Here is a 267,500-nt window from a genome sequence, read left to right as displayed (position 1 = left end):
CCCACCAGAGTGCATCAGCAGGAGGAACTGATCTATTATGAACTAATGTTCATATTGAATCTAATATGAATGATGTTCTAATCTGAAATAAAATTCAGGACAGACTAGGGAAGAGCTACATTTGATGGCATGGTGTGATACAGTATTATGCACATTATACACTAACACAAACAGATAGCCTGTGAACTGGCTGTGATCTCTACTTTCATAGTATGGTTAGTCTTGCGTTGCGTTGCGCTGCCTGATACGTCTGGTGACGTTCTAATTCTGTGTGAGTCGGGTGGTAAAAGTTAGGAGATACACTTTTTTTTTTTTTTACTGCATCTCAGAACCATTACGAAGGACGGTCCTTTGTTGTACTGATTATTGTTTTTGTTTTCCATTAGACAACATACTGTATAGAGGGAGACTAAAAGATTTATGGAAATACGGAAAATATTGGAAAGAAGTTTTGTTGGACCTTGTTTGAACCTCCCCCACCTTTGTGAAATCACCAATATTTCCGGGGTAGAAGAGGAAAGTTACATGCAGATTAGCCTTTCCCTAAATATACTGGTTTATTGCACCAGAAAACATTGACTCTTAGGTGAGTTTTGAGGGAAACTCCTGTTGGTGGTCTCTACAGCCCCCCACAACACACATGTAAACATGTACCTTCCCTCGTGCAAGATGAGAAGATGCCACATGTTAATGTTTCTCATTCACAAGCTGCACAACCGCGCTGTTACTTTGTAGATCGCCTATTTTCGGCTAAGAGATTTGGTGTAGTATCAGTGGTTCTCAAAGTGGGATCCAGGGACTCTCAGGGTTCCTTGAGGGAGCTCTAAATTGACCCTTACAAGTCTGTAACTTAAGTCTGTAACTCTGACAGCACACCCCTTAACTCTGACAGTATACAAATGGAACCAAATGGACCTCCATTTGGTTCCATTTGTATACTGTCAGAGTTAAGGGGTATGTCCTTGAAACGTAAACGTTTGAGAAACACTGTAGTAGAGGGACAAAATGCAGAGGACGTGGTACAGACCCCTGGGGGACCCCGGTCAGCTAAAGTATAAAGGGTTTAAGTGGTTAACCCATTTAGACTTGGAAAGCCTAAACGTTGTTCTACCTTTCAATCCGGGAAAGAATCTGTGTCGTTTTAGTTTTTACTATGTATCGTCACAGTCAGGCAGAAACCTCGTATCTGCAAGTTTAATTTTTTTTTGTAAATTTTAAAGCCCTACTTCATCACAGAAGAGTGTCGCTCAAAAGTAGTGAAGGCTATTTTCACTATTTTAAATCGTTTTTTAAATGATAATAAAAAAGAAACAGTATTGGACATACAAGGTTTCCACCGACAACAACCAAATTATAGCAGCATGATTAAAAAAATTATAATAATTTGAATCAAGTTTTTTTTTTTAAACAAAATTAGGTTAGGATTTAGAAGGCGTTTTTTGGAATCGGCCTCGGGTCTTAAAGGGATAGTTCATAAAAAAATAAAAAAAAACGTTCGATTAGTCACCCCATGGAGACATATTTCTTTGTTTTTGTCGCATTCCTAAACCAATAATTTGATGACCAGCGGACCGGTAGGCAGCGGTTCCGGTAGGAGACACAAAGGAGACTCTTTGTGTCTCCTACCGGAACCGCTGCCGGTCAGCAAATTATTGGCTAAAACAAAAAAATCACACCCAGTGTAAAGTGGGCGGTGTGGTCACAGTGGTCATCACAGTGATGGAAGTTCACTTAAAGAAAAGTAATATTGTGGACCAACCATTGTACACCCCTAACTTAAAAAAAACAATAAATGTGTTTTTTTAAGTGCATAGTCCTATTTATAGGGCTATGCACATGTGTCATGTTTCACTAGCCGATCACAGTCCTGAATAGACTGTGATTGGCCAATCACGGTGCAAGGTTAGGGGGGTACAATGGTGGCCAATCACAGCGCAGGGTTGGGGGGGTGCAATGGGTGGGGGGGGTACAATGGTGGCCAATCACAGTGCAGCGAATGTCGATGTCCAAACCTCACATATAGGGGCGGTTTCACCGCCCGAAAATATCCATGAATTCAAGTCTCCATGGGGTGACTAGTCGATTGAAAAAGTGTCATGTTGGGGTTGAACTATCCCTTTAATGGGTTAAGCTGAATCAGAAACAAACTGTGTTACTCTGAGTATCAGGCTCATGAGCCGCATGTGGAAGCCAGGGGAGTGCACAATGGCTCATTTCCCCCAGCGACCTGCCCACTGGCCAGCCCTCTGGGACGCAGAGGGACTGGATCATTACACCCAGGAGCAGAGGAGGCAGAATAAAAGGGTGGAGAGGGGCAGTGGTGGAAAGTAACTAAGTACATTTACTTAAGTACTGTACTTAGGTAACATTTTAAGGTATTTGTACTTTACTTGAGGTTTTCCAATTTCCAATACTTTTACTTCTAATACTTTTACTTCTAATCAGATCCAAATATTGCACTTTTACTCTACATTTATTTGAAAACTTTAGTTACTAGTTTGCCTTGTAGATTTTGATTATTATTACGAAACATACATTAAAGGAGTAGTTCACCCAAAAAATTACTTATTTTCTATCAATTACATTTCAGCCATTTGAAAATAGCCGATCTACAAGCTCACATTGCGTGATGCGACGCATTGTGAGCTTGTAGATCAGCTATTTTCAAAAGATTTTTAACATTTCATACATTTGAAAACTTGAAATGGGACAATCTGCATAATGAGTACTTTTACTTTTGGTACCTTAAGTACAATTTGATGCCAATACTTTTGTGCTTTTACTCAAGTACATTTTGAATTTCGGACTTTTACTTGAAAAAGAGTATTTCTATATTGCAGTATTGATACTTTTACTTAAAACTATACTAGGTAACATTTTCAAAAAAACTAAAGTTAAATTGTATATCTTTTGTGAGTGGCAAATGTTTCACAACACCCACTCCATGAATTTCACCCCCGAAAGCCTTTTCTATTATATTTTCTATTGAAAGTGTGGTTGGGCGCCCTTCCCGCAAAAATGACGTCATCCGGCCGGAAAACGGAAACGGAAATGCACCGGTTTCCTGTTTGGCCAGGAACAACCGCGCTATTAACAAAAAGGAATCTCACGCTGTTTTTAAGACATTATAGGATTTGAAGAAGAAAAACAACAGCAAAAGAAAACACAGCTCACGGTAACTAAAACTCCACTGGCTAAGAGAAACGATCTGCAGATAGTATAAAACAATTAAAAGAGCGCTTTTTGAAACGCTTCCTTCCGCCTTCCGGTGAAAACAAATGGAATTCTGGGTAATGCAGGACTCCGCTAAATACCTGCAATAATGGTAGTGACCAGCAGAGGTTGCTAAAAATCGTTATTTTTGGACCTATCTTGTATTGCTTTAAGTAAAAACATGATGCATGTGAGTACTTTCTCCACCACGGGAGAGGGCTCGTAGAGGTGACAAGCTTACGAACTAGACGATATTTCTCAAAACAGACAGAAGCAAGCGAGAGCGCTGCATTTTCAATTCCTTTTTTTTAGATACAGAGCCTCTTTGCACTGAATTTTGGGAGCCACCATAATAGCAATATTTTCAGTGCCCATTGTGGATCATTCATCACGCTGTGATTGCTGCGCTGTTATCTCAGCCCTGGGAGGAGCAGCGTGTGCTACAATTGAAAACTGAAAGAATGATTTGCTCGCAGTTGAAGTGTGTGTGTGTGTGTGTATGTGTGTGTGTGTATGTGTGCGTGCGTGCGTGCGTGCGTGCGTGCGTGCGTGCGTGCGTGCGTGCGTGCGTGCGTGCGTGCGTGCGTGCGTGCGTGCGTGCGTGCGTAAGTGTGTGCGTGCGTGCGTGCGTGCGTGCGTGTGTGTGCATGGTTGTGTGTGCACGGTGTGTGTGCGTGTTCCTAACATGTGGACCATGACCTTTACAGATTAGTTTGATTACACCTGCACAAGGCCGTCACCTTACCCCTTCAATTTCACGATCAGCCATAAAATAGCATTCACAGGATTGATTATCATTTGACTCTGGGGCCAGGAACCTCATTTTTGTAAGTCAGACCTCTTAGTTTGTTCAATGTGATTGTTAAAAGGCCTTCAGATTGTTTACGATCTTGTTAAATTGCGCGCGTGCACATACTGTACGGCAGTCACACACAAACATGCACTCAATGAGGTTTTCAAACACAATCATCCCCCCCTTTCACACACACACACACACACACACACACACACACACACACACACACACACACACACACACACACACACACACACACACACACACACACACACACACACACACACAGAGAGAGTCACATGTCAGTGCCCACAGGTCTGATTACATTCTGATATAATCCAGAGGATAATCCAGATGTTCTACCTCTGCTTCCTCAAACCAAACCAAGGTCACCACATGCATGGCCAAATGTACAGATATACTGTAGTGTATACCATATACTGTGTGTGTGTGTGTGTGTGTGTGTGTGTGTGTGTGTGTGTGTGTGTGTGTGTGTGTGTGTGTGTGTGTGTGTGTGTGTGTGTGTGTGTGTGTGTGTGTGTGTGTGTCTGTCTGTCTGTCTGTCTGTCTGTCTGTCTGTCTGTCTGTCTGTCTGTCTGTCTGTCTGTCTGTCTGTCTGTCTGTCTGTCTGTCTGTCTGTCTGTCTGTCTGTCTGTCTGTCTGTCTGTCTGTCTGTCTGTCTGTCTGTCTGTCTGTCTGTCTGTCTGTCTGTCTGTCTGTCTGTCTGTCTGTCTGTCTGTCTGTCTGTCTGTCTGTCTGTCTGTCTGTCTGTCTGTCTGTCTGTCTGTCTGTCTGTCTGTCTGTCTGTCTGTCTATCTGTCTGTGTGTGTGTGTGTGTGTGTGTGTGTGTGTGTGTGTGTGTGTGTGTGTTTGTTTAGCCTCGACCATTACCGCTCATATTATAGATATAAACATGCCATTACATTGTGAGAAACATTAGATCACTGGGCCTACTCACCAGTTCAAGGTTAACCCATTAAAATCGGGAAAGCATAATGTGTCATTTTAGATTTTAGCTTAGTTAACTATAACTCATAGGATTTAGAACATTGGTTTAGAAAAGTGGTTCTCAAAAATAACAGATATACAAGCTCACAGCACGTCACTTCGTGCCATGCTGAGAGCTTGTACGTGTGCTATTTTTTTTTTTTTAACACTTCAGGTACCCCCTCTTCTGGGGGTCCCTGGCAAAAATATTGTCAGATGTGGGGGTCCGCGGCCAAATATTTATCATTTTGGGGGTCCTTGCACGAAAACGTTTGAGAACTACTGATTTAGAAGGCATTTGTAGAGTCGGCCTCAGGTCTTAATGGGTTGAAACGGTTAAAGATGTAATGTAGAGGATGGAGAAAAATCCTTCTCTGTTGATCTAAAATGAACGTTTTGAAGCTGCTCTTCACACAGGAAGATGCTAAGCTCTGTGAGACACCCATACAGTACATCTGAACTGAGAGAGAGAGAGAGAGAGAGACACCTTGAACATCAAAGGTGAAGTACTGTGTGTGTGTGTGTGTGTGTGTGCGTGTGTGTGTGTGTGTGTGTGTGTGTGTGTGTGTGTGTGTGTGTGTGTGTGTGTGTGTGTGTGTGTGTGTGTGTGTGTGTGTGTGTGTGTGTGTGTGTGTGTGTGTGTGTGATGTGTGTGTGTGCGTGCAGTGGTGGAAAGTAAGTACATTTATGTACAAGTATATCAGTGCTGTACTTAAGTACAATTTTGAGGTATTCTTACTTTACTGGAGTATTTCCAATTTTCCGTAATTTTACTTCTACTCCAGAGGCAAATATTGTACTTTTACTCCACTACAATTATTTGAAATTTAATTTCAAATTGAAACACATTTGTGTCTGTGTGCGTGCGTGCGTGCGTGCGTGCGTGCGTGCGTGCGTGCGTGCGTGCGTGCATGCATGCGTGTGTTTGTGTACGCGCCCGTGTTCACACTATAAGAGTATGATATGCTCTTGCACCACAAAAGTTATCAGTCCTCCCCCAGACACCACATGGCCTGGGAATAAGAAAAAACTCTGCATTTCTTTGTAGCTTCAAACTCTCTATTGCCTCTCTGCAGAAGAAGCTACAGTAGATGGGATTTCTTTGTGATTTCTCTCTCATGGAAGACGGCAATTTTCTACTTCGATTGAGGTTTTCTGCCTTTTTTTCATTTTTATTTTCAATGCAATTTCATTTTCTATCCCTGAAAAGAGAAAGAAACGGGTGGTTGAGTGTTTGTTGGAACTTCTCAGAGACGAAAATGACTGTCAGGACAAGGACAGGAACATGAAATTAAAACAGTTTCCTTCACTTCACTTCAATACAGTACACACCCTGAACACAGACAGACAGACAGACAGACAGACAGACAGACAGACAGACAGACAGACATGGTAAAAGATCAGAACAGACAGGGGGACAAACAGGTACATTGTTGTGTGGATAGCAGCCAGTCAGTCCTTTTGTTATTGATCGCCTCTAGGTTTTTATGGATGTGATTGATAGGTTGGTGCCAGGTGTAATTTTATTAGTTCGTACTTAACCAGGTCAACATGGAGGAGGAAGAGAACGATGGAGAGAGAAAGCAGGCTGTATTTCTTCTAGTCCCACTCTGAGAGCGAGGGTTAGACTCCTGTTGGCACGGACACTTTGAGATAAATATAGAATGCTTTTTACTCCATCAGTCATCAAAGTGAAGCTAGAAAGGGAATTGGTCGTCCTTTAGATAAGTGTTTTATTGAGACATGCACACGCGCACGCATGTTCCTGACCTCTGCTCAGTGGGTGTGATAACCCGTTAACCGAAAGCAGCAGGTTTGTGTGTTTGTTTGTGTGTCTCTTGCCTCTCTCCAGCCGTGGCCCGGGGTAATGTGCAAACTGGCCAATGAAATATCACCTCTTTAATAAGTCTGTTTTGCCAGGGAACGGAAGGAAGGGGAAAGCGTCTGGCTCATCCAGGCTTGGGCTGCATTGCTTGAAGAGTTACGACAGTCTGCGAGCTATGAAATTAGCATTTATATTGTACCTTGCTAACTCTGGAGGAGCATAAGCACTGCAGAGGTGTCACAATAGGCCAGCGAGGTGAAATGCATGGCTGCTTTAATGAGTTCATAAACAGACAGACAGATTTACATTCATAGAGTGCTACAGTACACATACAGTCACTGATTGGCCCGCTGGCTGGCTGGATGAACAGTTGGCCGGTCAGTGGTTCGCTGCAAAATGCTCTTTTTGTGTCCTTGCCTTCTTTACAGTACACACAGATAGAGTGTCACAATTATTACATAATCATCTAATCACAATTATTTGTGATAATCGCAATACTTTTTGCATAATCGTCACCATGTCCAAAAATGTTCATATCCTAGGTGGGGATGGCGAAAGGGCCTTACAGTGTGGAGTTGCATGTTCTCCCCGTGTCCCCTAGGGTAGATACCCTAAAAAATATATATATTATATTATCTATTTATTTTTTAAAGTGTGATTTTTTTGGGAAATCTTAAATAAATCTTTTAAGATAATAACAATTAATGACAAAATGAGCGACCCACAAAAATGGATTCGCAACCCACAAATGGGTCCCGACCCACAGTTTGGGAAACAGTGGTCTAGATAAATGCTGATTTCAAAAATCTCTCTCTCTCTCTCTCTCTCTCTCTCCCTCCCTCTGTTTTTGTCTCTCTCATTCTCAATCTGGATAATCCATGTGAAGGGGAGAGGTTGAAAAAAGCTCCACACACACAGAGCTGATTAATGCTTCCACACACAATAGTAGATTGTTTCTGGTATAATCTTATCAGAACTGAACAGAAGGCTGCGTTAAGTTGCAGTGTCCGGCTTTGCAGTGAGGAAGTGATTGTAGCCTACTGACCCCCTCCTGTTGGACCCAGTGATGGAAGAAGTTAAGTATCAATTATACCTTATTGTAGAAATAGTCTGTTACAAGTACAAGTTCGGTATTCAAAATGTACTCGAGTAAAAGTAGAAAGGTATTCAAAATGTATATACTTAAAGTACCAAAAGTAAAAGTACTCATTATGCAGATGTCCCGTTTCACAAGTTTTCAAATTAATCAAAATCTAATTTATAAAAATCCTTTGAAAATAGCAGATCTACAAGCTCACAGCGCGTCGCGTTGTGAGCTTGTAGATTGGCTATTTTCAAATTGCCAAAGTATATAGGTCTGAAGTGGTTCCGTAATTATAGTGGAGTAAAAGTACAATATTTGCCTTTGAGATGTAGTGGAGTAGAAGTAGTAGTACTGACAATTGGAAATACTCCAGTAAAATATATAAGAAATACCTCAAAATTGCACTTGAGTACAGTACTTGAGTAAATGTACTTAGTTACTTCATACCAATGCCTGTTGGACCCACACTGTTGCTATGAAACACCATGTATCAATGCTGTGCACTGAATTCTGCCCTGTTACAAAAAATTGGAGGAGAATGTAATAGCAAGGTGGCACGGGTGGCTGTCCTGTTTATGATGTTGTGCAGCCTGTGAACACCCACTTGACAGTTGCATTATTTGAAAAATAGCATGAGAGGAAAATGTTCACTCTGTGGTTCCTTAAATCACCCTACTAGATCAACATGGCAATATAAGCCATATATTAGGAGACAGTTGAACAGCGAGTTGGTTCGCTCAGAGACAGAGGCAGTAAATAAGGTGGTGGGGGGTGCAGGTTGTTGTTGCATGAAACGCAGCATGAAAGAGACAAAGTGCTTTTGTTTTGAGGCCAAGTTTTGCTGGACATAACAGATACGTATTTACATGTCTGTATACCTGATTTACAAAACCAAACTCACTTTTCATCTAAGGCAGTAAATACCTGTTGTCATAAACTATGATGCCTATACCAAACATGAATAGAAAATTCCCTGAATGCCCGTTCGAGTATCAAACAGCATTCTGTACAATGTTTGTTTAGTGCAAATGTGATAAAGTACGATGAATGACTTTCTTTAGCGATATTTCAAAGACAGTCATCCCTATATGGTTGTATTTGATATTGTTTGGTTGATTTGGTTGCTATTTTGTTTAAAATGTCTATACATTGTATCATGTGTCTAGGACCCCCTCGAAAATGAGATGCTATACATCTCAAGGGGTTATTCCTTATGAAGAATTTCAATCATCATAAACAACAACACAATTTTAAAATCAATCCTAAAAACAACCGGGAGCCAATGTAGTGAAGCTAAAACTGGAGTAATATGTTCTCTCAACTTAGTTTTAATTAAAACTATGGCTGCCACATTTTGAACAATTTTTTATCTGACAGTTGTTTTCTTTGGCAGGCCAGAAAAAAGTGCATTGCAGTAATCAAGCCAAGAGAAAACAAAAGTGTGGACCAACGTGTTTGCATCGTTCAACGACAGATAGGCTATATTGAGCCTAAGATGAAAGAAGGCAATCTTGGTAACATTATTAATGTTAATGCTATTAAAATTCAATAATAACCCCCAGGTTCTTTACTGCAGTGTTGCCAATGTTGTCAGGTTACCGAGTCTACTTATTATTGATTCTCTTTTGATTGATTGATTGAATATTTTATTAGGCAAAAAATGTAAAACAGCATAGTTACATTTAAAATACTTTGTCTAACAGGTCCGTTCATAAAAGTCCTTGCGGACTTGTTTCCAATGAGGGCCTTGGTATTCAATTCATAGGCATATATAGTGGCACCACAGTTCAAATATCATTACAAAAAAAAACAGCAAAAAAAATAACACTATGTACAACAAAAAAATATTTACAAGAACAGGGGGGGGGGTCTGCTGTCTAACGGGAAAATGGTACTACCTCCTCTTTTGGCCTCCTGAAAGGTGATTTTTTAAGGCTCTTTTAAATGAGCCCAGCGAACTGCATTTTTTGAGGGATGGAGTTAGACTATTCCAATCCTGGGTGGCAGTGCTGTAGAAGGAGAATTTGCCCATGTTTGTTTTATGGGTGGGTGGTACCAAATTGTTGTTAACGCTCCCTCTGGTATTGTGACTGTGGGTGTCGCTAACCTTTTGGAGGTATTTACTCAGATATGCGGGAATAGGGGGCATTGTTCCCTAGAACCAATAATGAGAACTTCTGTCTTATCTTCATTTAGCTTAAGAAAGTTCTCACTCATCCAGCATGTTGATGCTGGACAGACAGATCAACAACAGGTCTAATTAAGAATAATCAAGCTTTACTGGAGAGATGTGGCGTACGGCATGGATTTCTACAGATTACGGCAATTATTTCAACATAAAATGCTGCATTCAAGTTCAGGAGAGTAAGAAAGGGGCAATTCTCTTGAATGTTGCCTTCGACTACAGCAGGAGAGGGGGGCATTTGTGTTTTTTTCAGCGTAGTAAATGCTGCATCCATGGTCTGGAGAGGGCCCTTTCGAGCCCCCTTTCATGCAATGAACTACTACAATTACTACAAAATACTCAACAATTGGGGTATTTTGTATTAACAACAATTTCCATCTACTGTTGCTCATCTCATTCGGTATGGCCCTGTACGACAGACCTAGCTACAGTAGTAAACATGGCAATTTGTGTCCTTGTTAATTAATGTTAGCATGTTTTGAAACAATATTCTCTGGTGACTCCATGGTCTCATTGGATCTGATAATTAATCATTTTCCAACAGTGCACCTGTTGAGCTACTATTTCATCACCCCTGGGCCAGATGTCATCACTGGGAAACACCTGCCTTTGCTTGTTCAGCTGACGTTTAATTTGTACTCACCTGGGTATAGTCTGCTGTTGCCAGACGATCAGAGATGTCCGCCTACCGATACGTCTGGACCCTTCTTAATGCGAGGTAGTTGCAAGAACACCGGCGAGAACACAACGATACGCCCACTGCTTTACAAACCAATCATATCATTGCCCCAATAAGGACCGCCCTGAAACCTTTGGATTGGTTCTGCAGTAGTTTTATTTTTTAAACTCTCTTAATTGTTTCCACCCAGTTTTAGCAACGAAAGCTGAGAGAGATTACATCATTCTCTAGTTGAGTGAAGTGTTTAGAGAGAGACCGACTGGTCATTTTCAAGGTGCTGGAGCTCACTAACAACCTGTTCCTCTAGGGGACACAAGGGATGACAGTGACTGTATTGTTTTGCTACCACAAACAAAATGTACGTTAGATAGACATGAGGGCACGGTGGTGCCTGCAGTAACTTATTTGTCGAGGCTGGGCGGCCAATCGTGGTCCTGCATTCACGGCTTGCGGTCCTTAATTCTCTGCTTGGGCGGCCAATCGCGGTCCTCCATTCACTGCTTGGGCGACCAATCGCGGTTTGCTTGAGCGGCGGCTAATACCGGTCCTGGATATACTGTTTCACTGACCAGTTAAATATTTCCCCCAACTCCCAGACCCCGCCCCCGTTCCTAGATGCGGAAGAAGGACGAGCAGGAAACAGCAAGGATTAAATAAAAATAAAGTTTGATTTGATTTATTTTTACACTTGTCAGCTTGTTCTTTTGTCATTCAATGGCATGTCATGATCTAGTAATTGTAGTAGTTTTCTTTACATGACCCACGTCCATTTAGAAATTAGTTTGCTGTTCATTGCAAGAGGAAATCTTAATTACAATCTTTTCTAATTTGATTAGCTTACTGCCTTTTTTGTTTTCATTGTCCAGCTCCTGTACCGGATCTGCCAAAATACACGGACTGTGGCTCCTTTCTTTAATATACAATTTGATTGACTGATCTGATCATAACGCATAAGTGTAATGTTACAGCCAATACCTTTAATTATGTTGATGGACTGGCGTTTCATCTTAGTCTGAGTGAGTAAAAGTAAAACACTGGTTGAAACATCACCCCTGCAATTGCAAAGTCATAAAACGTGCAGACCCAAGCTGTGCTCCAGTATTTTATTTATTGTGGGTAATCTATTTGAGATCAGCAAAACCGATCATGCACAAGTTTATAGCCTGAAACATGACTGTCATATCGTGACCGTCATGGATGAACTTCAACCTGGTATTTAAAGTTCTCCTTTTTGGTCCGTACATCTACATAAACGTTCATATTTCAAATATAAAGTGCTGACCTCATGGCCACGGATGTTACAATTATGTACGCTCCCTCAGAAGTACCCGAATATTCCGAATTGTTAAATAAAAAGCATTTTAATTCGATTGGTGGCCATTTCCCCCGTATTTTCTCCATACTTTCAACTACGTGACCCTATCTGTTGGGAGGTGTATTGCACTCTGATACATTATAACTCTATGAGAAAATGCTTTTTATTGAACAATACGGAAGATACAGGTACTTCTGAAGGCCCGAACATAATTGTAACATCCGTGGCCATGGGGTCAGCACTTTATATTTGAAATCTGAACGTTTATGTAGATGTAAGGATAAGGATAATTCCTTTTAACAGGTCGTTCATGAAAGTCCTTGCGGTCTTGTTTCCAATGAGAACCTGTGAGCAATTGGGGTTAAGAGTCTTGCTCAGGGACAAATTTCATATCATCGGCACATATGCTGGGATAGCCTGGAATCGAACCTGGGGCAACCAGGGCCTCTGGTTCCCTAGGCGGGCTCACTAACCACTCAGCTATGGCCGCCCCCTGTATGGCCGCCCCCTGTATGGAGCAAAAAGTGAGCAAGTGCAAACACCAGGTTGAAGTCCCTCCATGACGGTCGTAGCAGACGACCGTGATGGCTAGCGAGTGCTTGTTTACGTTTTCATAAAACCGTATGGCTCATTTGCATGCACGTCAATAAATTAAATATGGTATTTCAGTACTATTACTTCTTCTCCACTACATCTCAGAGGCAAATATTATACTTTTACTCCACTACAATTATTAGAAAACTTAAGTTACAAGTTACTTTGTAGATTTGGATTATTATTACATATATTAACCACTTCACCCCTACATTTCAGCCATTTGAAAATAGCAGATCTACAAGCTCACGATGAGCTTGTAGATCTGCTATTTTCAAAGGATATTTGTTTACATTTGAAAACTTGAAATGGGACATTCTGCATAATGAGTACTTTCACTTTTGAATTCCAGACATTTACTTGTCACAGAGTATTTCTATTTTGCAGTATTGATGCTTTTACTTAAGTAAAACGTTTTAGTACTTTTTCCACGATGATTAAATGCAAGTGACCTGGATAACAATGACATTACTGAAAAATGTAGCCTATTTTATTAGTTAGGGGAAACAAGCGTTCATCACATTATCTACATTATAATATTATAGGCAAAATATAATGTAGGCTACCTATAGAGTCACTTAGACAGACAAGAGAGACGTTAATAAAATGAATTGCCATCTGATATGATGTAAAAGCTATTCACCCTGGGAACAAGAATTCATTTGAATAACAAATTGGATAATGTTTTAAACCATAGCATTATGTTACCCTAGAGCAGGGGTCTTCAAGAGGGGGTCCGGGATCCCTAGGGGGTCCTCATAGTTACTACAGGGGGTCTGCCAAATCTATGTGAGATAGAACATTTTCTCTCTCATATGCTGGGGGGAACATTCACAGAAAATAGTCGATCTACAAGCTCGCCTTGTCAGCTTCTAGAGATCTGTAGATCTGCTATTTTTGGTAAAGAAGTTTGGTGCTGTAGTTGAGGCAAAAAAAAACCACCAAGTACAGAGCCAAATGTGACGGGTAAAAACGATTAACCTGGGAAATAAAACGCATTGGACAATGTTTAGCTGTTTGTCTGAAAGAAACCATGCAGGAACATTAAGACAGTCAGTAAAAGCTCTCGTTCTGCAATGACAATAACTGTGCTTTGTTTGATCAGGTTAATGTTAATGTTGCATTATCGGCTACAAGCATCGTTGTGGCTCGTGGCAAATAGTAATGCTTTGATCATCTCACATCAATTTTAACATCTTATCTGAATGACAGATGCAATAAATACTAAGAGTATGTTATGTTACGTTATATGGTACAGTATTATGCTACAAGCAAGCAGAGCCACAATTGAACAAAGTTGGCTCGGGCAGGAGTCGATCCCGTCCTCCCGGTGCGTGTGGTTTTCTGTGATTGGCCGAACGTTCATATTCTAGCGCTCCAACCTCGACAATCAGGCGATGTCTTTGGCACAGTCGGTAGCGCTGTCGCCTCACAGCTAGAAGGTCCTGGGTTCGATTCCCGCCGGGGACGCTGTGGGCGTGTCTTCTCCTCCGCGTCATCAGCGCCCATACCCTAGGTGGGGTTGACGAAAGGGCCTACTCTGTGTGGAGTTTGCATGTTCTCCCGGTGTCCCCTAGGGTAGTTAATACCCTCACAAAAACATGTAGTAATCCTGGTCGCTATACCGCCTCCCCCATGACAGCCGGGGCGCCTGATGGAGGAGAAGGGAACTGGTTGGAATAACGTGTTCCTTCCACGTGCTACGTCCTACCAGGGAAACTCCCCCCTGTCAGGTGACAAGAAGGTCATAGGTCATTTACCTCTGATTGATTGATTGAAATTTTCATTAGGCAAAATAATGTAAAACAACACAGTTACATTTATAATACTTTTGTCTAAAAGGTCCGACCAAAAAAGTCCTTGCGGACTTGTTGCCGTTGGGGTCCTTGAATTAATTTCATAGACTCATATAGAAGCAACCAAACAGTTCAAAAATCAACATAAAAATACAGAGAAAAAATACCACTATGTACCAAAAAAAAGCATGAAAATTTAAAAATAATAAAAAAAAAAGGGGGGAGGGGGGTTGTCTGTCTACCGGGAAACTGGTACTACCTCCTCTTATGGCCTCCAGAAAGATGAGTTTTTAGGGCTGTTTTAAATGAACCCAGCGAACTGCATTTTTTGAGGGATGGGGTTAGACTATTCCATACCTTGGTGGCCGTGCTGTAGAAGGAGAATTTGCCCATGTTTGTTTTATGGGTGGGTGGTACCAGATTGTTGTTTACGCTCCCTCTAGTTTTGTGACTGTGGGTGTCACTAACTTTTTGGAGGTATTTAGACAGATATGTGGGTATAGGGGGCATTTCGAGCAAATCTGCATTTACGATTTTGAAGACCAGTCCCATTTTTTGTTGTTTAACCCTGTCTTCCACCCTGAGCCAGCCTAGGCTGGCAAAGTGAGTGGGAGAGAGGTGGGTCATGGGCCCCAGTCCGAGAAGTAGTCGAATCAGTTTGTTTTGGGAGGTTTGAAGCTTAGTCTTCTGTGACACTGAGGTGTTGGAGTACCAAGAGGAGCAAGCATAGTCAAAAATGTGCTGAATCAGGGCCCCTGAGAGGGTCCTGAGGGTTGACAAAAGAGGATACTCTGCCCATTAATCTGGTTCTCTGGTTTACTCTTTTGACCACCTTTGTTGCCATGCTTTCACCTGTCAGGTATTTGTCAAGAATACATCCCAAATAGGTAGTCTCTTCTTTGCTAGAGATGATTGTGTCATCGACTTTGACCTGGAAGTCATTTACCTTCATCTTACTGAGGGAATGTTTGGTCCCAAAGAGAATGGATTCAGTTTTCCCAAGGTGTAGTGACAGTTTGTTATCGGTAAGCCAGGTACGGATTTTTGAGAGTTCAGAGCTGAGAGCTTCCTCAACTTGCAACTTGTCCTCACCCGAGATCAGGAGTGCCGAGTCATCAGCGAAAAGGAACAGTTTGCAGTTACAGGCAGCATTCATGTTGTTATTGTATAGTAGGAAGAGTAACGGCCCTAGAATGCTGCCTTGAGGAACACCGCAGCTCACCGGGAGGGATGAGGACATGATTCCGTTGATGTCAACCACTTGCTCTCTACCCTCCAAGTAAGATCTCATCCAATTTAGTGATGCGCAATCAAAACCAATCGCCCTCAGCTTATCAAGTAGAATTGAGTGGTTTACAGTGTCAAACGCCTTTTGGAGGTCCAGCATGACCATGCCGCAGTATTTGCCCGAGTCTACCTCACGTTTGATGTAGTCGGTCAAATACAGCAGGCATGTGGGGGTCATACCTATGTTCCCATGTGTCAGTGGAGTGGGATGTTCTGAAGCCCGATTGGAATTCAAACAACAGTTTACGCTCGCCGAGGTAGTTGTTGATTTGTTCTGGGATTAATCGCTCTATAACCTTTGATAAGCTCTCATGCATTGAAGGAGGCATGAGCTCGGTCCTGGCCTCCCTAGGCTGGTGAAGCAGAGTTGCAGTCCTACACGCTTCTCTGTGCTTCCACCAGAGCAGCCACCTACCCTACAAATCAGAACAATTGATACTCGACCCCCTAGGCATATGAAACCAAAGGTTCGAGGAGCTGTGCATAAAAACTTGGCACATATCAAAATTGATGCAGTAGTGCCACAAAACAAAATTATTAAATGTGGACTCCTGAACATTAGATCTCTACGCTATAAAGGTGTATTGGTAAATGAAATCATATCAGACAACCATCTTGATCTACTTTGTCTTACCGAAACATGGCTGGGTGAGCAAGAATACGTCTGTCTAAATACAGCCACCCCACCAAGTCACACAAATGCTCATATTCCTCGAGACACCGGCCAGATTGGAGGTGGAGTTGCAGCCATATTCAACTCAAGCTTAATAGTCAGCCCCAGACCCAGGCTGACTTACAAAACGTTTGAAAGTCTGGTTCTCACTCTTTCACACCCAAGCTGGAAATCATTACAGCCCTTATTATTTGTTACAGTGTACCGCCCTCCTGGGGCCTACACTGAATTCCTATCTGAATTCTCAGAGTTTCTATCACGTCTAGTCCTAGACTCTGATAGAATCATTTTGGCTGCCGACATGAATATCCACGTGGATGAAGTAACCGATAGCCTCAGTAAAACGTTTATTACGTTAATTGAGTCAATCGGTTTCTCTCAGTGTGTAGATAAACCTACTCACAAGTTCAACCATACCCCCGACCTTGTTTTGGTCTATGGTATTGAAATTGAACATCTCGTAGTATTCCCATATAATGAGAACCTTTCCGACCACTATTTAATAACTTTTGATTTTACATTAATTGATTACTCACCATTGCACAAAAATGTCTTTGGTAGAAATCTATCCGATAGAGCTGTGGGCAAATTTAAGGAAGCAATACCATCAGCCATCAACTCAGTATATTCCAACACAATTGAAGATCTCTATACTTATAGCCCCTCTCAGGTCGATCACCTTGTTGATAGTGTCACAGGCTCCCTTCAGACAACGCTTGACTCTGTTGCTCCTTTAAGAAAGAGGGTAATAAAGCAACAGAGGCTAGCCCCATGGTATAACTCTGGAACTAAAAATCTCAAGCGAACGTCACGTAAGCTTGAAAGGATATGGCGTTCAACCAAACAGAAAGAATCCTGTATAGCCTGGCAAAACAGCCTTAAAATATATAGGAAGGCTCTCTGCAATGCCAGAGCCACCTATTATTCATCCTTAATAGAGGAAAACAAAAACAACCATAGGTTCCTTTTTGACACTCTAGCCAAATTGACAAAAAGTCATGACTCTACTGATCCACGTATTCCTATATCCCTTAGCAGCAATGATTTCATGATTTTTTTCAATGGTAAAATCAATACTATCAGAGATAGTATTGATAACCTACTACTCTCAGCCCCTACTGGACCACCCTCCGATGTAATATCCTCAGAAGTGGCTGTACGACATAGTGTATATTTGGACAGTTTCTCTCCGGTTGAGCTCTCCGAATTTACTTTAATGATCACATCTTCCAAACCAACGACCTGTCTCTTGGATCCAGTCCCAACTAAATTACTTAAAGAGGTCCTGACCGCGGTTGGTGCATCCCTACTCGATATGATCAATATGTCTCTGGTAACGGGCTACGTACCACAGTTCTTTAAGGTAGCTGTCATCAAACCTCTCCTCAAGAAGCCTACTCTCGACTCAGGCATTTTGGCTAATAGACCTATATTGAACCTTCCATTTCTCTCTAAAATCCTTGAGAAAGCAGTCGCCAAGCAGTTATGTGACTTTTTACATAACAACAAGCTATTTGAAGCTTTTCAGTCAGGATTCAGAGCACACCATAGCACTGAGACGGCATTGGTGAAGGTCACAAATTACCTCCTGATTGCGTCAGATAACAACCTTTTCTCTGTACTGGTTTTGTTGGACCTCAGTGCTGCATTTGAAACTATTGATCACCATATTTTGTTGCAAAGGCTAGAGCATTTGGTTGGCATTAAGGGTGCTGCATTGAACTGGTTTGAGTCTTATCTGTCTGACAGATTTCAGTTTGTAAGCGTTAACGATACACCTTCAGTACGTGAAAAGGTTAAATACGGAGTCCCACAAGGCTCTGTACTTGGACCAATACTATTTACTCTATATATGCTTCCTTTAGGTGAGATAATTAGGAAACACTCTATACATTTCCACTGTTTTGCAGATGATACACAATTATATCTATCGATGAAGCCAGATGAAACAGATCAACTGGCTAAACTTCAAGCATGTCTAATAGACATCAAGAGTTGGATGACCCGTAATTACCTACTCCTCAACTCGGACAAAACTGAAGTTATTGTACTTGGCCCTAAGCACCTCAGAGATAAATTAGCCGATGATAATTTTACCCTTGATGGTATTACCTTGACCTCCAAGGCCACTGTAAAGAATCTGGGAGTCGCGTTTGACCAAGATATGTCCTTTCAGTCCCACATAAAACAAATTTCAAGAAATGCCTTTTTTCACCTGCGTAATATTGCAAAAGTTAGGCACATTCTGTCCCAAAATGATGCAGAAAAACTTGTTCACGCATTTGTTACTTCTAGGCTGGACTATTGCAACGCTTTATTATCAGGCTGCCCAAGTAAGTCCCTAAATAGCCTGCAGCTAGTCCAAAATGCTGCTGCGCGCATACTGACAGGAACCAGAAGAAGAGATCATATCACTCCCTCATTGGCCTCTTTGCACTGTCTCCCGGTTAAATACAGAATAGAGTTTAAAGTTCTCCTCCTCACATACAAGGCTCTCAATGGACAGGCACCAGTATATCTCAAAGAACTCATCGAGCCCTATAAACCAGCCAGAACACCATTGCGTCCACAGTATGAAAAAATGCTTACGGCTCCAGGAAACCCCAAAAAAGCTAGAACAGGAGGCAGAGCATTTAAGTTTCAGGTACCTCAGCTGTGGAACCTTCTCCCAGTCTCAGTCCGTGAAGCAGACACACTCTGTATATTTAAGACTAAATTAAAACCTTTCTCTATGATAAAGCCTATAGCCGAAGTGTATAGACTCAGTCACCCTATAGTCATCCTCTCTCCCCTCTCCCTCCCCACCCCCCACCCCCTCTTTCTCCTCTCTCCTCTCGTCCTCTCTCTTCTTGTCCTCCCTTTTGGTTGTGTGGGTTTGTTGGTACAATTGTAATTAACCCTGTACGGATTCACGCTCTAGTAAGGCCTGCCACTAATTCTACACCCGGGGAGCCGTTCCCCGGAGTTTCTTTTATCTCCCACGTCGCAGTCCCATGGACTGTCACTATGGACTGTCACTATGGACCCCCAGCTGCGGCTCAAGACTGTGACTGCGGACCGGGCCTCTCCATGGAGCACGATCGTGGATTTCTACTACATTGCACTATACCACTACACTATACTGTATATGATCTTAACATTCTTATATTATACCATTATATACTGCATACACATTATTGCTGTACTATATTATATTATCATATACTATCTTACACTATTATATTTGCTACTATTGTTATTGTTACTACTTGTACTGTATCTCTTTCTGTCTCTCCTCTGTCTCTCCCTCTCTCTCTCTTTTTTCCCCCGACACGGTCGAGGCAGAAGGCCGCCACCCTAGAGCCTAGGGTCTACCTGACGTTTCTTCCAGTTAAGAGGGAGTTTTTCGTTGCCACTGTCGCAAAATTGCTTGCTCAGGGTGGGATTGTCGGGTCTCTTCTCTACATGTAAAGTGTCTTCAGACAACTTGTTGTGATTTGACACTTTAATAAAATTGAATTGAATTGAATTTAATTGAGTGTAGCGCCCAGGATCACTTAGAAAATTGGCACCGGGTGAAAAATAAGGGTTACAAAATCGTGGGATAAAAATGTATTAAAAAAAATACATATATATATCAAAACCATGTATAAAAGCATGCAATTAGTGGTAAAAAAAAATAAGAGGTACAATACAAGGCAAACACAAGGCAAGTCCACACGGCAAATATGCAGATACTATTATATTAGACTTAGATTTTAGAATAACAAAAATGGTTGCTACTGTTGTACTGTATCCGCCCAAACAAAGGCAACTATTCCTAATAATGATAATTGTATAGTGGCTAAAGGAGCTGAAATTGCTTTTTGTGGTCATATCGTGATGTATTTCCTTGGCTGTCCGTGTTGTGACACACACACACACACACACACACACACACACACACACACACACACACACACACACACACACTCCTCCGAGCCGCTGCAGCAGGGCTCTGTTCCTCCTTCTTCCGGCTCCTCAGGTCTTGGTTATGGGGAATGCAGTACTTGACTATATGTACTTAGTTACTTCCCACCACTGAGGCTGTTATGGGGAATACAGGGCAGTGGGTTTGAGCCACAGTGCAGGGGACATCTGGAACTGCATTGTCACAGTGGTGTGGCACCACAGGTCACAGTGTTGTCTTGACACTTTCAGGTTTAGGTCACATTACTGGTTGTCAACTCATGTGTGCATGACTCTAGGCCTTAAAGTTCATCCAATCTGTAAAATTCCTATTTGAAACTAGCAGTGTAGAAAGACAACATCTAAGTTCTCCCTTAAAGTTGTACTCAGACATAACCATAAGTATGCAAGTACGCAAGTGTGGCAAGCCTGAGTAGACTGCCGACTTCATAATCACCACCTGTCCACCTCTCCACCTGTCCTCTATACTTCAGAGGCTGGCCTCTTCCAAGTGGGACCAGAGACAAGAGACAAGCTTTGCGACACTGAGCGGGACATGTGACAATGATACACAAAAGAAGAAGAACAGAATAAGAGCAAGACGTTAATTATTGGAGCAGCACATTGAGCACATTAAAAGTCATTCTTAGGTGAGTCATGATGAAGTGTAGGCTACTCTATACATAAACATATGCCGGTCAGGTGAGACACATACTATTTGTCCGAAAATATTATTATCTACTATATATGCTTATAAAGCATTTAACCTGCAATACCACATTGTCCTGATTTGGCACTTGGCGCTATTGAGCCAGTTTGTATGCATGTTATCTCCTGGTTCTGTGTGGAAAAAGTAAAAAGAAATATATATATATATATATATATATATATATATATATATATATATTATATATATTTGGAACTGAAAAACGGGAGGGATTGTATCGGTGACTTCACGTGCGGGGGCAAATCAGTTTGGCCTGTTTTGAGACCAATTTACATAAAACCCCAGATATGCTGTGAAAGCCTGAGTGTACAAACTGGGGTATTTTTGGGGATAAAAGAGAGGTAGAGGAGACCAAAAACACACAAAAAAGAAGGAAAAGTTCAAATTCATGTTGTAGTCCCTTTAAGTAACGTGTCATTCCCCGAATTATATTTTGCCAACCTGAGCACCCAAGTTATTACCATAATGTGGGTTAGCCGCAGCACTTTGGCTTGTGCACATGTGGTCCTTGTCTCCTTGACTGAAAATGAACCCAAAATTATGGACTTTATTTGGATCAAAGTTTCAACCAAGTTTAAAAAATTGATACAGTTATTAGCTTCTACATGTGAGGACAAAAAGCATCACAGAATAAGTGCGAGACTATATTATTGGAGCCGCAAGTTGCGCACACAAACTCATCCATGAAGGTGAGTATGTGATTATATTAAAGTGTACTTTATAGAACATGTCCACGAAATTACATCATTCGTTAGGCTAATTGTATCATCTGAATGTATTCTTTGGTAGGCCTACAGTTGAAATGTGGGCTACATGCGTTCGGATGTCACGACGCGGCTTCTACTTATGAATAACTAGAGGCACGGGCGCCCTGCCCCTAGCCACGCACGGGGCTCTAGTGAGGGCTCGCTTATGTTGGGGTTACAAAATCGTGGAATAAAAATTATATATATAAAAAATTAAATTAAATAAAATTGTGGACCCCCTGGGGGTCCGCGGACCAGACCCCCGCGAAACATCGCGGACCCCTTCGAACTCCTGCGAAACATGGCGGACCCCTTGGGGGTCCCGCGAAACATGGCGGACCCCTTGGGGGTCCCTGGAGACCTAGTGTGGTCTAGCTTTGAGATTAATGGAGTACACGGACATTATCGCGACTGACTGTGTGCAAGGGAGAAGAAATGAAAGCGAAAGCAAAGTGCAAGAAGCAAATGAATTGTGTGTGTGCATTGCTTGTTAGTCGCGCGAAACCTGGCAACCCTGTGGCTGCTTGGCTGCTCCCAACCTGGCAACCCTGTGGCTGTGCGGCTTCTCCGTTGCAGACACGCAGAGACACAGGCACGGTATTAACTCGACAGCGTAGGACCCGGATGTACGACACAGACACACGCATGCTAAGCCACAGCCACGCATGCGCACCATTGCCAAATGTATAACAGGATAACGACAGGCCTACTTAGTTATAATGGCCTACTAGGCTAATTATAATACAACATATTAAGCTATAAACTGTGCGAAAGTCATGCAAGTTCAGTGCTGTCTACTTCAAAACGTATTCGGCAAGTGTTTTCTTTTTTTCCCACGATTTTGTAACCGATATTTTTTCACCCAGTGCCAATTGCCTATGTAATCCTGGGCGCTACTCTCCCTAGGGAGAGCCCAAGCTGATCATGCCTCCTTCAATGCATGAGGAGCAAGCAGGCCGCGTCTTATCACCTGACAGGGGGGAAGTTCCCTGGTTAGACGTAGCGCGTGGAAGGAACACGTTATTCCAACCAGTTCCCTTCTCCTCCATCAGGCGCCCTGGCTGACCAGGGGGAGGCAGTATAGTGACCAGGATTACTGCATGTTTTTGTGAGGGTACCTACCCTAGGAGACATGGGGAGAACATGCAAACTCCACACAGAGAGGCCCTTTCGCCAACCCCACCTAGGGTATGGGCACTGATGACGCGGAGGAGAGAACACACCCCCAGCGCCCCCAGCGTCCCCGGCGGGAATCGAACCCAGGACCTTCTAGTTGTCAGGCGACAGCGTTACCGACTGCACCACCGTGCCCCCGGCAAGTGTTTTCATTCCCCATTTCATTGTTTTGATAAAGCCCCAAAATCCACCCCCCTCAGGCGCAAAACTGTTTTTTGAGAAATATTACAATTATTTAAAAAGTGTTTCCATTCAGGGATTTATGCATAAAATCCAAAATGCGCAAAAAACAGGTTGATGGAAACGCAACTATGTATTGAAAGACTACTGTACATGGCTAATGGCATTGTAGTCTTATTTGAGTTTATTTTCTCCGCCAGGCTGAAAGGAATGGCAAGAGTATGTTACCCCCTGTCCGTCCCTGTGTCCGTGTGTCCGTCTGTGTGTCTGTGAGCAGCTAATCTCCGGCACCGTTGGCCCGGTTGCTGCGAAACTGTGCACACACACTCCCTGGATGCCAATTCAGAACCTCTGCCCCAATGTTTTTACATGGGCCTGTTATAGCGTGGGCCTGTTATTTGTCCAAAACCCATTTTTTTATATTACTCCTACAGATTTTATCCAAACATCACGCAAATCAGTGCAAAGTATCTCTTTAGTCAAGTGATCAACATGGATCTGTCCGATTTTCCATATTCCATCTTGATTGGCTAAGGCTGGCTTCCAAAGTTTGCAGGATTGGTCCGTTTTGAACAAAATGCCTCAAATCATGAACGCAGCTTGCGATTTTTTTTTTTTTTTTTTTTTTTAACTAACAAAATTCGGTACAAAAATGAGCTGCAGGGCTTAAGTGTGTTAACATGCACACTTAAGGTCGAAACATTGTAGCCTACCACTGTGTCCTAAAATAATCATGGGGAAAAAATACAAACATCAAGGCCTCATGTGGGGGAAAAAAGCATGTGTGTGTGTGTGTGTGTGTGTGTGTGTGTGTGTGTGTGTGTGTGTGTGTGTGTGTGTGTGTGTGTGTGTGTGTTTGTGTGTGTGTGTGTGTGTGTGTGTGTGTGTGTGTGTGTGTGTGTGTGTGTGTGTGTGTGTGTGTGTGTGTGTGTGTGCGTGTGCGTTGCCAATGTAGCCCTGGTAAGATAGTTTGATTCACACATTATAGGGCAGACACAACATGTTTTGTATGAAAATATTGCTAGTGTATGTTAAGCCCTGCCTCTACTGCCTCTGGAGTGAAAGATTACGTAGTGGCATAAGGTGACACAGGGGATGACACGGCACTGTGTATAACATGCAGCAACTGGACAATGGATTTAGAAAGAGGGGAGGAGGACAGTCATGAGGTCTTCTGTAGACACACACCTGCTTTCATACATGTACTTGATCTTGACATTGTTCTCTTCATTCTGTGCTTTGTCTTCCTCACCTTCCTCTTCTTGTGAGTTACAGGAACAGTTTAATCTGAACAGAATGTACATGGCTGGAGACTTTATTCTGGGTGGCCTGTTTTATGTCCACCTCCGCTCTGTCCAACCTGAGTTGTCTTTCACGTCCAAGCAACAGGAGCCCACATGCTATGCGTGAGTATCAAGCAAGACAATAGGTAACATGCTTTATTAGGATTAGTTGATGTTGTAGCTTTCTACCATAATATTAATATTCAAAGTTACAGTGGAGTTTTGTGTGTTAGATTTGACATTGATGGCTTTAGGTCTGCACAGACCATGGCCTTTGCCATTAATGAGATCAACAGAAACATCAGCCTACTACCCAATGTGACTCTAGGATATAGTCTCTATGATAACTGTGTGACACTTGGCGTTACATTCCGTGCAACATTGTCATTGGTCACTGGGAGAGAGGAGCCGTTTCAATTGGATGAGAGATGTGTTGGCTCCCCTCCAGTGCTAGGAATTGTGGGTGCATATTCCTCAACAAGTTCTATTGCTATTGCTAGAATGTTAGGTTTATACAGAGTGCCCCAGGTAAGTTTCATATTTGAACCCCCTTTTACCATGACATATGTTATGCCTAATTTTGGTTACTTCGTTATTTACTAATCTAAAATATGATAAATAATGTATTTTGTCTTTTTTACAGCTTGAAAGACATATAACATATAACAACGTTGCTGTCAAGCAGAGACCTTTTTTGTACATAAATGCCCTACTCTGTCATACTACAGTGTCTCACAAAAGAACCAAAATTAGCCGATACAAGCTTACAACCTGACACTACATGACATGTTGTGATCTTGTACATCTGTAGATCTGCTATTTTTGGTATTTTTGAAAAATGTAAAAATGTATAGGTGTGTTTCTGTGGGTTTAAATATTGAACCAATGAAAAGTATTAACAAGAGCTTGTGACTAAATAATAACTAAATCGTCGGCAGTAACATTAGCATTTTCCCACTGTCAGTTGATGCTTTTTAATCCATATGAGTCAAACCGCCGGGATCATTTGTTTATTTTTGGAACACAGTTCTTATTTGACGCAATATTAAACAGGTCTATGGGAATTCAGAATGGGGGGGGGGGAAATGTGACCCAGGTAGGATGCGTAATTTACGTCAGACTTTGGTGCTTTATATGACTTTCAGCCCGAGCATGTGAACAGAGCATATTTTGAATGGAGCGTGAAGCAGCTTTTCAGAAGGTTGGAGCAGAGAGAGAGAGAGAGAGAGAGAGGGGGGGGGGGCTGATTATAGCACAGGGATTACTGTTATATTCTCACATGCTCATATGTTCTTATTCTCTGTTTGCAGCTGACAGTTGTCAATTATTTAATATCTCTGCTGTCCAGCCCCAACCTGCTAACTCCAAAACGCTCATTGTTCAGGAGACGAAAAAACAAAATATACGTTTTTCAGGAAATTAAGAAAACCTTATATTTTTTAAACAAATCAATACTGCCTCATCAAAGTTGGTATAGTGACTTTATATATTGTCAGATACTTGCACGTGTCATTATATTATCAACACTTTACCCAAATCGCGGGTAAATCAACACTTTACGCAGCGCAAGTGGAGTTAGTAGTTTCAGACGAGCAGAAATCAAGCTGAAATGGAGTTAGGTGTCCAAACAACAATAGCTCCACTCGCTGCTGAGGGAGAGGTTTCAAAAGGGTACAAATTCCCAAAAGCTAACAATGGATCTCCAAGCTCACAATGCATCACAACAACGTGTGAATTAATGCCCTGATGCTTCATGACACTTATTATATAAGCCTACAATAATAAACAGGACTTTAAATATTACAATAACTTCTGCAAAGAGGTAGTAGAACTAGCGCGACAGAAATGCTATGAACTCCTTTCTTCTTGTCACATTGCTCTCCAGCCTCTCCTCATTAAACACTTCATAGATTTTAGAAATATAATTACTTGTTTTCATAACATTAGCGTCAGTGCTAAGTTTGATAAACAGGTACACTGCATAGTTTTAGTTTTTTCTCCTCCTGGCTCACTGCGCAGCGCGCTCTACTCATGCTGTTAAAAGGCAGCACTGGAGAGCAGTTGTTTGTTTTTGACGGACAGTTTGAGGATCCAATGGAGTTGGGAGTTTTTGTCAGAGGCGTTTTTTAATACTTTTCATTGGTTCAAATGTTTAGATTTTTTACACAGACGTAAAGGGTGTTCAATAGCGTTGATTTATGAAAAAAAAAGAAAAAGATGAAAATGGAGGCAGCTGCTTCGTCCTGGACACCGACGATATATTACCTTTTGTAGGTCAGTTACTTTTCCACCTGCGCCTGTCTGAGTGACCATAACCAGTTCCCATCCTTCTTTAGAACAATCCCAAGTGACGCCTTCCAGGTGAATTCATATAGACAATAGATCTGTTGGTATATAGTATGCAGTGGTTCTCATATACTTTTGTCATTATGTTTCCACAGTATTTCAAAATGTTCACAGATTCTTTTTTTTAAATAAAAGATCTACAATCTACAAGCTCACATAGTTGTGAGCTTTTATTTATTTTGGCTCTTTTCAAATAGCCAATGTATATAGGGATAAAGTGGTTAAACTGATTTTGGTGCTACGAACTGAATTTGCTGAGGACCAACCTAGAACCCCCTCAACGACACTTTGAGAATCACTGTAGTAGTACATATTCCACACACTTGACAAATACCTCCCTCTATTCTATATTTATTATAGTATTGCATATCTTGTTAGTATTGCTGCTGGTGCTGAAGGTCTTTATTGACAACATCAAGACAATGATTAGACCTTTTCTATTGTGGAATCTGTGTAGGAGATTCACTGATTCACTATGTGAATAATCTAGCTTAAGCACATTTCCCTCCATTATATCCAACCAGGTACGAGCTATGCTCCAGATTATGAGGTGGTTCAGGTGGACCTGGGTAGGAATGCTGTTAATTGATAACGACTATGGACACAATGCTGCCAGATCCTTCAGGTCTGAGCTGGCCCAGTCTGGTTTGGCCTGTCTAGCGTATGTGGAGGTTGTGCCCATGGACTCTGACCCAGATGAACTTCAGAGGATTGTCTCTGTGATGAGGAAATCCACAGCTCGTGTGGTCATTGCATTTGTATTTGATAGCCGTTTGGCTAAACTCCTGGAGGAGGTTTGGTTTATTATTCATGATGCATTCATAATTATAAGGAATATGAAGTTTATATTAGCTATATTGAAGTGTACAATTTTTTTCAGAATAAAAAACAATAGGTTTCATTTGTTTAAATAATCGTTTTTTTAATGCAATGCAATTTAATCAATTTAAATGCTCAGCCAATTGTGTGCTTAATTTACACATGTTCTTATTTCCCTTTGGATCTCAGTGCTTCTGTATACAATACGCAAAAAGATAATCACTTCACATCAAACTATACTAATATATTTTGCTAAACACAATAGGTGGTAAAGCAGAATGTGACAGGTCTACAATGGATGGCCAGTGAGGCGTGGACATCATCGGCCGTACTCCAGACTCCTAACTTCATGCCGTACCTGAGAGGCACCCTGGGTATTGCCATCCGTCGTGGAGAGATACCAGGTCTCAAGGACTTCTTGTTAAAAATACATCCTGACAATGAGCCTGACAACAGCCATGAAAATAGCATAGTAAGTATTTTGGTTCATTTGATATCAAACTGGTTTATTTATGTTTAAGTCTTAATTGTGTTTCTTCAGGTGAGGCAGTTTTGGGAGCACACCTTTCAGTGTAAGTTTGCACCCCTTCCTACAGAGTGGGTGGCTAATGGTGGAGGGGTGTGTACTGGACAAGAGGACCTAGGAACAGCAGAAACACTGTTGGATGTGTCTGACCTCAGACCAGAGTATAATGTGTACAAGGCTGTGTATGCTCTGGCCCATGCCCTCCATGACATGTTGCAATGTGTGCCAGGAAGAGGACCTTTCATTGGGCACAGCTGTGCCAGTTTGCAGACAATACAACTATGGCAGGTATGAATGAATGACAAGGTATATGTTCACCTGTTAATGTTTCTAGTTGGACTCACATTTAAACTAATTGTGAATATGTAAATATGACATTGGTAAAACACATGAAAAATGGACACAGGACGAAAAATGCATAATTAATTCATTATGAATAATGATTGTAGTATGGATTCTGTTGACAATGATCTAAACTAAAATGAAATAAAACTAGATAAAGTGCTCCTCGGAGGCCAGGTCAGGTACGTTAGTGTGGCCTCCTGGTGGCGCTGTAATAGGCCAATGTGAAAAGGGTGCCATTTATTCTTAGGCCTTTCACGGCAATCGGACACTGCATTCATGATTTGAGGCATTTTGTTCCAAAAATGTGTTTTGCTAAATTAGACCTGCTGGTGGCGTTATAACAGGGCAATGTGAAAAGGGTGGCATTTCTTCCTTGGCCTAGTGGGAATGTGCGTGTGAAATTTCACGGAAAACGCAAGCTGCGTTCATGATTTGAGGCATTTTGTTAAAAACGGACCAATCCTGCAAACTTTGGAAGCCAACCTTAGCCATTGAGGATGGAATATGGGAAATCGGACAGATCCTTGTTGATCAAATGACTATAGCGATGCTGTGTACCGATTTGCATGACGTTTGGATAAAATCTGTAGGAGAAATATTTGTTTTAAAAATTGCACAAATCGGCCTCCTGGTGGCGCTATAACAGGCCCATGTGAAAAATGTGGGGCAGAGGTTCTGAATTGGCAGCCAGGGAGTGTGTGTGCACAGTTTCGCAGCGACCGGGCCAACGGTGCCGGAGATTAGCTGCTAACGGACGGACAGGACACACGGACGGACGGACACACGGACGGACGGACGGACGGACGGACAGGGTGCAAAACATACTCTCTCGCCATGCCTTTTGGCCTGGCGGAGACAATAATGTTCTTATAGTGATGTATAGTAATACTAATTTCCTGGCAGTAAATGTTTATCAGTGAGTGTAGCAGTAACTTAGATACTTGGTTAAATCAAAATGTGTTTTGTTAAAAAGTTAAGCTCTATATTGTGATAGTAATCATTGCTATAGAGCAGGGGTGGGCAACTTTAATAGTAGACAGGGCCACATCTGGGCCAGTTGCCCATGTATGCTTATGGGATCAGGGCTCACTTGAAAATCTTGAAACACACACACACACCCACACACACTTACAATTTAAGCACTTAGCAGATGCTCCTATCCAGAACAACTGACAATAAGCAAGGTCACATACATAGAATATAAACAATATACTATAAATAATAATCTATACATTGAAATTCTAGGATGCCAGGTAGAAAATGAACTGTTAAACTGTTTGAATAACGGCATAAGGCAGTGTTGCAATGCTGAATTGGAACGTGGTTGCACTCTATTTTAAGGATGTGACACGCACGTCGCTTAACACCTACACTACAGGTCACACAATGGATAATTGATATGCATCTAGGCTCATTCCTATGTTAATTTGCCTGGTGTGAGTCGGGAGCCTTTGTAAACTTTGTTGAGATGTGAATTAAAGTTGTTTTAAATCTATGCGTGCGCGTGCGCGTGCTCCTGGTCAAATAGGTTCCTGCACGGCGTGCAAGGCCGTCCCATGAGCAATGCAACCCTGTAGCCAGGACAGTACAGGGAGAGCGAAGTGTTGAGAGGTAAAGTGGTGTCTGAAGAGGTGAGTCTTCAGATTACGGTGACAAAATATCTTTGCTTTCCAAGTAAATCATAGTTGCTTATGACTTTATGGTATAATATGCCATAAAGTTATAAGCAACTATATATAATAATATTACTATTATATTCGTTTTCACAAGACATACTTGTAAACAATATTACTGAATTAGGTGAAAAGGCTCTGAGGTAAGATCACCATGTTAGACTACAGGCTGACTACAGGCTGACTACGGCGGGCCACAGACCGCTCTTGCTGTCGTCACTGATCACATGACCCCCCCCCCTCCCCTTAAAGTTCTTCATAATTTTCCTCATCACAATTTCTAGCTTGTCTATTACCTGGAAAAGGTCAACTTCACCACTTCATTTGGTGATGATGTATCATTTGATGAGAATGGTGATCCTTTACCAATATATGATGTCATGAACTGGGTGTGGCTCCCTGATGGAAGCATGAATGTTCACAATGTGGGTGTGATCAAGAAGTCAGCCTCCGGAGATGAAGAACTCATCCTCGATGAAGACAACATCTTCTGGAACTTTGAATCCAAAAAGGTAACTTTGGCTTTCTAAAGTAACTAATGTTGAGCTCATGATGTGAATGTAATTTGAAACTTATCATTGTTCCTTCCCTCTGTAGCCTCCTCGGTCAGTGTGCAGTGAGAGCTGTTCCCCTGGAACCCGTGTGGCCAGAAGGAAAGGAGAACCTGTCTGCTGCTTTGACTGCATTGCTTGTTCTGAGGGAGAGATCAGCAATCAGACTGGTTGGTTGATTGATTGAATCTTTTGATTCATTGATTGAGTTGTGGTTGGTGGTGATTGATTTGGTTATAGCACAGAAAAGAGCACATTAGCACGTCACGATATTAGGCACATTTGTATCATCACCGAGGATAAATAAAGAAAAAAAAAATAAAGCCTGAGGGTACGATCACACCTGACTTAGATTCTGCCTATGTGGCAGACTTTTAGCAATGGCCAAAAGCCTGAGGGTACGATCACACCTGACTTAGATTCTGCCTATGTGGCAGACTTTTAGCAATGGTTTTCAATGGAAACGGAGCGTTTGTATGTAGATTGTGCATTTTTCAACTACTTATCTGTTCTTTAACCTTTCCGTCTTTGTTAGACTCTACAGAGTGCACCAGTTGTCCAGAGGACTTCTGGTCCAGTCCCCAGCGTGACCACTGTGTCCCCAAGAGCATGGAGTTCCTCTCCTACCATGAGGCCCTGGGTATCTCCTTAACAACCATCTCATTGCTAGGCACACTTACCTGTGCCATTGTCCTGGGAATCTTCGTCTACCATCGAGACACTCCCATGGTACGCGCCAACAACTCAGAACTCAGTTTCCAACTTTTGCTGTCACTGAAACTTTGTTTCATGTGTTCACTTCTGTTCATTGGCCGTCCCATGCGCTGGACTTGTCAGCTGAGGCATGCAGTATTTGGGATCAGCTTTGTGCTGTGTGTCTCATGTATCCTTGTAAAGACCATGGTGGTGTTGGCTGTGTTCAAATCCTCCAAGCCTGGGGGTGCAGACATTATGAAGTGGTTCGGTTCTATGCAGCAGAGAGGAACCGTTCTGGCTCTTACTTCCATCCAGGCAATAATTTGTACAGCCTGGCTGGTATCTGCCTCACCAACTCCTCATAAAAACACACAGTACAATAGTGATAAGATAGTCTATGAGTGTGATGTGGGATCAACAGTTGGTTTTGCTGTGTTACTAGGCTATATTGGTTTACTGGCACTCCTCAGTTTCATCCTAGCATTCATGGCAAGGAATCTTCCAGACAACTTCAATGAAGCCAAGTTAATCACTTTCAGCATGTTGATCTTCTGTGCCGTGTGGATAGCCTTCATCCCAGCATATATCAGCTCTCCAGGCAAATATGCAGATGTAGTGGAGGTATTTGCTATTTTAGCATCTAGTTTTGGTCTTTTGGTGGCGCTGTTTGGCCCAAAGTGTTATATAATGCTTTTGAAACCTGAGAGAAACACTAAGAAGTCCATCATGCGTCGCGGTGCCACCAAGATGTAGACGCAGAAATTCAATGATAAAACATGTTCTGTGTGTGTATTTTATATTATAAGTGTAATGTATGTATTTGATTACTGATTAGTGATTACCTTGTTAGTAATAGATTAAGTTGTCTATCTGTTTAAACTAAACTCAGAGACGCAAACATCTATTTTTTTTCATAAAGAAAAGTTGGTGAAATCTCAGCTTGTGTCAGATGTAAATAGTGGTACTCACATGTTGTACTTAAGTAAAAGTATCAATACCACAATGTGGAAAGAATCTGTTATAAGTTAAAGTTTGGTGTTGAAAATGTTAGTAAAAGTGCAAACGTATTGGCACCAAAATATACTTAAGTACCAAAAGTAAAAGTGCTCATAGTTTGTTTCAAAGTTTTCAAAATTTGCAGAAATCTTTCAAAAATAGCACATCTACAAGCTCACAACACGTCAGATCGCAACACATTGTGAGCTTGTAGATTTTTTAAGAGCCGAAGTATAATTTAAGTAAATAGTAATTAAAGCTGTCAAATAATTGTAGTAGAGAAAAAAAGCACAATATTTGCCACTAAGATGTAGTGCAGTAGAAGTATAAAGTATCTAAAATGAAATTATTAAAGAAAAGTAAAACCACTCTAAAATGTACTATAGTACTTGAGTAAATGTACTATAGTTACTTTCCACAACTGTATGTAAGAAGGGGGGGCTCCAAGGAAAACAGGTTGTAAACCCTAGTTCTAATGTGCACCATCAGACCAGTTGTGCTTCAGAACATTGTTTATTGTTTATTAAGGATCTCTATTAGTCTACATCGTAGTGGAGACTATTCTTCCTGGGGTCCAGACAGAAAAAAACACCACAATACAAATCATAAAATGCAGTACAGCATGGTCAATGTTAGTGAAATAAACACCACAATACAAATCATAAAATGCAGTACAGCATGGTCAATGTTAGTGAAATAAACACAACATTTGAGAACATAATATTCATTAAAAGTATAATAAGAATACAACAATAATTAATTGGATAACATATCCAATGTGAGAGTGGGTGTGTTCAGTGTTGTAGTGCTACTTTTAGAAGAGGGGGAGCGTACATGCATGCGCAGTCACGTGCACATGCATTTTCGTCCAAGTGCGCGAAACGTGCGGACACGCACACACTATAAAAACATGCAGATGTAATGCGGAAACATTGTGACAGCGCACCTTGACCAATATGAAAACATTTCATATGTTATAACATCAATACATATGAATGACAAAAGGTGTACATGTGAGCCTATATGCATGGCAATAAGTGCATGGCAAAGGGTGTATTTTTGCCTAGCAAAAACCCTTGTGTTGGATGTGAATAGTTTGTTGTAGTTACAACTACAACTTATAATTTATCTGACGCTTGCTCCAGTGTAATTGCCCACTCTACAATCATCAGCAATACTCTAGATGAACGTTGGATTGTTTTTCTAGTGATTGATAAGGTTACAATACAGCAGGATATTATTGCATGTCTTCCATACACAGCCATATGAACACTCATTGGCTGCGTTTCCCAAAGATATGCTGCGTATAGGGACTTACGTGCGGTCCTTACGAAGGGTCTACGTGCCGTTTCCCAAACACTGCACGTAAGAGCCTCTCTCCACACAGGCTGCGCAGTACCTTAGCAGGCACGTAAGAGCCGGGTTGTCCTAAAGCAATTTCAGGTTGTGCGTAGCCTACGCCAGCTGCGTAAGAGCCTCCTACACAGCTGGGACCCGGCCAAACCTACGCTCTACCCTCATTAGTAGCAGCTGGTTGTGCGTTACGTGCTATCTAACTTTTTTCGGGAAACACCACCGTCGTAGGTTCTCAAAGAGCACGGCGTTACGTGTCTGCCTAACTAGCTTCGGGAAATCGCACGTAACAAATTAATTTAGAAAGGCCGAAAGGCTTTTCGTAGCCTACATAGTGCTGTCCTACGCAGCAGCATTATAGAATGCTTTATAATGTGTTATGATCATTGTTATAAAGCATTATGAATATTTATGAGGTCTTATAACTATTATTATACACAGTGTTATAAGCATATTATAATACATTATATGTATGTTCATAATGCATTATAGACATGGCATAGATAGCAAGTGTTACCGTGTTGGGTAACACTTGCTATGCATCCCATGTCTGGGTAAATAAATGCTGATTAGACTTTTCAATTGTAAAAGCAGTAGCAGAACTGTGGTGTATGTGCAGTTTCTATCACGCATACTAATTAAGTGGGCAATAACAAGGGTTATCACGTTAATAAAGCAATGAGGCTATGTCTATTGTTCACATTAGTATAAAAATAGAATAACTGAATAGAGGGAGGAGACCATATCTACAACAGAATGGCCTGCATACTACAGCATTGAAGTGGACATCTTGCCCCCACCCCCTCCTCCACCAGCATTATAGAGCGTCGCAGTTCCCGCCCACTTCCTGTTTTTTTTGGTGCCGGAAGAAAAAACTCAATGCATTTTTCCATTGACATTTCCAAAAATATGTATATCTATTAATTTAAGCCTTGAATCAAGCCATCACGAGATGACATGAATCATGACCATAAAACGTTTTTTTCTGTGATTTTTTTAAATTTTATATTTAATTATATGATATACTATATTTAATAAATACCCTTTGTTTTGCCGTTTTCAACAAAAAAAAATTCACAGAATCAAACGTTTATGGTCATGATTCATGTCATGTCATGATGGCTTGATTCGAGGCTTAAATTAATAGATATAAATATTTTTGGAAATGTCAATGGAAAAATGCATTGAGTTTTTTCTTCCGGCACCAAAAAAAACAGGAAGTGGGCGGGAACTGCGACGCTCTATAGGCTCGACAGCACTGCTACTGGCCTATACACCAAATACGCATTTGTCCCAACTATATTCCCTCATATATCCCTCATAATATGAGTGAATAGTTGATCAACTATATAGGCATGTGACTGACTGGCCTATTAGTCCGGCAGCCCCTGAGGTGGCGTTGGGAAATGTGGTCTACTGCATATATTTATTTATTTGATTGGTCCAAAATATTGTCTATTCATGAAAGCACCTGCTGACCAGCTGTCAGCATTGGTCAACAACATGTTTATAGGTGGGAATATGTGACCATTCCTCTCTATTACAAAAATAGACTAATTGGACGCACAAATTTAGTTTTTCTATTTACTTGTATTATTGAAATGTAATCTATAGGCCTATTGTATGAAAATAAACTTTGTTGCTAAGAGTTGAGTGTCATAAATGAGTGTCCTAGTCTCACTCTGCAGCCGCACTGAGGCGCCTGGACATTACCCGATGTTTGCTTTCTAAGCTCGTAGCCTTTGATTGCCTTTCAATAAAACCATATATGATAGACATATGTATCACTTACATGTTACTGATTATATGGAATGTTATATTATTGTAATCCGTTGTTTATTTCCTGAGCAATGGAATTATGTTGCAGCGAAAACTCTTTCAGAGCCGCTTGGACACTATATACCGACGTAACTAACGCTCGGCCCAAAACACAGTCTCCCGGGGCAAATCCGGCGGTATTCGCCTGGTATTCCTAAACGTAACCTCAGTAAATTATGGCTAAACTAAACCTAACCTTATTCCTAAACGTTACCTCACGGTGCCAAAACCTAACCTTATTCATAAACTTAACAGTCTCACTCTGCAGCTGCACTGAGGCGCCTGCGGACATTACCCGATGTTTGCTTTCTAAGCTCGATCTAGCCTTTGATTGCCTTTCAATAAAACCATATATGATAGACATATGTATCACCTACATGTTACTGATTATAGGGGATGTTATATTATTGTAATCCGTTGTTTATATAGTCTCCTCGCCCCTCCCCTCCCCTATCCTTTCCTTTGGGGGGGGGCGGAGCAGAGGCGATGATTGACAGGCAAAATCCCTCACCAGCGACACCCGCAGGCAAAGATTTCTTTTTTCATTGCAGTTGAAAAGGCTTTAGAAATGTGAGAGAAAAACACCTGCCATGGATCAATGGAATGGAATTTTCACTTAAAACTTTTTGTACACTTTTGAAGGACCAGGACAAAGACTTTGAATGTGGTGTAAAAGTGAATGTCATTAAACCTTTAAACTAGACCTGTTTACAGTGAACATGTGACTGTTATGATGTACAGTTTACATCATTCCCTGTTATATTCTGATTATTACAGAAACCACACACAACCCTGCTGTGTAGCACCTGTTCATTAAGCCAAATAAAAGGTCCTCGGTATCCACCATTGTCGTCTGCATCCTAATCAATGCACAAGTGTGAACAAAACCTACCCCGCCATACAGTGTTTCACTGGGTCCTTCCCAACAGTGCCAACCTAACCTTAACCTCAGTAAAACAAATACAAGAATATAGCTGCAAGCAGCAATAATACGGGGCCAGTGAATAGAGAGAGAGAGAGAGAGAGGGAGAGAGAGAGAGAGAGAGAGAGAGAGAGAGAGATAAACAGAATAGATTGAAGAAAAAGAGAGAGAGAGAGACATGGAAACGGAATAGATTGAAGAGAAAGAGAGAGATAGACATGGAAACAGAATAGATTGAAGAGAAAGAGAGAGAGAGAGAGACATGGAAACGGAATAGATTGAAGAGAGAGAGAGAGAGCGAGAGAGCCATGGAAACGGAATAGATTGAAGAGAGAGAGAGAGAGACATGGAAACGGAATAGATTGAAGAGAGAGAGAGACATGGAAACATAATGGATTGAAGAGAGAGAGAGATGGAAGCAGAATGGATTGATTTGACATCTCAACCTATTGCCAATAACAGGAATCGAACCCTCAACCTTCGGATTGACAGGCTGCAACACTACCTATAGTGCTATAGCTTTGTCCAGGCTGTGGTTGTCTGTTGAAGATAAAAGTGAACCAGTGAAAGCAGCCGATCTACAAGCTCAGAAACACGTTGCTATCTGAAAAGTTTTGAGATTGTAGATCGGCTATTTTCAGAATGAAGTATGTCATACATTGCAAAAACATACCCTCTCAAATAAGCATTTCTAATTAATTGACACAATCATGTTGTGTGCAATGCAACTTAAATTAAATTTTTAAACTTTGTTTTATTGGTTTTTCTGCACATTGATAACAAATTCAGTGGTATTCGGTTCATGATATGTGCTATAGGGGGAAAGGGGGAAAAAACGTACAGGCCTTCACATTGAAGGAACCAACAGAGGGAAAGAAAAAAACAAAACAAAAAACTTGTCAAAACGACAACATTAAAGCCACAGGGGAAACAATAAAACAATCCATCACAAAACAAAAAACGAACCCAAATACAACTACTCGCACGCGTACACACACACATACACATACACACAGTGTCATTTTGATCTCACCTTAGCTCCACACTTTTAGGTAAAAAATTCATTCAGGAATAACCGGAAAAGTAATTCCATCTGTGTAAACCAAGAAGGGATCCCATATATCGTGGAATTTTCTAACAGAGCCTCTCAATGTATATCTAATTTTCTCAAGTTGTAAGTTATTAAAAATGTCTCTTATCCATTGAGTATGGGAGGGTGGAATTGTCGATTTCCATCTCATAAGTATTAGGCGTCTTGCCAGCAGTGTTACAAAGGCTATCAAGTCTGCTTGAAATCTAGACAGAGGCAGTTGGGAAATACCAAACAGCGCGGTAATGGCGTTAGGCTCATTGAGTGTCCCAGTTAATTCTGTAAGAGTATTAAAAAGCTCAGTCCAATATGTGCTCAGAGAACCGCATGACCAAAACATATGTACATGTGTTACAGGTGACTGGTGGCATTTTTCACAGGCGGGGTCGATGTTATCGAATATTCTTGAGAGCCTAGCTTTCGTCCAGTGGGCCCGATGGACAACTTTACACTGGAGTAGGCCGTGTCTGGCGCACACCGATGAGGTGTGAACCCGACTCAAAATTTTTCGCCAAAGACTGTCAGGGATCTCCTCCCCCAAATCCTTCTCCCACAGGTCTTTTACACAATTAACAGGTGTAGCAGATAAAGTTTGAATCAAATTATAAAAATGTGAAATTATGCCTTTCTTCCCCGGAGCCTGAACGAGAAAGCTGTCCAACGGACATTTCTCAGGAAGGTTAGGGAAGTTTGTGTACCTGTTATGGACAAAACTCAGAATTTGGAGATATCGAAAAAAGTAGTGATTAGGGAGAGAAAACAGGTTTGAAAGTTCTTGAAACGAGCCAAAGACGTTATTAATATATAAATCTTTAAATTGTTTGATTCCCAGGTTGGCCCATTCAGCAAATGCATCTGATAAAGAGGGAAGAAAGACATGGTTCTCAGTTATTGGAGCAGAAGTTGGAAAGGAATGTAAGGCAAAATTCAGTTTAAACTGGTTCCAAATTCGAAGGGAAGTCTTAACCATTATATTTTTTGTGTGCAAGGAAGAAGAACAGTCGAGAGGGGAGTGTAGGAGAGCAGTCAAAGACACAGGTCTTGTGGAAAAAGCTTCCATTACCAGCCAGTCCGGGGGAAGGCATAGTGAGTCCAACTTTAGCCAGTATTGCAGCATGCTAAAATTAGCAGCCCAATAATAATATCTAAAATTTGGCAAAGCCATTCCTCCAAGAGGTTTTGATTGTTGTAAATACTCTTTACGCAGTCTGTTTTTTTTTTTTTCAAAATAAATTCCAAAATTAATAACACTGGCTGCCAAAGACGCATATCTGCGTTCTAATTAATTTCTCGCCTGGCTGCCAAAGACGCAGATCTGCGTTCTGTTTTTTGACCCAAAGACCAAGGAGATATGATTTATCGAAGATTTAGACTCCCATCCACTTCCTTGTGAACTTAAAACTTAAAAATTCTGTATCTCGGCTCTGAGTACTTTTGTTTTTTAATTGAAAAATCTCTGGCAGTCTACAGCAAAAAATCTGAAATAATTCTGGCAGGAAATGAGTTTGTCAATTGTTTTAAAAAACGCTTGAGGGAGGAAGATTGGTATACACTGAAATAGATAGGAGAACTTAGGAAGAGTGTTCATTTTAATGGAAGTGATCCTTGCAGCTAGATTTAGTGGGAGCAATGACCAGCGCTCAAAGTCCTGTTTCATACGAGCCAAACAAGGCGCAAAGTTGGCCTTAAACAGGTTGTTAAAATCACTTGTGACCTTAACTCCTAGATATGTGAAACTGTAAAGAGATATTTTAAAAGGGACATGCCGCGGGCACAGATGTAGACAGATTGGAGAGATATAAGAGAAGATCGTCTGCGTAAAGTGAGACCCTTTGCTCTGAGCCATACCTGGTTATGGGGATTTGAGCGAAGCGCAATGGCAAGCGGTTCAATACCGATGGCGAACAGCAGGGGGCTCAAAGGGCAACCCTGTCTGGTAGACCTATGAATCGGGAAGTATTCTGACTGAGTATTGTTTGTCCTCACTGAGGCTTGGGGAGATGAATAAAGTAATTTCACCCAATTGATAAAAATTTTACCAAATCCAAATTTGTCTAGGGTATAGAATAAGTATCCCCACTCCACACGATCAAACGCTTTTTCGGCGTCGAGCGATACCACTGCCTCTGGAGCCGTAGATAGATAAATAATATTAAATAAACGTCTTCAATTAAAAAAAGAATGTCTATTTTTAATAAAACCTGTTTGGTCAGGAGAGACAATTGATGGAAGTACTTGCTCAAGACGCAGGGCTAGAAGTTTGGATAGTAGTTTAAAATCCATGTTCAGCAGACTCGATATGAGGCACATAGCAAAGGGTCCTTATCTTTTTTAAGAATAAGAGTTATTGAGGCTTGTGTGAGTGTCTGAGGTAAATTAAGTGAGTTAAAAGATTCGTTATACATATCAGCTAAGAGATGGGCTAATTTACGCATAAACACTTTGTAAAACTCCGCTGGATAGCTATCTGGACCTGGGCATTTACCAGATTGCATCGAAGTGACTGCAATAGTAAGTTCTTCAATAGAGATATCTTTTTCCAGTTCTGTGGCCAGATCAGGTTGAACCGAGGGAACATTGAGTGGGTCAAAGAAATTATCCAAATGTGAAGTGTCAGCCGTATTTTCAGATGTATAGAGTAATTTATAAAACTCCTTGAATTCGTCATTTATCTCCTTGTGGTCAATTTTTCGGCCTGAAGCTGCTTTAATTTGTGGAATTTGATATGAAGCCGATTTCTGCCGCAGTTGACATGCTAACAATCTGCCAGCCTTATCCCCGTGTTCATAATAAGAACTTTTAGACTTTAGCAGCATTTCTGCTCTATGACCTGTCGCCAAGACTTCAAACTCGGCCTGTACGGCAAGTCGCTCTTGATATAAACCCGGGGAGGGAGAGGAGGCATAGATTATGTCCAGCTGAGCAATACGTTTAGTTAGTTCAGAGAATTTTCTCCTCTTGATCTTCCTCTCATAGCTACTGTATGATATTATTTCACCTCGGATGTACGCCTTCAGTGTCTCCCATATCAATGATGGGGACACATCGGGAGTCGTGTTTACAGAGAGAAAAAAATCTATTTGTCTTTCGATAAATTGCACAAAACCTTCATTAGAGTAAGCGACTGTTGAAGCTCCAGGGGGCACGACTACCATCAGATCCCTTAAAATGTATATTCATTGTGACTGGGGCGTGATCCGAGATAACAATCGCATTATGATTAATTGACTTTACAGAAGGAAGGATCCTATTGTCCACTAAGAAATAGTAAATAACGCCGAACGATTTAACACTGGTTGCTTGTTTCTTTCCAGAACCTGGCAACTTGGTGTTGCCAGGTAGAGAAACAAGCAACCAGTGTTAAATCGTTCGGCGTTACCGGTAGCCTCTCAGGAACTTTCAGCGCATGTTTGACTATCATGAGACTCTACAATGAGTCGTAGTAGAGAAAAAAATTACTTTGCATCGGTTATAATAGACGAATTTCCCTAAGCCACGCGCTCCCATTATGACAACGGAGGGGGTTGAAAAAATTACGACAGGGGAATCTCTGGAAAAAAACAATGCCACTTTTTACGTCGGTAGGTGAGTAACGAGACATCAAAGATAACACTTAAAATGTCCGGAATTCTCCTTTAACTGAAACAGGACATCACAGAGATGTAGTGTGTCAATGCCTGTTCTACACTCCACCGCCAGATGGGGACGCGTGCCGAGAGCCGCAGGTCCGCAGGCCCCGCGACACGCTGCAAATGCGACATCCCGTGAGCTCGGCCGCCCCGTCCCGCAGCCCCGCCCCGCGGTGCAGCGCAAACCAGGCCTCAAAGCCAATTTGTCCATGGATTCAGTATTATTTGGGGCAAAGTCAACCAAAAGTATTGTAAACAATTAACTAACATCAACCTGCCCTCATGACAGACTGTCCATGAGTTTAACCCGAATAATCCATAAAAATAGAAAAAAAATAAGAATTGCCCTTGAATATAGTGATTATAAGAAAATACTTTGCATGTGGCTCTCTATGAGAAAACATTCTCAAGATTAGTATGATTTATCCATTGCTATGTACAGAGAGCGACAGCACTTCAATGAAAGAGGCATAAAATATAGCACTAGAGAAGTAAATAATAATGGTGAGAAAAGAGAAGAAAAAAAGAAAAAAGAGAGCCTGGCCCATATCGCGCCTCACGACCGTGCACACGCCGGAAGCGCCGGGTCCACAAATCCCACCACGGGCCGCGTCCGCGACCCGCCGTGAGGGTGCACACCCAACGCCCCCACCGCACAGCACCACCGTGCGACACAATATACAAAGACCCGACCCCAATAACAAATCACCCATAGGTTAAATGCACATCATCCTTTAATATATGTGACTGAGTACAATGAGACCTTCCCCAAGTCGCGTCTGTGAATTTAGCTTTTTTTTTTTTTTTTTGTGTTTTTCGTTTTTTTTTTTCATATTAACACAGTTCGAATGTTAAAGAAGGTTTCTATTGCAAAATATAGTCGTGGGAGAATCATTAAATGGTTACATTTGTAGGGCAAAGTAGGCTCTACTAGGCTGCTTAGAGCGAGTCTCTGTGTTACTTTGCGGGGTGGAGAGGGGGGTGGAGAGACACTCGGCCGAGATTTGCATAGTGGTTTCGATTGGTCATGGCTACGCATTGTTCTCCGGTTTCTCTCTCTAGTACAGCCCCCATAAGTACAACGTGTTTCTGTTAGTAAACACACTAACACAGCATTCTTCAAAATGGCAAGTAACGCGTCAGCACGCTTGGTTAGCGCGTTGAATGGTGAAACAGAGGACAGCATTCTGAATGGATTTATTTTGGATTTCATACACGGTGGCAGTGACTCTGACTTAGAGATCACGGACGAATCCGACGATGAAGATGAAGACGATGGCACAGTTTTTGATAAAGTCGACAGCAGTTTGTGTTGTGACAACGAGGAGGATGAAACTGGTGGGACAGCTGCTCCCGGTGGCGTACACGTCGGCATCGCCCCGCCGTTACTATGTGCAGAAGTGAATAATGTGGCAGTGGACACTGATCGACCAGCAGAAATGGAGAAGATTAGAAACTTTGATTGCAAATGTCATGACAGGCGAAAGGAGAACTCAGAACACCCGTCTGTGTCTTGCAGTCAAAAATTGGATCCAGACATGATTTGGGAATCTCGAATGGACATGGCAGCATTGTCGAAGGACCAGAGAGACATGGTTCTTATGGGGATTATACGGACGTGCATGAATGACTCCGAAATGACTCAGAGCATCAGGAGGAAAACCAATGGAAAGCGACAGTTCATCAGATCAAGCTACTCTGTGAATACTGTTGCAGTTTGTCGCGCTACATTTCTCTTCGTCTATGGGTGAGTTACAGTGTAATCTATGCTATTATTACCTATGTCTTGTTAATATTGTAGTATAAAACTAATAGTTTTTAGTTTAACGTCGAACGGACACAGCCTTTAGCGCTACTAAACACTGTTTACTGTATATCAACATCCAGTCTAGAGCTCCGGATACGGAAATAGTTTGTGTGCGTCAATGTATGTGTATGCGAACATTAGCGGATACACTGGGCGGGCCTTAGACCGGATCTGATCCCTGAACAGTAAATAGAAACCAGGCTTTCCACAGGTACAGTGTTAAACATCCAGTGGTGGAAGAAGTACTCAGATATTTACTTAATTAAAAGGCCTGTATTTAAAATGTTACTTGCGTGAAAGTACAAACGTGTTGGCATCAAAATATACTTAAAGTACCAAAAGTAAAAGTACTAAAATGTTTGAAAATAGCCTAAATTAACATCTACAAACGTGTTAATTGTCCATCACCTGACAATCATTAGCTGTGTTTTGTAATTTTATTTCATTCATAGTTAAATGTTGTGCTATTGACGACCATGCAACCCCCACCTGGACTCGACATGGCACGGCAGGAGTATTTGTTTCCAAAAATCAGAGAATTCTGTGCTGATGATGCAAAAGACACCACATGCCCTAAACCAAAATCCACAGCCCCGAAGAAGAAGACTGTCCGATTATAGCTCTACACTCCCACCAACACAGCATCCTTTTACATAAGGAAGAACTGTTTACACTTCACCAACCTCATATTGACTGCTATTTGACTCTTTACTACAATAACTTTTTTTGAACACACCTGTGGATTATACCAGGGACAAAATGACTTGGACTACACCAGGTAAAAGTGACTTATTTTTTCTCCCTCATGGAACTGCTACTTTATGTGGATTATGCGGTCGACACGCACTGACATTTTGCACCTTAATCCCATGTATAAAGCACCGACTTTATTTTGTCTTTTATTGTGCTTTTCTTTTTTTTCTCTAAGCACCTTAACCAACGTCCATATGTATATCATACTGTACACAGTATACATTGCTGCTATGCTCAGGCACCATCGTCATATTTTTTTTAATCTCAGGTACTAGTGTAAATATGTAGATAACTCTTTTGGCTTTTTTGTTGTTCTCTTGTTTGATCTCTCTTCCCACTTGCCCCCTACACATACAGTACAGTATATTGACTGCTACTTGACTCTTTACCACAATAACCAGGGAAGGTGCAATATTAAACTGTATATTCTTTATTATCCTTAGTCCCATGGAAAGTGCAATATTGTATAGGCCTATGACCATATGTTTTCATACTTTATTACAGAAATTTTAGCATGATGACATGTATTTTTGAAATACAGTTTTCTTTGATTTGGACAACATGGCAAATTAGGATGTTATCAATTATGTGAAAATAAACAAACTAGTTCAATTCTCCTCTCTTTTTTATTCTTATGATTTTTTTTCAGATGATCTACAGGCTTAAAAATGTCAGAGTTCTAGGTTACTTTATTCTTCCCTTTGGGAATTTTGTCCTGGTTTATGTCCAGCTGCCACATAATGTACTGTTTCACTGTACATTTAGAAATTTAAAAGCAGGTCTGTCTTGTCAAGTGTGTTTCTAGTGTTGACAGCTAACCTACTGTCACTCCTGTAGGGGAGTGGTTAGGGGTGGGGGAGTGATTAGGGGTGGGATTAGGGGTGGGGTTGAGTACCTATTGTCCCTCCCATTGTCACACCCATTTCTGGGCCACTGAGGTGTTAAAATCTCTAGGATCTTTGCAGGGCAATTTCTCTGCTTTGGGGTTTAAGGTTCAACAAGATTCAAATGGCCACATCTTTAAATATTGTCCAATTTCAATGAATGATACATCATATGAAAGCTTATATTCTCTACTTTAATAATCTGTAAAAAAAAAAAAAGAATGGAAAATGCTCACTTGCGGCATAAACCATTGTACTCAGTCACATATAAGAAACAAATCAATCAACATTTTCCCTAGTACCAACCAAACCCCCACCAATGTGGAACAAGATCCATCCATTAATAGGAATGTAGGTAAACGAGAGGGAACGACAACAAAAAAAGAAGAAAAAAATAGAAAAAGTGCTCCTCGGAGCACAAGTCTCCGCCAGGTCAGTTAGGTTATTGTGGCCTCCTGGTGGCGCTATAATAGGCCAATGTGAAAAGGGTGCCATTTCTTCTTAGGCCTGGCACGGCAATTGGACACTGCATTCATGATTTGAGGCATTCTGTTAAAAAAAAATGGTTTGCTAAATTAGACCTGCTGGTGGCGCTATAACAGGCCAATGTTAAAAGAGTGGCATTTGTTTCTCAACATAGTTTGAATGTTTGTGCAAAGTTTGACCGCAATAGGACGCTGCGTTCATGATTTGCGGCATTTTGTTCAAAACAAGCCATAACTGCAAACTTTAGATGTCAATCTTAGCCAATCAGGATGGAATATGAAAAATCAAACACATCCGTCTTGATCACATGACTATAGAGATCATGTGTACCGATTTGCTTGAAATTTGGAAGGAGTATTATTAAAAAATGTTTTTTACATAAGTTGACCTCCTGGTGGCGCTATAAAAGGCAGATGTTAAAAATGCAGGGCAAAGGTTTTTCCTTGACCTCTAGGGAGTGTGCATACACAGATCGGTGCAGTTATAGGTAAAAACACGAATCGGCCTGTTATAGCGCCACCATGAGGCTGATTCTAAAATATTCAAGTGACATTTCTTCCTCGGCATAGTGGAAATATGCGTGCAAAATTTCACGGGAATTGCATGCTGTGTTCATGATTTGAGGCATTTTGTTCAAAACGGAGCACTCCTGCAAACTTTGGAAGCCATTTTTAGCCAATCAGGATGGAAAATGGAAAATTGGACAGATCCGTGTTGATCACATGACTATAGAGATACTGTGTACCGATTTGCGTGATGTTTGGATAAAATCTGTATGAGTAATATCCAAAAATGTGTTTTGCACAAATCGGCCTCCTGGTGGCGCTATAACAGGCCCATGTGAAGAATTTGGGGCAGAGGTTCTGAATTGGCATCCAGGGAGTGTGTGTGCACAGTTTCGCAGAGAGCGGGCCAACGGTGCCGGAGATTAGCTGCTCGCAGACAGATGGACACACGGACACACGGACGGACGGACACACGGACGGACGGAAGGACAGGGGGTAAAACATACTCTCTCGCCATGCCTTTCGGCCTGGCGGAGACAAAAAGAGAGAAAAAGAAAGGCAGTAACATACTTGTAGACGAGAGGAAAAGAAAAAGAGAACAAACTCGAAAAAGCGCTCCTCGGAGCACAGGTCTCCGCCAGGTCAGGTAGGTTATTGTGGCTTCCTGGTGGCGCTATAATAGGCCAATGTGAAAAGGGTGACATTTAGTCCTCAACATAATGTGAATGTGCGTGCAGTTTGACCGCAATCGGACGCTGCGTTCATGATTTGCGACATTTTGTTCAAAACAAGCCACTACTGCAAACTTTAGATGTCAATCTTAGTCAATCAGGATGGAATATGAAAAATCAAACACATCCGTCTTGATCACATGACTATAGAGATCATGTGTACCGATTTGCGTGAAATTTGGATAAAATCGGAAGGAGTGATATTAATTTTTTTTTTTTATATAAGTCGGCCTCCTGGTGGCGCTATAAAAGGCAGATGTGAAAAATGCAGGGCAAAGGTTTTTCCTTGACCTCTAGGGAGTGCGCTTACAAAGTTTTACACAGATCGGTGCAGTTATAGGTAAAAACACGAATCGGACTGTTATAGCGCCACCATGAGGCTGATTCACTGCAAGCAAGCCAACGGTGCCGGAGATTAGCTGTCCACAGACAGAATGACGGACACACGGACACACGGACACACGGACGAACGGACGGACAGGGGGCAAAACATACTCTCTCGCCATGCCTTTCGGCCTGGCGGAGACAATAATAGCAACAACATTATTTTTGCAGAGGGTAACCTCCGAATTCAATAAAGAATGTCCATTGCTGAATAATCAAAACGTAGCAAACAAACAGAAAAAGAGCGGGTGTAGGTTAGATTAGCCGATCATGCTAGCTGCTAGCTATGGCCGGCATGTTTACCAAGCGTCCGTAAATGTGAGCAAAATAATGAGCGAAATGATCCATAAATCTGCGGGGTACGGAAATCAGCATCAGCATGTAACTGTTCGTAATAGATTGTCCGTCAAATCATCGCGAATCGATCATTAATAATGAAATGAAGCGAGACAGTGTAAACAAACAAGTGTGGTTAAGGTTAGTCAGTCATGCTAGCTGCTAGCAGGCGCTAGTGGCATGTTAGCTTCATACGTTATTTGGAGTGACGGTCTTCTTCAGATTTGTGTTGAAAAAGTCTGTTGCTGTCTCCGGATCCTCGAATCGATATGTCTCTCCGTTTGCCAGGGTTATTCTCAGTACCGCCGGGAAGGCTAGACCGAATTTGATCCCTGGACATGAGTGGAGTTGACGTTTTATATCCCCGAAGGCGGCCCTCTTCTTTGCGACCGCGGCAGTGAAGTCAGCGAACAGGGACAGCCAAACATTTAACAAGACATTGATAACTCATTAACTAATGGTTTATAAATGATCTATTAAGCAGTTATAAGGCATTGTTATTAATCCTTAACTAACTATTAACAAATATTAACAAGTCATTAATAACTCATTAACTAACAGTTTATGAATGATCTATTAACTACTTATAACGAATAGTTATTCTAAAGTGTTACCAGTTTCTTTCCTTTCTACGTGAGTAAGGAACAGAAAAACATCACCTATTAACAGCTTGTGGGAACAGAACAGAACAGAAGCATCTTTAAACATGGGGGTATAAATGAAGCACTGACGCTCGCCTCACTTAGCATGTATGGTGAAAATGCACTGTAAGATGGAAATCACACTGAAACATTGATACATTCACACATTCATGCATATATTAGGCTGTGATAAAACTGTGCATGGTTTACACAATATATCTATCACAGACGCAATTTTCCCAAACAGGCTCCCTCGGTCTTATGGAAACAGCACATCTCTCTCTCACACACACACGTGCACACACCCCCACACACACACACACGCACACACACGCGCACACACACACACACACACACACACACACACACACACACACACACACACACACACACACACACACACACACACACACACACACACACACACACACACACACACACACACACAGAAGGCAGGTACAGTAAAGCAGACTGCATTCATATTGCTCACACAGTCAAACAGAAAGCCTATTTTCCTCCATGCCATAGGCCTATACTAAATTTTTCACCGAGCAGTTGCCCTTTTCACATTATAAGTGTTTTACTTTTGATGGCTTGTTGGTGGCTTGTTTTCTTTCAGCTCTTTTTCTAAAGCCAGCAGGACCGACCTTAACAGGGTTTGATTTCTGAATCAGAACCAATATGCTTGATGCTAAATCTCTGAGTGAGGTTTTACTGCCTTCCAGCCATGCTGCTTGTAACCGTTAACAGGCAGGGGTTGGTTAGATGAGGCAGTTGACATGAGAACATGAGAGGATGAGTGCTGGAGCGAGGAAGGAGAAAAGAAATGAGAGAGAGATGTAATGGATCTTAAGAAGTCATCTGTCTTAATTATATGGGCTAATGGAGGGCAAAGCCATTAAGGAAATAAAGCAAGAAGTGCCTGATCTTGTTATTTTCACAGCTTGTCCTCCTTGTAAGTTATCTCTGGTCGGCGGGCTGACCTTCAAAGTTGCCATGCTGAAGAGTCCACCTGATTTCAGGCAGCCACAGGGAGAGGAATGATGGGGTATACTTGAGAGATGCTTGTCCTGGGATGGGAAATATCTGCAGGAGAGGGCTTCAAGTTTAGAGAAAGGTTTGTTTGAGGGGTCAGAGATGAATGAGAAAACAGACGGTAAACATAATAAGCGTAATGAAGGCTGGTTAGGGACTTGTCAGGACAATTAACCTGATCAGATAAGGAAGGCAATTTAAGTGATGAAGCAGAGATTAGCTTTAGATTATAAAGTAGCATCAGTCACTGTCACAGGGAACACTAAACTGGAGACATTTCCTCTGTGTGAGGCTGATTAGTGAGACAAGTGTTAGACAAGTTTACCCAACAGTGACAGAGGGTAGGTACAATCGGGACTTCAGACAATATATACCGAGTTCTTTGAAGCACAACACGCAGTCAGCAGAGAATAGAGTGTCAAAGCAGCACTCACTACATTACAGAGACAATTAAATGTCACAAAAGGTATAGAGAAAGTGTTTTATTTATTCAGGTATTGTAGGCGTAGCTCTTTTTATTCTACTTTTTATTCTTATTTATTTTATTACAGCAGATTATGATTTAGAGAATATGGAAACCAACGTGGCACGATGGGAAGAGAGAATAATGATGCATTATTGAATAGCTGATTTTCCACATTGTGTTTTTTGAGTTGTAGAAGCTGGAATAACAGCAGGCAGCCAGAAGGGTCCAGTAATCAATATGAATATTCAACAGGCACATCCATATTCCAGCACTTGTTATGACTCTGTATTCATTTTTTAAAAGGCTTCCTTTGTTAAAATTACCCAGATGGTTGTTACTGAACATGAACTGCCTTCACGGGAAGATTATCAGAGTGGAGTCAAGATGAGTTCAGTAGAGCCACCTCCACAGTGTGAACTACATAAAAAAATCTTTAAGAAATTAATATTCATAATGAAGCAAAATAGCTAAATAAAATGAAGCATACTGATAGATAGACCTTTATTAATCCCTGCGGGGAAATTCGGGTGTCATAGCAGCACAGCAGGACAAACAGAAAAGAATAGAGAGATACAGCTAAAATAAGAATAGAAAATGTTTCAAATAACAATAAGTCTGGCCTGGCCAACTGCACTTATAGACTGACCTGTTTAGCATAATGTAGGAACTATTAATAGATGTAGGCATAAATATGTACATCTATCACTAGTACTATGGGGCATTGGGGCACATCGATTGTCAATGAAATGCTGACAATGGAGGTGTCATCTGAGAACCTCTGTATGTGGCATGCTACAGAGTTGAAACTGAAATCAGAGGTGTAGAGCAAGGGTTCCCAAACTTTTCAGGCCGCGACCCCCAAAATAATCATATTTGAACAGGGGAACCCCCCAAAAAAAATCATATTTGAACTGGGGAACCCCCCCAAAATAATCATATTCGAACTGGGGACGCCCCAAAATAATCACATTTGAACTGTGGACCCCCAGCCTGACAAGCACTTGGAATTGTAGGAGTTGAAGCATAACATTTCGTTTGACTCGGTTCCACAGATGAATATTGTGAAAAAAGCTGATCTACAAGCTCACAACGCCTCGCAACACATCCCGACCCCCAGTTTGGAAACCACTGGTGTAGAGGGTGAACAGGAAGCATTCTGTATTGTTTAATAAAGAAGTGTTTTAATCCTGTCCGTGTCGGAAGTGGGTGTAGTGGCGGGGCAACGTGTTGAAGGGACTGGAGAAGTCGAAGAAAATGACTCTCACTGTGCTTTGGTTATACTATACTACATTATGGAACTCCTACTCAAACTAATTGGTACTTTGGTCACCATTTCAATGTGACTCACGACTTGTTTCATGTTTCAAGGATTTATTGGTGACTACTGACTAATATTCTCATAGGTATTAAATAATGTAGAAACACGATATGCATCCCACCACCGTGTTCACAACCACTGACTTTGCCGGGGGGCATGATGATGCTTATTGCCATGGATACCATACTGTGCAGAAAGATTCTGTATTGAGCAAACGCCTCCCATGCAGACCTTCATGGATTGGTTACTGAATGTCTTGACGTCAATGAAATTAACATTCTATACTTTTCTATTTCTATGTTTAGGCTATTCTGTAGGTTCTGCTGAAGAGTTCCTTCTCTCTCTCCCTATCTCTCACACACATAATTTCTCACTCATATTCTCCCCCCCTATCTCTCCCAGACCACACACACACACACACACACACACACACACACACACACACACACACGCACACGCACACGCACACACACACACACACACACACACACACACACACACACACACACACACACACAGAGAGGTTAGGGTTAGGTTTACAACAGCAACAAAAAAAAGAACAATAGATAAATTGCATTTGAGACTGTTTTGTGTGTGTGTGTGTGTGTGTGTGTGTGTGTGTGTGTGTGTGTGTGTGTGTGTGTGTGTGTGTGTGTGTGTGTGTGCGTGCGTGCGTGCGTGCGTGCGTGCGTGCGTGCGTGCGTGCGTGCGTGCGTGCGTGCGTGCGTGTGTGTGCTTTCAGAAAGCTGACCTAGCATTGGCGGGCCTGACCATCACAGCTGAACGTGAGAAGGTCATTGATTTCTCCAAACCCTACATGACTCTGGGCATCAACATCATGTACCGAGTCCACCTGGTGAGTTAACCTTCATCCCCTCCCTGATAATCAATCCACCTGCCTCACACACGGCACTCAGCCACGTCTAAAGGTTCAGCTTTCAACACAAGTACTCAGTTGGCCCAATACAGACCTTCTATCTGTACCAAAATCTATATAAACTCCATAAACTCAAAGTCATGCTCTCTGCCTTAACTGGCTCTGCAAAGCGGACCTCTGAATCGATCCATCTCCCCTATCTCTCCCTGTCCTGCGTCCCTTCCATTCTTCACCACAGTGGTTTCTGAGCTCTGGACCACTAGCATACAAACAAACAAAACCTCAACGACCATCCTATACTCCACCTCCCCACAACTACATACTGTGTGTTATCCAGATCCAGATCTTTTCACTCCTTTACTGCAGTGGTTCTCAACATTTTCAGGCCGTGACCCCCCAAAATAATCATTTGAACTCACCCTGACAAGCACTTGGAATTATAGGAGTTGAGGCATTACATTTTGTTTGATCAACAAGCTCACAACGCCTCACAACGCGAGGCATTGTGAGCTTGTTGATCTGCTATTTAAAATATTATTTGACAATTATTATTCATATTATTTGACAATTTGGTATAGTTTGTTGATTACTTTTGATGCAGCAATGGTCTTTTTTCTTTTCTTTCTTTTCTTTTTTTTTTAGGTATTAAAAAGGTCTTAAATGTCCTTAAATTGTCACATCACTGTCATCTGGGACCCCCCCAAAAAAAAAAATGTAGGGACCCCCCTGGGGGTCCCGACCCACATGTTGAGAACCACTGCTCTACTGTATGGTGTCCTGCAGCACCAGATCGAGTTCCATATACGGATGGAGCTCGGTCAAGGCCCTTTGATAGTGTCTAGCCGTCTTATTCACACCAATGCTGTCCTCCACCGCCTACACAGAGAGAGAAGAGAAGCAACAAACAGCGAAATAAACATCCGTGAAGGTGGAGATTCAATGCGAGGGCCAGTGTTTTCAGAGCCCAATTAGGCTCATTAATCACCAGCCCCAGAGTGAGATAACTTGCGTGCAAACTTTGTGGAAAGTTTGACCTAAGTGTGTGACTACAGGATAATCATTATGGAGCATCCTGTGGGGAGCATGAGGAAATTCCATGGCAACCCAGCCTGCTGTTGTTGTTACTTAGGCTTGTTTTCTCTTGACCACAATGTTAAAATAATTCTATTTAGATATCATGTTATTTAGACAGATACTTGGTTCATTGTTCACCTGGTATCCTATAGTTCCAATGTACTGTACAGTACAGATTATCATTTTTGATAGTATACTGTTTAGACTGATGCTATATAGGTTCTTGGTTTACATGTGGCCCCTAGTTTACTGAGGCACTACTGTCTCTCTGCATTTGATGTATATTTACCTTACTTATTGTGAGTCACTCTGGATAAGAGCGTCTGCTAAACGCCTAAACTGTAGATATGCTGTTCTGGGACCAAAGTGTTGGGGCTGGACGGACAGATGGACGGACAGAGCAATCCTTAAAGCCCTGCTGCTAGCGGCGTTAAACAGATCAGGGAAAGAGAAGACAAGTGTCCTTTTTCTTTTTGGTACCACTTCACCTAAAGGTTGCATCTATAATGCATTATAATTACATTTATAACGCATTATAATGCACACCTAAGGCATTATAACACTTGTTATAAATGTTTATAATGATGTATGACAACTTATTACAACGTTTATAATGTATTATAAGTGTTGGTCATAATGCATTATAAGCTCAGTGGAACAGCACATTATAGCTACCTTAACTTAGTTAGTTATAAAAATGTTCACACCCCCTAGGGGGTCCTCAGAGTAAGGGGCCACCAACTCTTTGTTGGACGTGTTGTGTAGATCTATTTTCTGCAATTCTCGGTGTACTTTACTAAGTATTGAGGGTTTAATTGGTTAAATATCTGAACATACACATGAATCCAACTTATCCGTAGAAACGATAACGATGTAAACAAACCAAAAAACACTGATGATAGTGCTGTCAAACAAGTCTATGAAGTCATCTGTGAGATCTATGAAAATGTTTATACAGTATGTAGTGGGGGTCCCTGCTTCATCTCTTTGTCAGCTATAAGGGGTCCTTGGCCTGACAAACGTTATAGACCCCTGATTTAGACCCGATTTTAAATACAAACCTTCTCTTATGGGGGTCCCTGCCATAAAATCTTGTTTTTTTTTAACCAAATCCATATTGATTTGAGGGTCCTTAACATGAAAATGTTTGAGAGCCACTGTTCTACATTCTCTCTTTGCCTCCTGGCAGTTTCTCAGGTCTGTTCAGGGATCATTCCGGGAGTCCCTCGGCATGACTTCACCATTTGAATTTGTGTGACTGCAATTGTTTAGTTCTAATCGAATACGTATCGATTGGATCGCTCTCGTTTCCAACCAGAACGCCTGCTGCTTATTTCAAACTTTAAATGAAAATCCCAGTCAGATCAATATCAGTGGTAAATGCAATAAAGTAGAGGTGTGTTGGTCTGTGCGTGCATGTCTGTTTAAGAGGAATCTTTTGAAAAGCTATACCTGCATGGTCACATTTTGGACAATATTGCCCTTAGTTGAGATTGGGTATGGTGAATATGAATAAAATAACAGCGATATAGTGTACTATATAAGGAAAAAACAGATTGTTAAAAAATGTATGGGTTTTGGAAAATCACACGCTGATTTTGTACAGAAGGTTATCTATCAAAATAAGCATCTGTTATTATGAAAGACAGGGCAAGCGTATGTGTGGGGCGCGTATGTGTGTGTGTGGGTGTGTGTGGGTGTGTGGGTGTGTGTGTGTGGGAGGGGGGGCTGTTGCGTGGAGGAGAAAATGCCACGTGTAGCCTTGTATTATCTCAATCCATTCACAATTGCAATGATTTATATAATAATTTGCGGATGAAATTGAAGCATTAAATGCGTGGGTAAGATGTTATGTATTCATGAAAGGTCATCCTGTACATTATGTGAATCCATTCCCTCTTCTCTTGTGGATTCAAATAAAGCATTTCGATTTTTGTGCGTGTGTGTGCGTGTGTGTGTGCGCAGTGGTGGAAAAAGTACTCACATGTTCTACTTTAGTGAAAGTATCAATACTGCAATGTAGAAACACTGTTACAAGTAAAAGTCCGATGAGTAAAAGTACAAAAGTATTGGTATCAAAATATACTTAAAGTACATAAGTAAAAGTACTCATTATGCAGAAGGTCCAATTTCACAAGTTTTCAAATAAGTATAAAATGTATACAAGCTCACAATGCGTTGCATCGTGACACATTATGAGCTCATAGAGCGGCTATTTTCAAATCGCCGAAATGTATGTAGGGCTGCAGTGGGTAATGTATGTTTTGTAATAATAACCAAAATCTACAAAGTAACTAGTAACTAAAGCTTTCAAAGCATTTTAGTGGAGTAAAAAGTACAATATCTGCCTCTGAGATGTAGTGGGGTAGAAGTATGTGTATGTGTGTGTGTGTGTGTGTGTGTGTGTGTGTGTGTGTGTGTGTGTGTGTGTGTGTGTGTGTGTCACTTGGATATAACTGCCAGTTCATTGTGCTTGTGTTCGGAAGTCTGGGGCATGTCCACAGACTCGTGCTACGTGGACTGCAACTTGGAGGACTGCAGAAGGTCGCTGCAAAAAGACTGGCCAAGTACTGCTCAGTCTCTGCAGTGATCGGCAGCCTCTCTATCTGGAAGAGGCGGTGCTTTGTCTATCCTTGAGTGGACTAACATTTTTTGATATATATTGTTGCCTGGTGTTAAATTATAATCACTGCTCTGCATGCATATTATCCCACTGTGTTTTAAATATATTGCATACAGTGTCTGGCCATGCCTTCGTTTGAAACCCTCTTCAAAAAATGTTTGGATCTTGTATGCTACTGTATCTATGTAGATCCAAATAAAAGTATTCAAATGTGTGTGTGTGTGTGTGTGTGCGTGTGCGTGTGCGTGTGCGTGTGCGCGTGCGTGCGTGCGTGCGTGCGTGCGTGCGTGCGTGCGTGCGTGCGTGCGTGCGTGCGTGCGTGCGTGCGTGCGTGCGTGCGTGCGTGCGTGCGTGCGTGCGTGCGTGCGTGCGTGCGTGCGTGCGTGCGTGCGTGCCTCTATTATCTAACTCTGTCTGCTTGCCTTTGTGTGTGTCTATTTGAGCCTACGTGTGTTCACATGATGAGTCAACAGTGTCTAATTAGACAGAGGAGTTAATTATGGGTGAACAGGGAACATTTCTGTCCTGAGGGCAGAGAGAGACACGAGCTTCCTCCTTATTCACTGTCTGTCCACAAACTGGCCCAGAGAGAGAGAGACACACACAAACACACACACACACACACACACACACACACACACACACACACACACACACACACACACACACACACACACACACACACACACACACACACACACACACACACACACACACACACACACACACACACGCCTTCCTACGCATCCATGCATATACACACATTCATAGGAATACAATAAAGCACACACGCCAACAAAGGTTTACACAACTAAAATATATGTGTAGTGGGTCGAGCTTTCACCGGTTGCCCCTGGTTACGCGCTCTTGGTGGCGGTGAAACCTTTTGCCCTCACTTGCCTCACTCCCTCCTTTGTGCGGACACCTTTGGCACCCCCGGCTACTGGTACAGTATGGTCAATTTAATCTGTTTTGATACATTTGTAGTAAAGTCATTTTAAATAGCCTTTTTGTATTAAATAAATATATTTCTACCCGTGACCTTTCCTTTCCAGTTTGAAGTCTTTATTATATCTTACTCTGCCTTGAATTATAAATAAAATAATTATCTTTTTGAACTGGAAACACGTGTCTCTGCTATAAGGCACTGTCTGGGTGAAACCCCCAGGGTAGTCTGGTATTCTGTTTCGGGCCTAAGTGCCCTGGTTACATTATGCACACAAGTAGACAAACTCACATACAGTCAGATACATTCATGCACATGCAGTACACACACACACACACACACACACACACACACACACACACACACACACACACACACACACACACACACACACACACACACACACACAGCAGCAGCACTTAGTGTGAAGTTGAAGTTTGAAGTCTCACAAAAGATAATGAAATCCTTCTACTCGGCTGCTATACACAGAGCCTTCTGACGGGGGGCTATTACCGTTTGATATGAGAATAGCTCCTCCTGGGACCATGCAGTGGTCCCTGCAGAGGGGTGGTGCGCTTGGATGATCGCACCATGGGGACCTCACTCCCCTCTCCGCAGGACTTATGTTCCAGGAGGGGTGTGAGCAGAGCTAAAAGGATTTTGAAAGAGCCAGCATCACCCCAGTAATGGACTGTTTGTAATGCTGCGTTCAGGCAAATGCCTGCGCTTTCACAAAGCCACTACAGAGAGACACAGAAGCAATTCCTTTCCCTCAGAGAACGAGAGACTCGACACGAGTGGCAAAATGACGGGCTGAATTCCACTTCCGGTTCAAGTGAGGAGGAGCTAGGGCAGAGTAGGAAAAAAAGGGGGGGAAATAGATTTTCCATCAAATCTCTTACTTACACCAGCATTGTTGTGGCGAAGTAGTCTCATTGGTGAACGTTATAAAGTTCGCTACGTCTGTCCCTTCCACATAGAGCAGCACACCTATGACACACATGCCTGTGTGCACTTGAACCACACACACACACACACACACCTTGCTGTACTAGCCCTATTTGGAACCTCTCCCTCCACTGTAGAGCTCCGAGATGAGGTCCCACAGCGTCGGGTGCCGGCAGCTGACGACACCGGCGAAAATTGGCCACTATGTATGATTCTTACCTTTTTCCGCACATCGTATCCAAAAAGTTAAGGTCAGCCTTCCTGCTCTCAGATGTTTTACATTTTAGAAGTCAAGAAAATTTTGCCGACGGGTTGAAACAAGCGTTTAAATTGCTTTTTTAGTCAGCCTGTGCCATGTTTTCCCAATGCAATCTTACGGGAGCAGTACTGCATCAGGCGGACGGGGGTTGACTGGCCACAGGCTGACTAAAAAAGATGCAGTTTGACTGAGTATTACTGGGGACGTGCCTCCTGGTGGAGATTTGAGCTCTACTGAGCTTTTCCTGTATATTCTGGATACTGTCGTTTCCTTTTTGGAAACATCCCCAAAGTGCAATGGTGGTAAAAGTACTCAAATGTTTTACTTAAGTAAAGTATCAATATTGCAATGTAGAAATACTCTGCTACAAGTAAAAGTCTGGAATTCTAAATTTACTTGAGTAAAAGTACAAAAGTATTGGTATAAAAAATTACTAAGTACATAAAGTAGAAAGTAGGTCTACTCATTATGCAGAATGTCCCATTTCACAAGTTTTCAAATGTATAAAAATCTTTCGAAAATAGCAGATCTACAAGCTCACAATGTGTCGCATCACGACGCATTGTGAGCTTGTAGATTGTCTATTTTCAAATGGCTGATTATAGGGCTGAAGTGGATAATATATTAAAATAATTGTAGTTGAGTAAAAGCACAATATTTGTCTCTGAGATGTACTGCAGTGGAAGTAGAAGTACAGAAATTTTGAATTGTACTGAAGTACAGTACTTGAGTAAATATACTTAGTTACTTTACACCACTCAGTTTGACTGAGTATTACTGGGGACGTGCCTCCTGGTGGAGATTTGATCTCTACTAAGCTTTTTATGTATATTCCAAATTCTGGATACTGTAGTTCCCTTTTTGGAAACGTCTCCATAGAGAGGCCTATTGCCATACAGTGGTGGAAAACGTATTCAAATTCTTTACTTAAGTAAAAGTACCAATACTGCAATATAGAAATACTTTGTTACAAGTGAAAGTCCAGAATTGAAAATGTACTTGAGTATAAGTACAAAAGTATTGGTATCCAAATGTACTTAAAGTACCAAAAGTAAAAGTACTAAAATGTTTGAAAATAGCAGATCTACAAGCTCACAACGCGTCGCGATGCGACACGTTGTGAGCTTGTAGATCGGCTATTTTCAAATAGCCTAGGTATTAAATAAAGCTAAAGTGGTTACTGTATGTTTCTTAATATCATAATTTATATCTGAAAAGTAACTAGTAGTAACTAAAGTTTTCAAATAATTGTAGTGGAGTAAAAGTTTTGCCTCTGAGATGTAGTGGAGTAGAAGTAAAACTATTGGAAATTGGAAATACTCAAGTAAAGTACAAATACCTCAAAATTGTACTTAAGTACAGTACTTAAGTAAATGTACTTTCCACCACTGTTGCCATAGCCATGGGAAGTATAAGGGGTGGTGAGGGGGCAGCCGCTCCCCCGCCCCCAGGTACTGCACCCGCCCAGCCCCACCACCAGGAGGTTAAGAACAACCGGATATTGATGTGTTTAGTTTTCGAAATAAATATACAGCTGAAATGGTTAGTGGTTAGTGTGCTGACTGGCCAGTCAGTCAGTCAGTCAGTCAGTCAGTCAGTGTGTGTGTGTGTGTGTGTGTGTGTGTGTGTGTGTGTGTGTGCGTGCGTGCGTGCGTGCGTGCGTGCGTGCGTGCGTGCGTGCGTGCGTGCGTGCGTGCGTGCGTGCGTGCGTGCGTGCGTGCGTGCGTGCGTGCGTGCGTGCGTGCGTGCGAGGAGACTGAGACAGACAGAGAGCTGACATTTATAGGCAACACTGGCTCATAAAACATCTGAGTATGAATGGTGTTGTTCTGCTCTGCTTTCCTCTTTATTCCATTCATTTGTCTTCTCCGTCCCCTCAACTCACCGCTGTCCGCTGTCCTATGATGTCATAATGATGGTTAACCCCTGTAAAACGATGGCCCCCTCGCTGTAATAAAAATGATTTCAACTCAACAACCCTCAGTTGCATGTTGTCTCCTACTGTAATTATATGCTTCTGATTTGTCCTTCCTACATATTTGTGAAACATAAATGATTCCCCTTCATTGTCCTGAAGCCGACCTTCTTGTATCCTAATCGTTTACTCCATGTAGCGTGTAGTTATTATCTGCATAAACAGACCTGTTCATATCCACATGGTTGCCAGCCAACATCAGTGGTTTTACATTAACCTACTCTAATCCCTTCATGTCCACCATGCACTCACTAACAGAAATGTCAAAATACCCAAAGTGTCAAATCTTTTTTAAATGATGCAAACTTGTAGTATTGTTAAATATAACATACCATACATTACATAAGAGATTGATTAATTAGTCATAATAATCCTCATGATCTCGAAGTTCCCCCACTTTAAATAACTACTGTACATCACCCGAGACAATCTTAGACTTATTGTTTTTAATTTTGAAAATACATTATTGTTTTTATTAATTTATTTATTTGAACAAATACATAACCTTTGTCGAGTGATACATTCCTGTGCGTGACATACTGTAGTATAAATTCTGCCTCCTGTCAGAAGTCATCTTCTGCATGTCCTTTCACGTCCTCACAGGCATGATGGCGTCCGTCCCGGCTTCCTTCACGCTCTCAGACCCGTTTCTTGGCTTCCTTCACGCTCTCAGACCCGTTTCCTGGCTCCCTTCACGTCCTCAGACCTGTGTCTCCTCAGGCGAGATGGTGTCCTGCCATGCAGGCATCTCCCTGCTGCACCTGGGAGACAGCACAGACCATGGCTGCCAGCCAAACTCTCACTCTCTCACACACACACACACACACACACACACACACACACACACACACACACACACACACACACACACACACACACACACACACACACACACACACACACACACACACACACACACATAACCTACTAACACACTATGCACCTCGCCACCTGACTCGTAAATTTGAAAACTAGAGCGTAAACAACCACCTACGTATCTCTGTACTCTCAGTTTATTGACAAAACAGTCAAATGTGTCTATATACAGTATCTACTGTAGGTACAGGTTTATACACTGATTTAACTGTCGCACTGAAACTATAGTGGCCACAGCAGTGCTGTATGTGGACATGAATTGTCCTGTGTTCTGGCTTTAGTTGGGTCTAAACTTCCTTCCCCTCTCTCTTTAAAGGGATTGTAGGCAACATTAAGCCTAAAGTTTAAGAATATTTATATATATATATTTTGCATTTTTCCCCCTCTATCAGCCACTATATAATGATGATGGGGTGTTTTCCTGCATTGAAACACAGTCCTCTTTCTGAAATCCATATTTTCCCTACAATTTATGTTTTGACATCCGGGTATCCGGGACGTAAATGCATGGACGCGCATGTGCGCATCCGTACGCGTTCGTGCCCGTGTGAAGTGTTCGGGTGAAACCGAATGGGACCGAGTGCAGCCGACAAAAATGGAACGAGCCGCCATTGTTTTCTCTGTAGGCAGTTTATACTTCTTACTTTCGGTTTTAAAACGCTCTCAAACTTCTTTTTTGAGGCACGGAATTTACTTTTAAGATATCGTTTGGATATAATTTAGTTGTTTAACTTCATATATGTGGTCAATTTATCATGAAAGAGCCTATTTTTTTTTTTTAATTCAGAGAACCGGCAGGGGCGGGCAGTGACATGCATTGTATCCGAATAAAGCAACCTATTTTCGGCATGGTCCGTTTAGAAGTCCCCCCTGCGTCACCCCCTGGTGGTCGGGGAAACGAACTGCTGATGAGGAGGGGGGGGGGGGAGTTTTTTTCTTTTTTTTATCTCTGAACTCGCCTACAATCCCTTTAAGGTTTCATGACGTTCAGTTTTACCACACATTAAAAGTCTTTGTCATGGTCCTTCAAACGTGTATAAAAAGTTTTAACAAAAAATTCCACTCCATTGATCCATGGCAGGTGTTTTTCTCTCACATTTCTAAAGCCTTTTCAACTGCAATGAAAAAATAACTCTTTGCCTGCTGGTGTCGCTGTTGAGGGATTTTGCCTGTCAATCAAACAGTAAAAACATATTCATAGTGGAACTGCGAAATGACTTTCACTTGGAAGAAATCATAACATTCTGAATCATATCTTGTACTTTATTTATCCCTGTAAAGTAATGAAAGGTTTAATGATCAACTGGAAAAGACATGTTTTATTTTTATTTATTTAAATAAATATACATTTAATTAGACTCTAATTAGACAATAATGGCTCTAATTGTTAGAGTTATTCTTGTCTGTGTGTGGAGGAGATAAGTCTTGTTTCCATGGTGTGAAGAAGCTCTCTCCCCAAGACCTTCATCCATCGCAGGGGTTTAACCGTGATCCACCTCTTTCATTAAGTGTCACATCCTTAATGCTGTTCAGCATAATAATCATATTCAAAAGGGGAAAATGTAAGCATTTGGCAATTACAGCATAAACACACTGAATGATGCGGCTCTCCCATGTTTATTCTGGAGAGAGCAACTGCCGGAACAGCAATGGAGCAGCATTGGTTTAAAAAGAACCCTTCCATACGGTGTGATATTACATCTGACTGGACAAACACACTGTTGGCAAAGCAACCCATGTGCATTGCAAAAATGGAGGTCTCCTCCTCCTCCTCCGTATAATGTTGATCTTTTTTGGAATACTGAGAGGAGAGGGGGTGTAAACCATGTCAACAACGGAGGTCTCCTCGTCTTCCTCCGCACTACGTTTATCTTTTTAGAGAGGATATTGATATTGTTTGTGGGGGGTGGGGGTGGGGAGTAAAGCAGGCCAGCCAACACTCTGCAGTATTTTATCAGCAATATGATTCAGCAGGAACAAATAGTGTGTGTCAGTGTCCTGGACTGGTGGGGGGGGGGGAGTTTGGTGACGATGCATGACTTTCTACAGACATACCTGTTGGGGCATAGCAGTGGCTGCCACAGATAGAAAACCTATACATTTTTCCACATGGTGATTTCCAAAAATATTTATAGAAATGATTTTAAGCCTGGAAGCAAGCCGTCCATCATGACCATAAAACATTTGAAAACCGCAAAAAAGTATAGTATAGAATTATTAATATAATTCAATATTCAAATATGTTTTGACACAGAATCAAATGCTTTATGGCTATGATTCACCAGGAGCCTGCATAGCTTGGTTCCAAGCTTAAAATAATTGATATGAATATTTTCGGAAATGTCTATGGGAAAACAAAAATGGGTGCGGGGAGGAATGCAGCCGCTCTCTACTCCTCCAGACGAGAGACGCAACTGATATAGGCTACTTCTCCATACAACGGTGTTTTACCGGATTTGTGATGCTGTTGAAAAAGCGTTCTCTCCAGGTAGGGTTGAATAAACGGCCTTCATCGACAAGCTTTCTTTTCTTGGAAAATTCGGGTTTCTGGCGGATTTTGTAAGTTTCTTTCTCGGATTTTGGTTACTTTATTTTGGTTTTAGGGTTAGGGTTAGGTTTGGTTTATGTTATTTAACCCTTCCATTGTGTTAGGGTCTTTTTTGACCCGTTTTCAAGTTTGAATAGGTAAAAAGTACCCTTTACATTTCTTTATTGGAACGAGGCTTCATGATATCCTCAGAAATAGCCATTTTAACGCAACAAAATTATTTATCATCATTTTAATTAATTCTGATGGTCTCAAAAAAATAAGTGACACTTGTGGTGTTAGGGTCCGAAATGACCCGGCAAAGAAGTGTGGCTCAATTCCCCCCCAAATTGTCAATATTCAATGTTTACATGTTTGAGAGTGAGAGAGACTTGTCCTCAATTAGGATTTGCTATCAGGAGTAAAATAAAGTTTGAGTTTATGAAAAATAAATGACTTTTTACCTTCTATGGTATACGGGTCATTTCGGACCTTTTCGGATTTTTTTATATATTTTTTTTGGAAGTGTGTTCTAATTATTATTCTTAATTATTCTATTATAGCTAGATAACATCAATATCCATTGCCTTCATTATAATTATATTATATTATAAATGTAATGAGTGAATTTTAACATTTTTATAATAGAAAACGAGATATATTGAAAGATAAAACCCTAGCCCTAACCCAACATAATATTTAAAAAAATGTTTACATGGATATGAATGCATTACAAGCCAGCTATGAGGTGGGAGGAAAAAAATGAAAATACTTATTTTTTTGAGTATTTTGGGCTGATTTAAATCACGGGTCAAATTTGACCCGCTAACACCACAAGTGGATGCAGTTTTCTAACACAATGCAAGGGTAAATTCGTATTTTTTCCTGATTTTACTGATTCAATATCAAAAAAATAATTGTTTTAACATTTATTTTTATTTTTATTTTTATACTTGGGTTTCTGGCAGATTTTGTAAGTTTCTTTCTCGGATTTTGGTTACTTTATTTCGGTTTTAGGGTTAGGGTTAGGTTAGGTTTATGTTATTTAATTCGTATTTTTGCCAGATTTTACTGATTTAATAACAAAATGTATTAATTATTTTAACATTTATTTTTATTATTCTAAATGACTTGGGGATGAGTAGCCCTGATCTCCTCAAGGCAAAACACAGGCCGAGACACAGCCAAGTAGGAGTAAAACTTTATTTTACCCACCACTGGCTGTTTCAAATAATGAGCAGAGCAGAGGAATTGAGCATCAACCATCTACGATTATCAATAGCTGCTGTAAAGTATAACGAATAGAAGGTTTGGCACAGAGACTTGTGAGTTTTGTTCAGAACATGAAGTTTACTTTATATTTACTTAGTAAACTTCACCAGGCAGCCGCACTTGGAGTTGGTTTGTTTCAGAGGATAGACAGACACTAATAACAAATATAATGCACTTGAGAAAAATACCTAGTCTACTTTGGATCTGATGGATAGGGTTCTGTGTAGACTGCAGTCCATTTGGAAACACTTGGTTGGACCCTACCTGATCGTAGTGTCACTGTTGCCTGGTCCACTCCAGGTCCATTCTCCTAACATTATTATCAGAATGGCAGCTGCTAAATCCTTTGATCTCTGATGACCGTAACATTCTCCATGTCCTCCTCTTCAATACCTTCGGTTTTGGTCAAACAACCCCCCAACTTGGAAGCACCAGGAGGTTGTTTGTTTATAGTCATACACAACTAATCTTTGGATTTGATGATAAACTCCCGTGGTTGTTAGCTTGAGTCGGGGGGGGGTCTATCACTTTCTGTTTCTTTTTCCTAAGTAGCTTTCACTGTTTTAAAATACTTGCTTAAATCTGCACACTTTGCAGCCAGCACAGATAGCTCTTGTATCCTCTCATTATGTTGTTGAGCTCTTTCCCCAAACAAGCCGGTGAAACCACATGTTGGATGTTGCTGTGTGGCCGGGATAGAATACAAGAACGCTCGTCCCAAAACACACTCACCCCGGGTATATCCGGCGGCCTCGGTCGGCGAAAAAAATAGGGGCGAGTGTGTTTTGGGGCGAGTGTGTTTTCACTGTGCATTGAGGAGGAAGGCGGCGCTGCGGACGAAACCATTTTGGGATTTACACGGGGGGGTGGGGGCAAATAAATCCTTTAAAATACATCGTGTTTATGAGTGCATGATTTCAAAAGTGGGTTCAGATTCTATTAAATAAGTATTTATTATTCTAAATTACTTGGGGGGGTCTGCGCGTTAATCCGGGATTAACGCGCCTGGGCGTCTTGTCTTCTCAGCAGTGGCGTGATATCTCTGTGTCTCCTCAGCTTTCAGGTGAATTAAATGGTGATGACTTGTTGCCTGACGCTCTATTCATGCTATGTTTGACGACGTAAGAGAGGCCATGGTGATGGTCCTCTGTATGCTAATGACCTTGGCCGTGGCTTCACGGCTTGGCCATTGTTCTCACAGAACAAGTTTGTCCAGTATTCAGACCCGGCCTCAGTGCATAAGAAGCTGCCGGCAGCCGTTTTTCTTTTGTCTTTTTTTTTCTCTCTCGTTTCTTTTCCATTAAAAGGTAGTATTAAATGGCGTTTTCTAAAATCACATCGCGGGCCAGATTGGACGACATCGAACACCAGTTTGACACACCTGCTCTGAAACCTGACCTTAAAGGTTTAATGACATTCACTTTTACACCACATTCAAAGTCTTTGTCCTGGTCCTTCAAAAGTGTACAAAAAGTTTTAAGTGAAAATTCCATTCCAGTGATCAATGGCAGGTGTTTTTCTCTCACATTTCTAAAGCCTTTTCAACTGCAATGAAAAAAGAAATCTTTGCCTGCGGGTGTCGCTGGTGAGGGATTTTGCCTGTCAATCATCGCCTCTGCTCCGCCCCCCCCAAAGGAAAGGATAGGGGAGGGGAGGGGCGAGGAGGAGAGTGGGCGGGATTAATCGACAGTGACCTCACTGTCGAAGGGCCAAGCTCAGATTACTTTTCAGCCTAATTATTCAGAAAACCCCAGACCACAGAAAATACACTGAATGTTCTAAGTTCAGGTTTTTTGGGTGTAATTGAGGTCATAAAACCCCAAATAAAACATTGAAAATAAAAAAAGTGAAAATGAATGTCATGATACCTTTAAAAATCATTGTGTCCCACTACTTAAGGCCTGTTCAAGGTCATGGGTCTTTCACGTGCGTCAGGGGGTGAGGGATGTCATGCGTTCTTTATGGACACATACATGGTCGCTCCGTTATTTTGAAGTTTAGAGGCATAATACACCAATTCACCCACTAGATGGCAGTTGCGAGGGAGTATTTGCTCAGAGATTAGAGATCGCCCCCTACTGCACTGTGCTATATTATTTATGTGTGTGTTTAAGGAACGGCTGGGTTCATTTTGGTCGCGGGCATTGTTATAAAGTAACTAAGTACATTTACTCAAGTACTTCCGAAGCGACGTCGTCCGCCAACGTTGGTCTTTTTTGGAGAAGGAGGGACAGAGGAAAACTTTTTTCCTTAATACTGCCAACGGGCGCCAAGGGTACTACAGGCAACGTACACGTCGGCCTGACGGTGAATGTCAATCGCACGGAAGGAAATGCTGGAGCCGCAGGGAGCGGAGGGGGAGTCAAAACAAACAACGTAAGGACCGTCATCGCTCCTTACGTCTCCTTACGTTAGACTATAAATGCCACTTTACGCTGTGTGAATGCACAGCATGGCTTTCCACAGACACAGACTGAAAAGCATGGCTTGAATCATGCTATTAATGTCACTGACTCACTCTCCTCTTCTGCTCTGCAACCTCCGGTGTGTGTCTCACTCACACCAATCTGGGAACCCATCGGCAAAAGATTAAATAAAAAAGAGATTAGTCTCACACTAATATGTGAGCAATTAGAGACACATTAATGAATGTTCAGCTCTGCACCAGCCTGACTGCAGATTCAATGATCATAAAAAGTGATCCTCTAAAAATCCTTCCACTCTCTTGCTGTGTGGTTAATGCAAGTTTCAAGAAAGAGCATCAGAAATGTATTGCTGCAGCATTTTGGTATGCATATTTTTGCAAGAATGTGGGTCTTCTCTCATTCAGATGAGAGCTGCAGTTGTATCTTAACATAGAAACCGGAGCCCTGCTCTCCTAAGAACACCGTGACCATTATTTATCACCTTTCATAATGAGTACCGTACCACTGCCCCTGACAACCAGCTCCGTTTGGAAGATATGTTGATGTCTCTTGTAGATGCTTCATTTCCCCTGGTTCGTGTTTTGGATGGCTAGGTCGGCAGATCACGCACGCACGCACGCACATACACACACACACACACACACACACACACACACACACACACACACACACACACACACACACACACACACACACACACACACACACACTCTCAATCTCCCCGCTGCTTAGCTCTATTTCACCAGTAATTGGTTTCATTTAGAGGACAACGACTGTTGGTGCTGGATAAACATTAGCCTCTATATCCCAGTCTGCCTGCTAGCTGCCAAACCTAGTTTAGCCCCCCCCCCCCTAGTACCGCTGGTGGCCACTTAGCCAATACAGCCCATATACATGCTACGCTCATGCTACTAAACATGCTACTGGTAGTTAACCTTCCAATCTAGACCAAGCCCATTCATCTCTACCCACTTTCATCCATGGGCTGGGATACTCCATGCTACCTTTCATAATTCAGCCATACAGTCCAGTAGGTCAAAGAAATGAATGTCTATACCAAAGCTATGATGGTCTAGACTCTAGTTTATTATTTGACCTTTCTGTGCCTGCAGTGGATGTATACTAGAGAATGCGGTAACACTTTATGTTAAGGTATACATTAATATTAACTGGTTGCTTATCGCCATGCATTTTAGTAGCATATTTACTCTTTATTAGTCATTATAAAGCAGTTAAAGTGACACCTTGAAAAGAATGGCGATGCACAGGTTCTAGTGTCACTCAAGGTGTAACCCAGTGGGGTCTGTCTGTTGTTAACCATACTAGACCATACCCGGTGAAGTGCGCAGGCAAAAGTAGTTGCAAACGTGGGGTTATTGCACGTCCTATATATACATATATATATACATATATATATATATATACATATATACATACATATATACATACATATATATATATATACATACATACATACATACATACATACATACATACATACATACATACATACATACATACATACATACATACATATATACATTATGTACATACATACATACATACATACATACATACATACATACATACATACATATACACACACACACACACACACACACACACACACACACACACAATATATATATATATATATATATATATATATATATATATATATATATATATATATATATATATATATATATATATATATATATATATATATATATATATATTCTGTCATTCATTGTACTTATATTATAATTAATTGATTACTACAGCAAAAATAATTATACAACACTGTTATTACAACTTGTACAACAATTTTTTCAACTTAACAACAACAATATAATTATGTGCATGCAGATATGCACTTAAAGGGTGCACATTCAACAGTGGAGAATGCATGGGCGTCCTTAACAAATAAACGCTCTCCCACCATTCGTTGCGATCCGGGGCGACCGTGTTTAGGGGCGAGACAATTAGGCGCATATTGCTCACCCCAGACCGTTCGGTGCGAGCCGGGGCGACCGTGTTTAGGGGCGAGATTGTGAAACGGTCGTATTGTTAGCTTGTACAGATTTTCGGAGACTCGACATGGTGTAATGGCTAGATGAGATTAACTTTTGTGTCTCTGGTGGAGAGATTTACGTAAACGCGACGTGCTACCACCTTTGCACGAAAAGATTTCAGTGCATTTCATGCACACATTCTCTCTCTCACTCACTCTCACACACAGCTCTCTCTCTCCCCCTCTCTTTCTCTCTCTCTCTCCCCCCTCTCTCTCTCTCCAGCCATCATAAGCACGGCGAGATTGTCTGATTGAGACTGTGTTTGACATAAAAATGCGAATAAACAGCTGAGATTGTAAATTGGGCGAAGCACGTTCAACACACACACAGCTCTCTCTCTCCCCCCTCTCTCTCTCTCCAGCCATCATAAGCATGGCGAGATTGTCTGATTGAGACTGTGTGTGACATAAAAATGCGAATAAACAGCTGAGATTGTGAATTGGGCGAAGCACGTTCAACACACACACGCGCGCACCCAAAGTGCAGGTGGGTGTGGGGACGCGTTGTGAGCTTGTAGAGCGGCTGTTTTCCAAGAGGCAATGTATATGTGTGACGGTGCTTCGTTTGGCCTTCTTTTCATAGACCTAGTTGCTTGTAGGGCTCGCTTCGTTTGGCCTTGTTTTCATAGACCTTGCTGCTTGTTTGTCTCGCGAAACCTGGCAACCTTGCTCAGCGTGATCTGCCATTGTTTGACACATAAACGGTAATAATAAGCTGAGATTTGATGTAATCGAAAAACGGGCTTCACAGTTCCATGCACATGGTAATGGTCAATGGCTGTGCGCAATTTGAGATCAATAGCTCCAGGCACTGAGGAGAACCGGGCAGAAACATTTTGGGCTCAGAGGGCTCAGAGGTTTGGGCTCAGAGGTTTGGGCTCAGAGGTTGGTCTCAGAGCTTACTGGACATAAACGGTAATAATAAGCTGAGATTTGATGTAATCGAAAAACGGGCTTCACAGTTCCATGCACATGGTAATGGTCAATGGCTGTGCGCAATTTGAGATCAATAGCTCCAGGCACTGAGGAGAACCGGGCAGAAACATTTTGGGCTCAGAGGGCTCAGAGGTTTGGGCTCAGAGGTTTGGGCTCAGAGGTTGGTCTCAGAGCTTACTGGAATTATAGTTAGACTCAGAGGGCTCAGAGGTTTGGGCTCAGAGGTTTGGGCTCAGAGGTTGGTCTCAGAGCTTACTGGACATAAACGGTAATAATAAGCTGAGATTTGATGTAATCGAAAAACGGGCTTCACAGTTCCATGCACATGGTAATGGTCAATGGCTGTGCGCAATTTGAGATCAATAGCTCCAGGCACTGAGGAGAACCGGGCAGAAACATTTTGGGCTCAGAGGGCTCAGAGGTTTGGGCTCAGAGGTTGGTCTCAGAGCTTACTGGAATTATAGTTAGATGAACCCTAGTGTCCCTATTCTGGGTATGTCATAATAGGCAAAAATAGGCAGGCGGATCTCTGACATCACGCTCATGTCACCATGACTCAGCCATAACATAAAAGGAGTTCCCAATGCAGCTACGCCCAAATATGGAGTGTGTTGTCTAACTGCAATGTGTCGTCATGGCATCAGCAAACAAATCAGTCAACTCCATATAGGCCTACAGTATGGGCACAAAAAGGGGAGTATACTGATGACATCAGGGATCTCCATATATGGGCATAAAAGGGATTATTATCAGCGCAACAACCTAAAAATCTAGTCGTGGAAATGGCCGATATACAAGCTCAAAAAGCCTCACACTGCAAGGCTTTTTGAACTTGTAGTTCGGCTATTTTCACAATATTTATCTGTGGAACCGAGTCAAACTAAATGTAATTCCTACAATTCCAAGTGCCTGTCAGGTCAAATATGAATATTCTGGGGGGTCGCGGCCTGAAAGTTTGGTGTGGATCTTCCCAGCGCGGAGCATCACCACACATTTCAGCACTCCTCTCGGTGTCCATGCAGCGCTCAGGGCGCTTCAAGCTAACAATATTTCAACTTTTTGGAAAGGACTGACATTACATTCATCAATGTCACGTCCTCCTGGCTGTGTCTGACAACCCCGTCATTTACGACCTGACACTTATTACCACCACAACCATGAGAAGTCCATGTTTATACTGTTGTTTCAGCTATAGACTATATTTGTGCTAATAATGCAGATGATTGAGCAAAACAACGGTTGATAGGTTTGAATGTTGTGGGTGTTGTGAACACAATAAACAGTACATAGTCCCTTTCGGGTGGAAACCTCATATGTCCAAAACTGTTACTTTTCAGGATTCAAATTCAAAAGTATCAAAAGTAGCAGATCCACAAGCTCGAAACGCGGCGCGAAGCGACGTGTTTTGAGCTTGTGGATACTGCTACTTTTGATGCTTTTGTGTGACGCTGTGATCAAGTAGGACGTTAATTTATGGGACAAAAACAACATACAAAGGTTATAAAACACTTTCTGTGGACACAGCCTCAAGATGCTGTGTCAATCAATCAATCAATAAATGTATCAATCAATCGATCAAAAAACAACTGCCATTAAAGTATGTGGCTCATCGTGCTGCTTACCTCGCTGTCCAGATGTATCACCTTTCTTATAGCTGAATGGGCAGAGACTATAGCTGTCTGGGAAACAGAAGGTGTCCCTGAGCAAGACACGTTCCCCTAACTGCTCCACCACGAGCACTCATCATAACCATCTGAGCACTGAGCAGCCATCACCTGGGTGAAACTGAAGCAGAATTTCCCCGGTGGGATTAATAAAGATCTCCCTTTCCCTTTATTGTGTTCCGGTAAAGAGATCACCGTCAACATACGTGTCCACAGAGAATACACTGAAGGGGAGAAAGAAAGAGGAGAGACAGAGAAAAGGAGAGAGCCAGCATAAGAAAGAGAGTTGGGGAGGGGCCAGGGGGATGCTTAGATGGAGGAAGAAAGAGGGGTCCATTCACTCTTCCATTCAGTTGATCTCTGATCTTCCCATCCTGAAGATGTTCTCCGGTCAACAGCAGCTCTCTGGCACCACACTGACACCTGCTGGCCAGGCAGGGAACCGATACGGCAACATCATTATTGAATAATAATAATAATAATAATAATAATAATAATAATAATAATAATAATAATAATGGTAAAAATAAATAAATAATGATAATAATAATAATAATAATAACAGTAATAATAATAATAGTTGTTGAGCACTTTCCAGTACTTAACAATAAAAGACAAAGAATATTAAAACAACAGAGTTTAAAATATCACAATAACAGTATATTTGATCTGCCTCATTAAACATTATTAGAAGATGATAATTAGGTGAGAAGAAAAATAGATAGATGGATGGATGGATGGATGGATGGATGGATGGATGGATGGATGGATGGATGGATGGATGGATGGATGGATGGATGGATGGATGGATGGATGGATGGATGGATGGATGGATAGATAGATAGATAGATAGATAGATAGATAGATAGATAGATAGATAGATAGATAGATAGATAGATAGATAGATAGATAGATAGATAGATACAGTAGATAGATAGATAGATAGATAGATAGATAGATAGATAGATAGATAGATAGATAGATAGATAGATAGATACTGTAGATAGATAGATAGATAGATAGATAGATAGATAGATAGATAGATAGATAGATAGATAGATAGATAGATAGATAGATAGATAGATAGATAGATAGATTGCATACTTTATTAACAAGTTTGTTAACAGTACAGGTAGTACAGTCAAAGATTATGCTAAAAGCCTTGCATTGGGGGCTTGTTTCCATTGTGGTGACAGTCCATTGTACCCAATTCCTCAGTAATACATATAATACAATACAAGACATATCGGTAGAAAACTTCTATGATGGCATCAAAAATGTACAGAGAAAAGAAGGTTGGGGGGGCGGGTGAGGGGGGGGGGGGCAGAGGACGCTACTACCAAGGTGTTCAAGGAGTTAGAATATACTCAATTGTTTATTAAGGTCAGCCATTCTTTTAAAAAAAGTGGGGGTATTAGTTTTGAGTTTGGACAGGGAGTCGATGACCAGTTTTCAAGTTTGAATAGGTAAAAAAAGTACCCTTTACATTTCTTTATTGGAACGAGGCTTCATGATATCCTCAGAAATAGCCATTTTAACGCAACAAAATTATTTATCATCATTTTAATAAATTCTGATGGTCTCAAAAAAAAAGTGACTCTTGTGTTGTTAGGGTCCGAAATGACCCGGCAGAGAAGTGTGGCTCAATTCCCCCCCAAATTGTCAATACTCAATGTTTACATGTTTGAGAGTGAGAGAGACTCAATTAGCATTTGCTATCAGGAGTAAAATAAAGTTTGAGTTTATGAAAAATAAATGATGTTTTACCTTCTATGGTATACGGGTCATTTCGGACCCTGTGTTCTAATTATTATTCTTAATTATTCTATTATAGCTAGATAACATCATTATCCATTGCCTTCATTATAGGAAATTTGATGGATGAATTTTAACATTTTTATAATAGAAAACGAGATATATTGAAAGATGAAACCCTAGCCCTAACCCAACATAATATTTTAAAAAGTGTTTACATGGATATGAATGCATTACTAGTCAGCTATGAGGTGGGAGAAAAAAAATAATGATTTTTTTTTGAGTATTTTGGGATGATTTAAATCACGGGTCAAATTTGACCCGCTAACACCTCAAGTGGATGCAGTTTTCTAACACAATGCAAGGGTTAATGGGTTTTGGTATGACAATCCACATTTTGATTTCAATATGATATCATCGATACACCAGAAATAAACTATAGAAACTGATTGTAAGCACCTTCATTGTCAAAATGTCTTCGTCACAATGCCTCTACTCTACTCTACGAATCATGCAAAGCGCAGAAACATGTGGAACAACAACAAAAGGCTCAGATGACCAAAACACCAGAAGCAATCTCTCTGTCACAATCTGCTCCTGTCATGTGCTACTGCTGCCCTGCCATGTGCTACTGTTGCCCTGTCATGTGCTACTGTTGCCCTGTCACTTGCTACTGTTGCCCTGCCATGTTGCCCTGTCATGTGCTACTGTTGCCCTGTCACTTGCTACTGTTGCCCTGCCATGTTGCCCTGTCATGTGCTACTGTTGCCCTGTAGTGACTCTGCTCCTCCCCCCCCCCCCTCTCTGTGCGGCCTGATTGTGAGACTGGTTCCACCTGAGGTGTTTGCGCTAATTGAGACTGTGGGTATTTAATGCATCTCTGAGTGTTGGTTTTAGTGCTTGTGCGTCGACGATGTTTCCCAGGAGTTTGTTCGAGTTAAGTTACAGTTTCGATCCCTCCGTGAGAAAGTGCACTTCTGTTACCTGTTTTATTTAAGTAAAGTGTGGTTCTACTCTGGGTCCACTCTGAGTCTTATCCTGACACTGTCCATGTTTGGGCAAAACTAACATCATCATTCATGCAAAGCCTTTCATAATTCTTTTTGACATATCCTGCTAACAGACAAACAGAATGGGGCAAAAACATTTTTGTTGGAGCCAGTTTTAAGTTTTCTTTGTTTTGTTGATTTTATTTGTTTAGCAGCCATCGCCAGGTAGAGGTATTAAGTTGGCTAATGTCTCTACACATTTTGTCAAACTGTTTTAATTAATAATTTTGCCTATTTGTAGAACTGCTTTGTGCTTTTTGACCACTCGCCGAGCTTATTGCCTCATTCCTTTTATGCCTTTGTGTTATTGCTTAAATGTAACTTCACCAAAAGGACACAATATGGTATCAGCTCATTAGGAGAGGTAAGGTCAGTCAGTGAAAAGGAGTTCAAGCTTTGAAAGTTGTCATTACCTACTGCGCCGAGCATCAATGTGTGATGCAAGACTGGATTAAAGAGGAATAAGCCTTTTCATGGATGAAGTCTAGAAACATATTTCATCATGGCTCCAAGGAAGTTGAAGCATTTGTACAGTTTGTTGAAGGGCAATAAAGCTGTCTGTATTTTAGACTAGGCAGGATTTCAGAAAATGTGCTTATTTAAAGTGCTGAAGGCAAATCGTGTTAATTTATGACACATGTTTTTTTAGGGGTATTAAGGTGTGCTGAATCCAAATCTGCTGTGTGTCAAGCTCAAAAATGGCCGCTAAGCCCTCAAAATGGACCATTTAAAGATGGCGGCCGCCACTATGCTGTAATATATTACAAAGCACATTTTTGACTAAACAAGGTAGAAACTTGATTGAAAAAATAAATAAAAAAGGTTTTCCTATATGGGGAATCAATTAAATATTTTGATTTGAAATCAAGTGTGAGGAAACTGCTTAAAACTCATATATATTGTGAAAATTGTAATTTATTGGTGAATATTGTTCCAACCAACTTTATCCGCTCCAAAGAGAAACGACTGTTCACAGTACAATTGTGTACACACACACACACACACACACACACACACACACACACACACACACACACACACACACACACACACACACACACACACACACACACACCAGAATAGCGTCTGCACTGAGTAGATGGACATTGTCATATAATCTGAGGACAGACATAGTTTCTCAGACAACAGCTTTGCTAGGAATGACATCAGGCAATGAAGATGATGAGTACACACACAATGAGTGCACAAAAAAAAGAATGGAGAAGGACGACTCTGATGAAGGCAGAATAGTTGTGTCATTGAAACAGCATGGTGTGTTTCAAGATGGTGGAGACACATTGAAAAACATGATCAACAAGGATGTAGTCACATCTGAGATTCAGGAATCTCTGCTTAATGCAGAAGAACTTGGACAAGCACAAATGAAAGTCTTTGTCGAGAAACGTCTATGTGAGCCTCCAGATAGTGACCAGCACAAATCACCTATTCGAAAGAATAAGGCCAAGACATTTGCCTCTTTATATGAAGTTGAACAACTTTCCAAGGGCAAGCAAAACACTATCAAAGTGGATAGGAACATTCTACAAAGGCTCATTACAGCTTACAGAGCAGGGCGCCAGGTAAACCTTGAAAACATCCTTACACATGAACTCATGACCATCCCACTATCTTTGGCGACAACTAATGGTAGTCTACATTCCACAAACAAATCTGTGCTTGTAAACATACTGACAGAACAAGTCCAAACCCCTGCAAAAGTTACACTTGATGATTCCAGCTGCCTGCTCATTGATGGCCAAGCACTCGTGATGGCACTAGGAAAGCAACCTGGCATTAGAACATTTGGTGAATATGCCAACATGTTTGCTGGAGCTGTTTTTAAAATGGGAGAAAACTGCCAGAGGATTGATGTAGTCTTTGACAGGTATCAAGAGCTAACGATAAAGCAGGCACAAGGATTAAACGCAAGCAGCGCCACCGACCAATACGTCGTAAAATAGAGAACGAGTCCGTTCCTCTTCCACCAGACTGGTCTAGGTTCATGGCACTTGAGGAAAATAAAGCAGACCTTGCTCTATTGCTTTCAAACCATCTGATTAAACACAGCCCAAATAATCTAACCATCATTGTATCAGGGGGGTTTGCCGAAGTGACCACTGTCAAGTCATCGGATCCAGATCTTGAAGTCTCTCTTCCAGTACATGAAATTCGCATGTTGCTTTCTGCTGATCAAGTTGACACACTACTTGCCTTCCATGCTGTCACTGGCTGTGACAGCGTGTCTCAGTTCAGTGGCCACAGTAAGAAAACAGCCTGGCAGGTGTTCCAGCAACATCACACAGATCTCATTGGGCTTGGAAAAGGCCCTCTCACAGTAGACATAGCGAGGTCAACAGAGAAATTCATCTGTAAGATATACGGTGTGCCTGAAGTTGATACATGCAATGAAGCAAGAGTCAAGTTGTTTTGTATAGGTCGTGCACAAGAGACTCTGCCACCAACCTCAGATGCAGCAAAGTTTCACATCATGCGTTCCCACTATCAAGCTCTTGTCTGGAACCAAGCTTGCCACATCCTGATCTTCCTCCAGTGACCGAAATGGGATGGATGCACCTGAATGGTCAGTTGGTGCCACGGCTGCTTTCTCTGCCACCTATGCCAAAAGCATGCAGGGAGATCACGTCATGCAGTTGCACAAAGGGATGTCTCAGCCAACGCTGTGGCTGCAGGAAAGTACGTATGGAGTGCATTGAAGCGTGTAATTGCAAGAAACTTGGCAACACCTGCCAGAACACTGAGGATGACTGGCACTAAGTCCATGTGTCTGCTGCCTGCAAATACAAGTCAGAAACACAAATTAAGGCAATTATACATCTTAAAGCAATTATTCATTAACAACCCAAAAAAAAGGAAAAGAAAAAAACATTATTCATTACCAAAGAGGCCAATTTTCACAATATAAATGATATAAAAGTGGTTCCTTCACAATTGATCTTATATCAGAATATTTCATTGTATTCCCCATATATGTAAACATAAAAAAGCACATTTCAGTCTATTTTCTACCTTGTTTAATCAAACATATAGTGTTTTATTATGTTTCAGCATAGTGGTGGCCACCATCTTTAAATGGTCCATTTTGAGGGCTTAGCGGCCATTTTTGAGCTTGACACACAGCAGATTTGGATTCAGCACACCTTAATACCCCTAAAAAACATGTGTGTCATAAATTAACACGATTTGCCTTCGGGGTTAAGATTTTTGGAAAACTGACCTAGTCTATTTATGTCGTCCACAGGGCGGACATCAGTCCTGTTGAGACGCAGAGACTCACCAAATACCCCTTGCTACTAGACAGCATTGCCAAGTACACCGCTACAAATACCCTCTGTTACTAGACAGCCCCTGCCAAGTACAGAAAACGCGTATCTGCTCTGCAGTCCCTACAACATCCACCACTCTCTCCATTGAGAATAGATATACTCAACTGTAGACATCGGCTGCTGCGGAAATCTACATAGATTTTCCCTCCAGGCAGAGGATCTGTCTAACCAATAGATCATCCTCACACCCAGTGTTCCACAACCACATTCATTTGTATTGGGGCAGCAGTGTCTCCGGAGTTAGGGCGGCTGTCTAGGAACCAGAAGGTTTCCGGTTTGATCCCCGGTTCTTCCCGGCTTTGTGTCAAAGTGTCTTTGAGCAAGACACTGAACCCTAACTGCTCCCGATGAACCTGTATGCCTCCACCATCTGAGTGTGAATGGGTGTATGTAACACACAATGTAAAGTGCTTGGAGTGCTTAAAGTTGCTATATGAATGTAGACCATTTGCCATGTATTGAATGGTTAGCCTCATTATCCTATAACTCATTTGTTCTCAAACTGGTGTCCGGGGACCCTGAGGGGTTATTTTAGTTAATAAAGCGTCACAATCATTTAACCCCTTTATCCATATTTTATACTTTGGCTATTCAAAAATTGCAGATCTGCAAGCTCATAGCGCGGCACCGAGTGCCGTGCTATGAGCTTCTAGATCTGCAACTTGAAAAATCGTGAAAATTTGTGCAAATCTTTGAATATATATATTTTTAAAGCGAACATTTGTAACCAAAATCTTGCTTGGTCCCTGGAACAAAATATTTTGTGATGGGGTCCGCGGCCAAATACATATCATTTTGGGGGTCCTTGACATGAAAAGGTTTGAGAACCACTGCTATAACTCACTTAACCCACTCCTACTTTATTGATATGAATGGTGATGGTGTGTGCTGCTCATAGCTGAACAGCTCATCACACAGACAATCACTGATGTGCTCATAGCAGCAGAACTGATAGTCAGTGTCTTTACCCTCCCCTCTCACTATGTTGGACCTCTGGTCTGTCTGTCGTGCCTCAGTGACTTAAAGGAACAAAAGGGCAGCCAGAGGACAACTAGCACGGTTTCTGGTGCATATAACCACAGTGCAATGGTTCCCAATCAGGAGTAGGCTGCCTACTTGAGCAGCTTGCAGGGGGTACATGGAAAGATTGGAGATTTATTACAGTTTATTTCCAAAATGAAATTTAAGAAAATATTCCAAGTCGGTTCATTATTCACCCATTGCTAAAGTGGTATGTGTGCTAGCTCATTTCTGAAAAGATTTGAGAACTCCAGCTCTATATGACAGTGGGCAATGCTAGAGCTCTGATAATTACTTAAAAGTCCCACGTATTTCGTTGTACAACGAAGAGTGAAAATAGACAATCTACAAACAATTTTGGAATTTTCTTTTTACATAATGACATGCCCAAAATAGGGACACCAGGTTTAAAATGGATAGTTGTCATTGAAAATCCAAATGAGGGCATGTTGTGCTACGGTTGACTAGTTCAGAATTATGTGCATGGCCTACATTAGGATGGACATAGGATTCAGTTTTTTTTAACTTTTCTGGCATGCAATGCTAGATTTAATAAACTGAACCCAAAATGTGCAAATGTGCAGCAAATGTTTCCCTCTCGCTTTCTTCTCTAAGTCAAGAGATACAATTGAGCAACTGGAATCCAGCTCTTTACAAATAACAGAGGAGAGATGGGGAAAAAGGAGAGAAACAAATGAAGTTTTATTAGATCAGGGTTATGAGTGGGCGACATGCCAACCATTAGTGGATTACAGAGACAAATGGACAGATTATCATTTTAATGGTCCGGGGGCGGTAATGCACGTTTTGGGAAATGTCTCCCCAATTTAGACCATCTTTTTAATCTTGGCTTTGGGTTCAGACTGTGCATGAGAATGCACTAATAATAAAGCATAACCAGCTAGTATGGGATCATAATGCTCCCTTCTACTCTATCATAATTTCAGAGGACAACGGTCCATCATTTTAATGTTGGCCACGGTGTTGGGTTCACACCGTGAGAATGCACTGATAATAAAGTATAACCAGTTATTATGAGATCATAATGCTCCCTTCTGCTTCATACTTTGTGAAGAGGACGGTGTGTTAATGGATGGAGGAAGTCTGCCGGATGCGCGCCCCCCGTGCACAAGCCATGAGGCCTCATTCATCATGTGACGTACTAATGTCTTTCAGACAATGCTGTGGAGAAGGACAAGGTGAAGCAAGCTGGTGAATGCTGCAGAAAGATCCTCAATCACGTTAACCAGGCAGTCAAAGAGTCAGAGGACAAGCAGGTGCGGTAGTCTTTTTGTATTCACCTGTTCGTATAGATCTACCTCTCTTGTTGCACCGTCTTTCACGATGCCTTTTACAGTGCAAACCCCTTCAATCTAATGTCCTTCAAGCAGATGCGGTAGTCTTTGTTTGTATTCACTTGTTCGTATAGATCTCCCTGTTGTCGTATTTGTTGCCAGAGATGGAGCAGTATTTTAAATACATGTATTTGAAAAACGTATTTCCTAATATGGGCCAAAAAACAATAGGTGTGATTTGTATTAAGATACTTTCAGATCTTGTATTTTCTGTATTTTAAATACATAAAATACAGTATTTTATTTATGTCATTTTATTTTCAAATTGACAGATTTTAAACATTTACACATTTTATTATGTGGAATAAAAAAATAAAAACACAATGTGAGATGTCCCTTCTACTCCGCCTCTGATTGGCTTACCCACCCTCAGAACAAATTCAACCACAAATGAGAGGCAGAGTAGGGCGGGTCTTGAGACAGACTTCGTATGACCTTGCCTCAACTAGTGAATAAAGCCTTGTGGAAATGTCCATATGCATTAAAGATTGTTTACTTTTGTGATAACTAATTTACATTACTGCATAACCCTTAAATGGTCAGACAAGCCCAATATTTGATAATTTGTGATGCTATGTGTTAGTATCCTTGTGTCAGTATCGTAGTGTCAGTATGGTGTCAGTATCCTGGTCAGTATCCTGGTGTCAATATCCTGGTCAGTATCCTGGTGTCAGTGTCCTGGTCAGTATCCTGGTGTCAGTGTCCTGGTATCAGTATCCTTGTCAATGTCCTGGTGTCAGTGTCCTGGTGTCAGTATCCTGGTCAGTGTCCTGGTGTCAGTATCCTGGTCAGTGTCCTGGTGTCAGTATCCTGGTCAGTATCCTGGTGTCAGTATCCTGGTCAGTGTCCTGGTGTCAGTATCCTGGTCAGTGTCCTGGTGTCAGCATCCTGGTCAGTGTCCTGGTGTCAGCATCCTGGTCAGTATCCTGGTCAGTGTCCTAGTGTCAGTGTCCTGGTGTCAGTATCCTAGTGTCAGTATCCTGGTCAGTGTCCTGGTGTCAGTGTCCTGGTGTCAGTGTCCTGGTGTCAGTGTCCTGGTGTCAGTATCCTGGTCAGTGTCCTGGTCAGTGTCCTGGTGTCAGTATCCTGGTGTCAGTGTCCTGGTGTCAGTATCCTGGTCAGTGTCCTGGTCAGTGTCCTGGTGTCAGTATCCTGGTCAGTGTCCTGGTGTCAGTATCCTGGTCAGTGTCCTGGTCAGTGTCCTGGTCAGTATCCTGGTGTCAGTATCCTGGTCAGTATCCTGGTGTCAGTATCCTGGTCAGTGTCCTGGTGTCAGTATCCTGGTCAGTGTCCTGGTGTCAGTATCCTGGTCAGTGTCCTGGTGTCAGTATCCTGGTCAGTGTCCTGGTCAGTGTCCTGGTCAGTATCCTGGTGTCAGTATCCTGGTCAGTATCCTGGTGTCAGTATCCTGGTCAGTGTCCTGGTGTCAGTATCCTGGTCAGTGTCCTGGTGTCAGTATCCTGGTCAGTGTCCTGGTGTCAGTGTCCTGGTGTCAGTATCATGGTCAGTGTCCTGGTGTCAGTGTCCTGGTCAGTGTCCTGGTGTCAGTATCCTAGTGTCAGTGTCCTGGTGTCAGTATCCTGGTCAGTATCCTGGTGTCAGTATCCTGGTGTCAGTATCCTGGTGTCAGTGTCCTGGTGTCAGTATCCTGGTCAGTGTCCTGGTGTCAGTATCCTGGTGTCAGTATCCTGGTGTCAGTATCCTGGTGTCAGTATCCTGGTGTCAGTATCCTGGTGTCAGTATCCTGGTCAGTGTCCTGGTGTCAGTGTCCTGGTGTCAGTATCCTGGTGTCAGTGTCCTGGTCAGTATCCTGGTGTCAGTGTCCTGGTCAGTGTCCTGGTGTCAGTATCCTAGTGTCAGTGTCCTGGTGTCAGTATCCTAGTGTCAGTGTCCTGGTGTCAGTATCCTGGTCAGTGTCCTGGTGTCAGTATCCTAGTGTCAGTGTCCTGGTGTCAGTGTCCTGGTGTCAGTGTCCTGGTCAGTGTCCTGGTGTCAGTATCCTGGTGTCAGTATCCTAGTGTCAGTATCCTGGTGTCAGTGTCCTGGTCAGTATCCTGGTGTCAGTATCCTGGTGTCAGTATCCTGGTGTCAGTGTCCTGGTGTCAGTGTCCTGGTGTCAGTATCCTGGTCAGTGTCCTGGTGTCAGTGTCCTGGTCAGTGTCCTGGTGTCAGTATCCTGGTCAGTGTCCTGGTGTCAGTGTCCTGGTCAGTGTCCTGGTGTCAGTATCCTGGTCAGTGTCCTGGTGTCAGTGTCCTGGTCAGTGTCCTGGTGTCAGTATCCTGGTCAGTATCCTGGTGTCAGTGTCCTGGTCAGTGTCCTGGTGTCAGTATCCTGGTCAGTGTCCTGGTCAGTGTCCTGGTGTCAGTATCCTGGTGTCAGTATCCTAGTGTCAGTGTCCTGGTGTCAGTATCCTGGTGTCAGTATCCTAGTGTCAGTATCCTGGTGTCAGTGTCCTGGTGTCAGTGTCCTGGTCAGTGTCCTGGTGTCAGTATCCTGGTCAGTATCCTGGTGTCAGTATCCTGGTGTCAGTGTCCTGGTGTCAGTATCCTAGTGTCAGTGTCCTGGTGTCAGTATCCTGGTGTCAGTATCCTAGTGTCAGTGTCCTGGTGTCAGTGTCCTGGTGTCAGTGTCCTGGTGTCAGTGTCCTGGTCAGTGTCCTGGTGTCAGTATCCTGGTCAGTGTCCTGGTGTCAGTGTCCTGGTGTCAGTGTCCTGGTGTCAGTGTCCTGGTCAGTATCCTGGTGTCAGTATCCTAGTGTCAGTGTCCTGGTGTCAGTATCCTGGTGTCAGTATCCTGGTGTCAGTGTCCTGGTGTCAGTGTCCTGGTCAGTGTCCTGGTGTCAGTATCCTGGTCAGTATCCTGGTGTCAGTGTCCTGGTCAGTGTCCTGGTGTCAGTATCCTGGTCAGTGTCCTGGTCAGTGTCCTGGTGTCAGTATCCTGGTGTCAGTATCCTAGTGTCAGTGTCCTGGTGTCAGTGTCCTGGTGTCAGTATCCTGGTGTCAGTGTCCTGGTGTCAGTGTCCTGGTGTCAGTGTCCTGGTCAGTGTCCTGGTGTCAGTATCCTGGTGTCAGTATCCTAGTGTCAGTGTCCTGGTGTCAGTATCCTGGTGTCAGTATCCTGGTGTCAGTGTCCTGGTGTCAGTGTCCTGGTGTCAGTATCCTGGTCAGTGTCCTGGTGTCAGTGTCCTGGTCAGTGTCCTGGTGTCAGTATCCTGGTCAGTGTCCTGGTGTCAGTGTCCTGGTCAGTGTCCTGGTGTCAGTATCCTGGTCAGTGTCCTGGTGTCAGTGTCCTGGTCAGTGTCCTGGTGTCAGTATCCTGGTCAGTATCCTGGTGTCAGTGTCCTGGTCAGTGTCCTGGTGTCAGTATCCTGGTGTCAGTATCCTAGTGTCAGTGTCCTGGTGTCAGTATCCTGGTGTCAGTATCCTGGTGTCAGTATCCTAGTGTCAGTATCCTGGTGTCAGTGTCCTGGTGTCAGTATCCTGGTGTCAGTGTCCTGGTCAGTGTCCTGGTGTCAGTATCCTGGTGTCAGTATCCTAGTGTCAGTGTCCTGGTGTCAGTATCCTGGTGTCAGTATCCTAGTGTCAGTATCCTAGTGTCAGTGTCCTGGTGTCAGTGTCCTGGTCAGTGTCCTGGTGTCAGTATCCTGGTCAGTATCCTGGTGTCAGTATCCTGGTGTCAGTGTCCTGGTGTCAGTATCCTAGTGTCAGTGTCCTGGTGTCAGTGTCCTGGTCAGTGTCCTGGTGTCAGTATCCTGGTCAGTATCCTGGTGTCAGTATCCTGGTGTCAGTGTCCTGGTGTCAGTATCCTAGTGTCAGTGTCCTGGTGTCAGTGTCCTGGTGTCAGTGTCCTGGTGTCAGTGTCCTGGTCAGTGTCCTGGTGTCAGTATCCTGGTCAGTGTCCTGGTCAGTGTCCTGGTGTCAGTGTCCTGGTGTCAGTATCCTGGTCAGTGTCCTGGTCAGTGTCCTGGTGTCAGTGTCCTGGTGTTAGTATCCTGGTCAGTGTCCTGGTGTCAGTGTCCTGGTGTCAGTGTCCTGGTGTCAGTATCCTGGTCAGTGTCCTGGTGTCAGTGTCCTGGTGTCAGTATCCTGGTCAGTATCCTGGTCAGTGTCCTGGTGTCAGTATCCTGTTCAGTGTCCTGGTGTCAGTGTCCTGGTCAGTGTCCTGGTGTCAGTATCCTGTTCAGTGTCCTGGTGTCAGTGTCCTGGTGTCAGTATCCTGGTGTCAGTGTCCTGGTCAGTGTCCTGGTCAGTATCCTGGTCAGTGTCCTGGTCAGTGTCCTGGTGTCAGTGTCCTGGTGTCAGTATCCTGGTCAGTATCCTGGTGTCAGTGTCCTGGTCAGTATCCTGGTGTCAGTATCCTGGTCAGTGTCCTGGTGTCAGTATCCTGGTGTCAGTATCCTGGTGTCAGTATCCTGGTGTCAGTGTCCTGGTCAGTGTCCTGGTGTCAGTATCCTGGTGTCAGTGTCCTGGTGTCAGTATCCATGGATTACAAATGAAGAGAGGTCGCACAGCCTTTAGCCACGATGCAAAATAAATATTTTAATATGAAACCAAGGTTTCGACCTTACACAGAGGTCTTCTTCAGGGAATGAATAACCCCAACAATTTCAGTGACCCTCTGTTCAGATCAAATTGTGGGCTTTGCACACAAGATATATCATGATCTAATAGGCAGATTGCAGGATGTATTTGGTGACCCCATGGCCTTTCTGCTAGAGCAGGACAACCTCTAGACTCTTAAGATCTTTGTACACTGCGTCCGATGCACGTTCTTATTGGTCAATCAGTTGTTAACACATCTGGAAGAAAAAATTCAGAGCGGGAAAAAAAATCCCCATTACAGCCACTCGCAGAAATTCCAGAGTATGTGTGCAAGGGATGTGCTTGTTTTAAATGTTTGTTGTCCATTTTATTTGTTTGTTTGATTGTTTGTTTGTTTATTTGCTTGTTCGTACGTACGAATAAAACAAACTCTGTGCATTAGTCTTGTTTTTCACTGGCCTCATTGCTACCATGGATCAGAAATGATAATTTAGCATGATCTCATAAAGCTGGTTCCCCCTAATGGGGAAGGCATTTCCCAAAACGTGCATTACCGCCCCCCGGACCATTAAAAAGGATAATCTATCCATTAGTCTCTGTAATTCACTAGCCACCACAGCAGGACTGTCCACAACATCGTGGAGGCAATGATGATGATGATGACCATCCTACATGGAGCTATCCATTTCCCTCAAACAAACCAGAGGAGATGGAGGATGTGGGGGGGGGAGGTTTGTTGGCCTCGCTGACCACGAGGCACTCCGCTGTGCCGCCACTGACTGAAGGCAGGGTGCTGCATCAGGATTGTTCCTGCAGCAGAGCCACAGAGGAAATGTTAACACAAACAGAAAACGTTTCCCCGCAGTGCTACAGTACTGCAGGGTCTGTGTAGCCAAGGGCATGTGTATTGTATTTGTGGATGTGTGTACATTAAGGTAATCCAGGATCAGTGGTTCTAGCACTGTATCATATCGTTGCTGTCAGGCGAAAACCTCTTATCTCCGTATTTTAACTTTTTGTGTTACCTTTTTTTGTAGATTTAACGCCCGCCTACTTCATCACACTACAGCACACAAAGTATCATAAGTAGCACATCTGCAAGCTCGAAACGCTACGCAAAGCGACGTGTTTGGAGCTTGTAGATCTGCTACTTTTGCTGTTTTTGAATTTGAATCCTGAAAAGTAACAGTTTTGGACATATGATGTTTCCACTCAACAGAGACAATATAGCACGTCCGAAATCACGTACTAACATACCAGTTTCTACTGCTTAGTTTAGATACTAGCAAAATGTGTTAATACAGCATCAAAATCAGTTCAACCACTTTAACCCTTCGTACACGCTTATTTGAAAATAGCAGATGTACAAGCTCACAAAGTGCCACAATGCGACACGTTGGGAGCTTCAGCATCTGTTATTTAAAAAAGAAAAACGTTTTAACAACACAAATCTTCTATGCGGGTCGCTGGCACAAAATATGTTCATATGGGGGTCCGCGACCAAATACGTCCTTGACATGAGAAAGTTCGAGAACCACTGCTGTATATGATGTACTTGTTCTACGCAGGTCCTACGCAGTGGATACAGCAGGTACCCTGTATCTAGCCTGGTAAAGCCCCTCCCTCCGGAAAATCTCATTTCCATTTGATTTCAGGAAGGAGTCTGGCCTTAAGGCTTGTCTGGGCGTTTCTAGCCCGTTCACCAAATGGACGAGCCTATCAGCGTCGTCGCTCATCGTTCTGTGATTGACAGCGAAAGTTGGCCAATCAGGTGGCGAGTTCGAGTTGAACCGAATGGAACCGAGTGCAGCCTGAGTGCAGCCGACCAAAAACGAACGGCAGCCATCTTTTTTGCCCGCAGTGTTTTCTACTCTCTTTTAAACTTTTAAACAATCAATCAATCAATCAATCGATCAATCATATTGCCAGCCTGTAGCGATAATAACACTCTGCCTCATTATCCACTTTCAGTCTGCCGTAACTAGTTTGGGCATGTCAATATAGGCAAAACAATTAATGAATTGAAAAAAATGTATTCCAACATTTCAATACATTTCAAACGTGTTGTGAGCTTGTAGATTTGCTATATCTGAAGTAGGGCATAAGTGGTTAAACGCACGAGCACTCGCGCACGCACGCACGCGCGCGCGCACACACACACACACACACACACACACACACACACACACGCACACACACACACTTGCTTATGGTTGGTTCCAGGTGTTCTGTCACGAGGTCAAAGTGGAGACCTGCGCAAGAACGTTTTTAAAGTGCCACAGGGGGTGCGCAGTCCTCAGTAGCACTACTTGGCTGTAGAAGGGTGGATTCCAGTGGCAAGGGAAGCCCAAGACGACCAGCACCCTCTCCAGCTGCAGGCAGCTGCCGGTTCCTCAGTCTGTCCAGGTCCGCCTGCGCGGGCTGCCACCACGTTGCTTTTCTCTCAGGGTGTGCTCCCCTAGCCTTTTTGTCTTCCCAGACTAACCCACACGGCAGCGGGGCAGTGGTTGGCTGATGCCAGGGCGTGTCCACATTGTGGGCCCTGCACATCACGCCTCTGGGGACCACTGCAGCTCCGAGATCCCCTGCCACGTTCGCCTGGGGCCGCGAAGCCCCAGTTACCGTGCGTGGCCACGTGGAGGCCTGGCAGCTAGGAGTCTTGGTGAAGGAGAGGCTGTGTACTAAAATTAGTAAAATTATTTATGTATTTCAAAGTCACATTGTTGACTCTGCAATACACCATACATATTCAGTGGTGGAAAAAGTACTCAAATTCTTTAGTTAAGTAAAAGTACCAATACTGCAATATAAAAATACTTTGTTACAAGTAAAAGTCCAGAATTAAAAATTTACTTGAGTAAAAGTACAGAAGTATTGGCATCAAAATGTACTTAAAGTACCAAAAGTAAAAGTACTAAATATTTGAAAATAGCCGATCTACAAGCTCACAACGCGTCGCGATGCGACGCGTTGTGAGCTTGTAGATCTGCTATTTTCAAATAGCCTAGGTTTAAAATAGGTTTAAAGTGGTTAGTGTATGTTTCATTATATCATAATTTATATCTGAAAAGTAACTAGTAACTAAAGTTTTCAAGTAATTGTAGTGGAGTAAAAGTACAATATTTGCCTCTGAGATGTAGTGGAGTAGAAGTAAAAATATTGGAAATTGGAAATACTCAAGTAAAGTACAAATACCTCAAAATTGTACTTAAGTACAGTACTTAAGTAAATGTACTTAGTTACTTTCCACCACTGTACATATTCTACATGAAATTTGGCTAAGGTAAGAAACAGGCTAAAGTTGAAGCCAGGTACAACAGGCACCAGGCCCAGAGCAAGGGACATTATATTGAGGACATCTTTGGGATGTTGAAAAGGCACTGTCTGGAGGTCCATCTTTGTGAAGGCCCTGGAGATCTGACCTCTGTTCACCCCAAAGCTGATGTGTGGCTACTGCATCCTGACATGGCAGCAGGTGACTTCCTGAAGGGCAACACAGAGGTCATTGAGAGGGATTTATAAAAATGAATCCTAATTCATTATACTGTGTAATAATGTAATATTGTGTGTGTGAGGCATGTATCTTACCACTGTATCACCGTGATTCACACTTAATCAGTTCTTATCCACACTCTTCAGTTAAAGATTAGAGCCAGATACAAACTTGAAAAACATACTTGGATTTGAACCAAGAAAAGATTCAAACCAGGGACCCTGTGTTTATAAAACATTCTGTCATTCATCTGTCATGCATGACAGATGCATGAGAGATGTGAAGGATATTTGAATACAGATTTGAACCAACAACCCTGTGTTTATGAAACAGCGATTCATCTCCTGCACCGAAGAGGCATGAAAAGTGTCTGTGACAATTAAATACTTAGAGTTAGCTACAATAAAACACCCTGTACTCCAAACAGCTGATTCAGTGCAATGCAGTGCCAAGTCGTTAACACATCTATAGAATGACGTATCATCATAAACCATGTCAAACTCCCCTGTATTATTATGATAACCGCTTCACTGGTACACCAATTTGCATATTGATACGAAACTCGCACAAAATGTCTTTGGGGATTTGCGTCGGGTCAATGTGTGTGTTTGTTACTAAATCCTGTGGACACTATCTCAATTATTTACATAGCTTGATAAGTGTCTAACAAAGCTCTCAAAGGAATGTATAGAAAACAAAATGTATCCACAATTGACATTGTTTGTTTACCGTCACAGGTCAGTTGTTTAGTCATCTATCCTTATCGTAGAATCAAGCCCCATGTGGCAGCGATGAAACAACAATGAAATGCTTTCTTTGTGCAAAATGTATGCAAATCTGTGACAGAAAGAGTGCGTTTGTGTGGATGGCGGTTGTCTTGTCCATCTTATGTTGTCGTGTACTGGTGGTTCTGGGAAAGGGACTGGTGGCAGAGCTGGAAAGTCAGTAAGAAACAATAGGTACACTACAAACGCATGTACGCACACAAGGTCAGTGGTTCTCAACTTTTTCAACAACCTCCAAATTGATAGCTACTGTATGTATTAGGCCACAGACCCCCATCTGAAAGGACTTTGTGCCAAATACCCCTGGTGAGAGAAAATGTGAGTTAAATTAGTTATTCAGCAATTTGCAATATTTGCATGAAACGACCAGCAAGATCTTGTAGATCGGCTATTTTCGAACAGCCAAAGTATAACATAGGGTTAAAGTGATTCAAATGGTTTTGATTCTATAATAAGTCATTTCTCTGCAGGGGACCCCCTGGAACCCCCTCAAGGACCCTTGGGGGTCCCCAGACCCCACTTTGAGAACCACTGCACTAGGTGACGCAAAGACATGCCATCTAATCTCCTTCAAAGGATAAAGGCTCTTCTGGAAAACCCATTAGGTTGCCTTATAAGACATAACAGTGATGTCATTGCAGGTTTTGGGCTGGGTCTTCAGGACTCTGTATTAAGTGGTGAAAGTCTGCCCCCTACTGGTAAATGCCTAAAATGCTTCTTTTTTTTTTTACCATTACATCACCCTAGTGAAAAATGAAATTATAAAACAGCTTAAAAGCATGACATTGTAAGGATGAATACCTTCTGTGCAAAAGCACTATCAGCCTTTTGTTACATGTTTCTCGAATTTCCTCTTTTTCCCCTTCAGCAGGGTTGTGGTGCAGAATCTTGCTTTCAAGTGTTTTTTTTCCTACTCTCTTGTTGGTATTACCGAGGCTAGGTAAGGTCCCTCTCAAATACATCTTTAATAAATTATGATTTTGGGATGCTGGGTAAACTACGTCAGCATATTCGGAGTGGAATAGATGTTTACTCACTGGTCGACTTCCTCTGGGTTTCAAGGAAAATGAGAATTACCAGCCTCCTTTCACACTATGGAAACTTACAGTGGTTGTTATTGGTTCTAATTTAGAAGCATATTTTAACACATCTTTTTCTTATGTTTCATTTTAACATCGATGGGGAGAGACATTTGGGGAAATAACTCACTTTTAAGTATTTCCTCTTATACACCACAGCAGATGTAATAATAATACATACAATTTATATAGCGCTTTTCTAAGTACTAAAAGTCGCTTTACAAAACAGAAACAAAATAAAAACAACTTTATTAGGAAAGACTATAAAATGTGTAAGCAGATTCATTATCTCATTAACTTTCATTATCTTTTTATTGTTTTGGAATGAAAGCTTAATCCAGATCACTCACCAATACTACGATGTACAGTACTTTATTTAGGTGTTACTGATGCACTTATAAACTAAACTACTTAAGCCTAATTTATGTCTTATTTACGTCTTATGTGCCACTTAATTGAAAAACACACAAATTAGACTTTAGTTTCACAATACATGCTGGCTGGCAGAATGACATCGCATCATAGCGCTCCAGACTGGAGAAAGCAAACCATGAGAACACGACTACACAGCAGAGATTCTAATGCTATTTTCCAAGCAAGAAATCAATTTTGAACTGTGACGATTTAACTTGACAGAACCACAAAAGGCCAGTTTTTCCGAGCTAGATATATTTGTTAATTTACTTTTTAATTTTGTTTAATTTCAAGAGTCCATTTCGACCTCCATACAAAGAGAATCCCAAATAAATTAAAAAAAGATCAAGGGTGCTCCACATTTCGAGTGCCTAGATCCTTGAATATCTTAACTGAAAAGCAAAACTGATGGTGGGAGGGTAAAAAAATAATACATGCAAAAATGTCCTTTTGAAATGTGTCATGGCACCATTTATTTATTTATTAAAGTTATGCATAGCCTTCCATGTTGATCATTGTACAGTATATGTTTGACCTTTGTGACATAATTAGAAGATCAGGCAGTCAGTTCAGCGTTCCACGGCAGTAGCAGAAGAGGGCAGCGGGGCCTGAGGCGACGACAATGACTGCTCCGTCACAGGAGAGGGGACAGCAGGCAACACACCCATGAGCACCATGGGGGGGGGGGGGGACAGAGGAATTAAGACATACAGTGTGTGAAAGAAGGGACAAGTAAGCAAGAAAGCCAGAGGGCTATGGTGAGAATGACACCCATAAAGCCTGATATACACTCTGTAGAACAACGGTATCGCTGGACGACTAGAATCAGACAACGGCCGCTAAGAAACCTACGGCCACAGTTTTGAAAACTAATCATGATACCATCGCAATATGATCGACTGCCCCTAAAGTCTTTGCATTGGTTCTAATCTGCATTGCTGTCATTTTTCAACCACTTAAGTGCCACTTTATATTTCATCGCACAAAGGGTGGTGCACGGGGGGAAATAGCCGGTCTGCAAGCTCACAACGCAATGTGAGCTTGACAGATCGGCTTAAAATGACATGCCCAAAATATGGACACCAGGTTGAAAATTGTTAAATCTCCTAATTGTTTCCATTTTAGCCCCTACATTGAATTTAGAGATCTAATTTCACCAGAGATCTCTGATACAACCGGCTACGCGAGACTAGAAAAAACACAAGGAGCAGCTGTTACAGGAGTGGTAGCACTTTAACAAGGGACCGCTCGTGAGAGAGGCACTCGTTGCACTAAAGCTGCTTGACGGCTCAAAAACGATGTTTAGCTTGAAGATCAGTCGGGTGATACATTGAAGCTTCAGTGAGTTGAGAAGGAAAAGAGGGAAGGAACGTAAACCAGATGCACACAGCGAAGCGAGTTAAGAAGTGCAACAGGAGAGGACGAAGAAAGTTGAAGAGGAAGCGAGACAGGAGAGGAGGATGACACCGGATTCTGTGCGAGACGGTCAAGGTGTCGCGCGGCAAAAATAGCCCCGGCGCATTTGCGGCAGGCTTGTAGATCTGCTATCTTTGCCGAACACTGCCGCCATCGTGCGACGGAGCATAAATTAGACATGACGAGGATGGGAGACGTGGGGGAGAAAGCAGGGGAACGCCAGTACAGGTAACAGAAATGCAACAGGACCAGATCAGAGCCTTCAGACTCTTCATTCTAGTTAACACCATCCCAGAATTTATGTGAAATTCTGGACTTTTTCCCCCCCCCTCTTCTTTTTTAAAAACACGTTTCTAAAGAGTTGTAACACTTCAGGTTCTATCTGTCAACCAGTGCAACTCTGATCTCTCTCTCTCAGTCTGAGTAATATTCCTGCTAATTTGATCAGGGTAAGCTAGGCTAACGTGCTAGTATGCTAAGTGTGCACTCACACACGCACACACGCACGCACACACACACACACACACAACCCCTGTGTGTTTTTTTATTCTTAAGCAGGATATGCAGCCCGATAGGTCACAAGACCGATGGCCAAAAGCATGCAAGCAACGTGGGAAACACTTAAAAAAAAAGAAAACAAAACAAAAGAAAGAAAATAAATACATCTTGGGATAAAAAAAAAAAAATCTTAATACATTATCTTAAAAATGTTCCTTTTCTTCTTGTTTTGTGTTTCATATATATATTCTAAACACACATCTTTGTACATTTTGGTATAAGTTCTCTTTCTTGCAGGGAGAAAGGGGACTTGGGGGGGAGGAGCTAGAATGGAAGAGGTTGGGGGCGGGGTTTGGGCGGGGGGCAATCCCACTTCCCTGATTGCCTTGTGCTGATGGAGGGGGAGGGGTGTCAGGAGGACTCCTCCTCCCTCCAAACCGTCTCTTTTTTTTTTGCTCATGCTCAAGTCTCTCGTTTCTCTGTGGCGGTAACAACCGTGTGGGCGACGGTGGTGATGGAGGGAGGGGCTCAGCAGTGAGAGGACAAGCTTATAGAGAACGTCCAGGAAGTCCAGGACAACAGGAAGTACAAAAACAGACTGCTCGTCGTTAACACTTCCTCTTTGGGACCAAAGCCGGAGGAGGCCTGGGCGTCGAGTTCCCACTATCTCTTATCTGGGAAAAGAATAAAAGGCTCAGGTTAATGTTCCGTTCAACAACGGTGTCGCTTACAGAACATGATTGAACTGATTATCAAGATATATTCTTGTGTGAAGAACTTCACCCTTGGAAATCTGTATTATCATACAACAAGTATAAATGACGCTTAACCACTTAAAAAGGTAACTGCATAGTCCACCAGAACAGACAGGTTTTTTTTTTTTCACTTCAGTTGGTCTTCCCAAACCGAAAAAACGTCTAGGTTCTAAACAGAGACCAGTGTAGCAGTGTACTGCCCCGCTGGAAGCGGTCGCACTCGTTATCATCTCCGATGCAATCACAGGAGGTACAGAGGTTTTGCCATTTCTTGAGATAGGATGTGTTTATGGTCTATAACTGCTAGTATCAAATTCCATAAAGTAAGCTGTTTCTGTCCATCTCAAGTGGTGTTGGAGTAGTCCATGCCTACTGGCTGCTGGCTCCTCTTTTTGGCAAGCGACACCATCGTACAACACAGTTTGAGGCATAACCATTATAGGCCTTAAATACTTTTTCGTACGACAAATGGCGAAAATGGCAGATCTGCGAGCTCAAAACACGTCGCATTGTGAGCTTGTAGATCAGCTATTTCTTTTAAAAAGAAGGAACATATTTGACATACCTTTATTTCCATCTGCATCTGATGGTGACCTCTCTGGCCTTTGGCTTATTATGTTATTATACTTGGCTTCAACCTCCTGCAAGAAAAGAAAATGAACCATTGTTATATACAAGAGCTTTTTGTTAGGTTTCGTACCAGTTAGTTCAGTATCAGATTGCTTGTTCGAGTTTAGTTTTTAATTGTTACGAATATTTAGTTTTAGTTTAGTCTTTATTAGTTTCAGTATTCGTTTTAGTTTTCACAGCGGCCTTAAGTGTGTGTGTGTGCATTAGTGTTTTTAATGTGTTACCTTCAGATAGCTGAGGTTGGACTGCAGGTTTCTAAGATGACACAGCACCTGTCTACTGAACGAGGAGAGGCTGCCGCCCGCCGACACCGAAGAGAACCTCAGGTTGATGCCGGAGTCTGCCACGCAGCCCCGTGACGTGCTCAGCTGCTTCCCTGTGCTCTCCGCCATGATGTCGTCGTCTGTGGTGCTTTCCCCCGGACCCCCGTAACCCTCCAGGACCAGGTATCCTGCTGGTGGAATCAAAAACAAACATGCTGAGTATAGTACGGGATGAGGGAGAGGCAGAGAGCAACTTTATCACACACCAGTGGTGTAAAGTAACTAAGTACATTTACTCAAGTACTGTACGTAAGTGCAATTTGAGGTATTTTTTTTACTTTACTGGAGTATTTCCAATTTTCAATACTTTTACTTCTACTCCACTACATCAGAGGCAAATATTGTACTTTTACTCCACAACAATTATTTAAAAACTTTAGTTACTAAAACCTATACCCTTCAATTTAAGTTGTCTGGTTGTACATGCTATCTGTATAACAGTCACACACAGTGCAGACGGCGAGTCCCGACTCACCATAGTCCTCGGGGGAATCGAAGAAGCCTGTGTCCCCTGAGCCCAGGTCCTGAGCCGGGTCTTCGCCCTGGGTGTGGCTCTTCTCGGAGCCGTTGTGGACCAGCACCCGGGCTCGGCTGTCCACGGGGGTCCGCAGAGAGGTGGTCCTGAGGAGGCGGCCCCCAGAGGAGCGCTGGGCACGCTCGCTGGCCTCCTGGGACATTAGCTGGGTCACCAACACCTGCTTCAATGACGCCACTGTGGGTAAAGGCGGGGTATAAAGATGAATTGATCACTTATGTCGCGAAATATAGGTTGATTTGACATGGCACTGCACTGTAGCATAATACACTCTGAAGCAGCGGTTCCCCACCTTTTCTTAAAAGGATCCCTGGCTAATAAGTCCAAAGATATGCTTTAATACATATAATTGCCCTCTAATAACTGAAAATAAATTCAAGATAAGAAAAAAAAGGTAAGAAAACCGTGGTCCAAAATTCCCCTTTTAGACATGCTAATGACTTTCCATAGGGCTGGACCACACATGGACAAAATCATTTATAAAATAAATACAATATTTTATAGGGGGCAATTAGAATGTATCAAGGCATTATTTGGCTCATTAGCCAGGGATCCTGGTGTCAATTTAGATTTATTTGGTTATTCAAAAATAGCAGATATACAAGCTCAGCTATGAGCTTGTAGATCTGCAATTTTGGAAAAATCGTGAATTTGTTTTAAAATCTTTCAATATATATACATTTTTAACTCAAATCTTTGCTTCTGGTGGGGGTCCCTGGAACAAAATATTTTGAGATGCGGGGGGTCCGCAGACAAATACATATCATTTCGGGGGTCCTTGACATGAAAAAAGTTTGAGAACCACTGATATTAGATTATATTAAAATAAAACTGTTTATTTGGTGGCCCACTTGGAATACCCTCGTGGCACTGAACCAGTGTTGATTTCGTCGACTAAAACCATGACGAAAAATGTCTGTTGACTACCTTTTTTCACGCACAAAAACTAAATAAAAACTAAGCTATGGTGACTAAAACTATGACTAAATATATTGACAATTTCGTGAACAAATAAAAACTAGACTAAAATGTTTGGGAGGGACTAGTGGAGAAGAGATCCAGTAGAACTAAGACAAGTCATCATGGGTGAGCACGGGTGTCACAGACCGAAAATAGTTGATCTACAAGCTCACAACTGTGACGCGTTGTGAGCTTGTACATGGACTATTTTCGGCATGCAGCTCAGTGAAAATCATTTCAATGCCACCACGGCCCGCCAAAAAAAAACCTTTTAGTCGACTAAAACTAAACTAAAAGTAAAACATTTCAGGTGACTAAAATATGAATAAAACTAAACAGAATTTTATTCAAAAGACTAAAACTAAATCAAAACTTGCTGTCAAAATCAACACCGCGACTGAACCAGATGTGAAATACTGGACGCCATCTTCACTCACGTGTCTTCAGTGCCTCGTCTGCCCGTGAGGGGAACAGGTTGAAGGAGTCGCCCTCGCCAGCGTCTTCAGCCGCTCGGTACGGGAGCTCCGGGTCCACGAAGCCTTCCTCGTCCTCTTCCTCCATCTTCCCTCCTTCAAACGGGTTGTTACCCGGCAGGGAGCTTTGCGTCGCGCCGCTGGGGGCGGGGCTGCTCTCTTTATCTGGAGGAGGAATGATGATCAACTTCATTATTAACCCACTAAAACCGGGAAGATAGCAGATATACAAGTAATTTTTGAAAAATCTTTAAAATGTGTGCAAATCTTTGAATATATATATATTTTTTAAGCTAACATTTTTAACTCAATTCTTTGCTTCTGGGGGGTCCCTGGAACAACATATTTTGCGATGGGGGTCCACGGCCAAATACATATCATTTGGGGGGCCCTTGACATGAAAACGTTTGAGAACCACGGATTATAGCAAAATACTTAACATTTATATTTGTTTTAATAAAAGTCTCTATCGCCCATGCAACTCCAAACACAATGTTTACACTGAAGTATAAACCTGGCCTTAAGCTGGGTGCACACTAGAGGATTTTCTTAATCGATTTAAAAAACATCACACAATGCAGCTCCAGTTACCAGTAGAACGGGTGCTACCAGTGGACGTGCGGTCTGCCTCCTTAGCGAGTCTGGAAACGCCTGTCGTGATGATCTCCACTCCATCTCTGTCCCCACTGGAACACAGAAACATAAACACTCAGTTAAGCACAAAGCTCTGTAAAATGTGGAAACCATTTTTGATTTGATGATTTTGATTGATCACGAGCAGGATAAGTGCAGCGTACTCTGTCTGAGGTAAGGGTATGACGCTGTGAGGCTTGACTTTCATGGCATCGGCACTCTGGGTTATTAGGCGTTGCCACCTGGTGGAGGGAGGGAGAGAAGACAAAATAATTAGACCAGTGGATCTCAAAGTGGGGTCCTTGAGGGGGATTCCAGGGGGGGAGCTAAATGATTGATAGTTAGGAACCAAAAATGGTCCCTTAAGGATCTGCAACCCTGAGAAACTAGTTCCATGGGCACATTAGCATAGCAAACTGGGGGTCATTTAAGTTAGAAAGTTTCAGAGCCACTACATTAGAGCTTGAGGAGGAGGACTCACGTTCTCTGATCGGAGACGGTGGGTGCCATGAGTTCGTAGATCTGGGCTCCGTTCTCCGACATGGAGAGGACGAAGAAAGACTTGTTGTCTGGCGGGACAGAGAAATTAGGTATGATTAATATTGTGCAGGTGATGGAAAGAGGCTCTGGGCATGTTTCATATATTTATTTACTCGATTTGATTGAAAGTGGTGTAAGTGATTTGTTAACAAAAAAAGAAAAGAAAAAAATATTATTTTTGGTTTAAAAGTTAAAGCTCTATCTTCTAATATATAGTATTCATTGCTATAGAGTATTTGTTCAGTAACAGGGGTTTCTATTTATCAGGTTCAACCTATGGATCTGTGGAGACCCAGAAAACAGCCTACTGACCTGTGGCGACAGAGCGCACCAGCACCGTGTTGAGCTTGATGATGGGACTGAAGATGTGCTTGGTGTCGGCGGTGCCCGCCAGGTTTTTACTGTGGCATTTGAGGATCAAACGCTCGTCCTGCTTCTGTAGCAGGACCAGGATGTCTTCCAGGAGGAGTGTGTACAACTCTGCACAGAGACACAGCAGAGGTTACTACAGTAGCTGACATCTCTCTGACAAGTAGGTTCACAATAAAACACTGGCAGATAGAAATAAGTTGTAAAGAGGGAGAAACAATTATAAAGAGTCATTAACATACCGATAGTCTTGTCTTTGTTAACCTTCCATGACAGTGGTCCCTCGTGTACCATCGTCCTCTTAGTAAGGTCCAGGTTCTGATGGACATTAAGGTAAAGAATTAAGTAAAATAAGTTATAATAATAATAATATTTATAGAAGAAAATGAATGAATTAACCAACTGAATGTGTGTGTGTGTGTGTGTCCACCTAACCACAAAATGACATTTCGCAGAGAAATACACAGAAGACGTGGGGTATTTGTCCCCATAGGTTGAAAACTGACAATGTTTCCCTTTAAGTATAAAAAGGAAAGAAATGTCACCTTGAGCTCCAGGATCAGGGGGTTGTCAGTCTGCTTTAGAGTGGAGAGGTCCAACCTTCTCTGGTAGTCCTCCAACCTCTGGTGGGAGGGAGGGAGAGGGAGAGACAGAGAGCGGGAGAGAGAGAGAGACAGAGAGCGAGAAAGAGAGAAAAGGCTTTGTTCAGACGGTAAGCAAATCCAATTTGTTTCTCAAATATGATTTTTAGACTGGCTGTCCGCGCCGTTATATGCGAGTGATCGGATTTGTGTATTTAGACATCACTGACCTTTCTGAATTGGTTACCGTGGTAACGACATAAGAGTGAGTAATGCTTTTAACCACTTGACCGGAGTCCCTCAGGGCTCTATACTAGTGTATTTTCTGTTGTATGTTTGTCGATCTGCTATTTTCAGCTAAAGCTTCCCCCACACGGATACGGATTTCTGGGGTTTAACCCATTCAATCCGGGAACGCATCTGAGTCATTTTAGATTTGAGCTGTAACCATTATTTTATACTTTGGCTATTTTTGAAAAATCTTGAACAAAAATTCAAATATCTTGAAGCTCATAGCACGGCGCTATGAGCTTGTATGTCTGCTATTTTTGAATAGCCAAAGAAATCTAAAATGACACAGATCAATTCCAATCTTAATGGATTAAAGAACGAAATATTTGTACTCACTAACAAGTGAATACAAACAAAGACTACCGCACCTGCTTGGAGGACATCAGATTGAAGGGGGTTGCACTGCACAAGGCACCGTGAAAGAGAGAGGCAGATCTATACGAACAGGTGAATACAAAAAGACTACCGCACCTGCTTGTCCTCTGACTCTTTGACTGCCTGGTTAACGTGATTGAGGATCTTTCTGCAGCATTCACCAGCTTGCTTCACCTTGTCCTTCTCCACAGCATTGTCTGAAAGACATTAGTACGTCACATGATGAATGAGGCCTCATGGCTTGTGCACGGGGGGGGGCGCCCATCCGGCAGACTTCCTCCATCCATTAACCCATTAAGACCTGAGAAGATTCTAGAAATGTCTTCTAAATCCAAAAAAAATTTGAAAAAAAAAACCAATTTTTTTTCCCTCGGTTTTTCAAAAATAGCAGATCTACAAGTTCATAGCGCGGCACTCGGTGCCGCGCTATGAGCTTGTATATCTGCTATTTTTTAATAGCCAAAGACATCTAAAGTGACACAGATGCGTTCCAGGTATCAATGGGTTAACACACCGTCCTCTTCACAAATTATGATACAGCAGAATGCATTATGATCTCATAATAACTGGTTATACTTTATTATCAGTGCATTCTCACGTATGAACCCAACACCGTGGCCAACATTAAAATGATGGACCGTTGTCCTCTGAAATCATGATACAGTAGAAGGGAGCATTAAAATCCCATAATAGCTGGTTATGCTTTATTATTATTAGTGCATTATCACAGTGTGAACCCAGAACCGTGGCAAAGATTAAAAGGATGGAATAAATAAAGGAGAAGACATTTCCCAAAACGTGCATTACCCGCCCCCCGGACCATTAAAATGATAATCTGTCCATTTGTCTCTGTGATTCACTTATGGTTGGCATGTCGCCCACTCATAACCCTGCTCCGATAAGACTTCATTTGGCTCTCTCCTCTGTTATTAGGTCAGAGTTGCATTCCAGTTGCTCAATTCTATCTCTTGACGCAGAGATGAGAGCAAGAGGGAAACTCTTGCTGCACATGGCTAATTTGGGGTTGAGTTTATTAACTTAAAGCTAGCTAGCATCATAGGACAGAAAGAAGGTACACAAATGTTGAATCTGTCCTACTAATGGACTTTTTGTTCACCGGTTTTGAAGATGTGACCAAGTGTGTTGGCTATACGCATGCATAGTAGTCAATAAGTGACCAAGTAGAGAGACAGTTTTCTCCCCTTATATTGTATTTGTAGGTTTTTGTATGTTCGGTTTGTTTGTTAGTAATGTGCTAGTCTTTTCTTTTTCATGTATCTTTGTTTTCCTGTTCTGCTGTAGTGTCCATGGACACAAGAAAAAAATCTAAAAAATAAAATAAAAATAGAACCCTACTATCAATGCAAACCGTATGGGCCTAGGTTCTTTATGTTAATACTGAGCAGTCAACCGTAGCACTACAAGCTCATTCTAGAATGGATTTTCAATTTCTGAGCACTGGCATTATCCACGGTTATGCACTAGAGGTTATGTGCAGCAGGGTAGCCTGGCAGGCAATGTTATCTAAGAATGGTGTTAGCTGTCCTCTGGAAACTGTTTTGTTCCTTTAAAAAGGTGCTGGCAGAGTCTATATGTAGAGGGCACTTGCACTGTGCAGACGCTCCACGGACGCACAGTCCGGAGTCGTTTGCCTTTTCATAGTCCAGTTGTGAACGGTCTTGATCAATGTCCAACTTTGAGCATTTGTAAAAGCACTACTTTCCATAGTTTGTCTATAAATATGCAATACATTCCATTTCAGGACACCAGTCATGTTCTCATGTTACATATCGGTACTTTTTATTTTCCTATTTTTGAGCAATTACAAGTTAAAATCCCCCAAAGTTGATTATATTTGCAGAGTCTAAAGACAGCACAAGTGAAACAGCTTTTCACTGCAAAGGAGCATTTCGATTTGAAACCATGGCATGCCGGTATGTGAACACTAACTATGTGTGGTCACAAAACATTTGCGCTTTCCGGTCTTCTATTTGCGTCATATTATTCTGTGTGGACCCCAGTGGAGTCCGGTCCGTGTATGCTATATCTGGACTATGAATTGGTCTATAAAGCAGAAATCATGCACGTTGTAACATTGTACGCGATGACTGCGTGTCTTTAGGGGTAAAAAACCTTTCCCAACGAAAACAGAAGCACACATGGATAATGGCAGCCGTCAGCTTACAGGGGTATACAACAACAATTGTAGACCTGACAAAATTATTAAAAAGGATAATTTCACAATCGTAATCAATTTTGGGGGTAAATGCAATACTTTTATTCCACACCCTTTTAAAGGCTCTGTGGATGTATTATTTTATTTTTATACTTAACTAATTTAGATAAAAATTTGATCAATATGACCTTTAATTAATTGAGGCATGAGCAGACAGACCAGAGGTCCAGCATAGTGAGAGGGGGGGGGGGGGGGGTAAAGACACTGACAGTTCTGCTGCTATGAGCACATCAGTGATTGTTTGCGTGATGAGTTGTTCAGCTACGAGCAGCACACACCATCACCATTCATATCAATAAAGTGGGAGTGGGTTAAGTGAGTTATAGGAGAATGAGGGTAACCTGACTATTAAATAAATACTGTGACAAATAAAATGAATAGAGAGTGGGTTGGAGACTGATCTATTGGTTAAACAGATCCTCTGCCTGGAGGAGAAAAAAAATCTATTTCGATTTCCGCAGCAGCCGATATCCACAGTTGAGTTCTCAATGGAAAAGGGACTGCAGAAATATGAGAGTGTTATGTACCTGCGTACTTGGCAATGCTGTCTAGAAACAGAGGGTATTTGTACCTGTGTACTTGGCAATGCTGTCTAGTAACAGAGGGTATTTGTACCTGTGTACTTGGCAATGCTGTCTAGTAACAGAGGGTACTTGGAGAGTCTCTGCATCTCAACAGGAATGATGTCCTTCAGCTGCAGCCTGCGACACTGTCTTTTACTCTCTGCCTCCTGCGGACGACACAAATACAAATAGTCAATTACATCTCTTTTACTGCCAATCGTTTGACGCGTTTGAAACACAGAACCGGGAGATAATGCGATCCAAAGATTTGCTGCTCCATTCACATCCTGGTTAAAGTATTTGGGAAATATTCTGTATCTCGGCTCCTGTGTTTTACTATGTATTTTTGGCAAAACATGCTATTTTCAATTTGCCGCAACGGATTACCGCAATCGGATTATTTTCCAATTCTACGAGACCCCTGTGCGTGTAATGAGGGGATCACCATGCGGACAGCGTTCACGGAAAATATTCCATGATTTTTCAAAGGTAGGTAAAACCACTAGTTTTCGCTGCCACTGGGGTGACACTATTACAATTTTACTCTGGCAGTTAAAGAGTTAAGAGGTCAATAAACTGTAAAAATGCATCATTTTCTTTGGAGCTATGATGAAACATGCTTTCTAGAATCCATTTCAGCCATACCCCTGTATGTAACCTTGCATATATCACACATTGATGTTCAGTGCAGTAGGTAATGAGCCCATACCATATTTCTTTTTTACATTTAGTCCTTTTGACGACATTCTACAAGTTACCAAGACCTTAAAACGTTTTAGGGTCACGGTTAACTTTTAATCAAATTGGTTGTGTATAAACAACACATCTCTGCCTGCACTAAGATAGTCAACAACTCTGTTTTAAACAATGGTTATCAATATCATGCTTCATAAAGTGCACTGTGCATGTATCCCCCTTTTTTCTTTTCTTCGAGTACACAGTAAAGCTGTCTGAATACTTTCTTACCTGCATAAAGGAGTTGAAGCGCGAGTCTTTCTTCTGCCGGGTCTTAATGATCTCCAGAGCAAAGGGCTGGTTGCTGCAGAACGTTCCCACAGCCTGCTTGATCTTCTCTTCCTGTCCACCGCCAAACTGGAAGCAGACAACAAAGCCCACATGAGAGAGGCGGGGATTGCACGGTCAGTCGATATGTGCGTCGAAGGGCATTCGCCACAGAAACATCTCATGTTCTAACCATTAATTGGGGATATAGTGTGTGTGTGTGTGTGGTAGCTCACAGAAGTGGGCAGGGCTTAAGTGCTCCAAATGCAGAGAGAGCTTAAGCTTAAATGTAGAGTGGATCAATTCCTGCAGCCCCCGGGGTTGTTTACCCTACTTATACCCACACAGAGACATTGATGTCAAGCCCATATGGGGCTGCCTCTGGTCTGATGTGTGCTGGCGGATGGAGATACTGGGGTGTCAGCACAATCTAGGCCACTTGTGTGAGTGGTCCATTTACAGCCATTTACTGGAGAGTGGCTGTTAAGTTTCTTAGCTCGATTCCACTTAGATATGCTATCACGTCATACGTTGCTACTGGGAAGGCAACGAGAATGTTTTCCAAGCAATGCTTTATTCTTTAACATTTGAAGTGTAGAGCTTTAATCACTTAAGCCCTCGATACTTTGTCGTATGGTGAATAGCAAACATAGCCAATGAACACGTTTTCAGTTATTCGATTAATTGAAAAACGTATCGCTAGAATAGTCGTTGGGAAAATAATGGATAGTTACAGGCCTACTTGTGATGTACAGACTGTCAGGCCGAAGCATTTGAAAATAGTGTGAGCCAACAGTGTCTCCAGAGACTATTACGCACAGCAGGCATTTCTCACTGTAAGCCATTTCGAGTTTCCATTTATTTGTGTACCGTAGAGTCTCTTTAATCACATCAGTCATCGTAAAATAATTTTCAATAAAAAGGAAACAATAAAATGGAAAACCCAATTTCAACTCTACTCACCCAGGAGAGCAAGTCATCTCCTATCTGATCAATTACTGAAGACTCGTTCCTTTTCTGAATGGCTGCCATCTGATCTTGAATTGAAACTGAAATACAAAGAAAAGACAGAAGGATGAGGTGTCTGTGCGTGACTGCGTGTACGCGTACACGCGTGTGTGTGTGTGTGTGTGTGTGTGTGTGATAACAGGATTATGAAGAACAGAACATCTCTTTGCACATATTCTTTGAGTAAACTTTACTTTTTCCACATATTCTTTGAGTAAATTTGACATTTTCTACATATTCTTTCTTCTTCTAGTGGAGTTTTGATGGAGTGTTTGTGTGTGTGTGTGTGTGTGTGTGTGTGTGTGTGTGTGTGTGTGTGTGTGTGTGTGTGTCTCACCATGGAGCTGCAGAATCTCGTCCAGGTTGGTGAAGATGTTCTTGATGTCAGCAGGAGGCAGGATGGCATCTTTGGAGAGCTTCTGGAAGAACACCTGGTCTAGAACTCTCAGCATGCGTACGTGGGCACGCTCTGTGTAAAAGAGCTCTGGACACACACACACACCCAAGCATTTAGAAATGATATTAGATACTAATGATTCACATAAAAGCTCATTCATGCTCAATGTTAAATCTCTGTGAGGACACAATAGACGCTTACACACACACACACACACACACACACACACACACACACACACACACACACACACACGCACACACACGCGTATAATGTCACTTTGCCCGGGTACAGGGACTAACAAGCTATCACAGAACAGCTGGAAGTAGATGGGTGGTGAATTATATATGAGTTGGACAACAGTAGCATGTTTGTTGTCAGGAAACATTTGTGTCTGAACTGCCCTCTAGTGGACGCATCGCTTAAAAATGGGGTATGAAACCCTAGGCCACTTTTGTAGTTTGTTTTCCTGTACAGGTTTCAAACAGAAGAAGACCTATTTACTTTCAGAAGGAAAGGGAGCATAAATGACCATTAACTGCTTAACTGCCAAAGACGTTTATAAACGTCTTTGGGCATTCAGCTATTGCCTGCCAAAGACGTTTAAAAACGTCAAAAAAAAAGAAATTCTAAAAAGATTCTCTAATTATTTAGTATTGACACTCTTTCGATATTCCAAACGAATAAGGAGATAACAATTTCCAAAGATTTGCTGCTCCATCCACTTCAATGTTAAAATTCAAACGGACAAACAATTCACTTTGTTTTTTGGTTTGAAACTACTGGTTTTGAGCTATTTTCAAACATCAAACAACACATGACAACAAGGTCATAATGACCTCGTTGACATTTGTGAAACCACACCTGAATCTCATCTGTGATTAGAAATTATCTGGGATCAATCATACTGGAGAAAAATATTCTGTGGCTATGCGAAAAGGTACCAAAATCGGTCAAAACCCTGGCAGAGGCTACAGACTTTTTGAAAAAACTCTGGCAGTCAATGTGTTAACAAACAGTATTTGTGACTCTCAGATAACATCATGCTGTTGCATGTCTCTCCACTGCATACCGTCATCACAAAAAAGCTCAACAGAAACACTTCTCCTCACCATTAATGACCTCCTGCCTCTTTATTTCGTGAGGCCTCAGACCAGCCAGAACTTCTCGGCCCACCAGCTGCTGCCAGTTCGGGGGGTCGTGCTCCGAGTCCGTCCCCTGGTCGTCCTCGCTCTGGACCTCGGTGGCGCCCAGCCCCTCAAGCCTAGCAGATTGCACAACCCAGGTTCATGAGAAACATGTATAATCTTACCTCCCAGATTATCAGCTGCAGATTATACTGGAGAAAAATAAAGCCCAACTCGATGTTCGGTTTGGCCAATATGTCCGCCATTATTTGACTTAATAACAGAGCTTGTAGATCGGCTATTTTGGAAAATGTTTGGATAGGGCTTAAGTTTAGTTTATGTGAGCATTTTTCAATCATTTACTTTTACTTAAGCATATACTTGCTTGTCCGTTGTACAATTAAAAGTTAAATGTTCTTTTCATATGTTATTCATATATAATTTTAATGTTTTATCTATGATAAAAAAATGCTTATATGTTAAATGTTTGCAATAGAAACTAATGCAATTTTAGTTTTTCAAATGGATTTCCCAAAATATATGTAAAAACATCAGTAATTGGGTCGAGTTCTAGAGAAAAGTCTAGATTGATGGAGGTATCCTCACCTTCTAATGGCCTTCGGTGTTCCTTCAGGTATTCTGCACACAAGAGGACAAAGAATTCCGTCAGGAAAAGTTATGCAAAGAAATGTGAACGAGCTCTGCAGTTAATTAATTAGCCGTCCCCAGGTAAACATGTCACACCTGTCATTCTCTCTGTCCTCCTCCTGCAATTGGTCCAAGAGGTCCAGGCCGTCCAGATGATCTGATTGGATGCCATCACTCAGCCTGGAGGGGCCAGAGGTTGGAGTCCCACCTGGGTGACGAGTAAGGAGTTTAGGGGTGCAAAAATGTAATAATAAAAGTTAAGAATAGATCATTAAAGACAAAAAAATATTAATAATCGTCCTAATTTTGGACAAGTCGTAGCAAAAAGCTTTAAAAAAAGGTTTTAAACAAAATTCTGAAATAGTTAAAATAGCAGATATACAAGCTCGAAGATCAACAATTTTTCCACAACAGTGGTGTAATGAAGTATAAAATAACGCTAAAGTGGTTAATCAATTCATCGATATATAAAAAACACAAAATACTGCACTATCGAAAATAGTAATCGATATACTAATCGCAAAGAAAATAATCAATAGTTGCAGCACTGAAGGAATTGGTTCATTTTGCTCACCTAAGTCTGCATCTCTACTGGCATCTGAGCTGTAGGTGGCGCTGTTGGGAGGGGAGGTGGCTATGGACGTTGTGAGCTCGGAGCCTTCGCTGGACTGGCTGCCTCTCAGACGTCCTCCGTCCAGGTGCTCACTGGCTCCTAACGTAGGCTGAGACAACTGCTTCTGAGGTCTGGGCCGCCCGTCCAAGGCCTTGCTCACTGTTTATAGATAAGAAACAAGAGTCAAACCCCCTCCATGCATACGCAAGGATTTCTCCTTTTTTACCCTGAAAGACGTCCATCATCTCCTTTGACAAGTTATCATGTTTTTAAAGATTATTTGACTAGTTGATTAGTTTTTCGCTTCTTTAAAAAATAAAATGACCATACCACTGTTACAACATTAGTCCATAGGCTGTATGGTTTACATACAATAAACCTCACCATTTTTCACTAATGTTTGTTAAAGAATTTACTTGAAATGTTTAGTCAATGTTAGCTAAAAGTAATTGAATATCAAGCTACAATTTCAGTTTGAAATGCAGCACAAAAAAAAAAAATTCCTGGCATATTTATATCATAATTATAAAAATGTTTCTATGTCAGTGGTGCTCAAACGTTTTCATGTCAAAATGATATGTATTTGGCCGCGGACCCCCATCTCAAAATATGTTGTTCCAGGGACCCCCAGAAGCAAAGATTTGAGTTAAAAAATGTTTGCTTCAAAAGTATTACATTAAAAGTTTTGCAAGAATTTTCCCAGATTTTTCAAAAATAGCAAATCTACAATCTCGTAGCACGACACAAAGTGACGCGCTATGAGCTTTTATGTCTGGTATTTTTGAATAGCCAAAGTATAAAATTACGCTTTTTAGCTCAAATCTAATATGACACAGATACTTTCCCGGTTTTAATGGGTTAAGACCGAACAGTGCACGAAGGCAGGAAGCTATGGGGGGAGAGAGGGGGTCTCGACAAGATGGATCCCGAAGCCCACTTCCTGAATCTCTTAAAAGGGCAAGACCACTTTGGCTTGTGTAGTTACCTTGCCATGATGTAACTGCAAAGGTGGACAGGAAATCTGAAATAATTGCTCCATTGATTAGAAATTGATAATTCAAAATATGCTCCTCATTGACATTGTACAGCTCTCAAAGTCACTCTTTTAGCACGTAAACGAACACAAAGCTGTTTCAGACAATATAGAACATTAATAAACCCAGTACTGTTTTTTTTTAAATACAAATGCTATTTTTATTAAGAAAAAAACCTGGACTGGATCCGTGGATCAGGATCTTCAAAAAGTAAAATCATTAGTCAATGAGGAGTATATTTTTTATTATCAATTTCTAATCAATGGAGCAATTCATTTTGATTTCTTGTCCACCTTAGAAGTTACATCATGGTAAGGTAACTACACAACCCAAACCTCTACCAAAGTGGTCTTGTCCTTTAAGGGTGCAGTTCCCATGAATGGCCCAGCAGATGTGGCTATTTCACCTTAGAAACCAAATTTAAGCATTTAGATCAAGTATTTTGCATGAAATACCATAGAAGTCTATTTTGGGTGAATTTTTAGTGTTTTGGGCATTAAGGGGTTAATAATTAAAAATGCTCAAGGGATTTCACTGGGCACCCTCTTGAATCCTTAAGAGGGGACCCCCAGCAGCAAGAATCAGTTGAGAAAAAAACTTTAACCGACGAAACCACGTTCAGCCAAAAATCACCCTTTGACTCCCGGACTCTCCAGAAGGATTCACTCTCAATACAAGTGAACAAGGTTTTGGCCGGACTTTACACTTGATTGTATTACCTTAGTAAAATGTTATAAACACTATGTTTTCAATCACTAGTTTAAAGTATTTTATTATCATAATGTGTGTTTAGTAAATTATGGTCCCATAAATGTTTTAATTCATGATAAAGTAGGTTATGATTCCAGGGCTTCTATTAGTTCTACCCTCTCGCTGCGGTTGCAGACAATAGCAGTCGTTTTCGGTTTGCTTTCAGGACCGGAAGTACAAGATGACAGGTTTGAATTTGCAGAAAAAGTGGCTTCAAAACGGTCTGTAGAAACCAATGGGGCTCCCTTCGTCTATATATTTGACTACAGAGCCAGAACCAAACCAGGGACACTGCGACTACGCGACCAACGCACTAGACGTCAGCCACCCGTTCGCCCTCACATTCCGTGTATTCTAAAACACAAGACTCACCTGATACGGCTTCGACACGGCTGGGCCGGCGCTGAGGTCCAAGGATGCTGGGAAACCTGGGTTTCTTTACCTTCTCTTCTCCTCCCTCCTTCTCAGTTTTGATACTTTTCTGTTGAGGGAAAAAAAGAGAGGGAGAGAGCGACAGAGTTAAGCAGGTGAAGGAATAGTGGAGTGAATGAATGTGCAAGGGAGGAGGGACCAGTAGGTGAACTGACCAAAAGGGATATGGGGGAGGGGACAGTCAGTTGAAATGACAAATAGGGATATGGGGCGGAGGGAACAGTACATGAACTGACAAATAGGTATATGGGTGGGGTGGGGTGTAGAGCTACCTTGATTTTGGGAAGGAAGTTGATGCGGACCCGTTTGGACTCAAGGCTACGTGGTTCTTTGACCCTCACACCAAGGTGCTTCATATATGTAAGGATGACGTACTGCATAGTAGTGCTACAAAACAAAACAAACAGTCATGTCAGTCATTTCATTGGTATTTTCTTTTCTGTATAGCAATCAACTTAAAAACACGATAAGAGTGATACATCTGACGAGAATTAACACAAGTTTCTACAGTGTGACTTAATGAGACCATATGCTGTACAAACTCTGTGTAACATCTTCTGTGCATACCATCTGGGATACATGCTGCTACCATATGGCATTCAGTCTTGCATGCATTTTTATGGACACGCTGCAGAAATGCCATCTTTAATTCAACCTCATGAACCAAAGTATCTTGGTTCAGGCCATGTCAAAATAGGTGAACATTCGGCATGAATAGGTGAACATTCAGCAGAAATAGGTGAACATACTGCAAAAAAATAGGTGAACGTTCGGCAAAATTGACAGATATAAAAGCTCAGCTATGTTTGCTATTTGATGTACAATGAAGGGGATAGGGTTTAAGTGCTTAAGAGAGTGTTTGTAAAGTGATTGTGATGTGGAAAGGGGCTTGGATGACACCAGTGCAAAGTGTGTTTGCTCTTAAGTCGTTAGACCTGTTCAAACTTCAAAAAGGGACCTGGACACTGTAAGCTATAACAAATATACATGTCAAAAAAAAATAAGAAGACCTGCATTGCCCTTTGCAATAAAATCAATCACGCAATAGCTTTTTCAAAGAAATAACTCAACACGCGTGCAACGACACAGAGCTTCAGCTCCACTTAGTCTGAGAATATTGTGAAGACAGATGACTTCATCAACACAGTGATGACAGATGGTTAGAGAGGCCATGTGACACCATGTGGTGCCATATAGCCCCTGAGCAGTCTTCATCTCAGCCTTCCAAACCCTCCACAGCGGCATTCTGCTTACCATTTCTCTTCCTCTGTGGTCTGGGTTGTCAACCTAGAAACAAGACAAACATGACAATAAGGGGCAGCATTTTTTCGATTTCATTTTCATAGTGTAAGGTTGTGGGAGGGAGTGTGTGTGTGTGTGTGTGTGTGTGTGTGTGTGTGTGTGTGTGTGTGTGTGTGTGTGTGTGTGTGTGTGTGTGTGTGTGTGTGTGTGTGTGTGTGTGTGTGTGTGTGTGCGTGTGTGTGCGTGCGTGCGTGTACATGTATTTGTGATAGTATAGTAGAATTTGAGATCAGCTATTTTCAGTGCGTGACACCCGCACACAACTCAGGCTTTAAGGTTATGGTTAGAAACAAACAATGGTAAAATAATTGCATAATAATTGCTGACCTAAAATGTTGACGTCCTCACAAGTATAGTAATACAAAAATACAAAAAAAATTGCCCGTGGCAGATTAGGTCTGGCCCCTCTCAATAGAGATTGGATTTCTCTCCCTCCGAAGTTGTGAGGGACCAATCAGGGCCCAGTATGCAAATATGGGGTGAGTTTATCACCAGAGGCATTTTTTTAATTTGCACCTCGGAAATGCAGGTTCCACACAGAGATCCTAGACAAATATCTACGCAGTGATATTAGTCTGGTCATGCCAGGCTAGTCCTGCACCTGCACTAGCAACGACTGGATGTGCACAACACTCTCTTGTGAACTAGATTGTGTGTATGTTGCACACGTCACGTGCTTCCACTCACAAGACGTCCTCTATCTTGGTGACGATGTTCTCAGCGTACGAGCGCTCCCTCTCCAGCGTGCCGCGGTCTCGGACTCTCTCCTGGTCCAGCCTGGCCAGCTCCACTTCAGCCAGCGTCAGGCCCATACTGCGCTTGTGCCTGCAACAGTGTTAATTTTTTATTTAGTTTTAGTCAGTGTTTTGAATAAGATTGAATTTAAGTCATATTTTAGTCATCTGAAATGTTTTAGTTTTAGTCTAGTTTTAGTCGACTAAATATCCTACGAATTTTGTCAACTAAATATACAAATATTGGGCCTTGATGGCATCGTAATGCCTGATTTTACACTTGGTTGCATGCTGAAAATAGCCGATCTACAAGCTCACAACGTGATCTTTGTGAGCTGCTATTTTCAGAGCGCAAACCGCAACCAAACATAAAAGGACTTGTCTTAGTTCTACTGGATCTCTTCTCCACTAGTCCCCCCCTTTGTTGACGAAATTGTCAATATATTTAGTTTTAGTTTTAGTCATCATAGCATAGTTTTTTAGGGACATTGGAAAACTAATTTGACAACACCTTGGGAAAAACAACTGGCTTAACAAGAGTGGGTGCACCAGGGTGCCAAGGTTATTATATTTTTGATTTTTTCAAAGCAGGTTTGCTAGTTTAGTTAAGGTTTTTATGTTGTGAAAAGGCTTAGTTTTAGTTTAGTTTGTATTAGTTTTAGTGTCACTTTTAGTTTATTGTAATATTGGGTAGTCAGGGGCAAGACTAAAACCCAAAAATACAAATCCAATGTTAAAAAATATTGGATACTGACAAAAACCAAGGACATTTTCTCAATTTTAGTTAGTTTTGTAAACAAACTACAGATTCAGTTTTTTTGTAAAGCCTCATTAATATTTTTATTTTAGTTAACTAAAATGCAGTTTTTTTTCCTATTCTATTGTTCATTTCATTAGTTTTAGTTAACTATAATAACCCTGACCACAGACAAGTCACGGCCCGAATTGACGACACCTTGAAAAAAATCAAACGGCTAAACAGCAATTGGTGGACCAGGCCTGGCTGGCTGGCTGGCTAGGCGGGCACGCCTGAACACGTCTGTGAGAGTTATGCGTGAGCCCTTGAGGAGGCTGCTGCAGATCAGTGAAATGACAAGGATCACTGTCGCAACTCAAATGAAGAAGTTTACCTGAAGTCCTCCAGGTTCTTCTGGATGTCGACGAGGAGAGAGTCCTGCAGTGTCTGAACATGTTGTCTGTTTATTTCCTCTGGGATCAACTCTGTCCGCCGGCGGTCTGTCAATGCACACGCACACACACATTGTTTCATGGTGTATACAAAATCAGAGTCCGACAGATGCCAGACCTTTCACATATAATGACGTGCCCAAATAGGGATGTCAGGTTGAAAGTGGCAAAACAAATTGGGACACTTTGGTGGCATTTATTTTACTGATACCGATGTTGTCCCAAAAGTCTAATAACGGTCGATATATCAGCCAGACAAATATATTGGTCGGCCTCTCCATTGGATAATTCAATTTCTTAAGTCAACTTTATGTATTTAGGCTAAATGTATAATCAGTTGGCACAGTAATGTAAAGGACGTTATGTGGTCAGAATGAGACACAACCACACTATTAGGCAACACTAGATAATCACAGCCAACACAATGGCTCAGAGAACAACATTATAGTACTATATATCAAAAACAAAACCAAGAGAGGTGAAAGTGAGACCAAACATACTCACCAAGGTCAGAAGAGATGCATTCGGGAACAGCAACTTTTAAATTCTGTACAACAGAAAGAAGATTTAGTTTCAGCAACATATCTTTGCTGTCTGGCAGAAACCAGCCAACTCCAAAATGTTCATTTTTCAGGAAATGAAAAAAACTAAACAAAAAGTGGAGTTAGGAGGTTTTGTTCATCATTGATAAGAACAGCTAAATGGACCTCCAAGCTCTCAATGAGGTTGGAGGTCAAAAGGGGGTGGAGCCTGGAGTCAGCAAAAGCAGCTAACTCCACCCCCCCTTTGGTGGAGTTAGCTGGTTTAGCAGAAAGTTTGAGGATCCAATGGAGTTAGCTGGTTTTGTCAGAAGCGCTTTTTAATGCTTTTCATTGGTTCAATATTGTTTTTTACCAACACACAGACGTAAAGGGTGATCAATGGCCCTGATTTATTGAAGAAAATGCAAAAGCGTCAAAATGGAGTTAGCTGGTTTCTGCCGGGACAGCAACGAATACTCTCAGAAGTGACTGAAGTCATATATAATTGATCATTCGAAGCTACAATCCATAAGATACGTTTTTTGTTATTGTAATAAAGGTCATTGTGACAAATCTGTATGGTAGAGTATATTAATACAATTCAACTAACTTGTGGTGGTTGTGGTTGATCAACCTGCTTTTCTATTGAGAAATGTATATCCTGTGATCGGGTATGACTACTACTGGTTGACAAGTGGGATTGCATGAAGCTCAAAATGCAATATAGCCTCAGCCTAAAACCGTCTTTCAGCATCATCCTAGCAATAGGTATTTCAGCGCTCATCACGCATCGGATCAGGGTTCAGATTCCGGGTAGGATAAGAAAGCTTGCAGTTTTAAGAGTAAAGCGACGCAACACTCTACAGGTCCAGTGAAGAGCTTATTATATCGTCTCTGTCGGGTGGAAACTTCATATGTCCAAAACTGTTACTTTTCAGGATTCAAATTCAAAAATAGCAGATCAAAGGTAGCAGATCCACAAGCTCGAAACGCGGCGCGTAGCAACACGTTTTGAGCTTGTGGATCTGCTACCTTTGATGCTTTTGTGTGACGCTGCAGTATCACCAAGTAGGGCGTCTTTACGAAAGAATACAAAAAGTCAAAATATGGAGATGAGAAGTTTCTGCCTGACAGCGACGATATGAAACTTAAAATGTTTCAAACAGTGAAAAACACAGATCTGCATAAGGAAGTGCACTCACCGCCCCCCGGTCAATAAAGAAGGTGTGAAGGTCCATGAACACCCGTCTGGTCTCTTTGGAGTTGGTCTGTTTGTACAGGTCAGCGTAGAGGTAGCACAGCTAAGGATGCAAACATTGATCAGAAACATACCAACATTTCGACTTTGTTAAGACTGTATAACTAATAGGGATGCGCCGATGTTTTAAAGTAACAATTTGGAATAAAATAAATCTTCACATTATCATCACATTATCTTTTAAGACACAAGCACAAATTCAATTATGCAGATTTATGAAACAACAGCTACATTTGATTATGATTCAGTTGACGCTGATTCTGAAACGTCGGCCACTGGCATCGGTGATCTTATTTGCAAATACACGAATTGATACTCAACACGGTGAGTATCGACCATACCGATATTCGGCCAATTAATCGATGCATTCCTAATAACTAATCATGTTAAGAGGACAGTGTTTTTACCAGTGGAGCAGGGTCAAACTGTGTGATAACATGATGCAGGAAAGCCGCCAGGTGTGCAGGACGAGACTTGAGCAGCTCGATGCTTTGGAAACTGCTACACTGGCCGTTGGTCTGCAACACATGGAAAATAAAACCGTTTACAGAACACTCACTTGCTGCTTGACCTTTCGGTCAGTCAGCGCACTTTGCCTAAATCTTGTCTGGACCTCGTTCTCAAAGCAGAGTGCGCTAGATAAGAACACTGGACTAGAGTGTCTGCTAAATGCTTAAACTGTAAATCCTAATTGTGGAGAGTAGAATTACTAATTGAACACTTAACCACTTGAGTGTCCCTATTCTGGGGCTGAACGTTCGGGGAAATAGCCGATATACAAGCTCACAACCCATCGTGTTGCGATGCGCTGCGAGCTTGGAGATCGGCTATTTTCAGAGACGATATTTGGTGCAGATCGAAAAAAGGATGAGGCCTAGTATAGATCCCAGGGGGACTCCAGTCAACGAAGTATGTAGGGTTTACATGGCTTTAAGCCATATCTAATTGGTCACACAGCAAATAATGAAGAGCTGATCTACAAGCAGATCTACAAGCTCACTCAAATTGAACAATTTTGACAATGTTTTGCCTATAATGACAGGTCCAGAATAGGGATGCCAGGTTTAACCCATTTAGACATGAGGCTGATTCTACAAATGTCTTCTAAATCCTAACAGTTTACTGAAAAAACTTATGTTTCTATGTCAGTGGTTCTCAAACTTTCTCATGTCAAGGACCCCCAAAATTATGTGGATTTGGCCACGGACCCCCATCTCAAAATGTCTTGTTCCAGGGACTCCCAGAAGCAAAGATTTGAGTTACAAATGTTCGCTTTAAAAGAATATATATATATATATATATTCAAAGATTTGCACAAATGTTCAATATTTTTTTTAAATAGCAGATCTACAAGCTCGTAGCGTGGCAAAAAGTGACGTGCTATGAGCTTGCAGATCTGCTATTTTTGAATAGCCAAAGTATAAAATAATGCTTTTTAGCAAAAAATCTAAAATGACACAGATGCTTTCCCGGTCTTATTGGGTTAATGTGGTTAAAGAAATAATCTTAAATTTAAATTACTGATCTGATGGCAGCTTTTAAATTATCGCATGAACGTCGTCAATTTCCCTGTGTTAAATTACCTGCTCGTGGTCCGAATCAAAATAATCGTCCTCGGCACCGATGATCTGCGTCTGCGATACGATTCGAGACGAGGACGAGGGGCTGCTGACCGTGGTGGGGGACAGAGAGTCCTGGGGAGAAAACATGCATGGATTAAAGCAAAACAACAATTTCACGACTATAAAGCCCCCCTCACACTAGCGCTGTCATGTGTTTCATAAACAAGCAAAATATGTAAAATAATTATAATGTTTTGGTAGCCATTACAGCCAGCCAGTTGAAGAAATTGCAGATTGAAGCTTTTAACCTAGTCGGGACCCCCAGAGGGGGGTCCCCAAATTATTTTATCAACATTGTTTACTCACTCAACAGTAAACAAATCAACATACAGTATAAGTGTAAACAGGGTATCTGCAAATTACAATTTAATGACTTTTAAGACCTTTTTAATACCAAGTTGGCCAAATTGTCAAATATTACATAAGAAAGAGGCAAACATTGTGAAAATAGCTGATCTACAAGCTCACAACACCTCGAGGCGTTGTGAGCTTGTAGATCTTGAGCTCGAGCTTGTCGTTCGGCTATTTTCACAAGAGCTTGTAGATCTGGAGCCCGAGCTTGTCGTTCGGCTATCTGTGGAACCGAGTCAAACAATTCCAGGTGCTTGACAGGGCGGGGGCTTGAAAAGACCCTTGTCTTATGACATGCTCAGAACAGGGACGCTATAGGCTGCCATGTGGTTAACGTTTACCAGGTCAGTGGCGTCCTCCACCTCTGGGGAGTGACAGGAGTTGAAGCTGTCCCTGGGCGTGCTCTTTGGGCTGGGACAGGACGAATCTCTTTGGTAAAGGCCCTCAGGAGACCCCAGGCCAAAACCGCGAGAAAGCTGCAGGGGAGGAGGATTGAAGACAATTTAGCGTTTACACCGGCAGTTAGAAAAATATAAGGAAGGAATGTAATGTGTGGAACGCGGGCACCAAAAGGCAACAGTCTGGAAGAGAAACATAAGAATGGAGGGACAGTAATGACATCTTTCACTGCAGCGATGGTGTTGTCTGGATCTCTGTCTATATTAAGAGCTATAATGACAGTAGATGCCAGTGATTTTACTATAGTTATTTTAAGTATTGTGTAAATCTAATGATCTCATCTGTTTTTGTTTGCTTGTGTCGTTTTTAGATAGCATGTGCAAATGTAACTCGGCCAGTATTTTTCATTCTGCTATACAGTATTCTGTATAGCCGTTTCATTTTACTTCCTGTTTTTTTACCCTTACCTTTCACCAATCTAGTTTGAAATGGTAGCAATGGCTAAACAGTTTCAACCAGGCGGACTAAGCAGTCCGTTTCTCGTCGATTTCAAGCGAGGCTAATGGTACATATTAAATCACTTTTAGCCAAAAGAATAATCGCTTTTTTTAATCTTAAATGTTTTAATTATTTGTCATATATAGTTCATGGTGCCTCTGGAATCAATGTATAGCACTACACGTTGATATAGGAAAACATGAAACCGCTGAAAGGGCTTTAAGGGTAAACATCAGGGGTCAATTCAGTTGTACTGTTTGGTGGTGAGCAAGGTGTCTGCAGGTATCAGAAAGTTACATTCAGGACTTTAAGACATTTTAATGCCACCTAGAATTACATTTATGACCAAACTTGCAATGAAAACCTGGAAAGGAAAATGTGCATAATTTGTGCATACGGCAGCCAAATGTTTGTGAATGCATTTCTTATTCCACTCTCATAAACATTTATAGTCGCATATAAATCTCTTCCTGCATGTTGTCTGTCGCTACTTCCTTATTTACAGAAAAAAGTATTTTGAACCGATAACGGATTGTTTACGTTGCTTCACTGAATCCGACTGAAGCAGAAAGAAACAAGTCTTCTCGTCAGTCGTCAGAATCTGACAGTTCTACTGTAGAACCTTGCCTTGTCACGTAGAAACACCTGGGAACTCTTGCCGGTGCTGAAAATATGTTTTTTATATTGTTTGGTTTTCTTTCTGTGTATCAGTTGGAAAAACTCAGTCACAGTTTATTTTTTTCTTCTATAAATATGAATTTAAGACTATTTAACGGACACCCTGGGTGTGATGTTGGTGGTTTTAACGTACAGGAGAACTGCTCCAGGACACGTCTGTGCTGTTGTCTCCTTTAGATGAAGGAGTGTGCTCTGTCTCAAACATGCTACCATCATCTCCATCTCCCACTGGAGCGGCATCCTGGGAAATCATACAGACAACCGCAGAGTTACCACTTGTGAGCAGAAACGTACATCCAGTCAATATTTCAATGCTTTAGCAAAGACTTGAACTGTCAAACTACGCTGGCAAGCCAACGATTCTTCTTCCAACGTGTTGTGGTTTAGCGTTGAATGTAGTTGTCCGCCGTTTCTAAACGATGGTTCCAGGGACCACCATGGGGTCCAAATGGACCCGTAATTTGGTTCCGTGTGTATACTGTCAGAGTTAAATTAACACCGAGGACTATATAGCAGAGATTGGGGTCCCGGAGATATAATTTATATGTTGTTGCTGTCGGGAAGGAACCTCTTATCTCCATGTTTTAACTTTTTGTGTTTTTTTCCTAAATTAACGCCCTACGTGATCATACTACAGCGTCACACAAAAGCATTAAAAGTGGCAGATCCACGTTTTTAGACGTGCATTAAAGTTACAATATTCTCAACTGTCTACAATGACGAATGCAGACAAAAGTCTGACATTAGTCTCAAGACTCAACGTCGGTTCGAATCCATTTTGTCCCCGTGATTCATAATTTGATCACCCCCACAATGCAGGTCTGCTCCACAAGCGCACCATGGGGGGGGGGGGGGGGGGTGGCTGCTGTGTGTGCGTAAATCTGACGCTTGCAAAATAAACTGGCACACAGACACAAAGGGGAAAGCCTGATGGGATGGGATTAGGATTAGGATTAATGTTTGTCTAGAGACACATTATCAAATCCTAGTTAGACTCTTGCAAAGCGAGTGGGGGATAGAATGTGTCATTTTGGAGACTAGATCTTTATGGACATGACACTACAGGGTCAACTGGTCCTTGGGAGTTTACCTGTGCGGTTCCAGTGGCTTTAATGAGCTGGCTGTGCAGCTGGGGAATGTGTTTCTTAGCTTCCTGGATGTCTTTCAGTAGTTTGGGGGAGGGGTTCCTGCTGTATTCTTCCTTCATGGCCTGCACGTCAAGTGACAGGGTGGAATTGGTGACATGGACAAAGACAATTTGAGAAAGGTTTTCAGCTGTTTAAATGTTTCCCGGCGGCAACCTGTAGTGCTAATACATTGATTCCAGAAGCATCATAAGTTATGGCGCTTTTACATTGCATGGTACCGTTGCAACTCCACTCTACATGCTTTGCTTAGTTTTCCACTGCAGATAGAGGACCCTCTCAACGTAACAATGCTCAAGTTAAAGCTCATGGCAACGCTGTCTGGAAACAATCCATATTTAACCTGTACAGTTCAACAAACCCAATTTCTAATTTGGGTGAGAAATAAGCCATGCAATTGTTCAATAAGAGTTCGTTAACAATATTCAGGAGTTTGCATGCAGTATAGAGGAGTCCGTCATGATGCAAAGGTAGTGACGAATCAGACCAATCAGTAGTCTGCAGTACTTTTACATCGCCTTTTGGTATCGCCTCAGCTCGCAAAAAAGCACCAGGTGCTTTTACCTAACGGAAAACCAAAAAAAGCAAGTCGAGTCAAGTCGAGCCGGTACCATGCAATGGAAAAGCAACTACAGACTGTTGATTTTATTTTCTTTACAAATAATTGCATTTTGAGAGCAAAGTACATGTCGACATGTCAGCCATTTGACTATTAGTGATGACATTGATATCGGCAATTATGCAGCCGATGTGTACCGACTTTTAACCTTTTCAACATTTTCTAAAATATTTGATTGGTAATGTTTGTATTTGAATAGGGCTTAAGTGTTGCATGATTAAAGTTAAATGTTCTTTTCATATATTCAAGTTTAATATTATTAAATAACAATATCTATCAAAGTGGGGTTTTTTCCCTTTACATTTGTTTGCTTAGAAGTTAAATGTCCTCAAATATAAACCTTAAATCTAAGTTAACCAAACTGATTTCAAGATGTATTTTTTTTATTTCTTCTTCCGACTCTCCAAAATCGGATCCAAAAATCTGGTAAGTGTCGGGCTTTACTACCAAAGCTAGGAGACTCCTTACCACGAGCCCTCCACACCCTGGTTGGATCCTTGATTCCTGGAACAAACAATGGTCCGCTTCAACATCCATATTAACATATCGACTCTCGCTCAAGCAATCCTCCTGGATGTTGGACCTACATTACATTACATGCCATACATGCTTGGCTCAACCTCAACGGACTTCGCTCTTACGTTGCAAAAACCCAACTCTACGTATGACTGGAGTGTCTGCCACTGATCTCTGTGACAGCGGAAACCACAGACGAGCATACCGTCGACGAACGTCCGATCTGCAAATCCCCACATGCAGTCAGTCAGCGTCCTTATTGACCTGGATGACGATATCACTTCCTGGCTGACGTCTCAACTGCCTCTGTAGCTCTACACATCAACTAACCAACTTAAGCTCAAACTATGCTCCGTTGCTCGACTGTGTCGCTTGCCGAACACAACAGAGTATAAGCTAGACTTTACATCGTCTTTGTTAGTAGACGACCTGGTTGCCATAGCAGTCTGACATATGTTTTTTCAAACCACAACTCTTATGCGGTTTGGTGCGACATTTGGAGGGGAAGAGGAAGTGAAATTGCCTGGGGAGGCGGGGGTGTTAAGTATAACAAGTATTATGAGTGCCAGTGTGTATTAGACAGAAAAAACCCAGCTACAGTCTCTTCAGACCCACAGGAAAGACAGTTGTCTTATCAAATGAGACACATTACTTGGCTCTCAATGTCAAACTGCGGTCTATTTAAAGACGAGACCATTTTCAACACAGCTAACACAACATTCTCCAACGGAGAACACTGCAAGCATCATCTCAGGAAAACTACATTTACGATAATAAAATATACGATGATTATTTCCTTACCTGCAACTTCAAGATGTCACCTTTCTGGTTGTGGAAACTACTGAACTCATCCTGTGACAGAAAGAAAATGACCACATTAACCCTGGCGTCTGTATTTTGGGCAAATTTAAAAAATAAATGTTTCTATTGAGATTTTTTATAATTCCAAAAATACGGCAATTCGCAGTTATCTGTCGCTATTATTTGTCATATAGCAAAATAGGACTTAAAGCCAATATCACAGGAGACATGAAATATAAGAATGACACAGCAGATGAAGGGCATACAGAATAAATAATGATACGATATACTACTATACTAATAAATTGTCAGTACCCAAGGCGACAGCGAGGAGGAGACGCGGTCCAGGGGACTGTAGGGCCGCTCTGCTGCTGGCGAGCCGGGAGAGGAGATGCTGACTCCTAGCATCTCAGACTCTGCCTCTGACAGAGGGATCTGGGCCAGCCCGGGAGGCCGCCCCAGCACTGTGAGGGCCACATAAGAGCCCGCTGTAGGAACCGCAAAGAGACAGCAAGGGGCCTTAGTGCACGCCAAGAGGCAAATGTATACTTCTCAAGCTTTTCTTAACAGCATGCATAATTAAGATCATGAATTATTTCTTTAATCAAAACAGTCAGCGTCACAGAGTCAGCCTTACATTTGATGAGCTTCACCACTTCAACATGGTTAGAATGTGTTACTAGGGTCCCGTTAACCTGGAAGACAATAGGCCATTCATAAGAAAAGAAAATGGGATTAAAATATCCCCAGTGCAGTTATATTCAAATATCATTTACATATTATGCAGTGCACACACACGTTTGTATTCATATCCCTGTGGTGACCCCTCTGAAGCAAATTTTCAGCAATTGTTCATTTAAAACCCTAACCCCTAAATGTATAATCCTAACCCCAACCTGAATCTTAAACTAATTGTAACCATAGCTCTAAAAAATAAATAATTCTTAGCCATGGAAATTACCGTGGTACCAGAACAATGTCCCCACAAGGCCAATTTTAGTAGGTCTTACCATCCTTGTGGGGATTTTTGGTCCCCACATACAAGCAATACAAACGTAATACACACACACACACACACACACACACACACACACACACACACACGTTGTGTCTAGACTGTTCTATTGTTTACCAGAAGGTGGCAGCATAGAGGCTATCTGTCAGCCTTTGGACTAAAAAGCTGGGACGTTTGCACTTTTAGAATATGGAGGCAGATGAACACAGTACCTTGATAATCCTGTCGCCTGTCTGAACTCCTGCCCGCATTGCAGCCCCATCTGGCAAACACACAGAGGACAACATGATCCAAAACCGAACAGGGAGGTGAAAAGGAGACTCAAGAAAAAAAGTGGATTGGGGGGGAAAAGGAAGGCTAATGTGGTTCATATTATGCCACACCATATAGTCTGACCACATACAGTATGAAGACGCTGCCAAGCAACTCTTTGACTACCATTTATGATAGACCATAACAGTGGTTATATTACGAGAAGGACCCATTTCCCAGCTCCACCCCAAACAAAGGGATTTAGGACTGAGACGGGTTATTATGAGATCTAAGACTGTGGAGGAACTCTAGCGTCAGCACACCTGCACCTGAACACATGAGGTGTAACCTGACAGAGCCGTCACGCAATGTCCTACCTGCCGTCCATACGTTGTCATTTAGGCTTTGGTTCATCGTATGGAGGCAAATTGTGACCATTTGTTGTACGACCAAAGTAGGTTTTAAGCGCTTAAGCACTTAAAACCTATATACTTTCGTTGACCGGGGTCCCCCAGGGGTCTATACTTGGTTCCCCTCCTTTTTTCCATCTAAACCAAATCTCTTGGCCGGAAATAGCCGATCTACAAGTTAGTAGATCGGCTATTTTCGCCGAATTATGACATGCCCGCCCAGAATAGGCATGCTGGGGTTCATGTGGTTAAGTTGTTAAAAGACAAAATGACAAGGCAAACGCTAAAAGAACAACTCCAACTGCTGAAGATGAAAAATGCAGTCGAGTCAAAGGCTTCAGTGTTGACTCCTCTAAATAAGTGCCACAAACGCCTGACACGTGTGGTTTTCCTTCCCCCAGCATGCACTGCAGCACTCCAGAGTCCCAATTACTGTTACATGTGTGTGTGAATTCAGAGTCACCATATGTGGTGACAGTTAGATATCAGTGTCCACTGCAAGGACACTACATCTCTATTATTACGACTTCTCAGGCCAGAAGCAGCGATAATGATCCCCTTGTGTGACACTACTGTCCAGCTAGAAGCCAGACATGCTCTGGATACAACCATCTGGTGATATTTGGAAGAGCAGGCAGGGGGTTTAACTACATCATCTCCTCATCATCATCCTCCTCCTCCTCCTCCTCCTCCTCTCTGGGACAGGATGTGGCTCCATCTTACCTTCTTTGACGAGCTGCACAAACACTGGGTTGTCACCGCTGACAGTGAGCCCAAAGCCATTTACATCTTTCTGGATGATAACACATCGCTGGACCAGACCTGAGAGAGAGAGAGAGACAGAGAGAGAGAGCGAGACAGAGACAGAGAGCGAGAGACAGAGAGACAGAGACAGACCCAGTCAGAGGGGTCAGGGGGGTTTGGGGGCAAGGAGAGAGAGAGACATGACAACATCTTTAATGAGACCAAGATGCAGCTTTTAGAAAAGTGTACTTAAAACCCACTGACACCGACTTATAACTTCTTGGAACAATAAACAATGTCTTACTATTCTAATCTGGAGCATTGACTGGATCTTTGCACCGTTTCTAAATCGATAGCAGCAGCGACTGGCGACTTCCAGATGCAGAAGTTGCAGCTGTCGTAAGTGCTGATTGTGTCATACGGTTTGCAGCGTTTACTATAGTAAACCTTACAGTTCTAAACGTCATATCATTTGTTCTCCAGTCAACATATATAAAAAGATATAAAATATATAATAATACCTATCCAGAATGGAAAGCCTAATGTACAATCCACTGAACGAGGGTGTTGCTTGTCGGAAGGAATGCATAGTTACCTTGAAGATCAGCTCTTTTTGGCAAGCAACACTGTCATACTACGGAGTATAAATTAGGCTTAAGCAGGATCAGGTCTTGTTATTATGAGGCCATGCAGATGAAATATGTATTCATAGAAGAGAGGGAGATGGGGGTGGAATGGATTCATCGATCAGGTCAGTGAACATGACGCATGCTCTCGCAGTCTGATGTCAATGTAATCATGTCTTCCATATGTAGACTGACACATCTTCCACATGCAGACTGTCATATTTTCCATATGCAGACTGGCATATGTCTTCCATATGCAGACTGGCATATGTCTTCCATATGCAGACTGACCAGCATGGAGCACTGGTTCCCAAGGTTGGCTGGATGGAGGAAGGCCCACAATGTTGATTGAGTCCATCATTTATGTTATTGTGTTTATCTGTTCTGTTTATCGATTTTATGTGTCACTGTTTACCTACTGTGCTGGGTAGATAACACACATTTTTTTATATATTTTTAAAATCAAACATTTGAAGGTCAAGCGCGCATTTTCTAAGTGAAAATCGACATACTGAATCCATTAAAATCTCAGAGTTACTGAGTGTTTTGACGGGGGCCTGTGACAGAAGGAGGAAAGTTACTTTTCTGGTTCTTTGTGATGTTTCATCACAATGACTAAAGAGATAGACTGGTTGAGATTAGGGTTTATCTGATGTCTGGCCAATGGTTCGACTAGACTGACAAGAACAGACCAGAGCCTAATAGACCAGAGTTAGAGAGACAAATGTAGAAATTTAAACAGAATTAGCTGAAAACGTTTCCTTTCCAAAGGCTAAAATGACCCGTTGTGTTTACAAAGGAAGATTGAAATAAAGCTCCCCTCAATGAATCACCTCAAAAATAGTACATTCTAGTAAAAAAATTCAAATCAGACCGTAAAAACAGACCTGTGTATTTTTTAATTAGTCTCTCTCTGCACAGATAAATCCTCAGTGTCAATTTAACTCAGAGAAAGGGAATAATATTGTAACGCTAAGTGGATTAACAAAAAAATTGCTTTTAAACGATCAGCAAATTGGGAAGTCATGTGATAAAATAATGGAGGACCAACATAAGTTGCTGTTTTATTCATATTTGCATGCCGATTTCAGCTCTGACTTTTAGGTGAATGATAGATTAAGTATTTGAGGATTCTTAAGTAATTTTTGACCAAAATCCTTTGCCGAAGGTTTTTTTTTTGCTCTCCTGTAACAAATGAGCAACAGGGATATACAGTGTACAGTATATATACTGTACATAGTGCAAAGTACAATATGTGCAGGAGATGTGACCCATAAAATGAAAAAAGGATATAAAGATGCGTGTGCTCTATTGTGAGCAGAAGGGTGTTTACATCTGGAGGATGCTTGACCTGGCAGTTTGGTCGACAAAGATCTCTAAAACACTCAAATGTCCCGGTTTTCAACACGCCCTACCAAATGGTCATACATAGAGGTTTATCATGTCCTGTTCTGTTGAAAGGTGCAGTCACTAGGAATGCTAAGCGCAAAAATAAGCTGCAGGTGAAAACTTTTTTTTAAAAGGCACAGAAAACATTTTAGAAATCCGATTTAACCCATTAAGACCAGGAAAGTATCTGTCATTTTAGATTTGAACCACTTTAACCATTATTTTATACTTTGGCTATTCAAAAGCAGCAGATATACAAGCTCATAGCGCGGATTAGCTATTTTCCAAAAATCAAGAACATTTGTGCAAATCTTTGAATATATATATTTTTAAAGCAAACATTTGTAACTCAAATCTTTGCTTCTGGGGGTCCCTGGAACTAAATATTTTGAGATGGGGGTCCGCAGCCAAATACATATAATTTTGACATGAAAAAGTTGCACTGATATTATAGCAACATAAGTGTTTCAGAAAACTGTTAGGATTTAGAAGACATTTGTAGAATGGGCCTCAGGTCTTAATGGGTTAAATGAGTATTGGGTCCCGGTTTGGGTTTTTGCAAACATAATCACCCTACATAATAGTGTCTGACACCTCTAAAAATGTTTTACATTTGTATACACTCTGGGGGGTTAAATGGGACACTGAGGGCTTTTCCTGTGCGTGTGAGGCGGTGACCCATGAATCAAGCTGGTTCTTGCTGCATGTCCAAAGGTCTCCTAAGCAAGTGTGATGTCAAACAGAGGTGTTTGCAGGAGAAGCTAAAGGGGATTTGAGTTGTTGTTGGGGTGGGGGGTTGGAGCCTGAACGGAACAAGAGGCTAAATCTCTCCGGCTAGGGGGGTGGGTGAGGGGGACGGGGGGGAAGGGAACTGTAAAGCTTGGGGCCACTGGGGGCAGGGAAAAAACAGAGAGAGGAGGTGGGAGGGAGGGAGGGAGGTCCAGGGTTCATTTCGTCGACTAAAACTGTGACAAAATGTGTTCGTCGACTACCTTTTATCACTGACACGACAACTCAATTAAAAAAACTAAATAAAAACTAAGCTATGGAGACTAAAACTAATATATTGACAATTTCGTCAACAAATAAAAACTAGACTAAAATGTCAGGGAGGGACTAGTAGAGAAGAGATCCAGTAGAACTCAAGTCATTTTATGTTTGGTTGCGCTCGGGTGTTGCGCTCTGAAAATAGCAGATCTACAAGCTCACAACGTGTCGCGCTGCGACGTGTTGTGAGCTTGTAGGCGCCAAAATACATTTTAGTCGACTAAATCAACTTTATATTTAGTCGAATAAAACCTTATGATATTTAGTCGACTAAAACTAGACTAAAACTAAAACTTTTCAGATGACTAAAACTAAATGGAATTTTATTCAAAATACTGTGACTTAACAAAATCAAAATGCAGTCAATATTATGAATCAGTTTAGGCAGCAGCTCTGAAACTGTAAAAAATTGCTCATCTCAGCGTGCTACCGTAAAGTAACACTTTTTATGTGGATATAATTAATTTAAAGGTTGTCCATTGTTATGGGTCCTTTTTGTTCCTCGTCTCAGAGCAACATTAACATTCAGGATTATTTGCAGTGTTATGCTAAACAGGTTGGTGCAGGTCGAGGTCAGCTATCTGCCATCACCATCTCGAGTGGGAGCTGATCAGGCGTGTCTTATCTACACTAATGCATTATTTACAGGTTAGAACTGATCCTAGGTCAGCACTCGTGCAATGGAATACAAGGATATGGACACAAGGGCAGAAGTTGACCTACTAAAAACAACATACAGTGTACATATACAGTACGCTTAATTTGTATGCCTTAGTAGGACGGTGTTGCTTTAAAAAAAGTATAAAGTGTAAGGATGAATTGAGTTATAGATTCACCTAGAGGCACATAATTTGGCCTAGATCTTTGTAATGCAAGTTTAAAATAACCTCTATAAAATAATATGTCCCCAATCATTTTAAAACACAATATAAAGAATAGTTTCCTGATCAAACCTTCCATCTATAGTTTTCTGAAATAGATTGGAAGCCTACTATGATCACAAGTAAATGTAAACGCAAATAAATACTCCTTAGCCAATTGTGCGAAGCAGTGTTGAGAAGTTGGGAGTTTTTAACCCATTAAAACCGGTTTAGCTATATATATATATATATATATATATATATATATATATATATATATATATATCGCACATTGGTTGGCTATCAAAAAATAACAGATATACAAGCTAATAGCGTGTCACTTCGTGCCGCTCTTGAGCTTGTAGATCTGCTATTTTTGAAAAATCAAGATTTTTTTTGCAAAGCTTTGAATATTTATGTATTTTTGAAGCGAACATTTTTAACTCAAATATTTGCCTCTGGGGGTCCCTGGAACAAAATATTTTGAGATGCGGGTCCGAAAATATTTCGAGATGGGGGTCATATAATATAAATACATTTTGGGGATCCTTGACATGAGTAAGTTTGAGCACCACTGATATAGCCACATTTAATATTGGTTAATAGACCAGGGCCTTGTGTCCAGGAAATGCTACAACAATATTTGCATTACAAAACCTCATAGCAACACCTCATAGCACTCTGCCAAGTGGCTTTGGGCAAGTTGGGCAATTCTGATATAAAGACTTTGATCAATCGGTTGAATGACTGAGTGACTTGCACCCTCAAATTCGGTAAATGGAATAAGATGCATAATAAAACACCAGTGGGGCTGGTCTTATAGTGTGCATTTCAGATGTTCTTAAGCCGTCTGACTCTTGTACTTAGTTGCACACCGGTGTCAAGCACCAAAAATAGCAGTTCTACAAGCTCACAACGCATAACAGCGCGATGTGTCGTGAGATCGTAAATCTACTATTATCCCAAATAAGTATAAACCAGGCATAATCGGGCAGCAGTGCCTCAGGAGGTAGAGTGGCCGCTTGGAATCCTTGCACGGTTTCTTCTCCACCGTCGGAGTGTGAATGCATGTGGCAATGCACATTGTAAAGTGCTTTGGATGAAGGCACCATTTAACATTTTAGTTATTTATTTAACGCTAACAAGAACAGGATAAATCACTGGTTCTCAGCATCCGGTCCGGGTACCACCAGGAGGTACAAATGGACCCTTACAGGTCTGTAACTTCATATTCATCTACATATATTCATGTACAAAAGGAACCGAATGGGAGTTAAATTAACACTGAGACTTCTACAGTGTAGATTGGGGTCCCAAATATACCAAAATGGTTCCATTTATATAGCTCTCAAAGTTACAGACCCGTAGAAAAGGAACAGGACGTTGAGAAACAGTGGTATGAATAACGACAATTCCTCTGGATTTGACCGTTTTGGTATCATTGCTCTGTTTGGGGAAAACACACCCCCACACACAGTCTAAAGTGGTCTTATATGACTGCAGCCGTCACACAGTGGTAGAAAGCAACTAAGTACATTTACTTAAGTACTGTACTTAAGTAAAATTTTGAGGTATTTGTACTTCACTGGAGCATTTCCAATTTTCAATACTTTTACTTCTACTCCACTACATCTCGGAGGCAGATTTTTAAACATTTTAGTACTTTTACTTTAGGTACTTTAAGTACATTTTGATACCAATACTTTTGTACTTTTACTCAAGTCAATTTCCACCACTGGGGAAAACACACCCCAACACACACACACACCCAACACACGGTCTAAAGTGGTCTTATATACATGACTGCAGCCGTCACACCACCACCCGAGCCGTCCTATCAGGAGCATCTTACCACAGGACTCTTGCTTCCCCTCCGCTAGCACACTGCTGCAGCTGCCACTCTTCTGCACCACCAGAGCTTCTGCACCCACCACAGCCCCAACCACCAGCACAGAGAGCAGGCACAGAACGAAGCAGCACACACAGCACAGTGACAGCACACACACCGCCACGGACCAGACCAGACCAGACCAGAGCAGAGCACAGGAGAAGCACAAAACACAAAACAAAACAGGAAAGAGAAAATCATGAAGGGAGGAAAAAACAAAACAAACAAAACAATAATGGGATAAGAAATATTAAAAATGAACTAATAAGGTCAACTAATTCAAATATATAGGCAAAACAAAAAAGCAATGGGATGGATTGACAGGAGTGCAGCTACGGAAAGAGAACTAGTTTAGTTTTGTATGAAGACACAACAGGGCTATGAATGCAAGGTCTTAACCACAGAGTCTACTCTCTAGCCACTATAGGGAAATATAGGTTACATTATCAGATCATGTCAAATGTCATCAATAGCATTTATAATGTATATCGGCTGGTCTCTGTTGAGAGGCTGGAAGCCTAAATTACTAAATGATTAATGCACAAATAAACTACATAATACATACAATTACATATTAATTACATAACATAATATACATTTGATAACTGAATAGCAAATATAATAGAACATTTTGCTTAATTGTGTTACCATATTATCATCAGGTGGTTAAAAATGTCATATCATGCCAGAATAAGCCGTTCTATAGGAGAGCAATGTGGGGGGAAGGTGGCTTGAAGATCATGCAACAGCCGAATATGGACAGATAAAAAAGACGTGAACTAATAAAAATTAGAGCATGCAAGAGAGAGGATGAGATCGGATATCAAAGATGATTCCTGTCTCAAAAATAATAATTAAAAAATCCAATGAGGATGAATGAAGGAGGTTGATTTAAATCAAATAAAGAGCAGGACATGGCTTCTTCTCGCTCTGTGGCTGATGCAGACATTACCGACTATAGACCCTTCACCTCAAAGCAACGTACTGATAAACGGATCGACTTCAGACAGACACACAATAATAGAGAGAGCGTGTCTCTTGTGTAACTCGCTCAGGGGACACGTCTTGTCCATGTTGTGTTGCGTCATCACACCAAGATAAGCCCAAAAGGCAGCCAAGAGGATTTTCTGGGTCTCTTGTTTTGAATACAACAGCTTTCTCAGGGGCATACCTCAAGTCACACTGCCCCATTTACTGACAAATACCAACACGAGGAGTGTCGCCATATCAAGCGTTTAAGCTAGTCTGTTCCTGAGCCCTTCCGATTTCACCCTGCGATAGATACACTTCTGGCTTAAAACGCTGAAGATTTGAGCGAGCATCAAGGCCACCCGGCAGCTTTGAATATGAAGGGGGAAAAAATCTATATCGGACCAATTTATGTGAAACGGCGCATGAGGACATTAAACACATTCACGGTTCCTATGGTCAATCCATCTGTATTTATTAACCGAGAAGAGACGCATAAAGAGACCAAGGATTGGTGCAAAGTACCATCGCCCGTGTTTCAGACAATGAAGACACATTAGGCAGTCCATTAGCAGTGATGTGTAAGGAAATGGAAAAGATGAGTGCGTGTGAGCTCCATTCACGCTGACGCCGTTGTCTCCCTGTGATCACCAGGGCAGACCACAGGCCAAGGAGAAGAGTACGTACATACGCACGTGTGCAGATTTCAGAGAGAGAGAGAGCACAAAGCATAATACACACATACCACCTTTCACCATCCCATCGTGCCTTGTTGTACAATCCATCATTATCACCATAATTGTGTGTGTGGTTATATATATGAGTGGGGGGGGGGGGGGGGGGGGGGGAAGAGAGAGAGAGAGAGAGAGAGAGAGAGAGAGAGAGAGAGAGAGAGAGAGAGAGAGAGAGAGACAGGGCGGCTAGTAGTTGTTGGACAGTAAGCAAGAGAGAGACAGAGAGTGAAAGGGAGAAGTTACCTGTAGGGTCAAACTCATTAGAGGGAAGTGTAGATTTGTCACTTTTGGGCTTCTTGTCTGGAGGGTGGTCTTTACTGAGAATGCTGCTGGTTCTGGAGGAGGAAAAAAAGTAGTCTCTCATCACAGGATAAGTGTTAACAGCACATTCTGGGATCTTGCCCCTGTACCTTGAGAACGGTTACAGAAGAAGAGCAAATACTTATTGTGCCCTCACATCAGTGAAATTGGTGAAATTGAGTGTCAAAACTCAGACTTGTTTTAGTTAAATGATGGAGAGATTGAAATGTTTTTTTGTTTTGTTTTCATCACAAGGCATTTGCTGATTATTTAGAGAAAACTTGGCATAAGCTTAACATATACCACTTGTCTTACAGATAACATCTACAGTATGTGATGTATTTGTTTGGCTCTTGTGTTACAAATCATTATTTCAATATAGTCTGTGTAAATCGTGCCCATTATGCAGCTTTCAGTGAGAAGTAACTGTAACATTGTATATTATGTTTTTGATATCTTATCTCGTCTTTGACAAGACACAGAAAAAAATAACCGTCATAATTCTGAAAAGGAAGACTGAAGACTCCCCATCTCCCAACCAACCACACAATGCACTGACGTGCAGTATTGTGGTAATTGCATGTAGCTTTTCTATAGGCAACTTAATTGTACTGCCAGCCAGCACCTTGCCACACTAATGGCCACCCTGTATGTATGTACGTATGTGTACACAGTATGTACATACGTACGTATGAATGTTACTATGTACTAGGCCTGACCTCGACTAAGTCGACTAGTCGACTGGTTAGTCGCGGGGGGTCCGAGTCGACTGCGTGTCTCTTAGTCGACTCTAGTCGGGGAAAAAAAGCGCCAAAAATGTTTTAAATTGTTTTTTGGCCAAGTCTACACCTGCAACCACACGTAACTTCCACTTTTTTCTTCTTATTCCTCGTCTTTGTATTGGTATTGTTTGTGTTGGAGCGCCTCAGTGCGGCTGCAGAGTTCATGTGGAACCTCTTCCAGAGAGAGATAGAGACACTAGAAACTCTGCTGGAGACACAAAACAAACTGTGTAGACTTGGCCATTTGAAATAAAATTTATTTTGGCCCTAAAAAAATATATATATATATATATATATATTAGTCGACTGCCAGTCGACTATTGGCAATTAGTCGCCAATTAGAGTCGACTAAACAAATCCTTAGTCGGGGACAGGCCTACTATGTATGTACATACATACATAACGTAGAATACGTACGTGTACTTACATATGTCTAAGTACGTATGTGTGTCTACCACATGCTGGAGCACATTGAAGGTTCTCCTCTGAGCAGGGAGGGGAATCACCGCTGACAAACAAAACCTTCAATTGTTCACTTGGGCATGGAGGATAATGAGGCAAAGGAAGGGGACCTCCTAGTTCATGAATCATGCCGAGTGTGTGTCTGTACTGTATAATGTGACAGCCAGAGGATGTGGAGGGCTGTTCAGCCGAGTGCCCCGAGACGAGAGCAGGGCCAGCAGAAAAGGAGGAAAAAAAAAAAAAAGGGACGCTCCCAAGAGGAGGTGCCACAAAGCCGGACCCCGGCTTGAACCTCGGCGTGGTAATGTATGGCTCGTCTCTGTCGATACCGTCCGACCACTGTGAAAGGCCTCTGTTCTGTTCACAGTGGAAGGCAGAGATGGCCGTGCATAGAAGAGGGACCCCTTTGTCCCGCACAGTGCGTGCGTGTTAGTGAGTGCATTTACGCACCCGCGCGCGTGTGTGTGTTATGTGTATGGGAGGTGGGTAGTCCAAACTCTTAAGATCACAGTGTTGCATTGCAGCAGCCGTGTGTGTGTGTGTGTGTGTGTGTGTGTGTGTGTGTGTGTGTGTGTGTGTGTGTGTGTGTGTGTGTGTGTGTGCACTCAAACTCTAGTAGTAGCCAACTGCTTATGTCTTGGATTCAAAACAAGGAAAATATAAAAAGGTCCATACCTGCTTGCTTTCTTGGGAAACCTGCAAGGAAAAACAGGAGAAATCATTACTGTCCATCGCAAAATATTCCTGCAATAAGACTAAATCAAACAAGCTAGGGTCCTCCGTGTCTCTCAACTGTACAGAAATAAGAGTATGTAACACAATGGAACCAAAATGGAGTTGAATTAGTGCACTCTCAGAGTTAAATTAACACAGAGTAATGTTACAGTGTAGATTGGGGTCCCAGAGATTGACTCTGTGGCCTAAATGCATATCAAAATGGAGATGATTGAAATTAGAAAGGTTGAGAACCACTGTGCTACTCTATAGCAGCTCCTGACACTATATAGCTGGTAAACATACTGTAGTAATCCTGATCAAACATCAGCCTTCTGCAGCAGAAGATTAAAGGCTTTTCCAGGTCAAATGTCATCCACCCCCAGATCTCAAGTGTGTGTGTGTGTGTGTGTGTGTGTGTGTGTGTGTGTGTGTGTGTGTGTGTGTGTGTGTGTGTGTGTGTGTGTGTGTGTGTGTGTGTGTGTGTGTGTGTGTGTGTGTGTGTGTGTGTGTGTGTGTGTGTGTGTGTGTGTGTGTGTGTGTGTGTGCGTGCGTGCATGAGTACATGCGTGTAATGTCCCTCATAGAGATCACGGCTTGCCTGTCACAATCCTGTCCTAATCTCAACCACCATGGTCTGTTTCCTACAAGCCGGTCTGATTAGTGCTTGAGTGGTGGCAGAGACGAAATGAGCGACAGACCACATCAGCGCCATATTGGAAAAAGGGAGGTTTTCCAGTAAATTATGGATTAGTGTGGTTCGACCAGCTATATGCAGGCACATTTAGAATGCATTAAAATGCAGATGGTGCGAGCTACGGGTATCCCATTACAGGTCAATAAACTATAGCCGAGCTCTACCTTTAAGCACAGAGAGAACGGAAAGGCTTTAGTCGAAAAGTTCGATTATTTTGCGTCTTGTAAAAAGCAGTTGCCAACGGAGGAACCGCATAAATGAAACCAACAAGCTTTAGACAAGGAGCTAGCGTAACTTGTAGATGCACCCGTAGATCACCGTTTCTCAATGTCGCGTCCGGGGACCACCAGGGGTCCAAACGGACCCTGATGGGTCCGTAACTCTGAGATGGTAAACAATGAGGATTTTACAGTTTTTTCTTTTTTTTTTTAATGACCAAATGGGTGTGTAATGCAGTGGTTCTCAACCTTTTCAGTCCGTGACCCCACAAAAAATCATATTTGAACTGGGGACCCCCCACCCTGACAAGCACTTGGAATTGTAGGAGTTGAGGCATTACATTTAGTTTAGCTCGGTCTCAAAATGTTTGCCTCTTGCTCAGGTAATATTTCACAATTTAGCCAATGTTTGAAAGTATTTTATAGTATAGTTTGTTTATTACTTTTGACGTAGAAATGGGTTTTTATTTTAGCCTTTAATTGCCCTGTATACACTTATACTGTATGTTGGTTTGTTTTGTTTACTGTTGAATGAGAAAACTATGTTGCACATTAAGCACATCATCTGGGGACCCCCCAAAAATCACTTGGTTGAGAGACCCACAGGTTGAGAATCACTGGCCTAATGCATATGAACCGGCAGGGCCCTTGAAATTAAAAGACTCCAGAATGATTCCTAAAGAAAGACATTAAAATTCCACACACACACACACACACAACCAGTGGTTAAGAATGAGCGCAGACTTTAAGTAGACCCGGTCCTCCGTAATGGGGAGGTCTGACGGCTAACTAGCCCACATTAACTCCCTTTCTCCTGGCGACAGTGCGCTCATTCAGAGCCGTGTAGCGGCCGGGGCTGAATGGCCCGTTCATGAACATGTGCCCTAGTACGACTGTAATAAGTTCCAGAGACTGCAGCAGAAAACCCTGCTAGCTTTAACCCATTTAAAACCGGGAACGCATCTGTGTAATCACTTCAACCATTATTTTGTACTTTGGCTATTCAAAAAATAGCAGATCTACAAGCTCATAGTGTGGCACCGAGTGCCCTGCTATGAGCTTGTAGATCTGCTATTTTTTGAAAATCGTGGAAAATGGGTGCAAATCTTTGAATATATACCGTATATATTTTTTAAGCGAACATTTTTACCTCAAATCTTTGCTTCTGGGGGTCCCTGGAACAACATATTTTGAGATGGGGGTCCGCGGCCAAATACATATCATTTTGGGGGCCCTTGACATGAAAAAGTTGGGAGAACCACTGATTGTAGCAACATGAGTTTTTTCAAAAAACTGTTAGGATTTAGATGCCATTTGTAGAATCCCCAGAAGCAAAGATTTGAGTTACAAATGTTCGCTTTAAAAAACATATTATATTCAAAAGATATGCACACATTTTCAGGATTTTTATAAAAAATTGCAGATCTACAAGCTCATAGCGCGGCACTCGGTGCCGCGCTATGAGCTTGTATATCTGCTATTTTTGAATAGCCGAAGTATAAGATAATGGTTAAAGTGGTTAAAATCTAAAATGACAGATGCTTATCCCGGTCTTAATGGGTTAACTAGCCTACTCCCTGAAAAGAAGAAAAAAAAAGAAACCCTCTGAAATGGAGAGATGGAAAAGTCAGCACATAAACACATACTGGGATGGTGGCACGCGTGCACGCGTGCACAAGGGCCTAAAGGAGGCAAAACGGAGTAGGCAAGATGTTGTTCTTGGTTAATCATACAGGAACAAATGAAAGCATGACTAGCATAGAAACGAGACTTTCTCTGAGAGTCTGTGTGAGGTGTCACGGCGTCAAACTAAAGTGACCCGTGTCACTTGTCTATAAATATTGTCGCTGTCGAGCAGAAACCATGCACAGTATCTCTACCTCTATATTTCATAATTGTATGTTTATAAATAAGGATACCAGGTTGGAAGTGGTTAAATCTGTGTGTGGGTTTTATAAATATTTAACCAATGAAAAGTATTAACAAGAGCTGAAGAACCGATTTTGTCGACAAGTGACGCCGTTCTGCGATGGATCCTAAGATAAGGCATTAGAAGAACAACGCAGATGAACACGCCACATCCACAGTTGGCACTTTAAGGTTTTTAAATGACTAACAGGACAGGAGGGCAGAGGTGGGAGGAGATGGAGAGATCATCATGAGAAGGTGAGGAGTCAAGTAGCAGTTGGAGGAGAGGCAGCGTGCGAGTGAGAGAACAGGTAGAGGAGAGGGGTTGAGAGAGAGTGAGAGAGAGGGGGGGGGGGTTGTGGCTGGTTAAACCACTGTTTCTCAACATCTGGTCCAAGGCCCACCAGGGGTCCAAATGTACCTTTATGGGTCTTTAAATGAGAGTGTAGAAATGGAACTTTCCCTTCATGACTTTGTTAATTGAACTCTGAGAGTGCACAAACACATCTGTACTCTCTCAGAGTTACAGACTTGCAACTAGTTCCATTTGGACCACCTGGTAGTCCCCGGACCCGATCTTGAGAACCAGTGGGCTACAAACAACATTACTCTGAACTTGACTCCCTCACACACACACGACTTGTGAGAGATTAAAAGCTCCATTCTTAACCTGAAACTTTAGTCGATACAAATCGGGGCAGCGCTGCCCCACAGAGAGCATTGGATACGTGGATGTTAGAATTTGTTGCAAAGCACTTCCAGATTTATCCACTTTCAACCTGGCGTCCCAAGTTTGGGCATGTCATAATGGGCAAAAGAATAGCAGATCTACAAGCTGGCAACGCTTGTTGATCCAATACGATGCAATACGTTGAGTTTGTAGATCGGCTATTTATGCGATTCATCATACGACACAATATATAGGGCTTAAGTGGTTAAAGGGTTGGAGGTGATATAGACATAGTTGTGTCATTGTCACTCAAAATAACACTGAATTACTTTGAATTGCCATATTGTTGAAATGTAAAATACAAATAAACATGGTTGTGGACATTTTTCACACAAAACTGATGGAAAACTTAAAAGGCCACAGAGTTGCGGAACTGGAGGGCAGAGGTGTTAAACTTACTGTGCACTTTGTGCACCATAGCTTTGCATCTCAATGTCTGCACTAAAGTGTTGAAAAGACAAAAATTGTCACTGCAGTGACTGCAGAGGACAGAGAGAAGGCATATAAACTCTCTTCACACCAGCTATGTTAACTAAAGTATTGTAATTCCTAATGCCTGGTACTGTAACTGCAGTACTGTACAAGCTTCATGTAGCCTGGTGTCTGTTCGGCACCTAGCAGCACAAGTCTACAGTCAGCCTAGTTGGCTTCCCCCGTTTTGTATTCAACGTACAATCATATGTGTGTGTGTGTGTGTGTGTGTGTGTGTGTGTGTGTGTGTGTGTGTGTGTGTGTGTGTGTGTGTGTGTGTGTGTGTGTGTGTGTGTGTGTGTGTGCGTTTTCCAAAACAAACAAAGCTCTCAGTCTCAAGCTCAAATATCCATGTTAAAAGACCTTTTTGATTTTCTTTGTGTATTTCATCGCGTAAAAAGATGATGTTTTTGTCATCAAGTCATCCTCTTAAATGATGAACAGAGAAAAACACCTGGCCGTGTTGGATATGTTAGCTAAAGTTAAGAGCTTTCTGTTTGTGCACCGTTGAAGTAGAAGTGAAGAAGAAAATGTGAAAACTATAAGACCTTTATAAACATAATGAATTGAGAGAGAACTAGAGGAGGATCCTCTATGATATTGCTTCCACCCCCACTACCAGGCCTTTCGAAATCTAGTGTCTAGGTCAGTCACAGACATACACAATAAATGCAGCCGTAAATCGCTCTCCTAAAAAGGGACACAGCTAATCATAGCCGTACAATTTAGGGCTAAGTTATAGGCTGTTGGGACAGTGGCTGATCACTAGATTGCTAGGAGCAACATTGCAAAACAAAACGTCCACCAGACCAGACCAGCGGTTCCCTCAAAACCTATGCAAACTGTGTCTTTATGAACATTTTCCTTGACTCACTCAATTCTTCAGGCCTAGCTATAAAAGTCTTCCAGTATGAGCTGGGGGCTCCCTTCTGGACAAGACCATGAGAGAGCGAGAGAGAGAGAGAGAGAGCGAGAGAGAGAGAGAGAGAGAAGGCTGAGTCGGAACAGGGTGGGATGGGAGGGGCAGTGCTGAGGCGGGCCCGGGCTTGAATGCTCCATTGAGGTTTGGTGTTTTGATGGAAAACTGTGGCAGAGCTGAGCCAACTGCTGCAGCAAGAGAGAGAGAGAGAGAGAGAGAGGGGGAGGCCTGGTCCCAGACCAGACAGAGCAGCAGCACACCAAGGATGGAGAGAAGGAAGGAAGAGAGGGAAGGAGTCACACAAACACCCCGATGGGAGCACAGAGCCATGTCTGTGAAAAAGGGACTCTCAAAACAGGACAGGAGGACGGAAAACGGTCAACTATATGAGGAACAAGACTGACCGAGACAGGATTTGAGATTAACTACAGGTTAATTTTAGTTCCCCTATGATACTAACAACACACGCATGAGCAACAAAACTGAACATTTAGCGTTGGTGTTTAATGTCACCCAACAAAAAAGACTACAGATGAAGGGGTTAAGTTTGATGTCATAGAGGGAACAAAAGTCAGAAACCTATCCTAGGTAAACTACAACACCCGTCTTGTTCCCTGTCTGTCGGATGACGGTGATGTTGCAACTTGCTGAACGGAATGGAGGAGTTCCGCTGCGACTGTCTGAGCTCTTCAATAACAGAGAACACAGCACCCAGGTGTTGTGGCTGAGAGGGGGGAGGAGCCAACCTCCCCCTTGGAAGGTGATTGGATGTCACTAGATTTGCCCGGAGGCCAGTGCTAACAGGCAGGGGTGTGTTCCTTCCATGAGGTGAAATATTCACAACACAGTACTGGCACACACTCCCACAATCCATCTTTGGATGTCAGGCTACAAGGGCTGCAACTATCGATTATTCTAACTATCTATTGTGAGCTTGTAGATCTGCTATTTTGGCTACTTGTCCCCACAAATCAATTATTATTTTTTATAATTGATTGATTAAATCACTTAGTTCTAACTGTTGCACCTCTACACCTACACAGGAAAACAACGGTATTTTTTTTACACAATTCCATTGGAAATCATAAGCTACGACACAATCTCTTGACCAGGAGTCGGGACCTTGTGCTGAGTCATGCCAGTGGTGGGCTGTGCCAAAGGGACCACGGTGGAAGAGGCAAGATTCTCCATTCAGCACCACCGGCCAGCCATTCATAGCATCTTTCCCACAAAGGCTGTTGATTCTATCTGAATGGTGTAATGATGCAGGCTCTTCAACAGGGCCTGACTCACGCCTGCAGCCTGCCAATGGGAGAGAGCACGCACTGTTTGTTATCTAATCTATATACCTGAGTCACTAGCTGCACTGTGTGCAGACACATGCAGCACGCAGAGACGACATGACATCACTGCTTTCCACTCCCTGTTATTGAGAAAGGAGTAAGCCACACCACACAGTGATACTTCTGTTTAGAGCCACCTCCTGGATTAAGAGTCTGCCCCGGTCTGACAAACATTGATTCTCACTAACTGGTGCCTACACTGTGGTGTCCCAACTCGTGACCTCAGTTGTGTGTTGTCTCTGTGTGTGGGTGTGTATGTCTCTGTGTGCGTGCGCGTGTGTGTGTGTGTGTGTGTGTGTGTGTGTGTGTGTGTGTGTGTGTGTGCTTGCACAGAGGGAGAGAGAAAAGCTAAACTCACATAAAAGAGAGCTCAAGTATGCAAGAGAGAGCGAGACAGAGAGAGCCAGGGAGGTGTGGTGTATGGAGATAGCTCCCTAGCTCTCACTACAGCCTCAGGGGAAAACGGTGCCCTTTCTGCCCCAATAAACCTCATCAGGATTCCTGACATGAGGGCCGGGGGATAGACATTTCTTCACGCTACGCTGTCTGCTGTCTTGCTAACGTGGGGAGGGGAAGGTGGAGGAGGTGGCTCAGTCTACGCTGTCCACAGGTCCAGCTTCAAGGCAGGAGACCAGAGTAAATAATTGAAGTCCTCACACATACATTATCCCCCCCCCCCCCCCCCCCCCCCCAACAACACTGTGCTGCTGCTGCTGGTGCTGGTGGTGGTGGCTGTAAGTTGGTTATGGTGACCACGGGTTGAAGCATTATATTACTTAACATCTGCATCTTGCCAATCAGAAGATGTCACACAGAACGACACCACTGATACGTTGAGTGCAGGAATGCTCATCATACGCCTCAAAGCAGGCATTCCAGCTAAGTATCTGGTATCTTGACAACTTGAGCCCCAATATACTTGGTCGAAGGTACGAAAAATAGCGGACATAGGCGATCAACATAAGCTCATAACGTGTCACAAAGCGACATATTGTGTGAGCTTGTGGATCGGCTATGTTTAAATTGTTTGATGATTTTCGCCATATATAATGACATGCTCAAAATATGAACGCCACGGTTAATGTTGTTAAAGGCAGGCGATGCAGATTACTGATTGATTATGTGCAACCTTTGCAAGAATATGTTTCATGATGTTCCATATTGAGACTCCGTGTATATGTCTCACAACACTCTATACAGCAGTGGTTCTCAACGTGCCGTCCAGGGATCCTCTCTGGGTTCCTTGAGGGGGTTCCAAATGGACCCTGACCACTCTGTAACTCTGAAAGTGTACCAATGGACCCTTATTTGTCCATTTGGTTCAATTTGTACACAGTTATGGGGTTCTTGAAACAAAAACAAAAACAAATATTTGAGAACCAATGCTCTACAGCTGGTTTCTTTTTGTGTGAGAGTCTTGCATCATCACGCATCGTTGTGTTCCTTTCTTCTCACTGAAGTGGACTTTTCCACAGTGTAACATCTGGCAACATTTCTGTCAAAAGTTCAATCCCTCACTTGCAAATATTGCATCGACAAGATTGTGAAAAATTAAAAAAGGCATTTCAGTTAGTACAGAAGCCAGTTCCTCCTGTTGCATGTGGGAGACAGAGGCCGTTGACAGAATCTGTATTCCGACACCGATTCTTGTCTAGAGAGAATAGTGGTGTGTGTGTGCTAGTGTGCCCAGACACCCCTGAATCAGCAGGGATGGGCATTATAAGATTAATGACAGTGCACCAGCAGGTTTCTGGTCCCTTTCTACAGCACTGTCAGGGCCTGGCACGCACACACACACACACACAAGGCAACTACATTCGATTAGAGCATCCTAACTCTGAGATGCAGGGAGGAGGTGTGTGTGTGTGTGTGTGTGTGTGTGTGTGTGTGTGTGTGTGTGTGTGTGTGTGTGTGTGTGTGTGTGTGTGTGTGTGTGTGTGTTGGGGGGAGGGGGTGCTAAGCAGGCCACGGCCGCATAAATCAAATTCAGCCACTGCAGAGATGCTGCATCTCCGTCTGGCTCGGTCAGAAACAGACAGACACAACAAACACACAATGTGTGTGTTTACCGTTTACATCCGAAACAATTGCCCACTAAACAATCAACTAATTAAAGCGGAAAGTGAAAAATAAAGTACTATATATCGGTCTGTAGCACAATAAACACAGAGGCAGCTGCGATAAGCTGTCACCAACAAATCAATTAAGGCCACCATGGTGCAGTGTTGCGGGGGTCTCGTGGCGTCACGTGCACATTCAACTTGAAGGACCTAGCCTAGTTCATTGCTAAAAGACCCCCTAGCGTAGACATGCGAGGACATGACACTTTGTGGCAAGACAGCAGCGCTCTTCACCCGGTGCCCTTTCTCTTCCATTGTGGACGTCGCCTTTTGTGAAGTGAGAGTAATGGTTACGCCCTGCAGCTCTCTTGGCGGATGGGGACGGATTGAAGAGGGTGTCCACTAGCATCAGCATCACAAAGACGAGGTTGATAGAAGACCCCTCAGTGTGGCCCGGCACGCCAGCAACCCCCTGGATCATACCCAATTCTCCACCCACACACACACTACAACATCACCAGCCTTGGGGCACTGTCCCGTTTCTCGACCCCCTCCCCGTTTTCTCTTTCTCAAGTGCATTTCTCTGGTTCTAGCTATGCCTAACGAGGCTACAGTTATTGCACACATTTCCTTAAACAACATAATGAGAGGGTCAAATACAAAAAGGGCAGTGTTCATTTTTGATTAACAGCAAAGTCAACATAAACCTGGTTAGCTTAACGTAAAGACCCAAATAGTACAATGGTCACTGATGATCAACAGAGAGCAAGGGTGAGAGACAGAGAGGGAGAGAGAGATACATGAGAGCTAGAAAGAGAGAACACTGAGCAGTAACTGTTGTTGTGTGCCTGCCAAAGTGACATCCAGGTGCGAGTAGACTCTTTCTTAACTCCTCATTTACACTGCGGTGACATTCTGATGACTTCTACTCAGTCCTGTGGGCCACCTAGCCAATCTAAAACCCTGAGGAATCAAGACGGCTAATACAGACACGGTAGGAGGGTGGCGGAAAGCGCGCGTTGGGGGGGTTTGAAGGTGAGCAGAAGGATGGACGAATGACGCAATAGAATGGATGTTTTCTGTGGCGGGGGAGAGGAAAACACACTCTCTGAGCAGGAGAAGGGTTAAATCAGAGAGAAAGGGTCCTGTGACCTAAACAGCAGCAGCCTAAACAACTATAATCTCGATGACAGATCACGGGTAGCCCGTGGGAAACTGAGACTAGGGCGAACCTTTACGGGTGGGTGATATATGTAGCATACTTTAGGATTTGTTGTCATGACCTAGCCATGCTGTAAGCGGGCCTGTTTTAATGACAAGCTTGGGTGTTTAGGCTACTATAATTATGTTTTGGAGTATGGTTAGAAATCACTCCAAGGGGTTTTTCTGGCTGGAACGCTGCTCTGAATTGTGAGTGAAGGAAGAACATGATTTATTCGGGCACATTGTGTCACTGGTCATGAGGAAAGTCAAAGCCCTCTATTAGAATGAGCAAGAGTTAAAATACTGTTAAGAAACTCTAGACATAAAACAAACCCACAACATAACAATAATATCACAATGTCACTGCCCTATTTCCATTCCCAACAGGCTACATAGAGTATGTCTGTTTGTTACGCCCTAAATTTACATAATTAGATTGCATCTTACAGGCTGGTAATGAAAAAAGATTTTCTTCTTAAAGCTACAATCCAGGTCTTGTTTTATTGAATGCAAAGTTATTTTGACCTATCTGTATGCCAGTATTATGTTCTTACAATATAACTAGTATATCATGATCTGCAGTGGTTGGAGGTGGTCTCTCCCTACTCTCCATTGAGAAATGTAGACCCTGGCGTCCGGTAGGTCATCTAGGACAGTGGTTCTCAAACTTTTTCAACATGGACCCCCAAATTGATATATTTGAAAACTGAAAATGTTTTGTGCCAGAGACCCCCAGAAGAGAATATTTGTGTTAAAATAAATTCAAATTTAGCAAATAGCAGATGTACAAGCATGCAGCCCAGCACTAAGTGACGCGCTGTGAGCTTGTAGATCTGCTATTCTACTAGTGCAGCCGAGCCGACGCCACATCGCTCCCTCTTCATCATCAGTAGCACTGCAGCTGACATACCTCTATCGTCATCGTCAGCACTGACTGGCAGCAGTAGAAGCACTGGATGACAGAAAGAAGCCTAAAGCATTGGTCCGGGGACCCCCAGGGATCCTTGAGGGAGTTCCAGGGGGTCCCCAGCTAAATGATCGATAGTTAGGAAACAAATAGACCCTTATGGGTCTGTAACTCAGAGTGCAGAAATGGAACCAAATGGACTGTACACTCTCAGAGTTAAATTAACATTGATTTTACAATAGGTTCCAGAGATAGAAATGCCATTACATGGGGGTCCTAGACATTTAAATGGTTGAGAATCACTGTTAGAGCCGTAAAAAATAGTCTCTTATGGGGTCCTTGGCATATCTTTTCAAATGGGGGTCCAAGGACTAATAAGTGTCAATTTGGGGGTCTTTGACATGAACAAGTTTGAGAACCCCTGGCCTAAAGCATCTACAGAGAGACCTGGTTGTCGGACGTCAAATACTCAGATAATCGGGCAACAGAGTGCCATTGCAGTAAGATAACATACAATATTGTCCTTTTCAAACTGGCTTAAACACGTAAATCCTATACACTTTGTAGACCGGGGTCCCCCAGGGCTCTATTCTTGACCCCCTTCTTTTTGCCCAACTACGCCAATTTTTATTTGCCTAAAATAGCTGGTTTAAAAACTTTGTGTGCTTGTAGAGCTTCTATTTTCACAGAATGTTCACCTGAGAGGACGCTAGGGTTCATGATCATCCTTAATAGCCACAAACACCATCTCCCCTTCAATGTGCTAATAAAGGGAGACATCCTCCCACCAGTATATAAGAGAATACCTGGGCTAGACTGGCGTGGCAGACCTGAGGGGGGGCGGGGGGGGGGTACATACATACATACAGAGTGAAAGCCACTGAAAGCTATTGTTTACCATTAGTGATGTCACTAGTAGCACTTCCCGGGAGGGCCTCAGGGGGGGTGGGAAAAACGTGGAGATCAGCAGAACTCTATGACAAAGAGCTAGCAGCACACTAAACTGACCCACCGGCTGGATGTTAGTGGTGCATCACACAACCCTAGCCAAGTCTAACAAAAACAAAATGCACCCCACACACACACACACACACACACACACACACACACAAACACACACACACACACACCACTGAGGGGGTGCGGCGGGGGAGAAATGGAAGAGAGGACACACAGATCATGACTAATCAATAAAGGTTGCACATCTATCACCTTGGATAAGAATCTTTCAAGCCGACCTATAACCTCGATAACAATAGAACGCCGAAGTCTGACGTCATTTACACATCCTTTGTTTGTCTACCTGGTTCGCAGTTTTCCACCCCCGTTCTGAATCCCATAGACGTATTTAATATCGCGTCAAATAAGAACTGTGTTACAAAAATAAACACATGACCCCGGCGTGTTGACTCTTATGGATATGAAGCATCAACTGACGGTGAGAAAACGCTAATGTTACTTCCGCCGAATTAGTTACATTTTCGCCAGAAACAGACTGTATCAAATATAAGTGACTGACTATCATAAACGATAGAGAACCTCCTCCCTGACAATAACGCCGACACGCGGTGTTTATTTTTGGACCACAATTCTTATATGAGACGATTCTAAGATGACCCAATGTTATTCTCCATAGAGAAATTACTTCCGCAAACCTGGGGATGAACGAGTCACGTCAGGACTTCGGTGCTCTATTCAGACGATTGTAGGGCTGCCACGATTATGACATTTTACGTGACGATTAATTGTTGTGTTTTTGTCGTTGAACACTGGAGCTTATGAATACAAATTACATTTCTGTTTGGCTTTTAGGCTTTCAAGTTACACAGGCCTCGATATGACAAAAAACTAATATATACAAAGAAATTACTAGTATATTCAATAACTTTATACTTAAAAAGAAAATTTGCCGATCTCACAACGAATCGCATCGCGTTGTGAGCTTGTGGATCTGCTATTTCCACTACTTTTTGAAGAAGAAAAAAAATTACTATATGAACATTTTTCAACATGGAAACGATTTTGACGATTATGCAAAATAATTGGGATTATCTCAAATAATTGCGATTAGACGATTATGTAACAATTGTGACAGGCCTAGATGATTGGCCAGCTTGCACCCAAATTAAACCAATACTTGAGGACTTCTTCCAAGGATGATGTTATGCTGTTTGAATTCTTGTTTTTCAGTACCACAAGGGTTTCTACATGACTATGTTCCTTCTACTGGAGTAACAAGCAACAGTGGTGGACTTAATGCATAAAATAGCTGACGAAACGAATGAAAGCAATCAAGCTCACTGCAATAGCTGCATTCAACTTGCTTCCTAAAACTGTAGTTAATGGTGAAAGGAAACGTATTCTGTGTTTGTCTTGTCTGTCTGTCTTTGTCTTGACGTTCCTCCTCCTGACTAGCCTATCAATGTTACTAAAGAAAGACGTGCATGGTTGGACTTGGTCAGGCATTACACACAAGCTGCAAACAAGGAATGGTATTATACATTATGTCCTAAACTGCACTCTGGGCTGTCTGATAGCATAGCAACCATTCACTGTGTGGTTCAATACATCAGTGGTTCTCAAAGTGGGGTCCAGGGACCCCCAGGGGTCCTTGAGGGAGTAAATGATAGATAGTTACGAACCAAATGGACCCTTACGGGTCTGTCACACTGAGAGTATACAAATGGAACCGGTTCCATTTGTACACTCTCAGAGTTACATTAACATTGATTTTACAACATAAATTGGGGACCCAGAGATAGAAATGCCATTAAATGGGGGTCTGTAGCCTAATGTCAAAATTAAAATGGTTGAAAATCACTGCTAGAGCCGTAAAAATCTTCTCCTATGGGGTCCTTGGCATGCAGGCTAATAAGTGTCAATTTGGGGGTCCTTGACATGAAAAAGTTTGAGAACCACTGCAATACATCACATGCAACCACCAACCAGAGAAAACCAGAGAAGAACCATCATTTATTCCAAGCTCACGTAAATGCTTCTAGGGACTTGGTACCAAAGCTCCAACAACAGTGACATAGAGAACTTAACCAGTAGAGGCATTTGAGCTCCATAGCATGCAGTGTTGTGGTAAATAATGCTATGATACATTAATAATGGGGGTCCTGTAAAAAACGTGGTAGCCTAGACTACGTCAAGGAAACTTTAATTTATGTTGTCTAATTGATGTCCTGGACATAAGTTCAAATCACAATTCAATTGTCTATTAGAATAGATGAAACTTTTCTTCTAGCATCTAGGCTACATTCCACTGTATTGGCCTCCCCTCTTTGCAGGTATGTGGGATTCAAGAGGGATGGCTTGACACAACATCACAGCTCCACTTCTCAGTTACCTTGCCAGACCGCAAGAGAAACAGTCATAATAACCATATAACCAATAACTTTTTTCACTAAATAAATCTAAAAAAGGAATTTGTCCTGGTAACTTCGGTGGACAGAGACACTGACAACTTGAACTGTAATACAATAGTGGAGAAAAAAAACTGAAAGAAACTCTGTGCTCCACAATTAACTGGACACCAGTTAAATCCATTAGTATCAATAGCTCAAATCCAATCTGACCGATCCTTCGTGTAAGGTGATTACTAGCTGAGAGACTTATAGGCTTTGGCGAAGTCTACAGATACTTTTAAGTGCAGCAGCAGGTTGGTTTGAAAAGCTAGACTGACTAGTGATTTTGGAAGGTGTACAAGGACCATAGCTACCTGTGTCCAAGGCCTAGCACAACCTCGCAAGGTCTGTAACCGAGAGTGTACTACAAATGGAACCATTTAGACCCATTTGTACACCTATGGGGGTCCTTGAAATTAAAAAGTTTGAGAACCACGGTCCTCCTAGCACACAAACAAACAGTGGCAGGTTTTCCCATCCCCTTGTACAAGTAGTACTTTACTGTCTGCAAAGGACTCCATTTACCCATGCTGAGATCAGCACAGTTTCCATCAACGCCCCGATGACCCTTCTTAGTAATTAGATTGTATTACAGAGAGTCACAGAGTTATTACCAGGCGCATCACCGCATAAAAGTGCTTAACTGTGACATTCACAAAAATGTTTCCATCAGGCGCTGACTGGGTGATCCGTCTTTTAGGCCAATGTCATGGCACAAAATTAATTTAACCATTTTAATTTGGTTTATGACTTTTAGTTAGAAAGGGCTGAGGGCTCCCTAAACTGTCTGCAAGATGAAGGACTTCAGAATCACATCATCATGGGCAGGGTGCATGATGATGCTACATTCTTCAATGGCAATCTCTCTGTGTGTGTGTGTGTGTGTGTGTGTGTGTGTGTGTGTGTGTGTGTACTTATACACACTACATTGTATCATAAAGACATGTGCCATGATTTTGTGAATGTAAGCTTACTGCATCTATAATATTTGTGTCCCTGTATGTTTCTCCTTTATGTAGACACAAATAAATGTGTGTGTGTGTGTGTGTGTGTGTGTGTGTGTGTGTGTGTGTGTGTGTGTGGGGTTAAAGCAGGCATGCATTGCAGAAGAAGGTACTGTAATATTATACTGTACCTGTCAGTGAAAGTGGACTGTGTGTCACTCATTGGGCTTCCGGTTTTAGATTTGCAGCAGATTATATCCGATTAACATTTTCCACAACGTGATGGAGTGTCTGTCCTCTTCTTGGTGTGTGTCTTCAGCAACGACCAGGCGAGGATGGTGTGTGTGTGTGTGTGTGTGTAAACAATCAAATGTAAGGAGGCTTTCTGAGGTTGCTGCTGCTACGTACGTCCAAGCACCAGGAGAAAGATTATCAACAATCTGCTATTTGTCAGATAATACTCCTCGTCTAAACGTAATGGTAGCAAGATATCTTCAGTGCAAACCATTTAAAAATATAAATCAAGGGCTGGCTTGTTGTGCCCCGTTAGCTATACTTTTAAAACCAAGATATCCCACACCCTATGCACAGGATTTTGGTTTATGAATATAGTGATAATATAATATATCACTACAGTCGCCACGTTCCGTTCCGGTGCAAATAGATCCTTCTTGTAGCGATTCCTCTTTGATGTGTATCTCACATAATGTAACGTGAGCTAAAGTATTCCTTTATGTAAACAAAAGCAACACATTGGCCTTGGCTTGGTTGGTGGATCCACCCCCGGTCTTGCTAGGTTGAATGGCCTTTGTGGGGGTTTTTAAATGAAGATCTTAGAAGACGTTGTGAATTCCTTCAGTCTCATTTGGTATTTATTATTCCCTGTCTGGTCTGTCTGGTGACCATGAAGACCAAGAAGAATCTCGACAAACGAGTTGGGAGGAGAAAAAAATAAGAGCCGCCACGGAGGAAGAAAAAGAAATGAGCAAAAACCAAACCCCAAGAGTTGATGTTTGTTTTTGTATAGCGACGACACAATAATGTTAGTTTGTAAAGATGCTGGATGGTGAGTCTGGATGGATGGTCGATGGTAGGAGAAACGCAGATTCCGTTGGGTTCTTGTTGTGTTCCAAAAACAAAACAGATGAGCTTCTCTTCTCCTCCAGCACTAAAAACTTTGCTGCTGCTGCTGCTCCGACGGTCTGGTCGGTCCGAGTGCAAAAAAAAAAAATCAAACTTCACAACGACGATTCGAAAGCTCCACCAAAACCACCGAAGAATATACACATATACATCAAGCCTCGGCGTTAAAAATGTATTTCTTTCTGCATGCGTGTTGACCGGGTGTGTCCTGGTGTCCTGGTCTCCTGGTTTGTCTGTAGATCAGAATGTATCATCAGATTGACTCCATGTTAAAACACTATTCACTGGGCTGGTGTGTGTGTGTGTGTGTGTGGATGCAAGGAGAGAGAGAGGGGGGGGGGCTAGCCGCGTTAGCTACGTGGCTGGGGCTATAGCTAACGGGACACACACAAAGTCACTAAAACAGCGACTAAAATAGCACCCGGGCGCTTCGAAGTCCTTATTTCCCAACGCCAGACGTTTTTCTTCTTGCTGATAATAATGTTAATATTAATGTTGGAGGTGAAGTTGTGGGAAAAAAGGGTTTCCCAGAAAAGAAATTCCACTTTGTGCCGCTAGCAACGCCCTGTAGCAGCTAGCCGTGTTCCCACTAGCCCACTGACCACTTCCGCCGGGAATGATGATGATGATGGGAACACTAGTGGGAAAACCCTTAGTTTAGTTTAGTTTAGTTTAGTTTAGTTTATTTGCAAATGTGTTTTTAAAAAACATGTGATAAAAACAAAAATGGAAAAAGAAAAACACTTTGAAATGGAAAGGAGCAAAAATCCATTGCAAAAAAAAAAGGGCTTATCAAGTGGCCTTCCTAAAAATATATATCATTAAAGCTTAGATTCTAAGGTGTCAATGAAGATAAGGGGGGTATTCTATAACAACAATACATATAATGATAGCAATAATGTATATTGAAATATCAAATGATTGTAATAACAAAATATGTATAGTGATGAATAGTACATAATAAGTAATTGTGTGAATAAAGGCAAATATTATCCATAACAAACAGAAATATAACTATATATACATACACATGCATATATATTTTATTATTATATTTTTATTTTCGTGTTTTATTTAGATGAATGCATTGAGAAACATGTTCTGTGAAACAAACAACACATTATAAAACTAATAATAACAATAATGATGTTGATGAACATAATTATATGATGAACAAGAAGAAAAAGAAGAACAACTACAACATTAACAACAACAACGATGTTCTGTTCTTGCTGACAATATGGGTCCTGAAAATAAAATGTTTTTCTCAATGATTTTTTGTATGAAACAACCAAGCTGATATAAAAGCAACAGCCAGTGCATCTTCTTTCTAGCCTTGTGATTTGCATCAACATCAGAACAGGTGGGGAAGAGTGGAAAAATGAAATTAGATCTGCACATACTGTGAGTAGTTTTAAGAACATTTGACAAATTTACCCTTGAGTAAAATATCAGAGAAGCAATAGGCCTACATAGGCTACAATTGTATACTTGTGGAAAATGTGTTTAATGCCTGCCCTCCAGCCCAGACTCACAGGTCACTTTATTGCAATATCCTGATCCCTGTACTTGTAGCCATACTGTATGTAGCTTTATCTGTGTATTGTATTTCAATTTATCAAATCAAATCCAGCAATAATTATCATTTTATGCTATTTTGCTTGTTTGTGTTTTTTCTTCTTTTTTTCTAAGACTGCTTTTACACACCGTAACAATCGTTAGTGTTCCGGAGAGTTTACAAATGAAAGCAAATGGACTCAACTCTGAAGAGTGTACAAATGGAGTTAAATTAACACTGTGCATGTTTTCAGGTAGTGAAGATTCCTTGGATAGAAATAAACCATGCAGATGTAAATTTAGCCGAGCATATGTTTGGTCTGTGAGAACATTCATATTCTTGAAGACATGATGTCTCTTTAGAGGGCATTATGTTTACACCAAACCGCTTATACTGATGCTGGTAGGTTAATGGCTTAAAAACAGGGTAGCCTAAACGTTTTTGGTTACCGTAGGTACACGGTTACTCATGACAATAGGTTGGCCTGCAGGATAAGTGTTTTTGAAAATGTGGTTTCTTGGATAAGACCTGATTGGAAAACAGTGATTAAATTATTTTCTCTGAGCAGCATTTAGGTTTCACGGCAGTGAAGCAATTACATCATTACAGATATGGGACAAACAACATTGGACCTACAAATGTTTTAATTTAGACAAACACTCAGACACTTATTGAGTCCAGATGTCATCCCTTTAAATGTTAGGCTAACCACACTCTCTCTGCAGTCAAGAATCTGTTTTATCACCGTACAAATGTTGGTCAAAATCACAAATTGATATGAATCTGCTTACTATCCAAACAATCAATTTGATTGATGCACATGTATGCATGCGTGATACACAAATCTACCTTGAAAAAAAAAAGAAGTGGAATTTGCCATCTCAAGATTGCCAGGCTGCATTACAACAGTGTGTATGTAGGCTGCAGGTGTGTATGTGCATGTGTGAGTACACTAGTGTCTACCTGTCTTTCTCAGTGGGTGTGCCCTTTTCTCTGTGTGTGTGTGTGTGTGTGTGTGTGTGTGTGTGTGTGTGTGTGTGCGTGTGTGTGTGTGTGTGTGTGTGTGTGTGTGTGTGTGTAGAAGTGCCATGCCCAGATTGCTGCCAGGCTGGAGGTGTGTGTGCATGTGTGTGTACCTGTCTTTCTTCGTGGGTGTGCCCTTTTCTTTGTGTTTGTGTGTGTGTGTGTGTGTGTGTGTGTGTGTGTGTGGGTGGGTGTGTGTGTGTGTGTGTGTGCGTGCGTGCGTGCGTGCGTGGGAGCATGTGTTTAATCGCACAGTACTTCAAATCCGTTCAGTCAGCCGATACCAAATACATTTGTTGATCAAACTTTTGATCCTGAAGTCAGCTGTGCCAGACAATTGCCAAGAAGTGACACATTTTTATTTTACTTAAATTTTTATCCCGCGATTTTGTAACCCTTTTTTTTCACCCGGTGCCAATTTTCTAAGTGATCCTGGGCGCTACACTCCCCCAACCAGCCTAGGGAGCCCAGGGACGTGCTCATGCCTCCTTCAATGCATGAGAGCCAACTGACCTTCTTGTCACCTGACAGGGGGGAGTTTTGGACGTAGCGCGTGGAAGGAACACGTTATTCCAACCAGTTCCCTTCCCCTCCATCAGGCGCCCCGGCTGTCATGGGGGAGGTGGTATATCTACCAGGATTACTACATGTTTTTGTGAGGGTATTAACTACCCTAGGAGACACGGGGAGAACATGCAAACTCCACACAAGTGACACCTTGAAGAAGTAGATCCTAGAAATGAAGCTCTTGAACCTCAGCATCCCTATTCTATTCCAGTGGTGGAAAAGGTACTCAGATATTAGCCAACACAAAAACTCTAAAATGACACAGATGCTTTAATGGGTTAAAAGCTTGAGAACCACAGGACTAAAAGATGATGATGATAAATGTGCATGAATTAGATGGGGGGGGCAAATGCATTAATATGACATCATGGGTCTTGGAATAATTAATCCCAGAGCTTTAATCATTGCTTACATTCATAATTCATGAAAAACTCTTCCACATGGCTTGATCTTCAATCACAACTATTGCACATACCAAGACTATATGAAAGCAATTATGCTTAGATATGCAGTAAAATGTATATCCAAGATGACATAATGTAGATCTACCAAAAGTCATGAGCCTATACTCAAACCAGGACCACTGCAGAGAGCACAGGCCACTGAGTCACCAGGAACACTGAATTGTTATAACTTATTTATTTTCCCAATCTGGTGACCCTACGTATACTAGGAATGTACTGTACATTCATAAAAGTATATACAAGATAATGTCTTTCACCTGGTATGAATGCTAAATTCAAGAGCCATTACTCTCAGGTCTAGAAAAACATATAAGAACGTATAAGAATGAATAAGATAACATTCCATACCCAGCACAGGGTTCATTAGTCAATAAATCAATTGACTTGTTACTGATATATATATATATATATATATATATATATATATATATATATATATATATATATTATTTCTAGTAATTCAAAGTTGGAAACAGATTCTTCATAATGCATTCTTTTAAACTGCCCAGCCTGCCTGTTCTCCACTGGAACTCTCAATATAATGCTAATATAATGCCACCATGTGGACAGGTTGGGTAACTTCAATCTCAGCACGAGTGCACAGCAGATAAACTGTAGCAACTTAATATAAAAGCAAGTCTTAGTTCCAACTTATTTTGGACTTTGCATAAAAACAATCACATCTGACTTTCTGACTGAATTCTGACTGAATTGTACTTTACACAAGGACAATCAATTTAGTTAATCAATAAAACAACAAATACAAAAGAAATCTGGGGGGGATCTTAAACTCACAAAGCAAATAAAAACTAACACATACAGTACAAGGAATATGCATTCAAAACTCCAAGGCACAAGCTAGTCAGCTATTATCTTCTCCCTTTCACAGCATTGATGCAGATTAAATTCTGCACTGCACATCACCACAATTAAATAAATGTACCTCATGATTCAATTATTAAATACAATGTTTAATACACAGTCAGAATGCTGGCATAGCACACGCTCAAAAAGATGGACCTTGCCTGCTGGGAAATAAGTAAACAACAAGTTCACAGTAAAAAGAAAAACACTGCACCTTTACAGAGCCACTGTCACTGTAGATAATGTTTCCTTAATGTTGGTCCAGGCACTGTGAGTGACACTGCACTGATTAATGATCTGGCAAGAACATTACAGTACATTACATTACATGTGTTATGCAATCAAATAGCTCCAAACACAAGACTGACTAGTATTAAACTTCAAAGCAAACAATCAATTGGTTACATAAAATCTCAAAACTTTGAAATGCACGCAACATTTCCACAATAAGGAGAGGTTTAGAATACAAAGGGAAAATATTACTTTTTTCAAAAACAATATACAGGATACACACTCAATCTTTATAAATAGCTCAAAGTTTCCATAGATCTCTGTTGCCTGCTAACAATTATATATATATTTTTAAGTGGAACATGGGAGAAGAGGATTATCCTCTTGAAGTCCTTTAAATTCCAGTAAAATGAACAGGTATGTAATTTTGTAAAGGAGATTGATAAGCATAGAAAGACATCACAAGGACAGTGATCTCACAAAGAGCAGGGAAAGCTAGCTTGTTTAGAGCGATGGTTTGCATTAAAGAAAAGAAAGAAAAGGTCTAACAGTGGTGTGGCTTCCCTGTGGATCTCTGACGTCATGCTGATGACATCATATTGATGGCGTCAGTCTTGCCCAAATATGGACGGCGGATCAGAGATTCTGAATTCACAAAATGTGAAAAATATTCACACAATTTTTTTTTTTGCAATAATGAGAAAGAATTATCAATACTTCCTTGGCCTACTGGCAGCATGCACTTTTTGGTGCTGATCAGTCCAGTGGTTTGTGAGATTAGCTGCGGACACACAGACCTCTAGACCGCTTGACCCCTAGGAGCCACAGCGCAACAAATGATGGAACATATAGGTCCCTCTGACCATAGATATTAGAAACCTAGATACCTCATTGGCCTCTGCAGTTCATTGGGGCGACTGGTATCGCAATACACGGCTCTTCCGCAGGGAACCTGTCACTCAAAGTGACTACTGGCCAATCACAGCGCTCACAGCGCGTTGACTACTGGCCAATCACAGTGCGTCTTTTCCGGGACTTGTCAGTGCAATGGTTCTCAACCAGTGGTCCGGGAAGCACCAGTGGTCCTTGAGGGGGTTCCAGGTGGTACCCAGCTAAATGATGGAGAGTTGATAACCAAATGGACCCTTATAGATCTTTAAATCTTGAGTATAACATTTCACACTGTCAAGAGTCAAATGGTTAAACATCTGCATTACTTACTATACAGGTACACAATTAGAGAACGTAAAGAATTGTTATTTTGACAACATCTTATCGAACGATAACATATTCTAAGTTTTGGGTGTGAGAGGCTAAAGCTTATCAAACGGTGTTCCGTGACTCAAATGCTGAATAAATAATGGACCTTGATATGAAAAAGGACCATGTCTCTTATTTGAATTTCACAAATAGAGTGTGGAGTTTGCCAAGTTCCAACTAACTAGATGCTGCGCACAGCTGCTGCCTCTTAAAGGGTTAAAAGCTGGGTTACAAAAAGACCCGCCCCCACCTGCCTCTGATTGGCCTACCGAACTTCCGCTTCTGTGACGCACACGGCAGCCCTGCGGAAGCAGGAAGCGCGCCCGAGATACGAACGCTTCAGAGCCGAAGGAGGCGTCTACCTTTATATGTCTATGCCTCTGACAATCACCATTTGTACTTCATATGACCTTATATCCCTGAGCATAGCTTTAACCACTTATATGCTTCATTGACTGGGGGCCCCCAGGGGTCTATCCTTGGCTTGGCCTCCTCCTTTTTTCCCCTCTACACCAAATCACCGCTTGTAGAGCGGCTATTTTTAAGTATTTTAAAGAAAGAAAGAAAAAATCACAGGTGTAAATATGTAATTTCTCAAAAATAGTGTATTGACACAAACACACCACATACGCTGCGTGGAAGCAGGCAACTTCTTGGACCTTACAAAAAAACTGGACTGGAAAGACACAACCAGTGTTTTAATGCCTTCAATTAGAGCTCTAGGGTCAGATTTATTTATTTACTGACTTATTGAGAAAAGCCAAACCAGATCCCACATCAGCAGCCAGGGAATTTAGTAAATTCATGCGCCTTTTGATATGGTGAAATGATCGTACATTTGGGCATTTTCGGCACATGTACATCATACAGAGGGTAAAGGTTTCGTACAAATACAATACTTATTGTACATATGGCAACACTGTTGAAGTGGTTAACATATTACATGCTTTGAATGTCTGTTGTGACATCTGATTCAAGTCCTACTGTAGGTATGCCCATGAGGCTAGTTGTGAAATCAAAGGTGGTGTCTCAAAAGGTCTGAGGACATTCACTTGGGTGAGGGCCAAAGCATATGATTGGGTCATCATTCGCAAGAAAGTCTGTGGAAGAGACACCATCTGTTTGTGTTGGCAGTATGTTCTTTGGCGTTCAAAGAGAGCAACTATTGTCTTAGTTATGTTTAACTAACTGTACCTAAGATTAGTACTGTATTACATCTTTTTCCAGCCTCCAATTTCCTTTTTAATTCATCCCACTCGTCACATGTTGATGCTTGGTCTAGTTCTTTTGGTGTCCGGTGCTGACACAAAGGACACTCTTTCAAGTCCCTTGTTGATGACGACAGAATGATCATAACCTATACCACCCCATCTGTATGCAACTTGGACAGAACTGAGCCGAGTGCTTGTGCAGAGTGGCGCGACTGTCTTGTTTTCATTGTTTTTAACTTGTTTTCAATGGCAAAATTGCCTTGTTCTCAATCACGTCTGCATTCCGTCATCAGTCACGTGACAGCACACCTCCCATGTCTGAAATAAACATTGTGGGAGTTCTAAAGAAGTCTGTCCGGTGACTGCCCTTGAAAAATGCATGTTGAAAAATAATGCGAAGCATGACCAAGCATCCATAAGTGACGAGTTGGGAGTGAGAACGTGTTGACGTTACAAACAGATATCAAAAAGTCTGTATGCCATAACTTTGACCTCTCCCTTGCTTACAAAATGTATTCCCTTTAAGTTTATGAGGTACTCAGTCATAATGTCGGTTTCTTCAGAAAAGCAAGACAAAATGAAAGTTGTCTTTTCAGTCCATCTTCCCTTCATGACCATTGACCGCTGCTGCTGTTGCTGCCTTCTCCTCATGCCGGTTTCTCCACCGCTTGCTCTTGCGAACAGCGAATCGACCGATGTCCACCACGAACAGCCAAGAAAGGACGTACAAGGCCACTCCGCCACACTTGATAAAGAACCTGGGCCTGGGGGAGATCAGCTCACAGTACAGCATCGCACCTCCCACAAAGACCCGCATTAACACGAAGAGCAGCACGAACGCGACATCGACGACATCCCCCAGACGGGTCTCATAGCGTCCCGTCTGCCTGAGGAACCAGCGAGTCTGCAGGAGGGGGTTCGTGATTTCACTGCCAAAAAGCACAGCACAGCCCTCTATACCGGACTCGCCCAACGACAGGGTCAACAGGATTCCAAGGATGCTCATGGTGTGGTGTGCCAGCATCACAGGGCCCTCTGTGCGGAAGTACACACACCATGCCATGTCAAAGATGAAGTAGCCAAGACTGAGCACCAAGGTGCTGATTTGCAGGTTTGTGTTCTTCGTACCTGGAATCAAAACAAACATGATTTCTGTTGAAAAAAATGTTAATGCATTGAGGCTTTAGGTCTAGTAATTCATAAGGCTTTAGGTCTAGTAACAGCATAAATACTGAGGAGACACTTGGCAAAGACTTTCGTAACTCCTTTATATCTTTTGCTTACACAACATGGGTTGTTGCTACAGCTTGTTTACAGCGGCAAGGATTTTATTAGGCTATCAGCCTCCTCAAAAACATTTCAGCTGAGCAGTGCTTTCGGATTCATATGACACATCTGAACCAACAACTAATGTAATTACATTGCACATTATTTTACGCTGAGTTAGAACTAAATCCTGTATCTGTGTAGCTTTAGGTAGGAGGCAGGGTAGGGGTTTCTGGCACAACTTCACCTACTTCCATCATGTGCATGGAGAACAGAAACAAGTCTAAAGTTTAAAGGCCAGTCCACACCAATGCAAACTCCTTGCAAATGCCATTTGGGATCGTGGTTGCAAGTAGTTGCATGTTGCAAGGAGTTGCGTTGCGAATCATTCAGATAAGTCAAGATGGAAAGTGGGTGGGGTCCACGCGCATAGGGTGGATTCTTTTCCGCCACCTAGTTTTTCTTAATCCTTGATTGTATATTTCAAGATTCTGCCAGGTAACAGGCTGAAATAATGTCCCATGGGCTTCATTTGTAACCATTTCATTATATTACAGGACAAAAACAGAAGAAAAAACGGAGCCGAAAATGTTCCTATCACATATATATTTCGTTTTGACTAAATACATGTTCTTTACCAACTACATTTTCTTTATCCTTGAAGTGTGTATGTTAAGATTCTGCCAGGTACCAGACTGACACAATGTCCCATTGGGTTCATTTCTAACCCTATGTTACACATATCCTACCCAAACAATAGCATATAAATAGCATAAAAATACACACTTCAAGGATGAACAAAAACCAGGTGGCGAAAATATCCACCCTATGCAGGTGAACCTCACTTTCCATCTAGACTAGTGGACTGGCCTTAAAGAGCAACCAGTGTACAGTAGTATACAGTACAGAACAACTTTACTGTTGTGCCAACTGCCAACGCTGTATAGTTTGACCATCTTTTTCATAGACATTCATCATGTGATTTTGCAAGCCAAATATTATTTACATAAATGACTTCATGCAAATAAAACTGATATAATTGCTGAGTTATAGGTCTACAGAGGACAAGCATTCCTACCTGGATATGTGAAAGGCCAGGGTCCGTCCACATAGCCGATGTAGCCTGTGATGCAGACCACCAGGACGCCGTGGAGCAGAGTGACAAGACGGCAATTCCATTCATAGCCCCGGGACCCGTTGAGGACACAGAGGAGCAGGTAGATAAAGCTCCAGCCACACAGGCAGAGCAGAGCACCAACAACCAGCAGTGCCATCCCTTAGCTAAAGACAGAACAGAACAAATCGAGAGCTGAAAAATTCCTGTCTCTCTCTCATCAACAAGTTGTCATTGAGTAAAACGTAGCTGACATCAAAACAGAAAGAATAAGAATCTAAATAAGTTTTGTTCTGTGATAGAGAATAGCCTTTACAGTACACAAGATAAAAGAAATTACCATCTATAGGCACTCAGCTGAAATCCTTTGTAACTGAACAACAATTAGCCTTTGCTTGAACTATAATAGCACTACAGATGGCTGGCCTGAAGAATCTGGTGTGGGGTGAGGGGGATGTCTCTGTCTTGTGTGACGTTTGTTCCCGGGAGATGGGACCATACAGACGGACAAGCCCACACCCAGTACTGGCAGCAGCACCAAGGATCTTTCACTTTCATGCCTACAAATTATAATCTCACGAACTTTCGCAACTAAGTAAGTCAGAGGTTATTGTGTATCGGGCTAAAGACAGTTCCCGCGAGAGAACAGTCATTTCAAGTCCTTCGTGCACAGTGTTTCTTGTGTGCAACTAGCCTTGTATTGATACAAGACTGTTATATTATGACCAATAGGTCTGGATCCAAGGCTAGTGTGCAACAGGCCTTAAAGGCCCAGTCCAGAGTGATCTGAACATATAAATGTAGGTCTGTGTTACTCCAATGCTGGCAAGCATTACCAACATGAACAAATATATTTTACAGCTCCAAATTAAAGCAATACAATTTAAACCTATACTGTATGTGTCTGTAATTGGCCACAACCACCTTCTAGAGAATAAAAAGATCCCAAAATCAATGATTGGATCACTGACTGTAACACATACTGTAGGAGGTCAGAAGGTGGCTGTCATTGACCTGTCAATGTTGGCCTCCAGTTTTGGGTCCAGAGTCCAGACATTAAATTGTTTATTGCACATAATTTAGCCTGTACGCAGTAGTACAAAGGTGATCTACAAGCTAATAACTTGTGGCATCATAGCTTGTAGATCTGTTCTTGTACGTCAAGCGACACCATCGTACGACGGGTTATATACATTAAGCTGTAGGATGTCAGGGATCCAACCATCAAACGCATTTTTTGGTTACCATAGTGATGATGTGTAGGAACGGTTTATAGTAGCTCCAATCGGAACCTCTCCCTCAGCTGTATAGCTCCGAGATGAGGTCCCGCTGCGTAGGGTGCCGGCAGAGTGCGAAACCGGCAAACGATGGACAATATTGTTGATTCTTACTTTTTCCGCACATCGTATCCAAAAAGTAAAGGTCATTCCCCCTGCTCTCAGATGTTTGACATTTTAGCGGCAAAGAAAATCTAACTGACGGGTTGAAACAAGCGTTTAAATCGCTTTTTTAGTCAGCCTGTGGCCAGTCAACCCCAGTACGCATGCGCTGTACTGCTCCCATTAAGGTTGCATCGGGAAAACATGCCACAGGCTGACTAAAAAGGCGATTTAAACGCTTGTTTCAACCCGTTGGTACATAATTATTGACCGCTAACATGTAAAACATACCGAAAGCAGACGGAGCATCGTTACCTTTTGGATACGATGTGCGGAAAAAGGTAAGAATCAACCATATTGGCCACCGTTCGCACTCTGCCGGCACCCTACGCAGTGGAACCTCATCTCGGAGCTACAGCTGAGGGAGAGGTTCCAAACGGGGCTAGGACTAGGTCTCAGCCTGAACACGTTTCCCTGTAGCACAAAATACAACAATAATAAACAATAAAATACCACCTTGATGATGATGATGCTGATGATCATTAGACCAGTTGCAATGTCTTTTTCTCCCTCTCTCACGTCACCAGCCCCTTGGTATCCTGTGATACAAGCATGTTTGTGGGGGTCTCTGCTCTCACAACACGACCACCGATCATCATGTTGTTGTCCTTTTCATCCACAGTCACTCAGTATCTCTTCATCGCCATTGAACGGCAGCGTCGATCTTAAAGCCACCCGGGTGTTACTGACGTGTTAACAGTGAGCTGAACTGAAGTGAACTGAATGGAACGTAACACATAACAGCCAACAATCATTAACAAAAGCCCGTTTGTTTCCATCCATCCCACTGGAACAGCTTCCGTAGCGACGATGGGAGGATAATGTTGTAGTGTCTTTTTGAGAAGTAGCGACACCCTATGGCGAATGACTAAAATTACACCAGGACAGTGGTGTAAACTAATCTTTAGGTATTTTTTTTTACTTTACTGGAGTATTTTAAAATTTCTGTAGTTTTACTTCTACTCCACTACATCTCAGAGGCAAATATTGTACTTTTACTCCACTCCAATTATTTGAAAACTTTAGTTACTAGTTACTAGTTACTTTGCGGTTATAAATTATTATATTATAAAACATACATTAACCACTTCAGCCCTATTTTATACATAGGCTATTTGAAAATAGCCGATCGAGCTTGCAGATCTGCTATTTTCAAACATTTTATTACTTTTACTTTTGATACTTTAAGTATATTATGATGCCAATACTTTTGTACTTTTACTCAAGCAACATTTCAAACACAGGCCTTTTACTTGTAACAGAGTATTTTTATATTGTTATATTGTTTACTTAAGTAAACTATGTGAGTACTTCTTCCACCACTGCACCAGGATAGGTGGGCACTATAGGGACATCTGGGCACCTCAATGTAAAATTGGCTATTTTGTCTAGAATGTAAAAAGAAAATGTAATATTTGAAAAATGGTATTAAGTAAAGTAAAGTATACACGATGTGAACATGCACGGTACATCAATATGAGACTTAGATCTATCCTTAAACCTCTTGTTTATGACCCAAAATGACTGGATATATAGGTTTTCTAGAAATATTAGACCTTAATTGTAGAATGTTTAAGAATGCTATAATCATGTGTAACATAGTTCAATAGGTTGTAGTTAAAATCCCACTAAATGGGGAAACTACGCAACCTGCTGTTCTACATGCCTGCACCAAGCTTCATATTAGCAAGGGACTATGGATAATCCTCAGAGCTGTGGAAGATTCTCATGAGAGGTAACGTCTCTGTATGTCTGTGGACAAAACTAATGTTAACTATCTTGAAAAGTACTTAAAGTTAATCTGGGTTAACTGTCTGAAAGTTAACTATATTAGACTAATTCTGTCACATTTTTGTTGGGTCAATCATTCATTTTGTGTATGTTTATTTACTTGTAAAAAATGTCTCCAGTACAAGTAGCTGACAGATTGTGTTGTTGTCTTCCCAGACAGACAAGTGCTTTTGATGTCCACATGTGCTGACATACTGTCTCCTATGTCCATTTATTGTGAATGCAGGTATGTTGTCAAAGAGTGTTGTAATTTCATTGTGCAAATGATGCAATTCATGTTTGATGCAAATTCATGTGATTTGCTAAAATACTATAAAAATGGTAACAGTTCATGGTAAAATATACTACATGTATTTTATATGTTTTGAATGTTATATTAAGAGGACAGTCTTGTTTTCTTTTGTTGTATTTATGTAAACTGTATAAAAATCCACTCTACGATCACTAGATCAGTAAGAATACTGTGTATAATATACTATGGGTAATCCTCAGAGCAATGGAGGATTCTCATGAGAGACAGACAAGTGCTTTTGATGTCCACATGTGCTGACATACTGTCTCCTATGTCCATTTATTGTGCATGCAGAATAAACACCCTGCTGCTGAAGCTGTTACCACCACCTGAACTCTGAGTGTGTTTAATACAGTGAGGAGACATTTAACATCGTTATTTTTTCGCTGAAGCATGAGCTGAAAGCATCAGTGCCCGCTTTATATAAAATATACAAAGTGTGTGTATTGCTGTAGCCTACTGTGTGTATCAGTTATGGCAGTGCTGATCTGTTGCTGTTGTTGTAGTAACACCAAGACGAATTGCTACAGTAGCAACCATTTGTTGCTTAGCAATACACTTTTCTGATTCTAATATAAACATATTGTTCAAATTCCATACACCTTTGACTGGTTAGTACGATAGTATTCAATTTATGCTGAGCATCGCTGGGTGCATACTGTACTGGCTGTATAGTGGCTGTTACTGTATAATTTGGGTTCTACTCATATTATTCTATTGTTTCAATAAAATTACATATGTATACACAGGTTTTTTTTTCTTCCAGTTTGATCTGAACTCATTCCTACAACTATACACTCAATCTGGATGAAACTTTGTTACATATTGGTATAGTAGCCTCATAAAAACATGATTTAGGTTTGCATTTGTAGCTCATCTGGTTCAAACGTTATAGCCAAAACCTTTTTCAGGTGGCGGCCATATTGGACTTGGCCACTTTGAATAGGTTGAAAAGGTTGCTGGCTCGGGCGCCCTTGCTAAATAATTAGAGCATGCTTTGGGTTACATCTGGGACAAATCTGGTGCTTTAGATTGATTCACGCAAAAATATTGCTAGGGACTGTAATTAGTTGGCCGCTTTTAGAGGTTTATTTTAGCTGTTCTGTCATAAGATAAAACATTTTACACTCCGTTTTCCTAAACATGAGTATTCTGAACATTTAGAGCACCTCAGAAAATCTATAGCTCCAACGGTTTATAAGATAGAGCCATGTTTGAAGAAGCACACCGGGCGTGACGAGTTAGGGTCAGTTAGTCAGTTCCCACGTTGTTCCCTGGGGTCAAGAACAGTTGAGATATTATCTCCTAAATTAAGTGCAATTAAACTGTATTGATAAGAGGACAGCACTGCAAAGTCCAACACGTGATCTCAAATAAATGACACAGCGGTAATTAGATTAAATTAATAATTAATCAGGAATTATTGTTCGACAAACAACAAAATGGCAGAATTTCAACTACATGTACAGTGTAGCATCAAAAGCCAGCCACGGTGTGATGCAGTGCAAAAAAAAAGATACTTTATTACAACAATTCATGTAAAACACAACTCTTGACCAGTACATAGGCTAATTGCTTCATTTTCTCACAACGAGAATTATTTACAACACATACAAAACTTTCATAGAAAAATATGTCTGACAATTTATTCTAGAATTACATAGCAAAAAAACAAAATGACAAACGATGGAAATGTTAAGGCACTTGATCACCAGTAAAAGGCCATAAATTGAAATGCTTCACACATTTGGCTTATCAGTTGGTAGCAGACGTACACACACTCGCACATGCACGTAGAGTCACGCACGCACACACACACACACGCACGCACGCACAAGCACAAGCACACATTATAAAGTGAACATTGATATGGCAGTCAAGAGTGAAATGAATGAAATGAAATGAATGAAATGTAAGACATGTCAGTCATGATTTGTGAAAAAAGGGGGACACAACTCAAACCATTGGACATCGGCAGTGGCTCAGTGGAGGTAGAGCGGACGCTTGGGAATTGGAAGGTTGCCATTTTGATCCCCGGCTCCTCCTGGCTTAATCCATTAAAACTGGGAAAGCATCTGTGTCATTTTAGAGTTCCTTGAAATATCATGAAAATGTGTGCAAAATATTTGAATATATATATATTTTTTAAAGGGAACATTTTTGACTCAAATCTTTGCTTCTGGGGTTCCCTATTAAAAAATATTTTGAGATGGGGGTCCGCGGACAAATACATATAATTTTGGGGGTCCTTGACATGAAAACGTTTGAGAACCACTGAAATCATAGCAACATAAGTTAAAAAATAAAACTGTTAGAAGACATTGGTAGAATCCCCAGAAGCAAAGATTTGAGTTAAACATTTTCCCTTTAAAAAAGACATGATTTGCACAAAGAAAAAATAATCGAAAAGTGACACAGATGCTTTCGCCGGTCTTAACGGGTTAATGTCAAAGTAATGAGTACGACACTGAACCCCTAACTGCTCCTGATGAGCAGGTTGGTGCCTTGCATGGTTTCCTCCACTATCGTTGTGTGTGACTGTAACGCACATTGTAAAGAGCTTAGGATAAAGGCGCTATTTTTCTGTAATTATACTTTTACTGCTCCTAGTATTGATGATTTCTTGTATAGTATTGTATGTCTCTATATGTCTTGATGAAGTGAATACACAGGACCACAATGGAAACAAGCCCTCAGGGCCTTTTGTGTTATCCTTTTAGCATTATTGTATAACTGTACCTCTGTACTTTTAAAAAAAACTGTTAATAAAGTATTCAATCAGTCAATCAATATATGAATGCACAATTTACCATTTACTCTATACTGTCAATCAATACGGAATTTGGTCCCACAAATTCCCAGAGGTGCTCCTTGAATTAGACCATAAAAAAATGATCAAAGTTTCTGAATGCATATTACATGATATAACGTTCAACTGTTGAAATGAACGGACACAAAATACCAGATTTGAATATAAGATAAACTAATTAATAACAGGGAATAATAAAGAGAATGTTCCGTCCAGAAGATGGCAGTATTGACTCTTAAGTGGACCACTATGTAGGTACATGTACATAATTATGTTCCAACTTGACACGATCTACTGTAAAACCTTGTTTGAGGGATTGAAACCCTAGGCCAGTGGTTCTCAAACTGTGGGTCGGGACCTCCAAGGGGGGGTCCCCAGATGATTAGCTTAATGTGCAACATCGTTTTCTCACTCAACAGTAAACAACCAACATACAGTATAAGTGTATACAGGGTATCTGCACATTTCTAAAGTGAAAATGTAGGACTTTTGACAACTTTTGAATACCTCTAAAATAAAAAACGAACAAAAGAAGACCATTACTGCGTCAAAAGTAATCAAAAAGCTATGCTATAAAAAATGGTCAAACATCGCGAGGTGTTGTGAGCTAGTAGATCTGCTACTTTCACAATATGCATCTGTGGAATCTAGTCAAACTAAATGTAAAGCCTCAACTCCTACAATTCCAAGTGCTTGTCAGGGTGGGGGGTCCCCAGTTGAGGCCGCGGCCTGAAATGTTTGAGAACCACTGCGCTAGGCCATTCTGTTAACAGCATTGCCTTTCAGAATGCTGACTTTGGTCAACTTGAACCTGTAAAATAAGGACAATGTGAGCTAAGTCGCAGGTTCTCAACGCATGGTCCCAGGACCCCCGGGGGTCCTTGAGGAATTATGGGTCTGTAACTCTGAGAATGTACAAATGGAACCAAATGGACCCTTCAAACAACAAAAAAATCTGCTACAACTCAGCAGACCTACAGATTTTTTTTGTTTAGTTTTTTTAATAATTTCTACTGCACTGTATCGTTTCATTGAATACAACAATGGACCACAATGGAAACAAACCCCCACGGGGCTTTTTGTGTTATCCTTTTAGCAGTTATTTTGTTCTTCTTCCTTTTACTGTACTGCCGTACTGTTTTCAAACCTGTTAATAATGTATTCAATCAAATCAAATCAATCAAAGTGTATATTTTTAGTTTTAGTTTTATTGAGCTCTCTCAATGCTCTGTGTCTTACTGTGTTAATGCTTAATGTTTTATGTAAAGCACTTTGAATGGCCTTGTTGTCGAAATGTAACATACAAATAAACTTGCCGTGCCTTCATCTGGTTCTGTTTGAACACTCTCAGAGTTAGATGAACACTGAGGACTTTACAGTGTAGATTGGGGTCCCAGAGACACAAATTGTATCAAATAGCCTAAGAATACACATCAAACTGGGGGACCTTGAAATGAAAAAGGTTGAGAATCACGTGTCATGGGAGAGGTGAGGGGGGGGGGGGAGTGGGGCTGAATTGGTCCCACTTCAAAGAGGATCACAGACGTTTTAGCAAACCACACCCTCTTTAAAAACACGCAACACTTGATAACAAGGTACGTAGCACGACATACATACACGGATGGGACTCAACACGACAGCACGGCCCAATCAAACACTCGACACATTTCAACATGTTTTTGCTACACAAACACACTTCTTGTTAATCAGGGAGCAGGCGGATGACAAGCTTTAACCCATTAAGACCTGGAACGCATCTGTGTCACTTTTTCATTTGAGCTAAAAAGCATTATTTTACACTTTGGCTATTCAAAAATAGCAGATATACAAGCTATGAAAAGAATCGTGAAAATGAGTGCAAATCTTTGAATATATATTGTTTAAAGCAAAAAAATAACTATTCTTTGTTTCTGGGGGTCCCTGGAACAAAACAGTTTGAGATGGGGGTCGACGGCCAAATACATATAATTTTGGGGGTCTTTGACATGAAAAAGTTTGAGCACCACTGATATAGAAACATAATTTTTTTCAGAATACTGTTGGGATTAAGAAGACATTTTTAGAATCGGCTTCGGGTCTTAATTGGTTAAACACATGAGCTTAGAACTTGGGTCGTACAAGAGCCAAAGCAAATAAACGTAAAAAAAGAGGAAAGAATTTACATGAGGTTATAGTCGACAAAATGTACAAAAATATTCCATAATTTCAATTTGCAACTACAATAAATAAAGACAGCGTCAGAGAATTATTGTCCACGTTGCCAGCCAACCTGAGTTGTTAATAAACAAGACTTTAGCTGGCTAAAGCTGTGTCACTACTGACCGAGTCGTACTGTTACACCGATGAGACAGACAGATGTAGAGTGCTCCTCCAAATTCTCCTTTGTCAGAATGACAGAATGACCCACAATCAATCACTTCCTCTGACTCTCTTGAGCAGAATGGTACACTCTGTTGACATGAACTGGCCAGAGATGTAGAAAGACAACATTCTGTCCAGCTCTGTGCAAAAAGAAGAAAAAATGTTTGTATGAGAGGTTGTTGTTGACATCTTCCATTCGCTCTGATGATTCCTCCCCATTGTCCCCAACCCCAATAAAAAAGGCACAGAAGTGACAGCTTCTTGGCAAAGTCACATTACCCACTTAAACCCATATACTTCCTTGACTGGGGTGCCCCAGGGGTCTGCACATGGTCCCCTTCCTTTTTTCCCCCTCTACACAAAATCGCTGAAAATAGCCGATCTACAAGATCACAAGCTTGTATTGTAGATTGGCTATTTTCGCCGAATGTTCGCCTATTATGACATGCCCAGAATAGGGACGCTAGGGTTCATGAAGTTAAAATGGAAATGATGTACCGGTATAAATTTTCCCCCCTCTCTATGTTTCAAAGTCTTAGTCTCGACTAATATAGAATATACAAGGTCGGTTCGTACAGCTGCTTCTCCAACAAAGTTTTGGTCTAATTTAGAACCTGAAATGATCTCCACTGAAGTACTGTACCGGTATATGGATTTCACAACCGCCCCCTCCATCTCCTCCACCTCCTCCACCTGAGACAAGCTTAAAGAGTTTGTTCCGTGTTCCCAGTCAAAATGCTAGGTCTCCTCGTCCCACAGACAGAGTTGTTTTTGTGGAACGTAGTAGGTGAACTGGTAGCCCTTGCTGCAGCTCTTGATGCCGCACTTGTAGGGGGCGCCCTTCCCCGTGGCGTCGCGGCTGCGGCAGTACTTGAGCAGGCAGGGGTACCACTCCAGACGCAGGCTGTACGTGCACAGGCACGGCGTCCACAGGTCGTTGGTGGCACGGCAGGCGGGCGGGCCGGGGACCTCGGCGGTCTGCTGGGGCAGGATCTCGAACATGGAGCCCTCCACACCTACAGGGTACGGCACAGAACAGGAACAGGAAGGTAAACGTCAGAGCTTTGAGGTGTCAACAGAGGGGACTCCCTCTTTCTTTGGCGTTTCGCCCCGGCTGGGCGTGGTTATGTGCCTAAACCCTAACCTCACATAAACTATGCCTAAACCTAACCCTAACCTCACAAACGCTATGCCTAACCCTAACCTTAACCCTAACCTCACATAAACTATGCCTAAACCTAACCCTAACCTCACAAACGCTATGCCTAACCCTAACCTTAACCCTAACCGCACAGAAACCATGCCTAAACCTAACCTCAAAACCACGGCCACCTGGGCGAAACACCGGGAAAAGAAAGAGTCCGGTGCAAATTAGGGCTGCAACAATTGTTTTGTTTTTTCTTAACGATTATTGCATCCAGTACTTTTCAGATTAATCAAAGCATGTTTTGGGGGGATATATTTGTATTTATATATATATATCAAGGAATCAGTGCGATAAAATTGTAATAGATTCTTTCATAATCAACTAAATAAGTCTAATTAACAAACTTAACACCTACTTTACACTTTGTCATGCAACACAGTGGCGTAACGCGGAATCGCGGGGCCTCCCCGCGGGAGTTTCACGCGAGGCCCACGTACATGCACGCGCGTGTGCGTGCATGCGCGTGCACAACCTGCGTGCGTGTGCGACAAATTCTGGTCTGATTCGGGTCTAATTTGGTCTAATTCGGTTCTATTTGACCAATATAAATCAACTTTTTTCTTTTTTTTTGCTGTAAAAATATTTGTATCAGCTCAGGCGGGGCCCCCCCTGCTGGTGGCCCCCCCGCACCGCATCACTTGCTACCCCTCCGTTACGCCACTGCTGGTGGCCCCCCCGCACCGCATCACTTGCTACCCCTCGGTTACGCCACTGATGCAACAGCTGTGCAAAGAAATACCAAAAATAGCCAATCTGCAATCTCATGCTATTTTGGGTAATTTCTTTTCGTTTTTGCCTATAATGACATGCCCAATACTGGACTTCATGGTTTATGACAGTGTTTTTTTTGTTGCGGTTGTCCTCCCCCCTCTATTTAATTAAAATCTTTTTCATAAACGACCAAATTGATTAGTTATTAACTGTTGCACCCCTGGTGCAAATCACACAGCAGACGGTTCATTGGATTTCATTCAACTATGACACACTGTAGAAGCAGGCAAGAGGGGTCAACCAAACGGCCAGTTGGGAAGGCGATACGGTGAAATGGGGACTTTTGTTATGCAAAGGAGATGCAAGTTGTGTGATTCACGGCGAAGATAGCGGAGCAGCAGCGTGCTCGCTGAACCGTGACCATCAACATTGTTTCCCAGATAATAGTGCTGTCACAGTATACTATAAAGCTGTCTTATAGATTCTCCTCACACCCGACAATTTGGGAATCCGTTGGTGTAACGCTACAGGGCCCTGTTGCAAAATAACCCTCACAAACAACAATTTAATCAACAGAACTTATTTTTTCAATTAAAAATTCAGGCGAAGCAGAACAGTGTCACAAACAAGTGCTCAGATCATCAAAGGAATACAGAAGGAGAAAAAAAAAAGTGCTTCATAGTAAATGTACTTTAGCTTTGCTCAAGGATGAAACCTTGTTTTTCAAAAAACAGAAAGGTGGAAACTGTGAGGAAGCCTTTTGTATGTGCACAGATAAGGGGGAGGGGCAGGGATAAGAGAGTCTCATCTTATCCACAAAGAGCCGGAGTGGTTCTGCACTTCACAGAGAAACCTTGCAACCGAAGTAAACACTTGAAGTCGTATCATTAAAGCACAATGAGAAGATAGTCTCAAGAGGTGTGGAGGAGATTTGGACAGGAAGGATACGCAGGAGGGACCACAAAGAGGGATTGCGGCGTGTGTGTGTGTGTGTGTGTGTGTGTGTGTGTGTGTGTGTGTGTGTGTGTGTGTGTGTGTGTGTGTGTGTGTGTGTATGTGACAGAGGGAAGAGACAGAACTTGCAACAACATCTGAAACACTCGTAGAAGCAGCTTTTTACAACCCTGGCACACATTATTATTTCAGACAGTTATGCCTGATTTATAATTTGTCGTACGACGGTGTCGCGTGCAGAAAAATAGACGATCTTCAAGCTCACAACTACTTGTAGATCTGCTATTTCCAGTACGCATAGTGAAAGTGACACTGAGATGGCCGCTGACCTTTCTCCAGCCAGTCTGTGGTGTAAATTGTCTCGCGGGCCTCGCTGCACACGTTCAGACATTTATAAATAACCTTCTAGATGACATCAGTCACAGCAATTATGCAGCTTTTGTGACCCGATTTGTTACCACTTTTACTCAAAATCTTTCAAAACAGACAATCTAAGCTCACAACGCATTGCATCGCAATGCTTTGTGAGCTTGTATGCAATTTAAAAAAACATCTGAATAAGGCTTAACTCATTCAGTGCCAATGAAATAAAAAAAATATTGCGAACTGTGCCAGCAATTTTTCAATTTTCTTATATCCTTTTCAAGTAGTCAGAGAATATTTATCTCCAGTATAATCGATCCCCTAATGGGTGCTAATCACTGAGGGTTGCACTGTGTGGTTTCACAAATGTCAACGAGGTCATTGGACCTTGTTGACATTAATTGTCTGCCTTTTGAAAATAACATAATAACATTGAAAAATACATATTAAAAAAAAAGTGCTCTGGAGCCGAGATACAGCCTTTTTCAGTAATAAGTTAAACAAGAAGTGAACAATGGAGCAGTTAATCTTCAAACCTGATAAACTCCACAGACAGAAGCAGCGTTTACAACAAGCCCGGCAGCCAGCCAGCCAGCCAGCCAGCACACATTGTTATGCAATAGATAGTTTCATAGTGGGAAAGTGACACCGAGATGCCCCGCCCCCGGCGCTGACCTTTCTCCAGCCAGTGCTTGACGTCCGTCTCGCGGGTGTAGACGGCCTCGCGGGCCTCGCTGCACATGTTGTGGAGGTGGGAGCTGAGCTGCCCGGCCCGGCTCAGGTTGACCGCCACGCTCATGGTCAGCTGCTCCAGTCCTCGCCGCTCCTCTGCCAAGCGGATGGCTTGAGGGTTTTTCTGCCAGAGCACAACGAAAAAAACAACCATCCATCATCCAAGGTCAATCAGTGCTCATCGTTGCTGTCGGGGAAGAAACCTCTCATCTCCATATTTTTTGTAAATGAACGGCCTACTTGATCATACAACAGTGTCACACAAAAGCATTAATAATAATAAGGGATTTTATTTATAATGCACTTTACATTTGTGAATACCTCCAAAGTGCTACAATAGGCAGTTGCATAAAAAATGATCATCACATCATTAAAAACATCTAAGAAACTGAAACAAAACATTTAAAACATGAGGGCATAAAGCCTAGAGGTAAAACCAGTGTAGCTAAAAAAATGCTTTGTTTAAAAGTAGCAGATCTGCAAGTTCGAGCTTGTAGATATGCTGCTTTTGCAACAACAACAAAAAAAAATTATCCTGAAAAGTTAGTTTTGGACAAAACACCCGTTTTCACCTGACAGAGACGTTATGTTTCCCCACTTAAACCTGTGGTGCTAAAATGTCTCATCTCTCCAATCCCAACAATCTCTCTTGGGGGCTTTGCAACTACATCTGCAGTATCTTTCTGCTTGCTCATCCACCCGTGTTTGATACCTGCTGCTAAGATGTCTCACCTGCACAAAAGACTATGCGCTCAAAGGACTGGTTTCTATATCTTGTTATATATTTGTATATCCGTGCACTTTGTTTGACATTGCTCGTGTTATATTAGGATCTTTGACATCTCTGATCTGTTTTCCATGTTTGTTTCTTTCTTTCTCTATTCTTCCTCTTATTTTACAACACCTTCTTGAAAGTGCAAATGACGGGGGAGCTTGTTTACGACACTTTCACCCACGTTGTTACACCTGTAAACCCGAGATGCAGTGGTGTAAAGTAACTAAGTCCATTTACTCAAGTCAAATTTTGAGGTATTTTTTTTACTTTACTGGAGTATTTCCAACTTTCAGTACTTTTACTGCTACTCCACTACATGGAGGCAAATATTATACTTTTACTCCACTACAATTCTAACTTTAGATACTAGTTACTTTGTAGATTTTGATTATCATTACAAAACATACATTAACCACTTCAGCTCTATATACATATCGGCCATTTGAAAATAACCGATCTACAAGCTCACAATGCATCGCGATGCGATGCATTGTGAGCTTGTAGATCTGCTATTTTCAAAAGATTTTTATACATTTGAAACATTGTGAAATGGGACATTCTGCATAATGAGTACTTTTACTTTTGGTACGTAATTTTGATACCATTGCTTTTGTACTTTTACTCAAGTAAATTCTTAATTCCAGACTTTACTTGTAACAGTATGTCTACATTGCAGTATTGATACTTTTACTTAAGTAAAAAAGTTGAGTACTTTTTCCACCACATGCCGAGATGACATTTGAATCTGAATGGGTAAATGGGGAACCTTTCCTATGTTCCCTTCTGGTGTCAAGGCTGGCTAGGCACCAGCAGAGATGTAGCCACTTGTAGCCACAGAAGCAGAGACAATCTCTTCTATTAATAGAGTATACCCAGCCAGCTGTCTGCTATCCCATTTACATGGATTACAGCAAAATAAAATCTCACGACTGAAAGGCTTTGTATGGCCAACAAGCCCTAATATGTGATTTGTGAAACAGTGTGAATGGAGCCCCAACACACTAGCGCTGTTTCCTAAACAATTAACACAATAATGTATTATGTTTTAGGCTTTAACGTTTGCTTTTATGAAATATTCGAGACCATTAGGGGTTTTATGGAAGATGCTTCTGAACATAATTTGCTCGTTTGACCACTTTAAAATGCTTTAATCTTAAAATAATAACCAAAAATAGCTGACCTACAACCTGAAGATCGGCTATTGTTGCCACGCAACATGCTTCCATAGAAGACATGCTGGCTTCTATGGAATCCAAATGACTGAAATCAGTCGTGGCGACTGAGAACTTTGATCCATGCATTTAGCATACTTCATATGCACAGATTCAAGAGGGTTAATTTGTCTCTCATACAGGTACAAGCAGCGATCTGTCTGTGTTGAATACTCCACAGACTGTGCCAACACGTTTAAGATATATTATCAGTGGTGGCTTATCCAACGGGCTTGAGGTGCTGAAGCACAGGGCACCAACCTTGGGGGGGGGGGGGCACCAAACGGCGTGAAGAAAAAAAAAACGGCAAAAAACTGCACAATTTGGTGTTGAAACGCACTGGTGAAGCGTCCTTCCCCCCCCCCGTTGACAAAACCGTCCCGGGGGGCACCAAGCCGGGTCCAAGCTGAACACCCGAAGGGTTAATCCGCCCCTGTATATTATAAGAGCAGGATGAAGACTAGGGATAGGATTAATCGGTATCGTAATGTCGGCCTTAAAAATACAATATTGGCATCGAACAGATATCAAAATAATATATTGGTTTTGACGATATTCTATTTGATAATATCTATGTTTGAATGTGAATCTGAAAAGGCCTTTTGTGATGATGGCTGCAGGAGGCTGCAGATTCAGTCAGTGTTTTCTGGGCTAGCTTTCAAAAGGGGCAACAAAAAAATACCACATTTAAGTTGTTTGAACTAACATGTGCATCAGCAGGCCTAATGAATCAATCAGGTAACAAGAATGCACAGTTTTTAGAGGCAATATCAGTATCGATCAATTTGATCACGCAATTAACCACTTAATCCCCAGCATCCGTATTGTGGGGAAAGTTCTCGTTGAAAATCAGCAAAAGCTTTCCCCACAATAACAGAAAACAAAAAAGACATAGTATTGAGCCTTGAGGGACTACAGGGTTACCCATATGGGGTTTAAGTGGTTAATCGGTAATTGGATATCGGCCAAAATTTCAATATTGCACATCCCTAATGAATATCCATTTTAATTTGTGGTATAACTCTCTGGAAATATCTTGATTAAAAAAATATTACAATTTGCAATAATATTAAACAGTTCAAGCGCTGCTATAAGCAGTCACTCATTCAAAATTATGTACAGTTGGACAGTTGGTTTTATATTGACTATTATTCTTTACTTTATATAATGTCATTTTTGTATTACTTTTATTAGGGATTGGTTTACATTTATGTAATTTTGTTATATAACATACTGATGTATTAATATATTGTTATATGACAAGGTAAGAAGGGGGCCGGATAAGCTTTTGCTTCTCTCAGCCTCTTCTTGAACAAAAATGGTTGTGCTCTGTTATTGTCCTGAGGATTATGGAGTTTTCTGTACTAGGTTTTATTTGTTAAAGACAAATAAAGAAATCTAAATATGATATGCTTGCGTACCTGTCTGAGTCGGGCCATGGACTCACTGGGGATGATCTCGTTGTGGTTGAGACGTGAGATGAAGCAGAGGGCCTGGTACTGGCTCTGCCCTCTCTCCAGCTCCCCCAGGATCAGCGCGCGGAATATCTTCACATCCTGAAGACAAACAAGACAGACGAGACAGGAGGAGGAGAAGGATGAGTGCATAAATCTAATTACTTTCAACAAGGCAGCAATGGAGCGGTGATTAACCCATTAAGACCTGAGACCGATTCTGCAAACAGTTTTCTGAAAATACTTAGGTTTCTATATCAGTGGTGCTCAAACTGTTTCATGTCAAGGACCCCCAAAATGATATGTATTTGGCCGCAAACCTCCATCCCAAAATGTATAGTTCAAGGGACCCCCCAGAAACACAGATTTGAGTTACAAATGTTTGCTTTAGAAATATATATATTCAAAGATTTGCACAAATGTTCAAGATTTAAAATCGACGAGCAGCTACAAGCTTGTAGATCTGCTATTTTTGGGTGGCCAAAGAAATCAACACAGATGCGTTCCCGGCCTTAATGGGTTAAACGTGGTTTGCGCTAGGAGGCAGCAATTTATGTGGATATGCTCCGACTGATTATAGCAGCTACGCTTTCCATTTGTATACTTAAATGTCTCACTTTTCCAGACGCGCAAAGTAATTCAATATGGGGAGTTTATGGATGTTCAAACAAGTGTCTACTAAAAAGCAGAGAGTAGTTTATGTTCGCTCTAAACAACAGTGCTCCATCCGACAGTTTGAGGATGGGTTTTTATTCATCTGCAGGCCTCTGACAGCATTGTTCCATTCTGGCTCTGCTCATTTGTGCTGTCAAATTAGTGCTTTAAAGCTGCAATCTGGAACTTGTTTCAACGACTGAAACATTACTTTATCAAGTCTGAGTGTGTTAATACAATATAAGTGGTTGGAGATGGTGGTCTCCTCACTCTTCCATTGAGACATTTAGACCCTGGTGTCAGGTAGGCCACCTACTGTACTGGTTGATGTAGCACAGCCTGAAGCTCACAAGAACAATTATGTCCCCTGGACAAGCTGGGATTGCCGGCTTGTCCCGTGGCAGAAACATGGTCTCTTTGAATCCCAGGGTAAGACATAAAAGTTACGGATTGCAGCTTTCAGGCGGCCTTGTTGATGACAATGACATCATCGTCACAACATCATCTCTCGGGTGTCCCCAGTCAGTGTCTGAATGGTTTGATGCTGGTTCATGTGGAACAGACAAAATGAATACAATGTGAGGATTCACCAGAAAATGTTGGTAGGGGTTATCGTGAGAAGACTCTGCTGAAGGCCTCTGGGACATATAACCGTTTGAACCCCAATGCCGCCCCCCTATTGGAACTTTGACGAGAAATAGCAGATCTACAAGCGCATACTGCGCCATGTTCCCGACGCGTTGTGGGCTTGTAGATCTGCCATTTCAGGCGAAGAGATTGCGTGTAGAAGGAAACAGACCAAGTGCCAAGGGGTAGGACAAGTAGAGTTGTAACTCCTTAAAACAGAGGGTTTAAGACTGGTTAAGAGTTCTATGAGAGGGCATGCAAAGCATGATGGGAAGGCTCCGACAGCACAGAGAGGAGGACCACGGACCTGTCTCCCTATTCATCTTCTCCCCCTCCGCCCCCCAACTCTGAAACCCTCTTGGCTTTGCCTCCAAGAGAGACACACACACACACACACACACACACACACACACACACACACACACACACACACACACACACACACACACACACACACACACACACACACACACACACACACACACACACACACACACACACACACACACACACACACACACACACACACACACACACACACACCCCTCCTCCGCTTTTCACACGGCCGTATGAAGCAGACGGAGTAGGAGAGGCTTCAAGTCTTCCACTCACCGCCTCTGCCCGGAGCAACTACATACACACACACACAAACTCGGATAAAGAAAAGGCCCAAGAGAAACTCTTTTGTTTTCCGCTAAGACTCTCCGTTCTTCTTACTTCCTCTACGCGCATCTGTAAACACTGGCAAGGAAGCAAATACAACCTGCCCCGGAGCTTGTTTACATTCATTTGTTGGCGTTTCTAGTCCACCTGGCATGAACCCTCAGTTTTTTTTAACAACTGCTTTTAATTCCGCGAACGAACAGCGCTTACTAGTTAAGAAGAGGAACATGCCATGTTGTTGTGTATTCCAAAAACACAATTCGCTCAAAACCACTCGACCCTTGGAAAAAGTAAACCAGAGCAAATATTGACATAGTTTTCAGCGCAACGTTAGCTTCAAAGGATTCCTTCACACCTCCCTGTCGACGGGCTCGACATCACGCAGCAGACAGCCAGACACAGACTGAGAGACAGACGGAAATACAGGGAAAAATAGACGGATCAAAGTGCATCGCCTCGGGCCTCGAAAACAGCCAATCTACAAGCTCACGGCGTGTCGTGTTGCGACGCGTCGTGAGCTTGTAGATCGGCTGTTTTCGACGAGCCACACGACGTGCAACCCGAGTATAAATCAGGCATGAAGTGTTGTCAGACGTAACTGAAGAGTCTACATCAGCCACTGATCTTCATACAACTGTAATAATGATCAAAGATGGTCTAAAGTTCTAAAACACTACAACGTCCAAAAGTGGGGTGCGGGACCCCCAGGGGTCCTTGGGGGGGTCGCCACCTAAATTTGTTAATACAGCATCACAATCATTTTAACCCCAATATATATATGCTTTTAAGCAAAAAAAAAAAAAAACTAAAATCTTTGCTTCTGGGGGTCCCTGGAACAAAATATTTGTAGATGGGTGTCTGCCAAAAACATATCATTTTGGGGGTTTGAGCACCACTGATATAAAAACATAGGTTTTTCAGAATACTGTTGGCATTTAGAAGACATTTGTAGAATCGGCTTCAGGTCTTAATGGGTTAAAGAGTCGTATGTCTAAGAATGAGAAGTCATGGACGCGTCGCAGTGAAGACCAACAGACCTCCAGAGAGAGAGAGACAGAGACACAGACACAGTGAACACTGACAGACCTCCAGAGAGACACAGACACAGTGAACACTGACAGACCTTCAGAGAGACAGACAGAGACACAGACACAGTGAACACTGACAGACCTCCAAAGAGACAGACAGAGACACAGACACAGTGAACACTGACAGACCTCCAGAGAGACAGACATAGACTCAGACACAGTGAACACTGACAGACCTCCAGAGAGACAGACAGAGATACAGACACAGTGAACACTGACATACCTCCAGAGACACAGACACAGTGAACACTGACAGACCTCCAGAGAGACAGACAGAGACACAGACACAGTGAACACTGACAGACCTCCAGAGAGACAGACATAGACACAGACACAGTGAACACAGACAGACCTCCAGAGAGACAGACACAGACACAGTGAACACTGACAGACCTTCAGAGAGACAGACATAGACACAGACACAGTGAACACTGACAGACCTCCAAAGAGACAGACAGAGATACAGACACAGTGAACACTGACAGACCTCCAGAGAGGAGAGAGACAGACAGAGACACAGACAGGCCACGGCTTCTGGACCTCCCAGACAGCACACACATGGCATTCTGCTAGTGTGTGTGCATGTGTGTGTGTGTGTGTGTGTGTGTGTGTGTGTGTGTGTGTGTGTGTGTGTGTGTGTGTGTGTGTGTGTGTGGTGAGGGGGCAGAGAGGCAAAAAAGGAGGGGGAGGGCATTCCTGTCAGACTCAGACTCTCACACACACACACACACACACAAAGCTTGCCCCAGGGCTTTCTGGGTAATTACAGAGGAGCTGAGCAGCTCCACCACTCTGTTCCAACGCGGTACGGCGGTACCACGCTGAAGACACCAATAACTCTTCCACCACTCCACCACCATGCACCACTGTGTTATGATGTGTATGTGGGTGAGAGGCTGACTCCTGATCACCTGGTGTGTCTTATGAGCACACTAGACTTGGGTGGCATCTATTTCTTTCATACTTCCTGACAGTTCCCCGGGGTATATTATGGTATACACGTATATATATATATATATATGACGATATGGTAAAAAAAACAAAAAACAAGATGGGGTCTAATAACAGCATGGCTTCCACCAGAATCTTGGACAACCTTAGTGCCATGTTGACACTGATGTCATCATATGGCTGTGAGTGATATCATGTGGATTTCAAAATATTGCAGTTATTTGCCTCTCCGTTGACTTCCAGTATAAAAAAAATGTCATATATATTTCAAAATGTATAAAACATATGTGGAAAAATATTCAGGGGTTTGCTTTCTTGGCGTCGTGCATAAGAAATGTGGCTCTGATGATCAGTCCAGTGGTTTGTGAGATTGGAGCCGACACACTTCAAACTCTGCAAAACCTTTCAGTGAAAACACTGCTGACAGTTCAGAGATTCCAGAAGGCTTCAGGAAACGCACGCATGCACACACACACACACACACACACACACACACACACACACACACACACACTCTCTCTGCTAGGGGGTTTGCCCCATAGGAGCGATGTCATAAAAAAAATAAAAAAAAAGAGCTGCTGGTGATAGAGGATACTGTGGCATGTATGACATTGTCTAGCCCAGTGCTTCACAAAGTGGGATTCAGGGACCCCAAGGGGGTCCTTGTTCCAGGGGGTCCCCAGTAAAAGCAGTTTTAACTACTTTATCCATTTATATGTTGGCTATTAAAAAATAGCAGATCTACAAGCTCACAGCGCGTCACTTCGTGCGTGTGTACATCTGCTATTTTTGAAAATATTGCAAATATTGCAAAAGTTTGCAATGAATACTAGGAAATAAGAGTCCTTCTATAGGTTCAGCATACCTTGCTGGAGGACACAATGAGACACTGTCACGGCGATACCGACAGATACATCAGTGGGCTGAACAGAGACGGTGTGTGGGTGGTGGTGACAGACTCTGGCTAATAAACTGCCTTTGTAGTTGGAAGAAGAATTCATCTCAAGATAAAGTTCAATGTGGCCAAAGTTTCCATTCCATATCTAGGAGTCTGTTTTTTGTTTTTTTTAAAGGGCACTGAAAATCATCACGTTCTGGATTTCTAAATACCGTGGTACATTGGTTCTCAAAGTGGGGTCCGGCCCGGGGACCCCCAGCGGTCCTTGGGGCGGTACCAGGGGGTCCCCGGCAAAATTAGCTGAAATAACATCACAATAATTTTAACCACTTTATCCATATTTTATACTTTTGGCTATTCAAAAATAGCAGATATACAAGCTCATGTAGATCTGTTATTTTTGAGAAATCAACATGAACATTTTTGCAAATCTTTTAATATATATATATTTTTAAAGTAACATTTTTTAACTTCTGGGGTCCCTGGAACAACATATTTTGAGATAGGGGTCCGTGGCCAAATACATATAATTTTGGGGGTCCTTGACATAAAAAAGGTTTGAGAACCACTGCCCTGGTATACCGTAGTCCAGATACTGAGATCCACAAGGGAATGGCTCGGCGTCAGACTTCATGTAACCAGCCTATGACGTCATTCATCGATGACATATCTATGACGTACAGTATGACTACTGTTTCATTCTGATCCGAGCCCCGTTGACTTCCATTCTGAAATGAAAGCTAAACACAATTTCACAAAATAAATGGAGGGAAAACAATCGGTTACCTCTGTGGCCTACTGGCAATGTGCACAAGAAATATGGCACCGATCGGTCCAGTGGTTTGTGAGATTAGCTGCGAACACACAGACAAAAGTAACCACGTAAATGTACTCAAGTACTGTACTGAAGTACAATTTTTAGGTACTTTTACTTTACTGGAGTATTTGCAATTTACTATACTTTTACTCACTACATCTCAGAGGCAAATATTGTACATTTACTGCATTACAATTACTGTATATGAAAACTTTAGTTACTAGTTACTTTGTACATTTTGATTATTATTACAAAACATACAACTCATTCACTGCCACTGACGTAATAAACGTAATTATTCACGTTTACCAATGCTGCCACTGACGTAAAAAAGTAAAAAAAAAAAATCATTTTTTTTTCCCATTTGACCCAAAGACCAAGGAGATATGATTTTTCGAAGATCTAGACTCCCATCCACTTCCTTGTTAATTTAAAAATTCTGTATCTCGGCTCCTGAGTACTTTTTTTTTTTTCAATGAAAAATCTCTGGCAGTGGGCAAACGCGGCCAGCAATAATTCTGGCAGTGAATGAGTTAACCACTTCAGCCCTATACATTTCGGCCATTTGAAAATAGCCGATCTACAAGCTCACAATGCGTTGTGAGCTTGTAGATCTACTATTTTGGACATTCTGCATAATGAGTACTTTCTACTTTTGGTACTTTAAGTACATTTTGATGCCAATACTTCTGTACTTTTACTCAAGTACATTTTGATTACCGGACTTTTACTTGTAACTGGGTGTTTCTACATTGCAGTATTGATACTTTTACTTCGGTAAAAGTATCAATACTGCAATGTAGAAACACCCAGTTACAAGTAAAAGTCCGGTAATCAAAATGTACTTGAGTACTTTTTGAGTACTTTTTCCACAATTGCACACAACCGGTAAAAAGTAACCAAAAGTCAGACGTCGGTGGTGCTCCTTGTTGAAAAGGGATTCACACTCACTCAAAGTCAAAGATTTAAATCATTAAACAAACACGCCGCTACAACACATTCAGGTCACGCACCTGCATTCATTTCCTCTTGACCTTTGTGACTCATGCACATTGTACACTTCAGTCAGCAACACTCATGTCATCTATTAGATTTAACCAGTTATTGCAACAAATGGAATACAGTTACGCTTGGTGTTGATGGCTCTGCGCTTTTAAAGCAAAATCAGGGAACACAATGCAGAATCCTCCCATGCGTACACAAGAGCGGGTCTGAAGCAAGACAGTGAATTCAGTTTAACTTGCAAACATTAATGTTCAGTATAACCTTTGATAAGAAGAAGAAAGTCCGCACACTGTTCTCAAGCTCCAAAAAAAAGAACTTTAAATTTTTGCAACGTTTCGACCTTCTAGGTCTTCATCAGGCTCAGTCTTCATTGCCTGATGAAGACCTAGAGCTTGAGAACAGTGTGCGGACTTTCTTCTTCTTATCCTTGATTCTTCCCTTGATGTCCAGCACCTGGCCTAAATGCAGGCGTGGGATGTGCGAACAATTCTCTCTTTGAACAGTATAACCTTTGAGCCATGCAATACTCTTAACTAGAATGGTGGAGGCTGGGGTGGTCAAGGCAAAGCTTTGTAGTAGCAGTGTGTGTCGCACCTTTTCTGTTGCAGGTGTGCTAAGTGCAAAAATAATTGTCCTCCATCCTCATCAAAACACCAGGTGAAAATGAAAGTAAAGAATTTAAAAGAAGACGTAAAAAGGGGTTGTCAAACCCAGCGAAAATAACCGTGATCAAGGGTTTGGGTTTTTTGAAAATAATGCAGCATTGAGAAGCAGTTGGATGATTAGAAACACTTATTCGGGCAGTAGACTAATAAGACAGCTGATTGAAGCCAGGAAAGCGTACACGACTCCTGTGTCCTGCGAGAACCAACTAAATGCTTCATTTACAACGACGTACCTGAAATCAGACGACAGTCGCAGCATACTAGTGGCAACGTGGCTAAATTGAAAGAGGATCAGGCTCTCACATTGACATGACACTTTGCAGGAGTTGGATTACTGCCCTGCATGATGAGTTACCAGCAGCTCCTTCCAAAGCACAGTGGGAGGAAGGCGTCCAAGTCCTCGTACACAGGCTTCATAAATCAATACAACTGTGTGTGTACACGATGCTGCAACGCACTGACTGCATGTACTGTACACACATATAGTACATAACTGTACACAATGGCACGTGCATACGCATAACAGTAAACACTGCAGTGCACGTGCACATTTTGTGTTTTCTTCCTAAAATGAATGCCCTAGCTTCATCATACTGCAGCGTCACACGAAAGTATCAAAAGTAGCAGATCTACAAGCTCAAAACGCGTCGCTTCGCGCCGCGTTTTGAGCTTGTAGATCTGTTACTTTTGCTATTTTTGAATTTGAATCCTGAAAAGTAACAGTTTTGGACATAATGAGGTTTCCACCCCGACAGAGACCATAATATGCATTAGGTCCCCCATCTACACTGTAAAATCCTTAGTGTTAACTCGACTCTGAGAGAGAGTGAGAGAGAAAACCTTACGAGTTCAATCTGTTCCTAATCCTAACTATCAATCATTTACCTGGGGACCCACGGGAACCCCCCTCAAGGAACCCTGTGGGTCCCCCGGCCCACCATTGAGAACCACAGACGTACATACATGCACTTATTAACTGTGAGAAAAACGAACGGTTCCCAGGCTCCAGCCATCGATGGAATGGCAGAGGTGAGCAGCAAAAACAATAAAAATGACGATTATGATAATAATAACGAGAATGTCTGGAGGGTTTGAGTGCCGTTCAAATAATGAGTGTGCGCTCTTCAAAAACAAACAGAGCAATAACAATGACATCATCTGCACTAGAAGCAGTCACATGGGGCTCTGTTTGTTTGGACAAGACCAGACACCCATCTGCCTGCCCGTCACTTCTAGTGTGCCAACTAACACTTCACTGGCACACACACGCACACAATGATTGCACACACGCACGCACACGCACACGCACACGCACACACACACACACACACACACACACACACACACACACACACACACACACACACACACACACACACACACACACACTTATGATTTTGTCGCATTCCTGAGCCAATAATTTGATGACTGACAGATGCTAATGTCTCCAGTAGGAGACTCAAATGCAGGTCAATTGAGTCTACGCCAGTCATCAAATTATTGGCTCAGGAATGCGACAAAAACAAAAAAATCTCCATGAATTCAAGGCTTTATGGGGTCTGTAATTGATAGAAAATAAGTAATTTTTTTGGTGAACTACTCCTTTAACATCTGGAATTGTAACATTGCTATTGCATTTCTTCAGCTCTAAAATAATTCACATCGCTGCATAAGTATTTGCTCTTCTTTCACAACTCTCTCTCTTTCTCCCTTTCTCTCTCTCTAACATTGTATTACTCTACTAGTGAGGACACAGTATATTTATAGGACAGTGATTTCATGAATGCAATTTTATGAATGCCATTTTCTGTCTTTTTCTTCAAATTTTTTTTTTACAGAAAATAGCCGATCTACAAGCCCACAAAGCATTGTAGTACGTTGTGGCCTTGTAAAGCTGCTATTTTCGGTGAGTAACTAAGTAAAATCAGGCATAACTGTAGTCTAAATCTCTAAGTGTTGTGAGTCTGATCCTAACACTAATCCATAACTCTAGTCTAAACCTTTTTATAATTGTAAGACTCATTAAACCGTAAATCCTGAAAATTGTCTCTCAAATTCTACAAAAACGTTTGACCCTCACAAGTATAGTAGTACAAGTCTCTCTCTCTGTCACTCGCTCGCTCGCTCGCACACACACACACACACACACACACACACACACACACACACACACACACACACACACACACACACACACACACACACACACACACACACACACACACACACACACACACACACACACACACACACACACACACACACACACACACACACACACACACACACACACACACACACACACACATTGAGATAAGAGTAAATAGAAGTGTGGAGAAAGCAGGGTGAATTAAATGCTTGCTATGCAACTGGGTGTGTTGTCCTCAACTGATGAAATATTAATAATCAAAGGAAGGCCTCCATGCACCTGCTGCAGTAATATCCAAACACCCAGAGACAGAGAGAGAGAGAGAGTGCTGAACTTCACTGATCAAACGGAAAACATTCTCTTTTGAAATGAGCTGCCAAAGAGGGTTGGTAATGTTTTGATGGGGCAGAGATACCAGGTTAATGCCTCTGACAGCCGATGAGAAGCAATCCTGCTGGGCGTCAATTGTCAGTACTTTTACTTCTACTCCACTACATCTCAGAGGCAAATATTGTATAGATTTAGATTATTATTACAAAACATACATTAACCACTTCAGCCCTAGATACATTTCGGCCATTTGCAAATAGCAGATCTACACATTGTGGCGACGCGTTGTGAGCTTGTCAGTGTTGCAGCTATTTTCAAAGGATGTTTATAGATTTTATACATTTGAAAACTTAATGAGTACTTTCTACTTTTAGTACGTTAAGTACATTTTGATACCAATACTTTTGTACTTTTACTCAAGTAAATTTTGAATTCTGGACTTTTACTTGTAAAGAGTATTTCTACATTGCAGTATTGTTACTCAAGTAAAATGTGAGTACTTTTTCCACCACTGGCATTAACTCAGAGATACCCTACGGGTCAGAGGTAAATCAACCAATTTTGGCCCTATACTTGGTCATATAACGTGAATAGAGAGAATACCTGATCCACAAGCTCACGTCTTGCGAAGTTGCAATACGATGCATTTTGAGCTTGTATATCGTCGCTGTCAGGCAGAAACCTCTTATCTCCATATTCGAAGCTTTAGTTTTTTCGTAAATCAACAAGCAAAGCATCAAAAGTAGCAGATCTACAAGCTTTGGTCTGCTGCTTTTGCTATTTCTGAATTTGAATCCTGAAAAAGGAACCGTTTCCACCCGACAGAGACGATATGTGCCTTTTTGTTTTCTTTTTTATGTTGAGACAATTTCAGAGATTTTTGAAAAATGCATGACATGTCTAAAATAGGAAATGCCAGGTTTAAAGTGGTTAAATTAACAATTGGGATTTTGCAGTGTATGCTCGGACGGGACTGATGCCCATGTGAGGACCGTTGTGTGTGTGTGCGTGCGTGCTTGTGCACGCGTACGTGCTTGCAAACCATTTCCTGCTGGCAGTCCTCGTTGCCCCTGTCCGGTGGGGACAAAACACAGATTCTGTCAACAGCGCAGCCCAAAACGCCCCGCATTATAAATCACTGGACAAAGATAACACACGCAGACTACTCTGAATATAAAATACACAGCATTTCAGCTACAGTAGCCGGCATAGCCCAAGTAGGCCATAACGGCGTCCTGATACTGGAAGAGTGGAATTTTAATGGCGTATGCAAGTTTAGTTCACCTTACATGCACCGCCGAGAAACCACAGTTTAAAAATGATGACTACTTCCACCGAGAAGTTGAAAGTGATTTCTTTTCGCCCCCAGGGTCATTTTCAGTCACGTTTATTTCCTTAAGTAGTAATATAAGGCCTTATACCAGCGAAGTGAGTCACCCCCAGGAAAGACCTTTCCACATACAGTAATTACATGAAATTAAAGCTTTGAAGGCCAACATTCAAGAGGAAATGGCCATGTAGCATGATACGCGGCGGCGGACACTCGAAATTAAAAAGGAGGACATTTTCCCTTCTCGAAAAAAAAGGTCCGATGATTTCATACAGAGAAAAAAAAAAACTGTGGGTCCTTGAGTTTGCCACCGTGATTGTGTAAATGTCAGCGCAGCAACGAATACACCCGACGGAGCGGAGATTCCTCAACGCTGCTCCTTGACACCAGGGAGTAAGTCCACTGGTAGACAAACCACTGCTGCTGGCAACCAGCCAGACACAGTGTGCTCTGTAGACCTGAGTAATGGGTCAAACCCAGAGTGACCCGGCGGCGTTACCAGGGTTGGATATTTTCAATATTTGTTGCACAACTTACTATCCACGGCTAAAGCCTGATTTATACTCAGCTGCACGCTGGTGTTGCATGCCGAAAAATAACAGATCTACAAGCCCACAACGCGTCACATTCGTGACGCGTTGTGAGCTTGTATATCTGTTATTTTTCGGCATGAAAGTTGCTTGTAGATCTGCTATTTACTGAGCACGACACCGGCACGCAACTAAGTATAACTGAGGCTTTAAGTCACTGGTTCTCAACGTCGGTCCGAATGGCCCCTTGCGGGTCTGTAACTCTTGAGAGAGTGCAAGTGGAACCAAATGGACCCGTTAAATTAGCACTGAGCATTTTACAGTGTACCCAGAGATTAAAAGACATGGTATCTATCAGATGGGGGTCTGTGGTCTAATCTAAGGCATATCAAAGTGGGGGTCCTCGAAATGCAAAAGGCTCAAGAGCCACTGGCTTTTTTTTTGTGTGTGGCTGGTGTTTTGTTTTACAAATTGAACCCTGCCCACTACACAGGCGAGGACTGGGGGACCATTTCATGGGTGGTTACCTTTGGTGGGACAGATTATTTAAAGAGGTGCACAAAAGCCTATTCAGACACGGTCAAAAGGTGCCATTTACAGTGAGCATTCTCCGTCCTGGTAGCTGTAACCAGGCTAGCCAAACACCCTGTGTCGAGAGAGAGAATATACTTGTTGGTTTATTGGCTGTGAAAATAAGAGCTGTGTGTGTGGAGCCATAACATTGGGCTCTCGTTGAAAGGAGAGCAGGTTGTTTTCGCCGAGGGTTCAGCAGCTCTACTCCACTGAAGTGAATGTTCCCAGACACTAAAGTCTCACTTTGGACACCATATTAACCGTGCCAACTCACGCTTGCTTGCTTGCTTACATCCACACACACACACACACACACACACACACACACACACACACACACAGAGTGCCAGAGGCAGTCCCCGGGGCAAGAGGCCCTTCCTGTTTTCCAATCCCCTCTAAGACCCTGTCTGTTGATAAGGCTGACGGACTGACTGGGGAGGCCTGTTGGTCATCCACGCTCTGATGACTAATTAAAAAGGATTACAGCGTGCCTATGAATATATGTGACAGCCACGTACACTTTGTGACTGTAATTAAACTGTACACGGTGCAAATAAAATCTTTTCTACAATATGATATGTGGGGGTGGGGTTGGGGGGTTGGGGGGGGGGGGCAGCCTCGTCTGTGAAGCCAGGTGTTATTTGGACAGACAACACACTAGCGCACAGGTTTTGAAAGTGTGTGTGGGAGGGGGGATTGGAAAGGAAAATGGATGGGTGACATAAAAAATATATTGTCGCTGTCGGGCAGAAACCAGCTATCTTTTTTTTGTATTATTATAAAACAGTTCTATTGAACACCTTTTACGTCTGTGTGTGGGTTTTACAATTATTGAACCAATGAAAAGTATTAAAAAGCGCTTCTGACTAAGCCTCCATTGGATCCTCAAACTGTCGTTCAAACCACCTAACTCCAACTTCGGAGATAGTTTTTTCCATCCTTGATTAGAATGATGACCACATTAATGGTCAAAAACCTCCTAACTCCACTTGAGCTGTATTTGGGTAAAGTGATGATAATATAAGAACACATTCAAGTATCTGACAATGTATAAAGTCACCATACCAACTTTGATTAGGCAGTAGTATTGTGTAGTATAATTTATTTATTTTTTCATTTCCTGAAAAGTTAATATTTTGGACATTGGTTTCTTCCCAACAGCAGAGATAGATTACATTCAGATTTTAATATAAGATTATTGTGCCAGTTTAACCACCTGGTGTCCCCATTTTAAGCATGTCATTATTGTCTAAATATTTCCAGAATTGGCAAAACCTTTCAAAAATAGCAGATCTACAAAGCCATTTCGCAATGGGCGGGGGGGGGGGGGGGGGCATAGCGAGAAGCTATGGCTATTTGGGGGGTCTTTGGCATGGAACACTTTTGGAACCCCTGGCCCTGCTTTAGTGTCGAACATCGAACAACCTTCCACTCGAGTCCTTCTTCAACCTCTTATTTGTTCAACCTCTATTTGTCAACGAAATGGTCCCATTCTCGGCATCCCTCCTCCACACACATTCCTAATGTCTCAGATTCCCCTTTAAAAACAACACTAGGGCGGTGTTGCCATGTCTGCTTATTGTAAGCGACATTGGAAAATAATTATGTAAAGTCGCTTGTAAATATTGGTAGTTGCTTTTTTTTTGGCTACTACTAAATTGTAGTTGCATGTTTTGGGCTTGTTGTTTAAACCAGTGGTTCTCAAACATTTTCATGTCAAGGACCCCCAAATCAATATGCATTTGTCCACAGACCCCCCCGCCCCCCCCATCTAAAAGTATTTTATGACCCCTGTACCATTTTTTTGTTGTTAAAATGTTACCAAAAAAAGATTTATTTTTATATATATTTTATATATTATTTTTGAATACCTAGGACCCCAATGGAAACAAGACCGCAAGGACTTTCTTGTTGTTATCCTTTAAGACAAAGTGTTTGACTGTACGCGTGCTGTTTTACACGTCTGCCTAATCAAATATTCAATCAAAGCCGGTTGCTCGTTTCTCTCGCAAAATCTGGCAACACTGCACAAGGGGGAGGGATTACCACATGTTTGGCGATGGTGTGGTGGTGGTGGTGGTGGGGGGGGGGGGGTGTATTTACCTTGGTGCATGAGGGGGGGGACCCCAGTGAAAAGGCACAGGTGTAGCTTGGGATTAAAGATCATGTTGGGAGGAGACTAGGGGGAGAAAAGGGTGAAGCCAAGGGGGAGCAGACAAAAGGAGCGAGGAGAAAAGCTCCTCCTGTCCTCCTGTGGCTGAGAAGAAATGCTTGAGTTGAGGCTAATTACAGAGGCTCCGACGCCAGGAATGTGGAGTCAGTCAGATTTGAGGGACTGGTCACACCTGGCCTTCCCGAGGAGCCGGCTAAATGGGTAAACAGTGGGAGTGGACGGACGATAACACGGCTTTGAATGGAGGAACATTCCCTTCCGCCGCTCTCCTCACCACAATGGAAGGTCTGATGTCACAGCAGGTGACACTTTCAACCTGGCGGCTGGCGGCCCCTATTTTAGACATTGTTGTTGTTATGGGGCGGAAATTGTCCAGAAAATTGTCCCAAAAAAGTGTCAATTTTCATCGACCTGAGGCCGATTCTACAATTTCCTTCTATATCAGTAGTTCTCAAACGTTTTTGTGTCAAGGACCCCCAAAATTATATGTATTTGGCCGCGGAACCCCCATCTGAATAGTTCCGGATCAAAGATTTTACATGAAACAACAATAAAATAATTTTGTCTTTATTGGTGGCAACGTTTCGAGTCAGGAGAAACATGGGTTAGGGTTAGGATGGGGGACCTAACTTCTACCGCTCTATCAGAGGAAATCCTTGGGCAATATTGCACTTATGGTATGAGCTTCAGGCAGTACTACTTGTCAATCAGTAGGTGTCCTACCCGACACCGGGGTCTAAATGTCTCAATGGAAAAGTAGGGAGAGACCACCTCTAGCTCCAACCACAGCAGATGTACTACGTTTAACGTATTAACATACTCTACCATGCAGATTGATTAAAATAACGTTTTATTCACTAAAAACGAGTTCCGGATAGCAGCTGTAAACCCAAGGCTCAGGATTTTATGGTGCATTTCTCTTATGCCCTCAGGAGTTGGCTGGGTTGCTGCATAGCCATCATACAAGGTGGAAACCTTGACTCCAGACCTTTAAGCACTTTGTGTGTTTGTGGGAGTTATGTGCAAGCCAGAGTGAGGGATCCATTCACTCGCACAGAATGTGTAAGCAATTATCAAGACAGCCCAAACTGTTTTGGGACACTTTGTATGCAGGAAATGAGGGGGAGAAAGACAAACCGGTGTGTGCTAACCGGCAAGGAAATGAGGCTGATAGATGAGGCATAAACAGCAACGATGACTACTAACAGTCCAGTGGTGGACAAAGTACTACGGGGGTTGAGTAACTCAACCTTAGTATTGAGAGTCAAATAGAGTATAGATACTCCTGGTCAAATGTGACTCAACTAACTATGAGTGAAAGTTGCACAGTCAAACTTGTATTTCAGTTAAAGTAACAGAGTACTTGCTTTAAAAAAAATAAGTATTCAAAAGCACAAATTACAAAGTACATATTTTTTATGGAAGTCCAGCACGCTTCAGCCAGTAGAAAGTAGAAGAAAAAACAACGAAAGTCGAAATGTCAGTCACCCCTGCAAAACAATAAACACGTGCAGACCAGTCGAGTGCTCCAGTATATTTTATTTGTGTAGTCTCTCCTGAAGTGCCCAGGTATTATTTTCTCTTTTTAATATCAATGCATTGCTGTATTGAAATGTAGACAATTTCCCCCCAAAAAAATCAAAGACTTTCCAGAAATGGCCCACAAATATCAATAATAGTGAAAATATAGTTATCTTACCCTTATAGAGAGGTAGTGGAGTCAAAAGTACAATATTTGTCTTTGAAATGTAGTGGAGTGAAAGTCATAAGTATCCAAAAATACAAATACTCAAGTTAAGTACAGTACTCAAGTAAATGTACTTAGTTACTGTCCACCACTGGCTTTTCATATCCTGCTACGAATATGATCCTAGACACTGTAGCCATCAGAGGCCAAGCCATTCAAAACGGTGATCAATCTTACTTATCAAAGCCTTGGATCGAAAATATCACAATTAACACACTTGAAAACTAGTTTTGATTAAAAAGTTAAGTAACTACGTAGGCTACATGTACTCAAGTACTGTACTTAAGTACAATTGAGGTAGTTTTACTTTACTTGAGCATTTCTAAATTTCAATATTTTCCCTTCTACTCCACTACATCTCAGAGGAAAGTATTGTAATTTTACTCCACTACAATTATTTGAAAACTTTAGTTACTAGTTACTTTCTAGATTCCAATTATTATTACAAAACATACATTAACCACTTCAGCCCTATTTAAACTTTGGCTATTTGAAAATAGCCGATCTACAAGCATCGCGATGCGCTATGAGCTTGTAGATCTGCTATTTCCAAAAGATTTTAATGCGTTTTATATGATACCTTGTGAAATGGGACATTCTGCACAATGATTACTTTTACTTTTGGTACTTTGAGTATATGTTGATGCAGATACTTTTGTACTTTTACTCAAGTACATTTTGAATACGGGACTTCTACTTGTTTTTTTTTAATTAAGTTTTATTCCACAATTTTGCAATGATACATCACATGACTATATATGTGTATACATAGTTCATGACATCGCATAGTTACATTTACCGGTAGGTTTACCAGTGGTTTCAAGGTCAGTGCTTTCTTGTGGGTTTTCTATTTTTTTAAACGTCCCCTTCGGCTATCCCCCTACTTCCTAGTACCCCCTCCCTACCTCACCACCCACCTGTCCACCCCTTAAAACTAAAAGAAGAGGGAAGGGAAAGCTAGAAGAAAGAGCATTAAGAGCAGAAGAAAGAGAGAGAAAAAGTAAAAAAAAAAAAACTACATTGCAGTATTGATACTTTTACTTAGGTAAAACATGTGAGTACTTCTTCACTGTAATTAACACACTAATCTAGCTTTGATTCAAAAGCTTTGATATGATGAAATGGCATCTCTTTTCTCCCGAGATTTTACTTGTTTACGTGGCAAATTGTTTATCAAGTCTGTGTTTTGACAGGTGAAATTAGTTTCTGGACGAAAACAGACAGCAATAATATTACACAGAGACAGACTGCATTCAGAGTAAAACAAATTTGGTGGCTTTTTGCAGGATTCCTATTCTTTTATTGCCAAGCATATGCTTTTTATCAGCTAAAGTTTATGTTCTCAAAAAGATAAATCACACAGCCTTGTACGTGCTTTCACAATATCCTTGAGAACACAAGATAATGAGCTCCCCAGGTCTCTTCCTTCCTCCTTTCCAGGGATTTAGCAATGGAGGTGATGTTGTTCTGCTTTAAACAGATTGCCAGGGCTGGGGTTCAATAAGCAGTGAGTAGGCCTATTATGTAGAATCAATAAGCTCTGAGTCAGGATGATGAATCTCTTATTGAGTAGTTTCAACCCAAATCTTAAGTATTGCCACCGAGTGCATTAAAAGCTATCTACAGTATTTTTTTGCACAGAGAAAAAAGTTTCCCTCACTTTTTCTACTACTGTACTTAACATAAGGGATTTGAGAGGATTCTGGATCGATACGTGGTTACACATTTATACTCATTTTCCCCCCTTTTTTTACAAACCCGCAACCCTGAAGGTCCTTAGACACAAGGGGAATTTATTTTGTGTGAGTAATTCACCCAGAAATATATTTTAAGTGTTGTTTTTGACATGAGTATCTACACAGAACCTAATATAGTACATGGCGATAAAGCCACACCATGTGTATTTGGTGTTGGATTTTCCAACGTGAATAAAGCCGGCATCAACCTGTAGGAATGAGGCATCATCAACTAAATTATATCGATTCGTTTTTAATGCGAAATACTCGCTATCGATTTTCTTCATAGCCGTGAGAAGTAGGGGTGCTGAGGGGGCTGCAAAATAATCAAATCATTATAAAAAAAATAAAACAAATGTATAAAAAAAAATTTATTAAAAGAAATATATATATATTTTTTGCATAATGTGCCTGGTCGTTATTTGGGGGGGATTTAGTGCAATGTGTGTTCTGTAACCGAATTAACCGAATTAAAGTAACAAAACCCCCCCAAAAAAGTAACAAACCCGTAAAAAAACAGCTTTGCACGGGCGCACACGCTAGGCACGCATGCAGCACCCGAAACCTAAAACGTCTTCCCACGGCCCTGATTTTCTTATCTTTTATTTGTTAACACCTTAAAAGGTTACCAAGTGAAATGAAATGTGTAACACAACAGCTGCACCTCAGTTATGCACTTCTCTAAGTTTAGCACCAGAAGAAGCAACTGAACTATCATTATAAAAGCCACAACAACAGGTCAAATCACATCTGACTTCCACGCAAAAAAGATGACACACACTGTTCTACTGACAAAGGAGACAGGACATTTGAGGACAAGATGAGCCTTGGCGGGATTGACCCCCAAGTTAACCCACTAAGACCTGAGGCAGAGTCTACAAATGTCTTCTAAATCAAACAGTTTTCTGAAGAACTTATGTTGCTATATCAGCGGTGCTCAAACTTTTTCACGTCAAGGATCCCCAAAATGAAATGTATTCGGTCAACGACCCACATCTCAAAATATTTTGAGAAACAAAGATTTGAGTTAAAAAACAGTTTTGTTTAATGACAATAGAGATACTGTGTACCGATTTGCGTGATGTTTGGAAAGAATCTGTAGGAGTTATATCAAAAGATGTGTTTTGCTAAATTCTACCTTGTGGTGGCGCTATAACAGGCCAATCTGAAATAATTGGGGTAGAGGTTCTGCTCTGGCATCCAGGGAGTGTTCGTGCACAGTTTTGCTGCCATCGGCCCAGCGGTGCCGGAGATTAGTTGCTCACAGACAGACACACGGACACAGACACACACTCACGGACGGACGGACAGACAGGGTGCAAAACATAGTCTCTGCCATGACTTCGGCCTGGCGGAGACAATAAATAAATCCACTTTTGAGACTGATCTGACTCCATTAGAAATAAGCCCTAGACTTTATTGTGTTTCATCCTCAACTGCTTTAACCAACATGTATAATTTGTGGTTTGATTGCAATTCAAATAAACGAATTAACTAACTGGAGCTTAAGTGATTAACTAACCAACTAACTGGAGCTTCTTAAGTGATTAACTAACCAAATAACTGGAGCTTAAGTTATTAACTTTCTCCATTGGCTGCTTATCTGTAAACCACCTGTTTGTAGTTAGCAGTGGTCCCAATAAGATACAGCAGACGCTACAACCACTATCACCGCAGTACTGTGGAGTACCAGTGTCCCAAATCCCTTTGAATGGGAGGATGGGGGGGGGGGGCTAGGAGGAGGGAGGCTCCGAAATACGTCCGTCCAGTGTCTTTCCCGGAGTGTTCTGGCCTCTCTCACCTCCCGCCTGGGACAGATTGTGGGAATGGGTCAATGGGAAGCCTTTTCATTATCAGCAGCAGAGAGAGGCCAACATCTGGCCTGCTGGTGGGACCAGGGATAAAGGATAAAGACATCAACCAGAGGGGCCACGGGAGGCCAAAGGGGGGGGGGGGGCTCCAAGGGGCCACAGCGAGCCCATAGAAGCCGACCGGCCCCTCTGGGATACAGAGTCAGCAGGGAACAAAAGGTAGGAGAAAGGGCTCTTGTAGTGCATGTTTGTTCATCATCAAAAAGGTCCAACTTTTCCACGCAGAAAATAACTCTTTCGACAATGAACGATGTGGAAAACACAGAAACGGATTAAGTGAATAACAAACCCACCCAACGGTCTTCTTCCAAAACAAATACTCTATCATCATCCTATGCTATTTCAGGTATAATGTACACTCCGTGCTGGCACGCTGCCAAAAGCCAGTATTTATTATTCATACACTCACATTCTTTTAAATGAATACAAACCGGCTAAAAACAGGATATCTCACAGACCCTTATTGTTTCTAACAAAACAAAAACACCCCGTTTAACCACATGAGCCCTATATACTTTGTTGAACGGAGTCCCCCCAAAGGTCTATAGTAGGCCCCCTCCTTTCTTTCTCTACTCCACACATCTTAGCCGAAAATAGACGATCTACAAGCTTGCGACACTTTACGAGCCAATAGATCTGTCATTTATTGCCAAATGTTCGCCCCAATATAGGGACGCTAGGGTTCATGTAGTTAAAGCTTAGGGCTAATCTGTACTCCATCACGTGAAGGTGTCACATACCAAAAATAACAAAAAACTGAGCTTACCAAAAAGAACAGATGTAGATGCCAAGAGTGTGAGCTTGTAGATCCGTTCTTTTTGGCAAGCGACGCCGCAAACCCCTTTCCCAACAGACAGTGGAAAGGGGAGAGACAGTTCTCTCAACTGATTTCCCATGAATTGCTTTCTGTGCTTCATTATGCAATAAGCTCAGTATCTGTGCAGCGCCTGCCTGCCTGCCTCTCTCCCCCACATGGAGGTGAGCCATAGCCAACACAAACCTGCGTAGGAGTCAAACTCTTTCAAGGACCATTGCCACTTAAAGGCCTAATAACAGAGAATGTCTTAAGCATCTCGATGCTTATTCAAATAAGCACATTTTGAAGTTCACTTTCATTCAATCACGCCGAGGAATGTGAAAGTTATAACGGAGATAAGCTTTATTTATCACACGGGGTGGAAGAGTAGAGTTCAATGACTTTTAGTCACTTGAGGATGAGTCACGGCAGCAGGGGATGGTAGGAAGCTTTGTGTGCCTCTGGATTCTAACGTTTCCTCAATGGCATCTGAAACCACAACATTTCTGGGAAACGGTGACAGTTGCCCAAAAAAAAAAAAGGACTTGACGAGTTTGTGCAAAAGACAGTGGGGGGGCGGGAGGGTTTGTGTCAAGGATGGAAGGCAAGGTGTGGCTGTGAAGAACGGCAACAAACGAAGCATGCACGACATGGTGACTGCACTGATTTGGAACAGATTTACCGCACGAGAGAGACCGAGGGCTAGTTCCCACAAATTAAAAGGGATATCATGGATTGCCAATAGGTCACCCACACAAAAGCTAAAAAACAATGGGCCTCCAAAAAAAAAAAAGAAAGCGCTACAGTATCACAGTCTATGGTGAGGTTCAAGTTTTCAGCCACTTGTCCAGTTTTGTCGGGTGATACGCAAAAATCCTTTGAAAGAACTAGGGATGGGCACCTGCCAAACTGGGTCATAGATATATCCCAAAGGGAGGGCACACAGAAAGGCCAACCAACCTAACCTCCCAACCCCACCCCTGACTTTTTTTACACAGACGCTCACACAATTGGTGTGTAAAGAATCACCAATTCGTTTTCAGGCCAGCTTACTGTATTCATAAAGGCATCCAGCTTTGAAGCGGGAAGTCATGATATACAGTTATAGGGTGAGCTGGCCTTGGGGCCAAACAAGTCCTGGCTGAAACACTATCCAGTTTATAAAAGCATAAGATAAAAACAGGATTCTTATTAAAAGAGCTGATGTGCTCATTCACGCCTCTGCGCTATTGTTTACAGTGAAAGCCCCAGACGTTTAACATGATAGTGTGAGATTGAGTGTCAAGTGGATTGAAAACATCTGTTGCTCACCTGACCCTACAGCGCACATCATTATGAGCTGGTGGCAGTGGTTTCTGTATCTGTTTACTTTGTCTCATGTGCTTTTAACAAAAAAACGAAAAAAGCAGGAATATTTGGAGGGGAAAGAGATACATGAAAGGAACCACACAAAACTAAGATTTACTGTAACATGCCTCAGACATGGAAAATGTTTGAAGTTGTTTTACATCTGGGATGTCGGTGAAGTCACCAACATTCCTGCATTGATCAAACCCACTATTTCGGGGTCTAAATGCCACGCCGTTACGACCCAGCCAGCGCACACACACAACGCTCTTACGAATGATTAGAGAGCTCTCTGACTAAAGGTCGCTGCATCTGGAGAGGTAGAGACCCAATAGCCGTTTGTTAAACCTCTCAAATATGTGAGACATTTCCATTTGATTATCCTCCAAGAGAGAGTTTATGTTCTGTTCGAGGTCTGAGAGCTGTGTGTGTGTGTGTGTGTGTGTGTGTGTGTGTGTGTGTGTGTGTGTGTGTGTGTGTGTGTGTGTGTGTGTGTGTGTGTGTGGTGTGTGTGTGGTGTGTGTGTGTTACCAATGCCTCCCACAGACTAGTGTCCAGTGAGGGAGGAAAACTACTCTACTTCAAATGGAAGGGAAGCACATTTTCGGATTGGTCTGCTGCCGTTACATATTTGCTCACGGACAATGAGCTGGCCATACGGGAAGCCACAGAGCATTGAGCAACTCAGCAAACTTTGGATGATTCACGCTCACTATACATGTTGTACTACCGTGAGCAGCTCCATGCCAATCACATTATTTTCTTTACCATCAAGTACTTTTCAGGGGTCAGGGATACATCCTGCTGTTAAGTGCTTTGACTGGCACAAAACAATCAAACACAAGATTCCTGGAAAAACGAAATCTCACACGATTCAGCAGAATTATTGTTCTTGGGGAGGGCTATGTAATGCAACACACTGCTTTAACCACTCGAGCCCTATTCAAAGGTTTTCTAAAATAGCCGACCTACAAGCTCTCAAGTTGTTCCGAGCTTGCATATCGGCTATTTTATGTGGCTACGTTCAGACTAGGACTGATTAGGGGGGAGGAAACAAAATATCGCACCTCAACAAGACCCTCGACCTGTGCAATAAGAGCACCTACCAGTACCTACCCCACCTACCGCCCTCCTCGGGCTGCTACTCTTCTTTATGACCCCCCCATTGTTTGACGTCCCTGTTTAAACACTCTTCTTCCCACATATGGCTCCTCTGGATCGTAAATTTCACATGGCAGCTGGAAGTCACAGTTCGTCCAACTTTCCATAAATCCTGGAGATACTGTTGCGAGAGTCTGGATGAAAACCACATGGAGGAATGGAAAGAGAGAGAGCGAGAGAGAGAGAGAGAGACGCCTGCGAGTGGAACTGATAGGCTAAATCAGGAAGCACAAAACCAAAGTGATCTAAGACGACTTGATTCATATAACCCGAACCATCTGTAGGGGCGTTTTTACACATGCGATACGGTATAAGCCGGACGTCCCTACGTCATGGCCTACTTCCCTAAAACCTTTGGGTCTTCAGAACCCCCCCGTGGCTCCCCTGCAGCTCCGGCGTGTCTTTGTCTTGGCGTGTCACCAAAGATTGGCCCTGACGGCCTCTTCTCTTTCAAGTCTAAATTAGCTGTTTTGGTTAGTGAAGCAGACGTCCAGATCAAAAAGGTCAGACATGCCCACTTAATCCTGGTAAATCTCCCCCCTTTACATCTCGCTAGCCTGTCAGCCCGCAGTGTGACGGTAACCATCACAGACACATGCCTTCGGCACCGTCAGTCTCCCGAGTGCCACGACGACCACGGTGTGTGATTGGGTGTTTGCTTCCATCCAGGGAGGCAAAAACGTTGTCGTATGTCGCGGACCGTAAATAGCCGATGTATAAGCTCATAACGTGTCGCGAACGCGGCACGTAGTCAGCTTATAGATCTGCTATTTTCTGTTCTGCGACGCCGTCGTGCGACAGAGCATAACTTAGGCATTTAGGTGTCTCCGACTAAGGTAGTGATTGTTGAAGACGGAGACTGTCTCAGGTTTCAGACCGTCACGGAGGAGATAGTAAAATGTTCAGAGGGGACCCAGTGAGTGATACTTGATCCACACACTACCACTTTAACAAGAATGCTAAATATGGTCACTCACGTCTCTGTGAGGAGTATTTGGGTTGTGAGTGAGGCTATGGGGTCAGTGGGGGTCCATATCTGGGGGACACAATGACCATGCCCTCTCTCTTCTGGACACTCACACTTATCATCAACTGTGGAGATGTAATAGTTACCGCAGGACCCTATCTTGCACACCGCCTTACCCGTTTTGCCTACACCTTTTTGGCTTTTTTTAATACCATTTTTAAAAACATTAAAGAAAAGAAAAAAATAGCCGATGTACAAGCTCACAACTTGTCAATGTAGTTTGGCTATTTTCACACAAAAAAAGTTTTGAGATAAGGGGTAAGGCAAGATAGTGTGTCTGAGCTGCTATACTTGTGTTCATGTGGGAGTTGCTGGTTCTGATTCAGCGTATGTATCCTAAGTTGGTGGGCAGCTTCTCTTTAGGCTTCAGATAGGTCCGGAGGGGCTGTGTGTGTTGCATGTATTTTCAAATGTACTTACATCTGTCTGCTGTTATTTTGTTACGCACTTGCAAAACAAATGCATGTTACTGGCTGCACTATTAATTGCATGCATTTTCATGTGGCAGGCAGCTGGTGTGTCCAAGACACATGACCCTAAAAGGGACAAATAAGATGAACCTTGAACCATATCCATGCCCACGGGCAACAATTCTCCATAAACCCCAACAGGCTATCATTCATGCCTCATTGCCTCACAGGCTTTAGAATTTCTTCTGAGATAGATCTACTGTACTGAATGAAACCGTTAGTCACAACATTAGTGCCAAGCCAGACTGATAAAGAGAAAGCAATTACTCTTATCCAGTAGGCTACTTGTGGTGCCCATCTTAACACCCACATGCAAAAGCATAGTGCCGAGTTCTGCCAACATGGTAACATTTCTTAGGTTTGCTGAGGAAAGCTTATCGATAGCTCATCCTGGTGTAGCCTTGTCATATATTATATTATGACATATTATATGGTCATATTATTATGACAGATGACCGTCTTCATCCAAGGCTAATCCTGGTGCAGACCAAATGGGACTGCAAAATGCAGAGTGATGTCATTGCTGTAAAACAGTGACTATCAACCTTCTTTTTTCTTAATCTCGAGGGACCCAATTTGATATGCATTAGCCCTTGGACCCCCATTTAATACGTAAATAGTAAAAATTACTTTTTACTCTGGGACCCCATTCTAAGAGCATTTTTATTGTGAGACATGATTGGGGATGATGTGGTCTGTCATTTGGTCCAGAATTCCTTACTGTCTAGGTTATAGTACATTATTGTACTTTCTCTAGTTGTACTTAATTGCACAGTAGCCTATTAACCGTTAATATTAACTAAATAAGATTTACTATTAGTAATTTAAAGGGGACCCCTGGAACCCCGGCCTCAAGGACCCCATGGGGGTCCCCGGACCCCACGTTGAGAAGCACTGCAGTAAAAAGCAGAGTCTATATTGACTCCACTTTATTAGAATGTAGAAATAGGTGGCAAAAACAACAGCCACGGGCCATTACATTCTCTCTCACACACACACACACACACACACACACACACACACACACACACACACACACACACACACACACACACACACACACACACACGTAAGTAACTAAGTACATATACTCAAGTACTATACTTAAGTACCATTTTGAGCCATCTTTATTTTGCTTGAGTATTTCCAATTTTCAGTACTTTTACTTCTACTCCAATACATCTCAGAGGCAAATATTGTACTTTTACTCCACTACAATTATTTGAAAACTTTAGTTACTAGTTCCTTTGTAGATTTTGATTATTATTACAAAACACACAATAACCACTTCAGCCCTATATACATTTCAGCTATTTGAAAATAGCAGTTGTGAAATGGGACATTCTGCACAATGAGTACTTTTACTTTTGGCACTTTAAGTATATTTTGATGACATGTGAGTACTTCTTCCAGCACACACATGCACACGCACACACGCACACACACACACACACACACACACACACACACACGCCTCACCTGTTTGAAGTCTGCTATGAAGGTGATCAGAGTGCCATCTCCCTGTTTGAACTCCACTGATATGGAGTCCTTGTCGCTGTCCGCCTCCAGCAGCTCCTCGGTGACCAGCCCGTCGGTCAGTCGCACCCTGACCCTGAGCTCTGACCCCTGTGACCCCTGTAGTCCCGTGTTAAGCAGCAGCAGCAGCACTATGATCCCCAATGAAACCCCAGGGACGAGACTAGCAAACATTCCAAAAGACTTTTTTTTTTAAAGGCTTTAAAAAAACAAACCGAAGAACAGCACAGAGAAAAAGAAAAAAAAAGCCGAGACACATGAGTTCAGTTCATAATAATAACAATAATAATATCCTCTTTATTATTGTTTTCGCTGTATTTTGATGAGCCATTTGCGACCGTTCAGCTTGTGAATGTGAATAAAACCCGTGCGTTCTGAGCCCATACTTTATAAAGTCCTTTTAAAGTCGATCTCTGTTTCTACTACTTCTAAAAGCTCATCGAAATAGTGCCACCGAACCAAGTGGATCATGAACCGAGTGGATCATGAACCGAGTGGATCGTGGATCATGGATCGAGTGGATCACTCATGAACCGAGTGGATCATGGATCGAGTGGATCACTCATGAACCGAGTGGACCATGGATCGAGTGGATCACTCATGAACCGAGTGGACCATGGATCGAGTGGATCACTCATGCCCCCCTAGAAAATCAGTGCTTTTCACCAGCGATGCCAACCACCAAAGTTTTCCTTCCATTGAACAATGTTAGAGCCCCTCTCTCTTCACTATGAGGATCATGCGCTGCTATAAGGTCCTCGATACTATGTAACTACATCAGCTCCTCCTCGATACATTGTAGCCAAACTGTTCTGTTGATCATCATGATGGCACGTTGTTGCTTCTCATTCTGTTCTGTTGATCTCGCTCTCTCTCTCTCTATGACTCTCTATCTCTCTCTCTCTTCTATTCATCCAGTCCATCGGTCGGTCTGTCCCAGTCCACCGCTTCTCTCGCTTCTTGTGGCCAGTTCCAAACTTTCAGTTGTGTGAGTAAATGTGGTTCCAATGGGTAGTATTGCCAGATTGTGTGAGAGAAATAAGCAACCAGGTCTAGGAAAACTTTAAACCTACTGCATACATTGAAAAATGGAAATTGCAGATCTACAAGCTCACAACACAGCGTTGTGAGCTTGCTATTTTCAAAAATCTTCAAAACAAAATGTAGATTTTTATAACATTTTAACAACACAAATCTGGTATGGGGTCTCTAGTATAAAACATTTTACTAGTATAAAACAATACTTTATTAGCCGTTTGCAAAAAAAAGCACAGGAAAGATTTAAAACCCAAGAAAGCCTATGGCTTGTTTCCATTGGGGTCCTTTGTACTCAATTCATACAGACATTTAATGACAGACATATCTATGTCACAGGGAAATTAGCATTCCAGGGAAATTGAAAGAGGAGCGCTCGCTTTTCGGCGCGAGGCGGGGCTTTTCGAGACAGGGTTTTTTACGCGAGGCTCGCGAGGAGGAGGAGGAGGCGGGAGGCGGGGCTTTGATACGAGGCGGCGCGAGGAGGAGGAGGAGGCGCGAGGCGGGGCTTTAATGCGAGGCCGACCTGGCTTTTGTTGTTCCCCCCACATAGCAACCAGGAAGCGACGCTAGGGGAACGCTGAACATGCGTTCACACGCACACGTGATAATAGTTATTGTCCATGACGGAGGCGCGCCGACTCAGCAGAGCTTGAGGCCGAGGAGACGTGCCCTCGCGAGTGCCCACGCGACCGGCCGAAGGTCTGCTAGTCGAATCAGCGCCGTCCGAGTTGTGAACCGATAGGGGGAGAATAGATCTTTTCATGGGTTACAGTCTATGGTTACTATCCAGTATCGACGACGACACAGATGTGTGCGTGTGCATGTGTGCGCATGTGTGCACACAACATACATGTGCATACGTGTGGATTCAGTGTGGATTCATTGCCCTCTAGTGTTGGTTTTACAGAATTGCCTGGGTGAGTGGTAAAAACAAGCGCTCCTCTTTCAATTTCCCTGGAATACCAATTTCCCTGTAACATATGCACTACTATGCAAAACATCATACAAACAGATTGATAACAGAAAAACTAAAGTATGAACAGTAAAGGGGGGGGGCAGTAATTACAGATTGGTGTTAGGGACAAATAGCCTACATATTAGTTTTGGGGTCCTTGACATGAAAATATTTGAGAACCACTGGTTTAAACAATAAAGAAAACATTGTGAAACAAGCCCAAATAAGCAACTACACTTTAGAAACAATAAGCCCAAAAAAATGCAACCAGCAATATTTACAAGTACAACTTTACAGAAAAACAAGCCCAAAGTTGCTTATAATAAGCAGACATGGCAACATTGGACTGTATGGGTTCTGTGTGGTAGTAAACTCTTAAAGACACACACACACACGCACGCACGCACCACACACACGCACGCACGCACGCACGCACGCACACACACACACACACACACACACACACACACACACACACACACACACACACACACACACACACACACACACACACACACACACACACACACACACACACACACACACACACAGCTCTGTGCCCATCCCCCTAGGGCTCATGTGACCCGTCACTCCAACAAGTAGTAGGCTGAACTAATACCCCCCAACATACGGTTATAGGTGTTATTAGCTTATTTAATCATAGCTTTGTGGCTGTTGTTGGCTACCTTTGCATGTATTATAAAGAGGGCACCTGTTCTGAAGAGTATTGTTTATACCTTTGGATAAATCAAACACCTTGGTTTGATCAACTTGGTGTTGTGCATCTGCAGAATTGCAGTGATTGCTGCTGAAGTAGTGGTTTAAGACCTACAAGTAAGACGCGCGAACGCTGGAAGCGAACACAGCTCGAGTTTTTGTGAGTGTTTCTAGTGCAGCCTGTTAGAAATAACAATTTGATTGACTGATTGAATACTTTATTAGTCAGAAATGCTATAAAAAAAAAGATAACACAAAAAAGTCCTGGGACTTGTTTCCATTGTGGTCCTATGTAGTCAATTCATCAACATAGTAAACACATTTAACACAATAATATACTTGTCATCAACAAATACAAACACTATAGGCCTACCTGTATGTGCAAAGGAAATTACAGTTCTGTCTGAATTCTTAGATCAATAGGTTCTCAAGCCAATCTTCTAAAGTAAACCAATCAGACTGTTCAAATATTACATTGCCCTACATTCAAATCTTCAATAAACCAGTAATTACGTAATCAAAAGAAATTAATCAATCAAAAATGTATCCACACTAGCATTTCACTGCTTGTACCTGCATGACAAATAAACCCTCTTGATTTTTAATTCTTGATTCCTACTGACCTGCGATGCACCCAAAATATCTGAATGGCATATATCTGGATATCTTATGAGGGATCTCAGTGCCACAGTAAATGGTGCGTATATGTCTGTGTCTGTGTGTGTGTGTGTGTGTGTGTGTGTGTGTGTGTGTGTGTGTGTGTGTGTGTGTGTGCGTTTGTGCGTGCGTGCGTGCGTGCGTGCGTGCGTGCGTGCGTGCGTGCGTGCGTGCGTGCGTGCGTGCGTGCGTGAGTGTGGCATGCATGCATGTATGTGTGCGTGTGTGAGCGTGCCTGCATTTGTGTGTGTGTGTGTGTGTGTGTGTGTGTGTGTGTGTGTGTGTGTGTGTGTGTGTGTGTGTGTGAGAGTGTGTGTGCGGATGCGTGTGAGGATGCGTGCGTGCGTGTGTGTTTGCATGCGTGCATGTGAGCATTTGTGCATGCAACAAGGAGTTCTTGCACACTAAACCACCCGAGTAGATCTCTTATCTCCCCTTGGCTGACGCATTGCATTCTGGGTGGGCCTAACCCCAGGTTGGTGACCCCAACCATGGCAGCACTTGAGTGCTGCACAGACCAAGTGGCGCAGCGCTCCAGTGGAGCTGAAAACAAACAGAAAGGCCATAAAGCAGAGCAAACACTGTCATCTGGGCTCCGAACAAACTGGGCCGTAGCTGGTCCCTGATAGATTGGAGGAGTGGAGGCAGGGTCAGCCAAACTCGTCTCCTTTGTGATGAGGTTTCAGTCCTCAAACATTCTCAGACTACGTCTTAGTTCTGCCCTATATGCTCCGCCCTACGATGGTGTCGCGCAGTGAAAAAAGCAGTTATACAAGCTCACAACACGTCGCATGTGCGACACGTTGTGAGCTTGTATATCTGCTTGTTTCACTGCCGGACCCAATCGTACGACAAAGTGTTAATCAGACTTGAGAGACCAGATGGCATCGTGGGGGCACGTGGACGAGGGAATTCCAACCGCCGGAGAGCGGTTGGAGAATGTTTGCAGGTCAGCAATACCTTTGGTTAAAGCAGCATTGTCACGTTTTTGTGTGTGCAAACTCTTGGGGATTTCCGAGCAGTCTTGTGTTCACACTCCTTTCACATGCATTCACTGGCCACGACGGTTCTATGCTGCCATGTCATCAGTCATTATACTGACATGTCTTAGTATCTGCTGCTAAAGGAAGGAAGTATCTCACCTGCACATGAGACAAATGGACGATGTTTCTACATCTGTTGCTAATTATTGTCTCCGCCAGGCCGAAAGGCATGGCGAGAGAGTATGTTTTACCCCCTGTCCGTCCGTCCGTGTGTGTGTGTGTGTGTGTGTGTGTCCGTGTGTCATTCTGTCATGTTGTGTACAGCTAATCTCTGTCACCCTGGATGCCAGAGCAGAACCTCTGCTCCAAATTTTTCACATTGGCCTTTTATAGCGCCACCAGGAGGCCGATTTGTGCAAAACACATTTTTGGACAGTACTCCTACAGATTTTGGCCAAAAATCCAGCAAATCGCTAGATAGTATCTCTATAGTCATTAAAAGAAACGGCTCATTTCAGATTTTTCATATTCCATCCTGATTGGCAAACATTGACTTTCAAAGTTTGCAGGAGTACTCCGTTTTGAACAAAATGCCTCAAATCATGAACACAGCATGCAATTTCCGTGAAATTTTGCAAACACGTTCCCATTAGGCCGAGGAAGAAATGCCATTTGAAAATGTTCAAATCAGCCTCATGGTGGCGCTGTAACAGGCCGATTTGTGTTTTTACCTATAACTGCACCGATCAGTGTAAATCTTTGTATGCACACTCTCTAGAGGCCAAGGAAAACACTTTGCCCTGCATTTTTCACATTTGCCTTTTATAGCGCCACCAGGAGGCAGACTTATGTAAAACACATTTTTTGATATTAGCCTTCAGATTTGATCCAAATTTCACGCAAATCGGTACACATGATCAGTCATGTGATCAAGACGGATCTGTTTGATTTTTCATATTCCATCCTGATTGGCTAACATTGACATGTAATGTTTGCAGGAGTGGCCCGTTTTGAACGCAGCGTCCGATTGCGGTAAAACTTTGAATGCACATTTGCACTACGTTGAGGAACAAATGCCACCCTTTTAACATTGGCCTGTTATAGCTCCACCAGCAGGTCAAATTTAGCAAAACACATTTAGAAGAAAATGCCTCAAATCATGCATGCAGTGTCCGATTGCCGTGTACGGCCTAGGAATAAATGGCACCCTTTTCACATTGGCCTATTATAGCGCCACCAGGAGGCCAAAATAACCTACCTGACCTGGCGGAGACCTGGGCTCCGAGGAGCACTTTTTCTAGTTTCTATTGTTCTTTTATACGATACGATACTTCATTGTCAGCCCACATTGAAATTAGTCTTGCGACCCAGCAGCCATGTATGCTATGCAACACATAAAACACACATTTGACATAACACAGAAACAAGAGCAATGTCCACAGCTCAGCCTGCCCCTGACCAAACACCTGGTTAAGCCTCAAAGTCGACTGGTGAACTCGAAGAAAACGTGCACTCCTTTTTCAATCTGACTGTTTTTTCAATCTGATTGTTCTCATGAGTCATTGCCATTTTTTTCTTTAACCATGCATCTTACTTTATGTACGTATTCACTATACTCATAGTAGGAATATTTGACACTTCTGACCGGTTTTACTTGTTCTTTCTCTCAATTATTTTCCCCTTTACTGACAGCTGCAAATTTAGCAAATTTCATCAATTTACTCCTGTAAACCTGTGATGTGACAATAAAGATGAAGTTGAAGTTGGAGTTGATGTTTATTATACGTAGGACTACCTGTACTTAACTAGTTTTTTTTAAAGTTACTCCTCTTTCCTAATTTCTTAACTGTAACCCGGGCGGTCCAAAGTGCACGGTTTTGTGAAGCTGTTTGCCTGGCTTTAATACAGGTTGTTAGTCCACCAGCTACAGTGAGTGTACAGAGGGTGTTTATGATTAACCAACGCTTTACTCCCCCTTCAGTAATTAGGGAAAGAAAAGACCAGTCTATTGGTGATCACGTCACCAGCAGGCCTCAGGGTATTTCATAACACAATGGCCCCAGTAAACCAATGGAATACATTTATAACCATATAAGTAATGGTTATAAATATGTCAGGGAGGCACACAATATCTTCACTAGAGTCAGCATAGCTAATGTGTGTCTTGTTGGAAGAGGGATCTTTTAATTAGTTACACGGGTGCTTCTCAATGGAACAGCTTGGATACAGAATTTGAGAACATTTAACATAATCTTATTTTAATTGATTTAATCCTGTTTCATTTTATCATATTTCATACAATGTCATTGTGTGATGTCTTGTTATGTAAATGAGTTGTATTTATTGTAACTGACTGCAACACACGAGGGTTGTCACCTTTTTGTTTTTGTTCATTCGTGAGAGGATCACAGTGGAAATAATTCCTGGATATTATTGTGTTTTATCCTTAGCCTATATGCTATGCAACAAGGATTTGTGGCTTATTTACAATTCAAATAATCTAAAGTAGGCTCATTTAAGCCTGTTACCTTTGTATATAAGAGTGAGAGTGAAAGAGAGTGATGCTGCCATAATCAGTCAGGGCTGGACTGTTATGTGTCTGAATTTCAGGTTTGAACATCAGTCAGTGTTTTGTGTCCTGTAGGACAATGGTTCTCTAAAGTGGGGTCCGGGGACCTCCAGGCCAGGGTCCTTTGGGGGGGGTACCAGAGGGTCCCCAGTAAAATGAGGAAAAGTTTAGTTTCACAATTATTTCACTGGCTTGAAGTCGCTGTGACCCAGTGAGTTTACAAGAATTAGGCTACTGTTCAGAAAGGTTTCACTTTCTCATATGGTTACACATATACAGTTGCTGAATTCTGTTCTAAATCTAACCTAACAACAACAAGCACAAAACGTCTTTTCAAATATGAGTCTGCAGCCTAATACATGTCAACTTGACATTTTGAGGACTGCAGTAGGAAACTTTGTTTCAAAAGAGGTCGCAGTAAGCCAATTTATTTCAAAGACTTTTTTCTTTCCTTATATTCAGTATTCCTCTCCATTTTAATTTAGCCAACATCAGAGGAGTCCTGCCATTGGATATGCCAGGGGAGTGGGAGCGAAGGTGTCTGCATTCCATAAGCAGACCTTGTGAAACAGACACCACTGTCTTGTGTGCTCCCACCTCTCCTGTAGATTGTGAAAGCCTTTAGCTTTTTCTTCATATAGCCAACACAGCTGTGCAGAGGTGCCCTTATCTTCCCTCAACATCTGGAATATTTACGTTGCTATTGCATTTCTTCAGCTGTATGACAATAATTCATGTGGCTTCACATTATTTCCCCCTCTGTTGCAATAGCCTACTCTCTCTCTTCTCTCTCTCTTTCAAGCACACACACTCGCACATGCGCTAATTGTAATACTCACTCTAAAAAACGTTTTCAATCTTAAAAGAAAAATTTCGCTCTCTACTGAGGACTAAGAAGTTGGTCTATTTCCCAAATTCCACTATTCCTTTGAGGACATTTTGTCCCTCACAAGTAATAGTATTCCAAGGGCACACGCACGCACGCACGCACGCACGCACGCACGCACGCACGCACGCACGCACGCACGCACGCACGCACGCACGCGCACACACACACACACACACACACACACACACACACACACACACACACACACACACACACACTTCGAGTCAACTGTTAAAAATGTGAAGTATTTCCACCATTTAACAATTGCGCTTATTTGTGTGGTATTTGGGTCCCACTATTACAGCTAGGGTGCTAATACTGCATTCTGTGTGTGTGTGTGTGTGTGTGTGTGTGTGTGTGTGTGTGTGTGTGTGTGTGTGTGTGTGTGTGTGTGTGTGTGTGTGTGTAGGAGTGTGGGAGGGGGGGGGGGGATGCATGTTGGTATAAAACAGTTGATTTTGCCTTGGGACTTGTACCACCCAGCTGGAGCATTTTCCCCAAATAGTTGGGGAATTAAACAATAGGCCGGAGCTAGTCTTTGCAGAGATAAAATGTATCAGAGTAACCGTAATCCTGTAACATTATGTCAGTCATATACGTATGTCATTGCAACATGCTATGACAGGGATTCAGAACTTACTACAAGCAGCTTTGCTTTGCATGGGGTTTAAAAACTTAAGATAGACCAAGACAATATTTGCATTGTGGGTCTGTTGATCGCTATCACATGCAGGCTACTACTAATGCCCTGCCTTGTAAAACCCCTCTATAGCTCAGAACCTCTGCCCCAAATTTTTCACATGGGCCTGTTACAGCGCCACCAGGAGGACGATTTTTGCAATTATTATTTTTTTTTTTGCAGTACTACATATTTTGTCCAAACATCACATAAATCGGTACACAGTATCTCCATAGTCATTAAACAAAACGAGTCTTTCAGATTTATCGTATTCCATCCTGATTGACTAAGATTGGCGTCCAAATTTAGCAGGAATGCTTAGCAGGAATGAACACAGCGTGCGATTTCCGTGAAATTTTGCTTGCACATTCCCACTAGGCCGAGGAAGAAATGCCACCTAAAATGTTTTTAATCAGACTCATGGTGGTGCTATAACAGGCCGATTCGTGTATATATACAAAAACTTTGTATGTGCACTCCCTAGATGCCAAGGAAAAAACCTTTGCCCTGCATTTTTCACATCTGCCTTTATAGTGCCACCAGGAGGCCGACTTATGTAGGCCAATTTTTGCTAAACATTATTTTTTATATTACTCCTACAAATGTATTCCAAACATCACGCAAATCGGTACACATCTCTATGGTCAATTACGTGATCAAGACGATCAAGATGTTTCATATTCCATCCTGATTGGCGAATTCCGAACATTGCTGGCCCACAATAACCTACCTGCCCTGGCGGAGACCTGTGCTCCGAGGAGCACTTTTTCTAGTTCCCTCTGCATTTACTGGCCTGAATTAGGTGTGTTCAGGGTTAATCAGACCAACCAACCAAGTCTAGTCCAGTCCAGTCCAGTCCAGTCCAGTCCAGTCCAGTCCAGTCCAGTCCAGTCCAGTCCAGTCCAGTCCAGTCCAGTCCAGTCCAGTCCAGTCCAGTCCAGTCCAGTCAGTCGAGCCAGTCCAGTACAGTTCAATCCAGTTCAGTCAGTCCAGTTCAATACAGTACAGCTCAATACAGTACAGTTCAGTTAGGTTCAGTTCAACTGTATTGTCATCGTGTGTAATATATACAATGGAATACTTGTGCTCTGGCCCTCTCTTCCTTAACCACTTAAGAAATGTATGCTTCGTTGTACGACGGTGTCACGCTGCAAAAATGGCATATATACAAGCTAACTATATGTCAGATTGCGACATGTTTTGAGCAAGTAGATGTGTTATTTTTGCCATTTCACTATTATTGAAAATGTTTGAAAAATGTTGCCCCATAATGACATGCCCAGAATAGAGACGCCACATTGAAAGCGGTTAACTGCTGTAAATGTTTGACTGTTAACAGATGGTACATTTCTCATTAACATATGGTACATTGCTCATTATGCACGCCTGCTGTTGATTGACTGTTACATATATTATCCATATACACACTGTGTAGGCTGGGTGATACCGTACACATATCAGCCTCGTATCCACTGTCAATAGTCTGGACATTGTTAATAGTTTATTCATTACGCTAACTCAGTCAGTCCAAATGCAGATGGCTAGATCAGACCATAATTGCTCTTTCCGACTACAAGAACTAAGCAAACCATACCCTGTATTGTTTAAGTATTTCACGGGTTCTGGATTTGTTGCCATACACAGGAGCTGGGTTTCAGATGAGGTTCTTTTAGGTTTCAGAACCTAATTTCAGGTCCTGCTTAAGAGGTATACTAGCCTTGAGTTTTCTGCAGTGGTGGAAACGAACTCAAAAGTATCAATACTGCGATGTAGAAATACTCTGCTCAGTCTGCTGCAAGTAAAAGTCCGGAATTCAGAATTTACTGTTCAAAATTGTAATGTAGGCCTACTTAAGTACAATTTTGAGGTATTATACTTTACTGGAGTATTTCCAATTTTCAATACTTTTACTTCTACTCCACTGCATCTCAGAGACAAACATTGTAGTTTTTACTCCACCACAATAAGTTACTAGTTACTTTGAAAATGTTGTTAGATTATTGCATTAACCACTTCAACCCTATATACTGTATACTTTGGCTATTTTAAAACAGCCAATCTACAAGCTCTCAATGCGTCGTTTTGCAGCGCGTTGTGAGCATGTAGATCTGTTGTTTTCAAACGATTTTTATACATGACAAATTTGTGATATGGGACATAATGCATAATGAGTACTTTTACTTTTGGTACTTTGAGTATATTTTGATTTTGCACCTTTACTCACGTATACATTTTGAATACCGAACTTGTAGGCTACTTGTAGCAGACTATTTCTACAATAGGGTATTGATACTTTTACTTAAGTAAAACATGTGAGTACTTCTTCCATCACTGACTGTATGGGCTGTGACTGTGAGTGATGACACCAGAATTTCCCCATGGGATCATATAAAGGTCTATCTATGTATCTAACACAAAGGACACCCTATATCCCTAAACACTGCAGACCTACATAAACGCTTTTTCACAATGCACTACTTACACACTATACAGTACAGGATAACATTACATATTATATACAATGACAATGTGCGGTGCACAGTCAACTTCAAGAGTGTTATTTTGTCTCAGAGAGTGTAAGAATGGACCCGTATGACCACTGAGGATTTCACTGTTTATCTGCAGTGGGACAGACAGACAGACAGACAGACAGACAGACAGACAGACACAGACACAGACACAGACAGACAGACAGACAGACAGACAGACAGACAGACAGACAGACACAGACAGACAGACAGACAGACAGACAGACAGACAGACAGACACAGACACAGACACAGACAGACAGACAGACAGACAGACAGACAGACAGACAGACAGACAGACAGACAGACAGACAGACAGACAGACAGACAGACAGACAGACAGACAGACACACACACACACACACACACACACACACACACACACACACACACACACACACACACACACACACACACACACACAGTGGGGGGAAAGGCAGCCTGTGGCTGAACACTCCTCCAGACAGATGCACACCGCACATGTGTGTGTGTGTGTGTGTGTGTGTGCACGTGTGTGTGTGTGTGTGTGTGTGTGTGTGTGTGTGTGTGTGTGTGTGTGTGTGTGTGTGTGTGTGTGTGTGCGCGCGCGTATGTGTGTGTGCACACGCACGCGCGCGTGTGTGTGTGTGTGTGTGTGTGTGTGTGTGTGTGTGTGCGTGAGAGAGCACGTGCATGCACATCTGTGTATTTATACAAGAATGGTGGGAGCTCAAACAAAGTTACTTTCCAGTAATGGTATTTTCATATCTCCCTTCTATTGTCCAGGACAGGCTTCAGACGCGCCTCCTCAGTAGACTTGGCTCAGATCTGAACCCATTTGATTTGGCGTTAGGAACCCGTTGCGCCCGCATGCCCTTGCTGACGTCACAGGCAGTAAAAAGAGCTCTCGAATTTGTACGTTGTAAGTATTTGAAAAACTAAAAGTTAGATGTGCCCTATCAATGCACCCCTCTCTTTCATTAGTTTTTGGTTTCGCCCAACCATGTGTATCCAGACGGCTCTGCTTTCAGATTCAGCAGTGTGGCAGAATCAGAGGTTTTACCACGGTTCTCCGTTTACTACTCACTATGGGATATCAGCGCCCTCAGGCGATGCACAGAGCAACACACACGCTCCCGGTGCCAATATTTGATTGGCTTAGGGTATGTCACGAGTCCGGAAGACCCTGGGGTATAAGAGACCCCTCGTGACTTAGGCTCCTCCTCTTTTCTACTCTCTGCTCACTTATGCGCACGCAGTTTACACACAACCAGAAAAAAGTTTAATTCTCCAGCTTTAGCCCAACGCGGTGTCTAGGATAGACTCCCACGGGTAAAATTATTCTTACTCTAAGCACGCTCCCGCGGCTTATTTCTATCTTCTCCAGTTTTCCTAAAAACGGTGCTTCGGTTAGCGGCTAGGAAGCTAACCGCGGTAAATAAGGCTAAACTAACTGCTAAAAGCTCAGCTAGGCTAGTAGCTAGACTAGGTAGCCCCTTGTTACTTTGTTTACCTGCGATGGAAGCACCGGTCGCAGTCCGTTTCGCGGACTGCGACCTCCTGATCGCCGCAGACGACCCTCACCGCGTCTGCATCCGCTACCTGAGGGTCGACCATGCCTTCTGCGCAAGGACCCACCCGGGTGAGCCAGAAGCAGGCCTCAACTGCGCTGTGTTTACCGTGTTCCAGCTCGACGCCCACTTGTCAGGGCCAGGGCCCTGGTCGGACGGGCTAGACAAGGTTAGACGTTGAGGCTTCCACCGCCACCGGGCCTAAGATCCCTCTCGTGCGGCACGAGCGGCCCCAGGTCATGGGACCTGGGGCCCTCACCGGTGCCGATGCCACGGTTGAAGCATCAAACCACCTTGACGCCTCCCGCCGCTGCTGCTGCGAGTGGGGGCCTGTCCCCGCCGCAGCATGCTAGCACCCGTGGAGCTCCCGTCGTACCAGGACACCCAGCAGGTGTCCATGACGAGCCCCGGACGGGGAGAACCTCCCGCAGCCACCGAGGAAGAGATCCTCGAACCTGTGGCGGCTGGTTTCAACGAATGGCTAGCCTCACTAAGCAACAGGTTGTTAGCAGCGCTGTTCTAGCTTAGCTTGCTCGCTAGGACAGCACCAGCTCGTTAGCCTCCTCAGAGCCGGCGTCTGTACCACGAAGGACGAGACTACACGGCGACATCCAAAGGGGGAGCTCCTGGATGAAGAGCAAGATTCATCGGGTGCTTTGAGACACATAATAAGAGTATGTTAAACTGTTTATGCTGTTTACACTGTTTCTGTGCTTTATTTTGTTCCATAAAAAAATCCCAAAATACACAAGCACACTATCCAGCCCCGGTCAGGAGGTCACGACGCTAGGGGTCCCAGGGGGTCCCCGGGCGTCGACGGCCTCCTCTATAAGCCCATTGTGCCTGTCAGGCCTGCTTTCACAGCATGATAGACACTAATGGGATACTTCTCTGCCTGTTTTCAACAACTGTCGGGGGGCATCGACGCATAGGGATCACTAGGTGGTCCTCGTGTTGATAACCCCCCCTTATAAGCCCAAAGCGCTTGGACTGTCCCTTGGCGACTTTCCAAGCTTTGCTGGGATAAATTCTAGACATGCTTGAATCAAATGCAGGTAAAATAAAATCTGAACAGCTAAAAGCTAAGAGCTACCTGTTGCTAGAATAAGCTAGGCTAGGCTAAGCTAAAAGCTAAACTAGGTAGCCCGGCCACGCCGGTTTTACCCTCTGTCCACTATGGGGCGCCAAAGGGTCACTGTGGGACGGAGGGTTCACAAAATGGCCTCGCGGGTCAAGGGTCGCGCTTGACGGACCCAGAGACCCGCTGTGTTTACAATCTGTTGAGTACCGTGTCACGCCAGCCTCTGGAGGGCGACAGAGTGCTTCCTTCGGGGAAGGCGGCTCCGTCGCCTCCTCCAGCCAGGCCAAGGGGCCTAGACAAGATGGCGACGGACTTTGTAAACACCTTGGGGATCTCGCTGGACTCGAACACGCTCAGAACGCGGCTGTCCAAGGACAGGTTAGACAGCGTCTTAGCTTGTGTGAGGTCTTTTCACTTGCTATGCATGCAAGCGGTGGGTCTCATGGCTTCGATCATTCACTTAATCCGCTTGGGCAGGTTCTACATGAGACCTGTATAGAGGTGGCTCTTCGGATCCCACCCTCCTCAGGCTATCGGCAAGTGGTGGTGTCTCCAGGGTGCGTGGAGACACTCAGATCGTGGTCGCAGGCGGCCTTTCTGTCCCAGGGGGTCAGTATAGGCGCTATGATATCGCGGAAGGTCATCACCACGGACGCCAGCCTCACGGGGTGGGGGCGCCGTCCATGAGGGCCGTTCGGTCAGGGGGCTGTGGGGTCCGGCGCTGCAGTCGGCCCACATCAATCACCTGGAACCGCTGGCGTTTTTTTCCTCGTTCTCAAACAGTTCGAGGCTCGGTTTCGGGGTTGTTATCAGATCAGAACATACAACACCACGACCATGTGCTATGTCAACAAGCAGGAAGGCTTGGCCTCCCTGGTGTTGGACGGATTAGCACGCGAGATGACGCTGTGATGCGACTCACGTCTAGCGTCCATTCAGGCGTTCCATGTGCCGGGCCTCCTGAACGAACTGCTTTATGTTTTCCCGCCAATGGAGCTGATCCTCCCCACGTGGGAGAGGGTCAGGCTCCGAGGGTTGTCGGTGTTGCTGGTGGCCCCAGCATGGCACACGTGGAGGTCAGAGATAAATCTTCTCCTTCACGACGTGCCTTGGACCCTCCCTGTCGGCAGGGACTTGCTGCGGCAGGGAGGGGGGACGCCCTCAGGACCTAGACCTATGGGTCTGGCCCGTGAGAGGGTGAATTTGAGCTTGTGTGGCCTTCCCCCTGGCGTGGTGGCTTCCATCCAGGGCGCAAGGGCCGTGTCCACGAGGAATACTTACGATGTCAGATGGAATATGTTCGCATCATGGTGGTTGGAACAGTCACCAGTGGTGGTGGCTTTCCAGGCCTCGGTGTGTAGCATTCTCACTTTTCTGCAAAGAAGGCTAGATCAGGATTTATCCTTCTCAACAGTGAAGGTGTTTTTGGCGGCCATTTCGGCTTGCCACGAAGGTTTTGATGGCAAGACGGTGGGCCAGCACCCCTTGGTGCGCCGGTTTATGTGCGGCGCCAGGAGAGCCAGGCCGGTTAACGGGCCACTGTTCCCAGCCTGGGATCTGATGGTGGTGCTGGTTGCACTATGCCGTCCCTCGTTCGAGCCTTTTGAGTCTGCGGATCTGAGGATCATTAGTCTCAAAACGGTCCTCTTGGTGGCCCTGTCTACGGCTAAACGGGTCAGTGACATGCATGCACTCTCGATGAGTCCGGAGTGCATGAAGTGTTTTAACAACGACAGGAGGGTTTTGCTTAAACCTAACCTGACGTTCGTTACCAGGACCGGGGTGGTGGCCCCGGATCCGGTTGAGTTGGTGGCCTTCCATCCGCCTCCCTTCGTTTCGGCGGAGGATAGGCGGTTGCATTGTCTCTGTCCAGTGAGAGCCTTGAAGCTCTATTGTCAGAAGACAGTGGCCAATCGCTCATCGACGCAGCTCTTTGTCTCTTTTGGCCTTGGGGTTCAGAGGAAGGCGGTCACTAAGGCAACGCTTTCTAGATGGAACCGAGATGCCATTATGTGAGTAGTGGTGCCCCGGTTCCGGAGGGTCTGAGGGCTCACTCTACTAGAGACATACATCCTGGGCTCCATACAGGGGAGCTTCGATCCAGGAGATCTGTGCGGCTGCAAATTGGTCGTCTCCATCGACTTTTGCGGTTTTCTACAGCCTGGACGTGGCGGCGTCATCCTTGGCGCACGCGGTCCTAGGCGTAGCGGCTGCCTCCAGGCCAGTGGAGGGAAGGGAGTAGGCTTGGGGCTTTTCTCCCTATCTCTCGACTTCCTCTTGGGTTTCCATGGGACCAGCTGGGCTGGCTCCCAGGGGATGGGGCCCTGTTTCCTCATATTGAGTTATGAGGCAGGCTTGTGTCTGCCTTTTAGAAAATAGGCGGACTCTGGAGTCTGTCAGGGCCTAACCTTTATTATCTATCCCGCACCCCAGGCCGGTGGGTTGGGGGCGCCCGTGGGGCCGTAGGTCACACCTGTGGGGGCGGGGCCTAAAGGGCTGAAGGGCGTGCGGGCCTGTTGGGGTTGTATGGCTCATTGCCTCAAGGGGAGTTTATGAATCCCATAGTGAGTAGTAAACGGAGAAACGTGGTAAAACTAGAGGTTACGAATGTAGCCCCGGTTTTAGTAGGTTCGGAGTTTACTACTCACCAGACACCCCTTTCTGTGCGCATTTGGCGAGGAGAGAGGAGAATGTTAAGAGGAGGAGCCTAAGTGATGAGGGTCTCTTATACCCCACGGTCTTCCGGACTCGTGACATACCCTAAGCCAATCAAATATTGGCACCGGGAGTGTGCGTGTTGGTATGTGCATCGCCTGAGGGCGCTGATATCCCATAGTGAGTAGTAAACTCCGAACCTACTAAAACCGGGGTTACATTCGTAACCTCTAGCATCTTACTGTGTTCTACCTTCTCGGATTTCATTCTCTGTGGCAACACGGAGGATGTACAGTATAGACAGGTTTCTTGTTTACAAACATTAGTGGGTGTGTGCCATTCAGGGTGCAAAACCACTTTAAAAGAAACATGCACAGCTGAGATTAATAAACTGTTTGATTTGGGAGTCAGCTAGAGCCATGAGCTGCAGTATGTGATGGTGTTCACGTTAGTGTCTCAAACTAAAGATATTAAGACCTTTATGGCTAGAAGGATGCATTCCATAAAGGGCAGATGTTAATTCCAAACAGAAACTGTTCATTAATTGCAATGGTACAGTACAGTATAACATACTGTACATGGGCATACGTGCACATGCAACAGCCACCCATGTGAATGGCAACGAGCCAACGACATGCACAGCACATATTAAGTCACATTTCTTTGACATAAGACTTTCAGAGGTCTTTTAACTCCAGTTGGTTGCCTAGCTAACTTCAGCTAATGTAGCTAATGTATGGTTCTAGCCACTGTATAACACTGTAGAATTTTACTGCATCTACAGTTTACAGCATTAGCTCTTCACAGTAATATTGGTGCTGTCGGTCAGAAACCTTGTTATTTACATATTTACGGGGCCAGAGCTCAGCTCTGGACCTGTTTTAAGATTGGCAGTATTCCGTTTCTGCCACTTTTCGCAGTTCTGGCTGAACCGTGCTGTCGCTTTTTACGAAACTCGGCCATATGGTAGATGGTCATGAAAAACTATCAAGAAATAATTCTCACAATCTTTCGTCAAAAGGTGGCGCTATAGCAAAATGCCAACTTTGAACAGGTACAACTCATGCCCTGTTTGACCTACAGCCATGAAACTTGGATACACATATGCGTCTCTTCATGCTGAACAACTTTCACCCTCTGACTTTTGACCTCTGACCTTTAGATCTCCCACCATTTTGAATTATATGAAAAACAGTTCAAACCTATCTCCTCCTGGGATTTTTGAGTAATCTGCACGAAACGTTTTACACATGAACTTTGGACCTATGCCAACAAACCTGTGCAAAAGATTTACCATAAGTGAAAAATGAAGCTTTAATGAGCCAATGAATATTGCAGTTTTATGACAATTATTCATCTGCCCCTAACACATACATGCAGACTCACATTTATTTGAAACTTTGCGTTAATGTTGAGGGTCATTCCAAATATTACTGAAACCAATCTTACTCCAATTGGTCAAAGGGGGGCGCTATAGCGATTTTTTGAAAGTGCAAACTTTAAACAGGCAAAAGTCATGCCTCGTTTGGCCGACAGCCATTAAACCTGCTTACACATGTGCCTTGACTCATGAGGAACACATGTATCACGTTGACCAGTAAGCTTAGATTGTCCGCAATTTTGTCAGCTATTTGCGTGAAACTGTATCATCTGTGTGATCTCCTTTTTCATGGTGTAGATCCTTTAATGCATGTGCAACTGTTAAAGGTAACATGAAATGCTTCTTGGAGAGAGTATGTTTTTGCAATGTATGACAAACTTCATTGTGAAAATAGCCGATCTACAATCTCACAACTTTTCAGATAGCAACGTTTTGTGAGCTTGTAGATCGGCTACTTTCACTAGTTTTCGTTCCGAGGAGACACAAAAATGCCTTTATTGGTAAATGGTTTGTGAACCAGTGATCTAGAGTAGTTCGGGACACAGAGGCTTGGTTCATAATGGACGGAAATACTTATAAATATCAACAGACACTACCAGTAATTGTGTCAATTAATACATATGCAATTGATAAAGATAACCTGAAATGCTTATTTGAGAGGGTATGAAGTATGTATGATATACTTCATTCTGAAAATAGCCGATCTACAATCTCAAAACCTTTCAGATAGCAACGTTCTTTCTGAGCTTGTAGATCGGCTGCTTTCACTGGTTCACTTTTATCTTCAACAGACAACCTCAGCCTGGACAAAGCTATAGCACTATAGGTAGTGTTGCAGCCTGTCAATTCGAAGGTTGATGGTTCGATTCCAGTTAATGGCAATAGGTTGAGATGTCCAATCAATCCATTCTGCTTCCATCTCTCTCTCTCTTCAATCTATTATGTTTCCGTGTCTCTCTCTCTCTCTTCAATCTATTCCGTTTCCATGTCTCTCTCTCCGCCCTTAGATTGTCCGCAATTTTGAGCAGTTTGAAAAACACTTAAACCCAGGATTTTTCAGTTATTTGCGTGAAATGGTATCATCTGTTTGACCTCCGTTTTCACTGGATCAGGATCACTGGATCGATTCCTGTTAATGGCAATAGGTTGAGATGTCCAATCAATCCATTCTGCTTCCATCTCTCTCTCTTCAATCTATTATGTTTCCATGTCTCTCTCTCTCAATTAATGCATGTGCAACTGTTAACTGTTCTTGGAGAGAGTATGTTTTTGCAATGTAGACAAACTTCATTGTGAAAATAGCCGATCTACAATCTCACAACTTTTCAGATAGCAACGTTTTGTGAGCTTGTAGATCGGCTACTTTCACTAGTTTTCGTTCCGAGGAGACACAAAAATGCCTTTATTGGTAAATGGTTTGTGAACCAGTGATCTAGAGTAGTTCGAGACACAGAGGCCTGGTTCAAAATGGACGGAAATACTTATAAATATCATCAGACACTATCAGGGAGGCCATATATCTAGCTCAATGAGAAGAAAGGCAGTCGTGGAGTCCGTAGGTCGCTGGTTCGATCCCTGTCCACGACAATGTATTGAGGTGATCATGATTTGGCATTCTTGGGTTTACACATAGTGTTTCTTGAGGATAGGCTTAGGCGTTGTTTTACTGAGGTTAGGGTTAGTGAGGGTTTAAAATGCTCATTTGTTAATTGCATGGTCTTCTTTCTCTCAAGTTCATTCTTCTATGTTTCTATGGCTTATTGTGCATATTACTTATCATTGCTTCTTTCTGTTTTCTTTCTGCATTCCCTGGCCCCACTTATCGCTGCTTGCAGCTATATTTCTTCTTTTTTTCCTTCACAAATTAATTACCTATTTCTTACATTTCTGATCATGAACAATCCAGCTTTCTCCGCTCATAAGCTGTCTGAGTCAGTGACATTAATAGCATGATTCAAGCCAAGCTCTGCAATTAGTCTCTGCATAGTTTCCACCACAAAAGGCATTTGAATCTTTTGAAAATGTTACATGTAATTTTCTTTTAGTACATGGTTTACCCGACAGGTGTCTTGCCTCCACTGCTCGCAAAGATCCCAAAAATTGTATGGCCTTAATTCGGCAATTTGACCTGCTGTGGTACATGTCACAGGCAAAAGACTGACAAAAGACACTGACAAAGTAGAATGCATGGCAGGAGATTTCTCTTATTGAGAATAAAACACCATGCTATCTACTTAGCTAACACCCAATGCAAATTCATTCATGTTAGTTAGTCTAATAGTTTTGTTTTCAATTTTGCTTTAGTATTTTGCATGATATCCTAGTTATTTGTATTTGTGAAATAGCCTTATTCAGGCTATATTATTATCAATAAATAATAGGCTATTGGGAGGGGTGCGTCAGGTAAAATCCTGCCTAGGGCCCCAAATTGTTCAGGGCTGGCACTGGCCTGTCTGTCTGTCTGTCTGTCTGTCTGTCTGTCTGTCTGTCTGTCTGTCTGTCTGCCTGTCTGTCTGTCTGTCTGTCTGTCTGTCTGTCTGTCTGTCTGTCCCGCTGTGCGTTCAGTGGTGCTGGTACAGCCGCCAGTCAGTGCAGTGAGCTCCCCGTCACACAGGCCCGCTGCAGGCTGCCTGTGGTGGGGTATCCTCTTACACATGAGATGTGGGGGCTCTGGGTCGGGGCCCTGCCTGCCTGCCTGGAAAAGAAAGCCTTCTGGAGCCCAGGCTCGCATGGAGGAGGAGAGAGAGAAAGAGAGAGAGAGAGCGGAAAGAGCAGAGCGTGATCATGCCTAATAAATTGGGCTCGGAGGAAAGCACGATGACAAGGAGAGGAGAAACAGACGAGAGGAGACAAGAGAAGACTTGAGAGGGAAAGTGGAGGTGAAGGAGCTGCGGCTGACCCTGACCTGTCACGCCTGTCCTCACCAGTTTATGCTTCGCCCGTACGACGGCGTCGCTCGCAGGAAATAGCCAATCTACAAGGTCGCACCGTCGCACGATGCCGGCCGCCGTGCGTTGTGAGCTTGTAGATCGACTATTTCCACACTTTCGTACATAGATTAAGTATTAGGGATTGGAGACGTCAAAGTGCCATCATGAATGAATCAATTAACCGCAGCTGTTTCTTTTGGAACATGCATGGCAAAGAAGTGTGACAGCATATTACGTGCTTGAGCGAGCAACTTGTGTGTTGCAACTTTTAAGCAAATTTAAATCCTGAATAATTTGGGTTATTAATGAACACATGTCTATCCAGGTTAATTACGTTCTCGTAACCATGAGAATATTATGATCATTGAATAACTAGATATTGTTTACTGATGGGGGTCTGACTGCAACCAAACATGAAATATTAACATAATTTGGGGGTTCCTTGACAAAGTTTGAAAACCATGCACTTAACTACAGGTACTTCAATACTTTTACTTCTACTCCACTACATCTCAGAGGCAAACATTATGCTTTTTACTCCACTACAATTATTTGAAAACTTTAGTTACAAGTTACTTTGAAGATTTTTTATATTATTACAAAACATACATTAACTTCAAATCTATACATACTTTGGCTATTTGAAAACAGACGATCTGTACATAGCAAAGCCACACGTTGTGAGCTTGTAGATCTGCTGTTTTCAAAAGATTTTTCATACATGACTAAGGGCCCGTACACACTGCAGGAGATTGGGTCCGAGATTGCTGTCGCCGACATTTTTTGGCGCTCGCCGACAAAACCTCCCGATCTGACGCAGATCGGCCTTTGATCTGCGAGATAATGCTCGCTCTGTGTGAAGGGTTCCGCGAGACGATGTGGCCGCGATTATCCGCTCTGCGACGGCTTTCCGACCGTTTTCAGATAACTACCATGTTAGATATTCAGCTCTGTCCCAGACAGGAGATCGGACAGTATCATACATTATGAAAGGGTCTGCGAGGAGATCCACGCTACAGCCAATGAGAGCACATTACAGCCACCGTGGCCAGGGGAGCGTCGCTGGATCTGACCACAACAAACAGTCCCTACCGCAATATTACCGTCCAGTCCTGTATTAAGTTAACATTATAAAACAAAATGAGAGAGTGAGCGAGCCTGGTGGTGGGCTGTTTATTTTAGAGGAATTGTACAGAGAGAGAGAGAGAGAGAGAGACAGACAGACAGACAGAGAGTGAGAGCAAGAGCGAGCTCTGTGTGTGTGTGTGTGTGTGTGTGAGAGTGTGCAGCATGTGCACGCTGTTATGAACAGCGTTGCCAGATGTTGCGAGAGAAATAAGCAACCAGGTCTATGAAAACAAGCCCAAGAAAAGGCCACTTGAGCACTTTAAACCTATTTACAAATACATTGGATATTTGAAAATAGCCGATCTACAAGCTCACAACGCGTCGCAGCTATTTTCAAATAAAAATCTTGAGAAAATTGTGGAATATTTTCCAAATCCACACAAATCTTGTATGGGGGTCAGTGATGGCACAACATATTTACAGAAGGGGGGTCTGCGGACAAATACATATTACTACTACACAAATAAGCCCAAAAAATGCACCCCGCAACAACCAATATTTACAAGCAACTCTACAGAAAAACAAGCCCAAAGTCGCTTATAATAAGCGGACATGGCAACGCTGTCACTGACGGCTTCTGCGCACTTGACTGCGAGAGAGGGAGAGAGAGAGAGAGAGAGAGAGAGAAAGAGCGAGAGAGGGGGGAGAGGGAGAGGGAGAGAGGCATATCACGGGATACGTCGATTAAAATGAATTGGAATAAACTCAAATGTATGTATTGGGTCTGACTCTGGAGATAGCATCCTAGTGAACTATCCTACAGTGTGTCAGCCCTTGTCGGGGATCAATCCTGTTGTGAAGACCACAACGATATTATGACAGCCGATTTCAAGAAATAAACTCCTGCAGTGTGTAATGCTTAACGATCAGATAACCCCCCGAGCACTTTAAGGTCCTGCAATGTGTACCTGCCTTAACTTGTGAGACGGGACATACTGCATAATGAGTAGCCTACTTTTACTCTTGGCTTTTTAAGTATATTTTGATGATAATACTTGTGTATGACTGTTTACTCAAGTACATTTTTAATACCGAACTTGCACTTGTATAACAGACTATTTCTACAATAGGGTATTGACACTCTTAATGAAGTAAAACACGTGCACCTACTCCTTCCATCACTGGCTGGATGTTGTGGGTGCATTATGTACAGGCCACCACGCGCTGCGCAAGTGGTCTCCAGATGTTCCTGTATAGGAGGTCACCACCTCCTCCAGGGGAACAAACGCGTGCATGCATGCATGGAGAGAGGGATGGTTTAACCCCTGCCTGCCTGGCCAACCAGAGCACACGTACCACCACACAGACACACCCCTGACCCACACAAGGCATTATATTTCCACACCATTCCACGGGAATCCCCACATATAAGAGAAAAGGAGAGAGGAGACACTGAAAGAAAGACAAGAGAGGTATATCATGGAAAGAGAAGAGGGGAGGGAGAAAAAAAAAGAGGGGTCTTGAATTGTAAAAATAAACAAACATGTTTGGGCTTATGGCTGGGAGCATTAAGCCCCACAGCGGGAATCTTTCCTGGCAGAGCCCCAGTGCCAGATGAAAGACAATCCAACTTTAAACACAGACCCTGGAACATATCATTTATCTTTCTCCATTATGGGAGGTCAAAGCTGTTATGATCTAATAGCTGTGGTGGAGCGCCTCCTCCCCCCCACCCCCCTCTCTCTCTATCTCCCCCCCCTCTCTCTCTCTCCATCTACAGAATACAAATACAAAGACGTTGTTTTGAGCTTCTACGCTGCACTTTGTGGTAATTACAGAAGAGAAGGGAGCCAGTCTGTCCCATGGCATGCTGTGTGTACGCTGCACACACACACACACACACACACACACACACACACACACACACACACACACACACACACACACACACACACACACACACACACACACACACACACACACGCGCACACACACACACACACACACACACACACACGCACGCGCACACACACACACACACACACACACACACACACACACACACACACACACACACACACACACACACACACACACACACACACACACACACACACACACATCTAGTTGAACCTTGTTCTGTGTCCTTTTGACCCTGGTGATTACATTTTCCAACAAGAAGAGTACTGTAGATGTAATCATGAAACAGAAAAGAGGAGCTTTTAAGAAATAAGAGCTCCCCACGCTAAGGGGTTGAATGAATGACCGACCGGGAGTGGTGGGGTGTGGCGTGCGTGTGTGTGTGTGTGTGTGTGTGTGTGTGTGTGTGTGTGTGTGTGTGTGTGTGTGTGTGCGTGCGTGCGTGCGTGCGTGCGTGCGTGCGTGCGTGCGTGCGTGCGTGCGTGCGTGCGTGCGTGTCTGTGTGTCTGTGTGTGTGTGTGTGTGTGTAATTGATTACTATACTTGTGAGGGCCAATTACCCCCCACAAAGTAGAATTTGAGAAATATAAATTTAGCTGATAATTTTCCTGATCCTCACAAGAAAAAAAAATATTTTTATTGGTTGATTGATTGAATATTTTAATGACAATTTTTAAAGGTATACAGGCAGTACAATGAGTTAAAAACACACCAAATGGATGAGACAAAAAGCCAGAGGATTGATTCCATTGTGGTCCATTAAACATTCAACACTTAAGACAACTGGACAAAACAACTTCAACTACAGTTTAGGCTTACAATTAGGAAAAGATTAAGGTTGGGGTTAGGGTTAGGATTAGAGGTTAGGATTAGATGCTAGTGGTTAGGGTTTGAGGTATGCCTGATTTTGTATACTTAGTTGTATTTAGTATACTTTAGTATACTTAGTCGCGTGCCAGTGTCACACACTGAAAATAGCAGGTCTTCACAACGTGTCGTATAGTGCTACACGCCGTGAGTTTGTAGATCGGCTATTTTCGGCAGTGGTGGAAAAAGTACTAATTTTTTTTACTTAGGTAAAAGTATCAATAATGCAATGTAAAAAAGTAAAGTAGAAAGTGAAGTAAAAGTCCGGAATTCAAAATTTACAAAAGTATTGGTACCAAAAGTAGAAAGTAGTCATTGTGCATAATGTCCCATTTCAAGTTTTCAAATGTATAAAATGTATAGAAATCATTTGAAAATAATTTCAAATGGCCCAAATGTATAGGGCTGAAGTGAGAATGTGAAATGTATGAGAAGTGAAATGTATGTTGTAATAATAATCAAAATCTACAAAACAACTTGTAACTAAAGTTTACAAATAATTGTAGTGGAGTAAAAGTACAATATTTGTCTCTGAGATGTAGTGGAGTAGAAATAAAAGTACAGAAAATTGGAAATACGCAAATAAATTAAAAAAATACCTCAAAATGTTACTTAAGCACAGTACTCGAGTAAATTTACTTAGTTACTTTACACCACAGATTTTTGGTGCACGACACTGGTGTGCAAATAAGTGCAACTCAGGCTTTAGGGTTTGTGCGTGTGTGTGTGTGTGTGTGTGTGTGTGTGTGTGTGTGTGTGTGTGTGTGTGTGTGTGTGTGTGTGTGTGTGTGTGTGTGTGTGTGTGTGTGTGTGTGTGTGTGTGTGTGTGTGGTTTTGGGGGGGGGGTTGATGTTTGCTTTTAACTCTGCCAGTGTCTGCAGGGGGGGGGTATTAGCGGGGGCGGTGGACATGTGTGTACAGAGCTTCAAGATGGTTGACGCCGGGCCAAGGAATCTTTACACTGTGACTTCTGCTCCGTCAGGTGGTGTTGATTAAAGCTCGGGTTCACGGGAAACACATGACTCACAGAACATCTGTCAGGGGATGTGAGGAAGATCCGCTCGGCATTCGATTAATCAGAGTCACGGAGGAACAGCGACGGCCCCCGGAGTTCAGCGGGGCAATTATACCTCTAATGCGTTGTGTGGGGTGGGGGAGGTTTCATATAAGTTCGTTAGAGGGGTCATTCCAGGGGGGCACCACCTGATACGGTTTCTCTTTGCTTTGAAAACGGAGAAACTGAGAATGATGCACTTTGGATTTGTGTGTTTTCCTGTTGGGTTATTATTACGGCGTGGCGCCTAAATGGCCGAGCTGTCTAGAAGAGCGTTTATCCATATGTCCCCCATATGTATGTAGTATGTATGCCATACTACATGCTACATACTTACTTTCCACCGCTGCTTGTACCTGGTGGACAGAATATTTTCACTGTGTGAGCCCTAGATGAAAAGTGTGTACTGAAAAGGAGGACTGCTGTTATCTTAAACGTGGTTGAAAGATTCAACAGGTGGAAGTAAAAGAGAGCTGTGTTTTAATTCAGTTCAGCTGTGCTAAATCTCTTTCCAACCACCCCCCCCCCCATGTCAAGAGAGCAATACGTCATATTCATACATTAACGCTCAGGACAGAGATTTGAGCATAACCAAGTTTGTGGTTTAGAGTCCCAAACTGTACGTTCTGTGGTAAAAATGTATAGCTTTCAAAGCTGTGGTTACAAAGAGGGGTCTGCTTTAAGTTTGTACTCTGTGAACTCATAGCTGATAGTACAACTACACGTCTGTGTGTTTGTGCTTGTGCATGTCTACGTCGTGCTTGTGTTTAATTTGTGTGCGTGTGCGTGTGCGTGTGCGTGTATGTGTGTGTGAGTGTGCGTCTGCATGTGTGCGTGCGTGTGAGAGACAGAGAGAGAGAGGGACAGAGAGGGAGAGAGAGAGAGAGAGAGAGAGTGGGATTCCATATTGAAAGTGATGTATTGGCTATCATCAAACTAAGCAAACACCAACCATAAGTATGAGGTTACAGTAGTGGTTGTTCTGTGCTGGTATGGAGTGCATTACCTGGCTTGGAATATGTCCTTTAATCTATCTATATCAAGGCTTCTGAGTTGTAAATTGAGGAGGAAGAGACAGTTCATATGAATGGCCTGTAGTTTCACCCCTGCTGCCTGCTGGTGTCAGAAAGAATTATACTCTCCATTCAAACGGATGGGTTTTTGCCAAACTTCACACTTGATTTTATACCTTAATAAACATTGTCATATATGTTTCCAGTGGCTAGTTTAAAGTCTTCTTTCAATCACCAAATTATGGTCCCATGTATTCTAAAATTGATGATAAAGTAGGGTATGCTGTAGGAGGGGCATGGCTACCCTGTGATGATTTGATTGACAAGCTACACAACCAATAGCATTAACTCCCCACCCCCGCTTTGGTCCCAACCAATAGCATTCATTTCCGTGCTCTGGATATAGAAAGATGGCGGATTTGAAATTGCCGAAAAATAGGCTCAAAGTCTGTAGGGTCTATGGGCGTAACTTGAACCTGAACAGTACAGTTTTGGACATCCACCCGACAGAGACGATATGCTATGAATATTACTAACAAATGGTAAATGGTACTGTACATTCAACAGTCAACACCTTTATCCAAACAAAGCGCTTTACATAATGTGCGTTACAGTCTCCCATTCACACGGAGACGGTGAAGGAAACCATGCAAGGCACCAACCTAGCAGTTAGGGTTTCAGTCAGTGTCTTGCTCAAGGACACTTTGACATCACGCCAAAGGGGAGCAGGGGATCAAATCGGGAACGTTCCGTTTCCCAAGTCGCTCTACCTCCTGAGCCACCACCACTCAGAAGTATAGGCCTACCAATCATAGACATCTCAATAACCAGCTGCTGGAATTGCCTTAATTTGAGGGAATATTCTGAGAAGTCAAAGAATATTTACCACCACCATTATGACGATATGTTGCCAGGTTATTACCTGATACTTATAAATAATAGTAATGACAATCATTTCATTTGCCTATAGCACCTTTTTGTCTATTCTGGACATGTCAGAATAGCTGAACGTTCTGTCAAAAATAGAATCTACAAGCTCACAATGTGTTGCACCGTAGATCGCCTATGAAAAAAAAAAAAAGTACAGACCCCTGGGGGACCCCGGTCAATATAAACTTGCCCGCACCAACATCTCTTGTTCTGCATCTCTCCATCCCTGAGATATGATCAATTACGTCATTTTGACCTTGATGGTGAACTTGACCTTTAACCACTTGAGCCCCAGCATCCCTGTCCTGGGGGAACCTTTGCTGAAAATAGCAGATCTACAAGCTTGTAAGCTTATAGATTGTACAGCTGCATGGTACGTGTATTGCAGACGGTCTTGCATAGAATTGATCTCAGAATCAATTTATGCCAATTTAAATTCCAAATGCCAGATAGTGACTCACTGAAATTTGGTTGACAACCTCCAATTTTCTTTTAGATAATAATAATAACGGTGGGTGAGTCACCAAAACCATTTCAAAGCCATCAAAGAGTATTTAGAAAGAGCAAAGGCGAGGAAGAAAGGAGACAGAAGTAGGTAGTAATAGGTGTGTGTACAATGGACATTCGTAGAAGCATCTGTCTGTCTGTTTGTCTGAAAGAGGAAAGACGGTAGAAAGATGACAAAAAGTACAGAGGTAGCCGTGGAGATAATGAAAAAAAATTACAGGCTTACAGTGCTCCTGCTTTTCCATCCCTCTCAGCTTCTCATACATTTAGATTTTTTTTGGCGATATTGGTGGCCCCCCTGCAATGTCTCTGAGGATCCCCTAGGGGTCGCGGCCCCCTGTTGGATACCCATGGTATACTATAGAGCAGGGGTAGGCAACCTGCTGCTCTAGAGCCGCACGTGGCTCTTGGGCCCTCTCCCGTGGCTCCCAGTTGCTTGGGCAAAGAAGTAAAAATAGAGCCACCCAACAATGGAACTCATTATCCGCAAATATTAGACAAATTAAGAGCAAATATGTATTCAAAAAATCGATTAAACAGATATTAATGAGAGAGATCACACAATTAGAATGATCAATATGTTTTTGTACATGATTTTTAACCAATGTTCCTGTAGTGTCTATATCAGTGGCATTTTAATGTAGCTTAGTTTTGGACTGACGAGTGTCAGTTGTTGTTTGTATGTATATTGTATGTTGTTTTATGTTGTGATGTTTTATGTGGACCCCAGGAAGACTAGCGACCGCGGCAGCGGAAGCTAATGGGGATCCGAATAAAGAATAAAGAATATGCAAAGGAATAAGAGGTTTTCTTTCTGTTTTTTTTTTACTTTAGGCATAAAGTTAAGTTATTAAAGTAAAGTTATTAGTAAAGAAAAAGTGTCGCCCATACACTAGATAAAAATAAGAAACTAGAATCATATCAAGGAAAATAAAGAATGTATTAATGCTTGCTTGGTTTGTTTGCTTTCACCACCAGTGTTGCTGGCTTACTGGTATACTTGATCTGCTTTGAGAAATGAGCAAACAATAAAAAAAAGTTATATTGAAACACCAGAAAAAGCACACAAAGAAAGCCGCTCAAGACAGATTTTTTATAATCTTTTGGGCCAAAAGTGGCTCTTTTGATAATAAAGGTTGCCTACCCCTGCTATAGAGTATAGAGGGTCTAAGTGGTTAACCTTTTTTACCCAAAAGTTAATCATCTATTTGGTCATTCCCATCTAGTTACATAAAAATCCGCCTCAATTATTTTGTTCTCAGGCAAACAGACAGACACACACATACAGGAATAACCAAGGATAAATGGCATAGGGAGAACAAAGTGAAACATGAAAGGAAATAGAAATGAATGAGAATCAAACCAACAACAGAAAAGCAACAATGAAAAAAAGTTGAAATAACTACAGAATTTGGCTGCTTATAATCCATTATCCTAGGCATGCATAACCACTTAAGCCCTATACTTTGTCATATGGCGAATCCTACATTAAAATTGGAGGGTGGGCGGGCCGGCGGGCGGACCTCTGACGTCACTTTGACTCAGCCATAACCATATAAGGAGTTCCCAATGCAGCTACGACCAAATATGGAGTGTGTTGTCTAACCTCAATTTGTCATCATTACATTAGCCACAAAGAATTCAGTCAGCTCCATATATGGGCACAAATGGGGGCATGCCCATATATGGGCATATACTGATAACATCAGCAATATCCATATATGGGCATAAAGGAACTGAAAAATGACCGATATACCCATATATGGTAATGTACATATGGGACCAGCCGACTTCAAACTCGGCGTGCGCGGCAGCAAGGACTCGAGGGAGTGCGGTGCCCGCCGTCACATAGTTGTCCAGAACCACGATCCAACCGATATGCCCATATATGGGCATAGACTGATGACGTCAGGGATGTCCATATACATGGGCAAAAAGGGACACAGAAACACAGGTACAATGGGTACTCTGACAAAGCCCCCAACACTAGACTTTAGTCTGCTAGACATATTGGTCGAAGTAGGTGTGAGGGCCCGATCCTCTAGTAGCAAAAGAAGCCGATATATAAGCTCAGAGCATGAGTTGTAGATCTGCTATTTTAGCCATTTTCAAAGAATTAGCCAAATTGAAAATAATGTCTCTCTCCGAGACAGTAAACCAACCAGCCTCACACAATCACACAGATCCACAAATATGACAGACTTCTTCAGGCTATAGTGCTTCCATTAATTTGAATGTACTCCATAAAGTGTGTCTGCTGCTTGTGGGCCTGCTGCATGCATGCATGCGCGTCGTCGCTGACAGGGCCTGTTATTCATCCAGATAAGAGAGCAGTGTAATTGCCGCGCGGCCTAGCGGTCGTGCCACGGCCGCTGATGTTCTGCCAGCACACAATCAAGATGCCTGCTCCAGATTATCATGCAGTAAACAAACTGGTTTGGGCCTCTCCTCTCCTCTCCTCTCCTCTCCCCTCCCCCTCGAGCGAACCCCAGGGCCTCCTTCTTTATAGACTGGTGGGATTACCATCTCTCCAAACTGCCAGCTGCCAGACCTTGGATTTCATTCCTTTTTAGCATTGCTGCAAAAAACTGCTGACTGTCTGGATCTGTCTGCGCCAGCTAGTGAAAACACACTACATGTGTCACAAAACTATACAAGCCCTGCAAGCCAAGCCAAGCACTTTGACAAAACACAAACAATGACTCTATGTATTTATGGAAGGGTTTATATTATTATGACCAAGTTCTGACTGTGTTCTTCTCTTTATTTAAGCCTTATTATTTCTGTTTAGTTTGTTTTCTTTTTTGTTTAATTTGGAGTTGAAAAGCTATCTATTTAACTGCTTTGCCTGAGGACAACAGCAGACCAATAAAACATCTGTTTTTTGTGTCTTGTAAATGTGTGTGTGTGTGTGTGTGTGTGTGTGTGTGTGTGTGTGTGTGTGTGTGTGTGTGTGTGTGTGTGTGTGTGTGTGTGTGTGTGTGTGTGTGTGTGTGTGTGTGTGTGTGTGTGTGTGTGTTTTCATTTCTTTATGAAATGAAAATGAATTTATTCAATTGTAGGTTATGCCAAATCAACCACAGACTCAAACTCTTTATTGTGTTCGGTTAACTTGAGTTACTACAAGTTACGTTGGTGAAACGGAACGACCCCTGTCAACGGACATCTGCTATGCGGGAGCGTGGGGCATTGCATTGTGGGACTTATTATTGTTTTCCCCATGATGTCCATGTCCGTGTAATGTTGTTTCAATGTCTCTGCTGTCTGCTTCTAATCAATCAGCCACACGGCCTCCTGTTCTCCTTCCCCTTTACAAAATAAATGAGCATGAACAAAAGCCACAGCGTACTATATAGAACAGTGGTTCTCAAAGTGGGGTCCGGGGACCCCCCAGGGGTCCTTGATTAGTTAAAGCTGCACTATATGTAACTTTCCTCTTCTGTCCCGGATTTTAACCCGGTTTCCTGCGCAAATGCAATTTTACCATTGAGCTAATAGCACCAGTAGAAGCCCTAGAAGCATACCCTACTTGCTCAGGGGATAAATTGAATCTTGACCATCAGGTCAAAATTCGCGTCAGATCCTGTGTCTAGGTGAGACATGACCTTTGACATGATCTAAATGTCTCAATAGAAGAGCAGGGAGACAAAATACAACCACCCCAACTGTGTAAGTTATATTGTACTAACATACTCTACCATACAGTTTGGACAACATTACATTTTATTCATAAAGAAAAGTTACATAGTGCTGCTTTAATATACATCACAATCAGTTCAACGACTTCAAATCTATTTTATACTTTGGCTATTAAAAAATTGCAGATCTACGAGCTCACAACACGTCGAAATGCTACATGTTGTGAGATTGTAGATCTGCTATTTTTTAAAGATTTGGAATGCATCATTTTTTATTATTTTATGTACATAACATACGTCTTCTCTTATGGGGGCACCTGGCACAAATTATTTTCAGATGGGGGTCCGCGGCCAAATATACATATCACTTCGGGGGTCCCTTGACTTGAACATTTTTGAAAACCACTGAGTTCTTCTACTACAGTACTCTGACACAGACTGACCCCCATACTGTACAAACCACAAACTGTCCCCTCTCGACTAAAATGCGGGCTGAGATATAGATAGAAGCATTCTGTCTGTTCATCAGTGACCCTTACAGTTGACTTTTCATTGGGCTTACATAACAGTGACACAGCCAAAGAAAATACAAGGGAAGTGTGAGTGCATGGAAATCATAGCCGACATAGATAAAAAACCCATTCCCCAGAGCATGACTCCTTCTTCTTTTTCTTTTTTTTGTCTTATCCTAGGGCCTGCATGCAGGGAACCGCGCTGGACTATATACTGGTATGCAGGAAATAGATACTTTAAGCTGAGATAGCCTCTATATTATATCCACTCATTGGAAATACAAGCTGTCAGTATTTCCTTAAAAGCACGTTTCCTTTGATTTTTCAACACTGGCGACCCGAAAGAAAATAGCTACGTTTGCGCGGATGGGGGTCGATGGCAGATGGAGAAATTGATGATGTAGCTTAATCGTCGCGGTCGGGTGGAAACCAAGTATATGTCCGAAACCTTTCAGGAAATGGAAAAAAATAACCTGTGTTCCAATGGAGCCAATGTATTTATTTAGTCACAAGCCCCTGTTAATACTTTTCATTGTTAACCACTTTGTTTTCTGAAAAGAGCATAAAACTAGAAAATGTGCTCCTCGGAGCACAAGTCTCCGCCAGCAGACCCGTGCTATTTTAATAGCACGGGTCGTCTTGGTAGAACGGGTCGTCTTGGTAGAATGCGCGTGGTTTTTGGTGTTCTGCAGGGGCGACTGAATATGTAGTGTCTGCATCTAAAAGATGTTCTTCTTGAAGCAATGTGTCATATGGGAGTCGTCGTAATTGACTGGTTTGTTCAAATGCTTGTCTGTCTTCTTCATCTTCATTGTCTTGAACAGTTTCAGCAGTTGATTGGTGTGTTTGATCTATGTCAGTTTTCTCTAGTGCTACATAATGTATTTGATCAAGGCGGCCAATTGTTACAGTATTAAGACTTCGGCCTTGTTGTGGGATCAATTCAACTCTATAGTCCTCTTCTGTGTTACTGTTGTAGATGAGTATGCTTTCTTAGCTTTGGCCTTCTGCGCCTTTGCTTGACCAATGTTAGGTGTTCTCAGAGGGACACACACACACACGCACGGACGGGTGATTTGGACTGGAAGGTACTGTTCCAATCAAGACTGATTGATCCTGTCTTACCTCACTTCAAGTAAACGGCTTTTTGAAGTGACACACCTATTTATAGGATTTTATTTCGTCATGCGTCCCTCTAGCCAATCAAAGGCATTGGTGTCAACATATTGACACGTGTCACGTGGAGCTTGACCAATGTTAGCTTGGCTAAAAATGTTTGCTCACACACGGCGGGACGAAGCGAAAACATACTCTCCACCTACGGCGGAGACAATAACCATAGACTGTAAAAAAAAATATGGACACAGGGAACGGTGACGTCACCCATTGGTTTCTACAGACCTGTTTTTAAGCCACTATTTCAGCAAATTCAAATCCACCATCTTGGAATTTCCGGTCCGAAAAACAACCAGAAATGAATGCTATTGGCTGAAAGGGCAGCAGGGGCGGGTCTTCACTCAGTAGCGCCAGTAGAAGCCCTAGAAGCATACCCTACTTCATCATACATTTTTAAATGAAGTATTTATGACTAAGGTAATAAAATCAAGTGTAAAGTCCGGTCAAATACCCATTGAGATTAATGAAACACCTGCTGCAGCCAGCAGAAAGGGAAATAGCGACACCTTCTACAATGGGAACTGTGGCGTGACTTCCTTATTATAGCTTCATTTTTCAAAACCCATCTGACCACGTAACACGCCAGCCGAAGTGGTCAGATGGGTGGCCCGTGTGCATTTTCAGAACCTGTTTAGTTGTGTTCCGGCTTGGATAAAAGGAACTAACATTAAGGTCCTATTTATCAGCATCACAATGAAAAAATGTTTTTGAAAATGTGTATAGAAAAAAAAATCAATGACATTTACCTAACATAAATTTGGAAATATAAATGTTATGTCATCATTCAAATCTCAATATTTTGCCAATTATTTGGGGGCCCACTTGCAATATCCTCCCGGCCCACTAGTGGGCGCCAGTCTACAAGTTGAGACCCATGTGTATAAAGATATACTTTATTCAAGACAGCGTTGATTGATAATATTCATTTTTTTCTCACATGAACGTTTCATCTGTTTTGTTCTTCAATGTGGGAGGCTTTCTACATCTTACTTCGGGGGGGAATCGTATTGTTTTGTCAGCATTTTGACACATTAAGTTAATGAGCCAGCTCAGGATGTAGCACAGGTGTGTTTCTTCTCAACTATGGGAGGTCCTCCCGGCTCGTTAAATAAAGTGTAACTGCTAAAACCGCTTTATGAGTTCTGCCATAAAAATTGTTACAGACACGTAGAAGCTCCTGAGGTGAAGCTACCCGCTGAGCAGGGATCAAATCAGACATATTTTGGACACAGGACAGGAGCTTGTAGAAAGGCTATTTCAGGTATATTTGCAAACAGAACTTAAGAGAAAGTTATTTGCTGAATTACTGCCGTACGAGGGAATCAAATATCTCATATCTGGTTTTGTTCTGGGATTCCTTGGTGTGTCTGATGCAGGGACAGAAAATATGGGGTCAACTTTCACTTCTGACCTCCGCCCTTTGACTTTGAGGCACTCTCTCACCCCTTCGCAAAGGAAAACGGAGCCAAGTGTCTGTGTCTTCAGTAAATTTATCTGTCTGCTCACAGCGCTCCGTCACGCCACTGGACATTCTTTGGGTAACGTGGGAGTCAAGAGAACATAGCATGATCCATGATGATTTAACTGCCTTTAGCTCACAAGCAAGTCTTTGTTCCGGTCATGTCTGTTGTTCGTGCACATTAAACAGTTTCTGGACGACCACACTGAGCCATCTCTGTGGTTGGTCTGTCGCTGGCCTGGCTGGTCAGCGAGCGAAAAAGCACAAGACAGTGAATCATGTCTGGTCTGCTCTACGACCCCTGACTTTAGACTAGAGTCTATTCTGTGGTCTGACTCACTGAGGGCAAACAGGGAATATTTATGTATGTATATGCGATGGGAGAATCCAGTAGGGCATTCAGAATTCATGTAGATTACAACTGATGCATAGTAAGTATGCAGTCAAGGACATGACATAGAAAGACAGACAGACAGACAAACAGACAGACAGACAGACAGACAGACAGACAGACAGACAGACAGACAGACAGACAGACAGACAGACAGACAGAGCACCGCAGTGACAATGAAACAAAGAAACAGGTAAGGGTAGAGAACAGAATAAGCACTACAGTGGTAAAGTATAACAATATAATACTAGAAAATGTGCTCCTCTGAGCACAGGTCTCCGCCAGGCGAGTACTGTTCCTGATTAATCCTGTCTTACCTATTTATATTACATATTGTGATGTCACGTGAAGCTTGACCAATGTTAGCTTGGCTGAGACGGACACACACACACACACACACACACACACACACACACACACACACACACACACACACACACACACACACACACACACACACACACACACACACACACACACACACACACGGACGGACCTTCGGCCTGGCGGAGACAATAATATCATATAAAGGACGTATGAAGACGACATAACATTCAACCTGACCAGCCCTCTGTGCCTGGGATGGTCAGGTGTGCATAATGATGAAGCCATCGGTAGATAGAAATCAGTGGTGGAAAGTAACTAATTACATTTACTTACCAAGTACTGTACTTAAGTAAAATGTTGAGGTTGTCTTTACTTTACTTGAGTATTTCCAATTTTCTATACTACTCCACTACATCTCAAAGGCAAATATTATACTTTTACTCCACTACAATTATTTGAAAACTTTAGCTACTAGTTATGTTGTAGATTTTGATTATCATTACAAAACATCCATTAACCACTTCAGCCCTACAGTATATATTTCACAATGCATCGCGATGCAACACATTGTGAGCTTGTAGATCTGCTATTTTCAAAAGATTTGTAAACATTTTGAACTTGTAAAATGGGACATTCTGCACAATGAGTACTTTTACTTTTTGGACCTTAAGTATATTTTGATGCCAACACTTTTGTACTTTTACTCAAGTACATTTTGAATATATAGGACTTTTACTTGTAACAGAGTATATTACATTGATACTTTTACTTAAGTAAAACATATGAGTACTTCTTCCATCACTGATAGAAATAGAGACGCTGGTGTCACATTCTATCACCAATAAAAACATCATCAAAATAGACTTAAAGACCTAAACTGGCCATCTGCACTTGGACTGACCAGATATGGAGAGAGAGCCATACATATATATGTATACATACCGTGTATACATATATTATACATACCATGTGTGTGTGTGTGTGTGTGTGTGTGTGTGTGTGTGTGTGTGTGTGTGTGTATATATATATGTGCAATCTCTCACCAGTATGTGGATCAAAATGGATCAGTCAATGTTTGCACTGTTGGAATTGCACTGTTGGAATTGCACTGTTGGAATTCATCCTATATGTCATGTGCTATTTTCCTGTCATATGCCATTATGGCTTATGACCTATGACAACTGGTGATGCCAAGGGTCATGCATAGTTTCAGACTGCAAAAGCTATCAGTGGAATCGCTGCTGACACTTCAGAGATTCAAGAAGGCTTCAGCGAACACACGCACACGCACTCACTCAAAATACCCTTTAACCTCAACTCCTGGAGAAATTCTCTAGGGTGCGTTGTGAGCTGAGAAAGCAGGGAGTAAGAATGAGAGAGAGAGAGAGAGAGAGAGAGAGAGAGAGAGAGAGAGAATTTGGGAGGAGTGGAAAAATAGGCAAGAAAATAGAGACAAAGAAAAGCAAAGATAGAAAAGCAGTAGAACAATAATGCTCTCATATAATCTCACTCAGGGAGAGTTACACGGTTGAACTATGACAGGAGCACTTCCTTCTGTTTGAACAGATTACAGAGAACATGAAGTGAAGCTTTCATTATTCTGCCCATGGTGCCACTAATCCTTTGGATTACTGTAACCACTACCTGGTTCTGTTCCCATTAACCACACTTTCAACCTGGCGGCATGACATTATAGGTGAAAAAATGTACTGTATACAAAAATCCCAAAAAGCAATTTATGGTTTACGTTGGCTTCCAGTGTAAAACTCGAGTCACTTATAGGTGACGTTTGGAAATACGAGTAAATAGGACACTGGCCAGACTGAGAAACAAAGTGAGAAAAAAATAAGTCAGCCTAACGGAGCAAATCAATCTGGATTCCAGGCCTCTGAGACGCAGTGTGAGTAAACCATAGAGTTATAATATATCTAGAGGACGGATTGACCCGCCCCAAGCTATTCATTTCAATGAAAGTTGCTCACCAGCGTTTGAAGCACATGGAAGAACGCTCTACTTCTGCATTTTTCTTGATTTGAGCACCAAATTTGGGTGCCCAAATGTGGAAGTCTTGTGCACCGAGCAGGTTGCAAACGTAGAAGCATGCGCAGTGGCGTTGGAAGTGTGGAAGTATTGCAATCCCAGATTTGACCACCAGGAGACGGCAGCTTCACTGTTCTACCGTGGTTCTGGGCGCTTGGAGAAAACAGAAATGGTAGTCAGTAAGTAGCCTTGAGAACCAGTGGTTCCTGATTCATGATGTGGCCTATACGTAGGTCAGGAGCCATTCTCCTGTTTCTTTTTTATTTTTAAGATTTGTTTTGGGGCTTTTATGCCTTTAATGATAGGACAGTTTGACTAACAGGAAATGGAGAGAGAGATGCGGAGTGTTGCTGTGTGTCTAATCCTGATCCCGATGACTTAAGGGTCGTCGGGATCAGGATTAGAACCCGCAACACGCTGGCAGGCTGGCATTGCAGCCTAGGGTGCCTGGACCGCCACGCCACGCCGCGGCCCAGGCCGATTTCCTGTTTCCACAGTGTGATACTGTGGCAAGCAGGGTCGGGTACCATTTTTATAGTCTTTGGTATGACTCCCATTCTCAGGGCAGACACAAACACCACAAGGCCACTGAGTTGGTAGACAGAAATGGTGCCATCTCATAATGAACAATAGTGAGGAGCAATTATCTGAAGATAAGGTTGGAAATGGGCGAAGTGCTCTTTTAAGTGGTTAATGTGCTTCGGTAACCACACAACACAAGCCTTTTTGACGGCCAATATACCTCCGTAGACACAACAGACGGCGGCTATGTTTCTCTGCGTTGCTGTGCAAACTGAAGATTTAATCTATTCTGATTAACATTCCAGTGAAACTATCTCTCACACGGTCTCCAACATAGGCCTACCTGATAAGCTTTGATAAGAATTGGATAGAACAACTTTTCTTGTCTCAAATGACATTCAGGTTCTCCCACAGAACGGAGGAGACGCTCATTAATAGTAATGTAAAATGTCTGCCTTCGGCTTAAATAAAACGTGACTATGATGTTGAGTTTCATGTAGCACCGTGATGCACTGTGTATCGTGTTCAAATGCAGATATTACATTGAACATGCGAATAATTTCATCATACCACTGACACGATGCAGTTGTAAGTGATACAGTATCTCCATGTCTTATACCACATCATTATATATAAGACTTTGTGAGAAATAATAAAATCAGTTGCTTTAATTATCAGGAGGCTACAAAGTAGCTGGTGATGGATGGATGTATGGGTGGGGATGTTCAGAATGTTTTAACACAGAGGCAATGATATAAATACTTGACTCAGTCAGTATTTCAATCTTCTATTCCATGCCACCAGGTGGGGCATTATTATGCCTTGTAGCCTACTTGGTTATGTGCCGGTGTCACACACTAGGGCATTCACAGAGTAGTCGAATATTCGAATATTCGAATATCAAACCAAATATATATATTTTTTTTTTAAGATTTTTTTTTTTAGTGGCTTTTCTAGAGCAGACATGCAGCTGTGAGCTCTGGTGTGACGTCAACTCGCATTCCTTGAGTCAAGTCATCAATGCAATTAAAAAAAAAAAACTTTTTTAAATTTTTTAAATTTTTAAATTTTTTATAATCTAATCGAATAATCGAATATTCGAATACTTTTGGGTCGAATAATTCGAATACCATAAATCACTATTCGTTAATGCCCTATCACACACTGTAAAAAGCAGATCTACAAGCTCCCAATACATCGCAGCACGATTCAGGCTTTTAACTCAGGCTTTAGGATATAGGACACTGTTTATCCAGTAATCTAAATAGAACAGTAGTTCTCAAAGTGGGGTCCAGGGACCCCCAGGGGTCCCGGAGGGGGTTCCAGGGACACCCCGGCAAAAATGTGGGTCCCTAGCAAAATGAGGAACAGTTTAACCAACCTATTTTATACTTACTTAGAATATCACAATGTGACATGGTGTGAGCTTGTAGATGTAGGCTATTTTCAAAACATTTTGAAAAAAATAAAGTTGGGCCCCTGGTACAGAATTATTTCAGATGGGGGTCCGCTGTCAAATACACAACAATTTGGAGAGCCTCAAATGTAGGAGACGCACTGAAGTAGAAGACACATTGAACAGCAAAACAACAAACACAAGCCTCTTGTCAAAGCACAGCCTGTGACTTTGAGATATCATTATTCAATCGAAAGAAGAAAGAAAACAAACTCAGCACCACTAAGTTAATTATGGTGAATGTGGTAAAGCACACTGTCACCACTGTAATGGAGAACTGTCCGCTTGTACGATATTATGTAACCTACATAAGCCTAATTTAAGAATCGGATAAAAAGTGTCAATGCTTGAATTGCTTGACAAATCGCTCGACAAATCACTCAATAAAATTTTGCAGCGACCTGTTTTTTTTATTTATTTTTTATAACTCTTGAGCTGTATAGGGTTCTGGGTTACTGTTATGGGTTCTCTCTTCTGATTGAATGAAATTGGCGACCCAACTGATGCAGTTTCTGCTTACTAAAGAGTTGGAGAGACGGGGAGACCCCTGTTTAGTGAACAAACACTCTATAGCAATGATTACTATCAGAAAATAGAGCTTTAACCTTTTAACATTTTAGTTTGTTTTAACCAGAAATTATCACTTTACACTACCATTAACTCTTTTATCAGTGGCCATGCAACAGTTGTTTTGTGATAAGAGTCAGTGGTGTTTAAATAGAACATTCCTGCAGGTATAATGGATATATAACTAGGAGGGAGTGATGGGTAATTATGCTCATTCATCATCACACACACCACCACACTCCCATGTGTCTTCTCTTCCACCAGGTGCAAACATACACACTGTGTCCTATCCCACAGGTCTGAGGTTCAGTGGTGGAAAGTAACACAGTACATTAACTCAGTGATTCTCGAAATGTAGTCCGGGCCCACTGGTGGGCCACGAGGGTATTGCAAGTGGGCCCCCAAATAATTGGCAAAAAGATTCAAATGATAATATAACATTAATGCCAAAAAAAGATTATACAAGAAATGTCATGGTATTTGTTCTTTAAAACCGTCGGGGAAAAAAACGTTTTCTTTGTGATAGGAACTTAAAGTATCTAATTTCATTGATCCAAGCCGGAACACAATCGATTGATTGACCATTTAAATAAACATGCTCTGAAAATGCACGCTTTTGAGATCTTTAAGTGGGCCCTGATCCAGAAAAGGTGAGAACCACCCCAAAATAAAAAAACCTGCCTAATGATGATGTCACTGGTAGGTGGGTTTCTGAAGTGTCCACATCCCTCCTATGAGACACAGACCGAGTAGAGAAAAAAACATTTTATCATGAGCATTAGTGAGGACCAATTAGATGAAGATAGGTTGAAAATGGGTTCTTAAGTCGTCCTTAATAAAAATAAAAATAAATCACCACTGATGAGGGTACATTTAGATGATTGTGTTTGTGAATAAGTTGAAGAGAACACTGCAGCACACAGGCACTGGATTATATAACCTTTACATGCAACAGAACAGTCACCAGAACAATTACAAGTTTGAGCAAGGTGATCAAATCACTTTGGCTACATACATGTATCAAAAGTATGGTGTGTACAGTTCAGATACTTTTAACAGAACATTCTGGACCATTGTTTTGTTTGAAGCTAGGGCAACAGATAAAAGACAACTTATACATTTACATAAATTACTAGCCCATAGACCACAATATCAGTTGCTTTTTATATGAAAATGACTTGAAATGAGAAAAGTTCTAAAAAAAAGGTGACTGTACAGGTAGAATCAAAGACATAACAGAAATGACATCACAAGTGGAGCAAGTTTGTAGTTGTACATACTATTCACTGTACTTGGTACGATATTGGCCTATAAAAGTACATTGTAAATGTCTAGCATTCAAAACCAGCTATATTTGCAATGCTCTGCAAGCGTGTCTACTGTTAGAAAGGCTGCACCACACTGATATTTGGTGGTGCAGTCAAGCAGCAGCAAAGTAATACGACTTCCACTCCTGATGTCACAGCTTTGAGTATGGGAAATGTTGTGGGCAGGGCAGATTTGGCTGTACAATCACGATTTCCAAAATATATAAAACATTTATAGTTTATGAGAATGCCAAATTACAACATTGGTGTAGTTTTTTCCACATTAGTTGAATTTCCAGCGTTTAAAATTATCTGTTGCCCTGTCTTTGTACCTGTGGGGTTTTTCAAATTAAGGTGCACGGTCATAAATGCCACAATAAATCCCCCTATTTGACATGTAAAGGCACAATAAACACATACATATCCCCCGAAACCCTGAAAAAAATAATCTACCATATCATTAACATCTTTGGAGTTTTTTTTCTCCTTTCTTTGTGCCACACAATGTGCATTGTCGACATGATCTCATCAGAACCACGTAGGCGATAAATAACCTCATGACGCGTGACAGTCTAAGCCAACAGGTGAAGCCTGGTTTATATGTGGTCCCACGACCAAAATAGATGGAAAATATCAGATCTACAAGCTGACAACACGTCGCATGCGCGACGCGGCGTCAGCTTGTAGATCTGACATTTCCGGCCCCCGACACCTTCGTACGATGGAGCATAAATGTAAGGCGCGAGACAATTATCACTGTGGAGAGATGGAAACAGTTTGCCATAAACACAGTTATAAAAAAAAACACGGCACAGTAAATCTACCTGTGGGCGAAACCACCCACCTAACCGACGAGCCCAGAGGACCCTGGAATGGGGGGAGAGAGAGAGAGAGAGAGAGAGAGAGAGAGAGAGAGAGAGAGAGAGAGAGAGAGAGAGAGAGAGGCAAGGCGGCGGGGCGGGCTGAGTTAAGTGGTACCTTTGGGTGGTACAAACCTGGCAGCAAGTCGTGTTTCAACACATTGCTCACCGTAGCTATTGTAGGCTTGAAGACTAAAATATATAGCCCTAAAATATGTTTTCCATCATGACAATGGGTGAGTAATATCCAAGCATAATCATGAGGCCACTGAATATTCTGCTCAGTGTGATATAAAGAAACATACAGCATTTTACAAGGACACACAATCAATAATGTACTGGAGTTGGGTCATTTTGTGGAAACAAAAGCACCTTTAAAGCTGCTGTATGTAACTTTCATGTCGTCGCTGTCGGGTGAATACGTCAAATGTCCACCGTTACTTTTCAGGAAAAAAGAACCTGTGTTCCAGTGTAGATCCAATGTAGTTATAATTTAGTCACAAGCTCTTGTTAACCCATTAAGACCTGGAACTGTGTAATTTTTTGATTTGAGCTAAAAAGCATTATTTTACACTTTGGGCTATTCAAAAATAGCAGATATACAAGCTCATAGCGCGGCACCGAGTGCCGCGCTATGAGCTTGTAGATCTGCTATTTTTGAAAAATCATGAAAATGTGTGCAAATCTTTGAATATATATATTTTTAAAGCGAACATTTTCAACTCAAATCTTTGCTTCTGGGGGGTCCCTGGAACAAAATATTTTGATGGGGGTCCGCGACCAAAAACATATAATTTTGGGGGTCCTTGACATGAAAAAGATTGAGCACCACTGATATAGAAACATACGTTTTTCAGAATACTGAGATTTAGGAGGCATGTAGAGTCGGCTTCAGGTCTCAATGGGTTAATACTTAACTGGTTAAATATTTGTTAAACCACCTTCCCTTTCACTTTATAATTTCTTCAAAAAGTGGTCGAGCCCGACAGCGACAATATATCCTTCCTGGAATTCTAACCTGGGTCCTGCCATTTCTACTGCTGAGCCCAGTCCTCCCGGTGGAGGCTCCTCACAGGTGAGCCAGTATAGGGTACAACAGCAGTGACAACACACATTGTAGGGAGGAATGAATGGCATAATGACTGAACTGGGGAGACAAAGTAATAGATAGCAAAAATAATTGCTATAGGGTGTTTGTTCAGTAACAGGGGTCTCTCCAGCTCTTTAGAAAACCATTTTGTTTTTTTTACAGGAACATTCGTATCCCAAATGTATTTTCCTATTTACTAAAGAGCTGCAGAGACAGGGAGATGACAAGGAGATGACCCTACCGAACAAACAACCAGAATATAGATTTAACACTTATTTTAAAGAAAAACGTTGCTTACACCCTGTTTAAGAGAATATGTGAATATAATTAAAGTCAACATTTATTTTTAACTGCTATATTATACTCTTAGACAGTATACACTAATTAATCAAACATTCTATCACTGCACATGGATTAAACAACTTTCCAATGCCAAATCTGATGTTTATTTTTGCACAGGAAAAGGAACATTTGCATGGCTATTCATGTGCCAAACAAATTTCACGGATCTAGGGCCCAATGAGACTCATTCAACCCCTTGCCGTCAAGCTGCAAAATGAAGGTTCTTTTTCCATCCCTGAAAAGTTTGCTTCATAAAGATGCAGAAGTTTTTCATCTGACTGCGGTGCCTTGAAATGTAAACAGGGGGAGGGAGGGAAAGTATGATCATGGTACACACACGGTGACAGGGAGCTGGACGGCTCCCTGCAGTGCTTTCCCATGACCGTCTGCGTCGCTCGACAAATGATGTGACACTGAAAAAATACATCGCTTCTGTCAGGCGGCACGGCCGTCCGATAAACTGAAGAATATCGCCTCTGCCGGGCAGAAACCTGGGAGCTCCATATTTCATATTTTTATGTTTGCTCATGAATAAACCAATTAAGACCTGAGGCCGATGCTACAAATCATCTCTGTCGGGTGGAAACCTCATATGTCCAGGATTCAAATTGAAAAAATAGCAAAAGTAGCAGATCGACAGTGGATCTGCTACTTTTGATGTTTTTGTGTGACGCTGTGGTATGAAGTTACGAAAACACACACAAAAAATTGATATGGAGATAAGAGGTTTCTGCCCGACAGCAACGAAATGCCTATTTTTTTGGGGCTATATATAGCTAATACTAAAATGACACAGATGCTTTCCCGCTCTTAATGGGTTAATGCCCTTTGTTATACTTCATCGTACGACGTGTCACGTAAAAGTAGCGCAAATAGCAGATCTACAAGCTCACAACCCGTCGCAGTAGATCAGCTTATTTTTGGTGCTACTTTTGAAGACCTTTTTTTAAAACGTGTCACCTAGTGACATGCCCAAAATAGGGAAGCCTGGTTGAAAGTCTGTGGATTTTATACATTTTGAAACCAATGAAAAGTATTAACAAGAGCTTGTGACTAAATAGTAACTACATTAGATCCATCAGAACAGTGGTTCTCAACCATGTGGTCCTTGAGGGGGTCCCCAGCAAAAGGTGTTAAAGGAGTAGTTCACCCACAAAATTACATATTTTCTATCAATTACACACCCCATGAAGCATTGAATTCATGGAGATTGTTTAGATTTTGTTGAACTATTCCTTTAATACGTTTTCAGCCCTTCATCCATATTGTATATGTTGGATATTCAAAAAATTGCAGATCTACAAGCTCACAGCGCACTGCAAGCTTGTAGATCTGCGATTTTTGAACATTTTTGAAAAATCTTGAAAGTTGTTTGAAGAATTGTGTGTTTTTTTTTTTACACAAATCATCTCTTCAGGGGGTCCCTGGCACAATTGTATATCAATTTAGGGGTCCTTGGCATGAAGAAGGTCGAAAACCACTGCATTAGAACACAGTTTTTCTTTTTTTTTCATTTCCTTAAAATGAACACGTTTGGACATACAATATTTCCACCAGACAGCGGCGATATATGGACGCTATAAGTCAAAGTTGTGCCATCTTGAGGTCTATGTGTAGTACAGTACTCTGCAGAGCTCCTGGTCCACCTGTAGGGTCACAGCGATGACTGTCCTCAATGCGGCCTCATTCAAACTTCCTTCTTTGGCTCCTTTTTCAATCGGAACAAAAACTGAGACCCCTGCAAGAAAACAAGAACATGGTTTCAGAAGGAGCGAGGGCATTTAGTACGGCGGTGTTGCTTGCTGAAACGAACACATCTAAGACTATAAATCTGTTCTTTTTGACAAACTCTATGAGGAAGGAGGGAGCTAGAATTAGATTGGACACCATCTCATTGACAAGGAGCAGTTGTGTAGCTCCTATGTAGCTATATGCCTACTGTAACTTGCAGTGGTGGACAGTAACAATTATGTGCCAGGGCGGCTGGTATCAATGGGCTAGTGGGGATAAGCCCCCCCCTATATTATTGAATAAAAATGAGAAATTATTATTATATATATATATATTTTTTAATTTCTATTTTTTTTAATTATTAAAATGTTATTAAATGTTATCAAAATGTTTTCAAATAGATTATTGTACAAGCTGGTGGAACATAGAGCAGCAACAGCATCAAATAGTTACAAGAAAAACACAAAATATGTCAAAACGGGCTGATTTCTTTTAGACCAAATCAGCTTCCATTGGCTTTCATTGAGTTGAGTGATTGACAGCTGACATGAGAGAGAGAGAGAGAGAGAGAGAGAGAGAGAGAGAGAGAGACTGACTAACTTCAGCAAGTTTATAACTTTCCTGAATCATAATTATTGTGGTTTTCGTCAAGACCTTATGATTTCCTGCCCATTATATATGTCATTATTGAATGGCTTATTCTACTTTGTCAGTGTCTTTTGTCAGTCTTTTGCCTGTGACGTGTACCACAGCAGGTCAAATTGCTCAATTAAGGCCATACAATTTGTGGAAGCACTTTGCGAGCAGTGGAGGCGAGACACCTGCCAGAATCCCACCCAAAATTCCCACCAGCCGCCACTGATTATGTGTGTAATTAAGTAATTTTGTTGAGTGATCTGTATTTAGCTTTTTTTTTAAAATACTTTCACTCCACTATATTTCAAAGACAAATATTGTACTTTTGACTTTTGACTGATATGTATATTTCAGGAAGGGGGAAATGTAGTGAAAATAGCAGATCACAATGCGTTCATTGCAACGTGTTGTGAGCTTGCAGATCAACTATTTTCAGTATTGATAGGTTTTGTATAGGTACATTTTAAAACAGCAATGCATTGGTATTTATTAACATGAATATTTACTTTGTAATTCGTACTTTTTAATGTTTTTTAAAAACATGTACTTTTGAATATTTAGTATTTAAAAAAAACAAGCTCTCTATTAATTTAACTGAAGTGCAAATCTGACAGAGCAGCTTTCACTCTGAATAATATTTGACCAGGAGTACCTATACGTTGACTCAAGTAGCCTGTAGGCTACTGGGGTTCAGTACTTTGTCCACCACTGCTGGCTTGTATGAATGTCCTTTGATCATAGTTGTTCATTGTGGGGAAACAAATAGGTTTCTAGAGTTAAGTTGCCCTTTGGTGCTGACTGAGTCAGGATTAACTTCCCTTTCTCCTAATCCTAATCTCATTATTGTGGAGATGTCAAAACTATAACCCCCAGATCTGAGTTAAGTCGCAACTTCATTAAGCATGAGCAGAGAATGTCATATAATCCTTTCACTGCAAAATAAGAGAAGGGAAAATGTAGAAGAAATAGAAGCCTACAGCACTTTCACCTCTTTTTTTCTGAGCAATATATTGGGAAACGCCTGTGAGGTAAATAACCTTAAAACCTCTATTTCGTGTTTGCTCAAGGTTCAAGGTGTACAGGTGCATAAAAGGTACATTTACAATGTCTGCTTCCTCAGACATTTGCAGCAATAATAATAATAGTAAACATACAACAACAATGAAAACAAAAGGGAACTAGAAACAACATTTCTTGGAAATTTTAAGTGTGCCTGCAGCTCGTTAAGTCTGTGCAACCTTGTGTTGGAGAGGTAGGGTGAAATAAATGAAGGCATTGTTTTAACCACTTAGCCACGATCGTACAAAGTCGAGACCTAGCTCATTCCCTAGCTCAGTGAAATGTTATGGACCTAAAATAGTGTCACTTGACTACAAAGTACCACCAATCGACTCCAAATGGCCTGAAACGTGCTCCTAACTGTTTTTTGGGTGGTCTAAATATATATATATATATTTCAAAAGTCTTCTAAGTCCTTAGCTCAAATATGGACCAAAATAGTGTCTCTACAAAGTACCACCAATCGACTCCACGTTTTGGGCACTTTTTTTAAAACATGGGTTTCAATTGGGGACTAAAAGGGGTCGTGGTTACGTAGTTTTGCGTATTACTTCTTCGTGGTAACACGTAACGGCAAGAAAAGTATTAGCCAGCTTGTCCCAGTCATTCCGCACGTTTTGATGTATATTGCCGGGGCCGTGTCAACCGTGTGGGAGGAGTAGCACTTCGGCCACCTTGTGCCAAAAGGGGCGTGTTTTCGTAGTTTTTTTGAGAATTACGTCGCAATGGTAACATTTCAAGCACACTATTCCTGGCCAAGAGTTATTTAATTATTCAGAAACCCCAGACACTGAATGTTCAAAGTTCAGTTTTTTGGGGTGTAATTGAGGTCAGAAAACAAACTAAACTAAACGGAAAGATATAACAAATAGAAATTCGATGTCATGAAACCTTTAAAGAATGGGTTTGGTGGGTGGTTGCCAGCAGTTACAGCAAAAAAGGCTGGATTCAGAGCTTGTAGACATTAGTTACCTGTACAGTAGACAAAATGTATTTTAAGTCTTGCCAACACTGAAATGAAGAAGTAAATCTGACCTCTTAATGTAAGAATCACTATTTTGAACATTACTCTTCTTTTATATGGATGCTTATTTGGATTTGTATTCAATTTAACTTCCCTACAATTAAAGCTACACATTGTTCAAGTGAGCCAAATAGAATTATGACTCATTAGGATTTAGGACTAAGGTTTTTACAATGCCATACCAAAAATATCTATTTCACTTTCGTCACACTTGAAGTTGTATATTAGGCTATTATTAATTTATTTGTGAATGAAAAGTGATCAAAGTGCTGTGCTTAGAACAGTGGTTCTCAAAGTGGGGTTCCAGGGACCCTCAGGGTTCCTTGAGGTGGTTCCAAAGGGACCCTTACAGGCCATGGACACTCTGACAGTGTAGAAATTGGTCCATTTCTGGTTCCATTTGTACGCTCTCAGAGTTATGGGGGTCCTTGAAATAAAAAACAAAAGTTTGAGAACGACTGGCTTGGAGGTGTGAGTTTTGGTAAACAGAGTTTACAGTAAGTAGATTAGAGGCAGAGCAGAGAGAGAGTCAGTCCACTCACTAACACTATAGAGTCACACAGCAGTCAAGGAGTCTGTTTCTGTTACTTACACATTCTAATACTATAGGAGTCAAAGCAGCCTGTTTGTGTTACTTACACATTTACACTGACTCCACTGTGACTCACTGCAGCTCTTACTTCTTCTTCCCTCCTAACGCCATATTCTCAGATTTTTTCTTCTGTGCCTCGTTGAACAAAAGACACACCTTTATGTTAGCAAGTGCTTGTGTGTGTGTGTGTGTGTGTGTGTGTGTGGGTGCGTAAGACAAAGTGTCAACAGATGTCAAACTAATAATGTGTTGGAGGACACTGGACCCGTGGATTGCAAACGGTGTGCCGTGAGACAAGTCCAGCTGTGCCTCTGGATTTTGCGACAACCACACATTATTATTGCAATATATTAATACGAAATGTTATGAATTATTTATTTAATTTACTATATCAGTACGTTGTGGTTGTGCACACTCATTTCCCTCCATTATGGACTAGGGGATTTTATATTCATATTACTTGGTCCAGCAAGCCAATGTAAGACAACTGATGGCACACATCTGGAACCTTATAATCTTTGACAGCTGCAAGACATTGCTGAACAACAGATATGTTTTGTCTTTCTCATGGCTTTTTTGCCATCCAACACTGCCGATAGACTTATGAGTGTAAAACAGCCTTTACTCTTAAATCAAACTTGTGTTTGTCGCATGACGGTGTCACCTTGTTAGCTTTAAAATGTGACATTTCCAGCGAGTGACATGCATGCGACATAAAATAAATTAGGCTTTACTTTAGCAAACCTATGTAACACAGAGGACGGGACAGAGTAAAGGGCCGTGCCCACCAAGAATGATAACTACAAAGATAATGTTAATGATGTGAGCATCCACACTGATGTGACATGTTGAACATCTGTGATGTGTTAAAGAGACACCCTGTAAACTGGGACGGATTTTGATTGGTTGTCAGTGTTTCTATCATTCATCAAAACACTCTGAAAGTCAACTTTGTTGTCATTGTAGTTGAGGTGTGGACTCTTTACAGTTATCATTCTTGGTTTGGACAGCCCTTAACAGACACAATACACGATAAAAAAGAAAAGAAAAGATGGAGGGTATAGAATAGAAGTTATACTTCTGTCATGGCGTCATCGATCTGTTTCAGCTCTTCGTAGTGGTCACGAGAGTCTCTCAGCGGTTGGACCATGATCTCCTCGATCTGAGGGAACAGCTGTTTGGACAACATATACAACAATGAAGTGCTACTGTAAGCAAAGGTTGCACACACACGCACACACACACACGCACGCACACGCACACACACACACACACACACACACACACACACACACACACACACACACACACACACACGCACACACACTCACATGCACACACACACACACACACACACACACACACACACACACACACACACACACACACAGACACGTTCCTACCTTCATGACAGACTCAAACATTGGAATGAGGACAAATTTGATGAATCCGATTTGAGCGGTGGGCTTGGTGACTTTCTCTCTGTCCATGAAGGGAGCCACAGGCAGACCCTCCGACTTCTCTCTGTCACTCTGGAAGACACAGCGGAGAAAACGCTCACCAAGGAGAATAGCAATTATTAAGAAGCTTTAATTGTGTCTCTTTTAGAATCAGCCTTCTAACCCAGTAGCAGTAACTCAATGGACATCACCTACAAAGCCACGTATGTCCATATGAAGAAATCCTGAACTTGTTTCAATACATAACATTTTATTTTAACCAATCCATATGGTAGAGATGTGTGTGGTATTGCATGGTAGCCACATATAACGTGAGGGGTAACTGGACAAAGTCAAATATCACAATACATTTTAACCAAATACATCGATATCGAGTGGATTATTATAAGAAAAAAAAAATTGCCGATCTACAGTATGACAAATTGGTATCATTCAAGTATAGAATATATCTTAAAGACGGGGTGCCGTGATTTTCAGTGATTCCCCCCCCCTAAAATATAATCATCAGGTATTATGGTTATACTAGGAGGAAGATTTTTCTCAAAAAAGTGTACAGAAATTGTTAAAATTGTGTCCCAAATAACGGTAGTAAAAGTAAAAGTAGGCTATCAATACTGCAATATAGAAATACTAATGCTATAAGTTAAAGTCCGGAATTCAAAATGTATTTGAGTAGTACAAAAATATTGGTATAAAAAAATACTTAAAGTACCATGTAGAAAGAAATCATAATGCAAAATATCCCATTTCACAAGTTTTCAAATGTATACAATGTATAAAAAATAGCAGATCTACAAGCTCACAATGCGTCGCATCGCGACACATTGTGAGCTTGGAGATCGCTTTTTTTAAATGGCCGAAATGTATATAGGGCTGAAGTGGGTAATGTATGCTTTGTAATAATAATCAAAATCTACAAAGTTCTCTTAAGTTTTCAAATAATATATAGTGGAGTAAAAAGTACAATATTAGTACAAAAAGTAAAAGAACAGAAAATTGGAAATACTCCGGTAAAGTAAAAGTAACTGTACTAAGTTTTTAGTAAATGTAATTAGTTACTTTACACCGCTGCTACACACACAGGGGGTGTGACACTATGACAGGCTGGTCTCTGACATGGAGGCTCAGGGTACAGTTGATGATGTCACAGGATCCAAAAGTAGTGACTGATGTCATGTTTTTAGGCAGGGTGAAAAGTTCAACCTGTAGATGGCGGCACTGAGGCATTTCTTTATGCCTGGGGGAGCCAGTAGCTCAGGAGTTAGAGCAGCCGCTTGGGAAATGTAAGGTTCTCGGTTTGATCCCCGGCTCCACCTGGGTTAGTGTCGAAGTGTCCTTGAGCAAGACACTGAAGCCCTATCTGCTCCCGATGAGCAGGTGGGTTCTCTTTCATGGCTTCCTCTGCCATCAGTGTGTGAATGAATGGGTGAATGTGATGCACCTTGTAAAGCGCTTTGGAGAAAGACGCTATATAAAGGCTCCATTTGCCTGTACTTTCACATTTCGTCTGTGTCGGGTGTAAACCTCATATATCCAAAACTATGTAACACAAAAGCAAAAGTAGCAACAAGCAGATACAAGCAGATCTACAAGCTCAAAAACTTTCAAGCTTGCAGATCTGCTACTTTTGATGCTTTTGTGTGACGCTGTAGTATGATCAAGTAGGGCGTTGATTTACGAAAAAACCAAGGGGCCAGCTTGAGATTTTTACATTGACTCTAATATGGAAGAGACAGTTCGAATATCCTGTAGTTTCGCTGTTTTACCCCTGCTGGTAGGTGGATGGGTTTTTGACGAACTTTAGACTTGATTTTCTTACCTTAATTAACATTGTCATAAATACTATATGCTTCCAGTCGCTAGTTTAAAGTGTCCTTTCAATCATCATGATATGCGTTTTGTTATATATGGTCCCATTTATTTTTAAATTTACGATAAAGTAGGCTATGCTCTAGGAGGGGCGGGATGATTTGATTGACAAGCTACACAACCAATAGCATTCATTCCCCACCCCCGCTCTTGATTGACAAGCTACCCAACCAATAGCATTCTTTAGGGATTGATTTCCGGTTCCTATTCCCGGTGGCTTTTTGGCATATATTAAAGTTGGCGGATTTCAAATTCCTGAACAATCGGCTTCATCTTCGGTCTGTAGAAACTAGAGGTGCGGCTTAGTCCATTCTTTTTATACAGTCTATGGAAAAACACACAAAAAAGCTAAAATATGGAGATAAGAGGTTTCTTGAAAATGTTGAAATCATAGGAATGACACGCTGTCGGGTTGAAACCTTGTATGTCAAAACAGTTTAGCCTACTTTTCAGGAAATGGTGAAAAAAAGAACCTGTGGATCCATTGTGGTTATTATTTAGACACAAGCTCTTCTATAATTCCCTTGACAACCCCATGTTGGGCATTATAGGCAAACAATTTCAACATAAAAACAAGTGTGTAGCGACGCGACACGTTGTAGACCTCCTATTTTCACTACTTTTGCACCTCACTGTCATATGTCAAAATAAAAAATTATTTATGTAGAATTATGTTTACAGCTCAAAAATACGATTTAATTTTTCATCACCCTTTAAAAGCAATTGTTGCGACCCCGCAAAAGACCCGGCCATAACTTGCTTCTCCAAGGGAGCTAGCTCTATTGGCGTTGCTTGTTACCTGCCGGTCTGTTGAGCTGGAGACCGGGGGTCGATTCCAGCTCAATGTGCGAAACGCTACACTATTCTTATTGTGTGTTGCAACACTGTCTCCAGCAGTTTTCAGACTGGGAGGGAGGACTACCTGATTTAGGGTGAAGGAGTGAGGTGAAGGTTACCTGGATGAAGTATTCCTCTAGCAGACAGTCCACCCAGGGTTCTGCCACCTCCGTTGGTCGCACTTCATTGGAAATGTCACAGCACTTGATCAACACCATCTTTAGCTGAAACACACAGAAAACAGCGTTTAAGGCTTTTATCCTCACGCACGCACGCACGCACGCACGCACGCACGCGCGCGCGCACACGCGCACACGCGCACACACGCACACACACACACACACACACACACACACAAAAAAACGGAAGTAGAAGAATGCATTGTACGAACACATGTGAGTTGTTCCTCGTTGGTATAGTCAAAGTTGTCTTCCACTTTGTGCTTGAAGGACTCCAGTATCTCCCCGTGTCGGGCCATGTCAGTGGCCAGGATCAGGGTGATGATCGCCTGGCAGAGGACAAAAGCACCAAAGTCAAAGTCATGTAAATCATAGTCTCTCAAGTCAAGACACATGTGTTGGCTCCAGTGGTGGAAAAAGTACTCATAATTTAAAAAGAAGTCTGGAATTCAAAATGTACTTGCCGTAAAAAGGTACAAAAGCATTGGTATCAAAAATATTCTTAAAGTAGCAAAAGTAAAAGTACTCATAATGATGCCCCATGCATTTTACAAGATTTCTAATTTGAAAATAGCAGATCTACAAGCAATCGGCTATTTTCAAATGGCCGAAATGTATGGGCTGAAGTGGGTAATGTATGTTTTGTAATGATAATCAAAATCTACAACGTAACTAGTTAACCAAAGTTTTCAAATAATTTCACTCAGTGGAGTAAAAGTACAATATTTTCCTCTGAGATGTAGTGGGGTAGAAGAAATAGTATTGAAATTTTTAAATACTGAAGAAAGTTAAACTACCTCAAAATGTTACTTAAGTACAGTACTTGAGTACATGTACTTAGTTACTTTACACCATTGCTCTCAAGACTATACTGTATGTGTTGGCGCCCACAATTTTCAAATGCTTCCACCAAACAGCCTGTACTTCGAAAGCTCTGAAAATGAGTGGAAAGTAAAGCAGCTGTCCCACCTCCCCCACTCCTGTTTCACCTGTGCAGCCAGCCACGTACACAAGTGGTTCTCAAAGTGGGGTCCGGGGTCCCCCAGGGGTCCTTGAGGAGGTTTCAGGTGGTCCCCAGATAAATTAGTTAATATAGTGTAGCAGTAGAGGTTCAGAGCCTCTGCCTAATGACCAAAATCCTAATATCTCCCCCGACCAAGGGAGAATTCCCCTTTAGGCTAGCGGTTAAGATGTTGGCATTCCACATGTGAAACCCAGGTTCGATTCCCTGCCATTACAATAGTATCAAAATCAGTTTAACTTTTAATCAACAATGCAAACCACATCTTTCCTATCAAGTCGGCAAATCAATACATTGTCCTGATCAACCTGCACATCAAATGACATCCCTATCACGTTTGTTTGAAGGAAGTGTTTGTTTCAGACTGCATTTACCCAACAGTTTCACTGTATGGCTCTTGTTTCAGACTGCATTTACCCAACATATGGCTCTTGTTTCAGACTGCATTTACCCAACAGTTTCACTGTATGGCTCTTGTTTCAGACTGCATTTACCCAACAGGTTCACTTTATGGCTCTTGTTTCAGACTGCATTTACACTCAACAGGTTCACTGTATGGCTCTTGTTTCAGACTGCATTTACCCAACAGGTTCATTGTATGGCTCTTGTTTCAGACTGCCTTTAGACTGGACACAGACATTTGCTTCAGACAACGCATCTGAAACGTCACAACCCATTCCCCATGATGTCACAATATCTCCCATACCGGAAGTTAACAGGAAAACTGCCACTCTGAGGTGCATGTGTGAGCCCAGCCTTACCCAACAGCTTGGCTGTAAGCCAGGGGTCTTCAACAGGGGGTCTGGGACCCTTAGGGGGTCCTCAGAGTTACTACGGGGGGCCACCAAATCTTTCTGTGATAGGATCTTTTTTTTTTACATTAACCTTCAACCCTATTCTGAGGGGAACATTAGCCAAAAATAGCAGATCGGCTAGGTTTGGTGTAAAGGGAAAAAAAGTATTGAGGGTTTGAGTGGTTAAATGTCTTAAAATACACTTTTAGATCCATTATTAGAAGATAAAGTGTAAGAAAGACAGTGGTGGAAAGTAACTAAGTACATTTACTTAAGTACTGTACCTAAGTACAATTTAGAGGTACTTGTACTTTACTTGAGTATTTCCAATTTCCAATACTTTTACTTCTACTCCACTACATCTCTGAGGCAAATATTGTACTTTTACTCCACTACAATTATTTGAAAGATTTAGTTACTAGTTACCTTTCAGATATAAATTATGATATTATGAAACATACATTAACCACTTTAGCCCTATTTTAAACATAGGCTATTTGAAAATAGCCGATCTACAAGCTCACAACGTGTCGCGATGCGACGCGTTGTGAGCTTGTAGATCTGCTATTTTCAAACATTTTAGTACTTTTACTTTTGGTACAGTACTTTAAGTACATTTTGATGCCGATACTTTTGTACTTTTAATCAAGTAAATTTAGAATTCTGAACTTTTACTTGTAACAGAGTATTTCTATATTGTAGTATTGATACTTTTACTTAAGTAAAGAATTTGAGTAGGCTACTTTTTCCACCACTGAAGAAAGATAAACAAAAAACAATTGACCAAAAAAACACTGATGAAAGTGACAAGTCTATGAAGCTATCTATGAAATCTTTGAAAAGACAATTTTATGCAATATGCAGTAGGGGGTCCCTGCTTCATCTTTCTCTCAGCTAAGGGGTCCTTGGCCTGAAAAACGTTGAAGACCCCCTGCTGTAAGCTAAGGTCAAATGGAGCTTACTTGTCGTATGAGCTTGAAGGCCTCGGGATCCACGTTGGCAAAGATGTTGCACTCCGGCAGAGCCAGGACCTGGAAGGCCACGGCACAGTGGTGGTTCTCCAGGGGAGAGATGTCGTTGTAGCGTACTGCCAGCTCTGTGCGCGCATTGATCTGGTATCTGATGGATGCATGGATGGATGGATGCATGGATGAAGAGAAAGTCATAAAGTTTTCATCGAATAATCTAATGAATGCAGAAAAACAACAACAGGTCCTTTCTTTTAAAGGAGTAGTTCACCAAAAACATGACTTATTTTCCATCAATTACACACCCCATGAAGCCTTGAATTCATGGAGAATTCTTAGTTTTTGTCGTATTCCTAAGCCAATAATCAAAGAGTCGGTCATCAATTATTAGCTTAAGCTTAGCTAAGCCTTAGCTTGACAAAAACAAAAAAAACTCCATGAATTCAATGTTTCACGGGGTGTGTAATTGATAGATTTTTTTGGGGTGAACTACTCCTTTAAGACAGGGTTAATCAACTAGGTTAGGCATTGTTAAATGACTTGTAGTCGGGGGCCACAAGACTGTGACAACAGAAATGAACAAAATATTCATGGTTAACCGTTTGTTGTGTGCTATACAGTTAGGTCCGATAGGACACAACAATGGACATATTATGTCCAATATGGTAACTTATTAGGGCCTGCTTCATACTGCATTTATGCATCTTGATGTTTGATAAGATCATTTCTGTGCCAGTCTTGATTGATTGATTGAATACTTTATTAACAGTTTGCAATTTGTTTACAATGATTGTTAAAAGGATAACACAAAAAGCCCTTGGGGCTTGTTTCCATTGTAGTCCTTTATAGTGCACAGGCTTAGCTTTTTATATTAACCCATTAAAACCTGGAAAGCATGTGCTATTTTTGAAAAATCATGAAAATGTTTGCAAATCTTTGAATATACATATTGTTACGTATAAAACGAACATGTTTAACTCAAAATCTTTGCTTCTGGGGGAGCCTGGAACAACAGCTGGCAAGGTGAAGTGTTTACACGTTCGTATGAATGAAAGGTTTTAGCTTTTGTTTTGAGCACCTGGCTGATAAGAGCACAAGCTGTTTGAAGTGGAGGAAGATGGAGAAGATGGAAGATTGACAAAATCCACTCAAAACGAAAAGGTCTTTACACTTATACTTTTGCTAGCCTACTTAACACCAATTTAACACCAGATCATTTTCTTAAGTACATATGAAGTGAGCTGTATTTTCTTATGGGTAACTTACTGATCAAAGATTACAGTTAACCGCATTTGGGTTTGTAGCAGTGTCTTGACTGCAAATGCAGCACTGGTGGGTTTTAATTTGGGACCCTGAGTGAGTCACTAATATTCCTCCATTCTAAATAGTAGGCTACATTTTATTCTCATCGGTTGATGGTTGATTAACCATTAACGAACTTTGGTTAACGGTTATGAAAAACATTCAAAATGAACCATTTAATAATAATTTTGTACATTTATTTTTACATTGGACTATGGAATGTGTTCCAGGGGCCACAAGAAAGCTCTGCTGGGGCCAGTTGAATATCACCTTTTAATATTTTTCTTTTCTAACAGAAAGATCTTAGCACAACCTGATAGTACTGCTGAACCCCAACATGCATAAAATAATTCAGCATTCTTTCGAACACCAACTCCACAGCTCCATGACAATATTGCACAGGCAATGCTTGGACATCTGCAGCGATGCGTCTCTCAACACCCCTATAAAGAGATGCCCAATGGCCCCATCGCATTCGTCTAAATATAGAGAGCTCCATCGCCTCCTTCCCCTGCCTTTACATGTGCTGGACAAAAACTATAGCTGGACTTAGATGGTTAAAACTGAATGTTCTTAACCATAAAGATGTTCTGTTTGATAAGAAACCAAGGAGAGGAGAGCAACTAGAAGACAACACAGGATACGATACAGGGTTGCGGGAGTTGTTTTTAACCAGTTGTTCGAGGACCCCCAGTCTGATATGCATTAGGCCACAGAACCCCATTTGATAACATTAGCTTTTTCACAATGCCATACCGAAAAAATATCAACTTCACTTTCTTCACACTTGAAGTTGTATACAGTAGGCTATTTCATTCATTTATTTGTGAATGAAAAGTGATCAAAGTTCTGTGCTTAGAACACTGATTCTCAAAGTCCAAGGACCCTCAAGGTTCCTTGAAGGGGTTCCAAATGGATCAGAACAGTGGGTTGCGCACACATCCAGTTCGTCGCTGGATGTGTGGTGTCTGGATTGCTCCTAAGTGTTTACTTAACACTTAAATGGACCCTTACGGGTCTGTAACTCTGAGAGTGTACAAATGGATTTGTCCCCCCCCCCCCCCAGACCCAACAGGCCCCCCAGACCCAGCATTGAGAAACAGTGTTTTCAACTGTTGGTGAAAACACTGATGGAGATGGAGAGAGACTCTTACGTGTTGTTGTAGCCAGGGTGGTCCAGATCATGACACACTGCAGCTGTCATTAGAATGCCCATGTCTGTCAAAGTCAACTTCTCCTATAGGGAAGACACACACGTAAATAAATACAGGCACATACACACACACACACGTTTGTATTATACTCGTGAGGACATCAACATTTTAAGACAGTGATTTTATTAATGGCATTTTAAACACAAGCCCACAATGCGTCGCAGCGCCACACACACACACACACACACACACACACACACACACACACACACACACACACACACACACACACACCCACACCCACACCCACACCCACACCCACACCCACACCCACACCCACACACACACACACACACACACACACACACACACACACACACACACACACCTCACCTGTAGGTTGCAGAGGTTAATCATGCCATACATCATCTGACTGACACAGAAGCAGTGGCGGAAGTTGTGGAAGGGGTTACTGCGGTAGTTCTCCTGAATGGCCAACTAAGGAGACACACGTTCATTGTTCACGTAATGACTCACTCATTGACATGTGTGTGTGTGCTCTGGTCATATAGTATTTCCACTTTGATCCGGTACACATAACAATGCACTTTTTCAAATCTTCTAGTTCTACCATTAGCATCTCTATCCCAGTAAATCCACATCAAAACCAGAAAATCTAAATGTAGCATGAAAAAAAAAAAAAAGCGTTTTGAGCATGTCATAGGCGAATCATTGGCAAAGATGGGCGAACATTCAGTGAAAAAAAATCTACAAGTTCACAACGCATCTGCGACACAGAGAGAGAGCTTGTAGACCAGCAATTTTTTTTTGCTATTTACGAAGTATCCAGTACAGGGTTTAAGCGGTTAACCCATAATACTGTAGAAGCTCGTGCGGTCATTAAAGCCATCTGAGCAGCCATCTGCTGGGTGAAGCTGTAAAAGTATATTCCCCTCCCCAGGCATGTTCCACAGAGCCAGTCTGCGGTAACCTTACCAGCCAGCGTTTGAGTGTGATGGGGTTCATGTTGAATTCCTTCACCAGACCCAGGTCATGGTACATGTATTCCAGACAGCTCAACATCTGCAGCCACAATGGAGGAACGAGATGGTCAGCACCAGATAAACGTCTCAAAACCTCCTGTAACTGTCAAAATACACCATGCGCTGTCTAAACTTGCTGCTGCCCGATGATGTTGGTTATCTTGAACCAAGACTACTACTGACACACATCAAAATGTGTCTCTCACGCCAGACAACTCTTACACAATCTTCACATAGTCTGCAACTCTACATAATTTAAAGTTGTAACAGGACACAACAGGTTTTGATTGATTGATGTACTTTATTTAGTAAGACATGAGAACATCAGTACATGGAAGTACAAATTCACAATACAAGGTCTACTAAACTGGGAGACTCATTAAGCACTGAGCTTGTTTAAGATGAGATCCCCATGCACACAAATCATGATGACATATAAGAGACAGACAGATATTCACACTACTATACAGAATGTCATACAATCAGCTTACAGGTTACTGGTATGAAGAGTGAAAATAAATGTACAAGAGAAGAAAAAGAAATAGGGGGGGGGGGGGGGGTAGGGGGGTAGGTTAAGACTTAGACAGGGGCCATTTTCGAATTGCAGCCTCCTGAAGGTGTATCTTAAGGGCAGTTTTGAAAGTGTGCAGGGTTTTACACTCCTTTACTCCTTTTGGTAGGGCATTCCACATTTTTGATGAATAGCATAAGAACGAGTTCATTCCCTTTGTTGAGCCAAATCTGGGTTGAACATGATTTGTGGAGCTGCCTCTGGTGTTATGATCGTGGACTTCATTAACATTTAGGAAGTATTTAGACAAATACAGGGGGATCCCAATGTTGTGGTGTATCTTGAAGACCAGGCCCATAGCAAGTTGCTGTACTCTGTCCTCAACCCTAAGCCATCCAATCCTAGCAAAATGAGCAGGGGTTAGATGGGTTTTGTGATTGAGGCCAAGGAGTAGCCTTACTAGTTTGTTTTGGGATGTTTGGAGCCTTGTTTTTAAGGCCTTGGAGGTGTTGTGATACCATGAAGTGCATAATCATAATAACCTTGTATGAGGGCCCCTGCGAGAATCTTCAGAGTATTCTTTCTTACGTCCAATCCTATGCAAAAAGCGTGTTCTTTGGTTAACCTTTTTGATCGCTCTTTCGACGTTTTTGTTACCGGAGAGGTTTGCCTCCAAGATGGAACCCAGGTAGGTAATTTCCTCCTTTCTTGTGATAACATCATCACCCACTTTGATCATGAAGCTCTCAGTCTTGCTAAGGTTAGGACTGGACCCAAAGAGGATGGATTCAGTTTTACCCAGGTGTAATGATAGTTTGTTGTCGGAGAGCCAGATGCAGATCTTGTTGAGTTCAGCTGAGAGTTTTCTCAACCTGCAGCCTGTCCCTGTCCGAGACCAGCAGAGCCGAGTCATCTGCGAACAGGAACAGTTTGCAGTCGCAAGCTGAAGACATATCGTTCACATATATCAGGAACAGTAAAGGTCCTAGTATACTTCCTTGCGGAACACCACATGTCACTGGGAGGGGAGGGGACTGGGTGCCGTTTACTTCCACCACTTGCTCCCTCCCTTCCAGGTAGGATCTCATCCAGCTCACCGACGTATCATCAAAACCTATTGTTTTGAGCTTATCAATCATAATTGGGTAATTAACGGTGTCAAAGGCCTTCTGGAGGTCCAGCATGACCATGCCGCAATATTTGCCCTTGTCGACATCTTGTTTGATAGGTTAAGTCGTTCAAATAGAGAAGGCATGTGTCAGTGGAGTGGTTTGTTCTGAAACCAGATTGGAATTTGTAAATTAGATTTTTCTCGGCAAGATACTTATCAACCTGTTCATAGACAATTTTTTTCATGACTTTCGAGATGGAGCTAAGAATAGAAATAGGGCGGTAGTTGCCAGGGTCTAATTGGTTTCCTTTTTTGTACAGAGGGGTCACCCTTGCTTTTTTGAAGTCGTTAGGGACCCGTCCCTGTATGATGGAGAGGTTTATTATGTGAGTAATGATTGGAGCAATGGAGGCGGCTGAGTCTTTTAGAAATTTGGCAGGGATATTGTCGAGTCCTGTGGCTCTGTGTTGTTGAAGTGCACTAAATTTTTTAAACACCTCATCTGTTGACACAGGGGAGAGTTTAAAATCATCTTTGCGTACACCTTGTTTTTCGTAAAATGAGTCAACATACTCTTTACCATAGCACCCAGAGTGAGGGGGTAGTTTTTCAACCAGTTCTGAGGCTACGGTCGTAAAGAATATGTTGAGGATTTTACTCACTTCCCGATTTGTTGTAGTGAGAGTCTCCTTCACCTTGAGGTTTATGTTTGTAAACCTGGTTTTCAATTTTTTGCTGCAGCCTAGTTGGTTGTTGAATAGCTTCCAAAGCTCTCGTGGTTTGTTTTGATTATCCTCAATTTTGTCATCGAGGTAGCTTTTTTCTGCTAACAGGAGCATGCCATTTACCTGGTTTCTTAGCATGTTTCTCTCTTTTTTGAGATTAGCTATGTGGGATTCGAGACCTTTGTTAAAGCATTTGGCGAGTTTGATCCTACCTTTATGAAGCTCAGAACTCTTTTTGTTTCTGACTTTCATGGCAGTAAGGATGTCCGAATTCATCCATGGTACCGAGCGGGTTTTGACCCTGATGGTTTTCATGGGAGCCACACTGTCCAAAATTTGAATGAATTTGGTTTTGAAGCCAAGCCAAGATTCGTCTACCTGTGTGCTGTTTAGTACGTCGGACCAGTCCTGTTCCTCTAGCCTGTGATCTAAGTCCTCACTCTTGTAGTTTTTGAGGTCTCTGATCGTGACTGATTTGTGGTAACCGGTCTAGGTTTACGTTTCTTTCTGGTGTAAAAGATCATGTTATGATCAGATATGCCACAGGTAGAAACACCACTATTGAGGATTTTGTCCTTGTCCGTTGTTAGAATGAGATCTATGGTAGTTTGAGTGGAAACACACAGCCTTGTGGGCTGAGTGATCAGCTGGTGGAATGAGTGCCGATCACAAAACCCCCTGAATGACTTAAACATTGACGCTTCCTTACGGAGCATGTCTGTGTTAAAGTCACCAAGAAGTATTGTCTCCGCATGGTCCACCTTAGCTAAACACTCCTCAAGTCTATCATAGAAATCAGTCTGGTTAGGAGGTCTGTATATGGTACCGACTAGCACAGGTTTAGCATGTTTAAAAAGGATCTCGACCCACACAGCTTCAATGGCTGCATCTTTCAGGTCTTCGCAAAGGATGCAGTCATTGTCTTTATGTACATACATGCATACACCACCCCCATTTCTGTTCCTGTCTTTCCTGAAGAGTTTGTAGTTTACAATCTCAATCTCAGAGTCCATTATCGTGTGAGTTTAGTTTCAGAGAAAGTTAAAATGTCAACCTTACCATCACAAAACATCTGCTTGATTTCAGTTAGCTTGTTTCCTACAAGGGAATTCACATTGAGGTGAATCATGTGCAAGCCCACACCAAACGATTTGTTCATGTGTTCAATGGAGAGGTGTTTATCCACTGAGAGCCCAGGTTGATGAGCAGTTTCGGTGGGGGAGGGAGGTGTTGTGGTGTTGGCGTCCATCAAAGCCTCTGTGTCGTCGTAAGCAACCAGCTGTGAAGCTTGGGGGATGGGGGGTTGGGGGATGCGGGATTTGGGGGGGCCTTCGTCTGGTTCTTCGAGGTCCATCCTGGCTGTATCGCCGCCTGAAACCGATGTGTGTCCTTGGATCGGCTTCGTCGTGGTGCGTCGATGCGGGTGTCGTCGAAGACGGCTGCGGTGTCGATATAGTCCGAGGGTGCGTTGGTTTGCTGGGACGGAGGGCTACTGGTGTTAGCGTAGCGTTGTTGTTGTTCACCGTTGCTGTTGGCAACGTTAGCAACATTAGCAACGGTAGCAACGTTGGCAAAGTTATCTTCCCTCGTTAGACGGGCAGTAGTTTGCCTGGTGGTAACTGGGCCTGGATTGAAGTGGATATCACCCGATAGGAGAGGAAATAGGATGATTATATTTCTTCGGTCCATGCGTCCTGTCGGGGGCACGTTCTTTCTAGCCGAATTCATGGCTAGGAGCGTATGGAGAGCTCCAGCTGCGAATCCCAGATGTTTTGTTGATTCTGTAGCGCCGAGTAAGTAGAAGTCAGAGTGTTTTTCATGTTTCATTTCCCGTGGATTCCCCTTTTCTGTCTCCATCAGGTGTAGATTCTGTGGAGAGTTGAGGAATGAATCCGTAGTCCACAGAAGGATAAAGAGGAAAAGTAGGGTGTAATCCAGCAGAAATCTGGCAAAAACGTTGCTGTGAGTGCGAGAGCTCGTTCGCCCATGAGCTTGTTCGCCCATGAGCTCGTTCGTGAGAGCTAGTTCGGGAGCTAGTTCGCATGCGACCGTCCATCTCGGCGTCTAGACTACTGATATCAGGACTAAATATGTCACGTCAAATGTACCATAGCCGACGACTTAATATCCAAATATATATGTACACTCACTTGAGTCCTGCTCGCCATGTCCTGCAGAAGCAGGTCATTTCCATTCATGAAAACAAAACAAAAATTAATTTCCATTTCTGCTAAGCAGTAGGTTAGTTAGACTTTGACTATTTTGGTTTCCACTTCAAGGTTCAAGGTTAGGCTACTTTATTTTGTCTCCTGTGGGAGAAATTTGTCTAAAATTTAAATTAAATTAATAAATGTCACCCTTGGTCACTTAGGAACAACTAGTAGAGCCGAATCAGAGGATCTCAGGCTACTACGGGACAGGCACATAGGGTTCCAGCCACCCAGGGGTGACCAGGAAGGGGAAGCGAGGACATAACAGGGTTGATATGAACAAACAAACCTCATTGTGTTCCCAGTGCCAGACGTCAAACGTAGGCTTCTTCAGGGCCTCGATGGTCTCCTGAGACAAGGTGTACTGTACACACACCAGATGGACAACATCGTTATAAGTTGAAACAAGGTGTAGCCTACTGTACACACAGCACATGGACAACATTGTTATAAGTTGAAACAAGGTGTACTGTACACACAGCACATGGACAACATCATTATAAGTTTAAATCAGCCAGTCAATATTTCTCAAAACTTGTTCCATTCGAGACCCAAAACATACATTTGGTGTCTCCCTGGGACCCAAACTTTTCAAAAATAGTGAAAATAGCCAATCTATAGGCTCACAACACGTCATGAGCTTGTAGATCTGCTACTATCACTATTTCTAATACGCTTTTATCTATTTAGGGAAGAATTATTTTATTGTATCATATTTTGGAATATTTCTGAATTGCCTTTGAATTTAAAAATATTAATTTAAAGTTTACATTCTTGAAAATCTTTTGAAATAATAATTAAAAACATTGGTTAGTAAATGTAAAAAAAATGTTTTTACTCGCGAAGCATAAAAATGGTTACTGATACAATGTTTGGGAAACACTGTCTCAGCATTTATCTGAAGGGACTGCATGGTGTTATCAACATGCAAGGTGCGGGGACTGGCACCTTTTTGTTTTTGTTTTACTGTGTTGTGAGTGATTATTGTTATTTTTATATGGCTGCTATCTTGGCCAGGTCTCTCTCGTAAAAGAGATTTTCTGATCTCAACGAGACTTCCTAAAAAATAAGGTAAAATAAAAATAAATACAGTACCTTTGGATAACTGGGAACATCTCGTCTAGGAGTGACCTCTGTGTAGTAGTTGTATTTACAAGAGCAGTTTACTCTGAAGCCATGAGATGGAAAATCAAACAACTTCATTGGTCTCTCTCTCTAAATCATTAACATGTGAATGTCTTAATATATAAATGCAATTAGTATAATAAATTGTGTCACACAGCTGGTGGCTAGAGTTTCATTTTTACCTGCTGCCACCCTTGGAGGAGGTGATCTCATCTCGTAGTTTCCTCAGATCGTTTTTACACTTGTCAATCTCTACCACCTTCAAGCCTTCCACTGAAACGACAACCCGTGTGTGGACTGATATGCAGTGGTGGAAAGTATCTAAGTACATGTACTCAAGTACTGCACTCAGAAGGCTCTGACTGTGCTTAAAGGAGAATTTTGGACTAAAGTTTCTTACCTTTTCTATGACGTTATGATATCTTAGGATGAATGGTACAGTAGAACATTTTCATAACTCCACCCCTGAGCCGCCACAGCTTAAAAGGTGCGCGGATAGGCCTTAGGTTAGATCACATATTTTAATAGCTTTAAAAAAAAAAAAAAATGGTGAGATCTGACGTTCATAGTGACAGAACACTATGCAACCAAAAAAAAACAAAACAAAAAACAGAAGTCTCGCTAGACGAGATTGAAATCTCGAGATTTCAATCTCGTCTAGCGAGAATTCTGTTTTTTTTTTTTTTTTTTTTTTTTTTTTTTGGGGGGGACTGTTCTGTCACTATGAACGTCAGATCTCACCATTTTTTTTTAAAGAAAAAGCTATTAAAATATGTGATCTAACCTAAGGCCTATCCGCGCACCTTTTAAGCTGTGGTGGCTCAGGGGTGGAGTTATGAAATTTTTCTACTGTACCATTCATCCTAAGATATCATAACGTCATAGAAAAGGTAAGAAAACTTTAGTCCAAAATTCTCCTTTAAGTACAATTTTGAGGTACGTTTACATTACTGGAGTATTTCCAATTTTCAATAATTTTACTTCTACTCCATTACATGTCAAAGGCAAATATTGTACCTTTACTCCACTATAAGTATTTGAAAACTTTAGCTACATTGTAGATTTTGATTATTATTACAAAACCACTTCCTATATATACTTTGGCAATTTGAAAATAACTGATCTACAAGTGTTCTACAACACTCGTAGATCCGCTATTTTCAAAGGATTTGTTATACATTTGAAAACCTTTGAAATGGGACCTTCTGCATAATGAGTACTTTTACTTTTGGTACTTTAAGTTCATTTTGACACCAATACTTTTGTACTTTCACTCAAGTAAATTTTGAATACCGGGCTTTTACTTGTAACAGAGTATTTCTACATTGCAGTATTGATTGATTGATACTTTTACATAAGTAAAACAATTTAGTACTTTTTCCACCACTGCTGATATGCATGGAAACTCTTTATGAATACAAAATGCTTTCATTTCAGTGTAGAGAGACGGGAAACTAAGGGCGCAGAGAGAGAGAGAGAGAGAGAGAGAGAGAGAGAGAGAGAGAGAGAGAGAGAGAGAGAGAGAGAGAGAGAGAGAGAGAGAGAGAGAGAGAGAGAGAGAGAGAGAGAGAGAGAGAGAGAGAGAGAGACAACAGGGACAGACACAGAGACAGGGGTTGCATTCAAACCAGACAGAGACAGAGACAGGGACAGAGACAGAGACAGAGACAGAGACAGAGACAGAGACAGGGACAGGGACAGGGACAGAGACAGAGACAGAGACAGAGACAGGGACAGAGACAGAGACAGAGACAGGGACAGGGACAGGGACAGGGACAGGGACAGGGACAGGGACAGGGACAGGGACAGGGACAGAGACAGAGACAGGGACAGGGACAGGGACAGGGACAGGGACAGGGACAGGGACAGGGACAGGGACAGAGACAGAGACAGGGACAGGGACAGGGACAGGGACAGGGACAGGGACAGAGACAGAGACAGAGACAGGGACAGAGACAGAGACAGAGACAGAGACAGAGACAGGGACAGGGACAGGGACAGGGACAGGGACAGGGACAGGGACAGGGACAGGGACAGGGACAGGGACAGGGACAGGGACAGAGACAGAGACAGAGACAGAGACAGAGACAGAGACAGAGACAGGGACAGGGACAGGGGTTGCATTCAAACCAGAGTCCTCGGGTTTGCCTGTGCACTAACTGGCTGAGCCTCCGGGCACGCCCACAGCAATCTTTTTGAGACAAACTGGAGATGTTGTTATATAGACACAAGCTGACTGGTCTACTTTCATATGAACTCAGACAGAAAAGCTAGAAGAAGAATTTCACAGTTCACACACTTGTGAGAATCAATTGCAAGCAACAACAACAACAACAACAACAAAAGAACAACAACAAATAAACACCTACATTCCACACGTTTCTCCAGCATGGCTAGCCTGTTAGTGACCTCCGTCTTCAACTCATTGATGCGAAAAGCTCTGCAAGGAGACAAAGAGTTGTTCATATAGGGTCACATAAACACTGATGTGTGAGAATGATGTGTAGCCTGGGCTGGGCTAGGGGGTGAAATATTTTTTTGTTTGTTTTCGTGTCGTGAAAAGGGAGGAGGAAAGAGGTAGAGAAAGAGCAAGGAGAAAAGCACAGGATAGAAACAGGTCAAATAATCGAAATATATGTTTACGTATAGAGCGTATGTATAGCAGGTATGTACTGTGCCCTGCCAAGCCAAAGTGCAGTAACTACGGGGGGGAAAATCACTGATATATGCAGATGAGTACGTGATGTGTTACCATAAGGTGAGGTTAAAAGTAACGGCAGGTGCAGTACATAAGGTGCAGTTCACTAGAATGAACTGCACCATCACT

General features: G+C 42.1%; 5 protein-coding genes across 13 annotated transcripts in view; 1 reads left to right on the top strand and 4 right to left on the bottom strand.

Annotated features, from left to right (window-relative positions):
• Positions 1–21,771: 21,771 nt before the first annotated feature.
• Positions 21,772–32,182, top strand: LOC308085954 (extracellular calcium-sensing receptor-like; the record flags this gene model as incomplete). The annotated part of the gene is made up of 11 exons (XM_080429269.1): positions 21,772–21,777; positions 22,411–22,431; positions 24,466–24,596; positions 24,707–25,001; positions 26,748–26,834; positions 27,344–27,613; positions 27,904–28,110; positions 28,180–28,452; positions 30,467–30,694; positions 30,780–30,903; positions 31,269–32,182. The coding sequence occupies 11 exons, from the start codon at positions 21,772–21,774 to the stop codon at positions 32,180–32,182; spliced, it is 2,556 nt and encodes an 851-aa protein (XP_080285395.1).
• A 57,721-nt stretch (positions 32,183–89,903) lies between these two features.
• On the bottom strand, positions 89,904–148,446 carry arhgef12a (Rho guanine nucleotide exchange factor (GEF) 12a). 7 transcript variants are annotated; one of them, XM_080429527.1, is made up of 41 exons: positions 146,912–148,446; positions 131,872–131,892; positions 129,896–129,987; positions 127,914–127,982; positions 122,119–122,217; positions 120,946–120,995; positions 120,356–120,413; positions 120,034–120,206; positions 119,719–119,769; positions 117,728–117,847; positions 116,771–116,878; positions 115,404–115,538; positions 114,673–114,783; positions 113,497–113,607; positions 113,034–113,132; positions 111,815–111,857; positions 111,253–111,358; positions 110,076–110,213; positions 109,341–109,373; positions 108,359–108,473; positions 108,027–108,135; positions 105,832–106,029; positions 105,354–105,465; positions 105,216–105,248; positions 104,595–104,746; positions 103,423–103,569; positions 103,041–103,126; positions 102,042–102,167; positions 101,128–101,242; positions 98,373–98,473; positions 97,575–97,652; positions 97,272–97,347; positions 96,973–97,140; positions 96,602–96,689; positions 96,285–96,362; positions 96,079–96,173; positions 95,452–95,652; positions 93,995–94,231; positions 93,421–93,647; positions 93,132–93,207; positions 89,904–92,485 (listed from the first exon to the last, which is right to left on the bottom strand). In XM_080429527.1, the coding sequence occupies exons 1-41, from the start codon at positions 146,941–146,943 to the stop codon at positions 92,475–92,477; spliced, it is 4,278 nt and encodes a 1,425-aa protein (XP_080285653.1). In that variant the 5' UTR covers positions 146,944–148,446; the 3' UTR covers positions 89,904–92,474. The 7 variants fall into 7 exon arrangements, with proteins under 7 accessions (XP_080285653.1, XP_080285652.1, XP_080285655.1 ...); XM_080429526.1 differs by having other exon boundaries at positions 89,905–92,485; positions 93,421–93,650; XM_080429529.1 differs by lacking the exon at positions 116,771–116,878 and having other exon boundaries at positions 89,905–92,485; positions 93,421–93,650.
• A 4,016-nt stretch (positions 148,447–152,462) lies between these two features.
• Positions 152,463–159,600, bottom strand: tlcd5a (TLC domain containing 5a). Of its 2 annotated transcripts, none has more exons than XM_080428193.1 (3): positions 159,317–159,600; positions 157,386–157,588; positions 152,463–156,169 (listed from the first exon to the last, which is right to left on the bottom strand). In XM_080428193.1, exons 2-3 carry the CDS (start codon positions 157,579–157,581, stop codon positions 155,634–155,636), a joined length of 732 nt encoding a protein of 243 aa, XP_080284319.1. In that variant the 5' UTR covers positions 157,582–157,588; positions 159,317–159,600; the 3' UTR covers positions 152,463–155,633. The 2 variants fall into 2 exon arrangements, with proteins under 2 accessions (XP_080284319.1, XP_080284320.1); XM_080428194.1 differs by lacking the exon at positions 159,317–159,600 and adding an exon at positions 157,762–157,833.
• A 2,841-nt stretch (positions 159,601–162,441) lies between these two features.
• Positions 162,442–200,628, bottom strand: oafa (OAF homolog a). The gene is made up of 4 exons (XM_080429416.1): positions 199,608–200,628; positions 173,488–173,622; positions 170,024–170,204; positions 162,442–167,129 (listed from the first exon to the last, which is right to left on the bottom strand). The coding sequence occupies exons 1-4, from the start codon at positions 199,836–199,838 to the stop codon at positions 166,852–166,854; spliced, it is 825 nt and encodes a 274-aa protein (XP_080285542.1). The 5' UTR covers positions 199,839–200,628; the 3' UTR covers positions 162,442–166,851.
• A 47,820-nt stretch (positions 200,629–248,448) lies between these two features.
• Positions 248,449–267,500, bottom strand: part of pde9ac (phosphodiesterase 9ac) — a gene marked incomplete at both ends in the record, with an annotated part of 26,215 nt that continues 7,163 nt past the window's right edge. Inside the window, 13 exons of one of the 2 annotated variants that reach the window (XM_080428339.1) lie at positions 248,449–248,499; positions 249,443–249,538; positions 249,768–249,896; positions 252,650–252,754; positions 252,922–253,038; positions 255,487–255,643; positions 257,949–258,031; positions 258,342–258,446; positions 258,945–259,031; positions 263,838–263,912; positions 264,644–264,716; positions 264,856–264,946; positions 267,043–267,113. In XM_080428339.1, the coding sequence (XP_080284465.1) occupies positions 248,449–248,499; positions 249,443–249,538; positions 249,768–249,896; positions 252,650–252,754; positions 252,922–253,038; positions 255,487–255,643; positions 257,949–258,031; positions 258,342–258,446; positions 258,945–259,031; positions 263,838–263,912; positions 264,644–264,716; positions 264,856–264,946; positions 267,043–267,113 (1,240 nt within the window). Of the gene's footprint in view, positions 248,503–249,442; positions 249,539–249,767; positions 249,897–252,649; positions 252,755–252,921; positions 253,039–255,486; positions 255,644–257,948; positions 258,032–258,341; positions 258,447–258,944; positions 259,032–263,837; positions 263,913–264,643; positions 264,717–264,855; positions 264,947–267,042; positions 267,114–267,500 lie in introns of both variants that reach the window. The other variant, XM_080428338.1, reaches the window with a different exon arrangement.

This window comes from Gymnoscopelus braueri (genome assembly GCF_963280865.1).
Source record: "Gymnoscopelus braueri genome assembly, chromosome: 5".
In the NCBI taxonomy this organism is placed as follows: Eukaryota; Metazoa; Chordata; class Actinopteri; order Myctophiformes; family Myctophidae; genus Gymnoscopelus; species Gymnoscopelus braueri.
The sequence above is the reverse complement of the archived record's forward strand: the minus strand, read 5'-3'. Positions and strand labels throughout refer to the sequence as shown.

Excerpts from the sequence above, each read along its gene's own strand:
- arhgef12a (XM_080429526.1), bottom strand. The coding sequence starts at position 146,943 with ATGAGTGACACACAGTCCACTTTCACTGACAG. Across the intron at positions 113,608-114,672 it reads TTGATTCGGACCACGAGCAG|ACCAACGGCCAGTGTAGCAG; the intron begins GTAATTTAACAC and ends CATGTGTTGCAG. Across the intron at positions 110,214-111,252 it reads AAGAACCTGGAGGACTTCAG|GCACAAGCGCAGTATGGGCC; the intron begins GTAAACTTCTTC and ends ACACTGTTGCAG.
- tlcd5a (XM_080428193.1), bottom strand. The coding sequence starts at position 157,581 with ATGGCACTGCTGGTTGTTGGTGCTCTGCTCTGCCTGTGTGGCTGGAGC. Across the intron at positions 156,170-157,385 it reads CTGGCCTTTCACATATCCAG|GTACGAAGAACACAAACCTG; the intron begins GTAGGAATGCTT and ends TTTTGATTCCAG.
- oafa (XM_080429416.1), bottom strand. The coding sequence starts at position 199,838 with ATGTTTGCTAGTCTCGTCCCTGGGGTTTCATTGGGGATCATAGTGCTG. Across the intron at positions 170,205-173,487 it reads CCATGGCCCGACTCAGACAG|AAAAACCCTCAAGCCATCCG; the intron begins GTACGCAAGCAT and ends GTGCTCTGGCAG. Across the intron at positions 167,130-170,023 it reads CAAGCACTGGCTGGAGAAAG|GTGTGGAGGGCTCCATGTTC; the intron begins GTCAGCGCCGGG and ends CGTACCCTGTAG.